This window comes from Embiotoca jacksoni, unplaced genomic scaffold, assembly GCF_022577435.1.
Source record: "Embiotoca jacksoni isolate LCO1_2020_lvr unplaced genomic scaffold, fEmbJac1.0.p SCAF_20, whole genome shotgun sequence".
NCBI lineage: Eukaryota > Metazoa > Chordata > Actinopteri > Embiotocidae > Embiotoca > Embiotoca jacksoni.
The window spans coordinates 1,756,060-1,989,922 of NW_027185341.1; the positions used below are offsets into that span (position 1 = coordinate 1,756,060).

The window sequence follows — 233,863 nt, forward strand, 5'->3', positions numbered from 1 at the left end:
TCGACCATCAAAGGCGAGCACAGACTGTCTCGCGTGGCAACATGCTAAAGTTTGCCAATTAGTATTTCACTTAAACCTACGGAAGCCAAGAACAGCTGAACATATAGATATTTTCTAATATGTTGTATGTTTTCTCATGACCACAAGTTAATCGTTTTGTTATCTACATAACGTGATAATCAACCCACTATCATTAGAAAACAAGCGGTCGTCTCCTCTTATTTCTTATCATTTTTATTAAAGCTGATGGTGAAAGTTATTAGTTTTGCAACTTTAATAAAGAATTGGACAAATATTAATTTCCAGTCTGGATTAAACTGGTGGACTGACTGCCGTCATGCAGTGAGCATAGTGAAGTCTGACAATTAACACCTGCAACTGCTCATTTCTAAACCATGTTAAAGCAACATGGTATTACCCTCCACAAGAAAATAACAACAGGTAAAGAAATTCTCACAAAAAGACACAACATGACCGACATAACACACACAGTTATGTGTATAATGTAGGTAATGACGTGGATGTCATTGACTCCTGACTCCTCTGTGTTAATACACTGACTTCACACTGCACAATAAATACCTGCTTATGGTTTCTCACATTATTACAATTACAATTATTATTATTATTATTATTATAACAGCTACATGACAGTGAACTGAAAAGTGAGCTCACAGACCGTCTCATGTCTTCACGGTCACATCAGTGTGTGTACACCTGCACGATTAGTGACTTACAGTACAAATCGACAAACGTCCTTATCCCTATATATACACAGTATAACTCGCTGGCTTTATAAAGAAACATTTTCTCTTTTAAAACTTTTACTGAAGAAATCATTTCAAAGGAAGTCTTAAGTAGTGGGAGCCTGCGTTATGAAAGTGTTAAATAAACAGGAGCTGGTGGCTTAAAAAAGAAATGTAATTCTTATAAAATAACACAAGGTGCTAAGCTTATTACTTACACATCCTTAAAAATCTATGAATACATTCCCCTGATATTAAAAATGAATGCAGCACTTCTGGACTGTATTCATGAGCCACCGGCTGACCTTTAACTGTGACTTTTGTTCCATTCTGTTTCCCACCACCACGGATAAGGGCCCCAGAGCAACTCGCTGCCTCTGTGAGGAACAGCAAAGTGACATTTCACAGCATCGTTGCCATGTTGCCATGCAGGGAGCGCGAGGTCACACCACATGCCGGAGGCCACACCAGGGCAAACCCCGAGTCGGCGGGGAGGGGGTGGGGTGGGGCGGGTAGAGAGGATGTCCACATCGATGGAACAGAAACAATCATGCCTACATGCAGCAGCGTATGACGATGCCTGCATAGTAATTGAATCACTGGTGCTTGTGGCGATTAATGAGAGCTTGTCAGACTCGTGCATAATATGGTGTATTTCTAAATATAGTACAAGTTTATTATCCATGTACAAAGTCATGTTCTCTATTATGATAGAAAGAATAAGCCTGCCAGCTATCTGTACTGACATAATAGGACCTAATTAGATTTGGGTTTTGAACTCTGCAGTCCTCACAAGCAGTAGCCTCTTTAAATGACCAGTAAAATCAAGTTGAGAGAGAAAACTTGCAGGCTAAAGCGAGAGCTCAGCCTCGGGCACTGGGTCAGCCTCCGCTGTTTGTTGATGCTACAGAGAATGTGAAAGGTGTCACTTTGCTGTCCGTCTTGCCTCTCGGCCGAAGTGAGCAAACGTACTTAGCGAACAGTCATCCCTCTCGTCCTCGCAGCCTCACCTGGCTCGCCGACATACCACTTAACAGCCAAATAACACCACTACTGCGGCGCGTACTGTAGCTAAAGGCAACAATTTCACGGCTGTCGTCAGAGGCTTCCGGATGAGCTGTAAAATGCAGAAGATGGCTAAGATGTAAGACCGCGGTACAAAAGTCCATGAGGCTCCACGTGGGCAAATGTTCTGAGATCTTTTTCTTTGTGCATTGAGAGAAGCCACAAAGCACCCCAGACTTTTACACGTTATCACATTGTTGGTAATGTTTCAGTATATAAGAATTATACCCAGAATACACCCAAGTTTGTTCAAATTTACAGTGGCTAAGTTGACTAAGACAGAACAGGTTATGTTTCTTGCATTTAGCTTAGCCAGAGTCTCTTTCAGCGAGTACAATGTAATGCAGTTTCTGGTAACAACAAAAAAAAAAAGTCACCAGGGATGAGTCCTTGAAAACCTTACTGTGACTGACCAGGTACGAGACAAGTGCAAGGGAAAGAAAGAGATAAGAGCTAAGAAGAAAGGTAAAAATGGATTCAGTGCAAGCGCGAATGGAAGACGAAGATGAGAGAGTGAAGTTGTTATTCTCAACTTTAGGTCAGCAGAGGAGGCTACTTAGGTAACATAAATTGTCTGACGTGAGACATCAATTGAAAAACTAGGTGAGCTGTTGGGGAGGTGCAATGATTCTTTGCGGTAAGATAATTGAGTTGGCATAGTGAAGATAAACCTGCTGTCAGTAGGCCCCATTCGAGAGACCGATTTGTAGCTTTTAAGCCACGCAGCGTGGCTCCAGGTTGATCGGTCGGTCAGCTGTTTCAGTGCACACTAAAATATCTTGATCACTATTGGATGGAAAGCCAAAAAAAAAAATTGCTGTACAGATATTCATTGTCACCGGAGGAGGGATCACACTGGCCGTTGTTCATGTGGAGTTTAGTTTTAAAGTACACACAAAGCACCGCGGAATAACACCACAATCTCAATGTCACTACGCGTCTTCCCTTACCAAGCGCCGCACTAATTCGCTGTATGCTATCCTGACACTATGCTCCTACAGCAAAGTATGACACGAGCCAGTTACAAACTCTTTGCAACAAGGTGAGCGTGTGCGGTGTCTCGCTAAGGTTATGGAGTGGGCACCTCCCTTCACCGGTATTTCTTCGAGTTAAACCCACGACACCTCGGGCAGGCTCGACAGCAATCCTGGCGTCCCTCTCCTCAATACTCACACCGAACACCTTTTATATTATAACAACAGATTGCCATGAAATTTGACGTGATTTGGTTTATAACCAAAAAAAACCTGCAAAATAAATTATACTCTCTGTACTTAAAAAAAAAAAAATCAAACAAAAATATTTAACAAAAACGCCAAATGCTTGGTGTAACGCGAGGAAAAGTTAAGGGCTCACTAAAATCACTACTTTTCATCTCCTTGGAAACTTGAATTTCAGCAAGAGCAACATTGCCATTTTAGAACCACCAACATTTAGAATTGAAAATGTGTGTCTAAAATATCAGCGAGGTAGACATGCACACTTCAATCTGAGTAGAATTAGGGGATAAAAGGAAGTTGCTCCTAATACACAGCGATGTAAATGGAAGTTGTATAGTGTGTTGACAAATTAACAACAAAACAAAACAAAAATCCAGCATCAGATCAAGTGTGCGATATGTACAGTTTATCAGAGAGAGGGAGAGAAATCAGGAAAGTAAAGCAGGTGGGAGAGCTCCTCTATAACAGTACAAGTGCTTTGTAACGCTGTAACACCTCATGCATGAAACTCTGCAGAATCATCTTTAAAATGAAGGCATTTGAATGCGCCTAACTAATTTATGTGTTATTTCCCAAGGAGAAAGTTCCCTTTCAGCCTGTGGTTGGGACAGAGGCTGAGCTGGAGGCTGAGGAGTAAAGTAACTCTCTCAAAGATGCCCAGCAGGTTCGACGTCAACAGGGCTGAATTACTGCTCTCGGGGAGGAGGATGACTGCAGCTAGACGAGTGGCTCTCGGTGCTGTTCCTCAGGATTCAGAGCCCTGCTGTTTTTCAATCTAACCGTCTAATCAAAAGGCATTTACCTGGAATGAGGAGTGAATGCGTTACACAGAGGCAACAATAAACCTTACCAACAACTTTCAGGTTTCAAATCCAATCTATGACCTGCATTGCATTGAGACGAGTCAGCCGCATACAAAAGATGCCATTCGCGGTCACGTGGAAAGTTCCACGTGTAATTATGGAAATAGTGACATGTAATATTCATTCTTGTTTGTTCACAGGAAAGTTTGTTAATACACTTTTGAGCATGACAAAAATCTATGTGGCTTTTCCCGCATTATTATGATATGCACCATTATCTCGATACAAACGGACTTTGCAGGGGGTCCATTTTTCATTTTAATTCCACTATAAAGTAGCACTGATCACTGACCACTGAAGCTCATCCCTTCTGCATCTTTAATGCCCTTCCTGCTTGCAAAGCATCTTTAGCCATAAAACTACACCCTAGTGCGCTGAGGTTTTAAGATGGCTGACAGTGCTGCTCTATAATCAGTTCAGTTTTACTCAAATCCCTGCTTTTAACATCAAGAGGAAGAGGGAATTCATGAAATAAGGCTGGCAACAAGCATCAACCACCTGATACAAGCCGCACAATAACAAAGCCAGGATAATGGTTGCCGTGAAAGTGGGAGAGTAAGTCATTAAAAATTCAGGAGCCATTTAAACAGTATGTAAAATTGAGCGGATTAAAAATATATGTGCCCTATGTCCACGAGGTGCGAGGCTTCTTCTGCTCTCTCTGCGCAACAGTGAAGGCGACAAATTTGTGAAAGCACAGACACAAACCAAAATGCAGCTGGCAAATATAGCAGAAGCATGAATAAGGTACGCACAAAATATAACTGATGTTTTTGAGATTGGATTTCTACTATGGTGGAACTCTTGCAAATTTAACCAGGAGTAAACAAAAACAAAAAAAAGGTTCCTACTGTGTGAATTCAGTGTTCTTCGTTCTTAAAGGGACACAGTTTTAGAGGCAGCATGGAGTTGTTTTGCGAGGAATTGAAAACCAGTTGGTTGTCTAGATGGTTTCCTTGTTCGTGACCCGGCTTTTGAGGACTTTGTTGAAAAGACACGTGTAGACAGTTTGTGGACTGCAGCCAAAGGGTGTGACCAAAATACTGTTAAAATACTTTTGGAGGCTTCAGGCCCGAAACTAATGAGGATCACGGCAGCAAAATGTGAGAGCAGTCAGGGTCATCATGGACAAGTGCGCTCATTATTCACAGCAGCTTGACTACAGACAAGTGAGGTGCATGTAACGTGAAAACAAAGGTCTAAAATGTATAAAACAGCACGAAAGTGTGTTTACGGTCTTATTAGAACTCTCTGTCTTTTTACATGGGAATCGATCGCTGTGTCAGGGGCTAATTATTAGTGTATTGCCACGTCTGAAGATTTGAATAAAGGCTTGGGTCAATCTTATTGTGTCCGACACAGCTGGCACTTACTGATTTTAGTTTTTAAAGAAAAAAATACTGAAAGAGTTTGGTAAATTTTTATTGATTGTGGCATGAGATGAAAATGGCTAACCAAAGTCAGAACAATGAATCCAGCAGGGAACAGGAACGTCTATACAAACTTTTATTCCAAACGATCCAATAGTTGTTGAGGTAACTTGATCTGGACCAAAGTGTTGGACTGCCCGGCTGAAAGCTGATGCTGGAGCTACCGATAATGTGGCTAAAAAAAAAAAAAAAGAAAAAAAGATTTAAACAACAAATTCCATCCATCCATTCATTATCTAAATTGTTGCACCTAAATTTTCTTCTGATCAGCTACCATGTTAATTGGCTTTTGAGTTCCCTTCTATTGGGATGATTCTGAAAAGAAGAGAAGAAGAAGAATGACAACAGGACATCGAGGTCTCTCCAGTGGTTCTGCTCTTGTTTCTTTCATCACACTGTTTCAGACTCTTATTTTCTTTTTTTAAGTCTTGCAGGAGATAAAGACTAATCCCACGCGCACATATAATCTTGTGTCACTGTTAAAAAATAGGAGCGATCCGCTGCGTATGTTTTGCCCTCAGGTGTTGGAAGCAAATGGCAGTGAGCTTGTACATGTTTGCATGAAATATCATCCACGGTGAGATAGCCCGGACCACACTGATGCATTAAGACTCAACAACTGCACACATCCAACAAGGCAACCTACTTTTTACACAGAGACCTGCTCACACAAGCCGCCGTAACTCACTTACTGTTAAAGAGGCTTTAACACAGAACTCTCTTTACACAGAGAAACTGCACCCTGTGACCAACAAGGTATATTTAAATAGTTTAATCTCTTTACTGTAAATAACCTCAGTGATTTCTGAGAAAGGAAAAACATTTGAACTGCCTACTTCTGATTGTAATGTGCTGACTTCATTAAGTGTCCCTAATGTTAAACTAAAAAGGCATGCATGTGTCTATTTGTATGTGGCTCCACCCCTTTTGTCTTTACTTATCAATAAATTCTGTACAAATATTCCCCCAGCGGATGAATCTTACCAACACTGACGATCCTCTAACTCCATGAGGTTGACATTTTAGTTTTTCTTTAAGTGATTCATGGTGCCCGGAGGCTAAATCCTAATAATTATGGTGACTCTTGAACTTTTCATCGTGCCAAAGCACAAATATCAGGTGGGTTTACCATTAAAAAGAGAAGCGTTAATGTCTATCTCTAATACCTTAAACCAGTGGTTCGAAACTGGTGGATCTCGCTGTAAAGATTCTCAGTCATCCAGGTCATGGACAAAGTGTTATCCAAAGGCAGCTGGACTTTTTTTTTTAAGTTTCTTGACGACATCAGAACTGAAGAGGCCTTTCGGATGAGAGGTGAAACGTCTCATTGAAACTCTATTGAAAGGACCATTTGAGAACCACCGCCGTCCTCAGATCCAAATTGAATTTGTCCAATACCGAGGTTTATTATCAAATAATCGCTGCACACACTGCTCTCCATTAAAACAGCCTCGCAGATCCGTTGGCATGGGACTCTAAGTCTTGTTTTTAAATGGGCTACGGTCTTGTATGAAATAGAATGGATTTGCACAGTGGTTCGTTTTTGTTTTTTTGTGTAAAAAAATCTCAGGTACGTTTTCTGTTAGACAGACTTCGGGTTATTGCTGCTGACAACATATACATACATACATACAAATATACTATTTGTTACTTTGCAGTAGATAATAATTTCTTGAAATCTATTGAATAAACAACACGCTCAGGCTCCAGGCATTGAGTTAACTGTATACCAAAAGAAAGGATAGTGTCGCATTGTACGAGCCTGTGCTCTGTACCACGCAGTAACCCCAGGTCCCATACAGAGTAACTGAGCTGAATGTACGCTTGGCTGCAGCTCTGCACTGAAAAAAAAAAAATCAGCTGACTGGAGGAAAGCAGCGTCCTGGTACACTGGCGTCTGGCACCGCACATCTGGCATTTAAAAGGCCTCGGAGCAAACAAGCTGACATTATTGTTTCATGTGGGCTGTCTCTCTATTTTCAGCCACCTGGTTTTTGATATCCGTTGTTGTCATTGAAATGAATGGCAGTGAATGCAGCATTTGTATTTATCCTACAACAAAATGCCACGGGCACAAATGACTAAGCAGTTATTAATATAAATCGAACTAAAAATGTTCCTGTGGCACTTTAAAAAAAATTTTTTTTTATCAGATTTTAGGTTTTTAAATGAAAAAAAAATCAGACTTAAGTTAAAGATTAGAGTCTGACTTTTTCCAGCCCAGAAAACACTCGCTATTAACAAAACAGGAAGGTGAAATCACCACTCTGACCTTTAAGCAAACATCTATATGGGCTTGTTATAGGGTTCAGTCATTCAAGTAGATTCACGTCCTTGAGGCATAATTGGTCCAAGCTCATTGTGCTCGAAAAGTTGAGCGTGGCTGCAGGAGCGCTCTGTTTTTCTGCTACATCTCCGCCCTTCAAACCCCCTCACTCATTTCCGTGTTGCTTCCCTGGGTAATGCTTATGCAGATGTGATTTCCCTACAACATGAGCAATGGTTATTGCACGGATTACAATGGGGGCCACCAACACATCCAGAGGGATCTTGAGTTAGTCCAACAAGTGGAAACCTATATGATGTGATATGCTTTCCATATGCAAAGAAATATTCCATATTGTGTGTGTGATCTATTTGTTTAGTTGTTGTTTTTTTTAAATCAGTACTTTACCTACAGCTGGTCGAGAAAGAGGGACATGTTATTGACAACTTGAAGGCAAATGAATAGGTAAGAATGCAGTCTTATCAAATTAGGTCAGGATCAAGAAGTTCCATTTACAGCAGCAGTCAAATTTAAGTTTGTTCGTTCGAGTGCGTTTCGGGCGCCAACAAGGTTAAAGTGTTTAATTTAAGATTAATGTTGTTAGTAAGTCAGACAAGTCAGCTTTCCTTCAAAGTTGTGAAACTCGGCAACGCAAAGCTTTGAAATTTGCTTCCTTTTTTGGTGCCTCAGCAGATTCCCAGAGTGTGAAATGTGTGAAAGATGAACGTTAAGGAGCAAGAAGTTCTATTTCATATCCAATCATCTCTGGAGTAAAACGGACAACGTGTCTTGCTGGAATTTACAAGAGAGAGACGAATCATTGCGATTGTTAGTTTCATTTAGAAAGTTTACAATGTATCATGCACATACGCCGAACACACAAAAACAACACTGCATGATTGATACTGACAAACTAATCGATCAACATGTTTATAGGCAACTATTTTGATAGCTGATGAGGCAATTTAGTTTACTTCCAGGCAAAATAATCAAATATTCTTTGTTGTTTAATTTAACATACTGAACATCATTGGGTTTTAGGTCAGTGGGGATTAAATAAATCTATTCGATAACTTGGGCTTTTTTGACATTTTATTGACCAAATAAATAATTAAAATGAAAAAAATAAACAGATCAACTACTAATGAGCTAGTTAGGACTTATCTATTTAATGAAGGACAATATGTTTTCAATCTTGCCAACAAACCAATGCTCACAAACGTGTCACAGCTGCATGACGGCGATTATTCATCGAGGCCATATCCGATATGCTCCTTCATCTTCAGATTACACGGAAGTGCGCACATTGTGCACAGAGAGGGGTCATGTTTCTGCCGTCATTCGAATCACGCCTGCAAATCTCTGCTTTCCCATCTTATTCCCACACAAAGGCTGTTCAATAATTCAAGAAAGGCCTGTGCAGAACATGTAGCAGCATGCAGACTACGTTCAGGAAACCTACAGGATGTCCACTATCAACAGAAAGCTGGCGTCCACTGGGGATTAGCAAACAAGTCACAGAACTGTGGAAACAAGAAAGAGTTTATTAACAAAAAAAAAACAAAAACATTGGACCTGACAGGAGACATCAAATACAAACACTGTGAATGGTTCTTTTCCAAACCCCCCCCCCCCCCCCCCCCCCCCCAAGTATGATACTGAGGGTGGTGTGAGGGTCTGCTAACAAAAAAATCGAGTTGGTTTGGGATTGAAATTCAGTACTCAGCCCGAACAAACAAACAAACATTATTATTCACAATTCTTTGGTCACAGTCAACTAATTATCTCACTGTTCTGCATCATGTCTGCGGCATTGAGATCAGAACAGACTCGCACGTAGTTCTGTAGTTTCTGAACACGTTTTTTGGGACTCTATTTAAAACGGGCTTGCTACTCTGCGAGCGCACTGTGGGCTTTTCTACACGGTCACTGTGAGCGGCGCTGGCAAATATTTGTGCGTATCGAAACCCGTTCTATAAAACATCCAAAAAGAAGGCTGAACTCAGGCAAATTTTTTTTGATTGAGCTTTATATACATTATACACAGACAAAATACAGAATATGAATGACAGCAGAGTTAAAGAAATGGACATGGAAAAAAAAAAAAACGTAATAGTAACGCGAGTGATGAGCGGGCGGGACTACCAGCTCCTCAACTCATGCCGTGTAATTGTTGTAGTTTTGGAGTGTGTAGGTCGCAACGGTATCCAACAACCAACTGCGGGACACAACTGCGGCTTGTCTGGAGAGACCTGCGGAGTGGACAACAGTTAAAAAAAAAAAAAAAAACTCCAAAGACGAAAGAACCACATGCATGAACAGACACTTTAACCAACAGGACACGAGTGTAGTGTGGGCGTGAGGCTGGAGAAGCTCAGGTCGAGAGCTTCAAACATTTTCGACTTTTAAAGCCACATGTTCAATGCTTCCGCTCTTATGCCACATTCAGAGCGAACCGTTCTAACGGTATGTCAGTATTCATCTTTTGCAGCTGATTATACTTCATATTCTTTTTTGTTTTAGTTCAGCGGAAGACCTGCCTGCACAGATCACTGACAAAGAGTAATTCAAGATCTCTGGAATAAACGAGACGAGAGCAAAAACACGTTTCATAAACAAGCTCATAATAAATATGTTGACGCAACCAACCCATCTGAACACCACGAGGTTAAAAAAAAAAAAAACTCCAAAGATGAAAGAACCACATGTATGAACAGACACTTTAACCAACGGGACACGAGTATTTGTGTTTTATAGAAACACGCGTGTACATACAGAGCATTTACACGTATCTATTGTACGGGAGGATGGTTGAGAGGGAAGGGATGCAGGGCGATAGAGGAGGGGGACTGAGGGGCTGCTTGATTACCTGGGCTATCGGTGCCAGAGGACGTGGAATCGGAAAAGCTGCATTAAATATGCAGCAGGGCAAATTAGGGAGCCAGGAGGAGGGGAGACGCAGAGGCACTTTCTCCCTCTCGGTTTCCAACTGTCAGCTCTCCTCGCGTTATGGCAGCCTCTCTCTTCTGCGGCCGACTTGTTTTGACATTTCCCCCCCCCCCCCACCCGCTACAATTTTACATTTTTTTTTTTCTTCCTCTTGGCCATTTCTCTGCTACCTAACTTCCTTCACACTTGCTTTCCTGGCAAGTCACTCTAGTTGGGAGCCGGTCTCATTTTTGTTTGGCACCGTCTGCCATTTCACCGTCCTGTCACTCTCCAATTGGTCCTCGCAGGAGCACAAACGCACTCAAAATCCACGCAATAATAATAATAAGAGAGACAGGTGCCGAAACATGCACAGCAGTCACAATGTCTAAGCTCGTGGGAAGGCCATTCCCTACAGTGTGTTCGTATATGAAATCTGACCTAGGACAATGTTATGTGCAGTTACTAATACAGTATATAGATTTTTAATTAACACCAATAGATGAACTCTGTATGTGGAAGGGTTTGTTGGTAGGGTTAGGGTTAGTGTGAGTGTGTGTGTGTGTGTGTGTGTGTGTGTGTGTGTGTGTGTGTGTGTGTGTGAGACAGAGAGGCAACGACTAAGTGAGAATAGTGTTATTTTGCGGTTTGTTATAAAAGTAGAGGTTGAAAATGAGATATTATTTTCAAATGAGACTCACTGTTGTATGTGGAAGACGACGAGTCTGTTCGGGGCTGTACGATAACCAGCTGACGGGAATTCTGTGGAACAAAACAAAACAAAGATACCATGTGAGCACTCCGACAAAAAAAAATAAAAATATATATATATATATATATGTACTTATGGCCAGTCCAGAAAGCTGTGTATTTAAACTTGCTTGTCTGTTTACCTTTTTAGCAACATTATGTATTAGACTGCTGATTAAACAGTGACTGTGGTCGCTGCATCTGCGCGTCATTAATATTAAATTTAGCCTTTTTAACCACAATTAGTGTCACATTTGCTGAACAACAGAGCATGAATGTGCTATTTTCAAAAATAACATCAAACCCTGGAGGCACCCTGGAGGCACCCAACGGTCTTATGCAGCTTCATAAGACAAAGAGTTGTTGCTCTGTAATCCCTGCATCTGATGATTTGCTTATTTTAAAAAGGAATAAAATATGCACATCCTGGTAATTAAGTGAAGTTCAAGCATCAAAACTAAAACATTAGACAAGGCAAGTTTATTTGTGTAGCACATTTCAACAACAAGGCAATTCAAAGTGCTTCACATGAAACCATTACAAGCATCAAAACATAAGGCAAAAGAAAAGGACATTTAAAAACAATTAAGACAATTAAGACGAAAGAATAAGGGGGAGGGGGGAATCCAATAAGATCAATTAGAAAAGACTTAGTTGATCAGTCTCCTGTTAAGATCCCTCTCCTGGAAACTCAAAGATACCACTGATCCGATGTCAAAACAATCCCAGGTGTCATTATTAACAGAATACTGGCCAACATGAAGACAGCACAGCAGTTTTGAGTTTATTTTTCCCCAGTGGGAGGAGCTGGATGCTCTTACCTGTTTACTGTCCAGGAGAAGTGGATCTTTGACGACAGCTGCTCCACAGAGCTCCACCATCCACTCCATTTCATCTTGGATAAACACACAAAGTGTTGAGTGTAAACTGGGACTGTTTTTGGAGGGTACTCTGTATGAAAAATGATCCGCAGTCACAACAAATCTATATATTTTTTTTTTTTCCCGGTTTCATTGCTTTTAACCTCGAGGGGAAACGGAACGGACTTATTTCAAACTCGAGACTTCCTTAATGAGAGAGATAGAAAACAGGTCAATACTTCAGCCTCCACTCAAAGCAATATGTGCGTTTGACTCGGTCAGTCAACATACATCTAACCGTGTTGAGGAAAAATGTGTTTATATTGCAGCACATCACAGGAAATACCACACGTGCCTTCAAAAAAAAAAAAAAAAAAAAAAGGGAACTCATCAGCTTCCCGTGTTTGGTACCTCAGAAAACATCAATGAACTTGTTGTGTAGACCGCAGATCAGCTCATCATGGATCATGTATCATACAGAAACTCGAGAGGTTAAATAATGAATGAAATCCTGTTGAGCTCCAGGAAACAGACTGCATCCTTGTGTTTGTGCCGTGTACGAGAAAGTCTTTAAGCGACTCACGCTAGCTAGCAGATGTCAACCCATTAGCAAAGCTTCATCGATCCAGCCGGCAGCGGGAGGATGCCGCACGAGCACTTTAAGAGCCCCAGGAAGAAGGAAACCAAAGAACGCTGCCTCGTAGGTTTTTAAGCAACGTGCCTCCTCCTCCTCCCCCCCCCCCCTCCTCCCCAGAGACCTTCACCAATGATCTATCTGTCCGCTCGACCGCGCCTGAAGAGCAAAGCAAGGAGGTATTTTGTATAAAGAGCAACCGAGCTCCTTTCACCCTTCAGCTTAGGAGGTCAGTTTACAGTAACAGTTTAAAACCTTTTCGAATTGAAGTTCAAAAACTAGACTTAGACTTGGTGCGCGAACCGAGATCATTGTATTTCTTCCACAGCGCATTTCCACTTTCTCTTCAGAACTCATTTCCATGGAGTTAAGTGACTCCACAGCAACTGTGCAGTGCGTCAACACCACACCGGAAGCATCTCGCACGGCTCCTCGGTCCGCAGTCGATCCACCCACACGATGGAATCACTTGACATTGTTCTCCGGTGCCGAAAAGACGGGAGTTAAAACCAGCACGTTTCAATCTAATTCTCACCGTCAGTCAAAGGCTGCTTGAGCTACTTTAACTCTACTTCTTTTTATTATCTTTAAAAGCGAGGCGGGAGTCTGTCGCGAGTCCTGCAGGACACAGACATCAAGAAGACTGAACAAGGTGGAGGAAAGTAATTCTGTACGAACAGCGCGTGACGGCAAAAAAAAAAAAAAAAAAAAAAGACATGAAATAACACCTTAGGTTTTTAGCCATTTTTTTTGTTGTTGTTCAAAGGTTTACGCAAATGACAGTTTTTAAATCTTCATTTTCGAGGCGAGTAATCAGAGACATCGTCTCGGTGTTAAAATTCCTACAGTGTTTTTCATTGTGCTCCTCATCCGCAAGATTGAACCACAGTGGGAGAGAAAATCAAAGTAGATGGAGGAGAGAATGACCAATGTTTTTATGTGTCTGACCAGCAGCAGTCTTGTTCAGCCCTTTCATTACATACATTTCAAGGTATAAAAAAAAAAAAAAAGGTTCAATGATTTTACAGTGAAATGTCAGAAACACAAGATGTTTTACATTTTTCTGATATATAAAAAAAACAAACAAAAAAAACCTTTACTCTCCTCTCAACCTTGCGTGCAACCTTTTTTTTTTTTTACGAAGTCTGTAAAAATACTGCATGAAGCAATAACTCATTTAATGTCATCACTACGCATTAGCAAGGTGGACTTTCGGGAAATGTAATTATGCTCAATTAAATTTTCAAAAGGAGCACTTTTCATTAATTAGAGAGTGGAACTGGTTTCAACGAATGATCATTTGCAATAAAAAAAAAAAAAAAAAAAGAAATGCTAAAGAAAAGTCTGCGGGAACCCAGAGACAGCGGGTACCTTTATTTGGAGCCTGATACTCTGATTAATATTCAATTTAAGAGACAAAACGGAATAAAAATGCTCCACATGAACAGGTCAATCAAAACAAACAAGCCCAGACCAATAAAGCAAAATTTTAAATCGGGCACACAGCGGTAGTTAAAACCTTTTCATAAACCACTCAAAAAAACACTGTACCACGTAAACAATGAAACTAATGATTTCCTGGCTGTGTTGTTTCTGCACAGACCCTCCCGTCTTAAAGTGTGTGTGTCGGGAACACATTTATCCCCCTGCCTCCAAAGAAATGCTGGCTTTCAAGCTGAACTATACTCCCCCCCCCCGAGATTCAAAATATTAAAGAACTGAACATGACCGAAAGCCAAAACGCATCCTAACGCGCCATGATCAAAAACACCTTATTGTGAGAAAGGAGATGTGTTGTTATCAAGCTGTTGCTTGATTAAGTGACGCAATAGTGGCAACTACTGCAATAAGCAGACAATAGATATGCACGTGACAGATATCCATCTTTAGGGATTTGATTAAACACATTATGTATTCATCTCTTTCCCACGTCACAGCTGTTCTGATTAAATGCGTGAACACCGGACCGTATCAGATCACATCTGATGTGAACAGTTGCCCTGAAATCTTCAATCACAATGAAAAAAAAAAAAAAAAAAAAAAAAAAAAAGGCAGGATGTGACCCGCAGCTGGTGTTGCCAGCATTATATGTCCAGCGGAGCACAATGAGTCGTTTATTTTGGACTGTAGCATGTGTCACTTTGAACGTGCATTAAGACGCAACCACTGAAAGGAATTGTTAAGTATCTTCCTGTTTTGCTGAGAGTTAAATGAAAAGTTGATCGCACAATCATGTGTGAGCTGCTAAGAGGTGAATTACCCCGTGCAGCCTGCCTTGCTGGATCTAGCGTGCTGGTGTAAAACGGCCTTTGACCGACTACTTCTGTCAAAAACAACAACGACAACGTCTGAGCTAGCAATTTGTACGCTGAAAATGGCCCGTTATGATAAAGATTTGGATCACGCAATGAGGCAGGTGTGCTTGGTTTTTCCGGTCTTTTGCGGGGATTTAGTTGTTTTCATGTCCGGGCTCGCTTCCCTCCCAACACTACGATGCTGCTACCGGGCTCGGCGCCAGTAAAGATGTTTGTGATTGGTTTAAAGAAATACAAACAAGCCAAAGCATTTTTGCGTAGAACATAGAACGAGCTGTGGGTGCAGGCAGACCGTTCTCCAGTGCTGGCACAGTAGGACGGAGATACAGTCGGCCCGGCTATGACTGGCTAGACAAGGTAGGTAGGTAGGTAGGTATTTACTTTATTAATCCCCGAGGGGACATTTTTTTTTTGTAAAAGACATGTAAAAGCAGTATTTGGTGGTCGGGATAGTGGAAGATGATTCTTATTGAGCTCTCAGACATTTAGATTGTCTTTTAAATCAACTATTTCTGTGATGACCAAACAAAATTGAACTTTTTTTCTTTTTGAAACTCAAATATTAATGCTGGATGTTGGCCTAAAAACTCCAGTTTAGCCCACCATCTACTGAATAAAGACACGAAATAAAGTCTCTCTAATATACAGTTCGATATTTTGAAGAAGCGGCTGCTTTCTTTAACTGATGTCACATGAACTGTGTTCGCATGTTTCATTTCAGCCTGAGCTCCATTAAGTTACCTCCAGCAGATCATGTTGTTGTTTACCTGTTGTCATGTCTGTAAAAGGCCCTTGGAAGCAGATCCTGAAGCCCCTCATGAGCAGCTAAAGACAAAAAGAAGGTACGAGGTAAGAATAAAATAATCTACAGTGAAATCTCTGCAAAACTACAAAATATCTATAGTCTAGTAAAAAAAGAAAAGGACATTTATTCAGTGAATTCAACCCTCAGAAAATGTTCAAAAGTGCTGCATGAGAGCATCCATTACCGCGGTCACAGTTGTTCCTGAACTCTTCACCTGTGTAAAGGGTTGGACTGGTGGAGCTGAAACACTTCTTCGAGCATAACCTACAATTTACAGCTGGTATTCCTCACTTACCGTGTAAAATAACCCTCTAGACCTTGTTCTATTTTTTTTCCCCCCTCTTTGCAGTGTAATGTTGTAAATTCAGGGATGAGTCGAGCAGAAAAGAGCAAACAGAACCACCTTCTCCCGAGGTAATATCACGCTTAACGCACGCCAAGAAAAACGACCTGCCCGACACCGGGGACATATTGTTTTATTGCACTCAGGGTCAATAAGCTCGCTCCAAATGGGAATGTAAACTTGTTTCCTTGAACCACAGTAACCACAGGAAGGAAATGTGCAACTCACAGTGGAATATGCAGAAGTGTTTGGAAGATAAACGTCAGAGCGACTAGAGAAAGAAATTTCTCACGCCTCCCTGTACGTCCATAACGATCATTAGCCAGAGGTGCTTGGTGAGATGAAAAAGTGTTTCCGTTACAGATTTTTAATTTAGACAACACGTAATGTCCTTCAGGAGGTATTAAGAGTGTGATAAGGTGCACATCCGACAACACACACGGTTTCTTTGACTGATTTCCCGAGCATCAGCATTCTGGTGACGGACTCCCTGCCTCTCCATTTCATTCTGTTAGTCTGTTTGTCACACTGGCACAGGTGGCAGAAAGCGAATATGTACAGGACAATCTATCTGGCTCCATCAAAGTGCCGGCGCAGCGTTGGAGCCACTTAAATAAGCCTGAAATTACTAGCTAATTCAATTAGCGGAGGTTCTTCAAAGGCAGCGATACGGCCAACATGACATCTAGCCATTTCTAATTTTCCCCCTCAGTGGCAACAGAACCGGTCCTGCTGGCCTTACACCAAGAGGAAAATTACAATTAGCTTTTCACAACAGGGCCTGAGCTAAGAGACTGGTGCAATACAAGGAAACAAGTTCAAGTGCTGCTTGTAATTGGGACATTTTATTCAATTTTCCACATTGAATCCGACTCTTCAAACAGCGCGCTTAATCATAGCAACAGCTAATGTGTTGATTTTTTTTTCTTCTAACCAGTTTTAATCATTGTGTTTTTTTTCCTAAAACAAGACGAGTGTTGTTGACATGTTTTTAGTGTCGAGATCATGCTGAGTGGTTGGCGGCCTCTTGACTAGATCTATAATCTACAGCACAGAGAGGGTTGATAATGTGAGAGAATGAACTGAAGCGGAAAATAATGTCAGTCATTCTGATGAAGATGCGAGTGAAATAGAGAGCAAGTCCCTTTGATACGTTGATATTTTGATTTAGAGAGGTGCCTCTTCACTACATACTGTTTATGGCTTTGTTTTGGGCTGAGAGCGATGCTTCATGTTCACTCTTTAATAACAGTGCCGATGAAGTCTAGTGGTTTTGATTGGTGCCTTTTTTTCTCCCCATTCCATCTCACTCTACAGTCCCATCGAATGAAGGAAAAATGCCCTGACATATCATTATGTACTGTTTACTTCATGTTTTTTTTTTACAGTTTGTTTGATTTTCAGGAGTAAAATGGAAAAACTACCAGCCCAATTTTCATAAAATGTGGTAGACAGGTGTAGCATGTGCCAAGGAAGACCCCTTTATGTTTTGAATGAATCCAAGTCAGGAGTCAGATTCATGAAATATTTTCCATTTTGGTTAATATTGCGAGATAGCTGTCCAAATGAATGCCGCACGTCATTAAAATCCAGTCGGCGGCAGTAATGTTCAGGACTGACAAAACATGGGCCATTCTGGAAATACAACGACTCCATATCAGAGTCCATATTCACAAGTATCGGAAATACTCTGGAATGCATTTACTTGTTAAAACCCTGATACAAAAAAGCAGTTGCTAAGGAGCATCATAGGTGTGCTGGTTAAGAAATTCGACCTGAAGCACGCTGCCATGTGCACCTCAAATGACAGGCACACGGAGAGGACCAGTAAAAAGACAGATCCGGTAGCTTTTAATTGGGTCCTGGATGAATACCACTCTTTTTGGCCAAACTTTGAACAATTGTTTTTAAATGTTATTTTGTTGTCGTGCTGTTTGCTTAAGTTTCAAGACTTGGCAGTTTGATGATGCCATTGAGCAGGGCTATGCTATGCCAAAGCAAGATTGCCGCACAGGAAGACCACCGGGGGTTCAAGTGCCACGCAGAATATTTTGTCAATGAATGGCTACGAATAACTTAAAACTTACAGAGTAATGTTAATAGATATATTAGCACACACTTGCATGTACGGCCCAATAGATATGTTAGCAGTTATCTGGCCTACATTGATGAGGCTTGCTATAGAGAAACCTTAGTCAAACCTGAGCTTGCAAAGCGTAATGGAAAACACTATTTTCTGTTCGTCTTCTTTTCTTTTCTTTTTTAAACCCATAAACCTCCCCAACCTGGATTCAGAAAAGTTTTTTTTTTTTTTTTTAAATGCTATTTTAATGCACAAGTACTAGGTACTGTAAAAGATTCACCTTCACTGCACCATTCCTAATTGTAGTTCTTACCTCTTAAAAGATATTTACATCAGATTAACACTTAATAATCCACAGTCCTGATCAGTGTATGAAGGACTCACATTACTGTCTTCAGTGGTGCGGGCTCTCCAGGGCCCCTGGTGGTTGGCCCCATTCACCACATCACCTCTCACTTCAAACGGACTCTGTTGACAAGCAAAGCAAAATGACACACCATCATGCGTTTGTGAATGTCTTCTACTATCTTAAAAAGAAAAGAAGGTTCAAACAAGTATTCGATCTGATCTAAAACTCCAAGGAGGACGATGAGGACCGAGTGTAAATGGAGAGGCCGCTAACAGCGGGTCAGCTCCGCTCTTCAGAGTGCAACTGAACATTCTTCAATTTGACAGACATCATCTTTTAATTATATGGAGTGCATTTCTACGTACGCTACATACGGATGGAGAAATTGTTTTAAATTAACAGCGGTACAAAACAGAGCCCGGCAACGGAGCATATCAAAGAAGCAGACGTAAGGACTGCTACAGCAAATGGATGACAAATAATTTATGAGGTATCACAGCAAACAGCACGGAGAGATTCATCACACAGCTTTAATTCAACATAGCAACACGCACAGAAGCAACTGGAAATCACCAGCGTATAAATTCAAGGAGCACACAGGCGAGCGTACCTCATCTAAGAGTTTCTTTTGTTTGAAGCACTCAGAAATCCCTGGGGAGAGGAAATAAGAAAAAAAATTTGGTGAGCTTGTTGTCAGAAGCACAAACACTGCTCTGGTGGCTACTGTATTATGTAACACTGGCTTTTATTCCAGCCTATCCCTCCACATCAGGCTGTTTTGTTTTTGGAGTAATTGTTCCAAACTCATCCGTGATGGAGCTTGACAAAAAAAAAAAAAAAAAAAAAAGTCATACTTACACTGGAAGCTCACCACCCACTTCCTGCCTGCGATGCCAAGGAAGTACTTCAGTGTGCGCTCGCATACCAGTTGTTCGTCTGGCAGAGAAACAGAGAACATGCAGAGATGTGTGAAAAGATGTGCAAGAATACATCTATGCTTTCCTTTGTAGGTTCATCAATACAGAATTAGCTGAAAATACAAATCTTTTACTTTTGAATTAAGTGCTGACATTTCCAGAGTTACTTCATGAGGTGATCGTAGAAATATATATTCCTAAGGAGCTCAGAAGAATTTCCTAAGTGACTCTTGAAAGTCTCACAAAGTGGTGGTGGGCAAGTTTCACTAAAGAAAAAAAAAGAGACAGAATAAGCCTGTGTATACACAACTATAGTACGCAGATACATAATGGGTGCTCTTATAGAAACTGAAAGCTTTCAATGCGATGCAGAATAAAGCGCCGTACGGCCATAACTACTGCCCACTCTTCCCAGAAATTACTTTCTTACCGTGTTATCATTTATGTTAATAAAATTTTAATTACATGGGTAAATCCTAGTGACAAAAGTACTGTAAAGAACTAAATGCTGTTCCACACCAACAACCGTTACAAATACAGTTATAATTTATTTGACCTGTAGTCAGTTTAGGGTTTAAATGATGTAATAAAAAGTTGCATAGACTAACTGTTAACTCATTTACTGGACAGTTTTATGACTTATGTACAATAAGTCATAAAACTGTCCTATAGATACCCAGAAAAAAATAAAATAAAAAATTATTTATTCTGATGAATTAAAGTAAGACGCTCTACATTTTTTCAACACAGCCTGGACCTGTCGTCGCCCCCGTCCTCGCCCACATACTTGCACTGCCCAAAACACCCCATAATCTGGGCCTCGCTCCTGACCGGACAGCCACCATGTCTCCACCCTCTTCCAGGGCTGTTACATTGATGAAACTTTAGCTGACAATTAATTGATACCGAAGTAATTGCGATTTTTTTTTTTAAATTTACTTGTTGTTCATTTTATGCCACTAATTAAATAAAATCCTAATCATAGTTTATAATCATACACCTTATGAAGAAGGAGAGCACATTTATTGGGATTGAACATAAGAATATGGAAATAAAAATTACATTTCTGTCTGCCGTTTAGGCTTTGCAAACAAAAATTGCATTGGGAAGATATGAAATACTACCTTAAATATAGAAAGCCTATTACTGAAATATAAAAAGAAATAACTGACAACAACATGCACCAATCATCAACTATTGTATGGCAATAATTCTACGCTAAATGTACCAATAAATCAAAGCAGAAGACCGGGCAGAACGAGATGCGTCATTGAAAGAGCACCAGTCAAACCTCAACAGTGGAAAACAATGTAGAAACAGTGACGGAAATATGACGCTGCTATACAGATGAATGGAAGCAATTCTAATGATAATGCAAAACCATTGTGGTCAGCTCGATTAATTATAATCACGTAACAATTGTGAGAAGCCTGCCTTCCTGTATTTCTTGTTAAATACTAGTTTTACTGTTTCAGGCCTCCTGAATGAAATCAACTCAAAACATTTGGTCACAACTCATTAAACCTGTTACAAGGGAAGAAAAAACAGTTTGTATTTAAGCAAGGAGTCAAGTGCCCGTCATCAAAGTGCTTCAAAGAACATAAATTTCAAATGATTTCAAACTTTTTTAAATTATACTCCGCTAATGGTTATAATAGGAGACCTCCTGCTCCTTTCCAACCTTTATCCATAAAGACCAAGAGGCCTGGCATTCCCATTTTTTTGGTTGCCCGGGAAACGGTTGCCATTAAAAAAAAGGTTTCTTAAACAGTGACAGTTAATATAGAGCTTTGGAGACAGCGAGCTTTGAAATTAAAAATAATCTATCAGAGAGGGTAATTAGCAACAAGCGGATGAATAGAGGAGAGTGGGCGGGTGAGAGGAGAAACAGAGCGCTTATCTCTGAGGAGCGCTTTAAACGACGCCCCAAACAGGCTGTAGCTAAATTAGAAAAGAAAGCAAATGTACTTCTCGAAATGCAAATGTTCTTGCTCGAAAGAAAAACTAAAGGGAAACTTTAAGAGACGATTTAATTGCTCTGCTGTGTATCGAGCCAATTTGAAACCGCTGATTAAAATCCGGTGGATCAATTCTCAGTCTCAGCTAAACTGTGCGAGCACACTCACCTGTACGCATGACGATATGAGTCACCTCTGGTGTCACCTGGGAAACCACACGGGCACCGACTCTCTTTGCAAACTTTTTCACCATTATCTGTTGGCAACAACTTCTGATCAGTTCACGTATTCAACAACTGACTGCGCTGAATAAACACATTTATTTACAGAGCGGGTGAACAGGCACCTGTTCATTGGGGCCTAATCCAGACGACACCAGCACCAGCTTGGCTTTACAGCTGTCCTCCGGAGGGCTGTTATTTTCTTTGTCTTCTCTTCCATCGGAAGGTGAACTACAGTTCTTCAGTGTTCTGGCTGCTGAAGTTGAACTCGGTGTCCTTGAGGCTGCGTTGCCTTTTACGTTCGACTCTGTGTGTGTGGACGGCTGCACTGCTGTACAGAGGCGAAAAACCAAACGGAAAGAATCACCATCCGACCACACAGGTCAGGCCACCGAACTCAATTCAACCCTGTTGGCGGAATATAAACATTTCATTAAGCGCAACAGATCACTGTGCAGCGGTTGCCATACAGACCAGCCTCTGTACACTTGGAGAAACTAAGAGAAACGCGTAGAATCACCACATTATTAAACTAGAATTACTGCCCCCAGCAACCGGTCAAGTCTAAGTTTACATCCATGTCTGAACAGACTCATATACGATATCATATCTTGTATGTGTTCATATGCTTGGCTATTAAAAGTTGTAGCCATGACACTGGACAGTGCTTCAAATGTAAATGTTGCTGCAAAGAAGCAAAACATTTTAAAGCATGCTGCTTTGCACACATCTTCAACACGATCTCCACAATCACAATAGTTTCACTGCGGACACCAAAGATTAGTGTCACTAATTCAGTATCTGACGAAAGGTCAAATGTAGTCACAGTTTCACCTTCTATTCCCGAGTTATGGCACGTTACGGCTCACAAGAATGGGACAGTGACTCGGGTTTCCCCATGTCACATATCAGGATCACACAATCGAATCCGTCCAAGTAAATGTTTGCGGCACATATAAAGAGGTTCCCTCAAGGCGTTCCTTAGATATGGTACCGATTGAACATCTGTCCCAAATTTGAAGAAATTCCCCTCAAAGCCTTAACAAAGATATAACAATCACTGGAAGGGGATGGACGCACGGATGAAAACATAATACCTGCAGCTATCAGAAAGACGCGCTGCTCATGTGCTACCAGGTGCGTCTTTAAGCTCATAGAAAAACACGTTAAAGCTCTTCACTTCATGAGTCACGATCATTCCAACACCACACCAACAGTCTTACCCGTCTCTGGAATATGCTTCGACAAACTGGGCTCAGTGACGGTTTGGCCATCGGGTGGTCCAGTGTTTGGGTCTTGTCCTGCATCTGGGACATCTTCACTGCAAAAGAGACGTGTATATGAACGCTTGTACAACAACGCAGCACGTGTCCCTGACAGCCGTTGCACGCATGTCCCGACTTTGTCTGCAATATTACCATCGGAGCCAAACTATGTATTTTTAAAGTATCTTTGTCCCAACACTCTCTGAATGAACTTTAAATGCAGAGTACTTTAAAAAATATTGGACCAGAACTCGATATAGACAAAATGTCCATCCCAATAACTCGGGCCTTTACATTATATATGGATAACAAGCTATACTAAAACTTATATGAAAAAGTTTTAGAAGTTCCATTTCTTTGTTGTCTTCTGGGTATATTTCATCAGTAATACTGACAACTGGCAGCGTGCCTGCATTTAAATTACCTGAACCAAAGTGAGAGCAGCTCATTGAAAACTGACACTCCGGTGCCAACTCTGTCCAATTTCACAATTGAACTCCTGAATATGTGCTTTTTAATTTAGAACTGGTATGGCTAAGGCCCCTCTGTGTTCTCATCTGCCATCTCTTCCTCTCTCTCTCTCTCTCTCTCTCTCTCACTCGCTTCCTCTTTTTCTTCCTCTCTCTCCCTCTCTCGCTCGCCTGGAGCACAGCACTTAGAACCCTGCAAGGCGAGAGGTTGGGAGGGAGGCAGTCAGGCGGGGGAGATAAATTACTGTGGCAACACAAGTTTCCCTCTAAGTGCCCTAAATGACATATAAGATGCAGTCAGTAATGACTTTTTTATTCTCCACAGTATAAGCAGATTCTGGCTTCATTAGCGAGATTATCCGCCTGTCCTCTTGAGATGCATCAGCCTTTGAGAACACACACACACACACACGCACGCACGCACGTGCACACGCACTAACTTTTTCCTTCAGTTACAGACTGAACGAGACCAATTACATGCCACTTGCTCCTGTTATTGTCCTGCTTAATATGGCTGTATTGAAATATGGCTCCATTTAAAATTTACTACCAATGCGCACAACCCTCTGAAATGCCAGGCACTGAAGCAAGTATCATTTAATTACATTTGTTACCGAAAACAGGTTTGACTTCAAAGATTGTCACGTGACATCGGGGCAGCTGATTGGTTAATTGGCCTGCTGTCCAAACAAAGAACTCCCCCCCCCCCCATCTATTATTTCTCACGACTAATAATTCCTCTGCGTCTTACACAGTCAGTGGTGCATGTACTTTTTTTGTGTTTTGTTTTATGCTGATTCATCGGTCGGTTAAATTTAAGGTTCCAGTCAGAAGCTGGTTAACTTAGTTTAGCACAAAGACCGGAAAAAAACAAAACACAAAACAGCCTTATCATCAGCAATAAACTAGTTAAATATAATATATAGGCACTGACAACAACCACAAATAAAAAAAACTTGTGACCATTATAAGACCAGAAAGACCAGAAAGTTGCATGCCGACAAATCTCCCTGTCATTTTTAATCACCGTATTATCAGACAGATGAATACAGGATGACGGATTGCACGTGTCAAGAATGTCGTCGCTGCAGGAATGCAAACAGTCACCATGTCCAACTGGTTTCTAACAATTCAGTTCCTGAGAATCATTTCACTGCATTTTATCAGATCCTCTCATCATTTCCTGCATTTCCTGCAAATGGTGACTTGATGGTGGCCTGCTTGTTGTCATGTTAGACCAGAGTTGAGGCAGCATTTAGGGTAAAGCAATGAAGTTAATCATGGGCATAAACATGGACTTCTGTATGAACTAAAAATGTTGTACTTTATTCTTGCTAAAAAATACTGTGTGTTCATGATTTGTTTTTATACTTTTCATCTTTAATTTTAAAAAGAATTTCACCTATTCAAAATGTATTCATAGTCAAACAAAGACTCCCTTCATATATGTTTATAGTAAGATGAGGGGTGATCTGATTTAAAGTATCAAAAAAATAAATGTGACTAAATTATTTTCATAATTGTTTTCCCTTTCACTATATATATATATATATATATATATATATATATATATAAAATCATATATATCATGATTTCTCTGCAAAAGTAAACATATATATGTATATATGCATATTTTTATATATATATATATTTTTTTAAATAATATTTATATATATATATATATATATATATTTATTTATTTTTTTTTTTTACTTTTGCAGAGAAATCATGATATATATGATTAAAAAAAAAAAAAAATTTTTTTTATATATATATATATATATATATATATATATATATATATATATATAATTTTTTTTTTATAACTTTTGCAGAGAAATCATGACAAGGGAAGTGAAAATGTCTTCACAGAAATAGATGCAGTTGTACTTTGTAAGTCCACTCTATCACACTTTACTTACCTGCCTGAACCTTGACCTGCGTCCCGGTCAAATGGAGGTCGTCTGTGAGGGTCTGGGCCTGCAGACACGATATTATCATCAGATTTAGATCAGTCTTTTACTGCCTGCACAAAAGGTAGTTCATCAGCTCACTTGTTTTTACAACCAAAGCTCAAAAGATATTCCGTTTAATATCAGAGACGACAATAAAATCTGAAAATATTCACATTTACAAAGCTATAACCCGGGAGGATATTTTTTTTTTTTTTGGGGCTTACGAAATGCTGAAAACATATAATTATGGACTAATCTATTCAGCTCTAAAAAGAAGCTCACATTTATTATCTGCTTACCCCTGGCTTTGCTGCTCTGACGGGTTTCCGAGGGGACTTTGGAAGGACTGCCCTCTTTCTCCTGAAGCACCTCTGACACCAGAGCCATCAGCTTCTCCAGCCTCACCAGCTCCTTCTGCATTTCGATCTTTTGCTAAAAGAGAAGACAAAAGGGATAAAGTATGGCAGCTTACAATTACCAATGAGTCATACGCTATTAAAATACAGGGGGGGGGGGGGGGGGGGGGCAAAAGAAACCGGCAAATGCAATGTTTACGGCAGAAAATAGAGGGACACATGCTCTGGGTGCATATTTAGTGTCTTGCACTTGAACTGTCAGTCTGTGAGGAGGGGTCCACACTCTGCCACGGTTATTACTAGATGGGAATGAGTGCTCTTTCTACCAGAGAGCAGTGTGTGTGTGTGTGTGTGTGTGTGTGTGGGGGGGGGGGGGGGGCATGGCAGAACAAGTGAGTGTGAAGATGGTTGTTTTTGAGAGAGTTCACAAAGCAGAGAACAGGGGTGACAACAGCTTTTTCAACAGGGGCTACTTTAAAAAATAAATAAATAAAAAAAAAGAAGTGTTTTGCTTCAGTAGATTGATGCTTTCATTATTTTAATTTCATCCTTTGAATTTATGTTTCAAACTGCATCGATTGCGTATACAGACACGCAGTGAAATAACACCGGAGCTCCGTATTCTCAGATGAGTGTAATCCCGAGCCCTCGCTACACCCGAGGGCGTGAAACTTGAACTCCCCAGTCAAATACAGCCGACAGATAAAAGTGAGCGCGCTGGAAGATGGATGAGGTAGAAAACAAGAATCATCTTCGAGGCGGCATTTCCTCTAACGTAAATGAAATGCAATTTAGAAAGCTGCTGAGGGGGACATTTTTCACAGAGTGAGGTAGTCTGTCATCCAGCGAGCTGACAGCTCGGTTCAAGGAAGATGTGGTGGCTGCCCTCTACGGGGCGTAACGTGACGGTGCATCACTGGAAGCACAAGGAAAGCAGCTAGACGCTGTACAAGCAAAACGATTCGAATGTTGGAATTAATGGGGGTGGGGCTCACTTTGACAAGTATCAGATGTTGTCCAAAGGATGGATTCATGGAAGCTTCACATGAAACCAAAGAAAGCAGCTGTGAACATAATTATATTTACCTGCGTAACAAGGACTTCGCTTAAGAATTGTGATGATTCCATGGAAACGCCAATGTCATTTACTGCAACATCACCTGCAGAAAGAAAAATAATCAAAGGAGATTGTTTTATGAGATGAGATCGCCAGAGATCATGCTTTTAGAATAAGCCATACACCTTCTTGCCGCAGGAAACACATCGTTTTCAGATTAGTAACAAAAAAGAAGATGTAGTCTATTACAGTTGGCTTCATTGAAACAAAAAACTCAAAATGACACCGTAAAAAAAAAACAATCAACTCACATTCCCCCGGCGTGCCGAACAAGTCCACAGACGCTTGGCTGGAGTTGACACAGTCGGGACTGGGACATGCAGGTGGACGGCTCAACCGTTCTGCTGCCTCAGCTGCAACACATGCAGCCTCAGGTGCGTTGGCTTCACGGGAGTCTCCCCGGTTCCCAGCGGAGGGACACGCTGGCAGTCCAAAGATCTCAGTCAAACTCGGCAACTCCTCTTTGGATCCGCTGGAGTCGGATGAAGACTCCAGCCTCTGAGCCCTTCTCTTCTTCCTCGGGTGGCTCTCGACGGAGGGGTAAGGGCTGACCTCTCCGCTGCTCTGTGTCTTTGCTTTGGTTCGGACGGCCGGAGTCACCAGGCCGTCGGGGGTTAACGAGGACTCGGCGATTAAGACGTGTTCAGCTGTGTTCGCTGGGTAAAACTCTCTTATCTCCTCCACTCTGCCACCGTCGCTCGTGGCACCATCAAGCTGACTCTCTCCGATTTCAGAGCACCTCGAGGTTTCGTTCGGCTCCTGGCGCTCGACGGCTGTGAAGCAGAGCCCTGAATCTACAATTTGAGGGACAACGGAGAGACGAGGACTTTCCATTTGATGCTTTGACACTTTGTTGGGACTGAGTGCACTGCTGAGACTATTCCTGAAGAGACACTTACTCGAAGCTCCGCCCTGACCCGAGCAGTCAGGGACCGAGGCTTCTGCCAACACTTTATCTGGCTTCTCAGGGACCGTTTTTCTTGTCTGAATGGGCGAGTTGGACGGAGAGATCACGTCACTACATGATGACTTTTCGGTGTCTCTTAAAGCCTCTCGGTCGGCGGTTTCAAATATCTCAGTAAACGTCTGCTTCATTGCTGATTCGACACCCAAACAACCCCGACGGTTCTCCTCTGGTTCGGTACCTTGCCTGTTTCCTTTGTCTGAACGACGGTTCCTCTTCACGTTCGGACCTCCGAGACGGAACGATTTCCTTTTGGTGGCTTTGAAGCTCTTGAGCAGCTGCTCCGTGTCCAGCTCGCTGTCGTTCCTGTCGCACTCGTTTTCTGCTTCAGCACGTTTAGCCTCGCAAACGGAGGCTTCCGCACGAATGTTGTTTGGGATGTGACTCATTGGCTCGTCTCTTTCGATTGTTGGATTTACCGCTGCTTCGTCGGTTGGGCCGGTAGAGTTTGGGACCACGGGGACGCGACGAGGATTCGATTCAGAAAGAGTTTCGGCATTTGGCACTTTTGCAACATCTTCTTCAAATCTCAGATGAGCTGTTCTTTCATCGGACTCTAGGTTTTCAATTTCTCCTATTTCTTCATCATAAACGCATCCATTTCTTTTAGGCACCGTTGTCATGTCATTTTTAGGCGCCGCATTGTCCAATCTTTCACTTTTAGCGATTTCAGATTGCTTTGCACCGCTGCTGCTTTTTTCCATGGCTTTTGAGTTTGCTTTCTTGTGGCCTTCCTGGACTTCCTCGGCAAAGAGCTGAAGTCTTCTACTTCTCCTGGTGCTCCTTACGATGAGAGTTTCTTGTTCCTCGCTGCTTGGGTAATTCTCAATTTGCGCTTGGACTTCCTCTGATCTCGTCATAGGTATGGTTTCTCCATTTTGAACACCGACCAGAACAAGGGGCTTCGTCCTGCCTTTTGCCGACCTTGCGTTTTTACTTTTCCTCTGGTCAGTTTTCTTTTGCTCGACACCGTCTGAATTTGCCTTAGCTTGCTCTTGCAAATCACTGTCGACCCGTTGCAGAGCGCTACGCATCCTTAACTTTGCCTTCGGTTGCTGTTGTGTGATATCAGACACAAGACATGGAACCTCATCTTTACTTTTATCACATTCTGGCAGGTTGTTCAACTCCCCATCATGTGTGCCTTCATCACTTTCCTCCCTGACCTCTATCTGCTCTGCCTCTTTAAAAATATCACTGCTGGTGTCATTTATTCCTTCTAACATTTCATGCGTCTGCGCTTCTGAGGTCGTTGGTGGTTCGACAAATAGTGGAGGAGCAACGGTCCTGGTCCCTCTTCGCTCTCGTTTGTACACGGCCCCGAACACTTGCTCTTCGAGGGCTTTAGCGCGATGCTCTCTCTTAGGATTCAGGTCACTGACGTGGTGTTGCTTGATATCTATTGTTGAAGCAGAAGAACAGCTGTCAGAGTCGTACATGTTTTCGCCCGGTTCCTCAATCTCCAGACTTCCTTCAGTTGGGACTTTCATGAGCCACTCTGCGACTTTCTCCAAACTTTTCTTCTGTTTCTGCTCAAGAATCTTGTCGGGCTCCTTTTTCTGCTTCTGCCTTGAGGACTTTCTTAACGGTCGGTGTTCTGTCTCGTCTGGTATTACTCGCGGACAGAGGGAGGCGTTCTCCGATCGCCTCCTTTTGCTTCTTGTTTTGTGTGTTGCCTTTTCCACAACATCTGACATTTCTATTTGCACTGGTTCCAGATCATCTGCAGGGCTGCACATTTTCCTATCAGAAGGCGGTGGGACGTCACCAAGGCCGCTATCCAGGCCTTCATTTTCTGTCGTCATAGGACCGGAATCGTCAAGTCCCATGAGTCTTGCAAAACCATTCTGGGCTATAAAAGCGGAAAAGGAAGTGACAAATAATAAACTTTTTGGAAGACGATACCCTTTCAAAATAAGATGAATATTGACTTCCTACTAAAACATCATTACTGAAGCAGTGCCTCGGGTGGTTTAAGTGAGGAGAGAGGTTTTGTTGTGCGTCAGGGAATCTCAAGCAGGACAGAATTGCTTTAATATTTAATAACTGGAATTTATCAAAGTAGAAAAACAACAACATTACCGCAGCAATTACAATTTTGCTTTTGTATGCATGCATTTCAGATTGTGCTTCAATGCTGCAGCTCTACATCAAAACAGTGGCTGGCTAAACCTTTTTCTAGATGGATGTAAATTACAAAATCTCCTATGTATTTTAAAATGGTATAAAACAGCTCATAAATAACAGTTAATGGAGCATTGGATTTGAGGTAATAAGACAAATGGCTGTATAAGAGCTCAAGGTTTTACCTGCTATAGTGGAGGAGTGGGATTGCGGAGGATCATCACATTCTGCATTTTCTACAGTCTCAAGTGCATCTCCAGATGATATATTGTGAGGATGTTTGGTAGTTTCAGCATCTGGGACACTGGGTGGAGGAAAATAGACAATATTGTAGCAGAACAGACTGAGGGAATAAATGAGCCTTACTGTTAAAGTTAAAACTTAATGGCTTTTTTTTTTTTTTTTCAAATACCTTGAGCCTATTTCCTGCTGGCACATTCCAGTGAAGTCTGAAAATGTAAAAGTGTAATGTTATTAGATGATGTAATGCAAGACACTTCCAGTAGGTCATTTTAATAAGGTCTTACAGTTTGTGCCAGTGTCGTGTTCATATGCTTGTATCATGTGCTGCAGCCCTGCTACGAGTCTCTGAAACCCAGGGCTCTCCTGCAAGCTCCTGTGTGTACATACACATATATACACACACACACACACACAAACACACACACACACACACACACACACACACAATAAAAGAATGATGCAAGTATTAATAACAATGAGTTTTCAGTGACTCGGGTAAAGGGTAGAGTATCATCTTATTGATTCTGTCCAACCTCTTGGTTATCTTTGCTTTACACACGGGACAGGTGGCTCTGTTTTGTTTGGCGTTGTCCAAAATTTTCATCATACAAAATCTGGAAGAACAGAAAATGAATATATCAACCTACAAAATGAATAAATACATAAAAATTGGAGTGTATTCAATAAACCATTATTAATCATCTCAGTGAGGAGGATATATCAGTCCCTTACTTGCAGAACTGATGGTCACACTTAGTCGATACCGGTGCAGTCATTAATTCCAAGCTACGGGCAAAACAACAGCAATTAAGTGACCATCTTCATCTTGCAATAAAAACACTTAACAAGCCTTCTTGACACTCACCATATGGGACACTGCAGAGTCTCCCAAAGGACTGCAATCCCCTTTTTGACATCTGTGGCCTTTGGGGTTTTCATTGTAATTTTTGATACCTACAAATTAAAAATCACAGTTTACACAGAAGCTGTAAAGAAACACTGCTCTCAAAACTAACTGCCATTGTTTTTGAACAAACTTGTACACAGAGCATATCACTGGCATAGCTGGTATTTGATGGTAGTATTCAGTGAATCCAACTTTAATTAGAGATGGCAGATCCAGTGTGCAAACATCAAGCATAGAGCTGCAGTGATTATTTAATGAATCGATTAACTGATCAACAGAAAATTAAGACCCAATTCTTTTGATGATCAATTAATTGTCTTTAGTCATTCTTAAGTATATATATATATATATAAAAAAGGTACAATTCTCTGACTCCAACTTCTTAAATGTGAATATTTTCTGCTTCCTTTAGTCCTCCATGATAAATAACTGAATACATTGTGACTGCGGACTGTTGGTCGGGACAAAACTAGTCATGTTAGGCTGCAGCTGGTTTACACAACAAATCAATTAATTAAGCAACTAACTGACCAAATAATCAATGATGAAAATAATTCTCAGCAGCATAATATTTATCAATTGTTAGTCAACTATTAACTGCAGTTTTAGTTGAATTGTGATGCACTGTTTGGCTGCTTACATCAACTAAAGACATAATATAGTGCACTCTAACATTGTTGGCATCAAGTAATGGGGTTTATCTTACATTTTCAGTTCATTATCATGAAGGAATAAAGGAACCAGAAAATATCCACAGTTAAGAGGCTAGAATAAGACAATTTGACATTTCCTTTAAAATCAAAATGAAAAAAATGTAATAGATTATCCAAAAAAAAATAATTGTTCATTAGGTTTCTGTTAATCAGCTTTTCATTTAATCGATTAATCGTTGCAGTTCTACTGTGACGTCTTTTATATGAACAACGCTCAAATAAAATGGACCATTTCCAGCTAAATGTCATTCATGTCAAAATTTCCTTTATAAATATCTAAAAAAAAAAAAATCTGTGTAATCTGTGATTAAACATTACAACCTTTTTAGATGGACTTAAGTTATAACGTCAGCTGGTATTAGAAGATCGTAACGTTACAAACAGTAAACATCTGGCGAAGCATAATATCCCCGTGAAGTCAGTCACGAAGACTCGTTTGGTCATCGTCGTTAAACATACAATAACGTTATAAAACACAGTTTAATGTTCACACACACACACAAGTCGGCAGGTTAAACGTGTTAAAGTCGCAGCTAAGCGCCGGACCTGCTAGCTGCTTTGATTTGTTTTGGACGGTAAATTTAACACAACCTGCCGAGTTCTTCTGACGAGTTTGAGACAATCGACGAATATCTGACAGAAACAAGTACATCGTGCAACTGGTTAATTGTAATGAAAGAAATATTTCTTAATTTACCTTGTTGTCGTTGTTTGGTTTTTTTCCTGACTGTTTGGTTTTTAACACAGGAGTCATCCGCTTCAGTTTTCCCGCAACTAACGTCTTCCTCGGCTGCGTATATTATAAACGTATTGCAGCTACTGTACAGCGCCGCCTGCTGGTCCGGAGGGTGAAATACACGCAGCAGCGTCTCAACTGTGAAGGTTCCTTTCTGTTTTTGTTGTTGTTGTTATTGTTGTTGTTTTTTTTGCAATGACATAAGTCTAAGTAAATAAACAAAGTGGAAAAAGAGATTTTTGGCGTCAATAAAGAATAAACCAATAGCCAATGAAATTAATCAATTTATATGCATTCATTCATAGGAAACCAAATTCTTTTCTCTTTAACACTGCAAAGAAAGATCAAATCAAACATTCGCAGTGGAAATACAGCTGAAATTCTTTAATCAAGTCATAGATTTTGATTTGGTGCAACGTTACCTTCAACTGTCCCACAATTGCAAGATATATATTGATCATACGCTACCTGTCGGGTAATATTCATGTTTTTACTCTGACGTCACACCCGTCGTAAACAACAACACGGAAGTGGAGAGGGAAGTCCCGAGGTGCAAAATGAGACAGTCGCGCTGAACAACATCGGGACCGAATCCGTATTTTAGACGTATATGATTTCGGGATTATAATGCAATAGCTTTTATTTTTTTTTTCACACGCGACAGTGAGTCTTATCTCGTGCTCATAACGCCCCCGGTTGCACGCTACACACGAGCTCGCTGCAAAAGCTAACATTAGCTCCCGAGCTAGCGTGAAGATAACGTTAACTTTTAAAAAGCCTCTCGAGAAAAAAAACAACAACAAAAAACTGTGACACAACTGCAGCTTTATTTTTTTTTTTTTCTCCGATTAACAGTCTCCCGATTTTTCTTCCCACGTCCTCTCGCAGCTAAGCGATGGAGGGCTCCAAGTCGTCGAGCACGACCATGCAGGTCAGCTTCGTGTGTCAGCGGTGCTGTCAGCCGCTGAAGCTGGACACGTCCTTCAACGTGCTCGACAGGGTCACGATTCAGGAACTTATCGGTACGTATGAGCCTCCGACCGGGGGGGAGACACACACGGCTGCGTCCACGTAGTTGACCGTCGGTTTGACCTCTCTGATCCTCAGCTCCTCTGGTCACGGTGACGCCCAGCAGACAGGCTGCCAGCGGCGAGGGGGAGACGGCACCGGAGGTTAGGTCACCGCTGATCGGTAGTAATACAATGCAGTACCGCAAAGGAGGCGATGGTACACGCAGTAGGAGAACATCAATGTGACGGCAAAAAAAAAAAAAAAATCTGGGCTGTTGTGTTTTCCAGCTCCAGTCACAGTAAAAAAAAAAAAAAAAAAACTTAATTTGTTGTTGTTGTTGTTGTTGTTGTCAAGGGCACGTGAGAGATACGTAATAAAAAAAAAAACTGTGATGCCTCACAGCAAGAAGGTTTTGGTTTCAAACCTCAGCTGGAGCTTTTCACGTGGGACATCACCCAGTGACTCACCTCTTTTATTTAACAGCTGATTTTTGAACGAGGCCTTATGTCTTTGTAGCACCGAAGTGTTCACCTAAACGTGCAGTGCTTTGCTTATTAATGTCACGTATTTGTATAAATTACCCTCTACACAGTAGACCAGGCATTACTTTTTTTGATCCGGTTTTTGAAACACCCGGTGGAACCTGCAAGACTTTTAGAGGGTTGAATTCACGGTTGCGTGTGTGTGTGTGTGTGTGTGTGTGTGTGTGTGTGTGTGTGTGTGTGTGTGTGTGAACATATTTTGTCGGCGAGCGTGTTCGAGTCTCTGAATTAAATTTCCCTTCCAGGAGACGTTTGTAGAAAACAAGCAAGACGGCGTGTCGAGGAAATACATCCCTCCGGCGCGGTGAGTTCACGAGTCTGATTACGATCCATGTCTTGTTTATGATGTCCAAGATCCCGTAGCCACCGAGGCACGAGTGCACTTGCAAATGCAGCAAATTCTGCAAAGTTTACCGAATGGGTGGATCTTAAATCTCGTCCTTCTCCTCAGGATGATGTCAACAGAGAGCGCCAACAGTTTCACTCTGATTGGAGAAGCATCTGATGGTGGCACCATGGAAAATCTCAGTCGAAGACTGAAGGTGATAATAAATATTGGTTTGGTTTTGTCATCTTACTCGGGGGTACCGTCCCCACAAGGTATCGTTGTAGGGATTTACCGTGACTAAGGACATCTTAGTTCACATGGTGATCCCACACAGCGTGTTACGTATGTGATGTCATCAAGTGACAATTTTGCCTGTGATCCTTGTCCCACCCAGGTCACCAGTGACTTGTTTGACATCATGTCGGGCCAGACGGACGTGGACCACCCGCTGTGTGAGGAATGCACCGACACCCTGCTGGACCATCTGGACACGCAGCTCAACATCACAGAGAACGAGTGCCAGAATTACAAGTGAGTTGGTGCGCGGCACGTTTTTCCGTTTGAGGAGACGGAATATGCCGCCGGCGTTTCTTGACCAGTGCTGACTCCCAAAGTATGTGAATGTATTCCCAGGCAGTGTCTGGAGCTGCTGTCCCACCTACAGGTGGAGGAGGAGGAGACCCTGCTGGCGGAGCTGCAGCAGCTGAAAGAGGAGGAGGAGTCTCTGGTCGAGGAGCTGGAGGCCGTCGAGGAGCAGCGGGCCGCTGTGGCGCAGGACCTGGCCCAGAGCAGGACCCACTCCCAGCAGCTGGACACGGAGGAGCTACAGTGAGTGGCGAGTGGGCGTAGGCCGGTGACGGCGGCGCGATTGGGAGTGACGCGGCACCTAACATTCCCTCTGCTTTGTGCTCAAAGGCACCAGAAGGAGTACAGCGAGTTTAAACGGCAGCAGCTGGAGCTGGATGACGAGCTGAAGAGCGTTGACAACCAGATGCGTTACTGCCAGATTCAGCTCGACCGCCTGAAAAAGACCAACGTCTTCAACGCTACATTTCACATATGGTACGCGCACACACACACGCACACGCGCGTTGTGTATTTTCAGAAAAAAAATAGTTTTCTGTCTACAAATCATCCGTGACTTTGCAAACGTTTTAATGGGCCCCGGGACAAAAGTAAATCACTCCGTCTCCGACTGAGAGTCTGAACTGTTTGTTCCTCGTTGTTTCCCAGGCACAGCGGCCAGTTCGGCACCATCAACAACTTCCGTCTGGGTCGACTACCCAGCGTCCCCGTGGAGTGGAACGAGATCAACGCAGCCTGGGGGCAGACGGTGCTGCTGCTGCACGCTCTCGCCAACAAAATGGGGCTGCGCTTCCAGAGGTGCACACACATTTTTATTTAATTGCACTCGGCATTAACGGCTAAGTTTTTTTTTTCCGCTGAATCTTATCAACCATTTAAAATGAATGTAGTCACGTCTCTGTAGGAATATTAGGAGTCATTTGAATGTAATTGAATTTCAATCCTCCCACTGATACGAGTCACATTTACTCACATCCTGTGTTTACAAATTTTGTTTTCGGTTTCCTGGTATTTAGTTTGAATTATTCAGTGTTTTTCTATCTCAGCATATGAGCTTAATTTTTTCTGTTGTTTTTATCCGAACTCAGTTAGTTGCTCATCATGAATTAATCTCTTCAGCTTTTTCAGGAATATTTTGTATTTTTTTTTACCATTTCATTTTGGCTTCTCTGCAAGTCAACAAAAAACTGAAGCTCAGACAACACTTCCCTTGTCTCTTCAGGTATCGTCTCGTCCCGTATGGAAACCACTCTTACTTAGAGTCACTGATGGACAAGTCAAAGGTAATACATCTCCTGCCCAGCTGTGCCATCATTATTCTAGCAGTCGTTCAGGACTCCAACTCTGCTTTTTCTCTGTGTTGTGTGTGTGTGTGTGTGTGTGTATGTGTGCGTGCGTGTGCGTGCGCGTGTCCAGGAACTTCCGCTGTACTGCTCGGGCGGCTTGAGGTTCTTCTGGGACAATAAATTCGATCATGCCATGGTGGCCTTCCTGGACTGTGTCCAGCAGTTCAAAGAAGAGGTGGAAAAAGGAGACACTGGCTTCTGCCTCCCGTACAGGTCAGAAACCTGCAAACCAACACGACGTGTACATTCGTCTCAGTTTTTATTGAATTCTTTGCGGCCGTTTAAAATGAAGCATTAAATATCTGTAACGTTTTCAAGTCTATTATCTCAACGTGTTGTTAAGGGGCTGGAGAATTCTGCAGACCAGATAAATAAAGAACATTTGAGAACGCTTTAGATATTTTATAACCCTTTGAATGTATAAAAGGTTTCCAATATAAGTTTTGCTCATCTGAATTACTTGTGTATCCAGTCTTGTGAGGCTCACAGTACTAACAATCGCATCTCAGAAGCCGCTTTGTGCTCTGCATTAGGGAAACATAAAAATCTACACTTTACTCTTGCTGCACTGGTGGGTTACCTCTACTGAGGCCTTCTCCATAGTGAAATATCATCCATCAAGTCCCTTCTTTAACAGGCTGAACAACAGAGCGAAGGGACGGGCGACCAACCAACGGTGCAAAGCCTGTCAAACAGAAAGAAAGTTAGGAACATATATTTGTTGGTATGGGACAGTTACTGCATATTATGTTCATGTAACTATGTGGATATCACCCTGCAACCTTTGGCCCAATGTTCCTTATAGCAAAACTTTAAGCATTCAGACTTGAAGTCAAATTTTAAGTGTTCCTACTGTAGTTTATCTACAAGACAGACATTCAAAAGTGAAAAAGCAATTTAACACAAGTGACTGATTCCACAGGTCTACCTATAAGTTGGAGAATTGTCTACACTCGTCATCCACCTTATATTATCATTTTAACGGATTTTTTTTTTCCCCTCGTCTCAGGATGGATGTAGAGAAAGGCAAGATTGAAGATACAGGAGGCAGCGGAGGCTCCTACTCCATCAAAACCCAGTTTAACTCCGAGGAGCAGTGGACCAAGGCGCTCAAGTTTATGCTTACCAATCTGAAGTGGGGGCTGGCCTGGGTCACCTCGCAGTTCTACAACAGATAAAGCCGCTGGACATTGCCTTGATATAGTGACTTTATTAATTCAGTCACATGCACCGCTGATAAACGGATTTCATGCGATTCTTATTTGGATACTTGGCCAAAGGAAAAGCTATGCCTGTTCTAGTTTGTAAGCCTTTGCAGAACAAAAAGCGGCGAAGATGTCGAGATCTTCAGTCTAGATTGTCTGTGTTTTACATGTTACAGAGAGGTCAGAGTTTCATCTGAATCTAGATTGCTGCAGAGCGAAGATAATAAGGCCTGCTGCAGAAGAATGTAAGACTTGCAGTTGTAGACACGTCCTTTAAAAACAAGCAGGGTAACAACATGTCACTTGTATCATTTGGTAGCATATGCTTTACTAATTAATAACTGGCATTTTCTAAAAAGCAGATGTCACATTTTAGACTTGAATGGGGTTTTTTTTGGAAAGAAATCCCTGACAAATTCCAAAATAACATCTTTTTCAAGTTCTCCCGTTGTCCTGCACCTTTGAAGTCAGCGTCTCTACAGTGAGAAAAGTCTTTGTCCCAAATAATCTTAATAAAAGCTGTAAGAATGTGATGGTCAAGGTATGACTTTCATTAGATGACAGTTGAGTATTCAGCAAGAGTATTTCATTAAGAATGAATGCAATGATACACCTACTTTGTCTTCGTACTGCACCATCACATGAATTTAATCTATTTACATATGGAAAGTTTTAATGGTGGAATTGAATTAATAAAATTTTTATGCTGTGAACACGTCTGGTGGAGTTTCTTTGAAGATAAAATATATTTGCACAACATATATATTTTATATATATATATATTGTACATGCATTAGTGTAAATAAATGTCTATTATTTACTCAAGTGTTTTCCCGAGTGAAGTAAGACACCACAGTTTTAACCAAATGTTTTTTTAATGGTTTCATTAATTATTTCAGCTGAATCTTACCTCGCATCACAACACTCACTCAGTCAGCCCCCCTTTAAGGTTAACAACAACATTAGAGGGGGTAAATCTCATGGAAAAATATGGACTTAACAATGAAAATAATAAACTGACTTCCAGTTATCAAGTAAAATATTTAAAATAGGTGAAAACCAAGTCCGTCTTTCCAGATCAGCCCTCTTTCTCTGTAAAGTCTTCTGTGAATCTCTAATGGTGCCATTTCAACAAGGCAGGCCTTGAACTTTGGTCATCAGTCATTCATCACTCCAAGGAGCCCTTCTGAAAAGTGTGATTCTGACCACTAGTTCTGAAAAATAGTTGATACATGATGTATTTCAAGCAGTATGGGATGAAATGTTATTAATGTTTTCTCTTCTAAACTTTTCAGAGTATAGGCAAGTGATCTCCCCCACATGGCATACCGCTACGCCTGTCAGTTGTGCAATTTTTCAGGTGCTTTTAATATCTATCATGTAAAAAAGCCCCTTGAAGTTTTTGTTAGTGCATGCATATGGGCAAATCTTTGGGTTCCACCGAGCCCACAGCCAGAGGCTGGCCCTTCATTTTTACCACTCGGACGACAGCGGGTGTGCACATTTACCATTACATCACCACTTCATCCCCTCATTTTGGTTCCATTCACACTTTTAGGATCCCTCCTCCTTTGCTCTCTTGATTGCAAGAGAGCAAAGGAGGAGTTGCCTCGAGCGCGTCACGTCTCCGTGTGGCTTCGTCCTCCCTGCGGCTTTATTCCAGTTTTCTTTCAGCTTGCTTCAGTTGGAGGCACTGCTGCCGTAGCAGCTGGAGGTGGAGGGAAGAGGAGGTGCCAGAGGTGCGCTGTTTCCCAGTGCTTTTCGGATATGGGGCATGAGGAAGGGGTCGCAGGCCAACTGCAGCACGTCCACGCGGTCCTCCTTGTGGTAAGCCAGGCAACGTCGAATGAAGGCCTAAGAAGAGAGGGGGAAGAAGACACCGAGTCACTGTGTTAATAAATACTTTTCTCTTTTTTATAGCTACTTGCTGCTCTCTTAAAATATTATTTTTTTTAACATCTTTTCATAATGAAGCCACGCATTATGTCAAGTGAAGTTCCTTCCAAAGTCGAGCAATTTAAACAGATATCTTTAGGGACTGGCTGTTTAAGGCTCCCTGCATGTTTATGTTGCTCCCATTCACACCCAATAAAACAGACAATGCTGGATAGGTGATGTTTTAATGGTGACCCAGTACTGGATTATTTCTCAGCCTCTTCTATCAAAAAGCCTGTTTAAGCAGGAACTATATCTCACTGCTACATCCCATTGAGTCCATAAAATGTCCCGTCCCATAAAAGCAGTGATACCGTTTACATGTATAAAGTTTGATGGGCACTGGGCAGCGAGTTTGTACCAGTTTCAAAAGAAATGAGTACCACACCTTTGCTTCTGTGGTGACCACAGGTTTGGGGGGGAACTGCACCTCAGTAGCTTTGAGTATGGTGTTCTCTTGTAGGATATCCTGCTGCGACTGGTTGTGACCAAACGGCTTGAAAAAGACAACATGGAGCCAGTTAACAGAATCCTCTTCGAAAAGAAAAGATAATCCTGGCACTCTTGTTATGGATGCAGCGGTTCGCGGGTTACCTTGCGTCCATACAGACTCTGGTAGAAGATGACCCCGACTGACCAAACATCCACCTTGTTGGATATTTTGGGAGGCTCCTTGCCCACTACGAAGCACTCAGGCGGCAGATACCTGCAAGCCACACAAATCACAACATGAGACTGAAACCGATCGCACTCCCATCTTCTCTACACACTTCACACGACCAGCCGAATTGAAGATGGGAATATGAACTCAGTTCGCAGCATCTCACTCTGAAGATTGCGCCTGTGCTACAAACTTGTGAAGCCATATTGGTTGCTTGGTTACTGAACGCAGTGAAATGCGTCTCCGTGTACCAGTAGGTGCCCGCTCCTTGTGAGGTCAGCTCCATGCCATCTGCTGAGTTGTAGCTGTCATCATCCATGATCTTGGACAGGCCAAAGTCAGTGATCTTTATCTCTCCGCAGGCTGTGCCGTTAACCAACAGGATGTTTCCTGAGAACAGAACACACTCAAGTCAAATGAGCTATCACGAGAATGTAACTCAAGAAATATCTGCAGTCACATTTATTCATTTATGTTAGAATCAACAACACATTCTTGTGGCGTTAACTTTGACATATTACTTGTTGAAATTGTTCAGAGCTAGCGAGAGAACAGTCTGCTCTCCCCTGAAGGAGGGAGGGCTGCAACATGACAAATGAAAACTCCATGAGACTACCGGGCTTGAGGTCGTAGTGGATGATGGGCGGCCGGATCTGATTGAGGTACTTGAGGGCGTTGACGAGCTGCATGACGATAGAGCGGCCCTCCTTCTCCGTCATCAGCTTATTCTGCTTCAAGTAGAAATCCAGATCATTGCCTTCACAGTACTCCAGCACTGTGCAGAACCTGCAAGACAGAAACCAACAAGGAAGGTGTTACTACTGATTCAAAGATGCTCGAAATGGAACGTAAGGTTTCAGTGAAAACCTGCCGGATCGATTTTGTGGCATCCAGAGATGTTTGCTTTACTTCATTTGATTCAAACAGTCTGCAGTTTACTCGTATCAAATAAAGCTACAGCTGCAATGTCATGACCAGTGAAACGACCAACTTGATTGTCCTTTTAAGCTTTGAGACAAAGCTAATATAACTTTGGCAAACTAAAATCCAAGCATCAGAAAGTCTTATTAGATGTACGCAGTGTGAAGCACTTACGAGTCTGTGTCGAGCGAGAAATAGTCGTAGAGTTTGACTATTCTCGGGTGGTCAAGTTCTTTGTGGATTCTGTACTCTCTGCAGGCGTGTCTGGAAAGATGAATCAATGATTCGTGGTGAAGTAACTTTTTTATTTTTTTTTATTTTTAACATCACAAATAAGAGCATAAAAAAAAAAAAAAGATCCACAATATAACATTTTATTACAGTTCAAAACATTTTCAAATGATGCAATGGACGACTCACTTGTGGTAGTTTGCCTTCTTCTCCTCCCTCCAGTTCTTGCTGAGTTGATGGATTTTAATAGCCACATACCTCTGCTCGGTCAAATCAAAAGCCTGCAAAGGAACATTCCACGTTAACACACACGCAACGTAAGAGAAGCCTACTATTATAAGAAAGTTCCAGTAAATGGTGTTCAGAAGCTGTTTAACTGCACACGCGAGTCCTCCACCACAACACCATCACGACAACTGAAGTTGCCGTCCTGTGTGTTACTTATAAATACCCTGCTGAGTAAACAAAACGCCGGAAACAAAAACCTGGTACTCGTAAGAAGGTCAATGGCACCTGCTTACCTTGAAAACTTCACTAAAGCCACCTCTTCCAAGTAAATGTAACAGCAGATATCGGTCATTCAGCGTGGGGTGGTCTTTAAATCTACAGAAGAAGAAATTGGTTGACTTTTTCCAAGTGTTTTTTGGAAGTTAAAAGGACAACTCGCGTAAGCTCTGTAAAATTGAGATGATACATACTGTGAGTTGTCCTCGTTGTGGATCCTCTTCAGCTCCCGAATGTGCAGGTTTCTGACCCGCTCCAAATGCTCCAGCTCTGCTTGGATCTCTGCTTCTTCCTGCATACAACCACACAGATTTACAGGCTACCTTATTAAGGTATTTCAAAAACAAATCACAAAACAAAAATCGAGCGTAAGTGTTGAGTTTGAACCTTTTTTAGATGACCAATTCGAAGTTTGAAAATTTCTTCTTGCTCATGATATTCTGCCAGCGACAACCTGCGTGGGAAAGTGCAGGGAAAAGTCAGGTTGTGAACAAAAACAGTAAGTTGCAAATTAATTCAGGTGAAATGAAAGAAAGACTGTCCATGAACAAGGTAACACAAAGCTTCTTCGTGAAATAAGGTTTTTCCTCAGACTATAGATATAAAGCTGGCTCAGCACCCTCAAGTAGTTTCAACAAAAAACGTTGTGTCAATGTGAGATTCTGCTGATAAAATGAACACATTAAATGTCCAAATTATAACTACTCACAAAAACGGACAAAATGAAATGAACAATCAACTTATTAATAGTTCAGATATGACCATCATTATTTGCCGAGATATCCACGCACAAAAACACATAACATTCAAGTAAACGCTGGCAGTTTCTGCCCACTCCACCCAAACCGGACGAGCCATTATTCCAGCAAACTGCACCATCACAGCTCTGAGTACCGCCTCTCGCCCGTGTCCAGTAACCGTTGCCGTTTGTGATCTTACGTTTCGTTCTCCTGTCCGTTGCTTCTGCTCTTCCGTTTGTTCTGTTCCAGGTTGGGTGGAGGTGTCTGGGCCATGGAGGGAGGTTTCCTCTTCCCCAGCAGCTTCCTCTGTCTTTCGATGTCCTCCCGCTGCGAGTTGATTCGCTCTTGTTGCCTGAAACACGTAAAAACAATCAGCTGTTGGAACATTGTTGTATGCAGAATGGACCGGAAAAAAAAAAAACCCCGTGTTTGTTCATATTTGCGCACTGACTTGATGAGGTTCTGGAAGGCGTATCCGTCCGTCCACTGCTCGGTGAAAGAGGCTCCGTGGCGTACGGTGGTGAAGTGACCCAAACGTAGACGGTCCTGCATGCTCTTGTCCCTGCAAGCCATCTTCTCCTGCTTTGACTAAAAAAACAAAAACAAAAACAAACAAAAAAGATGAAAAAAGGAAGAACTAAATATTGCTGTTGAGTTCCACCTTAAATTACCGGGGAACCACGTAAAAAGTGACGAGACGAGCGCTCTAGTGCATAAATATAAATGATAGAAAGAAAACAACTGTTTTGTCTTTCACATTGTAACACAATGATGTTCCCCTAATGCAAACAAGTCAAGCAAACACACTTGTGCCGATTCGTAGTCACACCGACCTTCTCGATCAGCAGCTTCTTGCTCATGGTCACACACTTGTTAAGCCGCTCCTTGTAGCGCTCCAGCATCTTCTGTTGCTCATCCACCTGCCGCCTCAGATCACAGTTAGCCTGCCAACACATACGTCGTCACTCAGACAGCTAATTCTTACGACAACGAGGACACAGGGCTGTTTGGTTCTTAAACTGACATGATGCAACAACTGCCAGTGATTCATGTTGCTTTGATGATAACTTTTTCGTATTCTCCAAACAGAGTTCAACTTGTCCGATTTTTAAGACGGATTTAAATATGTGCTCATCTGACCCTCAGCAGGTCGTCTATCCGTCCTTCTTTCTTCTCCAGGTCGGAGTTCTTGTCCTTCTCCAGCGCCGTCAGTTTCAGCAGCGTCAGTTCTGACTGAAGAAGGAGGGCAAAAACAAACAAGCCAACAGTTAAGATGGCATCTCATTCGAATGATACTGACACCCCCCCCCCCACCTCGTGCCACACAGCACTGCATCACTTTTCATTTATTAAAATCAGGCGCTGGTGTTGTGAATGTTAGGTGTGAATACAAAATGTTGACCTTTAAATGAGGCCAAATAGGGAAATTTGCAAAAGATAGCTGGAGCCGTGTTACATGTATTGTGTCAGATGAACAGCAGTGTGGGAGGCAAAGCCTTTCAAAATCTAACCTTTAATTGTCGCAGCCAGTTGGCCAAGAACTAGAGCATTTCTCTAATGAGCATGTGTGCAGTCGTGTAATCCCTACAAGTTTTTGTCAAACTCAACAGATGGTGTTTTCTAAAGGAGACGCAGGTTAGGTAACCAAATCAAGTCAAATATGAAATGCTGAGAAGCTGGTTCCAGTACCGAAACAAACAAGAAACTAAACCAATATGTGACTAAAAATATGCTGAGGGAAAATCTGGAAAGGTGGTGTTCAGTTGTAATTCATGCCCGATAGACAGTTACCTGGATGGCTTTGTGTGAACAGGAGTGTGTGGGGGCTGTCTTAACAGAGCTGCAAGATGAAGAGTCTGTGTGGGCTGAGCCTGTGGACGAAGGACTGCCGTGCTGCAACTGCATTGCCAGAGAGACGCAAAAACAAAACGACAGAAAGACACAGGGCGGGGGGTCACACAGCAATTACATAATACAGACAGCATAAGGACACAATGAAGGAGAGAAATGGGATACAAAAGGAAAGAGAAATAAGACAGCTATTAAAAGGTGGAGGGAAGTGAATTTCTATCTACAAAGAATTGAGGCTAAATTCTCCATCTGACATAGAACATGAAATGGTGTTTCGTTTCCGTCATTATTTCGCTGAATCTAAAAGGTGTTAGGGGGCTATTAGCAATACAAACAAACTGCATGAAACAGTTAATATTTCAAGTAAAATAGCAGGACAACAACAAAATGGTATGACCATGATCGTTGTGAGGATTTGTCTTTTTCAATTAAAGATGCCTGTACTCTTGACTATATGGGTCTTTCATAAACTATATTCTCAGGATAATGCTGGAAAAAAAAAACACAGCGTACACAACTCATTAACTGCTTAAATGAAAATATCTAACTCCTACATACTACATGTATGTACAGGCTCATGTTATAAAAACATAACGAAACGGCATCTTTCTTTTTTTGGCCACAAAATGGCACGCAGTGTTGGGTCATTTGCTGCATAATGCAACCATTATAAGGTCCCATTGATGCGCAAAAAAGCATGTGAAAAAAAAAGGCAGCCCCTTCGTTCATTTCAAAAGAATCCCTCTGTTGACACTGACTCAACGCCTGCAGGTAAAGGTTGTGTGGTCGCCCTCCAAATAGTTGAACCTGGTTCAACTTTTGCTGCAATTCAAAAACATGCAAGCACACATTTCTGGATTGTTGCGGATATTAAAGTGAACAGAGAAACTACTCAAACTGGACTCATGTCAGTACCTGTGGCAACCCAGCAAACAAGCCCCTTGCCCAGTAACAACTGAAATGGTATACTAAGCATGTTTGGGGCAGAGACTTTGGACCGGAAAGTGAGTACTTGAAAGCCACATATTTAAAAAAAAAAAATCAAACCTCAGTGTCCAATTTATCATGTAGTTAAAAACGTACCGATTACGAACCTTATCTATCTCGCGCATGTTTTTTTTTTCTGGTCCTAACCTGACAAGATAGGACACTTCTCACAACTTTAATTTAGTCATTTAGTGAGAAAGGTTTTGTTGTGATGAGTAAAGATGTTTCATTGACAATGGATGGAAATGGCAGGTGAAGAATCTCAATTAGAACTATTTCAGTGATTCCATTAATAACACTGTTCTCAGCCAGCACTGAAAATCTGAAAGTGCACGCACCGGTTTCACTTGACGTACAAATTACCCTCCTGTACAGTTCCATGCCAGCTCACAGTGTTAAACCTAAAACCAAGACAACACCTTATACAGCTTCTCTGGCCACTAGTTATCTGACATTTGAACCTTCCAGTGAATGACTACCACTCACTCGGGTGTTTTGTCCAAAGTCCTTTCAAATCAAACTAAAAGGAACAATTTCGTTACTTTTACTGGCTGAGATGATCCAGACAAACCAAAGATACGGTTGCTAATAAAAAAAAAAATACACCGACCCAGTCCAATTAAGAGCATACTGATGCTACGAGAAATTAGACAAAAGGCTCAAACAACCACCAGTTGGTTTTGACCCTGGCTAAAGATAGGACGGCAGGTAAACAAGCAGCAGAGCAGGTGAGAGCTATGGAGATGGATGCTGGTGCTCACCGGAGGATTAGACAGTGAGTGCTGTGGAGAGGAGCGCACCAGCAGAGGCATGCCCCGGGCAGGACTGGTGCCAGAGCCACTGCTACCAGCAAACTGGCCACGGGGCAGTTTCCAAGAGTGGAGAGACAAGACAGAGAAAGAGAGAAGGGACAGAGTGGTTATTTAGAAAAGGTTGGATGAAGAAGGGCCATGCTGGCACAGTCTGAAGGAGAGGGTGAGACAGTAAAGATCGAGAGTGATTTGAAATAATGCAAAGGAAATGGCTACGACACAAAACGCCTTCAATAGAACCAAGAAAGATGTTGTGTCCGTTCAGTTTATACTCACCTCAAAATAATCACTTATTTTGTGCCCTCTTCCCTTCCCTTAAAAAAAAACAAAGAAAAAAAAACAAAAAAAACAGGCAAACGTAAGAATTAATGAATCATTTGATTTTATACTGTTTCTAGGCATTAGAATTATTACCCACAAAGAGAAAATTCAGGTGATTTGCATCCCAGACTGTGTTTGCCACACTAACTTTTGACGAAAGTTGCAAACATGAATATTGATAACTGAGAGGAAAGCAGTGACGAAAGTGAAACCCAAGTGAGCTGAACATTTCTGAATATGGAGAACCATTTCTGCTGGAAAATGCCAATTTTGGAGGTCTGACAGTAAGTTGGGCTCGACTTACCTTGACTGTTGCTGTCATAGATGTCTCCTTTTCTCTTCCTGCTTCTCTCGTTGACCTTCTTCTCTGGTGTCTGACACGAGCAGGAAAACAGATTTAAATTTCATTCAATTAAGTTTATTCTATTAACTCCATGAACATAATGACAAAGAAACATTATTGATAAAATTAAGTCTTGCACTATTGAGTTTATTAGGTACACTTGCACTGGAAAAAAAATAAACATTGACCACATGTCATACAACTAATAGCAGCTTCTCAACTATGATGCATGATGATTACTGTCAAATTACAGTCAATTAAACTCATATTCTGGCTTATTGTGCTGCACTATCATCTCACAGCAAGAAGGTCAGGGATCAAATTTGGTTGTGGTTGTTTCTGTGAGGACTTAACATGTTTTCCATGTGTTTCCTGCTGCTTTAGTTTCCTTCGTGAACCCAGCGTAAACTGAAATGTCCCACATTGTTTATTGCTCCTGGGTGCTTACGGTTTCGCTAATTAACGTGGCTACCTAACAATTGGAGGTACTTTCCAGCTTTTTACCAAATTAATGCATCACTGTCTTGTGTCTACTACTAAGAAGGGAAAGAAAATGCATGAATAAATGACTCTCGCACACAGAGCGCTGAATCAAAAGTGTTTCCATGCACCACTGAATACAAAATACTTGATTACTTTTCCAAATCACAAACAACCCTCACTGACAGTTGGGACCTAGAGATGAGCACACAACCGCCATTTTTGTCACGCCGGAGTCTTCCCCCCCCAACCAACCTCCAGTTCCTTGTCACTGAGTGATCCTGCGCTGCACAGAGACTGGTTGGATGATTCACTGTTGGCTGAACTCTGTAACATAAAGGAAAGACAACAGACCTGATTGATTAGTCATGAGCTCCTCTTGTGAGTGGGTCTGAAAAGAAAAGACACAAGATATCTAAATGACAGGTCCCATCTTGTTTTATACTAAAATCCAGATAGTTCACTCTTACATCCAAAAGAGGGATGTGGCCTCTTTCATCTAAACCATCTCAAACCCATCAGCAATTTAGTCTCCGAGGGCAACGGTAAATATTTTGGAGGTTACTCAGACTATAAACTGACTACCAAAATAGGAACCAAAATGCTTCCGGTGCCAAAATCGTATTTCGTTGCCTTCAGATTCTGCACTCGACTGCATAAAACTGTTTGCAAAGATTACATCCAAGTAAACTCAATAATACATGCACACATTTCAACAGATCTTTCCAATGTAACAAACTATACAAAATGGCCTTCAACTTTACTATATCCCAGTTTCATAACAACGCTTATAATTGTCACCCTAGTTCAGATTTGAACCTCCTCTAAAATACCTGTCACCGAGATGAAATGCTAAGCTACGATGCTACAGTGGGTGTATGACACACAACCGTGTTAATCTGTAAATCTTCAGTTCACATCCAGCTGGTAGAATCAGTCGGTGTCATTCATGGCCAGCTGCACTGCCGAATGAGACTAAGAAGAAACAGCAGGCTTACAGGGGCAGGAGGCTAATGCTTTTAAGGCCTGCTGGCTTTGTGCTGCTCAAGGTCACACATACGGCCAAGAAATTCTCTCACTCTTTCTGTTAACATGTACATTGCACACGATCCTTCCGATGTTTTGAATAGCATTTTAATACATTTGCTGTAGTAAACCTACATGCAGCCTTCCATCATTTACACTCTAATACCACGGCAAGCAGGCAGAACAATTAACTTCAGAGCACAAAACAGGCCGAAGCGTGATAGCTATTGCTTTCTCAGGGGTTGCCATTTTCTCAAATACGCACATAGTAATTCCCAGTTCAGCAGCAGGGTTACAGCACAGCACACAGCCAATGCTGTGAGCTTCAGCTGGGGTGCCATTTCAGTGTCACTGGTCTCCACTGAAACAAAGAGCTGCTGGCCAGCTCCCGTGTCAGCCAAAACAGAGCCTGTCTTGTTTTACCTTTAGCTCAGGAAAACAGATCATTCCACTGAAGGAAACTCGTGAACACAGAGGATACTGTAAACAGAGAGGACTTCCAAGCTTTTCTAACCTGAAAGACTCACATAAGAGAGCTTAGCCGCAGCTCATGTTTGCATTCACGGCGAGGTTATCAGATGTTCGCCGGAGGAAAACCTGGAAGCTACTCTTTTGTGTATCTAAATCGGTTTCAGTGGGGATAAAAAGGAACCATCACTTTAGCTTCAGAAACAAAATTTCTCAACGGTACATTATATATATACATATATATATATATGTATGTATATGTGATAATATGTGATATTATCACATCCTGTGGGAAGTACAGTATCTGCAGAAACAATCTGCACGTACAATTGGCAATCATTTTGGGCAAGAAAAAAAAAACTATGACGCAATTAAGATATGCAAAAACCTTGGCCACGCCAACTCCAGTGAAGCGAGCCTCAAGCAGCTCCTGCCTGCGTGGGTCCAGGCTTATAGCCTGGCTATGAAGTCCTTCCATCATGCCTAGAGAGAGAAAGACAAGCAAACACTGAACAAAACTGTAACTTCTCAGGGATTAGCTGGGTTGGTTTAGTGTCACGGAAGATGGGACGTAAAACATTCCTTCTGATCCGCGCAAGTGACCGAACAATCTGGTCCGGCTCGTGGTTTGACAGACAAAATGTAAACACCTTTCATCAAAGCCAGCGCGGGGACCAGGGACTACGTTGGGTCAGTACATTTTTACGGCCGACTTTCCAAAGAAAACCAAGGGCTGGAAAAAAAACCAGACAAACTTTGTTTACTGTGGAAGTGAGAAATAATTTCAGGAAACAAGAAAATGTTGGTTTTTAAAAAAAAAAAATAAAAAAAAAACCTGCCTCTTCAAACTCGTGTTTACAGTAATAGCTTTATGGTTAACTTTAACCTTTTGGACCTGCAGTACAAAATTGCTGAACACACCGGACCCCCGACTAATGAATGTAAAGAAAAGCCTCAGGTTCATATGAACGGCTTTAAATGTCTAATTTTATTTTTTTTTTTTTTCCCCTGTGACAATTCATAATACAACATGCTGCTGTAACGACAACATTTCTAAAATAATAATAAAGTATCTATCTAGATATCTATCTTTACAATCAGAAAATAATCTGTACATGGTCCTTTCCTTTTAACAGTAGCAGGCAGGGCAGGACTTCCTCTTCCCATTAGGAAGTCCCTGACTGGCAGGCTGTGTCCATCGACTACAGACGGATTCACCCGAGGACACACAAGTGATAAAACAACAACAACAACAAAATAACAACAAAATTATAACATGCGGCTCAAACAAGACCATCGGCTTGTTTACTTGCTCGGGCAGCGTACGTTACCTAAACAGGAGGAAGATGATGTGGCTCCATCTCTACTTTCATGACACACACATTAAAAAAAAATAAAAAACAACCCACACAGGCTTCGTGTCGTTTTATTTTAACCGATAAAAGCGACTTTTCGTGGAAGTTGTTGAGACATCAGACGAGGAATGATAAAACTTCACCAACAAGGTTAATAAAAAAAAAAAAAAATAATAATAATAATCTCGCTCACCCTTTTTTTTTTTTTTGAGAAAGAAACCACGCACTGACAAGTTGTTTCTTTTCAATTGACAGCTGAAGTTGGTCGATGTTAACAGCAGCTCGGGTGTTTCTCGGTTATTTAAAATCAGCTTTAATAGAGCTTCGTGCTCTGGTTTTTTTTTGTTTTTGTTTTTTTTCCCCCCAGCTAGTCAAGTTATGTTTGCCAGCTAACGTTAGCAACGACGGGAAGTCTCACCTGGAGGAGCCTCTTCGCGGTTTTCACAACAATCCCGGAAAGGACGTCCCCTCCTTAACAGCTCCCGATCCCACACACCTCAAATAAAGTTGTCCGAGTCACGTTATCCATTTACGATTACGTCCGAGATTCGGGGTGGGGGGGGGGAGACATTTGTTAGCTTAGCTAATGCTAGCTCAAAAGAGCAGCGCGGCTGTCTCCCGGCGGTGTCATCCGGACGGGAGGGCCGCGATCCTCGGGGTTTCCTCGTCCGTGTCGGTGCCCCTGCACGGGCAACAAAAAAAAAAACAAAAAAAAAACCCGGGAGCTGTCAATGCGCTCTGAAGCCTCTTGACAAGTGTTGTCACATTTCTGCTTCACTCGGTCTGTCTTTTGTGACTGAGGGTTCACACACCGGGAGGAGCCGCCTCGTTAAAGTCCATTCTTGAACCGGTAATAAAAGATCATAACCTCCTGCAGTCAGGCCGCAACAGGGACAGCTTTGACTTGATGCTTCAGATAATGTGGCTCCTCAGGTCAGAGCCACCCCCAAAACAGACCGCATACTGTTAGTCGAGGTTGGGATCAGCCGATCAAACCGGGGCGAAATGGGAAACTTCCCCCCCCCCCCCCCGGGGGGGTCCCCAGACCTCCAGGGCCCCCCCCCCCCCGTTTCATAGAGTGCCATTTGTTGTTTTTGGTTTTTTTTGTTTGTTGGGGGGGAGGGGAGGGGGGAGTCTGACACGTTTGAAAGGAAATGTGCACCACAAAAGTGCATTATTTTAACATTTTGCGACCCTGTGTACCACAAAATGCAATTTCCAATTTTTTTTTTTTTTTTGAATCAAATATTCTGATGAAGATCTATCTTAAACTGTGTGCGTGGATGGTGGATGTTCATGAATAAAATTATGTATTAAATCACCAATGGTGGAAGTGCATTGACTCAAGTAGCCTACTAATTGATCACAAATTCAAGGTACTTGTACTTTACTTAAATATTTCCATTTAATGCAACTTTAGGCAACTTTTTCCCCCACTACATTTCAGAGGCTCCACTGAATTTGTCTGACAGCTTTAGTTACTTTTAATATTACTCATACTGTTCCTGTCCAGTGAAAACCATGTTTCTCCAAATTTGGTGACTTTGATTTTTAAATTTTAGGATTTATGGGTTGAGAAAATTTAACCTCTTCAGAAAAATAAGCTTTTTGAAACCCCTACTGAATTTGCTGAAAAATGTCACAAAGCTGAAAACGGGACTGTTTTTCTGAGTTGAAAAGTTACATTTTTAGAGATATGTGGTTCTCACAGGACAGCGACACTGCAAAGATATGATGGTCTTATTGAACACGATGCATTACTATAAATTAAACTAACCAAAAGCTTATAAATCAGTTAAACCACAGCAATACAAATTAATGTAATATGAATGCAAATCATATATAATGGAAGCATTTTACTGCCCAATGTGTACCTTTAATTTTTATACCTTCAGTACATTTTGTTGATAATACTTACATACTTATGTTAGATTTTAAATGCAGGACTTTTACTTGTATAGGGTATTTCTAAAGTATTAATACTTTTACTTAAGTAATGGACGTCAATACTGCAAATAAAGATTATTTTCATCCTCCATCAGTCAATCAATTATTATCTCGAGTAATCAATTACTTGTTTGGTCTATAAAATGTCAGTAAATGGTGAAAAATGGTCAACTAGTGTTTCTCAGCCTAAAATGTATAATTTTATCCCAAAATCAACAGTCCACAACCAAAAGATGTGGAGTTTCTTCTCATGGACGACATATGGAAAAATAAACTATTCACATTTTAAAGGCTGGAGTGAGAAATTTTGAATTTTTTTCATTAACAAAGGACTAAAAAACAATTAATTAATTACCAAAGTTGCTGATTAATTCTCTGTTTATCAATCAATGCTCAAGAGTTGTGCTTTGTGTTAACATGATGGTCCACCTGTGTTAGTGTTGGTGATGTGGGTACAGCTCTCACTCAACAAGAGTTTTCCATTAAAGTTTCGTAGTAATATTTTATAATACGGTTCCAAAACACTTACTCTGCTTTTAATGTTTCTTTTTATGAACTAGGTGTGATGAATTCTTTTTTGTCACTATACAAATTACAACTACATTTCTGTGATTGACCTTCCATTAATGAATCTAAAATTGCAGGTACTTCGCACCTGCATGTATCGTTAATTCTTTTTCCTAAACCGATAATAAATCAATGGTGCTTCCAGTGAGGCTCAAACTCACAATCTCAGAATCAGTGACCTCACTGCCCTTTATTGCTTCTGTATGTATGCTGCTGTGGCGAAAAAATTTCCCCTCGGGGATTAATAAAGTATATACCTACCTACCTACCTACCTACCAGTTGCATCATGGAAGCTGCTGAGCTGACATGTTCAGCACTGAAAAGTGATACAAATTTATAGAGGGATTGCCATTACTGATTAGATATGTTCTTGGATTATATTTGGATTTAGCTGTGGAGACAGTTTATTGAAAGCACCACAATCAGAAAAGAACTGCATGAATGGAATTGTTCTCAACCTTAGAGAATTAACAAATTATGTTATTCCTCAGGTATTAGGAAAATGCATTGTAGAGCCAGGTATCCACAGCCAGTACATCCACACCGTGCCAAGAGGATGCTAAGTTTGGCAGTAAGGGAAACCATCAGGTGAATGTTGGGGATGTTGGTCTTTCGTTAGCTTAGCTGCATTTTAAACTGAAAATGTGACTTAGTTTGAACCCACTTGCTGTGTTATGTATAAGGCAATGACTAAATGCCACTAGAGGTCACTGTTTCTGAGGCTGAGCCGAAAACCTACTCTTGACTTACTGTAACAGAGGTTTAAAGCCTAAGTCTTCTTAACATCAGATTTATACAGCTGAAATGAATTAATTGTACCAATTACCAGAAGTTTATTTTGAACCAACTCCTGTTAACTACTTTAAAGGTTGCTTCCTCCTTCTTTTTTTTTTTTTTTGCTCAGCAGAGCTACATAGCCTCATAAGGAGATTAATTACCCTCACATGAACACTCGAGAGCTCAGAGATAAGACTCAGTCAGGAGAACTTATCTTTTACAGTTGTAGTAAAAATATATATGAAAATTAAAAGAATTACATCAAATGCAACATCAGATGCTTAGAGAAGAAATGACCTTTTCAATGCAAATATATTGCAGCTAATTTGGTGCAATAAATGTAGTGTTTGAAGTATATATGTGTGTTAACATTCTATAATTGATGAGCCATTAGGTCGAACAAATCACATCCATGTTGAGTGATTTAATTATTATGATCCTGCTGCATTGAAATCATTCATTGTGCTGTATAGATGTTAACCTTCTGGGCCTGAACTGCAATTTCACTTCTCCATGTACACTGCAGGGTGTAATTTACCTGAGCGAGTTCATCCTGTGTATTTATGGAATTTGCGCTCTTTTTGAGCAAGACTTTGCACAAGGACTGGCATGCAGTTTAAGTCCAGCAGATGGAAGTAGTGCATTGCATTCAAAAAGCACTGCACACTCTTGTGATAGCTTCAGAGAGCACAATAATCACTAGCCACACATGTAGCAGTATTTATTTCAAACAAGTAATCATTTTCCATCATCTTTTGTAATCTAATGTGTGATTTGGGATAATTACAATTTGCTAAATGAGAAAGTTCTTGTTCTGCTCATGCATGAATTATATTAACACCAGTTCAGTGATGTACATTCTGACTAGGCAACAAACTGTATGAAATATTTAAAGGCTGTGATAAAAAAAAAAACTTATTTAAGGCAGAAATGTCACTGCAGACTGTAAACATAATGCATATTAAAGGCAACCACGTAGTTACCTGTCTTGGTATGCAACTGTATGTTTTGGTGAGTTTCATTGAGGGATGATCAACATTTAAAACAAAACCTGCAGAAGTGAGTTACTGTTGTACCTTTAAAAACACCGTCCATTTAGAATAGTGCCACATTTACTTCTGATATAGAATAATTATAATAATAATAATCCCAGAACTGCTATTCATTTGTGATCAGAAAGATCCAGATCAAATATAAAGTTTAATTATAAAATTATGTCTTAGCTAATCCTTCATCTCCCACTTCTTAAAACCCTTTGTGGTTTTAAAGTTCACTTCACCAGAAAAAAAAAAGAAGACTTTTTGATATTTTAGGAGAAAAAGAGAAACTGTGTACATCGAGTCCACACAAAAATATGCACTGGTTTTCAGTAACTTAACAGTTTACTTCACATCATATCTGCAGGATGTCACTTGACTGACTTGAAGATAGTTTATCTTACTGTCGTCGCACTGAGTACCACAAACAGAAAATCTCAGCATCATGATCAGGAAATGAAGTTTGTTTCGTAAAAAAATTACCTGCCCTTCAGTTCATCCACTGACATAAAGGATTAGTTGACCCACATTGTTTTTGAAAATATGAATTTTCCCTCTTAACCTCAGTGGTATCCAGTCATGTGGATAGTTTTGGTTTTATTTGCTAAGGAAACAATTATCTTGTTGCCAATAGTTTTCTTTTAATGCTATTTTCCAAAGAAATATCTGTGGGCACTAACTGAGTAAGTGGGACTAAAAAGAAGCATTTGCAGTTAATAATAATATAATTTTTGGAAGCTCCATTTACCACCATTGCATCTGGGAAGTGAAGTCAGGAATAGATGTATGGAATCTCTGAATTCCCAAAAGTTATATTGTTAAAATTTGTGCAAAAAACGCTGTATCTTCTGCACAGAAGTTTCGAACAATTTTTTTAGGATTTTGATGACTGTCGAAACATGGGCAAATATCATGGCAAGGATCTATAGTATGGCAATGCATAGGATGAACCAAATCTTTCTTTTGGCCTACTTAACAAAACAAATCTCAGTCATTCACACAAATCAATATCTTATTTATCAGTGTAGTATATGTGGATGGTAATGACAAATCCCTGATAAAAACGTTCCCTCAGAATCATTTCTACATATTTACAAACAAATAATTATTAATTATTGCCTTGTGACAGTAGAAGTCTGCACATGATTTGGTGCCTTCTCACACAGGATGGTCAAAGTCCTTTATTTCATCCTTTATTCTCCATCTTTGTTCAGTAGCGTCAGTCTTTTCCTCTGTAAGTGATGTTTGTGAAGGTAGATGTGGCTCCTTTATATAGAGGATTGTGCCCCTGTTTGTCAAATAAACATAAAGAGACATGAGTTAAAGTAAGTTTCACAGACACAAAACTTGAAATACTTTTCTTCTGATGCCTCAAGATTTAAAGGGGGGAAAAAAAGGCACCTTAAGGGTCCTGAAGGAATTACATAATAGAAAAGTTTAGAATAGGTATTCCATTTCATCATCTATACATGACATCCATCTGTTTCTGGGATGTTACCGCCGATGTTAGACACATACATCATTTTGAGTGTGTGGCTTGTGTGTTCACTTCCATTACACAGAGAGCATCTTAAACCTCCTTTGATTCTTTGTGGTTTGTGGCATTTGGGATTTGGGTGTGTTTTTGAGTCCACAAAGAGGCCTATTACCAGTAAAGGCTGATTTGTGTTAGCTAATTTAAACCCAGCCCTTCCGTTGGCTGCCTTTTGTTCTGCTGGGAGTAACAGCATGCCACAAAAGTAATAAAAAACATCTTCAGAAAAGAGTGAGAGGCTGCGTGTGTGGCATTTTGTGTGTGTTGGAGTGTGTGCGTAGGAAGGTGCGGGCTTCTATACCTGAGTGTGTTCAAAGAGTAAAAAGAAAGATTTCCAGGGACCATTGTCAAAAAAGGTGTGCTATTCTTTTAAATTTCAGTCGAGATGAAAGTTGACTATAACATGCTTTTTATCTTGATCTTGAACAATCCCACTGTTAGTTTCTAAGAGTTTTTCCATGCACGTGCCATCTCATGCTAAATTTACTCACTGTGTCCCACTTGGCACGAGCTCGCTCTTCCTCAAACTTGGCGAACTCCCGTCTGTCATGGATGGTAACTAGCAGCTTCCAGATGAGCAGAGCTGCCAGGCCGAGGAACAAGATGGCTCCTGCCACCGACAGAAGCACCACCAAAATGTCTGGACCCTTGGGGCAGTCTGGGTGGAAGGAGGAAGAGATAAAGGAATGAGTGGAGTAGACACACAGTGGAAGATAAAACAAGACGACAAGCCGGAGGAAGTCAGATTTCATAACCGCGCTTCCTCCCTGTCTCTTCCTTCACTCACATGGACTGGATGTTCGCTGCAACTCATTTCTTTGCTGTATGCTATGACTTTTCACGTTCAGAAGTGTTCCACTGAAACAAAGAGCAGCAAAGCCTGTCAAGCCAGCAGACATATGGCATTTAAACCCAATGGTGTGGCTTCTTTTACCCTTATTTCCCTCTGCTTTCTGAAGGTCATCGGATCTGTGAAGCGATGGAGAACAACAAGGGCCACATAGTGACAAACAGTTAAATGCTGAAGAGTAGAGAGGAGGATGGCCTGAAGTGGAAAATAGTAACCTGTTACACCCACAGCCACAAATCTCTCTTCCCTCATTGTAGTCTGGCAAAACTCAATAGAAATCTGATTTACAGTTTCAAGAAGGCTGTAGATGACTGACAGTCTTCTCTTTTAAAGTGTCATTAACATGAACCCCTCCATCACCAGACTGGAATAACACGGCACTTGTTGCATTCTCCTTGGTTATTTTTTCCATCATTTGCTGTTCCGGAAAACTTCCACTTAAATAATCCACCAAATATGTTCCTGAGTAAAGCAGAGGGATGTAATAGGCGACACACTGCTGAATCCTTCTTCATTTTATGCCTACAGCATCAAAAGTTTAAATAGTTGCAGCTTGCAATGTTCAACAGTTTCCGGAAGACAGAAGTCATCTCAACACTTAATAGTTCATTGATAGGTTTGACCTCTAGTTCCAGGCTTAATTGCTCCTGAAATATTTTTTTTCCAAACTGCAATCTTACTAACTTAAAAAGGGACATTAAGAAAAGCTTGCAAGGCAGAGTGAAAGGTTATGTATCGTCCTGCACAATCAAAATCCAGCAGACGTGGAGTAACAATATATTATTTTTCTTTTCTTTTCTTTGTAGCTGCTAAATGCGCAACTATGTTTTCCCATGTGCTATTTAATGCAAGGTAGCCTTGCATCATGGGGTCTTAAAGGTTTTTAAAACAGTTACTGTACCTACTGTGGCTGAAAAAAACATACGAGCAACAAGAGTGAACAACAATGGTAAAGTTGTTGGCTTGAAAACTAAAAATATACAGCTAAAACATGTCAAGATGATCTGTGCAGGTGAGAATGATTGTAGAGTCAGATGGTAATTTTCTGCGGGTGACCACTTTTACATTCAAGTAGTCATCTGAGCCTTTGTTGATGTAAAAATATTGACTGTAGCTGCTTTAATTTAAATTAATCAACATTAAAATGTCTGACCTTACACTTCTAGTCAGCAGTGATAACAGACATCTGGTCCATTTGTGTTATCTTGTTTGTTCTCCAGACTGGATGTATGTCAGCACATCTAACCACTATTTGTGTCTGACTGTGGTTGCATGCACCTAACGAGTGTATGTGGATGGTAGTGTGGGGAAACCTTGTCCGGTTACCAGGGTGAACTTTTACAGTCAACATCAAAGCTCCTCGCCTCTCCCTCTCTCCCTCTTCTTACTTTGCTCGATTTCCTGCTCTTCAACTGACCCTTTTGATCCCTACAACCTTTACACCGTTACAGCTTCTACACAACTCATGCCAGGGTGGTGCTTCTAGATTATTCCTGCAACTTCTTAACAGTGAAAATGCTGAGTGAGCTTTGAAGGGCGTTTAATAATCTAGGCCTCATCTCTTCTCGTTCTCCTCCGTTTCCTTTTTAAAAATGCCTTTCTTTTGCTTACTTAGTTTCTTCTCTCTCACCCTGTCCTGCTTTCCTCTCGGGAATATGTAGAGTCAGCGGGTTCCTGGAGGAGCTGGGCAGCTGTTTACAGCCCTCTTTGACACGGCAGGGTGCTCCGTGTTCTAAGCAAATTGTGGTGTACTTCTCTGATACCCAGTTGTGCCTAAATTAAACACACACATTCATTAAAAGGTAGACCCGAGGACAGACTTTCTCCTCGGGCAATGGTGGCCATTAAAGGCTGTTTTATCGCCCCACACTCTTTCTATCTGGCCACTTAACGAGCAGATGAAGAGCAGGCAGCAGGGAAGTGACAATTTATGCTTGTGTGAAGAAAGAAAAAAGATTTCACAAAGCAGGGAAGTTTGCTAGAACTTGCATTGGTAGTTACGGGTTTATCCTTGTTCTCTTCAGTACTTGCATGAACTATAGTTGTCCTTACAGCAAACTAATTTAAGACTAAATTCAAGTCCACTTTTATTTCTTGATTTGGTTTATACCAATTCTTAAGTTGAAATCTGGCCACATAGCTTCTCAATGCTCCACTCTGATGACCAGCTACAAGTCCTTTGCTGTTTGATAGTGGAGATGCGGGTAAAAATGAGGTTGATGAAACCACAGAGAACTGAGGAACTGGAAGTCGCTTGTCTGTAGGTTTGTCAACTAAAAGAGCTCTATTTCATGTTACAGGTAGTCGATTTTTGCTGAGTCAGGTATCCATGCAGGATGGCTCTCTCTTACCTGGCTCTTTGACAACAAACAGGATGGATTTGCCACTGGTGTCCTCGTAGTACTGGAAACGCTCCACACAGTCGTCCTCATCTTTGTAAGTGCAGTTCACAGCATTTGTGTCGTGGAACACTGCAAAAAAGTTTGGAGGAAATTGTTCATCAATTAGTTGAGACAAGTGTCTCTTCCCTTCTTGTCGATGTGAAGGATAGAATCAGATAGATTTTTCTGATGCTGTGTTCTTATTTTGAAGGACATGCAGCCTGATTAGAAAGTGCTACCAGTTTTTTTTCTGGCTGGAGTTTTGTAAGCTGTGTGTCTCACCTAATTCATCCACAAGCACAATCTCATCCTTGCAGATCCGAGTGCAGGTGTTGTCCTCAAACAGCTTGCCCCTCTTGAAGTGCTTACACTCCACACACTCCCTACCAGGACAACAACAAAAAAACACAACAACTGGGCATCAGTTTGATTCAAATATACTTCTGGAAACTAAATGTAATAACTCTGCATATGCATATACTGTACAAACTCATGTGTTTGCAGACTCACTTCTTCATGGTACAGGCGTCAGGGCAGGTGGGGCACTTGTCACATGTGGCCCCGTAGGCACCCGGCTGTGTGCACTCGCAGGCCCCGCACACACACTGGCCCCTGCCGCTGCACAGCAGTCCCAGGTTGGACATACAGGTGTCAGTACGTCTGGAGCAGTTACAGTTCTCACCCTGCCAGTCTGGTGCACACTGGCAGAAGCCACAGTTACAGACACCATGACCTGCGAGGGAAGAAAGTCAACATAAATTTCCTGACAAAACTACTGTAGCTCTGTTTATTGGTATACAGTGCATCCGGAAAGTATTCACAGCGCTTCACTTTTTCCACATTTTGTTATATTACAGCCTTATTCCAAAATGGATTAAATTCATTTTTTCCCTCAAAATTCTACACACAATACCCCATAATGACAACGTGAAATAAAAAAATTTGAAATTTTTGCAAATCTATTAAAAATCAAAACTGAAAAAAAAAAAAAAAAAAAATCACATGTACATAAATATTCACAGCCTTTGCCATTACACTCAAAATTGAGCTCAGGTGCATCCTGTTTCCACTGATCATCCTTGAGATGTTTCTACAACTTGATTGGAGTCCACCTGTGGTAAATTCAGTTGATTGGACATGATTTGGAAAGACACACACCGTCTATATAAGGTCCCACAGTTGACAGTGCATGTCAGAGCACAAACCAAGCCATGAAGTCCAAAGAATTGTCTGTAGACCTCCAAGACAGGATTGTGTCGAGGCACAGATCTGGGGAAGGGTACAGAAACATTTCTGCAGCATTGAAGGTCCCAATGAGCACAGTGGCCTCCATCATCCGTAAATGGAAGAAGTTTGGAACCACCAGGACTCTTCCTAGAGTTGGCCGCCCGGCCAAACTGAGCGATCGGGGGAGAAGGGCCTTAGTCAGGGAGGTGACCAAGAACCCGATGGTCACTCTGACAGAGCTCCAACGTTGCTCTGTGAAGAGAGGAGAACCTTCCAAAAGGACAACCATCTCTTCAGCACTCCACCAAGCAGGCCTGTATGGTAGAGTGGCCAGACGGAAGACACTCCTCAGTAAAAGGCACATGACAGCCCACCTGGAGTTTACCAAAAGGCACCTGAAGGACTGTCAGGCCATGAGAAACTAAATTCTCTGGTCTGATGAAACAAAGATTGAACTCTTTGGCCTGAATGCCAAGCATCATGTTTGGAGGAAACCAGGCACCGCTCATCACCTGGCCAATACCATCTCTACGGTGAAGCACGGTGGGGGCAGCATCATGCTGTGGGGATGTTTTTCAGCGGCAGGAACTGGGAGACTAGTCAGGATGGAGGGAAAAATGAATGCAGCAATGTACAGAGACATCCTTGATGAAAACCTTCTCCAGAGCGCTCTGGACCTCAGACTGGGGCGAAGGTTCATCTTCCAACAGGACAACGACCCGAAGCACACAGCCAAGATAACAAAGGAATGGCTTCGGGACATCTCTGTGAATGTCTTTGAGAGGCCCAGGCAGAGCCCAGACTTGGACCCGATTGAACATCTCTGGAGAGATCTGAAAATGGCTGTGCACCGACGCTCCCCATCCAACCTGATGGAGCTTGAGAGGTCCTGCAAAGAAGAATGGGAGAAACTGCCCAAGAATAGGTGTGTCAAGCTTATAGCATCATACTCAAAAAGACTTGAGGCTGTAATTTCTGCCAAAGGTGCTTCAACAAAGTATTGCGCAAAGGCTGTGAATACTTATGTACGTGTTATATTTTCATTCTTTATTTTTAATAGATTTGCAAAAATTTTAAACAAACTATTTTCACTTTGTCATTATGGGATATTGCGTGTAGAATTTTGAGGGAAAAAATGAATTTAATTCATTTTGGAATAAGGCTGTAATATAACAAAATGTGGAAAAAGTGAAGCGCTGTGAATACTTTCCGGATGCACTGTATCTTCTATTTACACAAAAAGACTGCGGGTTTAATGGCTGGAATAGTTGTAATTGTATTTGTTGTGCATCATTTGTTTTAAACATCATAAGGATGTTATTCAAATGTAAGTTTATGTTTGATTTTTAAACAAGCATGAACTCCTAAATATTATATTTTTCCTTTTTAGCATAGTGTGGTTGTTAAAATAATCTTTTTCCACACTTATCTTACACGATCATAAATACTCAGAATGAGCTTGTTTACACTGATTGAAACATTTAATCCAAAAACTCTGTTTTTATGGCTTCATCATTCAATGAAATGAAAATAGCTGAACAAATGGGGTGTCTTTGGAGATTTTGGAAACTCTACTGGAATTGAAAAATAAAATGCTGTGGATTTGAACAATGTTTAGGTGGTCAGCATGAGTATTATAATAACTGCCTGTTGCTTAATAAGTGGATATGACCGAACTGACCACAAGCCTGTGTCACACATCTGGGTTTTCCAGTTGGTTCTTCTCTGGCTTGAAGATCACCGTTGCCGTGTCTTTTAAATGCTTACATATTTAACAACGTTAAAATCCAGCTACTATTACACAGCAACGTTATAACATTCATTCCAAGTGTTACAAGTTTAATATTTCAATATGAAAAGTGAGTGCTATTTCTCGCTCAGACATTTTGTGGTTTTGTAAGTCTTGATTTTGGATTGAAAACACTGGAAAGCAGAAGTGGGAAGTAATTTTCATTGTGTCCCTGTGGTGTCTGAAGTGCTTTTATTTTTGGCTGCCTGATTCAGCACTTGTGTGAGTGGATTTGTGCGCACACATGCTTGTCGTTGGTCCATGTCTGCATGTATGCGAGTGAGTGCAGTGACAGCGCAGAAAACTTTGTGGCCTATCGCCGCAAAAAACAATGCCCAGATAAACAATGAGACAGGAAGCTGCATGGGACAGTCTTGACTGGATAAGGATGATTCATGAACATACTGTCATTACCACTTGACCACAGGGCCGCTGGCTTTTAATTAGACAACTCTGTGGTGACAGAAGAATGGTCGTCACCCTGAATAAGGTATCTCAAGACAACAGCAGACCATGTTCTGCACACACATGCTCTCAGAACACTTCCAGTACTCTTCCACTTGGCCCTGTTCTGACCAAACATGGGTTTATTTTTAGCCTCATTACACCACACGAGCCAATGAGTAAGCATAAAGGTATTTTCATGTTACTGCATGGGCTTTGGGGAGTACAGAAAAACATTAATCTGCGAGAGTGGCAGTAGGGGGGGGGGGGGTACTGATATATGATGGCATGGAGCGTATGGTAGTTTCTACTAAAACTATCATGCACAAAAATTATGCACTTAGAGGCGCTCAGTTAAAATATCCCCAAAACAATATCGAGACCTGCTCATGTTTTAACTACTAATGGTTAACAAAGAGGAATTCCCTCAATGATCACTTTTGATAGAGGCTCCAGGATCCCAACTAGTTCCTCACACGTTTCTTCCTCTCCTGTGTTTGCACCTTCTGTCTGACATTTTAATCTTAAATCTCTAAACTGAAAGGAGAAAAAACACGTTAAGTAATCTTTAAATGTGTTGTATTTGTGACTTTTGCACAAAGCCAGGCTAGCTGTTTCCCCCTGCTTATAGGTAAATCATCAGGTATTAAATGAGATTAGACAGGAAAACAGACTTGGTTGGAGTCAGCTGGTCCCGACTTCTATAAGATGCCTAATCCAACGACAAGCAATCTTCCTGCAGCTTCTGAAGACTCATCTTTATAAACACGTATCTATATTTAGGTGGAATTTCTTGCAGGAATATAATACTTACATGATGTCTGTCAGTAAGGAAAACAAATGAACTGCTGTTAGAAAAAAGACTGATAGCATTGTTATGTATGGTCTAATACTTTACACAGCTAAATCCCACAATGAAAAGCCCCTCATAAGATGTCAATTACAAACATCCTCATTAACACTAACATTGTTTGTTTTGGCTCAATGACAGACTGTTTCTTTTAAAACACTAAAAGAGGAGGAGGATCATGAGGTTCTGAGTTAAAGCTCTTGACGATTACCAAACATAAACTCATTCTCACTGTTTGCAAATCTAAACCACAGTAGAGACACTTTCAGAAAAGTGAGAGTCCCCTTCTGACAAGACTAGAAATAACTTTTTGTTTGTGCATGAATCCTTTTAAACTCTGAGGTTCAAAAGCTTGGCTGACACAAACAGACACCCTGAGCTTACACTCACGCACGGTGCACACACCATCCCATATGTTTATTGTGAATGGAGCCCGTGTCCTGTGCAGAGGGGAGAGTTGTTTTTGTATGTAATTCTTCCCAGATGAGATGGGTGGCAAGTCAGCGTGGTGAAAGGAACTGCCAGCCTCAACTGCAAAGGTACACACATTGTCTAAAAGTATACCACAGCCATACACAATATTCATGATAGTCCGTAAATCCTTTTAATCTCCTTCACCTTTCGACTGATTTAAATGGTGTTGCTTTTCATGTGACAATATTGTCAAAGCGATAGTTTTGCAAGATTAAAATTCTATATTTATTTTTCCGGCTTCTTTTAGGTGAGAATTTTGTGGTTTCGACAATTGCAAACTAAATATTTGGGCATTTAGAGTGTTGATTGGTCAAATAATTGATGATCTAAGAAAACATTTTGATGATTCATCCATAATGAAAATAATTGTCAATTAGATTTACTAATCTGTTAATTATCTTACTGATCCATGGCTAATCGTTCATCTTAAAAACTTAAGGCAAACTGATTACGTAAGAAATTTGAACATCCTTCTCACTGCAGCTCATAAGACCTTACCTGAGCAGAGTTCCCCTTTATAGCGCAGGCAGTTGAAGTCGTCGCACTCGCACAGCTTTCCCCAGACTTTTCCAAAGTCGCTGCTGTGGCACACACACTGGCCACACACACAGTCCCCACGGCCGCTGCAGATAGCAGAGTGAAGTCCGTCGGATGCCGCGGGTCCGCTGCAGCGGTCTTGCTCTGTGGGATTATAGTCGCCCTCTGCACACTCGCAGTGTGGCCCCAAGCGACCTGGGTGGCACAGACAGATGCCACACTCGAAGGTGCCATTGCCGTGGCTACATTTGGGGCTATTGAGCTGGGTTTTGGCCTGGCACTTGCAGTCGCACTCGAAGGTGACGGTGATGGAGAGGGAGTCTTTGAAGCCCACAGGCTTTATGATGAAGGTTTTTTTCTTTTGTTTGGGGCAACCGCGAGCACGAGCCTCCACACTGAAAGACACCTGGATGAGAGGAGGAAATAAAACAAGGTTTTGTTAAAAACGTGTTTAGAGTCCTGTCTTTTTGCACGTTTTTTTTTTTTTAATGGCAAAGAGATTCCACATTAAGACAGATGTTCATTTTATAGATGCTGAAATTTTCAGCATTCTCTAATCTCTGTTGGCATTAACAGCAAACAGACGTATCACAGCGAAGGCCTCCAAATGTATTTAGTCAATGTAATTGCCTAGTCAGCATTGCATCCAAATCTGGTAAATGACCAACAGTGGGAAGTTACAACATCTGGAGAGACAGCCATATATGGAAATAATAAGAGGAGCTGAGGCAGAGAGAAAGAAATGTGTGGAGGCCAGAAAATGTCACCTGGAGTGAGGCGAAACAAAGGAAAAGAGCCAGAGAAGCTGAGATAAGAAAAACATGCAAACAGAGAGAACTATTTAAGCAGACTATTAACTCAAATGGAGTTGGCAGAAAGAGGATTTTCAGACAAGCAAAAGTGGACTATGGAAGACAAACTCAGTGTCACATTGTGCATTTATTTTGTTCCATCAACTGCTCTTTGACACATGAGGAAAGGGGAAAAATCCAACTTTAAATACATGTGGATAGCAGCAATAAGGGAAATGGAAAGACACAGAAAAGACAGTGAAAAATAGAACATGAAACCAACTGACATGCTATTTTTGCAATCAAGATGCGACTATAGGCAGCAGCGGTCTCTTGATGGTAGAGAGATTATATATTGGGTACAAGTTGGTCAAAAAGCTGTCATTGTTGTTCTTTTGCAATACAAATTGTTAAAATGTGTAAATACAGTAACCTGTTTAGGCTATTGTGTCTGCAAAACATTTTTCTAAAGCAAGCACCGCTTCTGCTTGATCTTTCTAATGCAAACCAATTTACTTTTATTGAAATTTACAAAATAAATAAAAAAATTCTGTTAAATTTCTAAATTCTTGTGATAAAAAAACTATACAAGGAAAAAATAGGGAACACGAAAACAAGTGTGACAAAGATAGTATTAACACTAGTGACTACAGCCTAAATAAGACAACCGGCTTTGTGTTCCTGAACAAACATAAGCCTTTTTTAGGTTGAATAAATTTAAAGTGTGTAAAAAAAGTAAGTCACAATGCAGTGATTCTGCTGTGCTGACCACTGATTAAGTTTTAGTGCTAGAATAAATGTATTAACACGTATTTCGTTTTGTCTGTTATGCGAAACCAGCCGTAAAGCAAAATCTTGAAGAACAAACCGTATCTCCTATTTTGAGCCCAGAGCAGGATTTGAGGCCTGGGATGAGCTCTCCGTTCAGACAGGTGGCGTTAAAGGACAGAGACAGCTCCTCTGGGACGTCTTGAAGCTCCAGCTCCACCTTGGAACGGATTTTCTGACAACAACAACCACCAAAGAAAACATCAGAAAGCACAGACACGTAGAAGGGAATTTTAAAAACATGTACGTTCCTTCTCTTTTCTGTTAAAGAAAATGTAAAAGCAATACAACGGGTTTATTATTACAAGAAAATTTGAATAATTATAAGCAATTCTAAAAAGTTTTCTCACGATAGACAGTAGAAGTGTTCACAATAACACACATGCTTGTATGTGCACCTGTCTAAACCTGTATAAGACACAGCCAGGACTTAAGATAGAGTTAGTTTTCAGTTCATCCACGTGTTGTCTGCATAATAAACTTAGATCAAGCATAAAGACTGAAACACAGTCAGGAGTCTCCTACGTTTGGTCAATTTCACACTTTAGCCCCTGTGGAATTTCTTCTAAGACTCTGGCTCGACTGCGTGTATGACTCAGACGCTGTGGGTGTGTGCGTCAACAAACACATGTCATTCCCTAAAACACTGTCTGGGCCAGGGTGTGTATGTGCATGTGTGTAGCACTTACGGCGTAGGCCTTCAGTATGAGCTGAACAACATTGCCCGAGTCGTTGGACAGCGTTCCTACTGTGGTGCCAGGAATCAACTCACTGTAGTTCTACAGAGACAGACAGACTGTTGTCACCCTACACAGTCAGGGAGGCTATTAATCAATCAATAATAGTTGCTAGTGTATCATCAGTTATGCAAAGCAGATATGTATATGAAATGCCCCCTTAAATACCTGCCAAATAAAACCTGTCCAAGTCATATGATCTGAATGAATTATTATGATCCAAAATATTTTTGCTGACGATAAATAATAACAATTATGGTTAATAACAGGATAATTAATTTTTCTATTCTCATGAGTCAAAATTAAGTTTTACTGTCACTCAAATGTTGGACTGCATACTAAATATTTAGTTTCAGGTGATTTAATATTTTGCTGTTATATTTTCCAGTAATTTATAACACGGTAGATAATTTCTTATATTTCTCATTTTTGTTGTAAAATCAGCATCTTTTTAAAAAGAAATTTAGAGAAAAAAGACAAAAGTACCAAAAGACAAGGATGATAGCATTTACTCTGACCATTAGGAAATGACACACAAGCTACAGTGCCGTAGCTTAATGATCGTAATAAACCTCAACGAGAGTTGCATTAAATCTTTACAGTTGTATTGTTCACCCAAAGAAATGCGTAAAAACACCGTCAAAATGACAAAGGATGATTCATGCATGGTTTTCCTTTTATGTACATTTGCAGTCTGATATACAACTGTTTCCATCCAGCAGCCTAAATTATATTTTGAATAATAGTACTTCATGTGGATACACACAACAACAGTTGGTTGTTTCCACTTGAGGAAAAACTGAGTTGGTATCTTTTGGTATGTAAAAGTGATTATTTTTGAATTTCCTCTCTTTTTATGCAGCGTCCAAGATTCTCTCTTTAAAACCAGTGAGGTTTAGAGGACTTAAGTTAAAACACTACCGTATGTTCAAGATGAGACGATTACAGACTGGGATTTGTCAGCTTTCTTAAAATTCAGCTCCAAAATATTTGCTCAGTTTATTTCCTCACATTTTTCACCATCAGTCTGCTTTATGTGTTTAATATGGTTTTTTGTAAAAGGGAGGAGAGAACTTGAAGGTGTTGAGTGTGAACTGCTGAGCCCCTGACCTGGTAAAGGGGAACCACGGGGTTGGTGACTGCAAAGATGAGGTTGATGTTGTTCTCTGACATCTTCTCTGTGATCAAAGCAAGAGATGGGTAATCCTGTAGGACCAAGATAAGGAAACAAACTCTGAGCCTGCGTGTTTAAAGTTATTCTCTCAGCTTCTGTCTCATGCTGTGTACTGGCTGCCAACAGTTTAAACTGACCATGGTGGTGGACATGCTGTAAATATTTTCGGAGTTCAGGTGGCACTTCCCGTCGTTGGGCTGCACGATTCCTGCCAGCCGGCCATCCAGAGCCACGTGAGTCTTAGCATCTGAGGTGAAGATGAGGAGGTGGGATGCACCGGGACGCCAGCCGATCTGCTCCTGCAAGGTTCCCAAGAAAGGTCCAAAAAATATTACTCAGCTTTTAAGTGAGCGATTTCATTTTATCTGTATTTCGAAAGCTGCAAGGTTCTCTCTGATTAACTTCAATACTGCTTTTAAATGTTTCATCCAGTTCTTGTAGAAACCCTGAAAGGTTTCTGAGTGCGTACGTATGTGTTTGAAACAAGAGAAAAAGAATGTGAAGTAAATTCCAAGTTGTGAGACAGCGAATGTTTGCGCACACACAGCCGCTCCCTCCACCTTGCAAACAGCAGCCTGGATGATGGCATCAAAGCCTCCCTCCGGGGCATCTCGGTTCCTGGACACCATCTGCTTTTTCACTTCCTCTGTGAAGCGGCCCACTTCCTCCGTCAGAGTCAGAACGTGTTTGTAGCCAAACTGGGGCAGACAGGTGGTATTAATGCTGTCAATCGAACAGATTAATAGTTAATATCCGCTCGTTCCTTCATCTGAACACCTCTTCTTAAAACACTGTAAACAATGTGTGAACTTCACAAATGATCAACACCTGTCCAGTAAATGATAATATACTTAAAAACATGTTGATACGTAGAAGTAAATAAATATTAAATGGATATTAATACATTAAAGAATTAACTCTAATTACCTGACGAACTGTAATTTCCTTCATGCCACCTGATATGTTGATATAACAGCTCTTGATTTAACTGTATTTCAGTGGGTCATACTTCCTATGACCTTTAAGAACAAAGTCTGTAGTCTATAGTCATACTAACAGCTACAAGACAACTGACGGTGAGCACTTCTTCGAGCTAAATGAAAAAAGCCAACGTCTTCCTAATCACAATGCCAGTGTTTCGCAGGTATAATGTTTACCACGTGTTGGCACGTTCACTATCATGTTGGCTTTAGTTGTCGAACACGTGTACTTACATTAGCACAAAACCAACCATACAACTGATGGTAATGGCAAAGTTACTGGTTTAAATGTCAAAACTACAAAGGCCACCTCTGACAGAGGTGCTAGAGGAAAGGTCAGAGGACCCTCAGTGTCAGTAGGTTTCACGAGGAACATGATCATTTACACATTGTCAGCAAAATCCATCCAGTCATTGCAGAGATACTTCACTCTGGACCAAAGTAAGTGGACAGATTGACCATCAGACTGAGAGTGCCGCATGCTGCTGCTGGCATGCCACAAAATGTTTTGAAAATATTCAAAAACAATTCATTTCAAAGCACATCAAAGACAAGAGTTTTTGTTCCTGTTTAATAATCGTTTAAAACTGCTCTTCTGCACTGCCACTGGACACCTCTTCTTCTTCTGTCTGTATCATAAACTACAAGACCAAAATTCTTCACTTGTCTTGTCTTCTATCCAAACATTCCTAGAGGCTGGATCTCGACAGACTGTGTGTAAGTGGGAAAAATAAGTGACCCCCAGAGACATTAAACCACCAAATGAACCTCAGCCTTTGGGTGGAGTTACGGCAGCCTGCACTGGGACACTCTTTCTCTCTGGCTAGATTACCTGCAGCTGATTCACAGCAGCTGACCAAGCACTTGGGGAGCCGCCGTGAGCCTTTAACAAGTGCTGTGACTCTGAGACTGTCTGTGCTCTGTTTAAAGATGTCCTCACAAACATGACATCATATGCATAATGAAGCTACTTTACACAGACAAAAACAACCGCTGAAATCAACTCCAGTGGCCGCATATTAGGAATGCAAAACATTGTTAAGAATGTTGCCACGAGAATAAACTTTCCATTACAATGAACTCTGGATTCAGCTATGTGCTCATGTACACACAACGAAACAAGTTTATAACTGGAATATATAGACCAATGCTTTTTAAAGGAATAGTTCAACATTTTGGGAAATATATTTGTTCATTTTCATCTAGCTAGAGAGGGAATAAGAATATTTCAAAGGCGTCAAAAAATTCGATTAACTTTCTAAGGTGGTTTATATTATATGCTTTTGCAAATGAGGCCAATCCATACAAAGAGCATTAGAACAGCTCGTCCTACTTTTAGAACTGGGAAGAAACTCATGGAGGGATTTCCCTTTTACAATACATGATGACATTGCTTATCAAATGGTTGTAACTGTGATAATAACCTTTCATTTTCCTCTCACGTAATTTTTATTTTTTAATTTTTTTTATTACCGCTTTATTCAACAGGGCTGAATAATGCACTGGTGACTGCACTGGGTGAGGACAGCACATGCTCAACTTCAAGCTCCTCTTGCATATTTATTTTTTACCTGTAGCAGGGGTTCTTCACAGCCTCCTCCGGTGAGACGTACATGTAAGGCGAGAGCGGCTTGTCCACGAAAGCTCCAAAGCCCATGCGCAGGTTGCTGGTGGTGCGGTTCATGGCCTCGGCCAAGCCTCTGCCCAGCGTCCTCAGGCGGGTGAGGTCGTCGTTCATGGAGTAGGAGAGATCCATGAGGTAGTAGAGATCCACAGGGTAGTCCTGCACTTGACGCACCTTCACTGTGAAGCGCTTAGCATCATCTGGGAAATGTGATGAAGAGATGCTATTTTTGATAGTTGTGCTTGATGTAATTGGCACAGAGAGAAGATCCTGCCTCATTCCCTGTGTACCGTCCTTCTAAATCAAAATAGTACAGCAGTCTGATGCAAAAAAAACCACAATTTAATATGGAGGAACTCACCTGGTCTGAGGGTGATGTGCAGGTTCTGGGGTTTTATCTGGGTGACGTTTTGTGTTGCTCCCGCTGCGTTGTTGTTGAGGGGCCGGTCCTCCATCACCTCTAGTTTGCTGGTTGGAAACTCCAGAGCTGATGAAGAACAACCTGCTGTAATCAGGTTCGTCTTCAGGTCACAGCGGGATGAACCCGCAACTCCATGGCCAAAGTCCTGGCAGTAGAGAAGAGACATTAAATACAGAAAATCTGCAGACTTTTGTGGTTTGGATGTACTTTCATTTGTCAAAAATGTGACAAAATAATTTACAGAATCCCCATAATAAATGACGGTTTTTTTGGACAGAAAATAATGTTTGAAACATTTTAAGGCAAAATCCTAACGTGGGGGAAATTCTGTGCTTGGAGGACAAATTCACCCAAAATGAAAAATGTCCATCCAATTTTAACACCCTAAAATAGTTCAACCAGTGTTTTTTAACATGTAATGTCAGAGAACTCAGGCTGAAGTCATCCCTGGAAAAGTTTGCCCTTAAGTCAAAGGTTGAGTATGTTGACTCCCAGACAGATGTTTTATAATATTAAATCCCATATTGTAAGGTTGAACCAGAAAATATGACGATATCCTCATGCAGTCACAGGACATCGGTCACTGGGGACTCATGCAAGCGGCCCACTCGGTGTCAGTGACGCAGCAACAAACCTTCATTTGCGCTGCTTTTGTAGCCTTAAAAGAGACGTGTGCTTCTTAACAAATCTAAACCCAAATAGTTCCAATTGCACAAAGACCCTGAGGGTAGGAAGGATTTTAAATAACCACTAAGAAAGTGTTCTACCTCGCCAGATTAGAGCTGACTGATGAAGAGGTCTGTACCACCCTGTACCAGCCTGGCTGGCAGAGAGCTCATTGCCTAAATGAATTGAAGCAGAAAAGCAGCCCACCTCCTGGAAGCACCACGCACAACTGGGGTGCACCGCCAGACACTGCTTACATGTGCTGGCTCCTCTGGAGGTGCACACGTTTGAACCTGGAACCAAGAGAAGAAGAACAATGAATCTTCCACATAGGAGTGACTCGTAATTATAGCATCGTGGTTTCAAAATGATGACAGCAGAGATTATTTTTATTTTGCCAAATGAAGCCCATCTGAGATATTTCCATGTTAACCAGCAATAAAAAGTAACTAAGCATTGCATTGAAGTACAGTTTTGAGCCTTTACTACTTTATTACTCCACTAAATGTATCTGACAGAGTGTACACTTGAAATTAAAATTTTACATTTAGAAAGAGTTTATAAAATACAGCTCCCAGTGCTGGGATACAGTTTCTGTTGGGATCCTTTCTCGTGTTTTAAATGTCTATGAGTTGTAGCTGGTCCATCATCTTTCCAACAGACCTCATTTTATTTCAATATCTGTTCAAGGCTCACTTCCTACTTAATCCTAAACAGATTTGTGCAGGCGAATTTCGTCTTTTCTAACTTCTTGTCCAATCAATCAACTCACAACTCAAGATTTATCTTGTGACCCTTCAGAGGGGTTCTGCACCTCAAATAATGACTGTATATGTTTAAAAACTGCAGCCACAACAGTAAAATGCTGCTTGTTCTTTTATGCATTAGCATTAAGAGTCTAATCATGCAAATTGTCATTCTACATTCCCTCACTTGCATAACTTTTAAAAATTGTCCCTTGCATGCAAAAGAAGAATCACACGTGTGAAAAAAGCATTTTAAAGTCCTGAAAGAGTTGCCTAGAGATCGTGCAAAAAAAAAAAAAAAAAAAAAAAAAAAAAAAAAAAAAAAAAAAGGCCTACACCACATATCTTCCTTTTCACATATTCTCGGCTATACGTATAACAAGAAGAAGAAAAAGAAAAGAAAAGAGAACTTACCGCAAACTGCTGTTATTACTGTAAGGAACAAAACACACATCCGTAACATCCTGTGCATCGGGAGAGCACCCATCCTGGTGAGGGCTCTGTGAGGACGCAGCCCGCCAGTGAGCTGTGGTGTGAGTACAGGCAGAGAATAAGGAGAAAAAAAACCTCTACTCATCTGTAATCCAGACAACTCCAAATAGAGTCAAATGTCTCAAAGCCGCCCCTCTCCTCCCCATCCAGACTTATTATAATATTAAATGTTGTGGGCGGGGAGAGCGCAGCATCCAAAGCTGCGAGAGGGGAAGTTGTATTTTGGCGGAGGGCAGGTCTCAGCATCAAATTTGTAACATTTCTGGGCCAGCTCTAGTGCTGTGTGGTATTTTGGTATCTGTTCAAAAGTTTGTTTCCCGGAAAATTTAAATATAATAATGATATATATATATATAACGTTCTATTTAAATGAAAACAAATAGGCAAAAGTGAATTTTTATTCTATTCTATTTAAATTTTCAGTGAAAACCCGTCACGCTGTCTCAACCTCTAAATTAGTCTTTATTATGTAAAGCAAAAGCTTTAACAGAGTAAGAACCGACTGTAATCGAAGCTGGCTATGTGTTTGCATGAGTAAACACTGCCCACTAGTGCTCAACAGTTGTAAGGTCGAGTGTCATCAACACCAACAGCGCCCCCTCTGGGCAGATCTGCAAACTTCAGCTGCAGGGCAAAACTTCTATCGTTTTTTTATTAGCGCAACACATGACCAAGTAATGAGCTGATTAATTAAACCTTGGCCTGATATTTGCTCAAAATTCAAACATTTTAACAGGACAGCTAAATAATAATAATAACAGTCTGAAAATAATATCAGTGCTTTTGAAACAAAACATTGTCACTAATGGTCAAATAATTACAGAACTTACTCAGAGAATAAAGATGGTTATTTCCCAAGCATACTGCTTCATGCTCAAATTTTCTATAACACAATTTTCTGTAGACGTCTTGTTGTTGTTTTTGGTTTTAAAAATGTTTTTAAGACACTAATTTGTCTATAAGATTTTGATTGATGAGTCATATTAATCATTCCTTAATAGGCTTTTAAAAAAATATATGCATTTTGTAAAATATCAGCTAAGCTTTTGTTTAGTTGATTTTTTTCAAAGTGTAATTTATATACGATTCTATGGTTTATAATTTCTAAACAATACATAGTTGTAGATGGATGTCTAATCATCCTGGACTGCAGTGTGCATGGTTGTAGTACCATTTATGTCCACCAGATGGCATTTTCTTACAAATTGTGGTCTCTAGCGCCAGTGAGAGCTTCTGAATGAATGGATGATGCACCTTTCAGCCACAACACTAAAGGTTCAGTGATATGGGTGGATTCATTGACAAAAAATGAAATACAACAGTCATAATGACGTGTTCACTAGTGTATAATCAACTGAAATTAGGAGTCATTGTGTTTAAGTTACCTTAGAATGAGCTCTTCATGTCTACATCCAGAGCAGGTCCTCTTCCACGGAACTCATGTTTCTACAGAAGCCCAGAACAGACAAACCAAATATCTAAAGAGGACCTTTCAAATTTTTGCAAGTTTGGTGGCCACCGTGGATTCACTTACATGCTTGGAAAAAGAGGGTGAGGTAAAGGGTGTTAAGTTGGTTCCAATCTGCAAACTCACTGGTAGATGCCATTACTGCTCCTCCTTTTCAACAAGCTGCCAAATATTGAGTAGGTCCCTCTTGGGCCACCACAGTCCTATACCTCCACAAGACATTTGAAGGTTTCCTGTGTTTTCAGGCACCAAGACGTTGGCAGCAGATCCTTTAAGTCCTGTAAGTTGCGAGGTGGGGCTTTCATGGATGACTTTTTGTTCCAATACATCCCACAGAATTTGGAGGCCAAGTCAACACTGTGAACTCTTTGTCACGTTCCTCAAACCATTCCTTGACAATTTTTTGCAGTGTGGCGGCATTTTCCTGCTGAAATTAGGCCCCGTCCATCAGGGGATGCTGCTATCATGAAGGGGTGTATTTGGACTAGTATCCACATGAATGCCAGGACCCATGGTTTCCCTGTAAAACATTTCCTAGAGCATCACTCTGCCTCCACTGGCTTTCTTTCTTCCCGTAGTGCATCCTGCTGCCATCTCTTCCTCTGAAAAACAACGTTATAAAAAAAAACACGATTCCTCAGACCAGGCGACCTTTTCTGTTACTTCATGGTCCAGTTCTGGCGCTCACGTGCCCATTGTGGGTGCTTTCGGCAGTGGACAGGACTCATCCTTAACAAAGTTGCTCAGATCCTTACGCCTGCCCATTTTGCCGGCTTCTAGATAATCAACGTTATTCATGTCATCTGTCAGTGGTTTTAATGTTGCGGTTGATCGGTATACACGTGTGACTATCAAACAAATTATCTTTCAGGTCTTTGATTGCATTTTCAACCTCTTGGACTTTAGAATCTTTTCATAAAAAAATAATTATGAACAGGGAAACCTTTTGGCTGACTTGAGGCTGCTGCAGGGAAAATACAATGTATAGAATTAGAGGAGATTGTTAGCAAGTACTGAGGGAACAGTGTTCTACAAAAGTAGAAAGCCTCAGCATGCCCGGTTGGTTACACGGTTGGTCAATCAAGATGAAAATTCAAGGATAAATTCTTTGAGTCAGACTTCATGCATGATGTTTTGATTTGAGGAGTCAAGCTAAACTGGTCCTTGTTGAAGATCCTTACATGTATCATATTATCTGATGAGCTGAAGGATGTTTGGCAACTTGTGTTTTGCAACTTGCTGGGATTGTCTTATTAAGATGAAAGTTCAGTTCTTGTTGGCATGGTAGTGAGATGTGAACAGAACCAGCGAGTGGAGCGGAGCTTCGAGGAATACCATATGTTAACAATGAAGCAGAGGAAACACAATCGCTGAGGATTCAGTGTCAATGAGGTCTGGTCTGAAGCAGTCCCAATCACTTTAACTTCTTATTTTGCGAGGCATTGATGGCGCATGATGTGCAAATGCAGGTTCAGTTTTTACACTTTGAGGAAAATCCGTAACAGAAAAGCAAATGTTAAGGGAATAAAACCATGGTGGTGTCCTTCCTTTACATCGTCTTTCTTCCTTATCCTTTTTCTCCTCTTTTCCCTTGGCAGTTGTTGTTCCTCTCTTTGTGTCCTTATGTCCTGTTGCTCAACTTTCCATTTGCAACGCTTTCTCTTGCTTCATGTTTGCCTTTCCTTCTCACTTTTTTTCAACTTCAACGAGCAGTTGCCCAACATTCTGCAAGAAAAATGCTCCTCTTTTCTCCAGCAGGTTTGATTGACAGCACCCCTTGCATACCCTTGTATGTGTGTGCGTGTGCGTGTGAGTGTGTGTGTGTGTGTGTGTGTTTGTGTTTGTAGGGGGGTGCAAGTGTCTTGGCATCAACCTGTCTTTTAGAAGTTTAATTGCAGCATTTGGTCTTTCTTCTCGGGGCCATAAGAGCATGTGTGAGTATGTTTCTCTGCGTGTATGTGTGTGTGCGCGCACACTTTAGGGAAACCGAGCAACAAAACCAGTCCAAAGGTTGCGAAAGAGCTTTCACACTGATTCATCTGAGGAGTCTCAGGCACACGTGCATGCACGCACACACACACACATGCACACACATACTCAGACACAGGGGTAGTGTGTTGACTTAAGAGTTAATGAATGGATGATTGAGGGCTGCAGGGGTTGGGGAAAGCAGTGCCGTGGAAACAACCTCTCTTTCCCAGGAAGGGAGCATAGAACAAGAGTTAGACAAAGAGGGGATAGAAAATGAGTGTCTCAGAGACAGAATGAAATTCAGATTGTGTGTGCAGAGCCTAGGGGAGCTGTGGGGCGAACTACTTGAAGCAGAAGCATTGGAACCGCTAATAAAGCAAGTAGCATGTACTTGACAAGGACCCAAAGGGAAAGAGAGAGGGAGAGAAGCAGCTGTTGGAGGAGGAGAGTGAGACAAAGAAGGAGCAGGGGGCTGTCCTTACTTGCTCTTCACTGTGAGGACTGGATGTGGGAGGAGGCAGAGCAGGAGAAAGAAGGGGAACAAGAAAGGAAAAGAGCAAGCAGGGAGTAAGCAGTATGTTTGGTGTGTAGAGAGATACATACATCTCAGATTGTGTGAGTGTTTTGCATAGTTGCCGGCAGCCTCCTCACCAGCCTCTCCTGCGCTGCACAACTTGGGCTGAGAGACCATGCAGCAGGGGTGGACTCTTCCCTGGCTCGGTGCTCTCCTGCTGGGGCTGATGGGGCTCCTGGTGTCGGGCTCAGACTTCCAGCATCACCGATACGAGGACATGGTACGAGCCCTGTTTGCAGTGCAGAGCGAGTGTCCCTACATCACACGCATTTACAGCATAGGGCGCAGCGTGGAGGGGCGCCACCTCTACGCGATGGAGTTCAGTGATAATCCAGGCATCCATGAAGCATGTGAGTAACACCTGATTCACTATTTGACAGGGCAATGTGGATGGACACGTTACAAAAAGTGCTTTCATGGTGGATTTTATGATGTGAATAAAAAAGTATCTCATTAAACTTAATGTCATCAGGAGTAGAGAATTATAATGACATCCAAGAGTGTGGCCAATGAATTCTAACTTCTGCAGGTGATAAACATAATAAAATCTTCTCCTAGTAAAGCAAATGGGTGTTAATTGGTAATAGATTTCAGCTGCACAGCCTATGTCACTGGCTGCTCGTGTGTTTTGTATGTCTTGCTGTTGGGAGTGAGAACATAGCTGGACAGAGGACAGAGCAGTCTGTGGGGGCTCTGGTTTGGTCCCGAGGAGATGAAATGCACATTTTTGGATTTTGGCATTATAAAGCTGGAACACTGTGAAGTCAAAAAGGAGGCATGATCCCAAGCTGGCGTCTTCGATAAACTGTGAGCTGTGGAAAACTCAAAGTGAAAGAGAAAAAGGCAAAAGAATGGAGTCAACATCTGTGATTCATTTCAATTTTTGCCATCCAACCACTGACAAAATGTTGGGTGTTATTCAAAGCTGAGCAGATGACAGAGGTTCAGTTTGAGTCAACAAGGGTTTTAACCCTGAACCCACTCTTGCAAAAGCTTTGCTTGTCTTCCCCTACCTCTCCTACTGAATCAGCTCCTCAGGTGTTTGTTTTGCATATCAGTTGCAAATTGAATACCAGCACCTCATTATATCTGATGTTTATATTGGAAATGGGCCAAAAGGTCATATCATGTCAGTGAGCGTGAAGATTGGTTAAGTTTTGCAATTCTAGTAGGAGCTATTTGAAAAAAATAAAAAGCTTGACAACTGCAGGGAATGCTTATTTGGCCGTGGTTGAGCTGGCTCTTTTTTTCCCTGTGTTTGCACACGTAGGGGCTTCCTTCAGTAGAATAGAAGGATGTGCGCCTGTTCTGTTGTAAGGTGACCGAGGGTGAAAAACAGGAACCGTACACTTCACGGAGGGGAGTGACCGACCTGAGGTCTCGTCTGGGTCAGCCCTCTAGCACCATTTAGGAAGTTCACATCTTTCACATACTACTGAGTGAGTGAGTGAGTGATTGAGTGTGTGTGTGTGTGTGTGTGTGTGTGTGTGTGTGTGTGTGTGTGTGTGTGTGTGTGTGTTTTAAAGCTGCACACTGGAGCAGGCACTGGTTTCTGAACTAAAGGCCAGTTGGCCCCATGTTAAAGAAAAAGAAGTGAATTGCAGTGGCTAAGCTGCCATTTGGGTGCCTGAAGCAATTAGTGAAGGGCGTTGATAAATTTGGAAGTATCTACTCCACTTCACAATATCACACCCCCCTAAAAAAAAACATTTAGGCTACTTTTTTTAATTTATTATATAACAGCAGTGCAAACAGTTACAAAAAAGATGTGCCATGTATAATCATCTTCAGTTCATGGTCTCCTATAGCTGCAATTTGGGGGTCCTTGGTTCTTTCAGCACTGCAGCAGTGATTAATGAAGGAACTCTTGGGAGGAGGGAACCCTATACAGAGCGCAAGGCTGTTTGGATTGGTGGCTCACCTAATCTGTTACAGATATCTGAGAAAGCCAGATGACCTTATCCAAATAATTTAATCAGATGTAATCAGACTCACTCCCAAGAGCTAATCTTTGTCAGGACCTTGAGAACAACCTTATTAATAAATTGCAGATATGTAAAAAATGATCACAATCTTCCTCTCACAAGCAAAACGACAGCAATTAAAAGTACCTTTGCTCAATTAAACGCATTCGGGGGATTTTGCTGCTGCAGGCTTACATGCTCTACTGTGTCCAGTGTGTTAGATAATGGGCAGCTCCACATCAAAGTCGCATCAAAATCATGATCAGAATTGCATTACGGGCTGCTCTGCAGTTTTGGCAAGACAAAGGATGCATGGTTTAAAAAAGAAGATATATTAGGTATGATATTTAAGATATACCGCCGCCAACCTTTCAGGTTTCAGATACTGTGTTCACAAGAAAAGGACAAACATGAGGTAACAGTGCCATTGACCTTTGACCCTGAATCACCTGAGTCTGAGTGAACGTTTGTGCCGTCTGTCACTGGAACAGAGGAACAAAAGCTGTGCATTGTGAGTTTGACAATGTTATCAGTTAATGTTAAATTGATAGTGTTGCTGCATCGCTACATCACTTGTTTCCTGCTTGGGCTCCCACTCAGTCGCTCTCCGTCAGGCAGCCGAATGGACCTCTTTCAATCAAATCCCTCAAGATGTTGACCGGACGCTGTTGACCAGACCGAAATCCTGCAACATTTACAGCATTTAACAAGACTCATTGAAATACAACTTAAAAATAAGCACCTAAACATGACAAATCCAACCTACCTAATGAGTCTACAGTGCTCCCTCAGGCAGTCATTTTAAATGTCACGCTTGGCAGCTCTGTGTGGCTTTTTGACCTCATGGCCCCTCTACCTCTCCACTTCCTCCCCAGTGGAGCCCGAGTTCAAGTACGTGGGCAACATGCATGGCAACGAGGTGCTCGGCCGTGAACTTCTCATTAAGTTCTCCCAGTTTCTGTGCGAGGAGTATCGGGCCGGAAACCAGCGGATCATGAGGCTGATCCATGACACGCGCATACACATCCTGCCCTCCATGAATCCTGATGGCTACGAGGTGGCTGCCAGACAGGTAATATACACCCTGACATACTTTACGTGTAAGCTGCAGGATTCCATGTGTCAAAAGAAAACCAAGAAAATCTCCTGCAGGGATACTTTTGGCTGTTCTTCTTGAGCAATAATCTGCCACTTATGGAGAAAACATTTCAAAATATTTCCCTGATTGTGCTCTCGCCAGTGGAAATATTTAAAGTCCCAGAGTGAAACTAAACACCTGCAAGTTAAATCGCAGCCCTACACCCACGCTCAGCTCACAGCTTATATGACTCCATCTGATAACATGTATGTAAAGGTATCTGTTTCGTGGTAAAATGAATGTGTGTGTCTTTTATTTTTTGAGATAATCACACTACCGGGTAATTTTTTTCCCATAGTTTTCTAATGTCTGTAATAAACCCATCTATCAGGTCCCCGAGAAAGCACCCAGCTCTCTATCGGGTAATTATGGGCCGTGAAACAACAGACACACATGCAACCTATTCTGACACAAACACATACACGTGTGCCAAATCCCTTTGAGACTAATTATATGTCCTGAAGCGACCAGTTGCACATGACAGTCCCTCTTTTTGCCACTCCGACGACACACTGCACTATAATTTGTTGCATCAACAGATGTTTGGGTGCAGCAGCATCTGGACAACAATGGCAAGGCATCCTGGATGGGAAAAAAAATCTGTTTCCTGTAGCATCAGTAAACGAAAGATTTAGAGTTTCACATACAGGTCAGTCAGTTCCCACTGCGGATCAGAAAGTCTTGCATGAAAATACAGTGAAAATCCAATTGGAAACTCCTAATTTGGAACAAATCTTTTTTTTTTAAATGTCTTCCTGCTGTCACAGAAGAGGGGCTTCGCCTTTTAAAGTTGTAACCTGCAGTGCTGCACTTTAGTCTCAGTGTGAGAGTAATGACAAAACCCTTGTAATCAAATGTTTACATCATAGACTCCACTGTTGCCTCTTCCATTGCTACTGTTTCAGCTACAAAACTGTGGCTGAATGAAACAAAAGGCGTCAAAAATCCCAGACGTATCCCGTCAAAAGGACTCGATTCACTGTTCGAATTTGATCCATTTGGATCAATAACAGTTAGAAAGTCTGCAAGAAACACATAAGTCATTTGTTTTCTCTACATTCAACTGAGCATAGAGCTAAACCAGAAGTTAGCTGGCTTGGCCAGCTCAAGTCTCTGGTGTGCATGCTCTGTCCATAGAGCATCCAACTAGAGCGGGAATGTCTCAGCAGACACTCAAGTGACAGTCAAAGGGTCATTTCAAGATATGCAAGCAAAAACAAAATTCCAAGACACTCTGAGTTCTTATTGTAATGAAACAAGACCCCGTGATGTCAGCTAACGTCAGCATGCCAACATGCTTACAATACCAACGCCAACAAAGTTTATTTTTAGCAGGTGTAATGGTTCCCATCTCAGTTTAGTGTGTTAGCATGCTAAAATTTGCTAATTAGCCCTATACAATACGTAAAACTGAGGATAATGTAAAGTTTTTAGTTCTGCAGGAATCTGGTCAAAAACTAAAGTAAAGAACAGGGTTTTTTTTCCCTGAAAGAGGAGTTTTTACCTCCTAGCTTATGTGGAAATTGTTGAATTGTTGGGTTTCTCTGTATAATGCTGTAAAGTTCTGTTGTAAGGACTTTAATGTGTTAAGTGCCATGAAATAACCTCTGTTGTGATTTGGCGATAAATAAGATAAAATTTAACTGAATTCAATTCAATTTTTGTCCAGATGATGGTTTTTAGAGGAATAGTTGAGGGATTGTCTGAACTAAATTTCATTTAAACCAACAGTTTTCAAGACATTTTACTTTTATTCAAAAGCACAAAGGTAAACCTCATAAGTGCAATAATACAAATCCTTCAATATGTGTCAGACATTCAACATTAAAGACTATTTGTTGTACTGGGAGCTCAGCTTCTTAAATATTTTGTATTCATCCTCTATCTACATCGTCTACAGCTTTTGGGAAGGCTTTGAGTCAATTATTGTGAAATATGTTTTATCCAGAGAAAACCTTTTGGAAAATATCTTACTGTGGTTGCCCTGTAAGTGGCCTTTGCAGGTTGGGGAATAGTGACGGCAGTTTTCCTTTGGTTGTTCCAAGCGATACAAATTCAGAGCTTGAAAACACTCTATCTTAACCACAGAAGCCAAAACATGACCATTCAATGACTCGACAGGAAAACACTAAGATTACCCAACAGTTGCCACCGTTTGAAAAATGTGCTATTATCGCCTGTTGGTCAACAGGGTCCAGAGTTCAATGGCTACCTAGTGGGTCGAGGGAACGCCAGGGAATTTGACCTGAACCGCAACTTTCCAGACCTGAACGCACTCATGTACTACTATGAGAAAACAAACGGACGAAACCACCACCTGCCCCTGCCGGACAACTGGGAGCAGCAGGTCAGTGCTACTGGATACACACTGAGGAGACACGCATACACAAGGCCACGTTTATGTATCTGTGTGTCAAGTCTCCAAGGGAAATGAGTACACATGTGGGTGCATATGCGTGCAAATATGCATAGGTCTGAGGGTATGTGGGTGAGAGAGACAGAGGGAGTGAGCAAGATGGATGAGCACATTTCTCGTGTCTGCGTCAGTGTGTGAGCAGGGTTTGAATATGTAGCTGAATGCGGAGCAATAGCCAAGTTATCTTGGCTTTGACTTGAACAAGTTTGTGAGATTTACTCCGTATCGCACTCAAATGCCAGTTGAGCTGCAGCTAAATAAAAAAAAGAAAACGTCCATAAATTTAACTAGTACGAAGAGCCAGTAAATCCCTTGCCAAGCTGTCCGTTTCGTGTTGCGAATGTTTTCACGTGCCTGTACAGTCTGACCCCCTCGAATGGGTGTGTTTGCTTGTCTTACTGTAGAGCCTATATCCTCACACATAAACTTTTCTTCTGGATCACAAGGAGGCCTCTCTCTTTGTCTTTGCGATATGAACCAAGTGGGCAAAATGGCAGCCTCAATCTTTCCAACTCAGATAACAAACTGGAACAAAAGCATCTCTAAAAATATCCTCAGGACTGAGCTTAAATTCTAGAGAGAGTCCAAAGGTCTTGTTGACAAGCAACATGACTTTCTGTATGCTTTTGTGTATTTTGGATGCGGGAGCTCAGAAAAAGTTAGGATGTCAGCAGATTCCATCTCACTCTAAGACTCATAACATTTGATAAGATATACATATACTGTCTATGAAGACTTTCACCTTCAGCTAAACATTTTTGTCTTTTCGTCACCACTGAGAAGTTGAACTGACCTTCACTGCGGCCTCAGAATCTGACTGTTACCTGCTACCCTGAAATACTGGCTGCTCACAAACCTGTGATTTCACTCAATATCATCTGCTTATTGACACGTTTGTATTTCAAAAACATGGATCCTTCCTTTAAATAATAGAAATTTTTACCCCTGTGCTCTCTTCCTGGAGGTGGTGAACCACTAATGAGGCTCTGATTGTAAATATTTTTCTTGTTATGAGACTATTGAAACCCACTAAACTTACAGAGTGAATAAAACTGAGGCAATAAACTGTGGCTCAGTCTTTCAGAGTAAATAGGGTGGCTGTGAGAGAGACATGGTTTCGTTCTGGGTGATTGAACGGCTCCTATAGTTCACCATGTACTTACTTTAGATCACTGAAGTGTAAAATGAACAGAGGAGGGAAATATGAGAGTGTGCTGTCAAAGTATTGCTAATAGTCTGCCAAAGAGAACATTTTAAGTATTAAGGTCAGGTCCTTGGGGGTGTCTCGTCTGCAGTCATCTTATCTGAAAGGGCCTCTGTTCTCAGTTAATTCCTTGAAGTTTTCCTCTTAATTGGTCTGCCTTTTGGTCCCTGGCGCTTGATGACAGTGTTATTACTGCAGGATATTATAATGGCTCTGCATATATATTGAAGCATCCAAGTATCCAAAGTTAAATATATTTGTAACTGTACACGATACATTAAAACACTATTGACTAGATTTACCAAATGAGTGTGACACTGCTTTAGGTGCCAGTGCAAGAATGTTAATAGATAATGCAATTAAAATGCGCTGATTCAAACTTATGAGTCTGTTATCTGTCAAGCTTACATTTCATCAATAAAAAGACATGATGATGTCATATATCATGAAAGAGACATGATGATTTAATATAATCGGTGGGACTGAAATTAATAGCAGGCTCAGGATACACTGGTGCAATTTTGATTTGTGTATGAAATTTTATTTTTTTTTCCCCCTAAATTCTATTAACAATATAGAAATGAGCCAACTGTAACTCATGTCTGCCAGCATAATTGTCCTTTTCATGGTCAATTTCATGCAGGAATCAATTTTTTTCATGTTTTCCACCACCAGCTGACAGCAGGGTCTGTTCTTATAAATACCATATTTACACACCCTCTGAAAAAGAGCCCACCATGAAGCCCGCATGTGCTTCTCCAAAACTATTCACTGACAAGTGATTGGCCTGCAGAGGACCTGCCTAACTCAATTTGACAACTAACTTCGATCTGTCATTGAACCACTGTGTGATCCAGATTTTGGGGATTTGTGTGTATTGTGTATTTACGCCAGGAATATTATTCTCTGTAGTTATTGGAGTTTTGCAGTCCCAATATATAATTATGTGTGCGTGTGTGTGTGTGTGTGTGTGTGTGTGTGTGTGTGTGTGTGTGTGTGTGTGTGTGTGTGTGTGTGTGTGTGTGTGTGTGTGTGTGTGAGTCCTTCATATGTAACCCTACACCACGGGGACAGCTCTTACTTCAAAGAATGTCCCGGCATATATAAGGATCCACAGATAATAAATACCTGCCAACACTCAAAACAGAAGTCTTCTTAGTTACAGCTGCTGTGGTCAAGGTCAGCAGGCTCTGTTCGGCCTGATGGTTCTCACACAGAGTCAGTGTTTATGTCCTACATACCGAGTTCAAGGAGAGGTATTGCGCCTTGTCTCCAAACGTGATGTATGGCTCGAAGCGTGTGAGGATAGTTAGTGCTGACAGAGAAAATAAATGGCAGCCCAAAGTGGAATTTAAGGATTTAAGAGGTCGGTAATGTACGTGAGATGCAAGACCAATCCTGTTAGTGCAGAATTCGATGAATTAATTAACAAGAAGACAGTCTTATGTAACCTGTAAAACAGCCTGGGGATAAGATCACTATGTTACTGTGGATTGCATAGCATACATATTTTTTTTCTTTTAAACTTACTGTTTCATCCTGGCAGCTTTTTCTAAATTCCTGCTTTATCGTTTAAACGCATATTTCTCCTTTGAATTTGTCAAAACTTGACTGCGTCCGATTTATTTAGAATAACACGGCAGTTAAAACTACACACACCGAGCAGAGGAGGATGAGGGGGAAAAGTGTAGCAGAACTATTGCTGAAGAATCATTTAATGGGATATTTTGAAGAATTCCCTACTTCTGCCCAATGATTCACCTGCTGGTCTTATCGTGAAAAAAAAAGTCTCAGAAAAGAATGTGCGTACGGCAAAAGCAGACAAAACTAGGATTTGTCCGGATAACCAGCCAAGCTTGAGAACTCAGTGGCTTTAGGTGGAAAGAAAACCAGATGTCAATTCACTGATGTTGTTTTGGAAAAGTCTGGAGTGATGTGAATACTTTTATATGTTGCTCGGCGATATACAGCGGGTATACTGGAGTGCTAATTGTTTTATAGAAATACACTTGATATTTGATGAAGGACATTATGTTAATACTGCACAGCAATTATAAGTTAAACCCAATGTCTTTGTGCTTGTATCAATGTATGAAAAGACCATGTATAATGTACATTGTCCTGTAAGTACATCAACCCTAAAAGTTACTTTCTTTGTAACTTTCTCACTGAATATCCTCTACAGGTTGAACCAGAGACTTTGGCTGTCATTAAATGGATGCAAAACTACAATTTTGTCCTGTCAGCCAATCTCCATGGAGGAGCTGTGGTGGCCAATTACCCCTTCGACAAGTCAAGAGACCCCCGCATTCGAGGAAGGACCACGTATGCAGCCACTCCGGATGACAAGATCTTCAGAAAGGTCTGCAGCAGATTACTAATTATTTCCAGATGTTACACAAATCTGATCTAATGACTCCCTGTTGTATGGATGTGTGGAAACATGTGGTTGACTGGACTCACTTACATTTGTGTGTGTGATGACAGTTAGCGAGGACCTACTCGTACGCTCACAGCTGGATGCACAAGGGATGGAACTGTGGGGACTACTTTGATGAGGGGATCACCAATGGGGCAAGCTGGTACTCTCTGTCCAAAGGTAGGCAGCACCTCTGTGCCTAAACAATGGGAAGAGAAAGTAACAGAAATGCACATTACAAATGACAAGAAACTCAACTGGAATCCTAAATAGCAATTGCAATCATCTCTCCCTGATTTTAGTGTCCAATAGTGCCCTCAAATCAATATACATATCTACATCTGCCTACATACACACATACATACATACATACATACATATATACATACATATATATATATATATATATATATATATATATATATATATATATATATATATCAACTACCTTAAGTTATTGCTATGGCTGGCTTTTATGATTTGGCAGATAAAGGCAGGTTAAAACCACTTGTATAGAACAAGCTGAATTTTTCCTCTATCACCATAAAGTACAATACTGATTCTTCCCTGTTTACGAGCAAAATTCCTTTGTGTTGGAGGACATCCATTTTCATTCCAGTTCCAAAGAAAGACAAGGCCACCTGCATGAATTATGGAAGTCCCTGGCATTACCTTCAGCATGAATGAAATGCCTTGACTGGCTTGCAAGGCACGCTTTCCCAGTGTTGTCATGAACTGGCCTATTCTGTCCTAGGCCTGTGTAATCTGCTTTTGCCTTTGACCACTTCACCCCCCGCACACCAACAGCTGCACTCCCACTGACCCTTCAGTTGCTCACGTTTGTAAATGACACTTCAGTGGCTTAACCAACATCAGAGGACAATTAAATACTTGATGGTGACTAAAAGTGACATTGACGACCTTAAAGATTTCCCACCAACGGTGGACAAAAGTTCAGTTTTTCCAAGTGGGAGTATATAGTGAATCACAAGGTTGAGCTGCCTTCCCCAACAGAATGATTTAGTACAATCCCTTAACACAAAGGAGAGAGAAACCTGACTTGCATTTGAATCTACAGGAACACTTTCTCTGTTGACTAATCTGACACAATGGTTGAAATCCTGTGCAACAACTGGACAACCAGCCTGATAAAATTTCAGTCCAACACAGAAAACAATGTTCTCATCGTCCTTCCTCTGCATTCCCCATGCTGTTTGGCTATTACATGACTATAGTTTGGCTACGAACAAAAGGAAAAGTGCATCGGTGCTGCAGAAATCTGTAATACACAACACCTCTCCAGTCATCCAATTAGTACCTCATAACCTCAAAAATACTTTCACACGGTGCTTGAAGTGGAAAAAATGGGTGCCAAAACTCCCCTTATTCACATGTTGGCATATCTGCTGGTATCAGCAAATCATTAAGTATTACATTCTCAAGCTCTACAGTAAATAGAAGATAAGATATAGTGCTGATGTTCACAACAAATGTATCTAATCAAGTGAAATGCTTTTTCAATTATTAGAGTAACATGATGAGGTCAAAACCTAGTATATAACTGTACCATGTGTAAAATACTAAACAGTTTTTAATCTGAAACAAATACAGGAAGCCACAGAATTTGGCTTACCAGCGGTAACTTTAACTTTTCTTATTTGAGCAATATCCAATATCAGAACGGTCATAAGAAACAGTAGTCACTTATCTGTTCAAACATTTAATGGTAGTATTAATTCAACAAGCAGAAAACCTTTTCAGGAGCACAACCAAAACTAATTGCAGTGTAAATAACTTAAACGTTTCATCTGCATCTAAATATGACAGATTTCCGATTGCACCAACAAAATAAGAAGTACTTTCCAGGTGCAAGAAGAATATTTGAGGTTAATATTTCCATTTGTGTCTTCCATCTAAGCAGACGAGTGCTTTGTGGGGCTGTTATTATGGTTTGGTAGGTTTGGTTTTAATATTCTCTACAGGCAAATTAGGAGCAATCTTAGGCACAAGCCAAAAAGTTGAACTCCTCATCCTGTCTTGTTTGGTTTATGGGTTGAGAAACTGCATTTTAAAATGTTAATGAATACTTTCAGTAATATTTTGCCGTAGACTTCTTGGAAGCAACGAAACACCAAGTTCATCAAATTGTCTGGGCATGTATTCAATGTCAGCTCAGTTAATCTGTAACTGCAACAGTAACAATACCCACTTCTTTGATGTAAATCCTGGTCTGGGCTGGTCTGCATTCTGCTCTGGAATGTGAATCTTGAGCTCTTCGGTTGAGTCATGCAAGCTTTTGAATTGGATGAAAACACCCACAGTCTCATTTAGTAGGGGCACGTTATGTTTGTTTTAACAAGTCTTTTTGCTCCAAGTGTTATGTCATGGTCTATGAGGTTACATTTGAACCATCCCTCCCAGTGAAGGCCTCGTGTACATTAGTCTTTGATGGAAAGTCAGAGGCGTGTTGTAAAATGTCGCAACGCTACATAAGAAAACTTCAGCCTTAAATTCCATCTAAAATGAAACGACAGAAAGAAATGAAACTTTTTTTTTCCAGACAAATTTGTAAAAGCTTTGACCACCTCTTTCTTCACTGATCAAAAATGTGCACTGCTTGCACATCAACTGCAATAAACTCAATTTTTCAATGAATCACTGCCTCCTTAAACCTGAATGGTCCCTTTAAGAGGCAAACTGGGGTAAATCACTTTCAAACTACCGTAGGATTATAAAAAAATGTGTCCTGTCGCAAAGACCCTCCATTAAAATGCCACATTAATACATCAATTTTCCATCTAAAATATTTGTGTGTGTTTCAGGCATGCAGGACTTCAACTACCTGTACACCAACTGCTTTGAGATCACTCTGGAGCTGAGCTGTGATAAGTTTCCTTCAGCATCTGCACTGCCCAGAGAATGGCTGGGCAACAGAGAAGCACTGGTTTCCTACCTGGAACAGGTCAGAGCACACATCCGCACTCACAATTTGGCAAATTACAGTTAAAGTATATCAATTTTATAACTTGATGCAAACACAAACACGCAAAACTCCAACTGCCAAGAGTCATGAGTCTTATAGTCTGGCTTCTTGTAAATATTGGCAGGGATTTCCCAGATAAAGTGACTCAAAATGAGCTGCATGAAATTCTCTGTAATACAAGTAAACTGACTTTTACCTTCCATTGAGCATGAAAAGAGACCTTGGTTTAAAGACAACATGTCCTTTATCCCACTGAGATAAGAACCAGTGACGCTTTGCCACTAACAGTGTTTCTGTAGCCACAAGGGAGGGCTCAGAAAAGCATACATTTTTTCACAGCACTGATTAAACAAAACAAACTGCAAGGGCCTGCAGATACTGTCCTTGTCTTGTTTTTCCATGTCTGTTTAAGACCACTTAGACTGAGGAAGGTTCATGAGGGTTACGGTTTTGGAAATTTGCTTTGGAAATGTCCCTTATGACCTGAGATGACTCGCAACCAGTGCTGTATTTTATTGCACCATGAAAATACACAGCTATCTGTGCTCACACATACTTAGTTTACCTATTATCAAATTTTTATGATTCCATTCAAATTTTTAAGACACTTTAAGAGGTCATACTGTGCCCACTAAAAGAAATTGGAGACAGAAAATAGTCAAATAAAATGGAAGAATATTTGGGGTATTTAAAATAAGCGCGCAATTCTGCTTTTTCCAGGTGCATCATGGGATAAAAGGCATGGTGTATGATGAGAACAACAACCCTGTTGGCAACGCGGAGATCTCAGTGGCTGGCATCAACCATGATGTGACGAGCGGTAAGAGGGGTGTCAGCTCCTTGTTATACACACGTGTTTGTTATTCTTTATTCTCAAAAAGAAGAGTTGAAATATACGATTTGAAATATGTGGTGGGTGATCTGCTCCGTTCTGGCCAGTTATGACGAGTGTTGGAGAAGATCCATTAACATTCTGCTCCAAAGAAAGACAAGGACATCACCATGAATGTTGGGAAACACTAACATTAAATTCAGCATGAATCAAATCCCTTCCAAAAAGTGTCACATAAGTCTTAATGACATAAACAAAGTGACTTTTTAGGTGTAGTTTAGTGTGACCAAGATTGAAAATAAGTGCAGTCAATCCTCACTTTGGAATGGAACAAGTTCCCTCTTCTGGTCAGTGGTGGACATGCACCTCTAAATAAAAACAAAACCTGCCAACTAAAATATGCATTATATCTACATGTACTGTACTTATCACAGTTCTGAGGTACTATGTTTTTTTAATATATTTGTGCTACTTATAGTTAACTGCATTTAGCTGAGAAATGTACTATTTAATTGTGTTTTTTGACACCACTTTGTAAAAAATGAATTTTGAAACCTGCCAAGAATTCCGTTCAATATGATGCATTTCTTCACGATGAATTAAATCAAAATGTTGTGCTATTGTTTACATGTTAATGCATCAATAATCAATATCTAATCACAAAAGAAATAACCATATTGCTCTGACAGAGGCCATTCTGCCTGATACTGGGTAGTACATTTTCAAATAGCGTTACTTAAGGGATTTCAAAAAGTGTGTGCGTTGCTACTTTTACTTTAACAATGGACTTTCTAACATATTTGAATTAGTCTAAGCTGATGCATCAACCTCTCAATCTTTTTCAACATGTTCGTTCCTCCAGGAGTGGATGGCGACTACTTCAGACTTCTGTTACCCGGCACTTACACCGTGACAGCCTCTGCACCAAGTTACCTCCCTTCCACCACCACCGTCACAGTGGGACCAGCTGAGGCCATACAGGTGTGTTTCCAGTTGTATGGTTCGGGGAGGGGGGGGGGGGGAGAAAAAGCACGTAGCACTTCGTCCTAACATGTTTTTGGAGAACTCTCGACAAGGTTTGGGATTAAATGTTTGCATGTGTGTGCGTGTTTTTGTGGGTTGTAAATATGTAAATAAAAGCACGTAGCACTTCGTCCTAATATGTTTTTGGAGAACTCTAGACAAGGCTTGGGATTAAATGTTTGCATGTGTGTGTGTGTGTGTTTGTGGGTTGTAAATATGTTCCCTCAAATGTTTATTCCCCTCTATTTCTTCCCCGACAGCTTCATTTTTACTTGAAACCGGCACCGAAACAAAACCTGAAAGGGAAGCCCCACAACAGCAAGAAGAACCTCACCTCTCATAAGGCCCCCTTAAAGCTCGGCCCGAGATGAGACATGGACAATAATTTAGACAACTCACAAACATAAACATGCATACACTGAAGATCTCACATAAAACATACATACACATGAATGGTGGAAATGATAAATGACCATAATATACCTTTGTAGTCCTAGTATTATGTATTTCAAACCTTTTTTTTGTTTTGTTGATAAATATAAACTGTGTCTGTATTAAGGAATTGTTGCCAGCCTGGTGTATTTATGTAACAGTGTTGAATTGTATGAACACATCTATCCTGTATTTTTAAGGACATTTTGATTTTGATTACAATAATTTGATGACAGTTGAAAGTGAAAATAAAATGTTTTTACTGTCATTATTTACCATTTATGTATATTGTGTTTTTGCTTTGTTTATTGTGCCTTTATAGTAACATTGAGTTTATTACAATACAAGCAGAGGAATACAAACTAAAACAAAAAACAGTTCAAAACAAAAATAAAAATTCATTGGACATGAATATTTACTATTCATCACTATATTTCATGACTTCAAAAATATCTTACAGACTCTGATTTTAAGAAAAAGGAAAAAGTGAAAATGCACAAAAAGTAACTGCCGGTTGAGGAGTCCACAACCATACATTTTCATATATTAAATATCATCAACTGTTGTAAATTATTGTATAACATAAGACAATTTCTAATTTGACCCAACAGAATTCATTGATTGCTAGTTAAAGTTGTCAATCAAGACAAAACCAAAATAGCAAACAATAAAATGGAGAGAATATGGCTGACCGTGTACAGTACCAAGTAAACCTGAATCAGTTACAGAGTTTTGGTTTAAGTTTTAACAACAACAACAACAACAACAACAACAAAAAAGCTCTTTATAAAGCCTTAACCATGAATTTTATTATTGAGATTCTAAGCCTCATATTCCAGTGTAATTTAGTCAGTGAAACCTCAATGTTTAGTGTTAATTTTAAATCTAAGATATTTCAATAATAATATTTCTTAAAACAAATCTCTCCTATTATATGAATGAATGTCATCTTATTCATGTGCCATACACCTAAAAGGTGCCCAAATGGGCTTATAAAGACACTACATACATTACCTCCGTGCAGAAAACAAAGAAAGAAAGCCAATACCTGTACTCAAACATGTACTCAGCACATTATCATATTAACATAGAGCGACGTTGATGGTACCCATTTCACAAAAGCTGAGCTACTCTATGTAAACATGTAGTGCAATCTACATTAATCACTCATATCTAAAACCAACAAGGATGTCCAGTAAAAAATGTGAGTAAAAAAAAAAAAGAATATTTGAAAATCATAAATACCACAGATCTCTTCTGGTCATCTGGAAATAATACGGACTATGGCCCACTGTCAAGCATGTCCTCTCTTCTAATGTATCTTCTGCTCTTTCAGGCCACATACAGTAGATGGCACTGCTGGACAAGGAAACATGGTTGTGTTGTAAGTCAAAATTCCTGATAAATTGTTGTTTTTCTGGCAAAAAGGCTGCTATTTAGGGGGTAAAAAAAACAGCTCTGATCAATAACCAGCATATTATTAGATAATAAAAATAACCACTGGTTGTAACGGTATTTAGTAACTGACATGGTTCATAATGACTATGATAATTTATATAATTTAGTTTTTTTTCTTGTTTGTTTAAATCTTTGCACTATTGTTTAGTTAGTTTTAATTTAATTATTCTATTTTATTTTATTCTATTTATTGTATATATTGTGCATTTTTATATATAATATTTTACTGTTGTTTTATTGCTTTACTGTACCTGTAATGCTGCTATAGAGAAAAAAAATTCCCCTTGTGGGATTAATAAAGTATCTATCTAAGTATCTATCTATCCATCTATCTAATAACATATATCGTCATATTCCATGCTACTAGAATGTACATGTACATTTGGGATATTTGTGAAGGTATATTATACTGCTGACTTCGTAGAAGAGCGCAGAACAACGTACTACTACTTGGTGGTGCAGTTTATTTAAGTTCCTATCAGATGGACATTAAAACAGTTTGACAACATGTGCAAAGTTTATCAGTGTATCAGTGTCCTGCTCCTTTCTGAGCCATCCTCAAAACGGATTAAACATATACAACAAGCTGAAGTCACAAGACTGAGTTTCTGTAATGTAAACCTTTATGAGAAAATATAAAATCTGAACGGTGATGCATAGGCTACTTATTTAGAGTTCATGAATTCATGTTACTTACGTGGGAGCTAAAGAGGGGAGAAGCAGGACTACAGGGCTGAACACGTTGGAGGACTAATGAAACGCAGGTGAGCTCAAAAATTGGCGGGACAGGAAGTAAAAATACACAAAGGCGGAGGGATTTCAAAGTAAAACAGGAAACCCAACACACTAAAAGGCATAATCGCGACACCACAAAAATACCTTTATAAACAACACTTTACTTGGGGTGGCCTGGATTTCAAAGGAATATATCTCTCTGGTTGTTTTTCCTGTGCCATTCACATTCTCTACAGAGTACAACAATAGCCTCTCTGACGAACAGGAAAGAGGAAAAGCGCACTTCACTGGGCACTCTTAAGAATTTATGACAATGATACTGATGTTCAACAAAGATAAACAAGGAGTTCCCCACGAATATTTAAATCCGAGGTGATAAAAATTATCACCTCGGATTATATTTTTTAAATATCATAAATCTTTTATAATATTTATTAAATATATAATATAATATTTAAAGATTTAATTTTTTTTATATATATATATATATAAATATTATAAACTACCTGTAGCTACTATAGCCACACACAGGCACTAGTAATGCATCTAAGAATCTGTAGTTTCAGGCATTAATTTACCTTTAGTTATAACCTCTTATCCCCACTATTTAGATTAGTTGGTGTGTTCAAATTCAGCTGTCAGCTTTAACAAGAGTGCCTCATTATAAACATCAGAGTACAATATGATAAGTGTTTTTAAAGTAGTTGGCAGTGAGCAAAGCTATGGTCAGAAAGGGTTTTAAATAATGGCAATACTAGAGACTAAAGTTTTTGTTTTTTTTAAATGAACAAATGAAAGTGAAACATTTTAGCATTTTGTTTGCTATGGACAGACAAACAATGATTAAAAAACCAAAAATGACTGCAAGAAATCTGATATTCATCATGCAACATCAAACCTGTTGTCACGGGAAATCTGAGTCATAATATTAATTTCGTCATTCGGTTACTGACATCAGTTTAGCTATCAGTCCAGTAAGAACAATAACTGAGTACAATCATTTTCATTTTTTGCTTACTCAAACACACTTTGTCACAGCTGATGTCTCACAGAGAAAACACAATAGGGCGATTGTATGATGGCCAATGTATTCTCTGCACACAGAGCATTAGAGTGATGCTCAACTGGCAGCAAATATTGGAAGACAACAATAGACCCACATACTGCTCTTGGATGAAAGTGGCCACTGTGAGAGGAGACAAAGCCGGCGTTTCATACAGAGCCACTGATCTGGAGTGTTCCCAGCTGTAGTATGTATGGGTGTGTGTGAATGTGTTTGTGTGCGTGAGGGGTTGCGTTTGCATTTGTGTGTACTTGACCAAATGTGGCGTCAATGAAGCCCACCAGTGGTCCGACACTGCCAGGCATCTCCTACACGGGTTTACCCACATTCATTGACTCACAGTTGGTGGAGAAGTTCTACGACACTGGTGGACCAGGAAGTGGCGTGACATACACTTAAAACACAATTAATTATTGTCATAATGCACTGTCACAAAACTTAAATATACTTACATGGCAGCCATAGAGAGGCATATTAGGAAAATCTATTGTGATTGTAACACTGTTATGTTAGTCTTTTTTCCTCCTCACACACACTCACTTCTTTATGTCAACACATACACACAAAGACACATAGACATGCAGGCAACCTTTTTTATTTGTTCTGTTCTCTTTAACCAGAGTTTAAAAGCATGACCAGGGACTGTGGTTGCAGTTTAGCTTCAGCTAGATAACCTGTATACATTAATGTTGTTGAATTGTATTGTCTGTATTGTCCCTTTAAAAAAGAAAAATACACTAAAAAGTGATTAAAAACTACACACTGACATCAGCAGTTATTGGTATGAGTGGCAAATTGCAAAAAAATATCATACAACAAAAATGTGTATTGATTCAGTTGACATTGCTTTAGATAGACAGGCTGGCTGATTGGTTGATTGATTTGTGAAACTGGCACTACATAGACGGTGGAGCCCATTTATCATAAGGTTGGCAGTTCAATCCCCAGTCCCTCTTGTCCGCATGACAAAGTGTCCTTGGGCAAGACACTGAATCCCAAGTTGCTCCTGATGGCAGGCGAGCACCTCGCATAGCAGCTCTGCCACCATTGGCGTACAAGATCACAAAGGTGAAAAGGCACTGTATAAGTACAGATCATTTACCATTTAACCATACAAGCCTCTGCCTGTTGAACATTGTCAAGCACAATAAAGTGACAGCAACAGTATACTCTTGTGTGTGTCATCTAAATCTGTCTCTATGTGCATCTGTAGTTATAATATCTGTGTGATCCTGTTTTCACAAGGGAATCTCTGACCTCTCCTGTATCTTTTCCTTTTCCGTGCCTACACTTGAAGACATAAGCATCCAAATGACTTTGTTTCCTTCCATTGTTCTGCACATTCAGGGTCACATATGAGGAAGCTGTCATTACTGCAAACACAGCAAAAACTGGAATCTGTGTTTCACACCACAGCACACAATGGCTATGGCTGAGAAAAGAGCTAGACCAAACATATAATTCCTTATGCAACAACTATGATTTTCTGGCTCTAAAAAAAGATTTCAGTTTTAATGATTCCAAATGAAAGAGCTGCAGTTTGGAAAGACAAACAGAATACAGGTTACACCTTCCTGAGTGTCAAAGAGCTTTATTACAGGGAACCTTTGCAGCTTTTCTTCATCACATTAACTAAACCTACTTTTCTTACTTTTACTCCTGACATGCTGAGTCCTCTAACTGCATCAAACATTATCAATCCTAACCACTTCTAAAAAAAAACAAACTGAAATTGAACAAGGGACTCTTGTCATTGTACATACAGAACACTTTCAATTTAGTTAAATTACTCATTGTGGCACCAGATAAAGAATGACTGAAAAATCCCGAGTTCCAAACATAGATAATGTTACTTCCTGAAACAGCTGTGACATTTTTTTGTTTGGTCTGGGTGGAGGAAACAGTCCAAACCAGTACTGACCTGCACAGGAATGAGGTAATAATGAGGGGAAATAGTCAAGTTGATTTTTAGTTCATTCTCTGCCAGAAGCAGTTGTTTGTGCTCTCCTCACATGGATTTCACAAGCAACAGATGAAATTGTTATTCTAGTTGATTTATATTAGATGGTTAAATAAATTGCAAAATTTAGCACTACAATACATGGTTTGTACAAATGCTGATGACCATGTTCATCCTAGAGGATTACTACCACACTATTGCTTAATAATGGAAATTATTTAATGTAGCCTATTATATTATATATTATATCATAAGTCAAATAATTGATAATAATGAAAATCACACCAGAGAGTCCTGATTCTTGTCTAGTACCAATCAGTCGAGCGTGAAATTGCTCTTGATGAATTTTCTAGTTCACATTACGTTATATTATATTATATTATATTATATTATATTATATTATATATTTCATTATTGGCCCATATAGTTGTTGAAGGTGGAGCTAAATTCAATTTATATAGAGGTGTGCAGTTTGATAATAAATATAGTGGTCAGATTAACTGTAGTGAAGCAATAAGTACCAACAATTTTAGGAGATAAAGTACACTCTAACAGCAAAGGGAAAAGTAATATTTAAAATGTGTACTGACGTACACAACGTGAGTACTTAGTAACTTTGCACCACAAGTTATTGAAACACTACCAAATGTACAGTGACAGCTTCATTTAGAAAAAAAACAAAACCGTGCACGTAGGCTATACACTTTTGAATGTCATTTTGTTAAATTAAAATGTAAAGTTATGGTGAAATTATAAAGCTCCTCCTTTACTTTTGGACACACTCTCACGTCTTTTCAGTCAGGCACCAACCGGGTCAGCCGCGGGTCTCTTCGGGAAAAGTGGGTGGCGTTGTTGTATGTAGGCATGGAGAGGCGCGTCGCTGCTCGGCTTCCCCTGTTCCTAATGCGATGACAGCTGATTCTGCAGAGAGCTACAGTCAGTACCGCTGTGTCACTCTCTACTGTCAACATATGTTTCCCTGACCTTCACGCCAAAGCAACGCGGATCTTCCAGGAAATTATAACTGTGCGCACACCTCCAAAGCTGCGGGACGCGCAGCTGCTCAAAAAGTGGTGTCGCAAAGAGGAACGGCAACTCTGCCGCCAACACACCACATCACCAGGCAAGAAGTTGGATGTCTAGTCTGACTGGATCTAACGGCCCGGTCCCACGTTTTCAACTGGATGCACAACCCCTGTAAGGTAAGAAAAGCACATAAAACACACAAACCTTGGACTTTTGCTCAGTACAGTGCCAATCGAACTAGAACAACGCCCAACATGGGACGAAGGATGTAGTCTACATAGATTTAAATTGTCAACAAGACAGAAATACACGCTTTTACACCCAGTAGTTTTTCCTCTGGCAGACCTGAGAGTAATCATGCTACACTTTCCGATGTTAGACTTGTTTAATAAACCGTGCTCTGTTATAGTCGGGCTGTGGAAGTCCTTTGGGTGCACTTTGGACATGATTTATCCTCCACACGCAGACCTCCGCGCAGGCAGTCTCAGTGTGAATACACCGCTATCAGACTAACTGACTAATGACGTGAGTTGAATGAGTGATGGCAGTGAACACAAGTGCTGCAGACCAAATAATCCCCCTGCTGTCCGTCTGTCACCTGTGGCCGCTGCTGTCAGTTGTTCCACCATGTGAGAGACATCAGCGCGCGCGCACGCACGCACGCACACACACACACACACACACACACACACACACACAGCCAGCCATGTTCCCACCACTTCAGAAGACATTACATGGATTTGCCCTAACTTTAACCATGTCTTCTATCTGTCTTAACACCAGCCATACACCTAAATCTAACCTCAAACCAAGTCTTCTTACTCTAAGTTAATGATCTACATTATAGGGAGTTCCTTTATGTGGAGCCAACTCCCCATAATATGACTGTGTAAGTAGATTTATGTCATCACAACATGTGTAATACAAGCACACAAATTTACACACACATTGGGAATATTCTGGTTCCACACACTTGGTGGTCTCATCACAAGCGCTGCTGTATTTTATTCTACTCTATTTTATGCCGTTTTATTCTGTTATGTTCTAATCTACGATGTGAAATAACATACCTCGGTAGTTAGTGATATCCTCCTTATATTTATATTAAAGTGGTGAGACTATATCAACACACTTGATTATTTATTATGTTTTATGATACTGTTATCTATTCTCAAAAACACTAAATTGACTTTGAATTAATCCTTCATGTGCAAAGGTTCGTGGCAGACAGTGGTTCATATTGTGTTGTGTTTAAATCCCTGACGACTCACAGCAGTGTTGTAATCTTACTTCAGCTGTTTAACTCTTTCATCCCAGCGTAACTATATGGAAACTGAGACAGGAAGTAGCAAATACTGTGAGTTTTCTTCCAATAAATTTTGTTGCAATGTATCTCCAAGCTTACAGTATCACAATATATGGAATCGTAACCCCAGTATCATGATATGTGATATGGACAAAATCTCATTGAAATATATTTGACCAAATATCGTGACTGGATATTATAGCGACAACATTTTAGAGATGACTATGGGTGCTTTTTACTAAATATTTACACAATGAGATTTTTGTTAAATAATCATCTGTCACGTGGATATGATGACTAACTGGGTAAATGGTAATAATAGAACATCTAGAACAGTCCGGTGAGTTCAGAAAATTACACCACTTTACTCTAATGCAGCCTTTAAAACCAGGAAAAGGAAAAACAATAGAATAATCTAAAAAAAATCAAAGATACTATCAAGGCATATCAACATGTTGATATAATACTTATATATTGTCCATCCCTATGTCTTGTATACCGTCAATTAGTGAGGAATAAGATATAACAACCTTGAGGGAAAATTAAAGGGGAAAAGCGGTGCTGTTCAGTACCCCTAGTGTTTATCGGAAGGTCAGTGTCTGTTTATTTTGCTGTCTCTGTCAGGATATTTCAGATCTATCAAAACTTACCTGATCTGCATGTTTTTAGAGTTGTTTCACGGTTAAAGAAATGGATTTTCCTCAGCATTTTACTTCTGTGCTGTATGTTGTGGGGACATGATATGCCCACATGTTTGTTATATTAGCACAGCACAATTTGTGTCTTCACTATGACAGTGTTTTACACACATCTTTACGAGGTTGGGGTTTGCAACAGAACGGCAAAACTACAGATTAAACTTGGGCCGTTGCTGCTTGAATCTTAGTTTATCACCATCTGTCATGTTTGTTATTGTGTTCTGTTCCACGTCTGCATGTTCCTGAACAAGGGAAGGGAATTTGCCCTTTCAGTTTTGTGCTTTCAACATTTTGAATTCACATTTATGTTGATTAAACAAGACCAGGCAGGAAACTGGTATATGTCTGGACCACTTATGAAACACTCGAAGGCTTTTAATTTGAAACAAGTGCTATTCATTTGAAACTGGATACAGTAAGTTGCTCAATTTGGCTGACCAATGGTGTAACTTTGTCTCTCAGTTAGTCAGTCAGTGACAAACATTCGTATTTATATGACTGGCCTCGCCTTTGCAATCCCACCAAAAATATCAACAAAGACAACTGCTAAATACAAAATTCTATGTAAAAATATTTTCTGTTTCACATCCAGAGATTACACCAGCAGTGAACTCTTAAATGAACGTCTTTAAACCATCCACACTGCAGTCAGAATTAAAGTATTCTTTACTCTGCCCTTGCCAGGTTTCGTCCTACTCCTCTGCTGCAGTGTCAGTCTTTGCATTTACACTTCTTTGGCAATGGATCACGCCAAAAGCTTTTTTTTTATTTTTCTCTGGTCTGCAGGGATCCAAACAACAATCTTTATGTGAAAATGAAAGGGTCAGTAGAATGTCATGAAAATGTATTTTACTTTGTTCTTCATCTGAGTCTCACATGACAAACCAACTGAAGTCAGAAAGCAACTTCTTTACTATCCGGGCACAGCATTAATCAAGTGTTGTTGTCTTTTCCTCTTCTGCTGTCCCGCTTTTGTGTTTAGTGCACAGTGAAGATTTTAGATGCACATAAACATCCTACTCACTGAATTATTGAACGCTGGCAACAGGGTCTTATAACAGCACATGGTGACAAAGAAACGTGAGATGTTTGTGTCAGTTTGCATGTGTTACATGTTACACAAACACTATACAGTATCTGTCCAAATGAATTCCATGAATCACGTAGGTTTGTATAGTACAACAATAACACTCAGTTGATTATATTGTTATTATAGCAATCAACCAAATGCACTCTTCTAGACAGCTGCAGTACATCATGTCAAGCAGGGCAAAGTAGCAATAATAAAAAATAACTTGATGAATCATGGGAAATTCTGCTTTTCATATTATTATGTAATGTGCCCTCACCAGGTATTTCTTTGACAAAAATTACAACTTTGGGGAATGGGCAGGAAAAGGCTGTTGAAATGATTTGATTTAAACTGGAAGTAAAAATGCAGCTGAGTTTACTACTGACACGAGTGGAGGCTTCAAAGGGAGAAGTGATGCATGAACCTTAGATATACTTAGATATTACGAAAAGAGCAAATTAAAGAAGTTGATATTCCCCACTGTAAAATTTTGGCCTGCCGAGCTGACACATGAAGGCTACAGCGACACCAAAGCAGGCAGCGCGTGAATAACGTCAGTCCCTCCATTCATTTGAATGGCGGTAGTGTGTTTAAACTTCGGGAGTGGGGGCCAAATGGGGTGCTGGAGAACAAAAAATGCTCCAGCTTGTGGCAAGAGAAGTTGAAACACAATCAACTCTTGCCGAAATGCAACCCAACGTCAAGCTGCTGTGGCCGATTATGTAAGCCAAGATTAGACCAAATGGGATGAACCTTTTTTTTTTTTTTTTTTTTTTTTAACCATCTAGCTAGAAGCAAATAATAGCAGTAAGAATGATCGCAAACACAATGTAGTGTAACCATATGTTTCATGTGTACTCAAACCGCCCCAGCGCATGGTCTGATGAAGCCAACAGAACCACATCATCTGTAAATAGCAGAGAAGTAATCTAGTTTAAAACTACCTATAATGACAGGCCTCGCATCCTGATTATTTATAATTTTTCTTCTCCGTCGATGCAGACAGACTGTCACCTGAAGGAAATAGCATAGATCACACTTGTATGCCACATATCCCTGTTATTTCTTAGTTTTAGAAAATCTGTAAGGGTCAAAGGGGAAAGTTCTTCTTCTTTTTTGTTGTTCAATGGTGATTGCACAACAAGCTTTTAGGTGCATTACCACCACCCACACACCAGGGCATCACACAAATGGGCCATGTAATGATATGTCCACATCTCTGCACACCTCTTTGGGAAAGTGACACATCTCCTGATTTGTTGTGAATGCAGCTTCAGACACATGATTGACAAAATCGAGGAATTTTCAAAGACTAAACTTAACAGACAAGAAAAGACAAACAGCCACGGAGGTACAGAGAGGATGTGAATACTTACAGGATGACAGACTAAACAAAGAAACATTTCACCAATGCGCAATAATTTACTCAATTAGTTAGCTGGTATTTTCACATTCAAAATGTCACTGCATAGACAGCAATTTATTTGAATAAGTAACAAATGTTTATCTTGATAGTGGATTGAAAAGAAAGTTTGCAGCCTGCCACCTTTTTTTGAAGTTTGCAGAGTGTAGCACTTTCAGTGAAGAGGCTGTCTGATACTGTTATAATTAAAATGGATGCAGCAGATGAGGACTTTTAGTACAGGTTTCATAATATGAGTGTTACTGACTCATTGTTATGAGGCTGTTATTTGTTCTCTAATTTAATCTAGGTTTTTTTTCTGTGGAAATTTCAACATACGGCCTCGATCATGACACTACAAACCTTTCCCTGAGATTTATAGATAACTTTTGTTCAACTGTTACACCCTAATAAGCTTTATTTAATCACGTAGACATTTTATTTTTTTCTCTCATAGTTGCTAGTCAGTATATAATTTGAAGTTTGATGTGGCTGGCACTGCATTGTTTTGGCAGAATTTTGGTATTACAATACTTTGCCCAGTTAGAGTTGTTCCAAGAGTGGATTCACAAACATGTGGGAGGGAAAGGGAAACTCATCAAAGCAGACTAAGTTTTGCCAACATGGAAGTCCCTCTCTAATGTCCTTAATTCACCCAGAATTTTCTAAAACTTTGGAAATAATTTTTGTGAGAATTTTGTGTCGAGGTGGATTTTCCCAAAAAAGAGTGCACATTTCACCCTCCATGAATTGATCATGTTCCTGCAGGCATGTCATGAGGTGATCCTTAGGGAGAGATCTGTTATGTAACAGCTCATATGCAAACTATTAGGGCTCAGCCATGTTTTAAGGGTGCGGCACATCCTCAGGCACCTCTTGGGTCCTCGCAGGGAAAACCCTCTGCCATCCAAAAAGATCTCTGTATCCCTGACAACGCAGCTTTGGCCCTCTAAGCACAGACATCTTAGCTGTCCTCCTCACTGTGGAAATGTTTACGCAAAAGAGCCGTTCCACCCGCTGTCTGTATACTCTTGTGTGTATGTGTGTCATGAAAGCCATTGATATTTAACACGTGCGTGCTTGAGAAAGGAATGGAGAGACAAATATGCGAGTAAAGGGAGTCATGGAAAGAGAGAAAGAGTCGGGATGAAACGGAGTCTGAAAAACTCCATTCCCCCGGGTAATGTTTATGTGCTCGCCAAACTGGAGAGATGACGGAAAGCAAACTGAATGAAAATTTGAAGACGGAGGTGGATTGAGCTCTTTGGATGAGCCAAAAACAGTGTTTCCAGTCCTTTACAAGAACCCACCCTGGGTTTTCCCCTACATTCAGCAACAACACTTATAATTTCCCTGTAACTTTCCTCTCTTCCTCTACAAACATCGGAAGACGATGACCATTTAATGTTCCCTGACATCACAAGTATTTGCACGAATGTAAATAAGCCACAAAGCAGAACCCCAATTCTCATATCGCCCTTAGTTGTCAGTGGAAACACATGTTGCTGTCCAGATGATTCATAGACAAGACAGGACTTGCCATGCTGTGGAAGTGCAGAGGTGCGGAGGATGACTCATTTGAAAGGGATCACAGATGGGCTTTGCCCTGCCCTGCCTCATTAACTGTTAGTGAAGATAGACTGCAAGTCCTGCTTCGTGCCACAATATGTCAGAGCCAACCAGCGATTATTTGACAGTGGTACTGCATTTGGAAAATCCTCACAAAGTGTCTTACTGTACATCTCAGCTGGGGTCAGTAGAAAAGTGCTGAATTTTTCACGTCCTGTGAGGAAAGCAGCACAACAGACAGGTTATCAGACAGGGTGGGAACATATTTTCAGTTTAAAGGAACTTTATACATTTTTGAGAAATAGGTCAGTCACTTTCTCGCCAGTAGTAAAATATGTTTTTGTTTTATACCACTTTCATATCTGTACATTCAGGCTGAGGCCACCAGCAGTAGCTGGTTAGCGTAGCCGAGCATAAAGACAGGAAACAAGAGAAACAGCTGGCCTCAGTGAGAACAAAATCCAGCTGCTATTACCCTTAAAGCTCGCTAAATAATCTAGTGCTGTGTTCCAAATGGTGTACTTGTGTCCTAACACTCACTATTTTGAGTGAATTTATTTAAAAGAAACATTAAGCAATTCAAATTGATGTAACTTTCTGACAAAATAGCCTTTGTTTCTACTGCGGTGACAGTTTGTATTGAAATGCATAGTCAGCATGTCAGCATACCAGTACAATATGTCTGCATGCTTCAAACCATCTCTCTGTATGGGCTTGCTGTGGCCTGTTCACATGTCTGAGTGCAACAGGATGACTTCGCCAGATATTTCAGCAGAGTTTGGCATACTTTGGTATTTGACTCAGCTCGCCAGATGTGTGCTTTCTATCCAGCTGGCTGAGGCCACGTAGTGCTGCCTCATCTGGATGAAATGCATTTATGAAAGTATGCTGCCTTCCTTACTGCCCGGCCTTTTACTTGTTGTTTAAAGCAAGAGCAATGTGGTAATGTGTGACACGCCCAAAAGGCTCTGGCCTGCATCTTAATCCAGAACATTACATGTTATGTGAAATGATTAGTCTATTTATCCATAATGTGAGGAGCATAAAATTAATCAGCAACTATTTTGATAAACAGCTGTTAAAAGTCCATTTTCAAGCAGAATGCCAATGATTTCTTGATCCAGCTTCTCAGTGATGATGATTAGTTACTTTTCTTTGTCTTGTGTGATAGTAAACCAAATATTTGGACTATGACTACGATTTCATCCAAAGACATTTTTTGGACTGGTGTTGTCTAGACCACACATATAACGGATAAAGGCCCATCGTGGATGAGACCACTAAGCCAGCAAAAGTAAAGTAAATAATTTCATATGCTTTTTGTGTGTATAATTTGTGTATGACAAATTATTTTATGGTTACAGAACATTATATTTTTTGTTGGTTCAGATGTTGGTAAGGGAAAAAAAGATCTAATGTCGTCATTCCACAGGTGGTCTGTGAGGCACTGACTCTTTAAACACATGGTCTTAAAACCACATGACTTGTGTTGACAACTGTCAGCTAGTGAGAGCCTTCTCATTCTCCCCCTCCATCGCCCCACACCCCATCACATGTGCTGCAAGACTAGACAGTGAAAAGGGACGCAACAGATGTTGCACAGTTTATAATATCCAGAACTGTCCACCTGCTTTGGTTATGTTGTTTGGAGGTGAATGCGTTTCAGCGGACTCAGCATTCTGCATGGGTGGACACTACAGTGGTGCGCGGCACGAGTCCCCGGTAAACAATCCCTATCAAAAGACATCAGCTGTCATCCAGCTCACTCCAGAGAATTCTGCCGGTCTCTGTGTGTGTGTTGATATCCATACACAGGCACGTGCCAGCCTGCCACTTCAGTTTCTCTGAATAGGATGAATAGCACTGTGGTTGTGCATCAGTGTGAGGCTCGTCCTGGCCGGCAAACAGAGAATGAGGCAGCGACTTTATTGTTGGCATCAGACGGTGTTCAATAAAAGATACAGGCAGTCAGCAGATCCCACTTCCTCCACTCTATTCTCACACTGGTACAGTGTTTCAGCACTCATCCGACTGTACTTGTTCAGAAAGGAAATCTTAAGATGCCTCGCAGCAATAGCAAACATGGACCAGTTCTCTACTGTTGTACAAGTAGAAGTATGTGCAGTATATCTGTCAGTTCATTACAAATCAGACATGGGCCAGTGGGGCCAAAACACACTTTTATTTTAATTTATATTTGCTGATTAATTTTTGATTAATCACCTCACTGTTTGATCACTAAAATATAAAGAAATATTAATAAATGTCAGTCACCTGTGTTTTTCCTGCTCAGGCCCGTTAAAATCCGGTTAACATCCTAAGAAAACAGTTCCATGCTAAAATCAAGTCTCCTGTCCTCTCATCTAAACTCTATCCATCAGTGTATTGTTTAATGTGAATTTATGCATAAATCAAATTCAAATAGTTACATAGTAATAGCCAAATTGTTTTCTAAAAGCTTTTAAACTTTTAGCTGTTTTGCATTCTAGTCAGGTTCCTTTTCAAAATACATTCATAGATCAATTAAATGAGCTTTTTCAAAGCTTTACTTTCGATTTGAGGTAGTTTGCATTAACTGGAGTGGAACTACTGTTTTTACAACTGTACTGGCTAATCTAACTAAAACAAATAAAGGTGTGCTTCCATGAATCAGATGTCCCTCCCGATACATAACATTTTCCTTAACAGCACCTTATGAGATCATTTATATCTGTAAACACATAAACACATTCATAGAGATATTTTACTAAAGGGTGATGATGTCCTAGGGCCATGTCTCAGGTCAGACAGTTGGTGCTTTGTCCCACTGTCAGCTGTGAAGTGTGTGTGTGTGTGTATATGTATGTCAGCTGTTGATTTAGCTGTCTGTCGTAATCCTGTTACTTTCTCCAGGACGATGCCAAGTGGCACACACTAGTCCCAGTCATACTGTCTCATTCACTCTCTCTATCTAACAAAAGAATCAATAACCACAGTTGTATAATCTAATTTGTATTTTAAAGGTTTGGTTTAGTTGAAGCTTTTCATTTTCACCTGAAATTCAGTGTTCAGGGACTGAAGTTTCTATCACTTATTTTTTTTACACAGAGTATCATAATAAAATAATCCAATGTGGTTGCACTTTTTTTCAGAAGCTTGTTTAAGGATATTCATTTATGATCACAGTTCATTTTGCTTATCAGATCGTCAGAAAAGACACACCCGTGAGTGTTGTAACCATCAATGTGTGAAATGCCCCTTGGACTTTTACCAAAAGTTGTTTTGCAACAGTGAGTGAGCTGTTAACACTTTAACGTATGTTTTTTAATCCGTTAGAACGATGAACACAATAGGACAAGAACTTGAGGAGGTTGTACCGAGTTAAAAAAAAAAAAAAATGCTCAGGTTTGTTTGTTGCCTTTTTTCTAAAGTGAAGCCTTCCATTAGTGGAAGGACTGAAATCTGGAACAATCTGGCACAGATGCAACTCTTTCTTGGTTGTAATGTTTCCTCCAGACACACCTGCCACCCCTGACGTGACTGGTTTTTCCTTCTCTTTTTTCAATTCGGAAGAAAATGGTCCTCGGCTGGTGCTGTTGTGCGTAAAAGTCCCTAACATACGAAAACATGTATGCTAGGCTTTTACAAAGACGGGGAGAAAAGACTAATTTAATTACGTTTTATTACTTTCTAAAGTCTGGAATTTGTGCCGGTGTTTTGATGAGGAGAGAGATCCCTTACAACATCACTGGTCTGTAATTAATACCCACTGCTCCCTAATTTAATTTGTAATGTGGAGATGTGATATTGGCCTACAAGGAAATAAAATGAACAAGAATTTGCTGAATAGAAATTGTGCCTTACAGCGATATTACAATGGTACTGTACTAACATTAAAGGTGCAATATGTACGATTTAAGTCCTGTTGCTACAAGGCGATAGCAAGTCACTTTATTGTCCAAGCAGTTTGCCATCAGCCTGACTCAGAGTTTAACCAGTTTGGTCTAATGTTGCACTTTCTTGCCCTGCCAGCAGTTAACTTTTTTTTTAACTTTTTTTTTTTTTTTTTTTATAAATATAACTAATGATTGGTAAGTTCGACAGTATGGACCCCGGAGGGCATAGACTAATAAAAAGAATGGCAAAAACAGCTTGCCTATATTAGATTTTAGCAAGGCCATAGCAGTAAGAAAACAGCCAGAGCCAAATTCATATATTACCACCAGTTGTTTTGTCCAGTTTGTGATTTTATTACCCGCACAAAATATCCGTTTTAAATTTTCTAAACAAGGTCAGTACACCTGGTTTATTTTCTATGTAAATTGACCCAGTTTGGTTGATCACTAAGTGATGGTCACATACAGCTATTCTAACTGGTCTGATCTGCATATAAACAATCAGTTAAATTAACATCGTAACACTGTCAGCAATGCCATACAATTAGCTACGTACAGCTAAGAATTCGTTCTGTAAACTTTCAATTTGCTATTTGTGTTGCACTTCTGCATTCTTTTGGTATTTTCTTTTTCGGACTGCATTTAGTGGAAGCACATTCATTTGTATTACTTATCAATGGCAAGAAATTAATTCAGCACTTCACTGAATTCACTGTCATACTTGTAAAATAGCAGTGTACCTGGAAAACTGCCACGACATGTTTCCTACCTGTTGGCAGCTTGTTTAGTTATCTGCATCAGAGTGTGGGGTAAAAGTCAACCAAGCACTGAGGCTACTTACACATTGACAACCCCATAAATAACATTAAGGAGCTTGTCTGGCTGGAAGCTATTCTGAGCACTAACCTCAAGAAGAGCTTCAGCATCCTAGTGACTCTTTGCAGGTCCTGGCCTGCAGTCGGGTGGAAAGAGGTTTGGCTTCCTACATCCCGACATCCTCAGCTGTGGGGTTGAACAAGAGGCAGACTGAAAATGAAATAGCACTTTTTGACCAATGTAAGCTTCATTTTACTGTCGTTTTTCACTGCTGTAATTTTACTATAAATATTTTGACTGTAAACAATAAAGGACACCTTAGCTGGAAGACTTTGCTGGAATGCTGTGAAAGTATAAACTTAAAGAAGACAAGACCAAAGAACACAACGACACTGTGTTTTCTCCAGAAAATGGAGGCCTGTTGAAATATTTCATGTCACACAATCATTCTCTTCAATAATGATGGAGAGAATTTAATTAAACGCTTTGGTTTATCTTTACAGCAGAGAGCGCACCGCTCCCATCTACTTATTCTGTGTTGTGTAGGTGTGATGCAACAAGCCAATCACAAACCAAGAACCAAGAGACAGATGAAGGTTTAGCAGTGCATAAGAAAAGGTTTGCACTTATGAGCAGTGCGTGTCCAATTATAATTACACCATGATACAAACAACCAGTGACTTCGAAATCTGAGTATCTGAGAAACATTTCTCAAATTTTTCTCAGAATCTTTTGCATACGCAGAAGAAAGATTCTGAGAAATCTAAAATATATTTAGAATATTTTGCATAAAATTTGAGAAATGTTTCTCAAATACTGATAGATTTCAAAGTCACTGGTTGTGATGATGCAAACAACCAGTGACATTGAAATCTATCAGTATTTGAGAAACATTTAAACAGCACCTGCTGTAAAACCTTTACTTACACACTGTCAAACCTTCATCCATCTCTTGGTTTTTGGTTTGCGATTGGCTTGTTGCATCAAGAATAAATAGATGGGACACTTTGCACTTTCACAGCTGTGAGCTGCAACACAACTCTAGGTGGCTGTGCTTTGTAAAACCCATATGTATACCAGACGTGATATTTTATAGAGCAAAGTAAAGAGATTTGGGTTTCACTTGTTGAGCTCTTCTGCTACTTACAGCGTGCATCTGTATATGCTGTGACTTCCTGTTATGCTCTTTTCAGTCAATGTATTTTCTGCTAATCTTTTTTAGGAAGAAACATATAGGTCAGAGGAAAAAACAACAATATCTGTCTGACCTGAACACTCAGAAGAAATATCTACCAAATTCAAGCAGATTTGTGCCACGTTTATGCGAGTACCGTTATTTCATTTGGGAAAGATGGCCTTTACTTTGAACCTGTGAAACACACAAATTTAGGATCCTGATGAGCTGAATTTTAAGTGTTAAACTCTTATTAGTTATATTTTGTACATATTGATAAATATTTTTGAAACCATATTTTACAGGGCTTAAAGAAGACAATTTAAACATTTTATTCATAAAATAAGGATTAATTGGAATTTGTATATTTTTGATATTTAACAAATTATGTAATAATAATATTAATATGGTCTGATTTTGTACTTGTTATCCTCACATGTTGCTGCATGAAATATAAATAAACATCAAACAGCATAGTGTCTTGTCCACTGCATAAATGAACAGACAGCCCATTTGTGCTCATTGCCTGCTGTGTTTTAGGCCTCTAGTTTGACACCTCCCATTGCCCTGCATTAGTTACAACCTTGGCTTGGGTTTCATAGTGGTTTTAACACTGCGCAGTGTTGAGTTCACAACGTACCACACAGAGAGCACCAGCTGCTTTTGTTAAGCAAAACAGTGCTAGTTAACCTTCACTCTGAGGCAAGCAACAACCCAAACACGCACACACACACGCACACACACACACACACACGCACACACACGCACACACACACACACACACACACACACACACACACATCCTCAAATACTCCTTCTCTCTCACCGCTGGTCATCTATCTCCACAACCACATCCAAGATAACCTGAGCCACGTCTCTCCCCAGAGACGGTGGCACTGAACTGGGCTGGAGTCTTGTTCCTCTCCCCCCTTGGTTCCATTGGCCCACTTAACAGAGGCCCCATTGACTGTGGCGAACTGCAGCCCTATTCTCTCATTTCCCGTCTCCTTCAGCGTGTCCATCCCCACCTGTGGTTATTCTGTCTCCAGATAATGATACAGAAGGGCTGGTAAAATACTTGTTTTGTGCATTTGTTCATTTTACTGCTAATTGAGTGATGTCGTAAATGCTGTATCAAATGCAATTACAGTACAGGAGCACGTTTGTGCAAAGGTCAGAGATAACTTCACTAGAAATTCTACTTGCTGAGTTGGATATGTGTGTGATATATAGTATTCAGTGTAAGGTACCGCCTCAGCCAGAAGGCACAGTTTGTGTTGAGTTTACTGTCCATCTGTAACGCTGGTGTCCTCAGGAGGAGGCAGAGAAACATTAGAGGGACAGGGGAGTGTGGAGGAATGTCCTTTAGCCTGCTTAAGTAGAGCTCTCTCTTTTTCTTTCCCTCCTTCTTTTCTGTCTCCTTTCTGTGACAGGTTTCTCACGCTCTCACTTCCCCTTTCATTTGGTGGTATTTCATGAGAACTGAGGCATTCGTTGATTTGCATAGTGAGGATTTTGAATGGTACCAGTGTGTCTTGTTTAGGAGAACTTCAGCAAATTGCAGTGTGAATTTTTTCACGCATTTTAATATAAAACAGAGTAATATATTTTTAAAACCTCTCCTCTGTCTCGCTCTCTTTCTACCTCTGCAGGTTATGAGTAATGGAAGCAGGATCTGTGGTGCGTGCTGTGTTTGAGTTTCTGCCCAGCGTCTCCGAGGAGCTGCCACTCTTCACGGGCGATGTCATCGAGGTGCTGAGTGTAATAGACGAGTTCTGGTTGCTTGGTAACAAAGATGGCGTCACAGGTAAGATGTCAGGGGTTATTATTACTATAAACAGACCTGTATGGTTGACTAATTTGATTAAGAACCTGCACATAGTTTACCGAAAAGAACTTATGGAATAATTACATGGAGAAACCTTATTGAGTTTTTAAACATTAAATATTTTTTATATTTCAGTTTTATGATCAGTTGAAAGATCAAAATGCACTCTGGACAAGATGAGCCACTGAAGTGGACATTAGTGTTCTCTCTATTTCTTTGCCCTTAGAGGGTTAAACTCACTGAAATCCTCCTAAGTTTTCTAAGAATCAAACATCCTTTTAATACAAAGGGGATTTCCCCACAGGGGAAGTGAGGCTGGTTCAGCAGCTCCTGGAAACACAGATTACAACAATACATCTTTTAACATGAGTTCCCTGGAAAGTCAAAACTGCCTTTGTGAGAAGGCAAAATGTTGACATACAGCATGTCTCCTAAAGTTCATAGAAGTACATGTACTGTTTACAATGAGGGCCTTCTGTGTTTAGACTAAATATCATCGAATTTATTTAAATTCTCTTTAGTGGGCTTGACTCATAGACTGTATATAAAGTTTGACTGCTCTTAAACTGTTGGAATTCTACGTTAATTGTTTTATTTTATATGTTAGCATAATTGTAAATCCTTCCTAAAAAAGAACATATGTAACTTCTGGAGTTTTTTTCTGATATAAATACTCTGAAGTGCAGCACCTGCATTGGCTTTTGTATTCTTACTCTTATGTCAAGTCTAAAACATAAAGTACTTAATATAGGTCACAATGCAGAAGAAGAATTTGGGAAGTGACAGAACTTATTATTGCTTTGTTATTGTCTTGAGGAAACGGAAGTATCAGGCTCCAAGAGTATCCAAGAGATTTTTTTCAGCTGCGTTTATTCTCTGTCCTCAGGTCAGTTCCCCAGCACCTTTGTGGAACAGATTACCATTCCCAGCACCAAGCCTGGAGACAGACTCTATGTGTGCATCAATGATTTTAGCTCAGCAGAGCCGGGGAATCTGTCCCTGAAGAGAGGTACGAACATGCCGTATGCACCCTTACATAATGCTGACTTATAAAGTAATGACTGTAGGATGAATCATCACTGTTCTCCGGCTGTGAACAGCTCAGTGACTTTTTGTGTCCTAAAACATGACTACTTTTGTTCTGTCTGGGCTTTTTTTTATTTTTATTTTTTTATCTGTGTAGTAGTTTTAAACAGAGGTTTCACACTGAAGACTTGATGTAACCTAAAATAACACACTTTTTCCAAACAGCAGTTCTGCTAAAACTAACAGCTCATGTTTTCTCACTTAGCTTTATGCTTCTTGTTGATGTCCCAGTGCTCAGGTAAACTGGATGTTTTGTGTTGTTTGGTGTTGTGTTGGATTTTCTCACCTGACAGTCAGATTTGACTGATACCTCCTCTCCATTGTCAAAAACTGCAGCCCACAAAAAGTTGATTTAATTCCGGAAATCAAAATTACTTTAGCTCAAAGGGAGAAACAGATAAGCCAAGGATCAAACCTGTGTCCTCTAACATCACCTCAGTGGTGGAACCTCTCTAGAAAATTGATTGGGAAAGAAGGTAAATGTCACTTTGGGCTCCAAGAAGAAATTTCTAAAGACAAGTCTGAACTGATGCCGTGACCTCAGAGTAAATTTTTCCTCCCATACTTTAACAACCATTCAGAGTCAGCGGTCGATGTCAGTTATTCTTAAAAGGAACATATTTTCCTACTCCCAAAAATAATTCAGTTATCTCTAGTGTTTAACTTTTTCTGTTTCCGCATATCATTATTTAGGAAGGGAATAATCTAGTTTAGGTAAAGAAAGAGATGCATTTTCAAAATAAGAGCTGCCTTATTTTTCCTGAATTCCTGAGTTATTTTTGAGATGTACTGTTTTGTTTAGCTCTGATGCTCAAATATTGATTCGACTTTCTTAGTTGATTAGAATATAATCTGAATTTTGGATTATGGCAATTTATTTGATTGTAATTATTAAAAACTATGAACCTATTTCATTCATAAAACATGTGATGCTCAAATTTGAGACTGCTCACACAAAGTTTCAGACAAGCTTATCAGTAATCACTTTTCTTTTATAATCCATATACATTCTGTAATTTCATTTGCATATAATTGCTCAAAGATTAAAGATATAGAAAAAGATAACACCTTTGTAGATTCCTGCAGTCAACAAGCAGCGTTGGAGCAAAAACGTAGAGTTAATTTCAAAAACTCCCCACTAGATGTCATCAGAGGTCAAATTTATACCAACGTAGAGCTTAGTCTTCAGCTGACTGTTTGTTTTCTTTTCACATTCTTGATTTTTCTCACGTGATTACATCAGTTACTGTATTTTTTTTTGTGTGTGATTTGTGATTTTCAACACCCTCTCAGACATACAGCACTGATGCTTGCACAGATCCTTTATATCGGTAAAGATTTTTTATATTTGTCTGTAAATGGTATTAGTAGTGTTATTCATAGTTGTAGTCATAGAAGTAGTTTAAGCATTCAGAATGGAATTGAGCTTTAAAAGCTGATTTTAACAACAGAAACATTTTAAATCAGTCTAGCTGAAAAATGCTGGTCAGGTTAAAGCATGTAGCAGTTGAAGCAATAGCTCCAGCTATAGCAAATAATTAATCATAATATTAATAATGCTTTTTTATTATACTTGTTTATAATTTGAATTTGAATTGATTTCTATTTAGTTTATGACCAAAACGAATCAGCAACAGTAACTCCAGTATATTTTTGTATTGCCAGAGATTAATAACACTCCCCAGGTCAGAGGGTACAGAGGAAACAGCCATTACTGGTCATTTGAGAGTTGAAATTTTCGTTTCCAGTAGGATTTTCCAAGGTCCTATTGGCTGTGTTCCAGTTTTGGTCCCAGACACAATGGGAGGTGGAGCCGCAGGTCTTTGGAATGTGACCCCCATAACTTCTGGCCGACCAGTCAACATTCCCATAATCCCTGATTCTCCAGTTATAAAGTAGTTACAGTGAGGACGTGGTGATTAGAAATGCTATGATAAAGCTAATCTGACATAACTCTGATTTAAATGACTTAGTACTTACTTAATGTGACCAAATCTATCTGATTTCAGACAAAAATATGGAAAACAAAGTTCAGTTTAGTTTAGTTTGGTTCAAGTATTTATGTCCAGAAGTGCACATTGGGACATAAAAAAAAAAAAAAAAAAATCAATACAAGCAGAAACTTCTCTTGCACTTTTTGCTAATTGCTTGAATCAGAAGTATATAAACGATGTACATTTTGTCGATTTATTAGAGCAACCAGGACAATAGTTTGTGTTATTACCATTACATACTGAAGCTTCCCCTCTGTCTCTTTGTCCATTTACCTCATTGCTTCATCATTAAAATGAAAAATGAAATATTATTCAAATAACAATGTAATTTATTAGAACAAGAATTCTTCATATCAGTAGTATGAATATTACTTAAGACCCCTTTATTCTGTGTTTCTGTAGGTGATGTGGTTGTGGGAGAGGCAGGAGGGTCCATGAACCTTGGGGAAACCTGGCAGCGTGGCTGTAATGCCTGGGGCGTCCGCGGCCTCTTCCCCACATCGTGTGTGAAGGAGCTGACCCTCTCCGGCCGCTCCCGGCAGCTGTCTGAACGTTCAGCCCAGGCCAAGGCTTCAGAGCTCCCACCTTATGCCCTGGGCCAAGCTCAGGCCCTCATGAGCCTCCATGCACAGCTCAATGAGGAGCTAGACTTCCGCGAGGGGAACTTGATCATCATCACGGGCCTGCCTGAGCCCGGCTGGTTCCAAGGGGAGCTGGAAGGCCGCAGGGGCATCTTTCCAGAGGGGTTTGTGGAGCTCCTGGGTCCTCTTCGATCTCCTCAGGAGCCAGAGGACTGTCAGTATTTGAACAATGACCCCGAACAATTTATGTATGAGGACCCTTACGATGCTGGAGAGGGGACTGAAGAGGAAGGAGTGGAAGACGAGGAGGTTTTTCTGGAAGAGCATGACGAACAAAAGGACACTGTTGTAGAAGAGGAGCAAGAGGAGGAGGGCGGTGTCTATGGAGTGGCACTGTATGAGTTTCGGGCCATAGAGCCAGGCGAGTTGGACTTTGATGTGGGAGATCGCATTCGTGTTGTGAGCACTTTGGAAGATGGTTGGCTGGAGGGAGAGCTGCGAGGAATTCGGGGTATCTTTCCTCATCGCTTTGTCAAAATAGAAGATGATGGGCAGAAATCTCCAGAGGAAATAAATGCTGTTGAACCAGAAGACGAGAAGGAGAACAGCTGTCCTGAATACAGCTCAGATCATTTATATCCCAATGGATCAGAGAATGATCCTGAGTGGAGGACGTATGAGGATCATACAGTGTGGGACCTGGACTACTTCGAGAGGACTGAGGAGCAAAGGTGGCAGTATGAAAACAAAAGTGCTCAAGGGGCTCAAAATAACAACAGGGGGCAGACAGACAGTGGTAACAGGCCAGACTCTCAGCCACGTAGACCTGTCGCTCCAGCACACAGGGGGCCGGAGAGACCCAAATCCACACCTCCAGCAAGACCCAGACTCCCACCTCGGCCTAGCCTGCCGGCACATAGCCATAGGCAGCACAGTGGCATGAGTTCTACTAGAAATCAGTCCAAGTATACCAACGGTAACACCCGACCATCACAACCCAAACTAACTCATAGCCTAACGCTCCCTAGCATTCATCACGGTTGGTCTAAAGATAGCAAATATTACCAGAGGCAACCAACTGACGGTGCCTCCACCAATCACAGAAGTGCAAGTCTAGGCCAGGCATTAATTAACCTTGTGGAGAGCCATAAGCAGAAGAAGCTAACTCGCCACGCCAGTGTTAGTGATGCTGACATGATGATGCACAGTGCTGAGGCACGGCCGCGTTCCCAGCAGACGACACGAGGTTCCAACGGCATCCTGCCAACGTCCATCACCTTAGAAGCCTTGGCAACCTCAGCCGGTGACCTGGAGACCAAACTGTCCCAGCAGCTGTTTGAGTTTGAGAAAAGTTTGACGGCTTCGTACAGTGATGCCAACATGGACTCTGATGTTTCTATAGCCGACCTGAACCAGGAATCTCGCATCGCACGGCACTTTTCTATTATGGACTACAGTGATGAAAGTGATATCATCCGAGGCTCCTCCCATTCTCTGGTGTCCAACCTCCCGCACTCTAACTCATCCTCTTTGGAAAGACGCAGAACCCTGCGCCCTCCTCCTCCTCGTCCCAGAGTCCTTCGTCCCCCAGCCCCAGCTCCATATAAACCAGCTCGCCCTGCTCCACGTGCACCTCCTCGTTGCCCGAGACAGAATACCACTCCCTCCGTCACCAACAGCCCCATCTTCTACACTCCCGACGAGCCAGCTGCAAACCTCCTCGACCAAATAGCAGAAGGTCAGGCTGACTATGGTGACCTCGCAGCTGCCCAGGAACATGAAATCCAGCGCCAGTTGGAAGCGGAGCAAGAGCTGGAGAAAGAGATGGAGTTAGAAAATCAGAGACAGAGGGAGGAGGAGGAAAGGTATCAGCTGTTGCTACGGCTACAAGAGGTAGAGCACGACATGGAGGCATACGCGCACACGGCGGAGGAACTCCGGGCGATGTTGGAGGAGGAGGAAGAGGAGACAGCCCGTACGCAAGCCTTGGAGAATCTGGAGTTCTGCAACTACACACTGGAGACGTTGGCCCTGGAGCAGCAGCAGCTACAAGGTAAGACTTGGTTGGGAGTCACAGAAGTGTTTTTGGAAATAAACCTTGAGACCACCAGAACGACCTGGAAGGTTTATGAGTCTTTGGTTAGATGCCAAACTTCAAATTGTAGAGGTAACGATAACATGAGAGAAATGATGACAGTTTCAGGTAAAGTGTGTTTGATTCAGCACTGAAACCTATTTTGTATTTTTTTTTCATCATAAGGGCCAGAGTTTAAGCTCACAAATACTTCACGGATTTCCCAAAAATAGAGATCTGAGCAGAGCTGTAGGAGTAAGTGAATTAATTAATATTGAAGGAATCTAAAAGTGAGACATCAGTACTTAGCAGATTTCCTCTTTGACCTGTTATACATGCGCACGCACGCACGCACGCACGCACACACACACACACACACACACTGACAAAAAAACACAATTTATTCAAACTATCTAAACAAGACATCCCTATTTACTGTCCACAAATATCAGCGGAAAGAGGATTGTATGTTTAAACTAAACTTTATCATAACAGAGTGTGTGTGTGAATGAAAGCCACAGAATTACACCATTACCCTCATAAGTAGTCTCAAAAGCTTGACCTTGTCCTATATATACAAATTTCATGAGGAAACATTGTATGAATGAAAAGATTTTTAGCCTCCAACATGTGGTTCAAAGTTAACCACAGTAATTTCAAGTTATAGCTCACCAAAAGCCAGAATTTAAACAGTGTCATAAAGTATTTTGACGAAAAGGTAGGACACACTTTAAACTTATCTAAGCAGCTCAAAGACAGACATCCTCATCTAAATGTAGAATTAATGTTGAGAGAGTTTTAGTTGTACACACTCAAGTAATTTTTTTCAAAATTGCTATTTTAGACATACTTTTGACGTAACATGTAAATTTGAAAAGAGTAGCTGGTGGATCACTATCATCCAAAGCTAATTGGCTGTGATTTGTTTTTATTGTCTCATGCTGTCTGGGTGCACAGCGCCTTGTGGCTTCCCAACACTTTGTCACATAGGTATGAGGTGCATTCCTGCACATAGTGAGAGGGTAAGCAATGCTTACGGGCCTCTGTCTCTTTTTTCCACTGTGTGTCTTAGTAGCTCTCTCACTCTCCAAATTTCCTCCCTCTCTCGCCTTTCTCAGAATTTCCCCCTCTGTAACTTTCATCCTTTTCCTCCATCATCTGTTCTTTTCCGAGAGGAGACTGAAGGCACTGGGTGTGGTTTGGGGATTTTTGTTTGCATTAGCAGAGAGTGGAGACACAGCATGGCCCACTTTAGAGTGGGACCCAAAGTGTGGCTGTGGCGAGCTGTGACATGGCCCATGGCGCAGCTCTCCATCCTGTTTGGACTCACTCGGAAGGCTACGGCCAACAGAGCGGCAGGTACGTTTTAATTCTGCGGTGACGCAGGACTTCTGGTTATAGTCTGTTTGACAGTCAGTGGTGTGTTGACTGAGCAATCTTGCTCATTTTAAGCATCTGTTTTAGTCACAGCCACAGCTGGGAATCGCTTGCTGCACCTGCAGTTACTGCTACTTACTGGTCATTGAGTCAGTGTAGCAGTTGAGGGTTTAGTGCCTTGCTCCACGGCGCTGACAGTCATTCTTGGATTGGATGGTAATATATATTTTTACAACATGGTGGGTATCGCTTTAATATATCTAAGATTAAAAGGCCAATGAGGGAAATGTTGCTTTATGGAAACACAGCATCGATGTCAGCAGGCAACTTAATTTCAAGGCATTTGGTGGATTAGCTAAAACAGATATTAATTCTAAGTTTATTTTATTCATAAACGTTGTCTAAAATGTGTTTTTTTTGTAATTAAGCATCATTGCCTGCCCACTATCTTACTACTACTACTATCTTAGCATTGATGCACTTTAACTTTCTGACTCTAGAGCTCACAGTTTCTCTGTTACACACACACACAGACACACACACACACACGCACACACACACACACACACACACACACGCGCACACACACACACACACACACACACGCACACACACACACACACACACGCACACACACACACACACACACACACTAATGAAAAGAATCATCCTGAGGGCAGGAACAAGTCCTGGTGGCTGCAAGTGCATGCGCTCATGCAAGCACATCGTTTCCATTCTCACACCCTCCTTTCACAGTAATAAAACAAATATTAATTTTTTTTTTTTTTACTTCTTAGATGTGGAAATAGACAAAGATGGTGTCATGATTTGTAAGAGTTGAGATTCAGCAGCTGGAAGTGAAAACCACCCAGTCCAAAAGGTTTGATATGGTGATTATCAACACATTATTCAGACAAAAAAAGCTTTCGGTGTGTTATGTTAGCAGGATATTGAGTTTCCTTTTCTTTTTCCTATTTGCTGTTAAGCTGAGAGTAAGGTGTGTACATATCAAGCATTCTCTCAGGATCTTTGTTGCATTGTCATCCCACTGCAATGCGCCTATGCGACACACATGCACCCACCAGGAATGAGTGTTTTTACGTGTTTTCACAGGGTGTGGTCCTAAGTGTAGCGTTTGAGACACAATGGAAGCTTATTGTTACAAGGCAGGGAGGAACTTCAATACTGGGCTCTGCCTGCATTTCACTTTGCAGAGGCCCGTTCTAAGTCCTCATAGAGGTTTCATATGCTTAATCAGAAGAGACAGAATCCATCCTGTAGTTTAAATTCAGAGGACTTTTTTTTTTTTTTTAAATATCAGAGTATGCATATTATATCAATGTGTTGTTTCAGTTTGAATGCAACTAAATATTTCCTTTGCATAAAATAGAGAACATTGAAGGTTCTACACTAGTAGGTTCACACACTAGTGCAAGTTTTTCTGTCTCTTTGTGTTTCCCCAATTTTCATTTAAGCTCTTTGACCTTGAGCCTCCTTTAATTCTTTAAAACCCACAATTAAAACGCCTCCCTCAGCTTCCACGACACCACAGCCTGATCTGTTTAACACTGTTTTCAGGATCTGTTTCGGCCTCAGGTTACCCTCAGTCAGCCTTACAAACTGGGGGACTTCTGGCCTGCAGACAGTTTGATATATGACCTTATTCCTGGACATCACACCACTTTTTCTAAATGTGCTAAATGTTGATCCAGACCTGCACGACCTCACGTGCATGAGCTAAGATAGCCATCGAGAGGAGGGTTGTATTTGACATTCCTACATGTACACAAACACACAGTTTCGGTCTTGTTCTGCTACTGAAAGCTGAGATATGATAATTAAACAGTCCTACGTAAGAAGCGAACAATGTCTAAGGGAAAGCTCTTGCTCGGCCTTACCTTGTGAAATTATTCGGCAGCATGTTTCAGATGTTTCTGTTTTTGTCTTTTTTGTCGGTTGTGTTTTATTTAGGCCGTTGCTCGGCTAATTTGATAACAGAAACTGTATTTTACTCAAAATGTAAACTCTGTAAAAAAAAAAGATTGTGGTATTTAGTGAACAAACAAGTGGCAGATTCCAATTACATTTTAGATTGTTTGATTTGATGGTAAATTTACACTGCTCCACGTGTGTGTGTGTGTGTGTGTGTGTGTGTGTGTGTGTGTGTGTGTGTGTGTGTGTGTGTGTGTGTGTGTGTGTGTGTGTATCAAGTGCATTTGTGTGTATGCAAGTCCTTTAAACGTGTCCCTTTGATGCCTGCCTCTTTCACGAAGAGTTGAGGGAGGGGGACAATATTATACTCCAGCTTTATGAATAGCCCGGAGTTTTTTCTCACACTAAAAGATCGTTTCTCTTCAGAGAGTGGGGACAGTCTCCAACAATAGCTCATTGTACACTCTAGCAGCTACTTTTTTTCAGGAGCTGCTCCGGCCTAATCAGGCTGTGTGCTCTCAAAAATCTTTCCCTCTCCACACTCGTTGACTCTTAATATCGTCATTACTTGTATCTTTTGCTTGTTTTCTGCTTCACACTTCTCTTTGGATCAGTCATTAAAACTTGTTGCAAACAAAATCCCTAGGACGTCTTTGCTTGTAGCTCATTGTTCCTCCCTGCCATGTAGGGCAAAGTCAAACTACAATGCTGGAATCAGTTTCAGTTTACAAATATCATGGCCAGTTACAATGTAAATGTTAGAGCTGCTTTTACAAAAAGACAGGAATAAGTTGCAACAATGGCCTGCTGAACATAACAGGAAAGAGCAAAAGCAAAGAAAACAGGATCAAAACGGAAATGAAGGATTTCTCATGTCAGTGAAGAAAAAAGCCCCTCAAAGGCAGACTAAAGTTTGTCCCCATCTTCCATCAAAGAAAATATCCAGACAGACTGTTTTCCTGCAAACAGAGGTACTAGCCAATTGAAACAATAGGAGGGGCTGTTGGGCTAATCCTCCACTCATGTGACTCCATTGACTCATTAACCCAAGGAGGCCCCTCCTTCAACATCCCCACCCCCCTCTCCTTCCATGATTCGCTGAGACGGCTGTAGGGAGGATATGTTTTGGGTGCTCTGAGGGCTGGGAGGTGCTCTGCCGGGCAGTCCTGCAGAGGCACAGGAGAGGAGACAGGGAAAACCAAGTGAGAGAGTTAAGGACAATATGCCTGGCAGGTGGAGTCTCCCACAGAGCTTTGTTATGGAATGCTGGACTTTGGAAAGAGGGAATAAGCCACGTTGAACAAGAAACTGGATCAGCTCTGGGTAGGCTGATTGAAACAGCAGGAGCCATGAAGAACCCAGTAGTTTATGGCAACCCGGTCATGTTCAGTCCAGTGGATTGGAACTTGGCAGCTGGTGCTCCGATAAGGAAAGGGAAAAGCGTGGAGGAGCTGGGGGATGCCGGCTGGGCCAAAGAAAGGGAGAGGATAGCCCATCTGCAACATATACAACAACTACATCACCTGCAGCTTCAACAGCAACAGGTTGGATATCCTGTGTATGGAGTAGTTCCTCCTGGCCAGCCACAGGGACCAGTCTTAGTGGCAAGTCCTGGTGACCCACTTCCACCTGCAGCCTGCCCTATGCCAGTACACGGCAGCATGATGGTGCCTCTAGGTGGCCCGGGACCGCTTCCAATGCATGTGCCAGCTCCGTGGCCAGTGCAATGGGACAACCAAGCCCAAATTAGACCTGGCAATGTTGGCCACGAGCCCAACTGGGAGTATGATGACCAGCACAAGGCAGCTTTCAACGCCAAGAGGCCTCAAGACCACGACGTTTACTTCCACCCTCGTTCAGAGGACGGCCACCTGGACTTGAGGATATCTGAATGGAAAGGCAAGCATTGTTTCTACCAGGGCCCCGAGGACTACAGCCACCAGGACTACAACAGAGTGCCACAAGAAAAAGACAAGAATGACTTAAGAACTCAAGAAGGATATGAGACATTAGAGGACAGAAGAAGAAGGGACGGTCGGGTGAGAGAAAATGACCATAACTCTGACCGTTATGACCATAGGAGTCACAGGGACTTGGAAGAGTGTGATTATGACGACAAATACATGCACAGGGAGCATTATGATCGGAAGTATGATGAGCGCTATGACGACAAGGAGAGGCAATATTATGAGAACAGGAAACACCGTAAACATGATCTCAAAGAACATTACAGTTACAACAGTGAGTATGAAGACTACTACGATCATAAAGACACCTATGCTCGCAGAGATAATCACAGGGACAGGGACCACTACAATGACCATGATAGAGATTACAATGACTCTAAAGAGCATCATCGCTCCAGAGAAAAGGAGTACTACCAGCGAAGAGAGGAGGACCGCCGCTATGATGAGCAAAAACAAAAAGAACGTCACTACGACCGGCGTCCAGAGGATCAATATGAACGCAGAGTAAATAACTACAAAGACAGGGATGTCCATAACCGAAGGGGTGAGGAAGGATACACCGGCAAAGGAAGGGGCCAATATGACTCTGACGTTGATGAGCGCTGGAGTTATAAGGAGAAGGACCGTGACTACAGGTACAAGGATACAGGAGATGATCGGAGGGATGAACAGTACGACCACAGACAGAGGGACCATAAGGCCAGAGAGCGCTATGACCGAAGGGATGTGGACCACTATGACCATGAGAATGAAGACCGATACGAATCCAGAGGAGGGGAACATTCCCACTACAAGTCCAGAGACAGATATCGAGATTTACGTTCAATGTCCATGGATTCACGACATGCGGAATACCCTAAAAAAGATCACAAGACACACTGTGAGGAGTGGGTCGAGCAGCAGAACCAGAAGTTGTCACTCAGAGAAATGCACTCTTTTGAGGATCCCGTTGTGTATCGGCACAGTGACGAGCAGGAAAAGGGATACGAGTGGAGTGCTGGGAGCGTGGGTTCAAAACGGGGTCGCAAGCCTGTTTATGTGGGCTCGCTGGATCGTAACAGCTTCTACAGGAAGACGGCTCCGTGCTCCCTGCGAAAGTCCCAGTTTGCCACCACCAGGAAACAAAAGCAAGGTAAACACAAGGATATTGTCATGTGAGGGAAGATACTCCTTATCCTGTATTGACACATGTCAGACATGACTTATGTCTGTGATCATGTTAAAATCTGAACTTTTAGAGGGCTCACACCACTTAACTGTTCATCCACAGTGAGATGAAAGCCTCAGGTAAAACTCAAATTTCACTAAAATCTTAAAAAAAAGAAGAAAAAAAAAGGATGCATGACTTGAAAGAGGTCTTATCATTCCCCACCCCTGTTAATAAAACGGGGTGTAGAGGCTGACAGTGCTTGTGGTCTCACTTCTTGTCACTGGTGACCTCCAGAGGTTCTCTTCTAATCAATGCTGGGGGCTTCAGAGTGCTGACTAGTCAGTCTCACCCACTACCTCCTTCCCACTGGAAGCTGTGTGTGTATGCTTGTGTATGTGTGTGTGTGTCGGTATCACGTATTTCTCAGGAAAGTGAGCTGTCAGGTGTTAGTGGGCATAAGAACCTGCCGAACGGGTTTGGTGGGTTCTTGGTTTTTGTTGTCTCTGTCATTCTCCCCATCTGGAGGTTTCCTGTTTGCTGCCACTCTTTGCATCACTGATGCTATGCGCACACGTAACTAGCCTGTTCAGTTCTTGCATGACTGAGACGTCAGTCTTTTCCTGTCCTGTTGTTTTTCTTCTGACAGGGATATACTTAAAACTCACTCTGTGAGGTGCATGAAGCGGCTCCGAGATCATTTCAGCTATGTTTTGTACACAAATCATATCTTTATTTACTGTATGCATTTGAATGTAATTGATACAAAACTTTAAAGTTCTTAAGACAGAAAATGGGTTATTTTAACCTAAGTTTGGATCTTTTGTGAGACATGTCTTTACAACAGAGTGAAGTACAGGCCAAACTTTATTCAAGCATAAACTGTGGGGATGGATATCATTTGAAAATAATCATGAAAGTAGAGTTTTAGTAAATGTTGGAATATTTCAGAGCTTTGAATGGCAAATGGGGGGACATGAAGATATTTCAACCCCCTTTTAGAAAATAAAGCTAAACTGTGTAAGACATCAGCGTCACATGAAGAACTTTATCTAAATAAATCAAGCATTTAAATATTAGCTTTAAATACATATTTCTATGGACACATTTTGTTCAATGCTCAGAAAGTATCGAGGTTAAATACCCAACCCCAGTAACATCGTCATCTTTGAGTGCCGATGATCAAAAAGTGGTGGCTGTGAACTCGGGGGGGGGGGGGGTGTCGGGCTGATTAACTGTCAGCCTCTAAACACAATAAGAACCTAAAACAACGAAGTAAAAAGTTGATTTTGTGTGTGCGTTTCATGAGGGATCGAAGAAAGACAGAGCACTCCCCTGGCTCACTTGATTGCGTCTGAGAAGAAGCAGGTGGCGCCCCATGACCCCTCCCCCAGTCACCTAGAAAAACACACACACGCACACACACACACACACACACACACACACACACACAGACACACAGCCCACACATTAGCCCCCAACACACCCATTTCAAGAGTTCGAGTATTAATCCCTAGCGTCAGCATGGTGTGTGGATAGTGGGGGTCTGTCTGGTGCGAGGCGGTGGCCAGCACTGCTCTGACTCCTTCGCTGCAGGACTAGACTGATATATGTGTGTGTGTGTGTGTGCACGCACGCATTTATGTGTGTGTGTGTGTGTGTGTGTGTGTGTGTGTGTGTGTGTGTGTGTGTGTGTGTGTGTGTGTGTGTGTGTGTTAGATAGGCTCTTGGAGGCTTATATTGAGAAATGACGGCATTTTTCAAAACACACACATGCACACTTGCTTTTGCAGTGTGTTGTCATCCGTTAATCTTGTTAAACTGTTTCAGCCCGGTCAGGGGTTTGCCCTGAGTAGAGCATTTGATGGGGAGGCTAAAAACATTAGAGCATCTTGTTGCAGTGCTTATTGGGATTACGCTGTGATTCAGTGACATTGGGGTGACGGTCGAGGCTTTTGAGATGGGTCTTACACTGTACATATACCAGGGCCTTTGTCCTCTGTAATTCAGTATCAGATATTGACTGTTCTCCGGTCCTGAAAAATTTATGGAGCCATGCAAAGAGCAGCTGCTAATCAGTCACATCCATGCAGAACTGTTGCCAGTCTTAAGTACAATTATAATTTGGGTTATGAGCTTTCGTTGTGTGTATGTGTGTGTGCATGTGCTGCTGTTGGATGCATTCTTATTTGGAATATATTCAATAAGGGTAAAATAATTGTCAAAATATGTTTCCTTTGAAGGAATAGATATCTTAAGAGTTGAATCTGTTTAATATTTTGAAAGATAAAAAACTGCAAAATATAGTGGTCGCCTGAGAATTTTGTTTTAGGGTTTCTTTTTTGAATTGCTCATACTCCTTCTGCTGTATGGACAATGTCTGTGTGTGTGAGTAATGTGTTGTCATCCATCTATGATCTGCCAGCGTCTGCCATGTTGTCCACTGTAATCCTTGAGCAGTTGTGACCATTGGTGGGAAGCGGGAAGGAGGTGGGGTGGGGTTGTTGGGTTGTGGGGTGGGGTCGGGGGGGGGAGTGAGGAGTTAAGACAAATCGTCTGACAAAGTTGCTCTAAAGGCGTCTTATCTCCCTGCCGGCAAGCAAAACAAACCCAGTTGACAATAAATAATGCAGCTTACTTAAGTCACTGAAAGTTACATTCTGTGGGTGCGTTGGTTTTTGGTTTATCCTGAGCATTTTGTATCTAAATTATGTGTTCTATTTTAATAATTTTTGATAATTATTAAAGTGACATTTAGATTTAGGAGTAGTTTAGATTTTCCATCTCCAGTGAAACTCTTTTTTCCTTAACATAGCTAACGTTGTATCGAAGTAAAAGAAACTTAGACATGCATCATATCAAATGTGACATTCTTCATAGTAATCATCCTGGTATTGTAAGTCTTATTTCCATAACAGGAACATTAGGGTTACAGGAACACATCATGTACACAATACACACACTGCTGAGTTCACGTGCTGTAGTTCTGGGTTAGACGACACTACTGGCAGCTGCAAGTGATGACACTGATGTTATCTATAGTTTTACAGGTAGAGCTGTGGGAAAAGAAGCAGCATAAACTCATCTCTGACCTTGTGGACTTTTTCTTTCAAGACTAGTTTACTCCTGATGAGGCCAAACATACTACACACACATCCAGCGAAATAGTCGTCACTCATCACGTGAGTGTAAAATAGTTGCGTTCAAATGCAGTTTGTAACTCTGAATAAACATTCAAACTGTTTAACGGCCATTTTGAGTGTGTAAAGTGCAACTTATAGCCTGATTTAATGTCAAATTCAATGATCAAAGTCAAGAACATTTTAGGTTGCCACAACTACCATATTGTTTTTTGTTGATTTGTGCCGACACCTTATGACTGCACACATCCCTGTACGTGACAGCTACGCTCTTCTTACACTTGTTGTCAGTCAGGTGACAACGTCATATTTGTCTGTTGTGACTGAGTTGCATTAACTCATCACAATCTGATAAACAAAGTTATACAAAAACATTTGGTTGAACGTTTGTGACAAACTGTCACAAATGTTAACCATAGTGACATTATCTCAGGGAGATAATCTATTTAGGTTCCTTTACTGGCCTCTGTGATAAGACGGTAAAGACTCACTTTTGTTCCACAATACCAAAAACTGTTTGAACAAATATATTTACTTTAGATTTTAAGTTTTTCCAGATCATTATATCTGTTTTGGATTTAAATTGGGTGATGTTTGGATAGTCCATGAATCTACTTGTAATTTTAGCAGCAGAAAACCTGATAATCTCTTAAATTAGCTGGCATGTTTTAGTGTCATCATGTTGCCTTTCATCTTTGTTTATGCTCTTCTTTAAAGCTTCTGTTCTTGTCTGCCGCAGTAACACACACAGGATTGAGTTGTAGTTATAGAAATATAAAGAAATCGTTTTGGCACGCAGTCATTTTTGTGCAAAGAGTGCAGTGCAATAAACACTATAACATACTTTTATTTAGTCGTGGGAAAACGTCCCAGAGGAAGAGCCTTGTCTTCACTTGTCCAACAAGCAGCAACAGATTTAATCCCACAAGTTCAGTTGTCTGAAAGACTTAAGGCGGTTCTCACACACAGATTGCACTGCAGGGACGAGGATAGAAACTAAACAGCATCCTTTAAAAGTATTTGAAATGGTTTGTTTTACCATGTTGCTGCACCGCTGTGTATTCCTGAAGCACCTGTGAGGCCCAAAAGACTCATTGTCCTCTTGTTTTCCATTAGTTTGAAGACAGTGCAGCTTGTTTTTGTTGAAAAAGCTCCTCACTTAATGATTTTAGTTCCTCCAGAAGCTCTCTCTGCACATATGCAAAAGCGATGGTCTCTTGAAGTAATTGAACATTGTTTGTCACAGAAATGAGACGAGCAGAGAAATTCCAGAGACGCCGGTGATGCAAGTCTTTATTAAACGTGATAATTAAACTGTAGCCTCGTCCACCTGGTATCAAAAGAAACATTGTTTCTTTTGGGCTCTAAGAGCGGACACTAAACACAGGATTAAATCTGGACAAGAATCACAGTCTGAATGCTACGTGTATCAGTCAATGACCTGCTTTCATAATGTGGGGTTTGAATGGAAGGCTGTAATTACCAGGAATACCCAGCCATGGTAGACAGAGGTGGCTGGGAGATTCTGCCAGGAGCAGGAATGTGACCTTTTGACATTTGACCCCAAAAAAAAGATAAACAGGATGGTATGCCACTGAATAAACTCCCTTGTTTTTTCCATTTTTAAATGACCTTCCACCTGAGAGAATAGTCGATGATAAAAATCTGGAGAAGAGGGTGGGAATAAAGCAGAATGATTTGAAAAGACAAAAAAAAAAAAAAGAAAGTAAGGTTTCATTTGTTTCTGTGGAGAAGTTGAAGAACTTTACACCAACCAGTGCTGCCCCTTTAAAAATAAGTTCATGTGTGAAATTGCTACAGTTTGATGCCCTTTAAGAGTCTTGTGATATTTACACTGCCTATCCTGACATTGTTTTCTTATTCCAGTTAATTTCCAACGTCATTTTTTAATGCATTCAGTATTAATTGCAAGTCACAGCCTGCAGGTTGTTAGGTAAATATTATTTATAGTGTTAAAATTTTACAGAGTCAGGAAGCTTGTATGAACTTATTCTCAAGTTGCTTCATGTTCCAACTGAGCGCACACACACACACACACACACACACACACACACACACACACACACACACACACACACACACACACACTCGCCAAGTAGCCCATGTGATCGGCTCGCCAAAACTTGGCTTGATATGAGGAGCCCCCCCCCCCCCGCTACTCTTGTTGCCATGGCAACCGTGCACTGTGTGGTGAACTTTGGAGCAGAACACACAAGCACTGATTGTGTCTGACCTTAGAGCGCAGCGTGCAGGGCAAACTTTTGACTTTGTGCAGCTATTAGTGCAGCAGGCTGACTGCAGAACATGAATCCAGCAGAAGAGAAGCACCAAGACAAAACTGGTTCTGCTGCACTTGTGCAACAAGGTAACACACCTTAAAAAGATAGAAATAATACATAAAGAAAAAAAAAAAAAGAGTGTTCTTGAGCTGACTTGGATGGTTATAATATAAAAAAAGTTAAAAAGTATCTTTATAAGTGTAAGTTATTGAGGGAGGATTGTAGGGAAGATGTTTAATCTTATTTTGATAGAATTCAGCCTGTGAGAGGAAGAGGCTCGACAGGTGTCAGCAGATTGTGAAACACGAAACAGATTAATCACCGACGTGGACTCGACTCCGCTGGACTCCACCAATCTCAATCAGGATGACCTGCAGTAAATGCTGCTGTGGCCACATGTGAGCTCCTGTGGTGAAGTAAATCAAAGATGATTATTTCCTCAGCAAAGCAGCAGGAAGATTCAAAGGCAGAAAGGTCACTCTTCACAAACAATGGACAGCTGAAATATAAAATTTTAACCAAATGATTAATAAAGTTCAAGAAGTTGAATACATTTCATGCGACACCCGAGTGTGTGGCATTATCATTTTAGGGGGAGAAAATAACACATGCATTCAAGATATTGAAGATGGAGTTAACTACAACAATGTGACAATGATATTTGGTCATGACAGCTCTTGTAACTGTAAAACTGTTTGAGATATAGGCTAGCATAGTATGAATACATCAGCTCATAGCAGTTAAAGTGTCCCAAGTCCACATTACATGCTGATTTTTGGCAGGATTTCAGTGTGAAGTGTGTTTATTATTTAAAAAGTGTCAAAATAAAGTATATTTAAAGCAGAGAAGCTGTATGTTAATTTTTGAGTGAGCAGCTGATGCACACTTTCAGTATGTAAATTCTGTTTTTGAGATTGCATGTTGAAGCTCCAGTCCAGTTCCAGGTTTTAGTCGTTGCCAGAGTGGTAGTCCTCCCTGGTGTGTCTGTGTGTTTGCTTGTGTGTAATGATGGTGGGTTCCCATCCATTGTCATGGTAATTGGAGCTCAGGAATGGAGTTTTTGCAGCGGGGACGCACAGTCCTCCACAAGACTCAGTAGCCGGACTTCAGACTGACAATGGACTATCTTAGAATGGGTGGTGTTGTTTGAGGTGCTGTGTGAGGAGGGGCGGGTGCTTGTTTTTGAAGTAGTTTGAAGAAAGTTGGGAGCAGCAGGTGGGTGAAGCCGCGGCATCTTCTCTTTTCTCCTCTTTGCTCTCTTTTTGTCTGGCAGTGAAAGTACCTAAACTTGGGGAGGAAGCATCAGTGAATTTCAGGGAATAACTTTCCTCTTTAATACATAAACAGCTGAGATTTAAGAGGTGATTTTCAGTTATTTGAATATTTCTTAGAAAATCATTGATAAAGGGCTGTAAAATGAAATTGCAACAATTTGCATGCTGTTTTTTGATCTACTTTTCATCTATCCAAAACATAAACCAATCCAAGCACTAAATTCCATTAAGTAGGCAAAACCAGAGGAAGTGCCTTTTCCTTTTCGTGTCAGGTATAAATTAAAAACAAAAAAGCTGTATTTCATATAAATGAGACAATTTAATTAGCCATAAATCATAGTGGCAGTGTGTTGTATCCAGGAATTAACCCCAGAAACACTTTATTGTGAAACTTTAACTCGTGCATTCTGACTGAGCCTCCATTTTTTTTTTGTCCCTGCTGATCTCCATCGCTTGTTTGTTAAATCCTCGATGACCTGTGCTGATGTATCAGATGTCACTGTGACTGTAGTCACACTGGGTGTCAGAAGATCGACGGTGCTCCGTACCAAGAGTTGCACGTTATTTTATAGTGCCATTAAGTGCACTCCACTCCCTGCTGTGACTGTCCCACTCTGCTGTGTATTATTTATTTTTTTTAACTTGAAGCTCCGTATTAAACATGATTCATAAGGAGAAGAAATGTCGTTACTGGATGCAGTTTGAAACCATTTACAAATGGTCTGATTCCTGTGAAAAGTTCAGACTCCTGTTAGAGTTTTCCAGATGACTTTGTTGAGTAAATCTCAGAATCCAACATGAAACCGATGTAGAATTTGGCCCATATAACCCACCCATAAGACTGTGTATTTCAAGGGATTATACAGGCCGGCCCTTTGTTTTATTTTCTGAACTGGAATATTTGTAATCAGGTCAGAGTCTGAATGTGACTCATTTATAAAAAAAAAATACCCACGGATATCCCCTGCAGAGTCACTGGTCCTGTTTCCTCTTTCTTGTCTCGGAGTTTGCTCCTCATAAAGAGCTGATTCTTTACACGTCGCACCAATTCTTTATGCATGTGTTTGATTATGATCGATACACCCAAGGCTTGCTGTATACTGTAGTGTGTAATGGCCCATAAAGCTGACACACACCCATTCTGTACTTCTTCCTGTGAAGCTCAAACACCTCCTTCAACAAACCTGATGTTTTCGTGCTGCAGTGCAACTACAAGAACAGAAATGGGATTGTGTTCTGACATACATCGCTTTGATTTGGTGTGAGCTTCCTAACAGGCACACTGCGTCCTGTATGAGTTCCCAGACTGATTCGGGACATGCTGTGCCTGCAGATATGAAATACCTACTGGTTAGCAATCAACAGGTGTTACAAATCAGACCTCTGGTGCACAGTAGTGAAATGAGAGCAAATGTTTTGCAGCTGACTGAGCTGCCCTCGATTCAACGGAGGGAGTTTCAGACTTCACTGTGTCTTTATTGTGGATATGAATTCAGGAAGCACTTCCTGGTTGGTCTGCTGAGTGATTAGTTTTCCTTATGACGGGCGTTCAGTCACAGTTACACAGCCATCCGTGTGAAGTTATTTCTTTCAAATTCAGTCGTTAGAAAATGTTTCACTTCACTTACTAATGAGTGTCAGTGTCGCTGTAAATTTACTGCTAAATAAGTGAACTGTGAGCTGTTTCAAACTGTTCCTGTATATGTGTGTGTACTGTATGTGCGGTCATGCAAAAAAGTGTACAAAGCCTGTATCCTCTTTATAAAACTTCACTGAACAAAGAAAAGTGGAATTCCAAAGAAGTAGGTCAAAATCTGGTAATGCGGCCTCACAGGTTTACCCTGATGGAAATAGCTGCATATTGAAACGTGTGAAGTGGAGCATATGATGTAGTTGTGTGTGTGTGTGTGTGTGTGTGTGTGTGTGTGTGTGTGTGTGTGTGTGTGTGTGTGTGTGTGTGGAGGATCAAAGATGGGAATGAGCCGATTGATTCCAATTAAATCCCGAATCTTTTGTTTTCAGTCTCTGTGTATTGTGCTGCCGTGTGACTTTTTAAAGACCCATTAGTGAACTACTTTCTCATCGGTGGGGAAACGCACGAGCGTTGGCGGTTGGCAGGGCACCAGCGACGGATGCGGCGGGCAGATACGGTGCAAACGATGAGAAAAGCTGCTTTGAGGCGAGCTTTAGCCGAGTCACGTGAAGAGACAGAGGGCTGAGGTCAGGGCGCGAGGGAGACAAAAGGCAGGTGGCCCAAGGATCAAACACACGCATGGTTGTTCACTAAATGTAATATGTGCAAAATTTGATCTCAAAACGTAAAGAGTTTTGTCTCAACTTTAATTCTTCCTCATTAATCGCATGACCAGTGGATATTTTAGATGGTCAGTGGTCAATTATTGGTCACATTTTTGAAAAGGTGGAAACCGCTTTTGTGTGATTTACAAAAAACTGTGAGGTGGGTGGAGGTTGGGGGGGAGGGGGGGGGGCATGCAAGCGTGCAAACTCCTGCCTGGGTTTACGTGAGGGTAAGCAGAGTTAACTTAATTAGCCTCTGACAGCATCTGCTCGAGGAGGAAGGGTGACATCACCTTCATTCGTCAGCGCAACGCAGCCCACGCTGAATCTTCTCCTGCCGAGATGTCTCAGATCCTCATTCTGAAATATGCACGATCTCACATCATCGTTTCCCCTCCACAGTTTTATCTCTGGTATTGTGCTATTGCCCATGTACCATTCTGACCAACAAATATGCATAAAAAAATATTGTCACAGTTGGCACTTGTTTTAACTCCATCAAGACTTGCTACTGTGACCTGTGTGGCCTCTAAATGTGTCTTTTTCTCTGCGCTATCGTTGCTTTTTCTGTAACTCAATAAAACATAAATTAAATCTTAATGATTGCATTGAAATATAAATGGAATCCAGCATTAGGTGAATTAATCTATGAAAAAATAGTTTCAAACCAAATCTGTTTTGTTTTGCATTGTGGCTCAAGTGATATTTGGTTTCCTTATATTAATTCTTTAAGCACAGTTCAATTTGAAGGGTCCAGGAAAACTTAATATCCAAACAATGTTTCATATTTCGGTACTATTGTGCCTCAAAACTGCTCTGAGCATCACAAACTCTTCCAGCACATTCACGTCTTTTACACATTTTAAAGTGTCCTTTTACTGTGACCAGTCCAAAGCACACCTGTGTAATAATCATGCTGCTAATCAGCATCTGGATGTGCCACACCTGTCAGGTGGACGGATTATCTTGGTAAAGTGCTCACTAACACAGATTTTAACCAATTTGTGAACAGAGTTGTGGAGAGCATACATGTTTCTACAGGCTTTCTATATGTTATCAGACTGGATGGAGTCATTTGGTGGAGGCTCAAAACAATTGTATCTACACTTCTATAGCCACAACAGTAGCAACAGAGCAAGTGTGGAACTTACGAAATGAGCACATGTGGACAGGGTTTTTATAATTACTCTCATTGGCAAAAGGGCGAGAAAACAATGTTCTTAACTGCCCATTTTAGCACATTTTGTTGCTAATACTGTGGTACTTATTCAAAATTTTTAATAGAAGCATTTCACGTGTAACATTGCAGTTTCAAAGGATTTAAATGCATCATCCAACACCATCAGTCAGCTTGTAGAAACTGTACAAACACAGCAGCAGTGATTTCTCACTATGTACAATGTGCATTAGCTACACAGACACAGCTACTGCTCTCATCGTTCTCCAGCGCTCTTATCTCTCTTCCCCATGTCCCTCCATAACTGCCTCTTCTTTAAAGTCTGCTCGGTCCCTGAGAGCCTGTATGTCTGTAGTTGCTGTCACAAGCCATTGTACCACACACAAAGAGCCTGAGTCCACTCCAGTTTTGTGCCCATTCATAAAAAGCAGCGGTGCGTGAATAAGGCTTTCCCTCCAGTCCCAGGCTCCCCCAGAGATCAGCCCCTCTGCGAGTGATAGCAGAGACATTGATCAAAAGCCTAGTCAGACAAGACGAAGAGTACGGGGCGGACCGGGTGGGTGGGCAGGAGTATGTTTAGTTACAATTGAATGGAGGCATGGGCTGGGAAACTTTCCCTTTTCTCTCTTTCCACTGTCATCTGTACAATAACTCTTTTTTTGGGTCTTTTTTTTTTTCTGCATTTTTTCTGTATTTTTGACAATTTCACAGCAACTCATGAGACGAAATAGATCAATTAATGAGAGGAAATGAATGTCTTAAATACTATTTAATCCAAAAAAAAAAAATGATCGTCATTATATTTGAAAATGGTGTTTAATAGTTCTTTATAGAAGAGAAGTAACTGTAGGATAGCTAAAGTTGAACCCGTTCCCTCTTTTGTCTTTCCAGAGATGACGCTCTTGTCGTCTCAACCTAAACCGCTGGACTCCACCCCAGTCTTGGACACGACGGCCACTGCTGGCTCGGGCACCGAGGACCCTGAGCTGAGGATGCTGGAGAAGAGGTCGAAGGTCATCGAGGAGCTGCTGCAGACGGAGAAGGACTACATCAAAGACCTGGAGATGTGCGTCGAGGAGATCATTGAGCCTCTGCAGAAGAACCAGGTAAAAAAACAAAACATGGAATCTCTGTGCTGCGGATTTTAACCATGTCAATATGTGGAGAAATATTTTTAGCAAATAAAAGACAGAGTGGATGTTTGCAGGAGAGGAGGTGGAGTCAGAGCATCGACTGAATAAGGCTTGACACACTATAAAACATAGGATCTACATGCCTGTTTTCAAAAAGGCCCAAAAAGTTTAAAAACATTGGTGTTTATCAGAATGTTCGCATGTATTTAGATTTATGGGCTAAATTTGATCAGAGATGCCATAAAACATCCAACAGTTAAAAAAAAAAAAAAAAAAAAAAAAAAAAGTGAAAAAAACTACGTTGATTCAAAAAAATGTAAAGGCACTCTGTATTTATTTGTTTTGCATGAGTCATTTAAAAGCTCAAAGGAGATTTTATCACTATTTCAACACATTCTGTCCTCCTGAAGGTGAAGAATGTGGACTTCGAAGGGCTCTTCGGCAACATCAGCTCTGTGATTGACCTGTCCCAACGGCTGTTCGATGCGCTGCAGGAGACAGACTCTACAGGTGAGGAGGAGCTGTGCACTTTCACCTGATTGAACTTTATTGCCTTCATAACACTCTGAATGCACTTTGAAATTAGTCAGCATTACAGGAAGTAAATTGAGGTATGATTTTTTTTTTTTTTTTTTTTTTTATAGGTAAACTTTGCTTTATGCTGGTGTTCTGTATTGTTCCAATCAGATTTATGTTCTTCCGAGCCCAACTTGACCCTGACTCAACTTTTTTGTGGGTTTGAGTGTCATTTTTCGAAACACGTCCTGCTTTTTTCTTTCCTGTTTACCTTTTTGAATAAAAACATGGCATTACATTTTGGTGTGATGTCTTCCCAGGAAAGGTATTTCTGGACTTCAAAGCTGAGCTGGAGGAGGTGTACAAGATCTACTGCCAGAACCACGACGATGCCATCTCCCTGCTCGAGTGCTACGAGAAAGACGAAAACATCCAGCGGCACGTGTTGGAGTGTCTGGAGAGACTGAGGTGAGTCACTGAGGACAAAAAAAATGTAAAAAAAAGGTCGCTCATTAATTTGACCCTAAAAAAAAACCTCTTGCATGTGAGTGACCAAAACTGTGCATGTTGTGTGTGTATGCGTGAGTGAGCATGAAACAACATGACAAGCAAGAGTGACCTCTAATACAAATGTGTATTTAATGTAAAAGATTTAAACTTTGGTTTAGATAAGTTTTGTAATAGAAGATGAATTGTAAAATGGAGTCTGTAGATGTTTAATGAATCAAGATTCAGATTACATTTAGACAAAGGCATGTTGTTGTGGAGTTACGGTTTCCTGTTAGTCACATGTAATTTAATTATGATGGGTTTACTTCAGACTTTGAACTTGAATGCGTGATCAAGTTATGAGAGGGAAATACCTTCAAAGTAAATCTTTAAACAAAACAATTACTTTTAAACATGTTTACACTTAAAATCTATAATTGTTTTTCGTCCCTGCTACTGCCAGTGTGCTCTGTCTCAGTGTTTTTGTAATGTAAAGCAGTTCAAGTATGTGCCCTACCTGGTTTCTCCTGACTGGTTTCACCATCAGTGACTCAGACACTCAAGTCGATACTGTTGTGTTTCTGTGAAATAAAGTCATCGCTCTGTGAAGATAAGCACAGGTTCTGTTAGGCCGGAAGCTGTAGAAAAAACTAAAGGAAAAGGACAATGTGCAGCTCAAACTGGGCTAGATGCCAGTCTCTTGTTAACAAGTTTTTTTAGTTTCCTCTTTTACTTTTAAATCAATTCCTAATCGTTTAATACGTTTTAAGTAGTAGCCGAATGAGGACATTTAGTCTGTTGTGAAATGTGTGTGTCTGTAGCAACTTATTCATCTTTGAAAAGGTCATGTGTGCTGCCACCTTCCAGTTTTACTGCCACGCTGGGCCTCTGTCCAGGTTTAAGAGAAAATTCACCAAGCAAAACCATAACGACCGCGGGCGCAGCTGCATTCAAAGTTTAGTTGACCGCGAAGTTCAATTTTGTGTATTTAGTTTATGCACATGTAAAAACCTCCTTTTAAGTTCTGAAGAATGTAGAATTGTATCAGGCTTGCAGTAAAAATCCTGTTCTTGTTATCTTTCTATCTCCTCCCATCCCTCCCTTCAACAGGGCCATGTATCGTGAGTGGTAAGTCTCCTTAACGAGTGTTGACATGATTTCCAGCATGAGAATCATCTTGCCCGCATTTCTCACTCTCTAACCCCTGAAAATGACCTCTGTGTGTGTGTGTTGACCACGTGATGGCTAAAAATGAAAGTGTGCTCTGAGTGTGGAGGACTTTAAAGACATCTTTCATTTTTGTTTCCTGAATTAAGATGGACTTTGGTGATATTTTGGTGTTTGTGTGTGCATGTGCATGTGTATTGTTGTGCAGAAAAATATTCAATTTAATGTCAACAACCCCTCCTCCTTCCCTCTTAAATGGGAAAAAAAAAAAAAAAAAGGTTGATCCTGTGAAAACACATCTAATGCCATCTACTGGACTAAAACAGCACCAACAGTTTACACCAACAGGTGTACAGGATACACAGGATATTTTTGAGAAAACAACACTAACAAGTTATTTTTTTCAGTATTATGAGATGATTTCTCAGTTTTACATGTTGTAACTCAAAGGTGTAAAGGTCAGTAAGTTTCTGCACCATTGTAATAGAAAGCCTTGACAAAATCTAAAAAAAACCTAAAAAATTAACCTCTAACACTATATACTTAGGAAATTGCACATAATTTCCACTAGCTACAAAATACAAAAAAAAATTGTGAATTGACACTATCTCCTAATAGTGAGAAACGATATTTAGATTAAAGTTTGCCAAGATAAATCAATTATTTTCAAGTTTCTGAATTAATTCACACAGGTATTTTGTTTACTGATGTGACTGTTTGTCCTCTAGATTGCATTAAAGCTAAGCCAATCAATTATTTGTGCCTCCCCTGCTCTTTTATGTCTCCCAAACACTGGTCATCATCAGAATAAATCTGTATGTGATGATGTTCACATGTCATTGGATCACACGATCCATACGATGAAAGACATGTGCGACATGTTTTCAACGTAGAGAGACATGGGAGGATACATTTCTCGTGAACAGCTGTGATTGTGACCGTCGTGCTGACTTTGTGTGATTCTTGACTCATTTACCTCTCACCTAAACACTGCGTGCTGTCTCTGCGCCTTTTTTTTTTTAAAGGGGTAAAACGAATTACATCAACCTCGGCTCGTTCTTGATCAAGCCGGTGCAGCGGGTGATGCGTTACCCGCTGCTCCTGATGGAGCTGCTTGGGGCCACACCGGAGAGCCACCATGACCGACTCCAGCTGACTGAGGCCGTGCAGGCCGTCAAGGAGATCAACGTAAACATCAACGAGTACAAGCGCAGGAAGGACCTCGGTAAAACGCCTTCAAATTTCATCCTTCGCTACGATTTTAAAATCCAAATCCTTTGGCTCCAAAATGATTCTGACATCATCAAATTAAAGTTAAAACTGTGTCAGTTTTTTTTTTTTTTCTGCACTTGGAAATATTGAGTAGATAAAGTAGTTTGGACTCGATTTCCTGTCTCAAATTTCCCTCTGCTGTCCACAGTGTTGAAGTACAGGAAAGGGGACGAAGACACATTCATTGATAAGATCTCCAAGCTGAGCATGCACTCCATTATCAAAAAGTCGAACCGTGTCAGCAGCCACCTCAAGCACCTCACAGGAATTTCACCTCAGGTACATTACTGTTCCAAGCTTTTAACCTGAGTGGAGGGAAGACTGCCTTAATGTTGTGAATGAAAGAACATGTTTTGATCTGCTGTCTTTTTCCCAGATTAAAGATGAAGCGTTTGATGAGGCTGAAAAGAAGTTCCGGCTGCAGGAGAGACTCATCAAGTCTTTTATCAGGGACATTTCCTTGTACCTGCAACATATCAGGGTACGAGTCCAATACCATAAACAAAACAGTGTACAGTGACATATTTAATCTCACTCGTGTATTTTCCAAGTTAAATGAATTATAAATGAAATCTTAAATGAGTCCTTTTGTCATTTTTAAGCCTGTTAATCATGTTTACAAAGGCCTGTGCAGAATAGAAAAAAAGATATATATTTTTTTACAATTCATTTATATTGATAGGGCTTTGTATTGCTTTATGATTATAAGACAATTTAAGTACCACACCAACACTTCTGTGTTAGAATAATGATGTCAAGAATAACAGTAAAAAGAGAAAAAGATTTATAAATCTGCATCATAAAACTTGTGATATATTTTATTCTAATTAATCTTTTCAACATGTGTATTCCAGTATCTGAATTTGCGATTTTTTTTTTTTTTTTTTTTAAATAATACTGTTGAAGGATAACTATAAAAAAAAATACACCTTCTCCTTCAGGAATCAGCATCTGTGAAGGTCTTGGCAGCCATCAGTTTCTGTGACATCTACACAGAGCGCAGTTTGCTGGACCCCGAGCGCTTCCAGAGAGCTCACCGCTGCATCAGCGACAAGCAGTTCACACAGTTTGTAAGTCCTCCTCCTCTCTAAAGCCTCACTCAGACTGTAGAAAAGCTTTGGAAAAGACCTCTGATCACATCTTATTATCTGTCATCTCCCCTCCACTCATCTCCTGAGCAGAAGGAGCGCACCGAGGCCTTAGTCATCAACCCGCTCACCCAGCTCCTCCTCATGTTCGCTGGGCCCCACAAACTCATCCAAAAACGCTTCGACAAGCTTCTGGACTACGACAACTGCAAGGAGCGCGCCGATCGCCTGAAGGACCGACGCGTCCAGGATGACCTGCAGGTGGCTCGCAACAACTACGAGGCGCTCAACGCGCAGCTTCTGGACGAGCTGCCGAAGTTCCACGGTGCTGCGGAGGAGCTGTTTACAGGCTGCGTGAGGGCCTTCGCTCAGGCCCAGAAGGACTTCATGAAGACGACAATGGGAGAGCTGAAGCCTCTCCTACAGGTTGTAAGTGTGTCTTTGTTTATTAAGCTGTTGAAGGCTGATGCTATTTGAAAGCTGACATTCACAGTTCCAATTATTCTTTCTGTCATTAACGCTGACCTTTTTCTTCACCTTTCGCTCCAGTTTTCTACCAAAGTTGGCACAGAGGGGAACCTGATCTCACAGTTTCAAGATGAGTACAGTCACGTCCTCCAGCTTCTCCAGAGCTTCAGCTTCTGTCCAGAGAACCTGCCTCCTGCCACGTCCACAAAAAAGCCCTTCGAGAAGAAAACTCAAGAGAAGCAGACCTCTAAGAAGCAAATGCAGGCACCTGTGAGTTGAACTCTCGTCCCTTTTCTGTCTTTTATTCTAATAAATCACTGTAAAAGAATCTAACCTTTAGTCTCTGACCTCTTTCAGCCCAACCACATCATGCAGACAAATGAGCACCGTGCAGGACTTCTGGTACGTTATGGCCCTGATAAACTTTTCCAGGCTGAGAGGAACTTCAATGCTGCCCAGGATCTGGACGTCTGTATACTGGAAGGAGACCTTGTGGGTGTAATCAAGCAGCAGGACCCTATGGGTAGCAATAACCGCTGGCTAATTGATAATGGCGGTAAGTTGTTTACACTCTTACACGATAAAAGACAAACAGATTAACTCGTCAGCTAATTGTTGCAGCAGTCTAATCCGTTTCCATGCCTTCTGTTGTTGATCTTGTTTTGCAGTCACAAAGGGTTTTGTGTACAGCTCGTTCCTCAAACCTTACAACCCACGCCGGAGCCAGTCAGACGTGTCCATCGAGAGCCAGTCGTCCAATGAGTCGGGCTACGGCGGCTCCTCCCCCGTTTTCTCCCGCCAGAACAGCAACAGCACGCTGACCTTTAACCAGGAAACGGCCACCGTCACCTTTTCCACATCGCAGCCCGAAAGCCATTCGTCGCCACACCCGTCGCTGGACTCCGCCTCATCTCGCAGGAGTCACCACAGAGACGCACCCAACCCCAACCCCGACTCCGCCAGCCAGAACTCCAACTCCATTAACTCCTCACCCCGAAACCCGTCGAACCGCAGGGACTTCTCCGACCAAACCCACCGAATTACCCCCAGTCACAGAGACGCGGAGCGTTCTTACCGGCACTCGAGTCATCACAGGGACTCGTACGATACCAGCTACGGAACTCTGAGCGGACACAAGGAGATGTCAGACCTCTCCGAGACGGACTCTTGTTCTTCACAAAAAAACAGTCATTCACAGCAGTATGGACACACAGACAAAACCTACAGTTCATATCAGTGGAGAAATGGAGATAGTAGCAGCCAGAAGAGGTCCACTTACACCAGAGAGGAAGACACTGAGCCGGAACCAGAAAACGAGAGCGAACTCGATGGTCATCAGGTGAGATTTTGGTTTTATGATGTGTTTAGAAATTAATTGATTATACCAGAACAAGGGAATGTATCCTAATGGTGCTCTGAATTTGTTGGCTGTGGAAATCGGCAACTTAATGCGAACACATTAGCCACTTTATAAAGTGATAAAGTGTTGAGTTGAGCTTGCTCTGCTTCCCCCTAGTGACTAAAAAAAATGAATACTGCTTTTAATTAAAAAAAAAAAAAAAAAAATACAAACTAATCCTGACGTTGTTTTTGTTTTTTTCAGATTTACTACGCTATCTACTCCTTCACTGCCCGTTGTGCCAATGAACTGAGCATCTCAGCCAATCAGCAGCTGCGGATACTGGAGTTCCAGGACATGAACGGCAACAGCGAGTGGTGGCTGGGGGAGGCCGGGGGCCGACGAGGATACGTGCCTTCCAACTACATCCGCAAATCAGAATATACTTGAACCATTGCTCATACATGAGACTGTACTTCAACCTTAAGAAGACTTACTCTGCGACCACAGAACAAAAAGACAAACAAGCATCTCGACACGCTGTGGCTTATTTTTTGACTTGTTGTCATGGAGTTTGAAAGTGAGATGGTGCAAACTCCTGAAAGTTAGCATTATATGCCTATATTTATAGACTTTTTATATTATTTTTTCTTATTGGAAGCTGCAACCCACCCTCCTGTTTCCAGTGAAAAACCTGTGAATTGTTATTATTTTTTTTTGCCATATTCTCTGGGGCTGAAGACAATGAGTTGTACGTTGAAGAGAACAGTCTTGAAGGTGAGCTTATTGGGAGATTGCAATGGAAATGTGAATGTTTTGGGTTCAGACTGGTTCTTCTAACCTTCGTCAAGTGGTATGCAGACAGACTGACCTGAACACTGTGTTAATGACTTCCTTTTCTGCATGTGGTTTTTTTTTTACACCACTATAATGGTGCATGAATATGAGATGATTTTTACACCATGCCCTTCCAACAATACAGGTTTCAGGCACTTACATTTGGTTGCAGGTTTGAAGTGTCTGCGGAGCCATCAACACAAGTTTGGTGTGTTGTGTGGAATCAACCCTTTGAATTACAATCGAGGACAAAGTTATGTCATATGATTTACGAGCACTCCTTTTGAACTTGGTCAGTGACCTGAATCAATTTTTTTTTTACTGGGTTGGCTCTGTGTACACAGCGGCTGACCCAAGAGGAGGCTAACGAACAGGGAGAGAGAGATTGTGGTCAGACTTCTCCACATGCTCCCCATGTACATTATAGGCTCTATAATGCTGTATATTGAGTATATGCTATTGCGGCCACTGTAAAGTGATCACTGTTTGAATAAAAAAACAGCTCGGCTTAAAAATTACAACAGCGTCTGAAATCTTTTGTTTTCTGTTGTGTAAGATGAGCTCCAGTTGTGTCTCGGTGCTACAGATCCTGACCTTTTAAGAGTTATTAATGACTGGTCATAAAGTGACGTAATCAGAAGGAGCTTTCGACAAGTATTTGAAAGCATTTTGAACAAAAACAAAACATGTTTAAGGTGTTCAACCTGATAAATTTGATGCGTTGTTGTGTTAATATTAATAACAAGTGGTTGCTTGAAAAATGGAAAAGAAAATACATTTAAACAATTACAATTTTACAACAAAAAACAGTTTTCTTTCTCATTTTAAATGGCTGCGTGGAAGTATGAAACAAAAAATACTGAGCAAAGGTATTTTGCATATTGCAAAACACTAATATTTGGGTAAAAATTGTAAATCAGCTATCAGCTGCTTGTTTTAACAAAGCGAATCTCCTCTGGCATATTGAGAAACCTCGGGTCATTCAGTAATGTGTACCAAAAAAAAACAAAAAAAAACTGATGACCACAAAAAGTCTTTGAAGATTTTAAGACCTTTGATAACACTTCAGCTGTTGAGCATTATCTTCTTCTTTTGTATTCTTTTTTTTTATGTTTAATGTTCTTAGTTTTGATGACTTCAGCTAAAGTAAAGACTTTAGGTCAACAAAAAAGACAAAGTTGAAAGTATATGAACTCCGATGATCGATGCATGGGGATAATGATTAACAGGTGGGTGGAGTGTTTGTGGATCCCTCTCTGAGGGGAATTATTTAGGACAGTCTGACCAGAAATCTGACCGCAGTCCTCTGCTGGTCCATCATGGCTTACGTTAACGTCATCTGCTTCTGCTTTTTACAGAAATGAAATGGGATCAGGGAAGGTTTTTGTCAAAGCTGTCACTCCATCCCCAGGATGACACACTGTCAAACTTGTTTCAGATTAGTGTTATGATTTATCTATACCTCATTGTGTTGTAGTTATATAACTGATAAACTAAAGTTGAATTAAGCTTCAGTATGTAATGTATGTGGTAGGCATGTAAGACCAAAACAAACTGTTGTTAATTATTGTATTTGTTTGTGTCATTGCACAACCACTGCACAAAAGTCACCACTACAAACTTGTATTTTGCTACTTTTTTACTACTTCATCTATCTGAAAAAACGGTCCAAAATTATGCTATGGACATTATTGACCATGACTATCAAATATAATTTTTTTTAAAAAAGACTGCCATGACTTTAATTCTCCCCGTTTACCCTCTGGTCTCAATGTGCTCTTTGAGTTACGTAAAATAAGCCTGGCTGCTACAATAAAACCTTCTACTGACAGACCAAACTTTGCCTTAGTAAATCCTGGTGAAATGAGAGATGTATTATTTGGGCACATTCTGGTAGAGGTCGTTTAACCCTGTCAAGGGACAATCCCAGAAGACACGAGACAGACAGGAAGGTCCTCTATTTCTTCTTCCATTTCCAACATTTATCAAGTAATATATGATATATTAAACCCCATTTTAAGCTGTTTAAGGTCTTCAATATGATATTTATGCAGAATATTGAAAAGAGTGATAGATTATTGTTTTGTAAAACACTGTCTTTTTTTCTTCCCCTTCTCACTCAAAGACAATCCACAACACCGCTTCCAGAAATCCCCTTTATCAATTGCTCTTTAGTTCCTCAAATGACAAATGTAAATGATCTCTATTGTTAATTTCTCCCATATAAAAGATCTTCTATAGCTGCATCAATGATAATGAATATCATGTCATCTATAATAGAAATAACCAATTAATATTGATTCCCTACATTTTGTTTTGTTAAAACTCAAAGCAGCTGTATAATACTGCAGATTTAACTTTTACTGAGAGAGATTAAAGTTCAAATTTAAAAGGAATTGTAAACAAGACAAGGTTGAATAAATAAAACTGTATTGCAGAACAAGTAAGCATTGGACAGAATCACCGGCTAAAGGTTGACAGTGAATCAGTGGGCGAGTTTGGGGGTGCAACAGCAGATCTTCAGTCATCTTCTCTGAGAGGAGAATGACACACGGCACCATGCTGGCTGCAGGAGCCCTGTTCATGTTCCTCAGTGTACTAACTGTGCATGGAAATTCTCTGAATGTAAGTCTGTTGATATTGTTATGATCAATTCAGCTGATCATTTTTGTCAGGGTAAGTTTTACTCATGATTCGTTCTGCCCTTGTATTGTTGTCATTTCAGCTGGATGCCATCTGTAAGTCTTTCTTCAGCTGAACTGTGGCGTTGCTGACAGACTTCATCTTCATATTTGCACCACTTACTAATCTATTTCTTAGAAACATAGACGCGAGTTATGATTTTAGTTGAAATTGTGTTATGAGATGTCTAATGTTTTATTTTATTTTATTACTTTTGTTAAACATAAAATATAGTGTAATTCTAAGGTGAAGTGGAATGGCGGATAATTATTATTATCTTAGTGTAAAATGTGGTTTAAATGCTTGTTTTGTTTTCCACATTTTTTAAATAAAGTTTGAATTTATTTCCCTCTTTCCAAAGAAGTGCTTTATAATTGTACCTTCAACTCAAATGAGACAGGATCCATGTCAATACTGCTGTTTGTTGCAAAATGCCTGTGTTTAAACAGCTCTCTGTTCTTGGTAGACGTGGATTATGAGATTGACATCCCCACTGATGGCCCCGATTATATTTTGGATACAAACGACTGGTTGTTTGATCTCATGGAAGAATCTAGTAAGTGGCCCCTGAAACACTGTGTGTGATTGTGGACTGAGTTTCTGTCTTACTTCTAAATTTACACTATTTTGTCACTCCAAAATGACTCTTTCTTGCCATTTCCAGATGTTTGTGATCCAAACCCTTGCTTCAATGGTGCCTCCTGCCAAAGTATATCTGACACAGAATTCACATGCTTTTGTCCTGAGCCTTACATCGGCAAAAGGTGTCAGAAAGGTAGGAGGGAATTCCAAATTTTGCTTCACACTCAATTTCTACTTTCTCGGAGTTGCAATCCTAGATTTAATTTTAATTCTCAGTTACAGTTTTGTTGTATGAGTTTATTATTCCAGTTTAATCATCTATAAAAGTTATCAGTTTTATGTTATACCCTTAATGTTAAAGTGCACAGCTAACACATGCTGCATGAATTGTAATTTAACCTTGTTTGATAACTAACTTTTGGTATTGATAACCCGTTTTGTTCTTCAGTGAGAAATATTTGCGAGAATGTCAAATGTGGTCATGGTGACTGTGTCATGAGCCTGAATAAACACCCATTTTATGAGTGCAAGTGTAAACCTCCGTACCAAGGCCCAGACTGCAAGAGATGTGAGTGTTTCAAACAACATGATGTACAAAATCTCAGCTGTTTTTTGACAAACGATGTTGTGAGCAAGATCAGAGATTTGTATCTCAGTACAAACCACAATATACATTATAACTAATAACCATATCCCAATACTAATGAAGTGTTTACTTTGTCTACTTCAGTGCCATCATCTCCCTGTGAACCCAACCCATGTCAGAACGGAGGCTCCTGCTTGAAAGGGAAACGCCGCTATCGCTGTGCTTGTCCAGATGGATATACTGGGAGGTTCTGTGGAACTGGTACAGACTTCTTTCATAAGACCTAAATCAGCCATCACATTCACTGACAGTATGTCATTTTTGATGATTACGCTATTTCACAAAGTTCAGTAACCGTTAAACCTCTATCATGTTTTGTGTAGCTCCCAGCGACTGTTATGTGGGAAATGGAGAGTCATACAGGGGTGTAGTTAGTGCAACAGAAGAAGGGGAGGAGTGTCTGGACTGGCATTCTTATTTCATTGTGCTGAACGGGCAGGATCCTTTCACCTCATACTCAAACGTCACTGGTCTGGATTATAACAACCACTGCAGGTATTTCACTGTTCACTCATTAAATTATTATTTTCATTTGTCCACCTTGTTTTACACCAATTACTTTAGGTTGTATTTTTTTATTTATTTATGACTCTATACCTCAATATCAGTTCAGAAAAAGTTAAAAGTATATGTGTCTGGCCAGTATCAGCCTATTTGAATGTTTATCGGTAACACATCTATTCTTATATAAATCACCAGTTGTTTCTCTAGAATCAATAAACTTAAATACTTTTACTCGTTACTCATTTAGATGTCTATATAAAGATGGTTTATTCATTCTATTATTTTGATTTTATTATTTACTTTTCATTTTAGGAACCCAGATGGCGATGACAGGCCTTGGTGTTTTATTAAAATGCAAGGCAAACTGCAGTGGCACTACTGCAATGTCAAGAAATGCTCTGAAAGTGATTGCTTTAAACAAACACAAAAACACATATACATAGAGTGTATACTGAATATTAAAGTATAAGCTCACTGCATACTCTATATATACATTTATGCTCACACTATTTTCACTTTTTCCTGATGTTCCTCAGCCCCAGCTCCAACTCCTCCACCCACACCAGTCACTCCTGGTTCTTCCCAGTTCTCCCAGTGTGGAAGATCCCAGCCTTCTCACACTAGCAGGATTTATGGGGGCAGCAAGTCTTTCCCAGGGGCCCACCCCTGGCAGGTGTCCGTGCAGAGCAGACCCAAAGGGTCATCCTTTGGGTTTCAGCACATGTGTGGTGGTATCCTCCTCACATCCTGCTGGGTTCTCACTGCTGCCCACTGCATGTAGGTTTTTGCATTTCCATTTCCGGTTTATTCATAGTTCTGCTATAAGATAACTTTTTTTGATTTCTTTTTCCTGTTTTCAGTGAATCTAACAATGACTTCCAAGTGGTGTTGGGAGGAGTAAACATTGATAAACCGGAGGAAATGGACCAGACCATCCCAGTGATAGAAACCATTGCTCATGAGAACTTCAGGCAGACTTTTGTGGCTCTTTACAACGACATAGGTTTGTCACATTTTTAATCCCAGGCCATTAACAGACTGTAAACAATGCAGATACAGGTTTGGTGCACATCAGCTGATGTAATACACTATTTATAAAGTAGCCTTTACAAACTGCACACAATATAGGTAAACTTTCTAAATCTAAACCTTCAAGTCATTAATTCTTGGTTCAAATGTTTTTTTTGACGAGATGATTAATGAATTTATAAATCCAATAATTCATGTCAGTTACCGCATGTACTACTTTCTCGTGTAGCTCTGCTTAAACTCAAAGTTACGGACAGTCCTTACTGCGCAAAGGAAACCCACTTCGTGAAGACAGTTTGTCTCCCAGACCAGACCTTCCCAGCAGGAAAGGAGTGTGTGATCTCCGGATGGGGAGCCACTAAAACCCGTAATGCTCTTATTTTATCAAAAGAACTTATGTTATACAAACAAATTATTTTGGTGAAAAAAGCTTATGCTTTCCTTTTGGTTGTCTTCACAAAAGATTTTTGAAAATATGCTACGACAGTTTCCATATACATTTCTTGAGAAAAACATCACAATTAGTTTTGTTTTAATGCTCTAATTGTCACTTTCCAGTTTAACTTGTCCACATTCCACAGTCAATTTACTTTCAATTTGCTTTGACGTACTTCTCAGAGCGTTACAGCAGTCAGCTGTTGGATGCTCGTGTCCTCCTGATCTCTCAAGAGCGATGCAGAGCTCCTCAAATCTACGGAAATGTGCTGGACAACGGCATGTTTTGTGCAGGGACCCTGCGGGGAGGCATCGACTCCTGCCAGGTGTGTATGTTCTTTGAAGAATCTTCATGCAACGGCTGGTAATACAGTCACACGGCCCACTTCAAGGCTGCTCTTACTGAACTGAAACCAACAATTTATATCCCTTTCCTGGAATCAGTCTTGCATTATATGCATTAATTATTTCTTGAGCTGACCTCTGCAGAGAATTTTCTTTGTCCTAACCTGCTGTTATTAACACTACAGGGGGATTCGGGTGGTCCGCTGGTGTGCAAGCAGAATGGCACACATTACATCACTGGTGTGGTGAGCTGGGGTGACGGCTGTGGTCAGAAGAACAAGCCTGGTGTCTACGCCAACGTCCACACATTCCTCAGCTGGATCAAAAGCAAGATCAATTGAACATTATTCAACTGAATTATCTCTGTTTGCCGTGTGTTTTCTCTCGGCATGTACAAATCCTCCTTAATTTGTGAAGAGAAAGAGACCGAGACCAACTTTGCCTTGAAAAAAATGATTTATTTTACCCGCAATAAAACCAAGCATTTACTCCCAGCCCAGCTTTGAGTTAAAAGAGGCACTGTTACAAACTCACAAAGCTGAACCTGCCAGACAGAAGTTGATCACATTTCAGTAGGCCGGTACTTCTTTGTCACTGAGCCTGGCTCAAAGTGCACAAGATCATCAGACCTGCTTTCCATGGCTGCAACAAGGTTTCGTCTGTGCCTTGTTTATTTAAACTTGCAGCATGTCTTATTTACTAAAGATGAAAAAAAATGTTTTTAAATCCTTTGCACTTTGACTTTGCTGGCCATACAGCAATCCCTGGTCCAGCTATTTGTCTTCTGAACACACTCAATATACAAAAGCAAAATTCTAACTTTCAGCATTTCATTCAGTTTGACTTTTCTCCTGCAACAACCTTCATTCAGTTTTGGTAATCTGGTAAGTTTTTGCTTACACTGGTGTTGAAAAATGGTCCTTCAGGGGCAATTTAACCCAAATGTTCTAATAAAATGTCAAAAATGCATTCTTAAATCCTGACTTCTTTTTTGTTCAACACGTACATCGACAATCCTTCTAACAAACATGACAAGTCCTGTCCTTGTTCAACGTACTTAATCTACTTCTTAATCATATGAACTCTACATCACAGCTCATTGTTGCACCTACAGCACAGCTCTGTTTGACACTATTGTGGCATCTCATTGAACTACAGTGTCACAATGGTTACCTCATCAAAGTAGTAAAATAAACCACTCAGTAAAAACACTTTCTGAGAGTGGACATCTTCAACTCTGTCATATATAAAACCGCCTCTGATCTACGCTTCTTCTATCGCAGCCGCTTTACTAGTCAAAGCCGTCATCGCTGTGCCCTGGAGGGCAGCTGATGAGGAGGACGATGTGGTGCTGGACTTCTTCTCCATGGATCTGAATGAAGTCATGGTGGTGGACTTTTTCTGGACGGTCTGAATGGTCTTCTTCCTCTTGACGTGAAGGACATCCATTGCATCCATGTTGATGCCTTGTTGATTCTCCTCGCTGGTCTCCACCTGCTCTGAAGTTTGCTGCTGCTGCTGCTCCATCTGCTGCTGCTGCTCCATCTGCTGCTGGTGATGCAGCTGAAAGACGAACGTGGAGGAAGTTAACAAGATCACTTTTAAAAAATCTGGATGCTATGAATTTTCTTGTCACAAAAAGTAGATTATTGGAATCTACTTTTTGTGTTCTCTCACCATCATCATGTGCTGATAATTTGCAATAGCCTCGTCAGCGCTAACTCCCTCGGCCAGCCCCAACTCTGCTGCCCGGCGGGCAAGCTCAGCCTTGTGAGAGCCAGGAGGGGTCCAGCCCACTCCTCTGGTCCAGTTCAGATCGGACTTGTAGTTCACCTGCAACAAAATGGAACAAATAGAGTTGTAGGAAATTTCTGTGGTGGAGTTTTCCTCTCACTATAAGCATCCAACATTATTGGCTGATGATACAGCAACAATTATTTGTGGGACCTCAGTTTGTTACTCCTTTCTACTTCATAAGTGCATAAAATAAACGCTTTTCATTTATCACAATTGTCCTTCCAATGCCCTTTGCCCTGAGTCCCAAAAAAAATAATCATTATCTCTACATTTGAATACTACCCTGCCTCAGGTTTGCTCTATGCCATTTACAATTTTTTAATTTGATGAAATAAGTTTGTTTAAACCGGCAATAATATAATTTTTTTGGCCACTTGGAGGCAGTGGAACAAGCTAAAAAAAACAAAACAGAAATCTTCCGACACGTACGTAGATATAATGAATACACGTGAATTAAATAATGAAGATAGTGGCAAAAGCAAAGCCACCTCCAAAGACTCATTCATCCACCTACTGTTGATGTACCAAGACTTACATCACTCTGCAGCTTGTAGGCCTGCTTGGCGTGCTTGACATTGAGCTGTTCGGCGTCACAGGTGTAGTCGTGGAGCTTGTGTCGGTAGGTGAGGTTGCTGGCCTGAGCCTGGCTCTTTTTGGCCTGCAGGAACTCTGGCTGGTCTGCGTGGATTTTGAAGTGGGCACGATCCTCCTTGGACTGACGTTTGTACTCCAGGTTGCTCTGGAGTTTGCTGGCTGCCAGAGAGTGCACCATCTTCGGGTCATCCTCTACGCAGCGCAGGCCCACCTGCTGGCCCTTCTCCTTCAGATGCGACTGCTTGTAGCGGAACTGTGAGAGGGAGGAAGAGATAGTTTTCAGTTTTCAGACAGTTTATAGATCTTATATGAAGCTACCGTTTACTGTAGCAGTAAAACAGTACATTAAAAGAACATGGCGGTCCCTCAATGTGCTGAACCTTTAAATTATAAAGGAACATATCAAAAACAAAAAAACTTGGGATTTTTTTCAGGGGGTGTATGATTAAGATTAGGAGACCCAAAATTAGGAGGCACTTAGGAGGCACAATTTTATGTTCATCAGCTGAACCATCACATCAACTCACATCACTGGCGATTTCTCTGGAGGCCTTGGCAGTTTGGAAGGGAATAGCGTCCAGCTTCAGGTCATAGCCCAATGTCTTCACCTGCTCCCCAGATGCCTTGTAAGCTTTCTTCATGGGAAAAGAATGTTGAAAATAAAAGTATTAGAAAGAGATCTTCGCATCTTTTTACAAGGATTTTCAATGATTTTGCTTGTAGTTTAGCTCCGTGTCTGATATGCGGCTTACATCGCTAATCTGCTGGGCATTAATCTTGGCCCGAATAAAGTCTGGATCATCTGAATGTAAGGTGTACTTATGCATGTCATCATTCTTTCCGGATTTGTACAGTCTCTGTAGTGGACAAGACACAAAGACATGAGCAGGTTATCAAGATCTATATGTACAACATTTTCCAGTTAAAACAACAAACATCCCCTAAAGTGGAATGAGACTTTAAATTATTTCTTCATCCTACCTCACTGCACTGCTGATAGCTCATCTTAGCGTGGACGATGTCAGGAGAGTCAGAAACCTGGGTGAACTTCAGCTTGTCTGGCAGCTGACGATACTTCTTCTGCATGAGGGAAGACCAAATACATTTAAGCACAGATGGTAAGATATATAATTTTATCCCTGGCAGTCGAAGGCTTTGAAATATAATTTCGATTCAACGAAAAAGTTCGATTCAACAAGAAATTTAACAACAAGTATGATAGATGAAATATAAAAAAATCTATTTGATCAAAAAATATTTTTTGCTATCATAATTTCAAGATAGAATTTTAACTAACACAATTTTCCACATATACTTACATCACTTATAAGTTCTCCGGCCTTCTTGGCTGACTCCAGCTGAGGTGCCCCCACTCCGTCCCAGGCTGCTCCTTTCATGAAGTTGAGGTCTGACTTGTAAAGTTTCTAAATATAAAGAAATAAAATGTGTCAGACAAGTTGCATCGTATAAGTAATGTCGTTTTTCCTCTTCCTTATCTCCACCTCTCACCTCACTCTGCAGGTTGTAAGCCTTTTTGGCCCACATGACCTTCATGTCATCAGGAAGCACTGTGTACTCGTGCAGCTTCTTCCTGTAGTCCTGATCGCTGGCCAGCGCCTGGGCGTTCTTAGCCGCCACCAGATGAATCATGTCTGGGGTGAGGTGGTACTGGTTGCTGGTTGTCAGTGCATCCCGGCGGTACTCCTGGTCACTGGCCAGCCGGCCCGCCTGCAGGCAGTGCAGGAGACGCGGGTCGTCCAGGACGCTTTTGGACCCAATGTGTTTCCCCTTTTCCAGCAGGTGGTTGTGTTTGTACTGGTACTGCAGAGACACAGGTTCGGTTAGTGCACTCTAGTTCAACATTTAATTGCAGTTTAATATAAAGTCAATCCTAAATACCCTGCAAGAGGAATACCAGCTATATTCATCAACATTTTGGATCAATCCAGTTCAATGCCTTGAAAAACTGTCCTCCTTTTCTGAAGCTTAGAATGGACATGAACTTATTCAGGGTTGATTAGACTCTTTTATAAATGCTGTAGTTTGCTGTGCTGTTGTATTTGTTTGCACTATATTTTTACGTTGTATTATATGCAATCAGTAGATTCATGTGGTCTCTCTTTTGGATATTTTGGACCAATTTCAATCTACATCAGACTTTGGTGTTATTTTATGTACCTCACCAGATGGCAGTACGATTTGCTTAAAGTCGAGTATGAACTTACATCACTGGCGATGCCTGTGGAGCTCTTGGCAGCCTGGAAGGGGATGTCCTGCATGGTGAGTTTGTAGCCCTGAGCCCTCAGAGTGTGCCAGGACTCTTTGTACTTTATCTGCAGCAGAACAAATGAACATTAAACTTAGAATTACACACAGAAAAATAAATTGTTTACAGTATACTGTATAGTGTACAGGCCACAGGAACTAACAGTACCTCACTAAAGTTGGCTGCGTTGATCTTTGCTTGAGTAATCTCTGGTCTCTCAGCTGTAATAGTGTAGCTGTGTTGGTCATTCACCCCTTTCTCTTTGTACAAACGCTGACAGAGAGGGATGAAATATGTTTTGTCATCATGATATTTGCTAAAAACATAGACAGATATGTGCAACTTAACTAAATCAAAAGCAACAACATTGAAAATCTGGAGAAAGTTCACTGGAACAGAACTAAAACAGTAAGTTGATTTTCTCACTTCGTTTGTGATCTGTCCGCTGAGTTTGGCGTGGATGATATCTGGAGAGTCGGCGACAGAGGTGTGCTTGAAGTTGTACGGCTGCTGACGATACTTTTTCTGTTGCAGAAAGAATCACTAAATTAGTCTCTGACGTTTTTGTTGATTTTATGGGAAATAAACTTACTTAACAACAAAATCCGCATTTAAAATAAAAAATTACAATGAATGTCAACACCTACAGTATATGCAGGAGTGTATATGCAGTGCACAAAAGATTTTGAATATGAAAAATAGCATCTCACATCACTGATGAGGTCTGTGGCCCTCTTTGACCCTTCAATCTGCAGAGCTCCAGTGGCGATCCAGGCTGCACCCCGAAGGTAATTCAGGTCAGAACGATACACTTTCTGAAAGGAGTACAAAAAAACAGATTACTTTAAAAAAAAAAAAAAAAAAAAAGTTTCAAACATCCATTTTGAGTATTTTTTTTGCTAAAACTTTTCTCCTACAAAATACTGAGGGTGAAACACTTATTTGCTGTGAAATATATATACTGTTTAAAATCTCATATTTTTTTTAGCTTTTCATACTAATTTTGTCTAGTAGATTTTGTGCTATCTATTATGAAAATGAAATTGAATTACCGGTCAAATTAATTTGAGTATCAGAAACTAACAATTTATTTCATATATTTTAGTCTACATAACTGCTGACATTGGCATGGTAAATCTGAACCACAAACATTGGCAATTAGTAAATGAATGTGATTACATAAAAAGAAAACAGAAATAGTAATATGTAATATACATATATATAACAAAAGTTGCATTAAATGTAGCACATAAAGTCCCTTTTATTTAATACTTGCAAAAAAATTTAACATTATAAATTATGTAGCAACTTTGAAAACGCCTTCATTTCTCACACCGAGCCCATTTCCTGTGACCTTATGGTAGAGTAATAAAGGAGACTAGTATATATATAAATAAATAAAAAGCTGTCTACAGAAGTGTACTATCCCTCTTACCTCACTCTGCAGAGCGTACGCTCTCTTGGCGGCCTGCAGCTTCATGTCGTCGGGCAGCGAGGTGTACTGATGCAGCGACAGCCTGTAGTCCTGATCACTGACCAGCAACTGGGCCTTCTTGGCGTGTGCAACCTCCATCATGTCCATGGGCAGGTGGAACTTTGAGAGCCCCTTCGTCGAGTCCTGCTTGTACTTAATCTAGAGGGGAGGAAATAGGTGGAGAGCATGTAGCACTGCAGGTATGTTATTGCTTTTACCAGCAGAAATACAGTGAGGAAGCACTTACATCACTCTGTAGCTTGCTGGCGTGGACTGAGTGAGCGATGTTCAGGTCATCCTGCAGCCCCTTCAGTCCGATCATCTTCCCTTTAGTCTTCTCAAACTCTTCTTTGTACTTTTGCTGAAAGGACACATCAGGGACACGATAGGAGTAAAGTGAGATGTTAAAAAAAAAATCTGTTGAGCATATGGGCAAAATTTTCGTATTGTGTCAATTCACCACTGAATAAAACAAGAGGCCGGCTGTGAATACGATAATTAATTTGACTAAGTGTTACAGACAGCCGTGAAACCTGCTGGGAAGTTTAAAGGTTACTTTGTGTGTTACAAAATAATCAGCGACTCTTGCAAACATTTTAAAGTCACAGTTAAGTGGAACCTCACATCGCTGAGGATGTCTGTAGATGCTTTGGCGGACTGGAAAGGAATGGCATCCAGACGCAACTTGTAACCACCATCACGTATCTTCGTCCAAGACTCCTTGTAACGGCTCTGAAAATGCACACAGTAAATGTACAATTTAAACTCTGTTCCACCAGAAAAACCTTACAAAATGTCTGCTGGCCGCATGGAATGACTAAATTTAATGAGTCAGTGTGTGAGTTCTTGCAAAACTTGGTTTTACCTCACTAATGTTCACGGCATTGAGTTTGGCCTGCACCATCTCAGGCAACTCTCCACTGAGCGTGTAGTTGTGCTTCATGTTTTCACCCTTCTTCCTGTACAGCCTCTGTAAAGGAGAAAAAAAAACAGCTTAACTAATCGTGCACTTTACCACAGAAACCCGATCACCCTGAGGTACTATTAGAAAGTCTGTATGCTACTGTTTGCATTACTCATATCAAGATTTATATTAATAAGAGGAATCACTTCTGTAGTTGGATGTGCTAGCCACTAAATTCAATCCAAAAATTAAGATTACAAGTAAACTGAAGCAAATTGGGGAAAGCTTTGTAGTTATAATTGCAATCACAGATGTGCCTTTTATATCATATCAACTGCATTTTAGCTGCATTCTGCATTTTGTGATTTAAACAAATAACTGGGAGTATACAAATGGCAGCTGAACTTACATCAACAGCCAGGTTGTTGCTGAGTTTGGCCTGGATCATCTCTGGAGTGTCCTCAATACTGGTAAACTTCAGAGCACTCACATCCTGACGGTACTTTTTCTAGAGAAAAATATACATACATCTATATTTAACAGACAGTAGAGGGTGCAATAGTATCAGAAACTTTGGTACCAGCTGAGTGGGAAAATTTTAAAACAAAGGAAAGTGTCTGTAATTAAAACATTTTTGTTCAATGGATACGGACACAGTAGCTGATACGTCTACATAAATAGAATAACGCCTGCTCAGAAGGAGCTCTGGGCTCTCTTCTGTTCTATTTGAGTTCAGTCTGTCATTTCATGGTCTAAAGTTGGTTACCCAGGCTGGAAGACCCTTTAAATAAGTGGCTGCTTTTAATGAGGTTATGAATAGAGTGCGGTGCTTCCAGTCAGCACTAAATGTGCCACAGAAAGATTTCTATGTACCATTGGCAGGTCAGTCCTTACATAGAAAGATCCTACCACTAGGAAGGATGATTCAATTTAAAATATTATATGAGGGCGAGCTAATGACCAATTGGTTGGGGTGCAAACCACATTGGCAAAAATGGCCTCAGCAGCCGAGCCTCAGCTTTGACTCCCAAGTGTGCTGGAGTTTTGCTGCAAGTCATTCCCCTATCTTTACTGTATCCGAAAAAACTTGAAAGCAATATACAGTATGTAAATATAAAATTGGTGCAATACAAATATTATTGTGGTGATGGGTTAGGAAAACAAATTTTGCTAAAACACATAGTAGATTACGATATTTCACTATATCAGAGTCTTAGATCGCATTTTTAGAAAATGTCGGACTTTTTTCCTCTAATTTCTTAAGTATGAATGTAATTCAAAACACCAAACAGATAAGATTTCCGATTTACATATCTATATCTGTCTGTAATGCAGCCCCTGAGCCCGGTGGTACCCAAATAATGCACTCAGAACTTCAAGGAAACTGGACACTCAGCCTTAATGGTGATGCTTCACACTTTTCCTTTTGGATGAAACAAATGACATCACTCACACCATCCACTGTTACACTTTTCTGTGTTTGCAATGTATTTTTTGAATGCAAGCTGAAGCACAAATGTGATCACAGAGCAACAAAGAAAGACATAGCTCTAGTTTGTAGATCTTTTTGATATGTAATATGTTCTGTTACTATAATTAGTCTGGTCACTTGTCGTAGCAGGGTATATGCATGCACTTAACCCAGTTTGTAGGGAACTGGAATGATCCGGGGATCTTTAAATAAACTCTGACCCGAGCCGTAAACCTAGCTATGTGCCCTCCAGTCGCACGTTACACAATTGTGCGTATCACTTTCTCATGGCCTCTGTGCTAATTCACCGACATAGTTATTATAGATATTAATAGCACTTAAGAGTGGTTAATTAAACACGGTATAATAATTGGTCTGAATTACATTTGACTCCCAATATAATTACCATGAATGAGGTTAATGTTAATGAAGGTCAAGGACTGAAACACTAATTTCAGCAACGTAATCTGGTTGACAGAGTCAGACTTTACCTCGCTGAGCAGGTCTCCGGCTTTCTTCGCCTGCCGGACATCCAGAGATTTTGAGCCCTCCCAGCCGACGCCCTTCATCCAGTTCAGATCAGACCTGTACTGTTTCTAAAAGATACACACACATTAATTTCAAAAGACAAATCATACAATCTAGTGGTTGATTAATACGTTTTGGTTTAAAAAAAAAAGTTGCCATTTGAAAATCCCAAAATGAGACATACATCACTCTGGAGTCCGTAGGCCTTCTTAGCCCAGGCCACGTTCATGTCAGTTGGCAGAGTGGTGTATTCATGGAGGACAGTCCTGTAATTGGTCTCGGTTGCCAGGTTTTGGGCCTTCTTAGCATGGCTGATGTTCATCATATCCAGAGAAACACTGGGGACAAGCGAATGTGTCACAAGTGAGGTAAATGAGGAGTTTTCATCCAAAATGACACAAGATTTCAAGTCTTTGGTAATTGGGGTTATTCCCACCCAAAAAGAAGGATACTATAGTAGTTCATCCTGCTCTGGACTTTATCAGGGTGATTGTCTATGTGGTCTATTGCCTCAGGAAGAGACTCTTTTATCCGTGAGTCAGTGCTTGTGTGACCTTTTGAAACAAGATGTCCAAATTACTGCTATCATGAACGTAAAGCACTTTATTGGCCACAATGTCAGCAACAGATTCAATTTGTGTCTTCCTAATAGCTTCTGTCAGTCAGTAATTGCCTCTTAAATTGATACTGAATGTTGAATTATGACCTTTTACCTCTTTCAGGAATTTTAGACCTCTCGAATCATTACAACACACACACACACACACACACACACACACACACACACACACACACACACACACACACACACACACACACACACACACATAACTCCCCTCTGAGGCACACATCTGCACTTATTTCACCAGAGGGCAAGGACAATTAGCGACAGACAATGAGATCATAATGATCTCTCTAATTGCCATTCCAATCAGTTAAATTAATTGAATGCCGTCTTTGGCCAATTAATTGAACAAGACAGTGTGATAAAGACATAGTTGAAATGAGAGGCATTTGCAAATCTTGAATCTTCAGTGATCTGCTGTTTATCCTGCCAGCTACTGAACTACAGTTAACGCCCTTTACTTGACATCCCATCTGTAGTATTACATCAATCTGGGTCTGAAGAACCAAGAACATGTTAAAAAGGCCACATCAAGGTCGGTCTAGAGCTTCACCTGTATTTGTTCTTCGTATCCTCGTAGTTCTTTTTGTAGTGGCGGCCACTCTGTAGTTTGGTGGCCAGAGCAGAGTGAGCCATCTGAGAGTCCTCACTGACTGACTTGATGCCAATCACCTTGCCTTTGTTTTTCTCATACTTCTCCTTGTATTTGACCTGCAAGAAAACACAACATAAATGGCCTGAAAATGTTGTCATTCCTTAATCTGATTTAAAAAATGATAAGTATTTTTCCTGTCTTGAGGAATGCACTGAACTGCAAATATCAGAACAAAATCTAACTTAAAAAATTTAACTTACTGCACTTGAGAAAAATATACAGCTTTTCTCTTCAGGCTAAATTATGCAGACAGTTTTTATATTTGACTCACGTCACTGGCCAGGTCTCTCTTGGCTTTAGCTGTGAGGATGGAGAGAGAGTCCAAATGAAGCTCAAAGCCCTTTTCCCTCTGCTTCTCCCAGTTGCTCTTGTACACTTTCTACAAGGACAAATAAAAAAGCATCAGATGCACCTGACATTCAGGTATACACTCACTTTTCCGAATTTTTTTTTTTCACATTTATTCATGAAAATAACAAACTGTGAGAATCGCATGAAAAGAAATTAGACAAATGCAGACATAATTAAGGTTTTTAACATTCTTCAGTTTTTTTTTTTAAAAGTTGTTCATAACTCATCATAAGGATCTATTTTCTAGAAACTTGACAAATCGGAAAGCTCTTATTCTCAGTTAATGTAAATTTACATTTAAAGTCCCAGATTAAAAGGTGGATCAGTCACCAATATTTAGCATAAAAGATTCTTACATAGATATCTGGGAACAACAACATACTTTTATTTGAGGGTCTTTGCGTTGTCAAGAAATCTAGTTTTGAATGAATTGTTTTCTCAAAATATAAAGACATTTGACAGCTCAAAGTATTTGTCATAATATAACATAATATAAAGTACTAAACCATACCAGTAGATGAACAGGTTTTCTTGACATTTTGGTCCCATGCAAGGCTGCAAATTGATCATGAATGACCTTTCTGTTTCTGACGTTGTGTGGGTCTTAACTTCTGAACAGTTAAACTTTAGTTAGGATATAGTTAATTTTCAATACTAATTTAATTTCCCTAACTTTCAATAATTGACTAAATACTTGGTTAATCAACTTTAGTTTGGTCCACATGGGAACAGTAAATAAATTTAGCTGCAGATTTGAAATGGGTCTAAACTGATTTATCTTTCTGAGAAAATCAGTTTGTTGAACCAGCAGTCAGGTCACCTAATCAGGACTGTATGATATGTTTTACTGAAGAAGGACATAAAGATGGAAAGCTCATCCTCGCCATTGATTGTTGACCAACAGTAAATACCAAAGCAGAGTCATAGCTGCTATTACACTATATTTTTTTTTATATAATCATTATAGGATGTAAATGAATGGAAGCATCCCAGTAATTAAAGTGCAATGAAAAAAGAAAAACCTAATTTCCATTTGTAAATTAAAGGCTATGCAATCTCAAGTGTTTTCAATCACTCTGACTGATTAGCCTTCAATCAGGTATGAGTTGGGTGGACAAATTTGGACATCACATTACCAAACTCAATGAACTAAAAAAAAAAAAAAAAAAAATCATTGTGGGATAGATTGCCCTGCAATAATAGATACAACAAAACCAATATAAGGTGTCAGTCAAAAATAGTTTGTTTCAGCCCATTGTCCGAAGAAGAAGTCTAAGGTCTGAGCGGTTCATGAATATTATGATGCCCTTGTCAATGTTGCTCCATGTTAGTGTCATTGCTTGGTTAGTGAACTTACCCCACTGAGAAGGTCCGCGTTCGCCTTTGCTTGTATGAAAAGTGGCTCATCCTTTGTCATGGTGTATTGGTGTATCATCTGCTCTGTGTTTGCTTTGTACGCCAACTGGAAAATCATAAAGATGCATGTAGTGAGAGTGCAGCGTAGTGAAATATACATTATTACATCTTCAAAGTGGAGACCTTACGTTGCTCTGCAGTTCCTGGCTTTTCTTGGCGTGTTTGGTGGAGAGATCGTCCGCCACCTGGGTGAACCTGAAGCTGTCTGCCTTCTGCCGGTATTTGTTCTGAGAGAAAAGGAGAGCAGATATATTAGATAAGACAGTGTTCTTAAAGCAGTATGAAGTTCATTAATAAACTCAAATTTGTACAGACAAGCACATATTTGCACTGACATCACTAAGAAGCTCGCCAGCTTTCTTGGCCTGAGTAATGTTGAGACATCCTTCAGCCTCCCAGCCCACGCCTTTCATCCAGTTCAGGTCTGAACGATACTGGTTCTGTGGAGCAGAGGAGAAAAAAGTGTCAACAACCTCTTAAACCTTTCTTTTTGCACCCAGTTTTCTTCCTTTTGCGTTGAGATAAAATAAAAACTAAACCTGCATACACTGAAGTAATCCCTTAGTAGGTTAGGTTAGGTTAGGTAGTTACTTTATTAATCCCCGAGGGGAAATTAGTAGTTCTCTCACCTCACTCTGCAGGGAATAAGCCTTTTTGGCCTGCTGGACCTTGATGTCATCAGGCATCACGGTGTAGTCGTGGAGCTTCGTGCGATATTCCAGATCGCTGGCGAGGGCCTGAGCCTTCTTGGCGTGGCTCAGGTTGATCATGTCCAGAGGGAGGCTGAACTGGGCTTGGCTCTCCTTCGAGCCCTTCTTGTACGCAATCTGAAGTGGTAACAAAAACACTAGTGTTTTCAGCAAGCATGTACAAAGTCTGTGTGTTGTTGTCTGAGTCAGTCATATGCTGTTTATTATATATTTGAAACATAAATTGTGATGCATGTAATTACTGATTAAAGTAATTTCTGCCTACATCGCTGTTCATCTTGGCCACTTGAAGAGAGTGCAGAGTCTTGGAGTCACTCATGTTCACCCCTACTGCCTTCTCCTTGTTCTTCATGTAGGTTTCTTTGTATTTAATCTGAAACACATGACCAACTGACTTAATTTCATTTGCCAGCTCTTACATCTGATTAAACCCACTTAGGTTTTTGCTTTGATGTCAGCGCAGCCTGGCTGTATCTCAAGTCCGTGTTTACTTACATCACTGGCGAGATCTCGGGAAGCTTTGGCTGCTTTGACACTCAGGTCCTCCACACCGATGTCACATGCTTTAGACTTGGTCTTCTCCCACTCCTCTTTATATTTAATCTGTAGCGACAATGATGGATTATCAAATCATGATAATAATAAAAGCGATTATGAGAATTAGCCTTGAACTGTGCAGGCATATGCCAAGTGGGAAGGCAGACATGTGCATGCAGGTGTGTGAAAAGTGTCTCAGAGTTAACTTACATCACTACACAAGGCAGCATTGGCTTTGGCCTTTTGGATTTGGGGCAGGTCCTTGGACAGAGTGTACTGATGCTTCGAGTTTTCATAGTCTGCTTTGTAATTCGACTAAAGGACACATGAATCAAATGTTTACACAACACCACAGTTAACCCAGTGCTCATGAGTGCAGCGTGTAGCCAGAGAGCCCTGATAAAGTTAGTGCTTATTAAAGTGCTCAGAATCAGTGCCCCGCATTGTGCTGTGTTACGCTGTTTACTTACTTTGCTGATGAGCTGAGCGTTTTTCTTGGCTAAAATGATCTCAGGCGTGTCTGTCACTGACTTGTACTTCACCTGGTCAATATGTTGCCTGTAGTTCTTCTGCAGCCATAAAGGAAACAGTTTTCACAAATACTGTAACAAATCAGTCACATGAAATTGATTTCAGCGCATGTATGTGGCCTACATAAGTGTAAAAATGGCACATGAATGAGGTTTGGGAGAACGTACATCTTTCAGTGGGTCCAGTTTCCTTTGGCTCTGATACCCAGGTGTAAGAGTGGCTGGGTAGTTGTATTCACCAGCCTCCTGTTCATAGCCTTGTCTATAAGCAATCTGAAATATGCAGCACAAGAAGACTACGTCAGTGAATTCACAGGCACAGTAGCACCTATTTTTAACACAGTTTAAAATTCCATTCTTATCAGCTATGCATTAAAAAGGCATTTGTGCATGCAAGAAATATAACATCCATATTTTCTATGGGTTCTAAGAGATTTTTGCTAACGAAAGAGAATTTAAGGTAAAAGAAAAGTAGTCATTTAAAATTCACTGAGGCCATTTAATATGAAACTAAGACTTACATCACTTGCCAGCTTCCTTGCTTTCATGGCGTGCATAGTCTTCTTATCAATACCTGAGGCTTCATAGTGGCCTTTCATATCACTGGTGTATTTCTCTTTATACTTGTTCTGACAAAATATAAAAAGATGAAGAAAACTAAATCAACTAGGCTTTCTAATGTAATACATAAATATAATATTCATTTTGATATCATGACACACAACGACTTATAATTTCATAAATAAGTTATATTTCAAATGTTTTAACATTATATCATCAAAGCATGTCCAATGTAATTGCCTCTAAGAATAAAGTGGGGAGTTGAAGTTTGGCTGTTAAGCATTTACAAAATAAGATGTAAATATATTTAAAAAGCTGCATATGTGACACTATTTGTCATTATAGACTTACATCACTGGTGAATTTAGCAACCTTGGCAGCGTTTTGAAACTGTGGTGTCTCACAGAAATTGATGCTGTGTCCTTTGGTGTTCTCCAAGTCTTTTTTATACTCCACCTGTTCGTGAATATGCAAAAATAAATCAGCTTCAGTTGTCACATTTTTCATTGTAACTCCTTTTCTTTGTTTTTGATAGTCAGTGCTGACCCTGTGTGGCAACAAGGTACCAAGCATTCTTCCATGTTAGTGCTAAATATACAGTAAACTAATCAGTCACCATCGCTGACACTGCATCATAACTCAAGAGTCACAGAAATAAACCCTTCATCTTAAATGCTTTGCTGAGCTTAACAATGACACCCCGGCACCATTTAACTTGTCAGTCCCTTTATTGTACCACTAAAGTACCACACAGAGAACAGTGTCACACTCAAGTAAAATCAGAAACATTATTCACAAAAAGCAAAAGAAATATTTGAATTAAATGTCTTTCTTTGTGTGTTTTTAGTTGGAAAGCGAGATTCAGAATAGACGTTAATAGCTAACATTTGTATGTCATATTTCTGAGGCTCAGAATAGATGCTGTAGAGTGAAGCACTGTGTTCCTGTGTGAAGTAACATTAGTTTGATGGGATGTCCCGTGGCCTTAGAGGTAAACTGTCACCCCACCACACAGGCATGTCAGAGATGGTGAAAATGCAGGGTGGGTGGCTTCGTGTCTGCTGGAAACTGACACGGTACACCCAATATTTCCAGCCCCCGAACACACACACACACACACACACACACACACACACACACACACACACACACACACACACACACACACACACACACACGCACACACACACACACACACACACACACACGCACATACACATACACACACCCTGACCACACTTTTGGGTACACATGCAAATGCTACTTAAAAGTCTGTTTTATCCAGACAATATCCAACTTCCGTTCTCACCCTATTTCCTGGATAAAGCTAGTTGTACTGTGCAGTACACAGATGTGCTGTATGAAGGTCGTGCGCCTCACCTCACTGACGAGCTTGTTGATTTTGCGGGCGTTCATCAATGCCAGATTGTCCTCTGAGGTCAGACTGTGGAAGTGTGATGTGCCCTTCATCTTCTTTAAGTCCTTCCTGTATTTTAACTGCAAAGGGATGGAGGATGGTTTAACGCATACGGGAGGAAAACATGTTGTGTTACTGTGGGATCGGGAGATCAGAGGCGTGCACACACACACACACACACACACACACATGCACAGAGTCTAATTCAGTCAGGGGCGAGAGTTTAGAGAATGATGACAGTGAGATCTGCTCATTGTTGTCACTCATCTATTCTACCCAGTGATGACAAGGCCAGATGATGGATGAAGCTGAAGCTCTTACACTCTATACTCTGCAATGTTTTCACAGCATTGACAACTAGATCACATGTTTAGAAAACTGACGCAAGCTCCCTTTTTATCTGAACAACATTCAACCCTCCAATGTCGACACAAAAAACAGCAACATGTTAAGACTGGAGATGTCTCAATAAGGACATTCTAGACAGTGTGTTTTTCAAAGATAGTTACAGCTATATTAAGCACTTTATAGGAGTTTGTTGTGAATATTCATGTTGCATTCAGGTTGATACTCACATTACTGGCATTTTCCTGAGCCTTCTTTGCGAGATAATAACCCGGAGTGATCATGGCAGGGAAACTTCCTTTGCCTCGTTGCTGCTCATACTCTTCAGTATAAGCTATCTGCAAATAGAGGGACATCTTCTTAATTAAATTAATTCCTAATTCACAAAAATACGCACGTAATTCATAAAGCGCTGTAAATTATTTTCTAAAAGTGTTTTGTGGATTAAATTCAATGTCAATGACTGAATGAATGACCAAATAACAGACCTTTAAACAATATATAATAATTGTAAATCCTGTGTATTTCAACTTGTTTTGCAAAAAGTTATTACATATAAACTCTCAGTAAGAGTAATTTTCTTACCTGGCTGTAGTTCTCTGCATTTTCCCTGGCGTGTACCACTTCAGCTACTCCTGCCTCAGCGCTGGCTTTACCCTTAATCTCCTGTTCATACATCTGACGGTACTTAATCTGGTAAAAAAATATGAAGAAAAAAACCCTCCAATGTTAGGGCTGCAAAGGCATGGAGGATGCCCCAGTTAGGGCTCTGAGACAGTGTTTTGTATGCATAGGTGTGCATATATATTTTGCTACTTACATCACTGGCCTGCTCACTGGCCTTCTTTGACATTTTGTATCCAGGTGTGATATGTGCTGGGAAACTACCTTTACCTCTCTGCTGCTCGTATCCTTCTGTGTAGGCATACTGGAGGAAGGAAACCAACGATTCATACACACAGCAATAGTTTTTTAAGATGACTTAGTCAACTGAAAAAGACCATGTTATATCAGTGACATTTGCAAAAGTAAAAACAGTCAAATTAGTTATGAAAGGCTTGATGAAAGGCTTACATCGCTGACTATTTGTCCCTGTTTCTTGGCCAGAAGAACCTCTGGAGGGTCGACAAATGTCGTGTATTTTGAAACTCTTTCTTCGTGTCCTTTTTTGTATTCCAGCTGAAGAAAAAGAGAACAATTAACTTCCTTCGGTTTCGTTATTGGTTTGGGATAAAATTGCATCAACCATTTGCAGAGACACAAAGGAATCAACTGATGTTTCAATTTTGACTACCTGGTCTAAAAAGTAAATGATCTCCACTTACGTTGCTGGCCAAGGTGTTGGCTTTCTTAGCAGCCTGGTAACCTGGTGTAATCATTGCAGGGAAACTGCCTTTTGACTGTTCATATTCTTCTGTGTAATTCACCTGCCAAAGATGCACAAAATCTGTCAGACCATAGTACCACAGTAACACGCCATTTATTTAAATATATATTAACACAACAACTAAAATATAGTGTCTCTCTCAGGAAAATATGTGTACTCACATCGCTGATGGTCTTCTGTGCCTGAGACATTGTCACGATCTCCTGGTTGGTCACCATCCCTGAATACCAAGTCTGCTGCTGTGAGCACTCAGACTGGGAGTGAAAGGCCTGTTTAGATATGGAACACAAACCCGATCAATTCCAACAATTCCTGACAGGTAATTCTGCTGAATCAGCCAACCCTGGCTAATTCTTCTCTGGTTTACTTGAAGTGACGGAGGAAACAAAACTGTGTTTATATTTAGCCCAAATTAAATCCTACAACAGAAGAAAGAGAAGATGAGGTTTCACTCTTCTCCCACATGATCACTAGAGTTTTACTGAAAATTGTCACATCCAGTGTAAAGAAATCTAAATATTGATTATTTGACCTGCAATAATTTTGTTGTTTGCAGAAAGGATTATGGTCACAGCAAACAAAAAGTCAGAGATGTAGGAACGCTTTCTTTATACATTAAGGATAAGCCAAACATAAAAAGGTTAAGAAGTTTGTATTATTTAAGGAAAGATCAAAATTTGGGTTGGGACTCCCTTTAACTGGGTGTAATGGCCAGTTACTCTCCCGGGAGCTCACCTGGCTGGCCATGTGATTGGCTAGGCGAGCCTTCTCCAGCTCCATGGTCTTCATGTCATAGTGGAAGGAAGACATAAAGCGTTCGCCATCTTCGCGATACTTCAGCTACAAGTGCACACGGACAACAAGCGTTAAGCCAAGGCCAGCACATATTTGCACATGCACACATGAACACACTAGACATGTGCATGAAGACATTTAGCATCCCTTTTGGTAGCTGGATGCTTTTACTCAACAACAAATACATTATTTTTAAACCAAAAGAATATACAAGGCCTTATCTGCAGTGCCAAACATCACTCTATTCTTGTGGTGCTGGAGAACCTGAGCTTGAATGCTTAATGCTGGAGGGATAATATTAGTGTGCCGTTATTAATAACTGAGATGTTCCAATCAAAATGAAACAAGACCTGTCATGAAAGATCTGAAATGGAGCACTTACTGATGAAACTCTGGGCTGTTTGCTAATCAGCCCAGGCTGATGAGTGACCTCTCCAGAGCATCTTTACTAGAGGACTATCAATGAACATAACTCTCTCTCAAAACTCAATGTAAATGAGCTAGATCTTAACAGCTAACTCAAAACCAGTCAACTATCCCTAAAGAATGAATGAAAACAAGGCAATAATACCTCTGCACATAAGCCAAAGAAAGATTTTTGTTTTTTTAGTGTTCAGTTGACTTTCACAATGCGTGGTTTGAAGTCAGCCCTCAGATCAAATAGCAAAATGTTAAGTCTCATTTCCCCTAGTGGCTTAGAGCAGCAGCAGATGAGCTTACTAGCCTACCGCTAATATAAGCATAAGAGCAATGCATGAACTCGTAGACACAGACAGAATCAGACAGACAGAAACAGGTGGCGGGGCAGAGGAGAGGAAGGGATGTAAGGCTGTTTTCCCTGATGTATAATTTTAGCCCCCTGAAGCATATAAAGTGGGCTCCTCTGTCAGAGGAACAGAAATAACCTGAGCCGCACTCTCCATTCCAAACCACTGCCATCACCTCGGACTCAGAGCAGACATCCAGCTCTCTCTCTCTCTCTTCAAATCGTAAAGAGGGATTGAGACCTTTTTAAACTGACAGTAATTTATGCATCGGCTCGGGGGTCAGATCTCAGGTTTTCTAGCTGTTTGTTTGGTGGTTCATGAATCTGTCATCTGTGAGGTTATCAGCGGTTTGTGCAGCAGAATTGGGCATCTCCGACAGTATGTAAAAAGATCATTGTACCAAATAAAAATAATTTAGATATACTTTTAATGAATATTACTCTTGTTAAATTTAGCTGAGATGCATTCACCAATAACTTCTACCATAAACCCAGTGAAAAATGGTCAGTTTACTTGTGGCATTGACAGTGACATGTCATTCTGTCAACAACACACACGGGTGTCAGAAGAAAGCAGAACATATTTTGTATCGCATGTATGTTGCTGGTGTGTTTTTGCACATGACGTCATCTCACCTCACTGCTCGCCTTGCTCTGCTTCTTTGCATTGATGTTGACGGGGGTCTGATAGACACTTGTGAATGTGTTGTTTCTTGGATTGTGCCTGCAGGGATGAGATATAAAAAAAAAATGGTCATCATTTCAATCGCCAATATTCAGTTTGGTGGAAACTAGCGCTAATAGACCTTTTTTACAGTAGACATTTTGGTTTGTGATAGCAGAATATTTACAACATTAAAAATGAATGTATGCCATTTAGGACGCCGGTATTGTCACTTACTGTGACACTGTTGTCCCAAGTCTATTACTGCCTGTTTTCAAATACTAGACCATAGAAAAAGCATAGATTACTTACACGGAGCAGTATGGCCTCTTCTTGTGGCTGACAAAGTTATTGGCGGTGAGGACCATCTTGCAGACATCACAGTGAAAACATGCTTTGTGCCAGTTCTGACAAAAGTGTAGACACATGACATGATCTTAACATTGGAGTTCTGAGGAAACGTGACTTCAGTCTAGTTTATCATGTCAGTGAAAAACAAATCATAGACAGGTCATTTCTTATACATCTTATTAATAAACAGCAAAGCACAGAATAACAGCAGTAATCACAGCAAGTTCTTCCAAATGGACTCACTGACCGAGATTGTTAATCTGTATACTTCTTGTCTGTCTAACACGCTGTTTTAAGACATCTCATAAAAGCAACGGGTCAGATTAACAGAGATGTTTTTATACTGCAGTAGTTTCCACGTAGTAAGTCATAAAATATTTATAAATTATATCAGTGATATTGTGGTGGGAAAGCATTGTTACTCATTTTATACCAAATATATGGTCAGCATGGCATGTTTAAGCGTGTAACTAATTCAGAAGTCATATCTATACACTTTTTGATATTTAACTAGCAGTTTGTTGAGAGGTGCTACACTCTAGTATTAGGCTGTTTGTTTTTCTCTGATCGTTACCGTATAAAACATTTTAAAAAATGACACAAATTCAACAGACAATTTTACACTTTGACAAGTGAGAGGTTGATTGTAAAATTAAAAAAAAAAAAATCCAGTGCCAAACTTTCTGTTACCTGGTCAATACAGTTGATCTTCTCGGCTGGGTAGACCACAAACCCACACCTGGCGCAGGACTGCATGGTGAATGCTTGTCCTTCTCCCGAAAAACCTGAAGAAAAAAACAATGAACTAGCGTGAACTGTTGGCCAAAAATAAGAGTCGGGTCAGTCAGGCTGACAGGCAACAGTATAGCTGAGGAACTGGCAGTGACTCCCAGAGAGTCGTGGTAGTGTGTCTCTGATGGCGGTAAACTTAGCTCTGTGACTGTGAAACTCTGAAACTGTCTCTTACTTGACACCATGTCCCATGATGGACCAACCCCCTTTCATGCAGCATGCTAGCAGACTGGCTGGGTCCAGCTGTCTGTCTGCAGGAAGAGAGACAGAGAGTGACGGAGAGTTCAGATGTCACTGTATATGCGTAATGATCCTGAGTTGGTCAGCTACTTCACCTTTGGTCGTCCATGCCATGACGTTAAGACATAAAAGTGCAATTCACTGTGTAATAGGTTTACTTTGTCTTACCTAATCATCCGCGTATGTTGACACAACAAATTAGGCACTGGTTTTCAGCGGTTCTCAATATAGGCTATAAAAAAAAAAAGGCCCCCCCAAAAAATATACAGGAATGAATATGGACATACAAGAAGAAAACGTGAATATATGAGTATAAGTGACAGAAAGTTTAGCAAAACACAAACATACCGTGTCAGCCACAAAAAATGGGGATGAATTGACGAAATAGTCAAAGTACAAGGTCTTATTAAACTATAAAAGTTCCTCAGGATCACACCAGTATTGACTGTGAGTAAGATTCACATTGGTCGACACTAATTTGTCTTGTTTTTAATCAAGTAGCCACAATAATGAAGACTTTTTTTTTAAAACTTTTACACTTTGACCAGTTAATGTTCAGCAATGTTAAAGAAGAAACCCAAAGTTTATCAGGCAGCCTAAATGTTCATTATCATTCCTGCTGTGGTCAAACCAAACCAAACATTTACCATTTGAGAGAGAATGCATGATAATAAATTCTGGAGGTCAAAAAGCCACATAATCCCTTCAAAAGAGGTTACAAATGAGTCTTAGAGTTCCTACCTTTCAGATAACACAGGTGTAGTCTTTGATAGACCATGGACGTATGATGACGGTATTACGCAGGGCTCTGACGTAGTTACGCACGAGTGAGATTTCAAGCACGTCATGCTTTCAGTTTCTCAAGTTTTCGAAAAGGAACAGAAACTCGGCGAAACTTTGGAGAGGGAAAATCGAATCGGTCAGCTTTTGACCTTGTGTTCAGCGGAACTGATCTGGCACGTTACACGACTGACTGAGTGTAAGTTTATGGGAACTTATCCGTTCCTAAATTAAAACTTGTTTGAACTTTTAGCGAACGAATCTTTTTTTTTTTTTTTTGATACGCTAATCAGACACTCAGCTAGCATGTTTTTATTTACCGACGCAACAAGATAAATTGCTGTGTATGTGTGTGTGTGTGTGTGTGTGTTTTTGTTTTGACTGCAGATGGCTGGAGAACCTGCTGAGCCCACAGAACTTGGTGGTGAAGTTGAGGAAGGGAAGCTGGGAGACGTCACAGACGCCAAACCTGACCGCAGAGGGAGATTTCTACTGTTTGGGAGGTGACGTCCGGTTCAGTGTGTCAGAGGATCAAAACTCATATAGTCAGGGCCATGAGAGACTTAATTCATTGCAACCATATATATATATCTACATATATCTATATAGATATATATAAAACTATGCATGTTTTACGGTTTCACTTTCATTATTATTCACTCCATGCCTGACCCCGACTGGGTTATTTTTAATATGGAAGTTATAGCAGAGGAAGATCAGGGTAATTTGATTTGTTTTGGTTGTGGATATTTAGCTGGCGGTTCTTGCCATCTCTTGTTATTGTTTTGTGTTGCATTGAGAAGGCTGTACACAATCTGCAATCCGGTTCCTCTTTCATCAAAATGAGGTTTTTCTACTTCTCGTTTACAGGCGCATTAGTGTCCCAGTTTTGAGCAAAGCAAACCGAGAGCAGTGCAGTGATGTGCACCTGAGTTACACACTTTTTTGGTATTTTTTTTTTTTTGTGACTGCTGGTCAGTTGTATCTTAATTTCTCACCATCTCAGCCATTATGACCTTCAGCAGCAGAGAGTATAAAGAAACCTGGATCAGCTGTTGATATTCCGCAGTGTCCTGCTTTTCATTGGGGTTGTCCAATTTGCATTGTTTTTTGGCTTTCCGAGATAAGATCTTATCTAGGTTTCTAAAGTTTACAACGTATAATGAGGATACTCCAAAAAAAAAAAAAAATCCAATCATAACCAACTAATGCGCATTGTTCTGTTTCAGCCTTTCCTTCAGTCTTAGCAACTTTCTTTTGTTGCAGGTTTAATGTGCAAGCACTTTGTGGTTTGTCCTTTTGTTTTTTGGTCCTGTTCTAGCGCCGTTAGCGCAGTTCTCCGCAGTTCAGACGAGAAATGAACTATGCTTTCTTTTAAAAGTAAATTGACAGATATTTCAAATATGATCATTGCACACGATCTCAAATAACAGTTGTTAAACTGTTGCTGATGCCGCCACCAAATATGATAGATGCCCACGAAAACACAGTTTGAACATTTATTCATGGCGTCCTTACAATGTGAAAAAGATCAAACACAACTGCGCTCTTTCGGTAAGAGCCTCTATAGTTTGCATGAAGGTGGCTGTGGTTTTCTGAAGTAATCCAACCTTTAAAAAAAAAAAAAAAAGAAGAAATATACACCCTTGGTTTGACATAGCGACCCAGTTTTGAATTTCCTAATTAGTGTAATGGGGCAAGGAGCCTGAAAACAATCTTAAAACTCAATTCTGGAACTGGGGTCAGTTCTCAAGTGGCAGCTCAAAATTAGGATGTACTACAGCACAGTCTATAATCATGGATGTGTGAATTCATAATATTTTAGAGTGGGCCCTTTTACAGTGTCTTGTGTCTGATTGTGTTGCGTTAAGTGTAATCTCTGTATCTCAGACTGACATGAGGGACAGTTTATTCCAGTGTCACTCACAAGGTGGCACTATGAACCTTTATAGTGGAGGAACATAAGGCAACTAAGTTTCTTCCAGACACTGGTAATCAAACAAAAAGTCTGTGTCCTCTGTCTGGCATTTTTATTATTAGCCCAAAATGCCAGAATACCACTGGATTTAAAAAAAAAAAAAAAAAAAATAATAATAATAAAAAAAATTTAAGACATAAAACAGAATATCAGATTTTAAATTCTTCACAAATAAAATGACTTTGGCTAAATGCCAAAAAGGCTAAACTTTTTAAAGCAAAAACTTAGCATAGAATATGAAGAAAATGATCATACATTTAATGATTATCCAATGAATGCTTATTCTTCTGTGGTATGTCTTTATTGCCACTTGGACATTGCTACATAAGCAAGATACTAATCTTAAGATTTAACTGATCAGACCTTATCTATACTTGAGACTGTCTTTTTCATTGGAAGAAGGCATGACCAACCAATGAGTCAAGGTGTTATCTGTAGTATCATAAAGAGGAAAATGATTTATCTTTATCTTTATTTGCTGAACTTATTGGATTTTGGTTAAATCTAGCATTTTACCAAGACAGAAATGATTTACATTTAATCATTAATTGTTTGTAGTATGTTTAAGTGTTCAGCAAAGTGGTAATTTTCTCGGGTTTTAAATTTTTTTTTTGGAATTAGTTGTACGCCTTCGTGTGCGTTTATCTCAGAAGTTTAGCCAATTAGGCCCTCACAGTGTGTACGTCGGTACAGGTGGATTCTGTGCCCGTCAGCAGAGGAGCAACTTGTTGCCCTGTCTGACCTCAGCAGGCAGCGAGGCACAGGGCCCTTGTGTGAATAGGCCTTTAGAAAGCACTGGTGTAGTGGCGAGGCTGCTGACTCAGTGGGCTGACAGTGCGCCGCCCCCGTCCTCAGCACCTGATGGCCCAGTCAGGTCTCCATCCATTACAGAGAGCATGTCAGTATCCTAGCACACAACCAAAAATTAAGCCACCAGGTCTGGAGAAACCAACTTTTTCTTTGGTGGAAAAAAAAAAAGAACCAAGACAAAACCAACTCATTTCAGATGCAGAGTGGCGTAGCGCTTAATGACGAACCCAGGTAAGACACATGCAACGGCCTCAGATTCCTCTTGACTGTCCTCCTTCTGTACCTGCTCCTCTTTCTGCCATACCCAGCCCACAGCAAAACAGAGTTGCAGCTCTTTGCCCACCCTCATGCAATTGTTTGGTACAGCATGTTGGCACAGTTTGGGAGGGAGAGGGGGGGGGGGGGCGTCAAAAAGTTCTAGATCACATGTTTATTAGAGTAAGGCCGGGCTGCCTGTGAGTGTATGTGCATGAGACTGTAGGTGTGCATTGCTGTGTATTGTTCCAGTGCTTGAGTAACCTGATGACTAGGCTCTTCTGGAACAAGCCTGGATTCTGTGAGCCCCCAACGGGCCACGATTGGCTTAGCTATCTGTATACATCTGTTAAAGAATGGAAATATGGCAGGTGCGTGAGAATTGCCACTCATTGAAGATTTGCTCTCGCTCAATCTACATTGATGTGCTTATGATTTTGTTTATGTCCACGCTAAGCTAAAATGTTCTATTTTCTTCTTTAACCCGACGGTGGATTACTGCGACCAAATTTAGCCGTGACATTAATGCCTTATTTGAAAATGTATGTAGTCTTTGGTTTCTGAGTAAGTGGTTCAGATTGTTTTCACTTCCCTATGTTTTACTTATAGTCTGGGTTTTTTTGTATTGGAAGACATTTACTTATGCCAAATAACAGTTTTGTGTGGAAACCTTTCGACCTTGCAGAGTAATGTTCCAATGTACGGTAGGAGTCAGCTTTATGGACGTTTTATCTGAGCTTACGGACCTAATTGAAGATGACCAAAAAATGTTCTAACTTATCCTGAAAGAGGTTCAGTTTTTAAAAAAAATTATTATTCAAAAGCCCGTGTATGTGTTATTTCTATGTTCATGATTTTTGTTATTATTTCTTTTTCCGTTTCCACACAAGTAGCAGTCTCTCAAAGGACCAGCTGAGCTTAAAAATGTTATTTATTAAAGGTCAAAACTAAATCATTTCTAAACTATACTACAACAGAAGTAGTAACTTTCCTCGATATTCTTTTTCACTCTGCTAGTAAGAAGAATAAGGATGGCCAGACGCGGGAGCAGGACTACTCTTCTGAAAGCCATTACAGAATTGTTTCACCAACATTCCAGTATAAGATGAGCCACCAGCGAGTGGGAAAGTGCATCATCATCAACAACAAAAACTTTGATGAAAAGACGGGTACGGCAGACTTCAAACACATCGTACACCCAAGTTGATTTTGTTCAGTGTTATTGCATAGAAAGTGTGTATCCTAATTCGACTGTCTCGACAGGGATGAATGTACGAAATGGCACCGACCGGGACGCAGGCGAGCTGTTCAAATGCTTCAAGAGCTTGGGCTTCGACGTCTTCATCTACAATGATCAGACGTGTGAGAAGATGGAGCGTCTTCTCAGAGAGGGTGAGCAGTGCCGTCCGCTGTCGCTTCATGTCGGGTCTTTCACACTTTCTTTCACGTTAAAATACCATTAAAAACCTTTCTGGGGGGGGGGGGTTCTTTCGTAGTGGGAAACAAAGTCAAGTTTCTTGGCTCCTACACTTATTTAAGCGTTTAGGACCCTAAAAATGTCTTTTGAATTTTGAACATAATGACAGTGAGGTTACAGCAGTTGGAACAGCATCCAAATATGTTTCATGAGAGTCTTTCAATTTAATGTTATTTTAAGCCCACATTTGCAAGCAAGTTGTTCTAGTGTAGTTAAAAGAAGCGTTATCAGCTCTACCAAGTCCACTTGTTGTTGTTTTTTATGCATACTGGTGTCCAGTAAGTGGCCGCGTCACCAACATGCACAAGTTCACAATAGTAATGTCTGTTTCTCAAAACCACCCAGTGAGACAGCAGGTGTCTCCGGTATAACAGTAACTGAATAAATGTGTCACTGATCAGAGTATTTGCAGGTTCACAGGCCAGGTTTTCATGACAGGTCATAAAAGCATTTGACCCTCTCAGGTCACATGCTCTTATGATATTTTGACTTTCTCCTGCTAACAATATCCGGATAAAGTGTTTAGTAGTTCACAACAAACTTCAAACTCTGACGGACAGGTTGTCCTGACGTTTAATCAGCGTGCTTATGCTCCACTGAGGAAGAGCTTTTTTCATTTTGTTTCCTTTTTAATTGCTGAAAGAGCGTTTTGTCAGTTCCACCCTGTCAACTCTGTAAACACACTATTATTATGGTGTTAATAATTTGTAGCAATTCCCAAAAATGTATAACTGATTAAAATGACAATCATAAAAACAAGTACAGGCCGTGTATCGTGTTTTAACATTACTCCGAGGAAACGATCCAGATGGCGGATATTTTAAAAAGTAACTCCTGATGATTCTCTGTTCCTTAAAACTACGTTCATAGTGCAGTTGTGACCTCAATTTCTTCAAGGATCCTAAAGGAAGACTAAAATGTTCACGTTAATAAACTCCCGCCCACTAAAATGACTTGAGTTCAAATTTGGAGAGGTTTGATGGGGCCTGAGCCGAGCTAAGAGTTCAGTGTTTGTCTGTGTGTGTGTACGGGTCAGCCTCGGAGGAAGACCATAGTGACAGCTCGTGTTTCGCCTGTATCCTGCTAAGCCACGGCGAGGAGGGCATGATCTACGGCACCGACGGAGCCATGGCCATTAAGACCATGACCTCGCTGTTCAGAGGGGACATGTGCAAAAGCTTAGTCGGAAAGCCAAAACTCTTCTTCATCCAGGTAGGCAGTTCGGATGACTTTCATGTGTATATGATGGTGTGTGAAAAAAAAAAGAAAAAAAAAAAAATCTGTTTTTGTAACGTTGTAGATTTGTGTTATAGTTCTTTCATATTGAAATACCATTAACAAAAAAAAACTTTTCACACGGTGCCTTCATAGTGGAAGTTGTAGATTTGTGTTACCTTTTTGCCACTCTTGATCCTAATGGGTAACTTAGTACCTTAGTAAAATCATTCAAACCTTTTGACTGTAACTGTCCACATTATGAAATGGTTTTCGGCAGCTTCCCGCTGACACATGATAGTTGTTGTTTAAAAAGGTGCTCATCCCAGCTTTTAAAAACAGTTAATTTTGAATTGCTTCACCAGGTCATCGTTGAGAAAGCTACTCAGGATCACAATGAAATGTCATTTCATTTACTTCACCAGGCTTGTCGGGGTTCCGAATTTGATGACGGTATACAGACAGATTCGGGTCCACCAAACGATACCCTGGAGACAGATGCTAATCCAAGACATAAGATCCCTGTAGAGGCAGATTTCCTCTTTGCCTACTCCACTGTGCCAGGTAAACCACAGTTTTGAATTTGAAGTCTCATTTTAATCTTTATTTATATTGCAAGATAAATGAATGCTTTAAGTGAAAGCATTTGGGGTAGATGTAATTTACCTGTGTAGTCTGTAACGGTGCATAGACGCATACTAAAGAGCCTAGTATCACTGCTGACTCATGGGGATTTTCCAGGTTATTACTCATGGAGGAACCCGGGGCGTGGCTCCTGGTTCGTCCAGGCACTGTGCAACGTCCTCAACGAGTTTGGCAAGCAGCTGGAGATAATGCAGATTCTGACACGGGTCAATTACATGGTGGCCACCAGCTTTGAGTCCTGGTCTGAAGACCCCCGCTTCAGTGAGAAGAAGCAGATTCCCTGCGTGGTCTCTATGCTGACGAAAGAACTGTACTTTAACTGACCGCCCGCTTCACTAACTGCACTGTACAACTGACTGACTGAACGACTGACTCGACTTGACTGTTTCAGGTGCTGACTAAGCAGTCAAAGCCTTCAGGGATGATTCAGGCCCGGCAGGACACTGCACATCCAGAGCACAGATGACGTTCTGCATGTGCAGTTGGGCCCGAAAACACAACGGCACTCCGTAAAAAAAGAAAAAAGAAAAAAAATTACAGTGGCACTCCGCGTTCATGTGTTGATGGTGGAACTTCTTCCTCTTCTTCAGGTTCTTCCACTTCTTTGGAATAATGGCGTCACATTTGATCTGATCTTTGTCAACAGGCGTTGTGAAATATCCATGTTATTCTACCAACCTGCAAAATATGCTGCCAGTTTTTGTGGGTTTGGGGAACCATATCTGAATATGTGTCTCTCCATTTTCTAGCATTCTCAGTAGGTGTTGAAAGGGAGTGTACTTAAAGAGCAAGCAAGGATATGTTGTAGCATTCATTGCCTGGAATTGGCATGAAAGAAATTGACATTTGGTCTTAGAGTTGCCAGAAAGAAACCATGAAATGCTCCACTGACTGTACTCATTATTCGACAGTAAAATAAATTAGAAACCAGGTGATAGTCAAATGTTTGAAAATCTTTATTGAAATATGAACCTAAATTAAGCCTCTTTTAGGATAAAATCTCCATTAGGAAACTGAAAGTGTGATTACAAAGCCTCGGATTGTTGTAGTGGAGATTATAAATGTACCTTCATTACAGACTGTGCAATGAAATTTTAAAGGGAGGAAAAGCCCCTGGAAAATGGATCAGATCATTTCCAGCTATCCGTGTTTCAACGTTTTCAGCTGTCAATTGTCCAGAAAAAAGAGAGACAAAAGAGAAAGACAACACTCCTCTGAGCAGAAACATGTAATGATGTTCTTGCCAAAGGCTTCAGTGTCTCAGCCTTCCTAGCAAGTTTAAGTTGGCAGCAGCATGCTGACATCCTCAGGTTATTGAATGTCCCATAAAGTGGGTAAATGTCATGTTAAACAATTACATATATGTAGTGGCTAGGAAGGTGGGATCTTTTGCTGTGTATTGATTAGTTCTATGAGATTTGGGTTCATGTGCATACTATATAGTCCACCTGCATAAACGCAAGGATCATTTGCAATATTGCTGGCATGCTCAGCGTGATATTGAAGACTTCACTTGCTTGTTGTTCAAGCACAAATAAGTGAACCTAATGTTATTGCATATGATTAGAAGTATGCACTTCTCTATTAGTCAGGATCCAACAAATCAGTTTTATGAATTTCCCTTTTTTTTTTAATCTTTAGACATTCCTTTTAATATTGTCACTAAGTGGTAAAATACATGCTGTGTATTTTTTTACACCATACAGACAACTTAAAACTAACATAAATTTGGGAAATATCATATTGTAAAGCTGGACTGGAGCCCAAAGCACAAATGCCACATCATTTTACTGTATATTAGTGTTGTACATTGTGTTAACATACACACTGTAGTTCATAGGAATCAAGCAGTGTCTTAGAACAATCAAATCATACAAAAATTGATTTTATGTCTAATTTTTGAGCACTTAGTGCACTTTGCCAAGTTTTGAAATGCAATATTAATTTACGAAACAAATGATGAATTTAAAAATATGTTTTGATATATAAATGGCATCTGCTGATGGTTATTACAACTTACACAAAGTTTGTTTCTGCAACTACACTGTTATTGTCCCAAAGTCTGTCAATCACAGAGGCAGCTATTACTGGCAGTGACAAGTCTGAACATACACAATCCACATGTCCACAATATGTACTCTCACTGTTTCTGCTATGTTTTTACATTATTCACATGGTGCCATGTGTCAGTAACTTATAGGGGGAAAGTTCAGCTATAGCTTTCATTTATTATTCTCATGCTTTCCCCTTTCCATGCTTTGTATTTTTTTTTTTTAATCAGTCATTTTTTTATTATTTTAATAACATTTACACAATTTATTCAGTATAGGTGCCAGGAGTGTGATCAATACTGGCATTCCCGATTCTTGTCAGTGCAGCCACAACTCTTGAATCCTCTCGACACATGGCTCTCTGATCAGTGATGTGGTGCCCGACCTGTGCTGAAAGGAGTGTTTGCTCCACTTGTTTTGGAATGGAATTGAAGGAGGGAAAAAGAACAAATATATTTTTAAGGGTACAATTTTTTTAAATGCTTTCCCGTGTTAGATGCTGTTGTCCTCAGGAATATATTTGAAAAGATTTGGATAAATAAATGGATGAATTTCATAGAAAGTATAATCTGGCCCAATTTTCTTTTTTTAATTTGGGGCTATACTTTGTTTAAATAACTTCAAAACAGAAGAATGCTTATGTAAACATTTTTTGTTGTATTAAACATAAAGAATTTTATTGTGTAATTAAGTGTGTGTCATTTTTCTTGCACATTTGTAAACAGACCACATTGAAAAGCTGAATTTTACACCATGCTTGACAGAAGCGCACTCCAATACGGAAGACACAAAGAAATTTAGTTTTTTTTTTTTTTTTTAAATGTTTATACAAATTAAATAAGTTCTCAACTCAAAGTTCGGTTTAAATTTCAGAAATTCATGCTTTAAAAGGAGGCAAACTCTTTTTGCTTTCTAATTACATTTGAACTGACGGTGGTGAAGTTTTGTCTCCCCCTTCTGCCAGGGAGAGAAACTACAAAAACACTGTCAACACATGCTTATATCATAGGCTCAGCCTACTTCTTCTTTTTTTTTTTTTTTTTACTGTTGTAGCATTAAAATGGTGAATAAATGTTATTTATTGCATGCTTAGTACGCATTCATCCAGGCAGCGCAGGAATGTCTCACCGGACATCAGTTTTTAAAAAAAAACTGAAATATAGAGATTTCCTTGGCAGTGAGAGGGTTAATCATCCATCCATCCATCCATCCATTATCTATACCCACTTTAACATTTCTCTTATTGTCAACAAATCCCGAAGAAGGCTAAAACTAACAATGAATTGATCTGACAAGTATGCGTGTGTAGCCCTTGTCAGATATAACTTATTCATCTGAGCAAAGTGCCACACGGCGACATTGTTGACAGTTGACAGTCATACATACAGTAAACTGACCTGCTGCCACGAATACCAGAGCACCAACTACGTAGTCCCCAACACATGCACTCCATACTTACGTTCGAGGAAACATTTTTAATAACAACAACAAAATGTCCAGCTTTGCTACATTCTGATGTAGCTCCAAAACCCACGTTAGTTTTGGTGTATCCGTTATTAAGTCTGAATGACCGCTACGCAACAGCGTGATCTAAAATTAAAGATTCCTTGAAGCAAATTTAGATCTGCCTGACGCGCACGGTATCCAGAGCTGAGACTTGTGTCACGGGGTCAAGAATGCCAGATCAGGCAGCTGACGCGCTGCCCCGTCCTCAGAGAACAGGAGCCGATCGGGAAGCGTCACAAATTTGGAGGGACTTCCAGTTTGTGCCTTCGTTGTCATGGCCGGGACACATGGCTTGAAGTAGAGTGTCGGTGAAGGTCCCAGCGCAGAAACAGTGGAGGGGCGTCATGGTATCAGCTCCCAGGAAGCACACCAAACCCCCGGGGAAGCTGCAGTACACCCCGATACGAGTGAACTGTCTTCCCGCCAGCAAAGGCAGGTCGTGCTGAACACCACCGTGCCACGCGGCGTAGCCTCCATTAAAGTATTCCACGCACCAAGACTCTTTTCCTCGGCCCAGCCAGCAGTCCTCCTCGCAGCCGCTGCGTGGGATGCTGGGGTAGGTGACCCCCAGCTCCCAGTAGGTTTTCCCGCTCACCTCCACCTCCCAGTACTGGCGGCCTTTGCTGAAGCCCCGCTGGCTGACTACATTCAGAGTGGTGTCAAAGCGGAAGGGAGTCTCCGGCACGTTCTGCCAGGTGTCTGTGTACGTCACGGAGTCACCTTTGGGGGAGATGATCAGTTTCGGGTGGGCAGTGTCAGCATCAAGGACAGCATCTGCAGCATCTGTGAAAGACAAAGCACATCAGTGTGCTGATATTTTTGCCATGTTCTCCCCACAAGGTCACGACTGAGACGAGCACTTGACATGTCCTACTTGACGGTAACTGTAACCTTTGACACACTGTGGCTCTCTCTCTTATTGTCTCCGTGTCTTTTTGTTTGAACTCACAGCTCTGAAACAGCTTTTTGGTGACAGGGACCTGGGATCTGATGAACACCAGCAGATTAACGGTAAGACTCAGCAGTTGTTCATTCTTGAACTCATCCATCTGAATCAAGTCGGGGTCAGTCAGTTTCAGTGTCTCAAAAATTCTGATACAGAACAAAAGAAGGATTAGTCCTCTCACAGATCTCCAAACAACAAGGAAGAGTTGAGGCTTAGTTTGTCAGTTTAGCTACTCGTTGAGTTATGGAACAATAGTACATCAATAAATACATGTTGGAATGCAAATATAAAAAGACAAGCATGATAACTGTGCTACAAACACCGCTTCAAATTTTATACTTAAGTCAGAAAAAAAAGTTTGTGTTTTGAGCATGATCACATTTGATCTAAAAAGTGTCTATCAAAGATAATTGATTTGCTGCATGTTAAAAGAGGAATGTTTGGTTTTTGTAGCTACTGATCCAGTATAGTCATAGCATCAATTCGTGCCTGTACTCTACCAGTTCACACAGTTTCATGCAAAAAGGTTTAATAACAAGGTTATTTCTGAAAAATATCATCATACCTTTTTTCTGTTTCTGCATTCTGTAGAAGCTATAAAACAGAATATATAATTCGTACATTTTTATGAAATTAAGAGAATATCTTCAGGCATGCATTTAAATTGTACATGTCCTGTGAGCTGGTATCATAACTTTGTGTTTACCTGAATGTCACTGTCTTGTGTTTTCACATCTGCACCAATGTTGGCCAGTTCCTGGTCCAGTTCCTGAGTGAGGTTGTAACAGTCCTCCATCTTCTCCTCCACCAGCTTCCCTGTGGCCTGGAGCTCTGTGTCCAGCTGGGTCAGAGTGATCCGAAGGTCCTCGTCCAGCACCCGCCTCATGTCCTCATGCTTCTTCCTGATTTTCTCCTTCACTGCATTGGTCTTTTTCTGAAGTGAAAGCACCATGAGAGGTAAGAATGTGAATTATATCATATATATATTTAAAAAAAAATTAAGAACAAAGGTATTTACAATGTCTTGAGCAACAAACAGTCAAACAATAAGTTGTTCACGCCTTTTTCGGGGATGCCAGTTTGTCTGTTGTCCCGGGAATAGGAGGAGGGGGCATGTTTTGTCCAAAACCAGAAAAATATTACATTTATTATCATATTTAACAAAGAAAAACTCAGAGGATAAACAATGAATTATTAAGATAGTGGCGGATAAATCTTTCTGCTGCAAGACTAACTGAGTAATTCACAAATCTTTTCATCTCTTATGCACAGCATGTTAGAGAGGCCCAAAAGCGACAATCAAAGTATCTATTAAACAACACACAGGATGCAGTAAACAGAAATATGCTACTTTTATGTAAAACCAGAATTACTGCCTCGTGGTTGTGCTCCTCCGCCAACCAGTCAAGTTGTAGTCGCCATAATATCTGTCAGGACTCCATGATATTTGTAGGGAAGACTTTGAAGTAATCCTTGTATGTGTTCACATGCTTGGCCAGTAAAGATGATTCTGAAAGAACACAATTTTCTAAAACATGGATGCTTCAAACACATCTGCGGTCAGAGAACAGGAAATCTAAGCAATCACCAACATTTCAAGGTGAAATATCGTCACAACCTCTCCTTCTGTACCAGAGTTATGGTGCTGACTAATGGCCAGAGAAGTGTTTTTGAACATTTTAAACTCACAGTAAAGTCGACCTTCGATTAGCATATGATATCACGAGTTGCGACCATAAATATGTTTTACGAGGGCACTGTGACCTTTGACCTTTAGCCACCGAAATCTTATCAGCGATTCCTTCAACCAAATTTAATTCAAAGACGCTCCCTCAAGGTGTTCCTGAAATATCCCATTCACAAACGGGCGGGTGAACAACCTGCCAGCACAGAGGTATCAAAATCACTAACTTGTTTTCTTTCAGGTGAATGAGCTGCAGGAGCACAAGGACATGTTCCTCTATGTTAGCTTTAATCAATAATGCGAGCCACTGAAGAGGACGGAAACAAGTGTAAACATGATTTTATAAATCAGGCCATGCAATGTGATTCTAGGAATATGACGGTGGTCCTTGAGATGTTTTGGGACAGTGTTCTCAGACAGTGAAAGTCACTGAACCACCTGAATCAAGATAGCTGTTTGTTGATTTAAAATGACCAAAATGTAACTCTTCTCACAAACCTTTATTGAATTAAACTATTGATCAAAGTCATCAGTTTCCACCATGTGCTGCCAGCCTGTATGATTTTGCAGGGGGCTAGCTGTTAGCCTGCAGACCGGCAGTGACAAAACCTAAAAACCATGAACTGATGTCAGATGTCAGCAAGCAATTTGTCTTGCATTGTAATTCTGCTGGAAACCAAACACATGAAAGTCAAACAGTATCATAGACTTACTGTTATCGCCACCTGCTTAGCTGCAAGTGTCTTCATCCTGTAGGTGATGACAGATCTTTGTCTCTGCAAATATTTCTCATGTTTCAGAAGAATTTCCTTCAAAACAAACACAGGCCGAAAACATAAAACAATAAATAGGAATGCAGGTAACCAAGAAATAATCATTTTAAAAAAAAAAAGGCAGAATGCGGTGAGTCAACAGTGTCATTGAAATTTCTTCTTCTTCTCTTCTTACGTCATTTGTGGCCTTCCCACCGACCTTAGTATTCATTTTCTGTCCAAAAGTGCAGATTAAACTCCACTAACCAGTGACAGCCCAGCCACACGGGCTTTTTATAAGCCTGTCACAGAGGTGAAGACTTTGTCATCAGGGAGGGGGAGAACAGGGTGAATATCAGCCACCCACTGCCTCTACTGTCCTGGTGCTCTTCCAAGCATGTGCCTTGTTTTATTTATTATAGACCGTAAATCTAAATTTTGAAAACACGCAAAAGGTCTCAGGCAGAGAAAGGACAACACATGGGCAAATTGTCTGACTAGTGGAGGACTTACAGTATTTCATGTCCTACTAAACATGAAGCCCATAAGAAAGCTATAAATACTAGCCTGACACTGACCTTGATGTGTGTGTGTGTGTGTGTGTGTGTGTGTGTGTGTGTGTGTGTGTGTGTGTGTGTGTGTGTGTGTGTGTGTGTGTGTGTGTTCTCGTGACCCACATGCACATTTGAAGGAGTTTGTGACGTTTTCGAGACCTGGGTGGTACTTTAAAGCTCACAGACAACCCATATATGGCAATTTTTCATAGTATCAAGTGCATGTGAGTGTCTGTTGTGTCCTCACCCTGAGAAAGTTAAATCAGTCTAGCTGATGCCTATTTAGCACCAGACAAGATGCTCCAACTTGAACTGCAGTCTGAAAACAAACTGCTGATGTGTGTCACCACACCAAAGTCCAATTGAAAATCAGATACATTTAAAGAAACAGTTTTTCTTCATGTTTACTAACTTCCAAGTTTACTTCATCAACTCCTCATTTACGCCTTGGTTTACGTTCCCATTTCCTGATTTAGGTAGAAAGAAACAAGTAAAACAAGTAGTAAATAGGGAAACAGAAAGTTAACCACTAAATATATGGGTGACTATGAGGGAAATGGAAGTAAACCACGAAACGACAAGGAAAGGAAACAAGGAAACGGAACAGGGTAACAAGGAAAGGAAAGGAAACTAGGAAATAAGGAAACAAAACAAAGAGACAAGAAAAGGAAAATAGGAAGTGAAACAATGACACAAGGACATGAAATAATGGAAACAAGGAAATGACATAAGGAAACAAGGATAGGAGGCTGACATGAGTCTGTCAGACAAAGCCCAGCCAGAGTCACTGGAGCTGGAGGAGAAGGAAGAAGAGAGCAGGCTGGATGGAACTCCATCCAGCTCTCCTTTTCCTCTCTTCCCGGGCTCCAGCCACTCTGACTGGGCTTTCTCCGAGGGTCCTGGCTGGGGTCCTGGCTGGAGCTCCAGCCAGCCTGCGCTCTTTTTTCCTCTCCCCGGGCTCCAGACACTCTGGCTGGGCTCTCTCTCTAGCAGCCTGCGGGGCTCTGGCTGGGTGTGACGGAGCTCCATCCAGCCTGCTCTCCTTTGATTTCTTCTTCACAGGGTCCTGGGGCTCTCTCTGGCTGGGTCTTTTCAAAGTGCCAGAGTGCCTGAAATTTTTTCAAAGTGACAACATTGCTCTATTCCTCTGGAGCTCCATCTGGGCTTTCTGCTCCCTCTACTAGAGTTCTACCTGGGTTTTCTGCTCCTTCTCCTAGGGCACCTGGGCTTTTTCACCCTGCCTCTACAGCTCCACTGGGCTCCCTGCTCCTTCCTCTGGAGCTCTGCCTGGGCTTTCTGCTCCTTCCACCAGGGCTCCACCTGGTCTTTCTCCTCCTGCTACTGGAGCTCTGACCCTCAAGGAACGAAACAAACAAAATGAAACAAGGAAACGAAACAAGGAAAGGACATAAGGTTGTGCCTCATTTCCTTTCCTTGTTTCTTTGTGTCCTTTCCTCCTTTCCTTGGATCATTGTCTCCTTTCATTGTTTTCCGCTGTTATCTGTTTTGACGTTTTTATAACACGTGATATAAAGGAGATGTCGCAGTAATTGTTTTATGCCAAGAATGATACACTTGTTATCCATCTGTTTTAGTTCAGCCATGACAATCTCTTGGAGTTGTGACATATTAGCCTGTTGTGTTATTTCTTATAATGTCAAAAATAAAAAAGAGTGAATATGTTCCCATTTTTTTCAGGGGATATGAGGTCCCAAAAGAACTCCGCCTCGCATTCTAACAACAGAGCAGTCAGACATTAAGGAAGATTGAACCGAGGAACCAGAAACTCCAGTTTCTATCTTGCTGCTGTTTTCCTGACACTAAACACAACCAGCTTCCTCGTGTGGCAACATTTGGTGCTCAAGAGAGCGAGGTGAGCAGAATCTCTGAACAGGTGCTCCACTGGTAAGAATATTATGATTTTGTTTTATTGGAATTTCCCTAATTGTTTATCTGTGATGTGACACAGAATTGAAAGTGTATCCACCAGCAAGTGTGTATCAAATTGTGTTTTAATGTTATTATTATTATCAAAAGGGTCTTTACATGCTTATTATTTGATTAACAATAAGTCTGAGGATTATTTTTGCAGCGTTAAAATTCCTGCACCTGTAACTTAACACGGCTTTTGTTTGGGAATGAGTCTATTTTTAAACCGACATTGTTTAAAAGGTTAAAACTATGTTTATGCTGTTTTGAAGCGACACAGACTGATAGATGTCTATTTTCTTTTAGGTGTGGTGTCACGATGCCTAAAAGCCAGAAGAGTACAGGTAGTGTATCACATCTAGAAAATCGGATTTATGGTTTGATTTTTGGTGCTTGTGGGTATTTACTGGTATCTTAATACTGTGTACGGTGTGTCAGAAAACCTGTTTATTAACAGCTGATCTCATCAAGACACACTCGTTGATAGTTTTAAGGGGAATTTCATCAATCAAGCCTTTTTTCCGACTAAGTTACTTTCCATTCTTGATTACATGTTTCGTCTCCACCATAAATACTTTGCTGGGTTTCCCAATAAACAATAACGTGCAAATAAAGTTGTAGATTTCTGTAAATAAAAACAAGGATCACGAAACAATAGGCTTTTCTTTTTTCCTCAGGCATTAATGCGGTGTTCTACAAACTAGCCTCAGATACGACTGAAATAAGATCTGGATACCTGCATAAATCTCCTCCCCTAAGCCGGTTCAGCACAGAGGTAAAAGACGTAGCTCAATGGGTGCAATGTATGAAATCTCTTTGTAGGTTTTGTTTTTATTACTACATACCATTATTTATTTGATCATGTTTCACTTGCAGAAATCATGGAAGAAGCGTTTTTTTGTCCTGTTCAAAATCAGTGAGCAGGACCATCAGCTCATGTACTTCAAGAGCCCAGAAGAAAAGGACAAGCCACTCGGAGTCATCAACCTGTCCCAGTATGTTCTCTTTTAAGAGTCACCTCTAACTATACAAATCATTTGCAATATATACCGATATTTTCTTCCCAATACAATACATCAAAACCATGAATTATTTAATGACTAATCTGATGCATTGATGCAAAGAATATAAATGACACGATGCAACGTCTGTCTACTGTATTCCTCCATCAGTATCTCACTGTTGCGTGTGAGCCCTCAAGATCACCAGAAATGGGGATGGATCCAGAAGAACTTAAAATGCTCCCCCTCCTGTGTGCTCCACATCCGGGCCAATGGCCGGGACTACTTCCTCATCGGGGAGAGCTGGTCAGTCTCGTGGTTTTTACAGGCTGAGATTGAATTTATAAATCCATTGCTAACTTTCAGGAATTTTACCACACTGTACCATAAAAGTTCCAGACATACCAGACTCAGTCTGTTCATGTCTACTCTACACAGGAACTTTGATAGCTGTGCCTAAGGAGTGATTGGTGTTGTGTTTACTGACTGTTGGAGTAAAGAAGGCTTGGATGAGCACCCAGCAACCCAAAAACCTAATCAAAAATCTCAATTCAAGGCTCCTCATCAGTCCTCTAAAATTTCATCAGTGCATTTTTCAAAATACAGTTTAATCACTTCAAGTGGCCTGAGCCGCCATTGTGTGTGTGAATGGCTGAATGGGAGGTAAATTATAAAGGATTTTTTTTAGAGCACCAAGGTAAAAAGATGCTCAATAAGTTTACACCATAATAGCCATATTAATTCTATATATGTTTTTAAAAAGAGATTGGTTTTAAATGTATTTTTCATTAATGTGCAGGAAACAGTTCCAATTTAAAAAAAAAAAAAAAAAAAAAAAAAGATAGCATCAATCTGAAAGTCAGACCATGGTTGAAAAAAAATTCAGGCAACAGCTGGGCGGACTCGTCCCCCTCTCGGGGCCCTCGCTGACATTTTCACAGCACCTCATAAAACACTTCCACCTGCCCTGCACACCATTTACTATTTTGGGAGTTCAAACAATCAAAAGAGAAATTATGAAGCTGCTTTCCCCTTTGTTAACAGTCTATTACCTGATAATGGCTTTGCTCGCACTAAATCACTGCTTAATGTTACTGTTTCCTCTTTATATTTGATTTTGGTATTGAATTTTAATTAAATGTGGACACCATAATTGGTGGAGTCTAAAACTGACCTTTTTAAGTGCCTTCTTTCTGTTCTAGCGAGGAAGTGGATGGCTGGTTCTCTGCCCTGTTTGACGCAATGGAAATCCGGCCACATAAATTTCTCAGTTCAGAGGTACATTTACGTCTTACTTCTTGATCATGTTTTGCAACAGCTTGTGAGGAGAAAGCATCGCCCTCATTGCAGCCACGATGTTTACTTACCAAAGTCACTGTCACTGATAATAATGATTTGACCCTCCTATAGGACATGTCTCATGGGCAGAATATGATTGAGGTAAATGTTTAAAGTCTATTCCATTTTTCTTAGCTGCTGAACACAAACTATATTTAAGGAAAAGTTTGACATTCGGGGAAATGTGCTAGGCTCTAATCAAAGGAGCAAAAAACACTTGTCTATTATCTGTTCAAGTATTTTTTTGGTTCAGAGAAAGCAGCAGAGGCTGCAGCAAGTAAATACTCCAGGCTAATCCCCTGCAAATCAGTCATTTGTTGCCTTATCTTTGAATGGAGCCATGCCAGCTGTTTCCTCCTGTTTCCAGTCTTTGTGCCAAGCGAAGCACATTAATTAAGCGTGATCCAATAAGTTGCTTTCTCCTTCTTTCACTGACTCTCAAAGTCCAGAATTTGTACTTTAATATGACTTTATTTCCTGTTACTGAGCTCTTCCTTCATTCTCACTCGATTTGATGCTTGGTCAAAATCCACTCAGTTGTCCCCTAGCAAATCCAACAAGCAACCACCACCTAGTTTTGTTTATCATCAGTTACCTGAAATATATTTCTTCCTGTTTAACCAGGTTATTTCATACCCTCTTATGCGGAAACAGACTTCCGTGGATCTGCTTCAAACGGTTGGTCAACAATACTGCAACTAAAGCGCTGCATGAATTTGGCAAATCTTTTATGAATGCATGAATCCTGTCAATCGTTTGTTCTTTGTTGAGTGATTCCTTTTGTGCAGGGAAAGACACATTGTGTGTGAAACGAGAGTATATCCTCACTTTTTTCTTTCCAAATTTATTTCTCAAGCATGAACAGATTCCCATGTTAGTGCTGTTGTTGCCATCTCCTCTTTATTTCAGTACGTCTTGTGTTTTGGTTAATGTGGGTTTTTTTTCAGCCAAATTCAAATCGTACTTCAACACAACTCTATGCCAAGTATAGAAAACACGTGAGCAACAGTATGGAGCTACCGTTTTTTTTTTTTCTTTTCTGTTTCAGGATTTTAATGTGTGTCTATTCAGTACAGTGTCAGAATTTTAGAACGATAAATCGTCCTCTCCCACCCAACATCTCAAATACTGTTTCACTGGATACTGTTAGATCACATCTTCTAATAGATTTTTCTTAACAAGAAAAGTAGAACCTGTCAGGGACAGTAACATGAACGGGCTGTAAGCAACACATACACTGCACATTTTCTTTAGGATTTTTTTTACTTCTCTACAAAGAAAACTTTATGTTATCACAATAATGTAAACAGTCATTACATAGGTATTTTAATGTGGTTTTTTTTGTTTGTTTTTTTTCATCAGCCGACGCTGAAAATTCGGTCATTATCTGATCCATCCTCAAACGCTTTGGATAATGACACTGAAAAACCAAAGGTGCAACATCTAAACTTTTACAGAACTCATTACAGAACTGGACTTGCCTCTTGTTTTTACGGTGTGTCGTTTTGCTTTCTGATTGGCTGGCAGGATGAAGCATATTCCAAAAGACGTGCATCTGAGCCTGTGAATATATACGACTATCCAATCGCTTTTGCAAGACCAGCAGTAAGGCCACAAGTAACAATACTATACTTCAGCCTACTATACTTTTGTTTCCAGTTTGTGATTATTTGTTTTGTCTTAAAAATGTCAGAAAATAGACAGAAATTGTGCTCTCCCAGAGTCCCAAGTGGACATCATGAAACGTTTTGACCAACAGTCCAAAATCAAAAGCTATTCAGTTTACTCTCATACATGACAAAGTAAAGCTTCAACTCTTTATTTTTGTACTTACGTGCTACAGTAACTAAGAATATGACTAATTTTCCCCATTTGTTTGTCTTCCAAATGTCATGAATTAGGTCGTGGAAAATGGTGCAGTGTATGGCGAAAGCATGGAGTCACCGTGAGCATTAATTGTTGTTTCTCTTTGTCCCGGAACAAAAACACATTCCATCCACCCACACTTTATTGAACTGACGCACGTCTTAATGGCGGCCTTTTGTGCTGCAGTATTTAATGTTGTTTGTTTGACCGCTGATTTGAATATTTATCTCTTGCAGATATGAAATTATGACGAAGGTCAAATGTGATGAACAAGCCGCTCAGGCAACGTAAGTTTTAGACTTATAGTCATCGATGGCCGAAATAATAAACAAAATTAAAAAAAAAAAAAACGTGTTTCCAAATAGTGATTAATAATTGCTGATTATTATTGAAAATGAAAGCAGACCATTATCCTGAATGCTTTCAGGGACCGTGAAGTTGAGGAGGTTAACGGGGGCACCCTGATGAGGTCCGTCACTCAAGTCTTTAACAAACTGAAGACCCAGATTTCCCCGCTGCCCCCATTTGCTGAGGAGACGGAAGCTGAAGGCAGGTAGGTCTCAGATAAATCGCAGTGTGGTTGTTTCCTTTTGTGACTGTGCTGTGTTTATGTCTGACGTTTCCTTTTGTCACTGGTGTCGGTACTCTTTGTGCAGCTCTTTGTGACATGTTTGTTCGGTGTCCTTGATACCAAAAACAGCTGACTCATCAGAGGTAATTGGCCTCATTGGCCCGTCCAGTTAGATTTATGACAAAAGTTATTTTTACAGCACGGAGCTGTTGACACTTCAAGATAAGAATAAAAGAAAGCCGCCATTTCAGAGCCTGTTTAGCAACTCTTGTGCTGGACTTGATGAAACATATCTTTTCACCTCATCAAAGAGGCTGCGAAACCTGGTTATCTTTGCAGATTTGTATACAGCTGAGCCATTAACGTGTGTGTTGAGATGCAGATTTTGGATAACGGCCTTGTATAAGCTTTACATCTTCAACATGTTGTTTGTCATGCTGTTTATTGTGGCTTGCTTGTGTGCTATGATGCTAATCCAAATAAAAAGATCAAATAATTTAGATAATCGATCAAACTAAATATTTCTTGTTGACTCAATGTCTGCCCCCCTGCCCGTTTATGTTGTTTCTAAATTTAAAAAAAAAAGATCGGCTCAACCATAAATCGGAAAGTTTCATTTAAATGAACAAACTAATCATGTTCAGCATTTTACGTGGGGAAGAAAACAAACATTGTTTTTCTTTTCTCTTTGAACTGTATTAACTATTTGAAAGTGACAATGTAACTTTCTCTAAAACAGCAGACACTTTGGCTGCAAGTGGTAAAACTCACCATAATAATATCTAACATCTGCCTGCATTAGCTAAAAGTAGCCACCTAAAGTCCTAATGGGTATGACTCAACTTTTCATTTAGAAAAGGAACAAAGGGCTTGTTATCCCTTAACTTATGTTGGCTTGCATAAGTGCATTTTAAAAACAAACAGCACATGGTTTCATAACCTCATCAAATTCAGTTCATTGCATCGAAGCTTGAATAAGGTCTGCCAACAGGAAGCAAAATACATTTTCTGTCTGATTGAGTTGACTCTCCCCGAAACTAATCTCGATGCAGCAAGGCTGTGAGGCCCTTACAATACTAACAAGTGTTCAGCAAGTGTTTAAATCTCACTTTGAGTCTGTGCGGCATGTCAGACCTTCTGTTTCCCAAGGAGAGCAGAGTTTACCCAATCGATTTCACCTTCGTGTTTACGAGGCCGTTGTGTTTATCACCAATACCACCGAGTATCAGTAGTTCTCGCCTGTTCCTTCTATCCGGTGCCATCATCTCCTGCAGCTCTTTGCTTTACTAATTTGATACGATAACAAACTGTGTAATAATTGTGCAGGACACACTGATTTCTGGCCAAGTGTGGTCGACCGCTGTGCGGCCACATGAAACGAACATCGTCTCTACTCCATTTTGGCATATGGGTCGAAGGACTCCTCTCTAAAGTGCCTCTTAATTAGAATTCCTCCACAGTGATTTGGGAATTATTTGCTTCTCCCATGCTGCTTTTATGAACTGTTTAAAGAAATCTCAAGACATCTGATCCTCTTTTTGTGTAACTGAAAGAAACTTATTTTGTTTTTTGGCATGCACAATATTCTCCATGAACCATTTCTTCTACTTTTATTGCTGTTATTTGATGTCACAAGAGCAAATGAGAGCAAATTTTGTCCATCCCGGGCCTGTAGTACAATGCGAGAATCGTATTGTAACATGTTGTAACATGTATGTTATCTGCCTGTGAGTCAACCCCACCAAATCCACATTCAGATGGTTTTCTTCCTCTGTATCATTGTGTAGCTTTAGATTGTGTACTCAGCATAAAGCGTTGCGTGATACATGACAGCCTCTTTGTAATTTATTCCCTCGGTCTCTCCAAGCTGTCTCCTGGTCTTTTGTTAGACATCAACCAGAAATATACCAGTGATTCTTATCTGAATGTAACTGAGACATGTACCGTGGTCGTGCTGTTTCTTGGTTTTACAGAGAAGAACAACATCCATCTTCAGATTCCAGCAGCAGCTCCAATGACGACGGTGCCACCTCTCCTGTAGAGATGCTGGAGATACACAATCTGCACACATTGAAAAAAACAAGATCCATGAATAGGTGACATTATCTAAATTCCTCTGACCCTGAATCAGAAAATAACTACCAACTAGGATGACAAGGCAACTCTACAGCACCATTCAGACACGAGACAATTAAAAGTGATTTACAGGGGCTGGGAAATACATTAAACATAAGATTAAGAATTTTTTTTTTAATTGCATTGGAGAGAAAATATAAACAAGGCAGTTCAAAGTGCTTAATGGAGGCATAAAACTACAAGACACTAATATTGTGGTTGCATATTTAATTTACTGGAAATCAGCAGCCAACAACAAAGTTTAAGGCCCTGATTTAAATGAAAAGACAGTTTTATTCAGGTGTTTAGGTGGCTCATTCCACAGGTGGGGAGCATTTGTTTGTGGCCTTTTTCATTTTAAATATACTGACTGTGCCAGAGACATTTTATTTGATGATCAGCTGAAGCTGCGAGTTATCAGTAGTGGACAGAGACATTCGAACCTCCCACTGTGGCACCGTCTGTGCTATCCATGAAGTCATAGTTACAAAAGACATCAACACATCTCGGGTGAATCAGTGCCACAGCCTGCGTTGACATGATGTTGGACTGGCTAGAATGGTTTCTGGAGGTTTATGCATGCATGTGCTTACCGGCCACATCCTGAGAAGAACAAATTAATCCAAACTCTTAAATTGGTCTTGGCTGACCAATTATTTTACCAAAACTATACTAAATGGAAGGTGACACAAACAACATATTTTTATTAGAAGTGTCATCCCGGTAGAATTTACTCACTTTAAATTCTGTACAAATTAACATGGAGGTGTCAAGATTTCGACGAGATTTCTCTATTGCATTGAAAAATATGTAGGCTCTCAATAAATAAAGCTTTTTTTGTCTTTTATTTTTCTCCAGTCTGCCAACATTTGATCCCGAGGAGAGAGATATTGAGGTGAAGCAGGCCGATTTGAAGAAACACCTCACACTAACAGAAGTGGAGGGAAAGCCAAGGTAGGTTTGTCACAAAAGCAGGACTGCATAGTTATACAAATACATAATACATTCTTAAATAGTTGCCCACGTTGGGTTGCTTTGATCCAGGCGTCTGAAAAGGCTAAACTAAAGGAAAAATATCAGATCAAATGCACCACTAATCCATTAATATCAATGAAAAGACAGAAACCGCAGATGTATGTGCAACATTCACTCCTGTCTGTTGTGCAGGTTTGCATTCATCCAACAAATCATAGATTCCCTTTGTCTGAGAAACACCATTGGAAAAGTCTCAATTCTTAAAAAGGCTTAATGTTGCGCTGCAGGAGATGTCTATTCATTTGAAGTGGATGATTCAGACCGACCGGCTGTATTGTGGGGAAGTTTATACATTCGTGCAGAGATTTAGGAACCGTTCTTTGCATTGATTTGTTTGATAACACAAAATCCCTATTTTCAATCCCTGTTAGCCGAAGAACAAACATGCACATGCTTCTGTGGCACAGCACAAACACGTTTGGCTTTATGTTATATTAGACTCATTTAAGCTGTGATAAATTGAGTTGTTATTGTGTTATGTTTTGGGTTCTGTCTGTATAGTGTGTGTCTGCGCTGGTTTTAATAGATGTTTATAAAGAGTCACAGAGTGCATCTGAAAGACGGAACGTGCGTTTGTGTGTCGCAGTGTGGCCGGTTGGACGGGACAGACACAGACGGTGTGTCTGTTCTGCAAAGGCGACCAAATCCTGGCAGTGAATGACCTGCACGCCGGCAGCGTGGAGGAGTTCAACACGTATATCAACAAGTCACTCAAGGAAAAGGTACATTCGCCAACACCTGAAAACATTATCAGGGTCCATGATTTAGCTGTTTGTAATCACACATGCGCTCCAGGTGAAAAGACTGATCTCTTTTCAGGTGAAAGTGACCATCCTGCGTCTACCTGGACGTCAGCGTCCGCAATCTCAGTGACGGACTCCAAACTGACCATTAGAGATGAGACATTTATTTCTGCGTGTCCGCATGATGAGGTTTGTACCTTGTGTTGACCGCTTTAGACAGATGACAGTATTTTCCCCCCTCGCCTGGCCACTTTTTGTTGATCACTCACTTTATCAGTTTACTTAGTTTAAACGAGCTTAAAATCTAAAATGAAGGATTCAAAATGATTTGAACAATTTTATACATTATATGTAAATAGTATGTTTATTTGTTCGGCGTGAGAGTTTTGTTCTTGGTGTATTATGTTGGAAACTGTAACTGTAGATAAGATGCTTATTCTCAAAAGTTGCCACAGAAGGAAACAAAGAATGATGTTTTACCGGAACGTATTTCCTTAAAGCGCCTCCATGGTGCCTTGAGTCATGTCATTCCCGCAACACAAGCCCTGGGGCCCTGAGCCAAATCCGTCTGCGAGATCAAATCAAATTGTGTCAGGTTGTGAAGAAATGGTGTAAATATGCAGATGATTGCTATATTTCACCTACTCTGTCTTAAAACAATCGCATTTGTACATTGAAGGTTCTTGTACTCAAAATATGTTACCATTTTAAAGCCACACATAGAACAACGGAGCCACAGGGAAACTTATAAAGTCCCTAACTGTTAAAGATTTCTGGTAAAGGAGAATGTGACCTGATGGGGATTTCTGTAAGAATGCTCATGTTAGTAACCAAGTGTGTCATTGCCCAGAAATGAATTTGCTGTCAGCCCGGTATGTGGAACCAATGAGGAAATTGAAGCCGTGCCCTGCGAAGCTTCTTGAATGCAGGTAACCGGGTAAACATGTTTGTTCAATATCTTTGTTATGTACACTGAGATTTGTAACTTTCCTGTTTCTAGATTTTCTTAGTGACGTAGGAGGTAATGACACAGGTATGTAACGGAGGCAAGATAGTTTACATTTTAATGATACAACTTTTTTATTATCCAAATTGACGTCACTGAAACAGTAAACTAGGATGTAATAACCACAAGTAGTTGTAAATAATTCTAAAAATAAAACCACACATTTGGAGAAAAATCTTTTTCTGTATTATGTTCTGTAAAAGGTTTTCGTATCCAACAAGTTGTTACACCAATAACAATATATCTGGCCATCCCTGTACCCTCTAGTGGACTGGTGGGTGTATTACACGATTTGCCATGATATTGGGTGGATCTGTATGATAGTTCTAGTATATTGGTTAGGAACTAGAAGAGTCCTTTTTCTCATTATGTCAAATGACCAGTGTCACTCCCAAGGAAAGGCAACATCAAACAAACACTATGACTAAGGCCTGTTCACTTGAACGGCTACAAATCATTGTCAGTTTTCTATTTTGGTTTTAAATCATGTCCACAAAGGGCAATGGCAAAGCTCGACTTCAAGCTCCTGACATCAAATTACCATATTATCTGAAACTGTTAATATTCAGACAGATCTTTTCCCCACGTCATCGTATGAGCCTGTCTGAGGATAGTGTTTCCAGTTTTAACGGAGCTGTTGAACAGATACTGGGTTCTGACCAAGAACTTACACAGCGCATGTATTCTATAAGGCAAATTTTCAACTATGATTGTTCAAGCCGTGCCACATTTTAACGCTCTGTTACAATTGGATGCGTCCTTTGGGGAAGGTAGAGCGAACCTCTGTTGTATTGCGCCCACAAATCTCTGTGTTATTTGTAAAATGCTTATGCATAAATGTAAATAAAAGAACTGAACTCCAAATGGCCTTTTCCTTGGACAGAGGAGTGATAAACAAGCATGACATAAATTCAGGGGAATTGTAAGAGTAAGCAACAGAATTCAAGTTGAATTACTTAAGTCCACAGAATTGAATTTGAGTTTCTTATCTGAACCAAACTGCAAATTCAAGTTAAGCTTCATCTTGATATTTCAAGAATTAAAGAAGTGAAATGAAGTCAACTGTAGACATTCTGTCAACAAAGCATTTTGACTAGCGTCATAAAACTCCTTATTGGTTCATTGTTATATCTACTAAAGCGTAAAGCGGGAGCCGATGGGCATCTATTGATAAATGTTGGCAAGGATTCAGTATCGTGCTCAGCAGGGTGGATGCTTGAAGATGCAAGGACACATAGTTAGTTTCCCGTTTCATCTTTCCTCCCTGCAGGCATGCAGAGCAGCGCTTTAAGAATTAATACTTACCCTAACCGACTTAAAAAAAAAAAAGACGGATATTTCAATATTTATGCCATTAGAATTCCAAAGACGTTTATAGAGGCATCCCGTTCCATCCAATGTAGCAATACTTAATACATATACGTACGAGGCGAGAGGTGGAATGAAATACCTAGATAATTTAAAGAAAAGTCATTTCAAAACGGCAATTTTTCTTTTTAATCATTCACATTAGTGTGCCAAAAACGATAGACTCATAAGTGATGGAACCTTACAAGAAGCTGTGGTGTACATAAATATCCCAGGTATCTCTTATGCTCCTTTTATGCAGGGGTTTAATGTGGAAATCAATTTGTAGGATTAAGATTGTGGAAATCACCGGGCGCAATATATGTTGGGAAGCTGCAGTACATCAAACCTATTCATGGTGTCGAGTCTAGATTTGGACATTTTTCCCCAATCTGCCCCCCCCCCCCCCCCGAGACTGAACACACACACACACACACACACACACAGACAGACATTTCGGGCAGATAAGTGGACTTTGTTTGACATGAAAGAAGAAATCTTGCCGTGACTGTGTGAGAAGCCTGTTTCACAGAGAGCCATATCTGAACCACACGTCTCTGCCCTCTCAGAGATAAACTCCTGAAAGATCTGACGGCACGCTTCAAAACAAGTTTGGATTTTCAAAGCCACTACGCAACAGTGGTGGCAGTAATCTGAAAAACTCCATTTGGGCAAAAGAATGTTTAAAATATATTTATTTTATTTAGCATAAAAGAATAATGCACGAAACGCAGACATTGAAATAGGAATTGCGCAGTTTCATAGCAGCACTTGCAGTATTATTACTTGCAGTTATTATTACTATAGTATGTTTACAGCTTCCAGAGTTATTTTAATTCAGGCCGTTGTGTATAAAAGTAAAATTTGTTTAAGTACTTTTACAGATGTGATGAATCATTAATGCATTAATCATTAATGCATTTCATCCGCACCTACTTCATCATAATTGTTTGATCTACATCAAGTTGACATCGAAATGCCATTGTTATTAATACAAGTGATAAAATGAGTAGTGTTGAAATATATTCGTTCAGCACTACAGCAAGAATGTAGTTAATTGGCTTTGTTCTGCCTACTAACAAGCAGCAGATGTATTATAGAGAATACCGTTTGCCCATAAGTTACAGTTCAGCTCTGGTTTATGTGAGCCACTCACGGAAACACATCTCCATGGCCTTCCTGCTGGCCAAGCTGCCGTTGTTGACCGTAGGGATGATCTTTAGGGGCTGGAGCCACTGGACAAATCGCTTCAACTCCAGAAAGCTACTGTGTTCACTGTATGGGATTCCTGTCAAAGACACAGAGGGGTTGCCATTATTATTAACCCACATATTGGCAGCGGAAAAAAAAAAAAGAGATGTTTGCTTTCTGACAAACAGTTGAAATGTAGTGGCAGTGGTTTAGAACTGGACCAGGGGATATTTCACACGACCTTCTCTTTCAAGCAGCTTTTATGCTTTGATACTTTTATCCCCAATTTCTCCACGAACAAAACATCGAGCTCGGTGATAGAGAAGGGTTTTGGTTTCAGGTAAAAACTTGACAGCAAGACAGATGTTTAAAAGGTACGGGGGGGGGACCAGTCAGACAAGCAACAGGGCAAGTCTGACAGGAGGGACCAGATGTGCAACGAAGCTACTCGCAGGCTCAGACTGCTCCCCTCCGAGGGCACAAGGCAAATTTCAGATACCGAAACAAAAACACTATCAAATGACTCACTTTTGTCGTTTTAATGAAAAATAGAATAAGACTGCCACAGAAAGCTGCTGCCTCTCGTTTGTCCTCGCGTCATCCCTCCACAAGTGTGATTTCCCCTCTGCTTTAAAAAAGATCGAAGCCTTCTCAAGTATATCGTCCGTCCTCCCGCATGCTGAGAACAATATTAGCAGCAGTAGTAGCATATGGCTGGGACGAGCGGGGAGGAGGAGATAAACACAAGGCACAGAGAGAAGGAGCACAAATTGGCTTCCGCCTGAGCGACACACAAACTGCTGAGGAGAAAGAAATGATGAGTGTGCGTCGTAGAAGCCTCCAGCTGGTGATTGTAGGTTTACAAGAGCAGATGGCTGCTGATGGATCTATTGAGAACATGAAACGGGGGAGATGAGCGGGGGAGAAAAAAAAAAAACTTGGCTAAAATCTGCAATTGAAAATCAAGTCATGACCCATTTCAGCGACGGGTATTTAATGCTAGACTGTTGTCCACATCTGAAGATACATATTTCAGATGTTTTCTGTTAATGTTCTCATGTGATTTACATTTCTTATCTCTTCTGACAGACAACAAAGAACCAAAAAAAAAAAAAAAATCTGTCAGTAAAAAGGGTTTGTGCGCACCGTAGATGGAGATGTTGCCGCTGACGTGAGGCTGAATGTCTGCCATCGATTCCACCTGCTGGCTGAAGGTCCAGCCTGTCGGCTTGAAGGCCACCAGCTGATCGTACTGTCTTGAAAAGCGTGCCAGGTAATCCTGCAGTTTCTACAGAGGAGAGGGGGGGGGGGGGGGGGGTGCTCTTTTAATGACATCATGCTGTTGTGCCCCATCTTTCTGCAATGGGTTAATGAGTATAGAATTAGTGCCACCGTAGTACATAGTTTATTTTGGTTATTGTTACCCATCATTGTCTGTAATTTCTTTATATATTTATGTTATTATACAAGTCACGTCTGCCCTGTGCCATTGTTGTTTACGAAGCCTAAAAAGCAGACATAATTGTAATCTTTCTTTGTATGTTCCAATGTTCAATGCTAATAATTAGCTCTTCTTCATGAGGTATATCGCTTATACCATAAAAGTAACATTTTTTTTTGTAAATTAAAATGTCATAATTGAGACAACTGTAATTGTACTCCAAAGATCCAGTTCATAAAAGTAAGAAAAAAAATATCGTAAAAAAAAAAATAAAAAAAAAAAAGATACATTTTTGTCTATTTAGAATAGAAACAAAACACAGTTCAGGTTTCCTTGTTTTCTTTGTATTTCTAAATCACCAGCTTCCAGACATCTAAAACCAGCCATTATTTTTCATCAACCTCTTGTTGCAAACATAATTTTCAGCTCGAGCCTAATCCTATTTCAGTGTGTCTTGTCCACATTATAAGTAGCTCTTCTTGATTACAGCCTGCCGTCTCTGCTGATAGGCCACACATTAAAACCTAAGCTGCTGCATCCATTTCCCCTCAGGTCAGCCTTTCTGTGCCCAGTGAGGCGTGAATTGTACCGACTGGGACTTATCTGTGCCTACACAGATGGCAAATTTAAGCGCCTTGGTTCTTCTGGAGCCGCAATATGCTTTTTTTTTTTTTCTTTCTCATTTCTTTGTAATTAGCGTTCCCTAATTATTTTACCTCCCGTTCTCCGTGTTACCGTCGGAATACATTGGCTCACGGACTCGGAATAAATAAACTGTCTCGGGTGTTTAATCTGACGTGATATATTTGCTTGGTCTTTCACTTTAAATCATTGACGTACTTTGTTTTGCCAACAGACAATAGAAAATACTTTTGTTAATCTTCAGTTAATAGAAAACAAGACTGCTGCACGTACTTTGAAGGTGAGTTGCATCATGGGCAGCACGTGGACCTGGCCCGCCTTCCAGTCGGTGGTTATACTTTCTCTGATTTGCTGCGACTCCAGACAGCACATGGTGTTGTATTTGTCTCGAGAGAGGCACACTTTGGACCCCAGGGCCTCTGCCAGCGCTACAAATGAAGCAGAACCGGGTCTGTGTAGGAACCAGGATTACAGCAGGACAACTGTGTATTTTTACTTCACCAGAACACACTGTACAAATTCTGCAGGCTGCAGATGCATTTATAAAAAAAAAACGAAAAAAAAAAACAAAACTGTTGAATGATTCAGATTAAAAGCAAAAATGATCAGAATATATTGTATCACGTTCCCTGCCTTGTAAAATCTCTAAATGTACAAATGGAGTAACAGAGATGAGCACAGTCGTACAGCCAGTTGAATCAGCCGTCTTCTTTTTCTGATGTAGAGCTTGTTGAACCAGTAGTGATTACACAATGAAACCAGGCTGTTCCCTTTCTGTCAATTCAATGCTGGATTTTTGAGTACTTGACCATTACGCATGTGTATTACCAGGACTGTTTGCCCACACGCGAGGACAACACATACCGAGTGGCTCGTTTCTCAAAACAGACTAATCCGCAAATTCTTCCCCGCCGCTCCGCTTCCATTTCAATACAGACGTAACATCAGAGGACCTTTCAGTGACAGCAAAGATCAGCTGGTGAGAAAAGGCTACAGAAAAATCCACTTATCTTACCATTAGGTATAGAAACTGTTTTACTTTGTGTCCAACAGTTTGTGTTGGCAGCTTTCCCTTTGTAACACATCACAGTAATGAATTATAATATTGCATTATGCGCAAACAATATCAACCTCATAACCGAATTTATTTTGAGTATCATCACTCATCGTTATCCAAGTTGAAATGGGCAGACGGTGAATACAAAGTAATGCATAATTTTACCCGTTTATGAAAGGATTTAGGGAACAGATAACTTGTTTTGACAAGATTAACATTTCTATTGATATACTAAAAGCGATCTGGCTTATTTGAGGCAAAATATCTTCAGTATGGTCACAAAACTCTCCTTCAGACACGTACCCAAAAAGACCTTCTCTTTCCCCACAAAGTAGGATCCACACACCACAAGTGTTCGTGGGTTGAGGGTCACCAGTTCAAAGGCTGTGCTGACTGCAAAGTTGATGGCCTCTTCCTGTCTGGGGAAGGTGTACTCGGGGCTGCAGTAGCTACAAGGATAACAGAGGGTGGACAGAAAAGTCTCATTGCTCGAGCAGACAAAGGACACGGAGTTGCGTTCAGTCCCCGAACAGGAAGTAAACCTGAGCTGGGGACTGTAGCGAGAACTATCAAGCATTAAAATGGGGCTGTAAGTTTAGCCGGCATGGATTCACGTTATTCCCACTGACCGTCCAAGAACGGTGAAAATGAGAAGTACTCACGTTGTGTCCAAGTAGAGCGTCTGCACCCTGCAGCCGAGAAGCTCAGGGTAGGTCTCCATGGAGGGATCGGCTCTGAAGTCTCCGCAGTGGAGGACCGTCTGTCCATCGGGCAAGAAGAACAGCAGCATGGCAGCTCCTGGACAGCTGAAACAACAGACACAGACAGGAGGTGAAGCTGAAGGCAGAGCGGAGAGAAAAGCTGTGACCGAACTGACGGCAGTGATGATCTGCGGTTTTACTCAAATCAAAAGGTACAAAAAAAAAAAAAAATCAAAAGGACAATCTCAATGTGAAATTTTTTGTTTGCCTCTGTTAAGAAAAAGTGGGAAATACTGTGGATATCAAATTGTAGTTATCGAGTAGAGATTGGCCATCATGAATGAGCCCCCAGTTCCAAAGAATTGTTATCAAATTTCGAGCAGACCGAGTTGCTCTCAAAAGTCCAGTCTCCCTCAGAGACACAATAATATGACGTTTGCTCGGGGCTGCTTGAATTTAATATTGGTGGAAAATATTGAACAAAAATTTACGATTGCCTCAGTATCCTCTCTTTTTTTAATGTTTAATCATGTCTTTTATGAAAAGAATGATGGGCGCAACCTTTTCTCTGCTCGTTTAAGGATCTGTTGGACATCAATGTATATCTTTACGGTCTGGCTGTACTTGCTGCATCTGCGCAAAGTGGCTCCTCCGTCTCCATTTTTAACAACCGTTAACAAGCCTTCAGAACAACTGAGTGTGATCGATGTGATGCCAGTGGCCTGTGGCCGGTCCGGCTTTCTCACAATGAAGCGGTCAAACAGTGGGACCCATAAGTGGCTGGTCTGTGTTGACGTCATAGATGACTCACTGGTTGGCGTCCACGAGGATGACCTTGACTCCCTCCACAGTGACCTCGGTGTTCATGGGGAGGACATGGACGTACTGCTCCGCCACCTTAAGTTTGCTCTTCACCAGGTTCGCCGTGATCTGATCAGGGGAGGCAGCTGTCAGTCAACATCAGGGTGGTTTACTTGCACACAATGATATGAATCGAATTTTCTATTAAAAATACATATTACTCTATATGTTATGCAAGAACAACCTCCCACTGGAAGGAAAAAAAAAAAATAAAAAAAAAAAATACACTCACACAGCGAGAGACCCATTTGACAGCAGAACTTACAACACATCTAGTTTGTCTCACCAATATATTCTGACAACTACCTTTTTGTTATTATTAATAATTCTTACAGTTCTTTCGTATCCCAGTAAGATGAATTAGAAATGTACTTACACTGGAAATGAATTATATGTCTGTTAGAACTTGAAAGAGGCAACATAAAGTCCGAATGAAAAATGCATATGGTACTTATTTGGCTGCATACCAAAGTATATTCAGTTTATTGTTATTCACACACTGTAATCGGTGCTACAGTGACAACAAAGGGAAAGAGAAAGAGCAGCTGAAACAAAATTTCCTGCACGACTGTGTCCGAACCCCCGACAAAAGGTCTTCAAATTCTGATTACCTGCAATATGGTGCGAGCCATTGGCAAATTGGTATTCATAGCTGACGACTGCAAGCCAATTTTTCATTACTCCGAGTCAATGCAGTGCAGTGAGATAATAAATGGATCAGGTACTTCCTTCTATGAATTCTGTGGAGGAAAGCAGCTAGGCAGCTCTTTAATGAGTTGCAAATAAATAGGATTTTTTTTTTTTTTTTTTTGGGGTGCAGTTGAAAAAAAAAAAAAAAAAAAAAAAAAAAAAAGGGTTTTATCACTTTCAAATAAGTGAATCTCTTCCACAATACGGAAGAACTAATAAGCTTTTGGTGGCAGACTGCTATTTATTTGTTCCATGAAACTGCAGGTATATAAACTGACACGCCGTTCAGCTTTTTTTCCTGTATGAATTCGTAAACGGTTGGGTTTGTGTTCAGCAGTGAAACTCGAATTAAATCGGAGGTAAAAAAAAAAATCTACCACCAGGAAATATCGCATTCTCCAATTGCCAGAACTTGACTCACTCTGTTGCAGTAGATTGGGAATGTGGAGGTCTTGGTCAACCCTCCGTAGTGGTCCGAGTGGAAATGTGTTAGGAAGTAGGCAGTGATGCCCTCGATCTCTCCGTATCTAAAGGCGTCGATGGAAAACTTTGTGCCTGGGGAAAATATTACATACATCTGAGGTTATAAAAACACATAACAATCAACATTTAAATCTCTTCAGCCACGTGTGAAACACAGTCACCCACTAACCTGGAATCTTCTTATAGAACGGACAACGTGGGAACTCTACTTCTCCATCAGCATTGCATCTGTTCCACCGTCTTCCTCTCCATCCTCTCCGTCCTCTGCTCCCACCTCTCCCTGCCTCTCCTTGTCCATCCACTAAACTGCTGCCATTCGCAGTCTCCGCGTCCTGCGACGTACCTGCGGTTGCGTCGGCCCTCCTTCTGCTCGGGCCGTCTCTCTTCCGTCTTCTCCGTCCTGAGCTCTCACCGGCTGCTGGAAAAGAGGAGGTGCGCAGGTCGTTTGGTCCACCCTCAGCCGCTTTCTCCTCGATCGCTTTGAGGCCAAAAAACACCCCAATGTCCATCTGCTTGAGCCCGGTGGCCCGTCCGGCCTCGCCGTGGCCCTTCGGAGGCAGCATGCTTTGAGATCTTGGGATGGTGGGGTTTTGTGACGAAGAAGGAGGCGTGCGCGGTAGCTCTGTTTGAATACTGTTGATGTTTGCCAAAGGCAGGTTTTCTGAGCTTTGAAGAGTTTCTCTGAGGCGCTCTAAGACAACACTCTGTGGAGACTGAAGGTTAGCCTGGCTGATTTCCTTTTCACATGAGGAACCAGCCCTGTTCTCAGCAAACTGATTAGTGGGCACTAATGAGGAAACTGAATCCAGCTGTGTGTTTGAGGAAGACGGCTCCTTCGCTGGCATATTATTGGCTCTCAAATCGTTGGCTATGAATTCAGCAAAGAGCTCATCTTCACTTGAGAAGTTGTCACTAAACAGAACCATAGAGTCGTCGTTCTTGTTTTCAAATGCATCATTATTAAAAAGAGCTTTTCTACATTGATTATTATTGACTTCAGTCTCTGCAGGGGACTGTGAAAGAGGAGAGTAGGATATTGCATCATCAATTTCAGGGGAAGGTAATCCGATACAAGCTGGCTTTCCACCGTCTTCCTGGACGGGGGTGGATAAAAGTTCGCTTTTACTTTCTTGGGAAGCAGTGACCGACTTCTGGCCTTTAGAGGACGACGCCCAACCTTTCTTTTTCTTTAAATCTTCTGGGCCGGGAGAGCGCAGTAACAAAAGGCCATTTGTAAGTTTCGACTGAGGTGTTCCGGTGTGATTACTGTGAGGGGAGGCGCTACGACTGGGTAAGGCGGAGACACCGAGAGCGCTATTTTGCGAAGTCTCTAAAATACAGCCATCCATCTCAGTGTTTATCCGTCCTGGAAGACATCTGCGGCTGGTCTCGGCCTGCTGGGACAGACTGAGGAGGGCTGAGTCACTGTTTGCTCGACTGTGAGCCAGGGGCGTGTGGTTGAATTTCTTGTAATGGTTTGGAATGGTGGAGGAGCACTGAAGACCATCTGGACATTCTGTATGAACAGATAAATCATACACACAATAATTAGGTTTTACACAGCGGTGTGCAAAATTAGGAAAATTCAAAAGCACTTTATCGAAACAGATCTTCAAAAAAAAAATGTGAGGTGAAAGTTTTGGTTTATTTATTACTTTTATTTGTCAACAAACCAAATAGATGGGATGTACTATTTTACCTATTATCTGTAATATTTCAGACATTTTAAGGGTTTGCCTTTACTGAAGAAAAATACATTTCAAAAACACCACAAAATATAGTCCCCAAAATGACAATTAAAATCATCACTGCTGGGCCGTTGTATTTTATGTAACGCTTCACCTGCCAGTAGTTTTAATGTTACAGCTGGTCCTTACCTGGACATTTGTCCCTGGGGATGTCAAGACATTCAGCCACGTGCCATCTTTGAGACTGCACGACCAAAATGAAGAAAGGCATCTGACAGATGGGACAGAAGTCTCCAGAGGATGGACCCTCGGCTGCATCGTCACTTTGGACAGCAGGAGGTATGTCTGAGGGTAACCTTTGTGGCTCCAGGCGGCGACATTCATCTCCATCACCATCTGGAGAACAATCGCTGCTTTCAGCCGCTTTGCCTTTCGTTATCTTGTCACGTGACTTGCCAGAGACACCAGTGTCTTTCTTGGAGGTTTTCTTGTAAGCGCATCTTCTTTTAGTCACTGTTACAGTTGCAGACGTAGATCCAGGTCTCCTCCTCTTCTTCTCAAGAGGTTGGTACTCCCAGATGTCATTTTCAGAGTCGTCCTTCTGTGACATTTGTTATGAAACAACAGCTGATGTGTGGTACCATCCCGAGGTCATAAAAAACAACAACAACGTTACTACCGGCTAGTGGTAGATTCCTCAATAGTCCTTTGGAAAACTGTTGTTTCTTATAACTGTTAATTACGATGATGAAGACTATTTTTATTTTTATTTTTATTTTTTTTCCCCCGCTCGGACATGCTGGACGCACTTACCGCCAATGCGAAATAATGAATGTAGTAAATACAACTGGAGAAAGACAGCCGCACTTTCGTCACACGTTTTTTTTTTTTTTAAATGAATTACTTCTTCGAATTCAAAATTACAACAAAAAAAAAATACCTAGCCTTTTGACTGTTAATTTATTAATCTGACGGTACCCAAAAATTCTGAAAAATCTTTCTGGGGAATATATTTTTTTTTATTATTATTTTTTTTTTTTTTACTTAATGTGTCGAAATGACCGCTAGGAATCTTCGTTGTTCGTTTACCTAACTGGCTGGTTGTAGCCGGAAACATGGCGTCTCAGTGCAGCCTCTCCACACTCTTTCCCATCCAAAGTCAGCTGGATTACGACCTGGACGACGCGTCGACACAACAACAAAAGCAAGAACTTGTGCACCAGTATCTGAAGCAGCTGGACGAGAGAGGGGACCTGCAGATACCCGATTTCCAGTCAGGTGAGACCACGTTTCAGCCGTAGCTTGCGAGCATCTCGTTTCTCTCACGAAAGTTTTGACTCGAGTTTTGTTCCCTCGACGCGTCAATTCAAGCCTCGACATGCCCACACACACACACACACACACACACACACACACACGGTGCGCTTACGAAGCACCTTTTCCTTTGGAGACGTTGAAATACGTCTTTCATCTTCTCCCCCCAAAACAGCTGGCGATACAATCAACCAAGAAACATTCACAAGAGCAAAATTCGCAATGAAAACAATACAACTGTACAATAAATCAGATATTATTTTAACAGTCAAAGGAACCGTAATAAAGCTTTAAAATCTCCCAAGTTGAGTGTAACCTACTAGTTTATGTGCAGTGTGGACTATTGTGCAATATTATTGTGCAAGAATGGAAATTTCCATCCGCTGTTTTGCACTATAAAGCCACTACTGCCTTTTATTTATTATTATTATTTTTTTAATCAACTCATTACATAGCTACTAGTACACCTTCTTTTCGCTTATTTATTGTTTTCCTTGTTGCATCATGTTTATTTTCTTACTTTTACCGAGGTTTTGTCCTACTCTTACATCGAGGACAGTTGTAGTTCACTCCATTTGGTGGGTGTGTAGTACCTAAAACCAGCTCAGTCGAATAAATCTATAATACCCAAATTGTTTTGTTTTTTTTGTCTTTATACAATAAGTAAAAACCCTGCACAGTGTTTTTTTTTCCCCCAGTTATCCTGAAATTGGTAGCGTTCTTAAATGCTTTTCTTTTCTGAAAACAAAACCAGTTTAAGTTATAGTTTAATTGCGGGGAGCTCCTGAAATGAATCTACAGATCGATCCTCTGCTGACAGATGAGGCATGTCAGCAATATCTCATCACACCAGTAGATGGTGATCTACAGTAGAGCATCTAACAGTAGAGTAAACAAGGCTCTATGGGACTGTTACATCCCCAAGAAGTCCAGACCATGAGGGGAGACACAAAGCAATTAACCCATCTTAATTAATGGAAAGTCTGGAATTACAGGTGCATAACTGTCATCCATTTATAATGTGTCTTGTAAATGTAGGCTGGACACTGCTATCTATAATCCTGAGAGTGTGGTCGAAATAATACAATTTAAGTTCAACTTTGTTAGTTTTAGTCAGAAGATGTGTTTCTTTATTCTCCTCTTCGGTCTGTGTTTGCATCACTCTGTAAACTACAGATAAAAGGGTTCACTTTATTTTATTTTTTTTTTTCATTTAAGTTTTATCTAACCAGTTCAGTTGCTACCGAAATTAATAATCTCGGTTTTAAAGGATACATGGCCAAATAAGACATTTATATGGAGGGCAGCGTATTGGACTACGTGCTGGATTTTAGTGCTCAGTATGCTGTAAGTATCAATTGCAATGCGAGTGTGATAAACATTATCAGACACAGTCTGCAGTGCATGTGAAGAAACTTATGGGACCTGATCCAGATCGACAAAAAATATTTTGGGGTATTTAATAGAACATTTAGGCTGCGAGAACTTCTGAGGCTTTGCTTTGATCCACCCAGCTGTCTGACTTTTTCCTCCATGTGACATGAATGCTGTCAGGCCTGAGACGGGTACGTCCGTTTGGTGTGTTTCGTGACCGCGATCCTCCTTTTTCGAACAGTGAGCAATGTAAAGCGTTTGCCTAAACTGTGACCAAACAAAAATAAAAAGATGACTGCATCATTTTTCACTGTCATTCGCTCCAGGTTTAGAATGGCTGAACGTGGAGGCGCCTCTGTCTTTGAACAAGGAGCTGGCTGGGAAAGTGGTGCTGCTGGACTTCTTTACTTACTGCTGCATCAACTGCATGCACATCCTGCCCGACCTGCACCAGCTGGAGAAGCTGCACTCTATTAAAGGTTTGTACCTGTTTTTGCTTCGTCTTCGTCGTGGGTAGCTTGATCCTAAATGTTTATGAGATTAAATAAGGGTGCAGGGAAACAATGACATTTTCTCATAGGTCATTTAATCTACATGAAGAAGAGCCACAGTGTGTGATGGCGTATCATTTTTTGACACAATAGTGAATCTTCATATAGGTGAAGAAAGACGAGGACAAAAAAGTGTTCAGTGTCCTTTTAAAACCTGCCCTCCTTGTCTAAATGAAGAAAACCAAAACCCATGATCAGTTGTGAGCCAAAGAATTAATTCCTTAAATTATCATAATTAAGAAATTGCTTGATACTCATGTTAATGATGTTGTTAAAAGGCAACGGTCAGGCATCGCTCCGTCACATGTTTGTTTTTGTCTGTTTGGTTGCAAACACTCGTCACATGCTTCGTTGTGCATGTTTTAAAGTAAAACACTTTGACCACATGGCTACAGAAATCCGTCAGAGTAACATTTAAATTTCACGTGCATTTCAGGCCGAGCTCGTCTGATCACGTACATCCTTCTTGTCGGTGGAATGACTTGTATCTACGGCATAGAATTAAAGGATAAGCCCCCTGACAAGAATAAAAACAACCATGTGTTATTCAGTCTCCCAATATTTTCTGACACGGCCGCTCTCAGCCCTCTCGCTCAAGACGTAAATCTTCAAAAATAGTCCACGAATGCATTCCATCTTTTAAATAGCTGGACACTGTAAACAATACTCAAACAGGAGTTGCATTTCTTGGGGCCAATTTTCAGCCGTGGAGCATCACACATTTGGTGCTGAAGTGGATAACTATGGCACCAACATTGCATGCGTGCCACTGACGTGGGTCTCGTGTTGCAATTAAATGGCATTCATCCACTTAAACACACCTCTACAAAGCGGCACTGGCCTGCCATTCTTTAAAGTCAGTCGACACCTACAGTGGGCCTCGCAGGAAGCAACAGCCTGGCAGGCTGCAATGACGGAACACAAATCAAGTGGTGCCATGTTACGCGTCATGCTGAATCACGGGAACATGGATAAGTTCACTGGGACAGAGAAACGGGTGTACCTCATTCAAGGCTCTTATCTCAGCTGTGAAGAGACCGTTGCTAAAAATACTTCCAAGCTGCAGTGTAAGTGAGTACACGGCCCATAATTGTTTTTTGCTGTAGTTCAGTTTTTTGTGCTAAATATAGTTAAACAATGAAAAGCATTATCTCTGGCATCCTGCGGGCTTCAAGCATGAAAATTGTACATCCGGAAAAAGCCTTAAAAAGCAGTGGATTCAGTTTTCATAAAAACAAAAGTATCAAAGTCCTTAATTTTCAAATAGAAAGTCTCAAATCATATAACTACCAACATGAGTTTCAAATGATTCTGTTTGGGGCTGTGTGCTCAAGAGCAACTGTACATCTAACACCGGGACTGACCTGCAGCAAACATGTCTTTGCCCCTTTGACTGAACTTGGTGAGGCACCAGAAGGTTGCTTGGCCTTGGGTGTTGGATGAGTTGGTCTGAGCAGATGTGACTCGTCCACAGCTCCTTTTAAACAATTTGTTTGTTTGTTTAAACCTTGAGAAAAAAAAGAAGAAAAAAGGTCATGGTTCGGTCACGGCAAGGCACTGCTTTCAGTTTAATAAAAAAAACGGCCTCGGGAGGTGTTAAAACTTTTAAATGTCGCTTACTGAATTCTGCCATTGGCAGTAACATCATTTAAATAAAAGCTGTGTTTTTAGCAGAAAGTGGACTGACCATTAATCCCCAGGACTCTTGGTCAGAACTCTGACCTGTAAAACTTACACTTGGACCCTAATAGTCAGTTATCTTTAATTCATAAATCCATTCAGTCATCTATTTTCTTTTGCGTATTCCGGTCGTGTTTCAATGGTCACTTAGCTAATATGATATATTGTTGTAAACTGCTAGAAAGTGCCGGCAAAATGATATAAAGTGATATAAATATCAATAAATCCACGCATCTCATGAGTAGAATTACCAAGGGCATGAGCATTATAAAAAAAAAAAAATTAAAAAAAATCAATATTACCCTTAGGGACATTTTTCATATTCTTCATACTCGTATAGTCATAAAACAGATTTAGAATTTAAAATGTCTTAAAGAGTCCTAAATTGAAGTACATAAATCCTGCAGCAACCCTTTTCAGAGGATCATTTGAGGAAACGGTGTAGCTTGAACATACACACACACACACACACACACACACACACACACACACACACACGCGCGCTGCAGTGCCACCGCACATTATCATACTTGCCTTATCTTTGGCACTGCGACGGGTACATTCTGTTTGCTGCTCTGGTCACTGAGGTGTGGGAGCCACCCAGTCCAGTCACTCCCACAGTTCACCCACACCCACCCACCCATCGGCACTGCAATCTGTGCCGGTGCTACTCTGCTTGGCAGCGGCCACGAGTGGACGAAGTCCACTGCAGACCGTGTTGAGTTTTGGGGGGGGGGGGGGGGGGGGGGGGGGGGGGGTTGGTTGGTTGGTATCATGTGTTTCTACTTCTGTTGGCTCTATTTCGCAGAGGGCGGCTTTTTTGTTGTTGGTGCCGTGTCCCAAACTGGCATTATTACATCTAAATTAAAAATATATATATATATATATATATACTTTGGCCTCGCAAAGAAAAAGCTATCTTGAACTAATGTAACGGTATGCATCTTGACTATAAGAGTGGCTCAAAGCTGGATTCAAAACTAAAGAAGTAGAGGCCAGTTTTCAGTTTAATGCTCCACATATCTGGAACAAACTATCAGAAAACGTGTGATCTGCTGTTCAAGAACTCTCAATTCTTTTAAATTGGTGTGCAGTTATTTTCTGTTTGCTACTGTCTTTTATTAAATTACTTTTGTGACAATGTATTGCTGTCTCACTGCAGTGTAACTGTCATTTTTACTCGCATCTTTAATCTGCCTTATTTCCTCCACCAAGGAGGTCATGTTTTTGGAGCTGTGTACTGATTTTGTCGGTCTGTCATTGGGCTTGTGGAAAAACTGCTGGCCTGATTTTCATGAAACTTGGTGGAAGGATGTATCATGGGCCAAGGAAGAACCCATTACATGTTGGAGCAGATCTGAATCGCAGATCGTTAATTCGTTTTTACTTTCATTAAATTTGCTTTTGGTCTACTAAATGAGGATGGTAGTAAAAGTCAATAGTGACAGAACAAAGGCGATTCTAGAAATGTATCACAATCTTCTGGGATACACGTGTACCTGCTCAAACTCCCTATGGAGCACTTAGTGACAGTGGTTTCATAGGGGAGAAACAGAGCCAGCACAACTGTAGCACTACCACAGTTATAGATATGTCCAGACATGTTGCAGATTTGTATATTATTTAAGAGTGGACTATTGTCCTTGACATCCGTCCTCCACTCCTTGACTACCCCTCTCGTTCTATTCTACATTCGTCTTCTATTGTCATTTGCTTTAATCATTTTAAATCCTATATGTGTCTTTTTATATTGACTCTTGTATTAAGTCTGGAGGCTCTCATGTCAATGTAAAGCATCTCGAATAGCCTTGTTGTTGATAAGTAGTTATACGTTTAAAGCAGTCTGGGAGTCCGATTATTTAATAAGTCCTTTAACTTTCTTCGTCAGGGTCCAACATAGTTTTGATTTAGAAAGTTGCATTATAACGTATGCAGTTACATGTAATCTAACAGTAAATGGCATTAAATGTTTATAATATCACACGTGATGGGACTTGGAAATGTCTCATTCTGCGATTATGCTCGATTCAATGTGGATAAAGTATTCTCCGAATGACGAGGTAGCGTTGACATTTCTGTCCCTCCGCTCCGGCTCTGTTTACATGCGGTGTTGTCGACTTTTTTTAAATTTAGGAATGGCATGTGTTTCAATAGACTCCCACACCGGCTGGGAAACGGGAAGGAAACTTGTCGAGAGATCCGCTACGTAAAGTTGCTTCTGTGTGAAGTGAATTCAGCGCCTGAAAGGAGTCTGTTCAAAACGCCGGCCTAAACGTGTTTTCCGCAGATTTCAGTCGCATAACGTCAGACGTCACAAATTCGAACCAGTTGCTCTCATTGTCTGCACGATAAGCATCGTGTTGGTAGTTTCTGAGGAATGACTAAGATGACCATTTACAGCCTGGAGCCACTTAAACATTGACAGGAGCCTCATGTAGAAAATGCATTACGCTTGATTGGTATTTACTTGTTAACAAAGAAAGACTCTTAAAGTTGTCAGTGGAAAATCAAATGCTTTCTCTCTGTGTGTTTGTGTGCGATGTTTGTGTCTTTGTGTACGTGTTATTGATCGAGCTTATGCAACTTGCTGACACTGATTTGGAGAAAAGGATGCGCAGCGATGTGAATGAGATTACCGCCGTGTCTGGACACGAGTTCAAAGCATTTTGTGTCTGTCTGTCTGTCAGTTAGTGGTCACACACTTTGTTGTCATTAAATCATTTTTCTCTTTTTGTCCACATCACAAAACAAATAAATAAAAAGTCTTTTGTTTGGTGTGTTTTTGTGCTTTTGGAGTGTAGTTTTAAACACTCGTCTGCCAAACAACTTGCCGTCGGGTGTTTTAATTTGGTCTCTTTCTGTTTTATTTCTTCTCAGATGGATTGGTTATTGTTGGTGTGCACTCTGCCAAATTCCCCAATGAAAAAGTAAGTGTTTTCATTGTCTGTTTACCTCTGGGAACTTCTTTTTTTGTGTGCGTTTTTAAAACTAATGTATCAACAAATAGGTCATTTAATTTTGAAAACGCTGTTAAATCTGAGTATGATGCAAGACAATCCTCTGTCGAGAAAAAACTCGGTAAATGAAGACGAAGGCAGGACATTCATCTGTAATGTTACACCCTCATACCAACGAGAGAATCTGATTTAGGCAGCTTATGAATATTTATCAGAATTATTTGTCCATTATCCGTTTAAGATCAGAAAGCGTAATCAGATCCTCAGAAATTGTTCTTGATATATAGATAATCTCATCTCTGTTGATTTTTATGAAGCTGTTTGTCAGTGTGGAAAGAGAAGAATTATCTCAGATGCCTGATGTGTGCAGTACTTTTCCTACTTTGTTGTGAAAAATCAAAAATCTTTTTATAAATTGAAAAAGAAAACCATTTTAACTCGGATTCTCTAAAATATAAGTAATTTGCTTCATTCTTTGCTCCAGAAAATCTTGTGTTTAAATAACAGCAGATTCAATTCTTGGTGTCATTATTGCTAGGGGTGAGTTTTCATTTCTATGAATATTATTTGCACTATAAAAGAGAAATAAGATTACTATAATATAACAGAGAGATAAAATCATTTCTACAGAAAAAAAAAGTCTTTAATTGGCGTCATTCTGAAGGTCAGTTTATATTGTAAAGTAAGGGGTTTACTGAAGAACTAGATCCGTCGACAGATTCGCTTACATGTTCTCATTCGACCGCATTTGCCCTCGAACCTTCAAAGGTCCTGGACAACATTCGCAGCGCTGTGCTCCGCTACGACGTCCGCCACCCTGTGGTCAACGACAGCGAGGCGAGTCTCTGGCATCAACTGGAGGTCTCCTGCTGGCCCACGCTGGTCCTGCTGGGACCTCGGGGCAACCTGCTCTTCTCCCTGGTGGGCGAAGGCCACCGTGACAGGCTGATGCTTTTTACCGACAGCGCCCTGCGTTACTACGGGGAGCTGGGCCAGCTGAAGAGTCACACGGTGGGAATCAAGCTGTACAGAGACTCCGTGCCAGCCAGCATCCTTTCCTTCCCCGGAAAGGTGGCGATTGATGACGGCAGTGAAAGACTGGCCGTAGCAGACACTGGGCATCACAGAGTTCTGGTTGTGACTTCTAGTGGACACCTGCTGCATGTCATAGGAGGTAAGAAAGGCAGGAAGTAGATCTATTTTATGTTAGCATTCAAGCCTCATGCTTTGGAAAAAAAAAGTAAAAAAAAAAAAATCTTTGTGTTGTAATGTGTTTTGATTTTATTGATTAATTGATAAAAACATTAAGTATGTGCTCTTGTTGTTTTTTTTTATGAAGTAAAATCAGGACAAATTACACAACAATATTTAGGCAGTGTTGGTATTTTGAGATCACTCTCATGCCTCCACAACCCTCAGAGGAGCCACATGGTCGTCTGTGTTGTCCGCAGACCAACAGACCAACAGACAGGTTGGCAACAGCAGGGACTAGAGCACGCTGGGAACTGGCATTGACGTAAGGGTGGACAAATGAGGGGAAGGATGGAGGAATGGTTTTTATTTTTGTGTCGTTGACCTCATCTCTCTGTGCACACATACTGTATTTTGATACGTGTTCACTGAGTTGGGAAGCAGATATAAAGTTGGCGTTATTTTCTTCTGTCTTGACTGACAAAGGGCAGTTCTTCCTGGGCACGGTTAAACAACAGTCATAAATTGATATAACCTAGGTAATGCACTTAAAGTAATTAAAAACGCCACCTGTGCTGCTGTAAATAAACAGAACTCATGAGGCAGGTATCATAAAGTGTTGAATACCTGAACATGACGAGTCGGAGGTAACAAATTTCCCTGCGAAGCCCCAAAGGGACAATGATGAGGGAGAGAATCTGTCGGAAACATACATTTCATTCCGTCTTCTCACCTTGGCAGAAGAGGCAGTCAGTCAACTTCAGACTTTGGTTCCTTTCGTGTGGAACAAAATAATGATTTCTGGGTTTAATATGCTGTGAGAGTGAGCTATTGTAGGACACCCAGAACCCTAAATTTCACTGGATTGTCACTTCTCTCACAGGGCCTGAAAGTGGGAGACGAGATGGCGACTTGTCCGAGGCTTCCTTTAACTCCCCTCAGGGTGTCGCCATTAAAGGGGACATAGTCTATGTGGCCGACACGGAAAACCACCTGATCCGAAAGGTAGCGCCCACCTCTGTCTCTTAAATCAATCATCTTCACGTCTGCATGTACATTATGCCTGACTACTTGTGTTTATGTGTCAGATTGACCTGACAGAGGGGAGAGTCAGCACTCTCGCTGGAGTAGGTGCTCAAGGTACAGACAAAGAGGGCGGGGCCAAGGGACCGCAGCAGCCAATCAGCTCTCCTTGGGATGTGACTCTTGGTACGGCTGGTGAGTACTGTCATATGGCCTGACCGGATTTTGATGGGAAACTTTTTATTTTCTTTCCCATCTGTGCCCACCCTTCCTTCCTCAATGCTAACCATACAATGCTAACCTGTTTTTTGTTTTCTTCATACGTTCTACGATGCCATCATTAATTCCTGAGAGTCAGTCCGATCCCTCACATTGCCGAGATATTCTTTGGCCTCGTTATTTCACAGATTTCTGGCAGATTAAGATGAAGCTGAGGGAGGAGAAGTGTGTTAACAACAGGAATTATTTACAGTGGGAGTTATGGGCGCTCCAAACTGCATGTCACATGGCCAGATAGCTTCATAGACTCCCTTTAGGTAGGTAGGTATATACTTTATTAATCCCCGAGGGGAAATTTTTTAATTATCCCAGACCTTTCTGACATTGCGTAGGAGGTGTCCATGTTTCCCGTTAACTAACTTCCCGAAACCAAAGACAGAACAATCTTGGACCAAAAACTCTTAATATCCAAGTCCTCACTTTTTCCAACAGCATTCCTTGTTGTGAATTGACTAGGTATGAGTGCGTAAATTACATGTTCTGTTTAGGGAGTCTCAGGGGTGGATAGCAAATTGAGTCAGCGAATTAAATTATTGGAAGAAGCTTTTTTTTTTTTTTTTTTTTTTTTTTTTTTTTTACCTTTATTTAACCAGGTAATATCAATTGAGAACCAATTCTCATTTACAATGATGACCTTTCTCTGTATGATCTAATTCATGGGGGGGATACAACAAAAATTTAACTCTTTGCAAATTCTTCATTTTAGTTGTACTAAATCATTTGACAACGAATATCAATAAGTAAATGGAAACTAAGCTGGTCATAAACTCTTGTAAACTACCCGACAAGGTCTTTTATATTCTCACAAAGTAACCCTAAAACCTCCACTTCACGTCAAAGCTTAATCCCTCATAACGCTTGGCTTTTATTATTTTGCCTTGAGCATTCAGAGTTCCTTCATTATTAATGTCTTCTACTATGTGACACTCATTTTTCAGAAATCAAAGCAGAAAGCTTTTTTAACTCAGCCTTTGAAAAGCGCAGACCTTTTTATTTTATTTCTAAATGATTGATGTATGTATTGTCTTTCTGTGGGCAGTAAAGAATTGTAGTCATATGTCGAAATGGCAGACCAGCAGATCCCACGAGCACATTCACGTTGTTGTTTAATATCACATGACTGTTTCATTCTCCTGGTAGGGATGGCATCATTCATACATGTTGACATTTAATAGTAATTCTGATTTGGTCATAAATAGTCTTCAATATTTATTACCAAATAATTAAAAATGTCTAAATTTCTATTAGTTTCTTATAGTTTATTCAGATATTTCTATTAGTTTCTTTGTATGTCTGATTGTAGGAGCATACCCATGTCAGTGATTTGTATTGTTGCTCAATATAATATAATAAATAACAAATTCATGATGTCCTTAATTAACTCAACTGAATTGTTTAATTTGTCCATTTTAGTTGAATAATAATAGGAGTCTAAACTGATGAAAGATTCTAAAACAGGGGTGTCTCACCTTTTTTCCTCAGAGCTCCTTGATCTACCGGGTAGGTCGCAATTCACTGGTTGGAGACCTCTGTTCGAAACAAACATTTACTTGAGGTTATGATGTCATCTGTTTTTCCTACAACCTCTCTGCCTCAGGTTAACATTGTTTACTAGCAAGCGTCTGTCCCTGCAACTTTGGCAAGCACCGCACTCATTCGCAGTCAGTTTACGTTGTAGAGGTGTGGTCATAATCAATGAATTTATAGCAAAGATCTCAGGATGTAAGCCACATTAATTCTCCATTACACGCCTGATATTATAAGCAGTAATCGGTCTTAGTCACGTTTTCAGCTCAGGTCGATGGATGCTGCAACCTGCTGCTTGTGAAGCGTCACCACGTGGTCGGAGGATGTTGTATCAGATCTCATCGCATATTCACGATTTACCATTCACCATGTGGTTGAATAATTAATTTGACCAGATCAAGAGGCTCTCTCACCTTTTCAACTATAAAGTAGGATGTTGGCATTGATGCTGTGAGTCAGGGATGTAGGCTCTTCCTGACACTCCACCAGATGTGATCAAGAAGGCCTGAATTCTGCACTGTGTTAAAAATACAACAGAGACTCTGCATGTCTGTAAGAAATGTGTTTCCGTCATGATGACAGTATGGTCTCTGTGGAGATCGTCAGAGGAGGCATATAGTCTTTGTCAGACTGGAAACCTGATGAGCTGCATTTCTGACTCATTTCTGACACTCAGCCTTCACCAAACAAGCAATGCCTCTTAAAAATCCAAATGGACCGGTGGAGGTTTTTTTTTTTGTCCTCAATAGCCTAAATTCATTTTGCTGTTTCTTTCATTTATAAAAGACAAACTTTTCTTTGCTCAAAGTTAACTTTCCAAACACACCAAAGAACCTTTTACCTTGAGGACAAGTATTAGTGGAGTTTTGAATGATATTGACGCTGACTGATAGACAGCCAGAAGCAACGACACAAGCATTCTGGTTCCAAATTGACAATATGTTTTTGTATGTGTTTCATTCGCCTGTGTAGGCGGTGTGGAGGACAACGTGCTGTGGATAGCCATGGCAGGGACTCATCAGATCTGGGCTTTGTTCCTAGCAGATGGAAAACTGCCCAAAGGAAGGTGAGAGACTCGTGCACGACCGCCATGACCATTCGGCAGCAGCAACCCCCTCAAAACCACTGATAACATTTATATCTGGATGTGGTTATTATGCTTTTTTTTTTTTTTTTTTTTTTGAAGTAATGAAAAAAACAGCATACATGTGACCGGCAAAATTACAAGAAATTAGTTAAATATTATCTAATAATATCTCTCCATTAATAAACAAATAAACAAATTCAACAGAGGGGAAGCCTAACATCATCAAAACATCCATGTTTATAATAAATATAGAGTCCGATTCTGTGCTTTATTTGATCTCCGCGTATCCTGCAATGTAGCTCGGTGTTTTCTTGTTATCTTCTATCTTGCAAATTTAACAGTGAGTCGAAGGCAGGGACGTGCGTGCGATGGGCCGGCAGCGGCAGCGAAGAGAACAGAAACAACGCGTACCCCCACAAGGCCGGCTTCGCTCAGCCTTCAGGCCTGGCCGCAGCCCCAGAGGAGCCCTGGAGCTGCCTGTACGTGGCCGACAGTGAAAGCAGCACCATCCGCACGCTGGCGCTGAAAGACGGAGCCGTCAAGTTGCTGGTTGGGGGGGAGAGAGACCCGCTGGTGGGTGTACGGTAGATGATGGATGGAGTAATAAATTGCGGGAAAAGTTATCTTTTTCTGCCATTTATCTTTTCCTTTCTTCCGATGGATACTCTAGTTTAGAGGTCTTCAACAGGGGGTCCGCAGAGGTACTGCAGGGGGTTCACTGGGCACCGGTTCACTCACAGCGCGAGACTAGCCTGGACATGTCCCTCCAAGCCTCCTGCATTCCTCCAGTTTAATATAAAACGCAATTTTATATAATATATATAGTAAGGGGTCCTTGCTCCATCTCTCTATCAGTTTGGAGGTCCTTGGCCTGAAACATGTTCGAGTTTGTTTTCTTTACGTTATAATGGTCAGGTGGTTTATAACAATTGGATTTAAACAAACCAGCCACAGAGAGCAAGCAACAATTGAATCCCAAGTGGCTAAATCATCACTCTTTGGATGATTTAGGGTCCATTAATGCCATAGATGTTTTTGTCCATTTTAGTGCCTGTGAAAAAGGAGAATTTATAATCCAGTGATTTCTATACAAGAATACAGTGAAAACCAGTTTGAAAAGAAGGTGGAGGAAATTAAAATTCAATTTTTCAAGCAGCCTCTAAGACTTGAATAACCTTGTGCAAGTACTTTCAATGATAATATGTCCTGTACCTGCCGCAATACATCAACAGAAAAGACAGGATGTAAAACCTGCGCATTAATGTACCACATTTCCAGCCTCTCAAAACTCTCAAAAAACTCCTGATTCAGGACTGTTTTCCTATAAATAGAAAATGTTGGTTTAACCCCCAAAAAATACAAAAATAAACACAGCCTCCCTTTGTTGCTGAAGCAAACCCTGAAAAACAATTTTTGGTCATGTGTTAATGTCCTTCCAGCCACTTTGTTTTTTTTTTTTCATGCCACACTGATTTATTTTTTATGGTCCCTGGAGCTTTAAAGCTCCTATAAGAATAACAAGTAATGAACTAGAAGGTCGTACAGAGTTTATTCATGGTGGCGAAGAGCCAGAAAAATACATAAATGTAAAGTCTGCGGTCCACAAACATTTACCCCATTAAACTGAAGAGACAGAAACTTTAAAGAGGATTAAAGCTGTGACACTTAAATGTGCATCCGAGGCAACACTTTTCATGTCTGTGCTGCTATTGTCACCATATTTGCATCAGCACATTGTATCAGGCAATTTACCTATTAATTCCCCAGTTCCTTGAATATTTTTGTCTCTTACTGTGCTGCTCTAATTCTATTCTTACTAACCTTCCTAGGATGATTTTCAGTGTCCTGAGATGCTTAAGAAGAGAGTATAATTTGATGACATACCGCGGTCAATATTGTAGCAGGAAACAGGATTTATTCGCTTTAATACAGTTAGCTAAGCTCTATCAACTGTGCGACACAGTGTTTAAAATTTTTAAGAAAAAGTTTGATATTTTGCTAAATACAGTAGCTCTCTTTCACATCAAGACTTAATACCACTACCACATATCTGTATTAAGTTATAGTTGGCGGCTGGTTAGTTTAGCAGAACACAAAGATTGGAAACGGGGGGAGGGGGGGGGTAGTCGGCTTGTCTGTAACTAAGGCTTTATCACATTTGCCTACCAGCCTCTCTAAAGCATACTGACAAACTCGTTGTTTGGAAGGTTTGAAAAACAAGATATGAAGTAGTCGAATGTTGAGTTTTTTTTCTTCCCTATTTGATAAATGGTCCTCATAGTGAGGGCTGGCTCAGGTGACCCTGCTGCTGGAGGCTTAGGTTGCGACATTTTTATCTTTTTTTTAACATTGATGTTTCAATGTTGTGGTGTGTGCTGGTAATAAAAGGTAATAAACCTTTGCTTACGGTATGTTATTTTGTAATTGTAAAGTGTTTCGTGACCATGTGGTGTGTTGATTCTACACTTTGACTTGGATTGGATTTGGTTTAGGTTGATTCAGATTGATTTGAGGTGATGATGCATAAAGAACGAGAGGCAGGCCAGCGGTTTCTTACTGCGTTGATTCTACGCCAAGTTAACCGTCTGCTGGTTGAAGCTTCATATTTACATGAATAATTAATACTGATCTTGTCATCTAACTCTTTGCAAGAAAACCAATTAACATAATTCCCAAAATGCCAAACTGTTACTTCAGCCCTTGCCCATTTTTTGGTCACAATTTTTGTCTTTAAACCGGCATTCATTTAAACTGACATTTTTTCCAAATTAAAAGTAAGTAAAGTAAAAGTATCCGAGTTAATGTTTTCGCCAAAGAAATGTTCCCCTTTTGTTCTGCTTCAGTTCAATTTGCGCTGCCGAGAGATCTCCCCTCCCTGCTAGCAGCAGCCTCCCTGCTGCAGTGAGGGTGAACATCTTGAGCACATGTAAACACACGAGCATTTGAAACGACTGCAAGTTCAGAAACAGATTTTTTTTTTTTCCCATAGATTTTTATTTTTTCATTTCCAGCCGCTGATGTTGGCACTGTGCAGCTGTGGAGAGTCAGTGAGCCGTAGACAATCATGAGACTTTTAGTAAGATTGTTGTCTTTTGTCTTTTGAGCCGAGTGATACAGAATGTAAAGCTATCTATTTCAATCCTTCCCAATTTGTTACAAATTGGTTGTTGATTGGCTATAATAGTGTTTTATCTGCTCGGGTCATGTTGAAAACTAATTACTTGTGCATAATTATAATGATAAATTGTATAAATATTATGCTACTGTTTGTAATATTTGAACGGCACTTATCACAAATGTTATTGTACTTTTCTTCAAAAGCTTTTAAGAATGAGTCACTGGACAATTATTTTTAATTGTCACTAATGTGATCGAAAGATCTTGCCAGTGTTTCGGACAAATGTGACGCATTCTTTCTCTTTGAGTTTTGGTACGGTATAAATTATTCAGAGACCCCCTAAGATAAACTATTTTTGCTTCTATGTTTTTATTTCATGAGATCTTCTAATGGAAACTGTTCGTTAATTGTAAAGAAAAGGCTTCAACTTTCTTCTTTTTTTTTTTTTTTTTTTTTTTTTTTTTGTTAAAGGCATTTTACAATTTTAGATTGGATGTTCAATTCTTTGACTCGTTGTAAGCTGAGACATCGGGGTCACAATTTGTGACACAGTTTGGGCATTTTTTTTTTTTTGTTATGTATTTTTGTCTTTACTTGATCTCTTCTGAATGTTTTGTTTTCTTTGAACCAGAACCTCTTTGCTTTTGGGGATGTAGACGGTAAAGGAGTAGAAGCCAAACTGCAGCATCCTCTCGGTGTTGCCTGGGCTACTGAACAAAGCCTGCTCTATGTGGCCGACTCCTACAATCACAAGGTAACTGAGGCACGTCACATGGCTGCAACTCAAAGCAAAGTATTGTGCTCCCGCTTAATGCTTCTGTTGTCACTGTGGGTTCCTTCAGCTTGTTGAGTGGATCGGCAAATCGTTAGAATTTTCTGTTGATTTAATACCCTGCGGGGAACATGCAGAACTTGAACTTTTTTTTTGAATAGCCCTCATTTGGTTTTTTTTGGTTGTGTCTACGTTCCTTTGATCGTAATCAGATCAAGGTGGTGGATCCAAAGGCAAAGCAGTGTAGGACGTTAGCAGGGACAGGAGAGGCTGGAGATGCTCTGGGCCCTGACTTCAACAAATCCTGCTTCAATGAACCCGGAGGAATCTGCGTTGGCGACGGCGGGAAGCTGCTTTACGTTGCCGACACCAACAACCACCAAGTCAAAGTGCTGGACCTGGCCTCCAAGACTGTCTCACTGGTGGGTGGGTGTGTGTGTGTGTGTGTGTGTGTGTGTGTGTGTGTGTGTGTGTGTGTGTGTGTGTGTGTGTGTGTGTGTGTGTGTGTGTGTTGCGTGCGTTTGTTACATGTCCAACCTTCAGAAAGTACTTCACACTTTGCCCGTGTTTGAGTAATTCATCTTCCCTAAATGCTTTTGCACTCTTGAGCGTTTGGGTAAAAGGTGACAAAGACGGGACATTTGTAAGTGTCGGTGGTTCTTCTTTACTCCAGCTGTTCAAATCTTTCTCTCGTCCAGTTCCACGTGACCACTGACAGCACAGACTCGGTGTCCACTAAGTCTTCGAGGCCTACCAAAGCCCCCGCGCTGCCTAAATCAGCTGCCAGGAAAGAAATGCCACCAGTGGCGGTGTCCGCAGGCCAGACCGTCACCATGTCACTGACGGTCTCACTTCCGGAAGGAGCCAAACTCACCGAAGAAGCACCGAGCTGCTGGGCGCTGTCAGCTGAGGGTGAGACCAAGTTCAATCATTGTTACAAAGGTTGTTTTTTTTTTCTGATTGAGCCTGTAAGTATGTTACAATAACATTACTGCTGTAGTAGTACGAGACTCGTATTTTAAAAAGATGGACAGTCTCCAGGTTTGAAAAGCGAAAGCCCGTTTCCACACTTCAAGAAATAGCTGCTTTTGCGAAAGTGCACGTGTCTGCTGCCGAGAGAGGCGTGATTAACTCGTATTCAGGATAGACCTACTGTTGTTTTCAAAAGTATCATTGCAACCTGAGCTTGTGCTGCACATTTATAATGGCCCCGTTGTGGGAGTGATCCTCTCATTCACTCCCACCAGCCTTTATTTCGGTCTGTGAGCCATAATTCTGTCAAAACAATAAGTGAATGATGCCTAACCGTGGTGCCATTTTCACTGCACAACACACAGATTCTCACCCCGCCGGCCCATGTCGGGGGGGGGGGAACTGAAGTTCTAGTATTTAATGGTGCTCATTTTTCCTCATGCTACTGTAATCAACCGTATTCTGGGGATCGAGTGCGAAGCGATTTGGATGTCATGTCAGTGACGGTTGATGGTCCGTTCATTAGGTTTGGAACTAAAGTGTTTCCATCATTCAGAGCGATGCAGCGTGTAGTCAGCGATATCAGCGGGCTATTTTTAGAGCGTTTCGATAAGACGACATGCCTTGGATCACATAATTAGCTACCGGGCTATGTTACGTGATCCCCGCTGTCCCATTATATCCAGTCTAGACTTAAGCTGATCAGATCAGAGCAGAGGCAAGAATTTTAATGGATCAAGTTAAAAGTCCCTGCCAAATCTAAATTGTTTTTTAGTGGCTTTTCAAAAATGGCTTCCCTGGGACCTCGTGTCAGACATCAGCTTCATTAATCACCGCTGGCACGGATTTCGTCGTCTCTCCAGCCTAATATTTTCTCACAGTTTTCTGTCGGACTTTCATTCATCTCTCGGTGGTCTTGTCTCTTCAGATGTGCGTTTGTTTCTAAAAAAAAATATCCTCCGTATTTCAGACGCTTAATGTCCTCGCCCTTACGTCAACTGATTCGGTGAGGTTATGTAGGTTTTAGGTTAATATTTCAGCGGACTCAATTTTAGCGGTGCTGTGTAATGCTCAGGCTCGGGCCGATCTGCTCCTCATGCTGCACAGTCCCGCACTCGCCAACACACGCTGATGCCAGGCAGACAATTCTCATAAAAGCACAGTGTGCTGCTATTCCTGAGAGTATGGCGGCACCGCGACTGATACGGGTCCAAACTATGGATTGGTCTCATTTTCAGCGCCGTTGGCAGTGAATGCCTGGGGAGGGCTGGAGATATTTATTCAATTCTGTATCTACAACTATTGAATGGATTGCCGTGAAACTTCGTGCAGATATTTGTGGTCCCCGGAGGGTCGGTGTTTCCTGATGACTTGGATAATGGCCTGACTTTTCACGTGGAGTATCGCCAGCAGTTTGATTTCGAGACAAACACCGAGTGGATTTGGCTCAGACATTTATGCTGCCCCCAGGTTGAATTGTAATAACGTCAGTGGTCACTTTAACCGTTCTCATAGCGGCATCGTCAGGTCAACATTTGACTTGGTTTATGACCAGATATTTGACGTTGGCATGCTGGCAGTAGCATTTAGCTCAAAGCACTTCTGCATCTAAGTAGGTAAATGTGAAAAAAAAAAAAAAATATGTAGCGCTTTTCACAGTTAAAGTCACGAAGTACGTCACAAAGGCAAACGACATACAAAAAAAAAAAGAGTTCAAGAAGATAAAGGGACAACCCCAGCCACAACTAAAAGCCCATTCTTATTTGCTTTGAGTTGTAAAAGCCAAGATAACCGCAAACCCGAGTTAAAAGTGGGGTTGGATATTATCTGCAAATAGATGATACGGAATGTGAAAACTATTTATGATCTGTACCAAGAGCAACACATAAAAAGAATAACGGGCCCTGAAATCGAGCCCTGCGGGACAACACAAGCCAGCGGAGGCGAATCGGACACAGAGTTTCCAACGGAGACGGCATCACACAGCTGCCCGGGCAGCTGCAGACTCTTTGATCACTTCATCCGTTCCTTAATTCATTCCTTGTCTTATTCCCATTTAACCGAGTCTTGTGGACTTAATATGCTTCTCGTTCTATTTGACATTTGATTTAGTCCTTTTTGACAGCGTTTCCTGTTTCTTCCTAGGTAATGAGTTGCTGCTCGACGGTCCGGTGATCACTGGCGACATTGTGGATCTTTCGCAGCCCCTCTGCGTCTCAGCCAGACTTCCGGCTGCTGTGAAGGAGCCGAACAGCAGTCCCGGCCTCACTTTGGGTGTTTGGGTATACTACTGTACGGACGCAGGTAAAGCCTGTATGATGAAGGCAGCCTCGTTTTACCAGCCTCTTCAGATAAGTGCCAGTCCCGGAGAGGGAGAGGTCACTGTGGCGCTGGCTCATGCTTTCTAAAACCACCTACACGACTTTGCCAAAATAACTCCAATAACTTTCCATTGTGTGGAGAGGTCAAGCCTCGGCTAAAGAGAGCTCATGTTCTGAAAGAAGAAAGCAGATTGTTTGCGACATTCACTTTTGACAAAAAATGCAATTCGGGGCAAACCTGATTTTCAGGAGAATTTTATTTCAAACTACTCAGATGACATAATGCATCAGTGCTGTAATGTTCCAGACAGTTATTGATAGGTATGCGAGTAGTTCCATCTCCTGCAGTCTTATAAAGACTGTACACAAAACAGAACATCAGCCTAATAATCTACGTCTTTCAGATACGATATTTATTTAACAAAGATGGGTTGTACTAATTGCAAGAAACATTTTCACATTATTAAAAGGACAGTTTTTAGATAAATAATAATAATAATAAAAAAGTTCCACTCCTTGTTAATCTCTTACTTAAAAAGCACAAGACTAAATAATGCAGGAAAATAAAAAGATGTTCTTTGAATTTAATGAGAAACCTAATCAATTACGACCATCTAATTGACAGGTGATGGTGATGGTGCGAGTGATGGACACTCAAACTATAAATAAAGACATTTTCTGTCACATGCTGTGGGAAACAAATTACTTGCAAATATTGACAACAAAGTAAAAGCAAAAACCTCTGATAAGCTTTATATTTTCACTACAACTGCCAGATGCCTGTGAATTTGAAAGACACAACGATGTTGTAAAAAAACTCCCAAAAAGGAATTATTTAACAGTTTCCTTTTGAAGAAATAGCAGAAACAGTCTGTTTGTGTTTGAAGCCATTTCTCACATGAATTATTAGAACTTTTCCTTTAGTCGTATTAGTAATTACATAGTAGGAAGATCAGTTTTATTCAGCCTTTGGCTGCAAAAGCATTACTTTTGAATGCTAATATCAAGTTACAGACAATTTCTCAAAATTATATGGAAATCACAAAACGATTACGAGGATAAGAGACTAAAAATCTCCAATCTTTCATTTCATCTCAGTCAAGTGATAAGTAGTAGGTGGAAAGATATGAAGCTTATATCTCTATGCCGTTTGAGAAATTATCTATGCAAAGAATCACATTTGTTATTATCATTATTATGTTTAAAATCTTCTATCGCCAGAGTATTAATTCAAATCTTCACTTTGTACTTTTTTTTTTTTTCAGTACACACTCATCAAGCTTCCATAAATATTTCTCCATAGATGCGTGTCGCCACAGACCGAATAGTCTTAAGCTGTTGAGAAAATTCGCTGTCTCAAAGGCGCCCCTCGTGAACGACAGCCCTGTTCTGTGTCCTCTCTCTGTTTGGCTGATTATTACTTTTGATTATGATTATTTATGCTACAAGGTGCTCCTTTGCTGCGGACTGTAAAATATAACTATTATCTAAGTCGTGAATACAGTGCCTGTTTTCAATGAGGGGGAGGCGGCTTCTTGAACTGATGAAACCGACTGACTGCTGCTTTAGCTGCACACTGTGGGATATTGTATTAGGAAAGCAAAGACTCATTAAAATGAAGCATTTTTACACTCCGTCTCTTCTCCACAAAGGGAACATAATATGAAAGGGATGCTCTACTAACGAGCTACTGTATCACCGAGAGGGATTTGTTGTGTAATATAATATGACGATGCGGAAATGGAGTTTTTTTTTTTCCTTGTAGGTTTTCAAAGTTATGAGCTGTTGTCAGAAACGGGCTTACGAGTGTTTGGCTTATCATCGCCGTCATCGTGCCTGTCAAACTGCTTTATTTGGTTTGGATCGTTCGGCCCAAGTGACTTCGGAAGAAGCGTCGCTGTATTGATGGTGTAAACTGATTACACTTTCACTGTACGACTAAGCAATACCAATAGAGTTCCTTAATGGGGGAGAAGTTATTTATTTCAAATGAACTGCAGAGGTTTTGTCAGTGTATTTTCTCAGCTTTGATATCCCACCGGCATTTTTTAATGAACAGTAATAAGCTTGAGTGGCAATAAGTTCTTTCCGGGCCCGTGTTTGCTTTTGTCTTCAAGGGACCGGCTTTTCAATGTTGCACTTTGAGATGCAGGACAGCAAGGAAAAAACTAATAAAGCATTTTTTTCTTTTAATCGAGTCTGGTTTGTATGCGAGTGAGCGTGTCCTACAAAGTCCTGAACTGCATAGCTGCCATCCCTTCAAATTCTTCTCGACTCTCTTCACATATTTCCAGCCTTTTGAGAATCAGGTCATTTAGCATAAAATCAATTTCTACATTTATAAACTGAAAGACCGCAGCTCTGCTATGAGAGATGTTATCAAAAGCTTCACTAATGAGCTCTCCCCCTCCGTGGATTCGTCACAATGCCAGGTTACATGGGAGATGACCCCAGATGGAAGACTTCCTGTCTGCGACATGCGGTAAATACCTTTTCATTTGTCTCGTTCCTTTAACAAAGAAGAAGTTACAACTCCAGTCCAGTTTCGGCCATGAACAGTCATAAACAGCAGCCTTAAAAAAGCGAGTCTGCATGCTTCAATGAAGTGAAGAAAGCACAGACTCGCGTGGGGTTCTCGGTCAGCGACCATGTGACATCTTTGTATTCCAAGACGACGCATAAGCTCACTTAACCAGCGTTTTATTGTCACTACGTCCTGTAGGAAGTTTTTGTTTTCATGCTTTTAAGATTCATCGACCCCAAAGCGCTGCCCTAATTAGAAAAATCAAAACGCAATGACGGGTAAGAAAAACAAGTTTTCTTGGAAGTGATTATTCAAATTATCCTGAGAAAACACAAACTACCTTTCAGGCAAGGATGAGTCATCAATTATCAGTCCAATACACCGGATTAGATAGAGGACAAATAAACACTTAAACAGCAAGGCTGGAACTGTTTATATTTCTCTCGTCAATAAATAACATGATAAATACCCAGAGCAGCTACGCGTTAGTCCGTCTCTCAACACATTAGGACTTCACTTTCCGTCTGTGGTATTCAAGTCGAGTCATTTTATCTATCTAGCACATTTATACCTAACATTAATTGACCACAGTGGTGCACAACATCAAACGGAATAAAAAAAATTAAAAAAATTTAGATGAGAAAAAAAATTTAGCTTTTAAAAACAAGAAATTAAAAATCAATATTGAACAAAAACAGCACACAAGGATTTGCATGTGCCCTAATTAATACTGAAAACAATCCCATCCAGCTGCAAGGTTTCTACTGAAGACGTATAGTCGGATGAAAAAAAATAAATGCATCTCTTTTTACGTATTTGGACAAAGCAAACAATCAGTCCACTTGTATGCAGTACCTACAGATAAAGGTACTTAAACAACAAGGAAAATTAGCTTTTTCAATCATTTATTCACCAACATTATCAATAGATGTAATATTCTTCTGTGGAGAAACATTTAGTACACCACTGGCCTCAGAGGCTACTATTACACCCTCAAGCAGAAATAACTTGGGCGTTTTCTGTAACTGTCTACCTCTCTGACATCAAATTGCTGACACTTTTGACCTCTTCCATGCAAAATTCCTTTTTTCCCTTTTTTTTTTTTTAAATTAAATTTACTCCCTATTGTGGTGGGATTTGAAATGGGATTGAAATTTGGGCTTTAATGAGGCCTTTCCGTGGCGCTCCATTTGAGCTGATTCACTTGTGTGCTAAAGGTCCTTGTCCTGTTGAAAGGTCCACTTTTGACTCAACTTTGGGACGGATGTCCTCACATTATCTTCAAGCAATCTTTGACACGATGCAGAACTCATAGCTGAATCAATGACTGCAGGCTGCCCGGCCCCTGACGCAAAGATGAAACTCCAAATCATAACGTCCCCACCACCGTGTTTTACAGCTGCTACGAGGTTCTCCTCCCGAGACGCTGCCTCAAAACATGCCCACTGCTACTGTGGCCAATCTCTTTGACTCCTCTGTCTGCAGGACATTCCTCCAAAAGGCCTGGTGTTCATCTTTATGTTTTGATCTAATTTTCACTGTTGACATCAAAGGCTTTTTCCTTTTCCAGCCTGCCAGTCGAAGTTGAGCAACTGACGCAGCAACATGCCAACAGCTGCAAATATCTGCAGATCCTGTGAGGAAATTTTGGGGATTCTTGAAGATTTCCTTTTTTTTTTGTTTTTGTTTTTTGCATCCGTTGGTGGGCTGAATCTGCTGGGGTGGTCAGTCCAAATTATTTGAAATTGACACCACTTGTCTAATATTGTCATTACAGTGTAGTGATTTGTTTCAAATATTTTTGGAGATCTATTTAAATCCCTTGCTTGACCCATCCACAACTTTTTTTTTTTTTTTTTTTTTAAGGCCTTAATTAGCTTTTCAGATCTTTGCACAGTGACACTTCAGAGTAAAGACAACACCAGACCCTCAACGTCACAGGTTTACCTGTCGCTGCCAATGGAGCTTCGAATCCTTTACACCTAATTTGAAAGCCCTGATTTTACATTTATGGATTCAAAAGTGTGATTAATGAAGGGGCGTACTTACTTTTTCCATCTCACTGATCATTTGTTAAATGTATTTAAATCATGAAAATTACATTTTCTGTTTGAGTTAATCACCTTCATTTGTGGCCACTGTTTCAGAGAGGATCCATTTCTAATTGTCCAACTACGCTTTTCATATGAGTGTAACAGGATCCGCCATTATCAACCAAGGAAGTTACTACACATTCATCATGGCATTATACTAATATAAAACTCGTCATTAATGTTGTAGAGACTCGACGGTTATGAATCCAGAGTTGTAGTGGTCAATTGAATCCCAAAAGTCACTAAACGCTTAAAAACATGACGCACAAAATGATTGAGATAAATGTGGAAGTAGCATTATTACTTTTTCTAAAAAAAAAAAAAAAATCATCAGGGAAAAGCAGGCAGCAGAAGAAGAGCTACATCGGCCTCCCGTCTCCTTCATCTTGTGTCTTCGCTCTCTGTCCCCTCAGCTGCTTCCCCTGACGTCCTTCTGACAGCATCATTAACCCCGTGTGATTCCGGTTTAGAGGCCACTCACACGCGCGGTCATTGTCTCGGTTGACTTTTGACACACGAGAAACATCACCGTATGGTCTACTGATACATTAGCAGAGATAAAACACCAAGCCACGAGTCCGTCGGGTGCTGAGGAGCTTGGAGGTGCCACCTCGTCTGCTGCCTGCGTTCTCACGGCCTGTACGACGATGACACGGAATGTAATGAATATGAATTTTAAAAGTGCTCATCCCCACGGGAATTTTTGAATCGGCGCGATCTGATAAGAGTTTCCACGAGCACACAGCTCCTTTCAGCAGCACACAAAAGGATTTTAAAAGCTTCCTCAAAGGCCTGTGAGCCCAGTTCCACTTATGACACTCATATGATGCATGCGAGTTTACACTTGATTACTTGTTACTCGATGAATTGCTCATAAAATGTGACTTTAAAATGAGGTGACCGAGTTAATTATGTCTAGAGTTATAGAACGATGTGTCGGGCGAACAGTTAAGCATATGGAGGTTTAGTGAAGATAATCGCTTTTCTTTTTTTTTCACGGTTTTAATTGCATAATCATCTATTCGCTGTTCATTTTGCCTGAATGGGATCCATTAAGATCATATCAGTGTAGGAGATGAAATATTATTACCGTATGTCCTGCCTGTGTGACAGTGCAGAAAGAATGTGAATACAAAAAGAAAGGTTCAGTGATAATTAGAGTTGCTGAAAATCTACCCCCACTCCCCCGTGAACGCGTCGTACCAGTTGGTCTGCCTCTGCCGCTCACCTCTGCTCAGACACTCGAGCTCATTCTATTAACGTGAAGTGATCACGTCAAGGATCACGTCGAATATTGAAATCAGCTTTGACTTTTTGCTGGTGTTGGCACATGAGGTCAAGCTGTTAAGTCAAGTTGAACCTTCTCTACTTGGCTTTATTCCTGCTCGCGAAGCTTGCATGAAGATATGTGGGACGTAGCTGCTGTTCCACTGGTCAAGTGCACTTTGCAGAGTATATATATATATATATATATATATATTTTTTTTTTTTTTTTTTTTAAGTGAGCGAACCGCTGCACAACATTTTGAAAAGTTGAATTACAACAAAGAGGTGCACTTGCTTTAAATGTGGGCTCTAAGAGACGGGTTATACATCAGCAAAGTTGGGAAATAGTTTTCAAGGATTTCAGGCCAGTTTTTCAGATATAAAAGCTTCTAAAAATGAAATTGATTCTATTAGAAACTCAGCATCCTAAACGATCACGACACCCAGATTTTGGTTTGAGATGCTTGCAGTGTTGAAAATTTGTGACTGGAGTTGTTCAATTTTAAAAACTCTAAACAGCAAAGCATTTTTGAAACAGTGCTGTTGCCCCGGAGAACCCCGCAGCCCTCATTGGACACAGTTTTCACTGGATCTACTTTCTCCGAAAGCGACGCGCATGCACACGTGTCGTGTTTTGCCTCGTCTAGGCGAGAAACGTAAGGTGCCCGATGTTTGAGCACCAAAAACTACTTGGTTAGAGTTAGAAAAAGATCCAATTTGGATTAGAATAAGTAATTTTACACAGGTAACATCATGTGTGACCAAGTTTATAACATGTAACATATTTATGTTATATTATTTACTTAACTTACTTACCTCACTTAAAAGAAACCTATGCCAGTTTTTGCTTGCTCACGGACTCGAACACAGGTCTCTCAGATGGAAGTCGAATTCTACTAGAAAAAAAAATAAGTCTTTCAATTTGATTTCCCATATTGCCAGTAATAAATTGTCAGGAAGATAAACTGAATCTTTTTTTTTTTTTTTTACTTGAATTAGTTTTTTTTTTCCTAAAGCAACTGTTGCCTGAACGTGTGTTTGAAATTGTTGGCTTAAAAGTAGTCAAAAATATATCTGCTCCGAAGCTCCAATTGCACCGTCTATTACAATCAGACTTTAATACCAACAATTTGTTAGTTCTTGAAATAGTACAACTCCAGTCTGTTTGCTCCAACCACAAACGAGATCATGACTCTGTTACATCAACAGACTTGAATACAAACATACTGTTTGTTGTTTTTATAATTTAGATGAACTCTCTGCACTAGTTACCAATGATGAGGTTTCATAAGTTGTAACAAATGGCTTTATCGGTGTCTGATAAATAAATGACTAATGCCTAATAGAGCAGGTGTAACCCAAACTTAAAGATCATTTTAGATTTTTTTTGCCTGTAATCCTAAAGCGTAAATGTTTTAATGTTGGGATTTTGATCCTGATCCTCTGCCTTTTTACACAAGGTAAGTGATCATGCACGCAGCCCCATCAAGTTGATTTTTTACAACCTGGCAACCCCAAATTTGGTTTAATGGCCCATGACCAAACTAAGTTAATGTATGTAATTACATTATTTAATGACCAGCACAAAAGCTACTCTTTATAATCCATTTACTAAAGCTGGGTCTAGGAAAGTGGCACAACTCTTTAACTCAGATAATTAAAAGATAACATAAAAAAAAAACTAAAGCACAGATGCATGTGATGCTGTAAGAAAACCAGGAAAAATCACAGAGGTGCCACTGAGCAAGGCACTTAATCCACAACTGCTAATTTCGTATGCTAGGGTTGTTGTTATTGTCAGGAGCTCCCTACTTTTACAAGAAAAAGCCTGTTTGAAAAGGCGTTATTATACCTTCCACAAAAACA

At 40.6% G+C, this 233,863-nt stretch overlaps 13 protein-coding genes across 21 annotated transcripts; 7 read left to right on the forward strand and 6 right to left on the reverse strand.

Moving 5' to 3' along the window:
• Positions 1-9,256: 9,256 nt before the first annotated feature.
• Positions 9,257-32,675, reverse strand: LOC138201932 (breast cancer type 1 susceptibility protein homolog). The gene is made up of 21 exons (XM_069155531.1): positions 32,565-32,675; positions 31,113-31,201; positions 30,980-31,033; positions 30,781-30,861; positions 30,532-30,620; positions 30,417-30,453; positions 30,190-30,308; positions 27,168-29,732; positions 26,886-26,959; positions 25,743-25,875; positions 25,411-25,468; positions 22,977-23,074; positions 21,879-22,084; positions 21,701-21,788; positions 19,516-19,593; positions 19,268-19,308; positions 18,693-18,776; positions 15,845-15,902; positions 12,090-12,163; positions 11,220-11,280; positions 9,257-9,842 (listed from the first exon to the last, which is right to left on the reverse strand). The coding sequence occupies exons 1-21, from the start codon at positions 32,619-32,621 to the stop codon at positions 9,748-9,750; spliced, it is 4,239 nt and encodes a 1,412-aa protein (XP_069011632.1). The 5' UTR covers positions 32,622-32,675; the 3' UTR covers positions 9,257-9,747.
• A 443-nt stretch (positions 32,676-33,118) lies between these two features.
• becn1 (beclin 1, autophagy related) lies at positions 33,119-38,333 on the forward strand. Of its 3 annotated transcripts, XM_069155533.1 has the most exons (12): positions 33,119-33,266; positions 33,492-33,625; positions 33,711-33,775; positions 34,402-34,460; positions 34,608-34,698; positions 34,879-35,015; positions 35,118-35,312; positions 35,400-35,546; positions 35,718-35,867; positions 36,292-36,352; positions 36,486-36,628; positions 37,425-38,333. In XM_069155533.1, the coding sequence occupies exons 2-12, from the start codon at positions 33,499-33,501 to the stop codon at positions 37,591-37,593; spliced, it is 1,344 nt and encodes a 447-aa protein (XP_069011634.1). In that variant the 5' UTR covers positions 33,119-33,266; positions 33,492-33,498; the 3' UTR covers positions 37,594-38,333. The 3 variants fall into 3 exon arrangements, with proteins under 3 accessions (XP_069011634.1, XP_069011633.1, XP_069011635.1); XM_069155532.1 differs by having other exon boundaries at positions 33,119-33,625; XM_069155534.1 differs by lacking the exon at positions 33,119-33,266 and having other exon boundaries at positions 33,591-33,625; positions 33,711-33,830.
• A 143-nt stretch (positions 38,334-38,476) lies between these two features.
• On the reverse strand, positions 38,477-51,260 carry LOC138201934 (serine/threonine-protein kinase tousled-like 2). 2 transcript variants are annotated; one of them, XM_069155535.1, is made up of 21 exons: positions 50,674-51,260; positions 49,289-49,383; positions 47,662-47,733; positions 46,888-46,957; positions 46,539-46,576; positions 46,212-46,304; positions 44,404-44,511; positions 43,753-43,845; positions 43,446-43,556; positions 43,064-43,200; positions 42,812-42,964; positions 42,260-42,326; positions 42,067-42,164; positions 41,890-41,971; positions 41,558-41,649; positions 41,312-41,401; positions 40,833-41,002; positions 40,468-40,606; positions 40,150-40,261; positions 39,944-40,051; positions 38,477-39,474 (listed from the first exon to the last, which is right to left on the reverse strand). In XM_069155535.1, exons 2-21 carry the CDS (start codon positions 49,379-49,381, stop codon positions 39,301-39,303), a joined length of 2,100 nt encoding a protein of 699 aa, XP_069011636.1. In that variant the 5' UTR covers positions 49,382-49,383; positions 50,674-51,260; the 3' UTR covers positions 38,477-39,300. The 2 variants fall into 2 exon arrangements, with proteins under 2 accessions (XP_069011636.1, XP_069011637.1); XM_069155536.1 differs by lacking the exon at positions 46,212-46,304.
• A 3,006-nt stretch (positions 51,261-54,266) lies between these two features.
• On the reverse strand, positions 54,267-73,159 carry LOC138201935 (integrin beta-3-like). Its single transcript, XM_069155537.1, has 15 exons — positions 73,052-73,159; positions 72,099-72,184; positions 71,166-71,370; positions 70,752-71,004; positions 68,761-68,923; positions 68,338-68,499; positions 68,137-68,232; positions 66,979-67,068; positions 66,330-66,464; positions 64,632-65,076; positions 59,860-60,082; positions 59,632-59,732; positions 59,320-59,439; positions 56,610-56,776; positions 54,267-55,872 (listed from the first exon to the last, which is right to left on the reverse strand). Exons 1-15 carry the CDS (start codon positions 73,122-73,124, stop codon positions 55,804-55,806), a joined length of 2,388 nt encoding a protein of 795 aa, XP_069011638.1. The 5' UTR covers positions 73,125-73,159; the 3' UTR covers positions 54,267-55,803.
• Positions 73,160-76,804: 3,645 nt separating this feature from the next.
• Positions 76,805-91,829, forward strand: cpn1 (carboxypeptidase N, polypeptide 1). The gene is made up of 9 exons (XM_069155538.1): positions 76,805-77,492; positions 79,982-80,178; positions 82,436-82,591; positions 86,050-86,226; positions 86,352-86,463; positions 89,106-89,245; positions 89,987-90,086; positions 90,961-91,079; positions 91,382-91,829. The coding sequence occupies exons 1-9, from the start codon at positions 77,258-77,260 to the stop codon at positions 91,490-91,492; spliced, it is 1,347 nt and encodes a 448-aa protein (XP_069011639.1). The 5' UTR covers positions 76,805-77,257; the 3' UTR covers positions 91,493-91,829.
• A 5,804-nt stretch (positions 91,830-97,633) lies between these two features.
• Positions 97,634-142,728, forward strand: dnmbp (dynamin binding protein). 3 transcript variants are annotated; one of them, XM_069155540.1, is made up of 18 exons: positions 97,634-97,971; positions 111,360-111,514; positions 112,422-112,544; positions 112,827-112,859; positions 115,018-117,249; positions 134,774-134,988; positions 135,426-135,525; positions 135,852-135,999; positions 137,131-137,148; positions 138,213-138,412; positions 138,608-138,738; positions 138,836-138,940; positions 139,401-139,529; positions 139,641-139,976; positions 140,097-140,285; positions 140,373-140,571; positions 140,684-141,354; positions 141,619-142,728. In XM_069155540.1, exons 2-18 carry the CDS (start codon positions 111,370-111,372, stop codon positions 141,802-141,804), a joined length of 5,160 nt encoding a protein of 1,719 aa, XP_069011641.1. In that variant the 5' UTR covers positions 97,634-97,971; positions 111,360-111,369; the 3' UTR covers positions 141,805-142,728. The 3 variants fall into 3 exon arrangements, with proteins under 3 accessions (XP_069011641.1, XP_069011642.1, XP_069011643.1); XM_069155541.1 differs by lacking the exon at positions 112,827-112,859; XM_069155542.1 differs by lacking the exons at positions 97,634-97,971; positions 111,360-111,514; positions 112,422-112,544; positions 112,827-112,859; positions 115,018-117,249 and adding an exon at positions 121,311-123,678.
• Positions 142,729-144,664: 1,936 nt separating this feature from the next.
• habp2 (hyaluronan binding protein 2) lies at positions 144,665-149,383 on the forward strand. Its single transcript, XM_069155545.1, has 12 exons — positions 144,665-144,816; positions 145,340-145,429; positions 145,538-145,648; positions 145,904-146,023; positions 146,186-146,302; positions 146,425-146,596; positions 146,918-147,009; positions 147,142-147,382; positions 147,466-147,608; positions 147,864-148,001; positions 148,253-148,395; positions 148,600-149,383. Exons 2-12 carry the CDS (start codon positions 145,417-145,419, stop codon positions 148,753-148,755), a joined length of 1,446 nt encoding a protein of 481 aa, XP_069011646.1. The 5' UTR covers positions 144,665-144,816; positions 145,340-145,416; the 3' UTR covers positions 148,756-149,383.
• Positions 148,852-169,481, reverse strand: nrap (nebulin-related anchoring protein). Of its 2 annotated transcripts, XM_069155543.1 has the most exons (43): positions 169,249-169,481; positions 168,520-168,614; positions 168,180-168,267; positions 166,718-166,822; positions 166,144-166,251; positions 165,921-166,022; positions 165,670-165,774; positions 165,416-165,523; positions 165,181-165,288; positions 164,826-164,933; positions 164,214-164,330; positions 163,185-163,289; positions 162,794-162,901; positions 162,441-162,545; positions 162,213-162,311; positions 161,953-162,057; positions 161,701-161,808; positions 161,471-161,578; positions 161,125-161,322; positions 160,831-160,935; positions 160,624-160,722; positions 160,437-160,541; positions 159,000-159,107; positions 158,627-158,784; positions 157,633-157,786; positions 157,412-157,516; positions 155,859-155,957; positions 155,411-155,515; positions 155,170-155,277; positions 154,793-154,906; positions 154,507-154,704; positions 153,782-153,886; positions 153,498-153,596; positions 153,240-153,344; positions 153,031-153,138; positions 152,315-152,626; positions 152,125-152,229; positions 151,787-151,885; positions 151,558-151,662; positions 151,333-151,440; positions 150,747-151,058; positions 150,092-150,247; positions 148,852-149,977 (listed from the first exon to the last, which is right to left on the reverse strand). In XM_069155543.1, exons 1-43 carry the CDS (start codon positions 169,312-169,314, stop codon positions 149,678-149,680), a joined length of 5,418 nt encoding a protein of 1,805 aa, XP_069011644.1. In that variant the 5' UTR covers positions 169,315-169,481; the 3' UTR covers positions 148,852-149,677. The 2 variants fall into 2 exon arrangements, with proteins under 2 accessions (XP_069011644.1, XP_069011645.1); XM_069155544.1 differs by lacking the exon at positions 166,718-166,822.
• Positions 169,482-170,457: 976 nt separating this feature from the next.
• On the forward strand, positions 170,458-179,488 carry casp7 (caspase 7, apoptosis-related cysteine peptidase). The gene is made up of 7 exons (XM_069155553.1): positions 170,458-170,569; positions 170,758-170,873; positions 174,431-174,582; positions 174,677-174,805; positions 175,927-176,102; positions 176,531-176,669; positions 176,847-179,488. Exons 2-7 carry the CDS (start codon positions 170,758-170,760, stop codon positions 177,071-177,073), a joined length of 939 nt encoding a protein of 312 aa, XP_069011654.1. The 5' UTR covers positions 170,458-170,569; the 3' UTR covers positions 177,074-179,488.
• Positions 179,476-182,465, reverse strand: LOC138201943 (E3 ubiquitin-protein ligase TRIM39). Its single transcript, XM_069155552.1, has 4 exons — positions 181,960-182,465; positions 181,819-181,847; positions 181,257-181,399; positions 179,476-181,090 (listed from the first exon to the last, which is right to left on the reverse strand). Exons 1-4 carry the CDS (start codon positions 182,203-182,205, stop codon positions 180,513-180,515), a joined length of 996 nt encoding a protein of 331 aa, XP_069011653.1. The 5' UTR covers positions 182,206-182,465; the 3' UTR covers positions 179,476-180,512.
• Positions 182,466-183,650: 1,185 nt separating this feature from the next.
• Positions 183,651-206,854, reverse strand: dclre1a (DNA cross-link repair 1A (PSO2 homolog, S. cerevisiae)). Of its 3 annotated transcripts, XM_069155547.1 has the most exons (11): positions 206,138-206,854; positions 204,430-205,776; positions 204,199-204,332; positions 203,038-203,156; positions 202,188-202,331; positions 201,829-201,974; positions 200,742-200,896; positions 199,532-199,673; positions 198,351-198,482; positions 192,893-193,009; positions 183,651-183,746 (listed from the first exon to the last, which is right to left on the reverse strand). In XM_069155547.1, the coding sequence occupies exons 1-11, from the start codon at positions 206,556-206,558 to the stop codon at positions 183,727-183,729; spliced, it is 2,877 nt and encodes a 958-aa protein (XP_069011648.1). In that variant the 5' UTR covers positions 206,559-206,854; the 3' UTR covers positions 183,651-183,726. The 3 variants fall into 3 exon arrangements, with proteins under 3 accessions (XP_069011648.1, XP_069011647.1, XP_069011650.1); XM_069155546.1 differs by lacking the exon at positions 183,651-183,746 and having other exon boundaries at positions 190,041-193,009; XM_069155549.1 differs by lacking the exons at positions 183,651-183,746; positions 192,893-193,009; positions 198,351-198,482; positions 199,532-199,673 and having other exon boundaries at positions 200,803-200,919.
• On the forward strand, positions 186,111-196,711 carry LOC138201942 (pleckstrin homology domain-containing family S member 1-like). The gene is made up of 15 exons (XM_069155551.1): positions 186,111-186,148; positions 186,479-186,516; positions 186,850-186,947; positions 187,049-187,167; positions 187,345-187,479; positions 188,376-188,451; positions 188,584-188,613; positions 189,136-189,189; positions 189,874-190,116; positions 190,413-190,456; positions 190,614-190,664; positions 190,805-190,930; positions 193,922-194,017; positions 194,685-194,820; positions 194,918-196,711. The coding sequence occupies exons 2-15, from the start codon at positions 186,492-186,494 to the stop codon at positions 194,969-194,971; spliced, it is 1,287 nt and encodes a 428-aa protein (XP_069011652.1). The 5' UTR covers positions 186,111-186,148; positions 186,479-186,491; the 3' UTR covers positions 194,972-196,711.
• A 165-nt stretch (positions 206,855-207,019) lies between the features above and the next one.
• nhlrc2 (NHL repeat containing 2) lies at positions 207,020-228,307 on the forward strand. Its single transcript, XM_069155550.1, has 12 exons — positions 207,020-207,226; positions 208,963-209,115; positions 213,745-213,794; positions 214,593-214,998; positions 215,899-216,020; positions 216,104-216,233; positions 218,817-218,910; positions 219,273-219,504; positions 222,681-222,803; positions 223,034-223,243; positions 223,520-223,733; positions 225,939-228,307. The coding sequence occupies exons 1-12, from the start codon at positions 207,064-207,066 to the stop codon at positions 226,199-226,201; spliced, it is 2,160 nt and encodes a 719-aa protein (XP_069011651.1). The 5' UTR covers positions 207,020-207,063; the 3' UTR covers positions 226,202-228,307.
• Positions 228,308-233,863: the final 5,556 nt, after the last annotated feature.

Coding starts and splice junctions, on each gene's coding strand:
- LOC138201932 (XM_069155531.1), bottom strand. CDS start 32,621: ATGACTCCTGTGTTAAAAACCAAACAGTCAGGAAAAAAACCAAACAAC. Junction 25,469..25,742: donor TCAGAGCAGCAAAGCCAGGG/GTAAGCAGATAA, acceptor TCGTGTCTGCAG/GCCCAGACCCTCACAGACGA. Junction 21,789..21,878: donor GATTAGGCCCCAATGAACAG/GTGCCTGTTCAC, acceptor TGTTGCCAACAG/ATAATGGTGAAAAAGTTTGC.
- becn1 (XM_069155532.1), top strand. CDS start 33,499: ATGGAGGGCTCCAAGTCGTCGAGCACGACCATGCAGGTCAGCTTCGTG. Junction 34,461..34,607: donor AAATACATCCCTCCGGCGCG/GTGAGTTCACGA, acceptor CCTTCTCCTCAG/GATGATGTCAACAGAGAGCG. Junction 36,353..36,485: donor CACTGATGGACAAGTCAAAG/GTAATACATCTC, acceptor GCGCGTGTCCAG/GAACTTCCGCTGTACTGCTC.
- LOC138201934 (XM_069155535.1), bottom strand. CDS start 49,381: ATGATGGAAGGACTTCATAGCCAGGCTATAAGCCTGGACCCACGCAGG. Junction 41,402..41,557: donor AAGAAGGCAAACTACCACAA/GTGAGTCGTCCA, acceptor TCATCTTTCCAG/ACACGCCTGCAGAGAGTACA. Junction 39,475..39,943: donor TGGTCACCACAGAAGCAAAG/GTGTGGTACTCA, acceptor CTCTCTTCTTAG/GCCTTCATTCGACGTTGCCT.
- LOC138201935 (XM_069155537.1), bottom strand. CDS start 73,124: ATGGGTGCTCTCCCGATGCACAGGATGTTACGGATGTGTGTTTTGTTC. Junction 67,069..68,136: donor CCGTGGTTCCCCTTTACCAG/GTCAGGGGCTCA, acceptor CTGTCTCTGTAG/AACTACAGTGAGTTGATTCC. Junction 65,077..66,329: donor GGCTCAAAATAGGAGATACG/GTTTGTTCTTCA, acceptor CCTCTCATCCAG/GTGTCTTTCAGTGTGGAGGC.
- cpn1 (XM_069155538.1), top strand. CDS start 77,258: ATGCAGCAGGGGTGGACTCTTCCCTGGCTCGGTGCTCTCCTGCTGGGG. Junction 80,179..82,435: donor ACGAGGTGGCTGCCAGACAG/GTAATATACACC, acceptor GTTGGTCAACAG/GGTCCAGAGTTCAATGGCTA. Junction 86,227..86,351: donor ATGACAAGATCTTCAGAAAG/GTCTGCAGCAGA, acceptor GTGTGATGACAG/TTAGCGAGGACCTACTCGTA.
- dnmbp (XM_069155540.1), top strand. CDS start 111,370: ATGGAAGCAGGATCTGTGGTGCGTGCTGTGTTTGAGTTTCTGCCCAGC. Junction 138,739..138,835: donor TCACAGGAATTTCACCTCAG/GTACATTACTGT, acceptor TCTTTTTCCCAG/ATTAAAGATGAAGCGTTTGA. Junction 138,941..139,400: donor TGTACCTGCAACATATCAGG/GTACGAGTCCAA, acceptor CTTCTCCTTCAG/GAATCAGCATCTGTGAAGGT.
- habp2 (XM_069155545.1), top strand. Junction 146,597..146,917: donor GATTATAACAACCACTGCAG/GTATTTCACTGT, acceptor TTTTCATTTTAG/GAACCCAGATGGCGATGACA. Junction 147,609..147,863: donor GGCTCTTTACAACGACATAG/GTTTGTCACATT, acceptor TTTCTCGTGTAG/CTCTGCTTAAACTCAAAGTT.
- nrap (XM_069155543.1), bottom strand. CDS start 169,314: ATGCAGTCCTGCGCCAGGTGTGGGTTTGTGGTCTACCCAGCCGAGAAG. Junction 160,936..161,124: donor CTTATTCCCTGCAGAGTGAG/GTGAGAGAACTA, acceptor TCTGCTCCACAG/AACCAGTATCGTTCAGACCT. Junction 151,059..151,332: donor CCAGAGAAATCGCCAGTGAT/GTGAGTTGATGT, acceptor TCCCTCTCACAG/TTCCGCTACAAGCAGTCGCA.
- casp7 (XM_069155553.1), top strand. CDS start 170,758: ATGGCTGGAGAACCTGCTGAGCCCACAGAACTTGGTGGTGAAGTTGAG. Junction 174,583..174,676: donor AAACTTTGATGAAAAGACGG/GTACGGCAGACT, acceptor CTGTCTCGACAG/GGATGAATGTACGAAATGGC. Junction 174,806..175,926: donor GGAGCGTCTTCTCAGAGAGG/GTGAGCAGTGCC, acceptor TGTACGGGTCAG/CCTCGGAGGAAGACCATAGT.
- LOC138201943 (XM_069155552.1), bottom strand. CDS start 182,205: ATGGTGCTTTCACTTCAGAAAAAGACCAATGCAGTGAAGGAGAAAATC. Junction 181,848..181,959: donor CACAAGACAGTGACATTCAG/GTAAACACAAAG, acceptor TCTGTTTTATAG/CTTCTACAGAATGCAGAAAC. Junction 181,091..181,256: donor CAAAAAGCTGTTTCAGAGCT/GTGAGTTCAAAC, acceptor TGTCTTTCACAG/ATGCTGCAGATGCTGTCCTT.
- LOC138201942 (XM_069155551.1), top strand. CDS start 186,492: ATGCCTAAAAGCCAGAAGAGTACAG. Junction 188,452..188,583: donor ATAAATTTCTCAGTTCAGAG/GTACATTTACGT, acceptor ACCCTCCTATAG/GACATGTCTCATGGGCAGAA. Junction 194,018..194,684: donor GAAGTGGAGGGAAAGCCAAG/GTAGGTTTGTCA, acceptor TGTGTGTCGCAG/TGTGGCCGGTTGGACGGGAC.
- dclre1a (XM_069155546.1), bottom strand. CDS start 206,558: ATGTCACAGAAGGACGACTCTGAAAATGACATCTGGGAGTACCAACCT. Junction 204,333..204,429: donor GTTCTATAAGAAGATTCCAG/GTTAGTGGGTGA, acceptor TATTTTCCCCAG/GCACAAAGTTTTCCATCGAC. Junction 202,332..203,037: donor ATCCTCGTGGACGCCAACCA/GTGAGTCATCTA, acceptor CTGTTGTTTCAG/CTGTCCAGGAGCTGCCATGC.
- nhlrc2 (XM_069155550.1), top strand. CDS start 207,064: ATGGCGTCTCAGTGCAGCCTCTCCACACTCTTTCCCATCCAAAGTCAG. Junction 213,795..214,592: donor CCAAATTCCCCAATGAAAAA/GTAAGTGTTTTC, acceptor GAACCTTCAAAG/GTCCTGGACAACATTCGCAG. Junction 214,999..215,898: donor CCTGCTGCATGTCATAGGAG/GTAAGAAAGGCA, acceptor CTTCTCTCACAG/GGCCTGAAAGTGGGAGACGA.